The sequence below is a fragment of the Eulemur rufifrons genome, chromosome 10 (genome assembly GCF_041146395.1).
Source record: "Eulemur rufifrons isolate Redbay chromosome 10, OSU_ERuf_1, whole genome shotgun sequence".
NCBI classification, from domain to species: domain Eukaryota; kingdom Metazoa; phylum Chordata; class Mammalia; order Primates; family Lemuridae; genus Eulemur; species Eulemur rufifrons.
In genome coordinates, this window is record NC_090992.1 from 20,110,242 (window position 1) to 20,398,599 (window position 288,358).

The following is a 288,358-nucleotide window of genomic DNA, read 5'->3' on the forward strand; positions in this document are numbered from 1 at the left end:
TCATCACGCTATTTTGTCAAGAACTGGGGGTGCTGGGGCTGGGTTGTAGCTTTAACACTGGAACCCCAAAGGGGTGTTCCTTGACAGTTGCTAGAGACATGCGCTCTGGTCCTGTATTGCCTTAGAGGTGTTTTAGCCTGTTGGGTTGTCCCTGACCTGTTGTCTTCATCTCTTGCCAAAGGAGATTAGTAAATTTGGACCTCTTGCTTATTCCCCAGGTGGTGAATCACTCTTGTGTGAGTGACTCTGCTGTCTGCTAGTTTGTGAAGGAAAGGCACGTGTTGGGCTATGGGGTTACCCTCTCTTGTTGCTTGTAGTTTGTGTGGAGGAGTCGATTATCAACATATTCCAGTACCTTTGTTTTGGGCTCTAAACCCCCCAAATGGGGTATACCAGTGCCCCAATCTTTGGGAAATGTCTTGTCACTCTCAGGGTTACTTGAGCCCTGTTGCTGCTTTAGGTGGGGTAAGAAGAGCAACAGGTGCCTGCAAGCCTGAGAGCATATACTTCTGTGGTTGCTTAATCAGCTGCTAAGGGAGAGCTGCTAATATGTTATTCAGGGCTCTTTCGCCACACTTGTGAGACAGCCCCAGGTGTAGCGTGTCAATTGGCGCAATTGCTGAGGTCTCTGGCCAAGATTTTCCTTCCCGGACCGAAAGCCCCAAAGCTGGCAGTGGCCTAGGCACCAAGTGCAAGCCCTAGCGTTATGTTCCTAGCACACGATCATGACCGACCCACTGGACTGATTAAACAGTCTGTCCCCTCTTGCTTAGTTCCAAGGTCCCACAGATTCACCCCAGTCACACAGAGAAGGCAACTTTTCTCCTTTCTCCCTACCTCCAAGGTGTAGCCTGCCCTGCCAGGCTGGGGAAGGGATGTTGCCTGGGACAGCTGCACGTTCCAATCCAGAAAACCTCTTCTCTCCTTTCTCCCGTCTTCCAAGGGTGGGTCTGCCCTGCTGTAGGAGAAGTCAAGCAAGTCAAGCCGGAGAACTGGGGGAGAGGCACTGCCAGAGGCTGCTGCACGGAAAGAGGCTTCTTTCACTTCTCCGCCCCTCCAAGGGCGGAGTTTGATCAGGGTTAGGTAGAAGCAGCTGGGTGGGGAGAGAAGCTCCTCCAGAGGCCAAGGGGCTGCTCTACCACGAAATTGGCCTATCTTTTACGTTGCCCCTCCACAGGCGGAGCTTGTTAGGCGTGAGGTAGAAGTGGTTGGGTGGGGCAACTCAGCTGGGAAATCGGCTTCTTTTGTTACTCTGCCCTTTCTCGGGCAGGGTTTGACCTGCCAGAGGGAAAAGGCAAGCGGCTGGGGGTGGAATGTTCAGAAAGCGGCTTCTCTTGCTACCCCCGTCCTCCAACTTTGGGGCTTGCTCTGCTGGGCAGTGGCAGTGGCGCCGCCCCAGTCCGTTCCCTGGACCTGTCCTGCTGGGCTGGAGAGGGGATGACGCCCAGTTCGGCAACGCCCCCAGCGTTTCTAGGCTATGGATCCCCCAAAATGGTGGCCGCCCACCCGTGGAGAGTCAGCACTGGAAGGGACTATTGGGGGGCAGCAGGTGCTGGACCTGGCAGGCTGTCCCCTCCGCTTCCCTGACACACTGACTGGCGCCCGTCTGGCAGGGAGACCCACACACTCCATCCCACTCTGTGCTGGCTGAATCTTTGGCAGTTTCCAGGGGCAGAGCCTCTACCTTGGCGTTCACCTCCCGTGGTCTGGACCCAGCGAGCGCCGGAGGCAGAAGCCTGTCTCCAAACTCCCTCCCTGGGATCCAGGAAGTGTCCGCTCAGACCGGACCCTCGCTCGCCCAGTGCGGGCCTCGCACTGCACACTGGAGAGTTCAAAATGTCCCCCAACTTTGACTCTTCTCCACACTGCCTGTCAGCCTGTGCCTCAACTTCACACTGACTTCAGACACTTCCCTGCCTGAGTGGATGTGGAGGTCGATGGAGGAAGAGGCCTCCTCCTGTGGGTCAGGTAACACTGCCTCCGCCGTCCACGCTCTATTCTCTGTTGTGTTTCTCACACTCTCCAAACTTAGTGGTCGATTCTCCAATTAACCTTTCCCCCCCCCCCCCCCCCCCCCCCGGGCGCTGCTTGTCCCCCGCTGCTTCTCTGCAGATTCCCCATGGTGTTCCTGTGGGAAAGCCATCCACGCATGTGTAGCAGTCCTTGTTCTTCGCCTCCCACTCTGGAAGCAGAGAGCCAGGAGGTCGCCAGTAAACCACCATTTTTCCCCTTCCTATTTCTCAATATGTGTTGTTTAAATAGAAGGGTTTGTTTAATACAGATCACGTGACACTCTGCCACACTTATCTTCTGTTTCACTTTATTAAGTCAACCTGAATTTCTGCCACCACTGAATCAAAACGATCACTGTACACATTCTGCAATGGATACGGCCGGTTCACTTTGGATCCTAAGCATTTCTAACATATCCATGCAGAAATACCTATCAAATAATGACTATAGCAGATGATGATTGCAGCCCAATTATCTCAACAGATACAGATGCCAAAAAGTTAAAAAGAAAAAAAAAAAAAAAGGAGACAGTGATATGAATGGGGAAAAAAACCAAACACAAACAATGCTAAAGGAAATTAGAAGGAAAAATAAAGACTGTCAAAGGATATTACTATTGAGCAAACTACAGGACACAAAAAGGAAAAGAAAATTAAAAATAATTTATATTCTACCCTGAGGCATTGAAATATAAAAACAATGGAGAAATTTTAATTGGGCAAATAGCCTCTAAATGTTTGCTTAATACCATTACTTCTCTCCTTAAAACACAGCTACAGTGATGACACACTTGACATTAGTTCACAATCCATTTTCCTCATCAATGTTTAAATTCATGAACAGAAAATTCCAGTTTCTAGTTTGGTTCACATGATGAACACAAATAAATATGTCCTCCTCCCTCCGCTTTAGGAAGAGAGCATTGAAATAATAAGTGGAAGATGATATTAAAACAGATATCAACACAATTTGTATGGAAAATTAGACAGGTCAAAGGGGATGCTTGTCAAGTAAATAATAGAGAAAGAGAAGGAGAAGAAGAAAGAGAAGGAGAAAGAGAGGAAGGCAAGGAAGAACAGAAGAACTAACACACACACACACACACACACACGCACACACACACCAGTTCTTGATCATTTTGAAAACTTCAAGGGTTTAGGTGAGCCTGATTTTTCCAGGGATCATTCATTTTCTGGCCATGTTTGGTATCTGCTCTACCCCCTAACCCCATTCTTAATTTGCTGTAGGTTGCTTGGCTTACAGAAAATTGTGTCATTCAGAAACATTAGGATCACAACAGGCTGATTAATAACTGTGTTGAAAAGCTAAATTTTAGTGATAGACTACATAAATCTCTCTTACATGAGATGCCAGCTCTGCAGCCTGTAGGGTTGATAGAGTTCATCTTAGGTTTTAGCTGAATTTCTTTAGGAGCTCTGGCAAAGGAGGACCACAAAGAAACTGGCATGAGACACATTTGCATTTCTTAATGGAGAGGTAGAAGCTTGGATTGGGAGAACTCTGCAAATCATTATCAGCTGTTTGGGTGAAGTAGGAAAAAGTAACATAATAATATGTGAATGAAAAATGCTTTTAAAATATTATTTAAATGCAGTTCTCATTTCTTCAAAAATATAGAGAATTAGTCACTTGTCACCTCATTTAATGCTCAAAATTCAATTTGGCCTACAGCATTCTAATAAATATAAAAGACCCTAGAAATATATGAAAATAATGTTTTGTAAACATCATATGGCTTCATAATTCAGGGCCAATTTACACATACTACATTTTTTTAAATATGTGTTACAAAATATTCTCCTTATTTCTAACCTTTTACTTCTCTTTAGTCATACAATTTTTTTAACCACAGAAATTTTTTTTAGGGGAACACCTATCTAAATATCATGGGATACTCATGTTCATTAAACATAATTTAAGATATGCAAACTTAAGAGGTTTTATTCTTCCCTGAATAAAACACTATCACTCACATACTGGATCAGGGAAGCAGGGCGTAGAAGACAGGCAGGAATTAGTCTACAAGCCAAAGATGAAATGCAAGAGAAAACTGTTCTAAATGAAGCCACAAAGTTAATGCCCTTACACATTCTGGAACTTTCTGAAAACCAGTCATTCTTCCCACTTACAGACTGAGATGTAGCTCTATCTTAAACCTTGCAGATAGTCCCTATGGCTGCCATTGTCTTTACAGTTTACAGTGAAGTCAGCACGCAGTTGTGCCAAGAACAGAGAGCCTAGCACATACATGACTGTCTGCATGATAATCCTCCTATACTTCTTGCCAGTTTTTGACCTTTGGCAAGTAGCTTAACCTCCCTGTACCTTGATGTCTTCATCTATAAATGGGAATTATTGCCACACTTTTAAGACTGTTAGGTTAGTTATAAAGGGTTTAGAAACATGCCTGGGGAATAGTAATGCTATATAAATGTTGGATAAATACATATATGGAATTAAAAATAGATTAAATCAGTAAGTATTAATTAGGTACCTACACTATTCCAAGCTATGTTACAATGAAGAATAAGGTAAAATAGGTCAAATCTTTTGATTTGTTGAGCTTACATTTTAGAGGAAAGGAATAGGAATAATTAATAATAATAATAAATAATAATAATATAATGTAAACAACAACAATAATAATAATAATGTAAACAACAAGAAATTTTTAGATGGAGGTAAATCTGTTAAGAAATGGCTGTTAAGTGGTAGCAACGAGGAGGATTTCTGATTTGGGAAGGCTCTCTGGGACTTGGAGTCTGAGGTAAAGCCTCAAAGATAAGGAGGCTGTCCAGGAAAAAGAAGCAAGAGCTCCAAGAACTCAGCAACTCGAATCACTGTTTTGCTCTGGGACAGATAAGATATCTCCATACAGAGCTGGAGAAGGAAAGGAATTGTCAGGCATAATGGCAGAAAGGCAGGGAGGGAGCCTGTTGGTCAGGTCTTGGAGTTTGGCTTTTAATGTAAGTGCAATGAAAAACCATTGCAGGATTTATTAATAAAACTAAGGACTAAGGTGATCTAGTTTAACTGCCAATAAAATCCTTTGTTTCTGAATGTCACTGACACCCTCCACTAGGTGCCCATTTGTTTGATTTACTTTCTGTATTGCCTTGGTCCTTTTTTAAAAAAATTATTATGGGCACATATTAGTTGTATATGTTTATAGGGTACATGTGATATTTTGATACAGGCATACAATGTGAATCAATTAAATCAGAGTAATTGGGGTATCCATCACCCCAGGCATTTATCGTTTTGTGTGCGTGCATTAGGAACATTCCAGTTCCACTCTTTTAGTTATTTTAAAGTATATCCTAACTTATTGTTGATTATAGTCACTTTTTTATGCTATCAAATATTGTTCATTCTATTTATCTAATTATATCTTTGTACCCAAGAACCATTCCCACTTTATCCTCCCCTCCCCACTAACCTTCACAACCTCTGGTAACCATCATTCTACTCTATGATTCCATGAGATCTGTTGTTTTTAATATTTAGCTCTCACATATGAATGAGAACATGTGAGATTTGTCTTTCTGTTCTTGGCTTATTTCACTTAACATAATGTACTCCAGTTCCATCCATGCTGTTGCAAATGGCACTATTACACTCATTTTTATGGCTATATAATCTTCCATTGTGTATATGTACCACAATTTCCTTATCCATTCATCTGTTGGTGGACACTTAGGTTGATTCCAAATCTTGGTTATTGTGAACAGTGCTATAATAAAGATGGGAGTACAAATATCTTTTTGATATACTGAATATATAAGGAACTCCAATAACTCAATAGGAAAAAATCAAATAATCCCCATTAAAAATGGGCAAAGGATATGAATAGACATTTCTCAAAAGAAGAAATGGCCAACAAGTATATGAATACATACTCAACATCATTAGTTATCAGAGAAATGCAAATCAAAGCTACAATGAGATATAATCTCACCCCAGTTAAAATGGCTTTTATCAAAAAGACAGGCAATAACCAATGCTGTAGAGAAAGGACAACCCCCATACACTGTTGGTGGGAATGTAAATTAGTGCAACCACTATGGAAAACAATATGGAGGCTCCTTGGTGCTTTCGACTCTAACCTGTACCTTGTTACTGAGTTAACAAAAGCAGAAGAAACTAGCTGGAAAATAAACATGTATCTGCCACTAACAGATATTACTTCGAAATTGCCTGGTAGCTATTTAGTTATACATAAATATAGTTGCCTCTTTTCTCTCACTATATTTTACTCACCCAAAGTTTCAGTCTTAATTCCTCTGTAGTTTCTTGCTATAAACCCTGGACAGGACCAGCAATATGTGTAGGCTATAGGCAGCTGCCTACATTTATATGGTGTGTGAGGCACTAAACAACATTTACATGATACAAACTTTCTTTATCACAAGTCCATTGTAGTACTTAAAATTCTTGCCATTAGATTTACTGTATTGGGTTACAGAGGTCAAATATCGGAATAAGCAGAGGGTGCACATCTTACTGAGGCAAAAGACAACATTGTCAGTGGATAGGGGCTAGGACCAATGAGATAGAGAACAAATGACATTTGACAGAAGAGTTCTAAACCAGAGGCTACCTTCCCATGAATAGCTACTTATAGTCAAATGTCACTTAATGACTGGGACACGTTCTGAGAAATGCATTGGTAGGCAATTGCGTTACTGTGCAAACATCATACACTTACACAAAGCTTCCTGGTATAGCCTACTACACACTAGGCTGTAGAATATAGCCCATTGCTCCTAGGCTACAAACCTGTACAGCATGTCACTGTACTGAATACAGTAGGCAATTGTAACACAATAGTCCAATAGTATTTGTGTATCTAAACATATATAAGCTTAGAAAAGGTACAGTAAAAATATGATATAAAAGGTAAAAAATGGTACACCTGTTAGGGCGCTTATCATGAAGTTTTCAGGACTGCAAGTTGCTTCTGTCTGGGTGAGTCAGTGAGTCATTCACCACTGTGAATGAATGTGAAGACCTATGACATTACTGTACACTACTGTAGACTTTATAAGCACTATGCACTTAGATTACTTTAAATCTATTAAAAATTATTTTTCTTTCTTCAATAATAATAAATTAGCCTTTGCTTACTATAACTTTTTTACTTTATAAACTATAATTTTTAAAACTTTTTGACTGTCTTGTATTTAACACTTAGCTTAAAACACAAACACATGTACAAATATTTTTGTGCAGTTATACAGAAATATATTTTCTTATTCTATAGGATTTTTTCTATTTTTAAAATTTCTTTTTCTTTCTTTCTTTTTTTTTTTTTTTTTTACTTTTTAACCTTTTTTTGTTAAAAACTAAGACACAAAAACACACATTAGCCTAGGCCCAGACAGGGTTGGGATCATTCATATCACTGTCTTCGACCTCCACATCTTGTCCCATTGGAAGATCTTCAGGGGCAATAACATGCATGGAGCTGTCATCTCCTGTGAGAACAATGTCTTCTTCTGAAATACCTCAGAAGGACATGCTTGTGGCTGTTTTATAGTTAACCTTTTTATTTTAATAAGTAGAAGGAGTATACTCTAAAATAACATAGACACTATAGTATGGTAAATACATAAATCATTAACATAGTTGTTTATTGTCATTATCAAATATTAGAACTGCACATAATTGTATGTGCTATACTTTATGAAATTGGCAGCACAGTTGGTTTGTTTGCATCAGCATCACCATAAACATATAAGTAATGCACTGCACTACGATGGATATGACATCACTAGGTGATAGGAATTTTTCAGCTCTCTTATAATCTTATGAGACTACCACGGTGTGTGTGGTTTGTCGTTGACGGAAAGGTGATTGTGTGGCACATGACTGTTTATATATCCTGCCTCCATCTACACATGATTTGAACCAAGAGGTGATGGTCAATAACTTTTACATTTAAAATTATTTTCCAAAATCATTAATCTACAAGTCTATTTTCCCCATTCTGTTTTAATGGACTCTACTAATTTCTATCGATGCCACTCTTTTATCTAAACTTCTAAAACTGTTCAACTTTTAAAAAACTGTGATAACAAAAGAGATACATATAACTTTAGGAAAACAAATTTGCACTCCTCATAATTGAAACTTATGAGAAAAAAATTAAATTCAAACAAATAGCTGTTATGCAAAGTACTAAGATAAGCAAAGTGAGGAATACTGAGATAAGGTCTCTTCTCCCCAGCAGCTGATAATAAAAATACTTTTAAACTCAGTGTATTAATTTCATTTGATTTTCTGTGGCTCCTTATACATTTGGTGCTTTCTTTCCTAGATTTCTTTAAAGTTTTGAATGTAGTTTGCTGGTTGGTTGAGGTCATTAAGCATAATAGTTAACTTTGTAATATTTAAATCGATGCCACCTGTTTCTCCATTAAAGCCAGGTAGTGTAAAACCACATTTTACATAAAAAAATCCTATTTTATAGATTCACTTGGGCACTAAACTGAATATGTTAAGTTTTTATCATAAGTAAAACCAAATGTTATATGAAAAGTGGGTAAAAATCAGCCTTTGTAAAGTACAGTTACTGTGATCTTACCTAGAATGTTTTCCTCCAAACTCTGTGCCTCCAACTTCAATAATTAGCATCATTTCCACTTGTTTGTGAATGGATTTTTACTTAATTATTTAAAATCCCTGGTCACTTGAATATTCACTTTGGAAAAGTCATGTTGGTTAAACAATAATATGGTTCTTTGGTATGTTCCAATTCTAACAAGAAATTAGGGGACTTGCTTTTGGCACCCAGGTGCTTCCATACTTAAACGAGTGAGCTGAGTAATTGTACTCATGTTTTGTACCCTTATGAGGCACGTGATTTGTTAACTTATGACTTTTAATCTTTGTCTTTTTTTATTCTTTTCAGTTTTCATAATAAAGACCCTATTTCTTTAAACTCAAGCCATAGAATGATGTGTATGCATAGTGTTAGTTTCCCTGAGTCTATGTTAAATTAAATATTGACTTTGTAAGCTCCATATCATTTATTATTTACCATTCTCAATCTGTGGAATTTATTAAAAAATTGATAAGAATGCCTGGTGGTGAAATCTCCACAGGTGTCAAATTGGATGACCCAACCAAGCCAATTACAAAATTGACAAATTTATGGTTCCTTCGATAAAAATGACACAATTTGATTTGAACAGGGACTGATATTTTTTAAGGACACTTTGAGACACTTTCTTTGAAGGAATAATGTTCCTCAATTTTAGAAAACTACCTTTTTTTTTTTTATTCTTTTCAGAAAATTGCTTTCTTGTGAGGCTTGTTAGCCTTTCTCTTCTTTCTGCCTTTTTCCAGAAGTTGATTTCTCATTCTTCAGCACTTTAGAAAATGTTAGGAGAGAATTTCAAGTATTTAAAAAAATATTTTTAGCAGATTTACCTTTTGTGCAAAGTGTCAGAAAGTTCAAGGGGCACCCTGAGCTTTCTCACATCTTTTGTCAGTGGAACAGAATTTCATTCCTAAAGAACAATTGTTCACATTACAAAAATAAGTGTCCTACGCAGGTGCCCTTACTAATAGCCTCCAGAGAAAGGATAAAAAAAATAAATGATCCTATAGACTGATTAATCCACTGTCTCACCCCTCAACAGATCTAGGACTTTCTGTAAAGTTATAATGATGTGTTCTGGAAAAAAAATGCATTGTGGCTTTCCAAACAGTTTTTAATCTTCTACCATATGACTGTTTTCTAATTTAGCTTTTGTGAGCAGAGATCACATAAGCAAAGAACAAAAAGTCAAATGAAATAAAGTAGTCTTGTGAATAACGTTAAAAATATTTGTGAGCAATCTTTCATGCCTATGATGTTAAGAGTATCAATAGCTTTAGTTAAAAAGAAATGGTGGGGAAAACTAGCTATTTTCAACTCTACACAGTTATCAAACAAAAGCTCTCTTCCCCTCTGTTACTCGATGTATCTGTTCACACATATATAGTTAGCACAGTTTCTCAAGTCTAGTTGCACATTGGGATCTCTTGAGGAGCTTCTAAAACTTACCACTGCTGGAGCGCCAGCCCCAGAAAATCTGTTTTTGTGGGAGCAGTCATTGGCATGTGCTGCTGCTTCTCCAGGTAATTCATATGCAGCCAGAATTGAAAAATGTTGAGTTAGACTGGCACTTGTACCTTCAAATGAAAACTTGAAAACAACTGAAAAGTAAAAATTTTTTAACGAATTTTTCTTTCTGATGAAAATGAGGCTTGTCTGGGGATGGTTGGCTATGTCTTTCACTAGCATTGAGTTTTTCTATATATGGAATTAGCCCTGACTTTTTATTATTCTCAGTCTCATCATTAGCAGTAGTACTATAGCTTCTGAAACATATCTTTCAGTTAATTAATAAGTTGATAGGTATTTTGAGATCTTTTGCTCTATGGAAAATACTGAACAAAAGATTTTAAATATCATCTCTGTCCTCAGGGAGTTTCCCCATTTTATTATGAAGACAGGACAGGCTGAGGAGGTTCTAGAGGACAGGGAGAGAGGGACTGAGTTTGTGCACAGTTGCATTTCTAATTCTGAAGATTGGCATGAGAGAAGTGTTTAGGAAAGATGGGCCAAGTCATAAATAGGCAAAGGTGACATCCGTTAAATATTGTGCTCTATCATTAAAGATACTGTAGTCTTAAACTCTTTTGATCTTAGACAGGCAAAACACTTTCTGTCCCGTCCATTCCTGCTTTCCAGTTCATTCAATACTCAACAATCAGGAACTTGGGATAACAGAGCATTGATTGAGTAGTGTGCCTCTTAGAGAAGGATGTCTTGCAGTAAAGTGTCACTACACAAAGTGGTTACATCTGTGCTAACAACAGAGCTTAGTAACAACATGTGGTTAATTTTTGAATATCAATGCCTACATGTCTCAACATTTTATTATACTATAATGATAAAGAGCACTGACTCTGGAATCAGACTTCCCAGCCTCTAGGATTTCCTATCTGGGTATGCTCAGACTTATAACTTAATCTTTAAACCTCAGTTTAAAGATATTACTAACTGGAGATAGTAATGGTATCGAATTCAGATGGTTCTTGTGAAATTACATTCTGGAATCCATATCAAATGCTTAGCAGTATACCGGGTACATGGTGAATCCTCAATAAAATGCTAGTTTATAGCTGCTATTGCTTATTAGCTGTTATAACAGCTAATATTTATTATTAATAAATTATTTATTTTTACAAATTATTATTACAGTATTATTTATTAATACAAGTACTACAAATATGCCCCCCATATGCCATGAAGTAACTAACAGAACACGAAGAAACAAAATAAACTGAGAATGGTGAAACTTCACCATTAGGATTCTCAGAATCATAATTTAAAAAGCTGTATTAGTAAAAAATCATGCTTAACCTAAAGCAATGTTGAAAATCATGAATGACCAAATGCCTTCATGAAAATGGGAACATTGTGGGAATTCTCATTATCTACTTGTGTTAAAATGCAATATCAATTTTGCAATGTTGACGAGTCATAGGGGCTAGTCAGACTGGTCAAGAAAATTCAGTTAGAAATGCTAATTTTAGCTTTTGTACTTGGTAGCTTAGTAATGAATAGGAATTAAGGGAGCAAGTACTAGTGAGGAACCTGTAGAACTTACATAATCAGAAGTCTATGATGTTTTTGTAAAAAAATATTCTGTATTCATAACAAGATACTAGATCCCTGTAGAGGACATTTTCAAGGTATAGTAAAAGGAACATCTATTTTTTGGCTTTTTGAAGGACCAAAAGTAAAACCAAGAAAAAATTGTCTTATTCAATCAGATTCATAGCAAGAGCACCCTCAAAGCCCACCTAAAAGCTAAGAATTTTTCTGCAACAGTTTCAAAAGGTGAGCATAATATTCCAGAGGTCCCAAGTGAGTAGCTACGTGTAAACATTCAGCTGGGATTATGTTATAGGAGGAGAGGCTGAGACACACTGAGAGTGACTGCTCCAGCCTGTGTAAAAGGCAGAGAAAGCCCATTATTGTTGATGAGAAGCCAGCAAGCCTGAGGATGAATAGAGCCAATGTCTGCAGCTCAGCTTAAGATCTTAGACTCCTGTGAAATATGGGCCACATCATTGACTGCAAATGTGAAAAATTAGAGTGGAGTAGGAAATGGCAAAATGGGCTGAGTCTAAGATGAGAATACCTTCATATGTTGGGATGGATGGTTGAGTTCGGGTGGAGGGGCTATTTGGACAGAGAACACAAGATGAAAGTAAGTTTGGCTTCAGACCATATAGAGATTTTCACGACAGTAGCAGGGACTGTGCCAGAGAAAGCACTTGGGTGAACATTTCAATGTTTTGAGCTTGAGTTCTTATCTATATACACTAGCTACACTGTGTATACTATCCACAATTCTGAAAAATCTGGGCAAGTCACATGGTGGGTATCCAACAAACAATTGCTAAATGGAAGAATAAATAATGAATAGAGGAGGAAGTTGTCAAAAAAAAAAAAACATCATGGAGAAGGGAAGATTGAAATAGTCAAGATTCAAACTGGTTGAAAGGTGGTAGAAATAGTAACTCTAAAAAAGGAGAAACATATGTGTAAAGACATTTTCACAAGTGTTTAGAAATAATAACTTTTATTGCACATCAAGGAATCTGTATGCCAGCTTTCACCGGAGGACTCCCCTGCTAATTGTCCAGTTGCATTTTTATTAGAAGCAATGTGTTTTAAAGAGCTTTGAAGAAAATATTTGTGATTTATCTGAATAGATCTTTATCTGAATAGAACTGATTTATTTGAATAGAACTGACTTTTTGGGGATGGAAAAAATGATATCAAAACTTAATTATTTGGTATAACATTTGACTTCAGTTTTGTAGTGATCACTTGAAAAGAAACTAGGAGGAGTAACATTTATGAGTTTTCATTATGTTTGAATATACTATTGACAAAGTTTTCTCCCTGGTAAATCCATTGTGGTGCCATACCTGTCAATGCTTGCCTTCCAATATTAATGCCCTCAACAACAAAGCAGTGATCATAATTTCTCAACAGCTCATAGAGAGCTTATAGCCTTTCCTTTGGTAATGAGTTACACAGATGGTCTGTGAATCTTGATATGCACAGTGAGTGTGTGTGTGTGTGTGTGTGTGCGAGTGCTTTACCAGAACCAGGATAAGAATTAAGAGATTGTCTTCCTAAATGCCTGTGTTTTTATCACAACTTAAAAATGCAGAAGAAAACCCTTTATATAAAGATGTAAGTAGGAAACTTCTGAGAAGAAAAGTGAAAGTGTCTGATATTTTAAATCTCCAAGTAATTATTGAATAGTTCCAACCACAGATGCTTAAGGAAGGAGGTTAGTTTGATGTCTAGCACTTCTACACAATTCTATTTTACTTCTCACTGTATGATAATAGAGAAGTTTTAACTCGTTTAAATCCACAAAATGGGAAATTCGTTTCACCTCAGCTGACTCATTTCTTTCAATGGAAACACCTTTATTATAATTTTCTTTTGTTGGGGCCAACCTGAATTCTTAAGGTGGTCATTTAATTCTACAGAGTATTGTGATACTGGGGATAAGGTTTCAGAATATGCAATCAAAAGTTACAATAACATGATTAAAACCAAATAACCTGCATTTTATTTGAAATTATACACTGTGTAGGAGGATTCCAAGTTACAAATAGGCAATCCTCCAAAATCTTATCTGAAAATAGATTATTAGGAATTAGGATATAATTTCATCTATAAAAGTATGTCATAAACAGTGTTTAGGTTGCCAGGCAAGCCCCCCATGTTAAATTTAACCTACAATATTATTGATACATTATTAAATATATGACTTTGTGAAGAAAGTACAACAAATACTGTTGTTACCTTAGTAACACAGATTTTAAAATAGAAATTAGCTTTGTATTCATTTTGATCTTGTGAGCTTGAGGCAACATGTATTCAGTTAGATAAATAAAAAAGTGTCTTAGGGTTTCTGTGGCTATTCTGAAGGAAAAAAATGCGTGGGATCTTTTTTAAGTGTTTACTGTGTGTCAACAGTACTGTCCTAGAAGATTTACATCTGTTACCTAAATGAGGCCTCAGATTAACTCCAAGAGTTAAAAATTTTATCTCATTAAAGATGAGATAATTGGTATATTAAATGTAAGTAATTGTCTTAAGTCACATAACTGATAAGTGGTGTATACAAGAGTTTAAATCAGGTCTATCGTGGTTGATTCTCTAGACTTCAAGATTTTCAGATTTTTAGGAGCTTAAGATATGGATATATACAATGACTAATTTCACTGAACAGAACTTGTGCATGTCAGTGGATCAGATACACTGTCCGAGGACAGTAAAGGAGGAACAGGATGCCCTAGAGTATCAAAGGGAGATCTACCAGCATCATTTTTATCATCTTTCATTATTCACATCTTACTATAGGCAAAACACTATACAGTGTTCTTTACACATATTATCTTGTTTTATCTTCTGAACAATTTTATGAAATAGAGCCAGCTAGTATCCCTCTTTTATGGTGAAGAAGCTAAGACCCCCAGCAGGTAAGTAATTGTTATTCCCTTACGAAGGCAGGCTGACTCCAGAACCCATTGTTCGACTCCTGTCTTCAAATGCCATTCCAATGACGTTCATAGGGACCTAGGATGTATTTGGTTTAGGTTCTGTTTCTTGTATTCTTTATTAGTTTTTAAAGGTTTTCACCCTGGAATCAATACTAGAAATTTTCAACTTTGCTAAATCACTTGGATTTACTGCCTCCTGTTCTTATATCTCTTTACCTGGAACTTTCCTTCTGGGGAGCAGGTGTGTTTATAATTCCACCCAGACTTTCACTGAGAACCTGCACCATGGCTTGGTGTCAGCACATATTTCTATACTGGTAGCTTTCCTGGAGGCTGCTTTCGATTACATGGCTGTACGAGACACATAGGACCATCTAATAAGGACCAAAGTCATATTTTGGCTCAGAAGTTGGATAAAGAGAGAGGAAAAATAAAAAAAGACCAAAGAAAGGGAAGTACTTTGAGGCAAGAACTTTGAATGTAAAGTTAAAAAAAAAAAAATCTGAGTTCAAGTTCTGATTGTATGACATTGTTGAAGCTGGTATTTCTGAACTTTAGTTTTCTCATTGGTTAACAAAAGTAAGGTACTAATATATTTCAATGATTCTAAGATGTACTTTTTTCACATTTTAACATCTTTGAAATAAGAACATTTCTTACAATGATGTGACATAGTTTAATTGACAAAATATTTTCCTTCTTAGTGGCACTTAAAATAATGTCTTAGAATTCATGGTGTCTTAGATTTGATTAAATATAATGTGTCCCTTATCAATCATTATATTCATTTTTTTGACTCCTTAACATCGGATTTATTATTTTACTCCCATTTTCCTCAACAAAGACAAGACCAGAGAACTTTAGGGAAAGCTTTTTGCCATACTAGGAAAGACACATGGAAACATCTTTATGAACATTGTCATGTTCAGATGTGACTTTTAAAACAGTTGTAGCCATCTCCTTTTCAGCTGGAGATTAAAAATACAGTAGTGAAGAACAGAACCACGAGAAATGCTAACAGCAGAGGTATGAGCCAAGAATCACCAGGCCCAGAACACTGTAGTTCTTGCTATATATGACAATGCATTTTCTTCTTACTAGTAGAATTTAGATCATGAATAATTTATGTTGTATGTTGGTGAAAGGTTCTCAGTGTAACACTATTGAAGATTAGCTAGGTACCAATAAGGTTCTGTTTTGAGCCATTTTCTTTTGAACTCTTTTATTGATAAATTGAAAAAAAAAGTATTTAGAAGTTATGTTTATCATATTTTATGTTCATCATATTTGCATTTGAAACAAAATTAGAAAAATAAGTGATGGAGCCAAAGTTTAAAAGGATTCTGATATTATATAGGTTAATAACAAGAGCTGTGGCATTGAACTAGCTGGGCTTGAAAGTTGATCTTAACTCTGCTGCCTTAATTTTGTCATCAATATGAGGGAGCAATACTGGTGCTTCCTGTGATGATTCTCGAGTAAAGACAGTGAGTTAAGACATGGGACACACTTAGCCAAATGCCTGGCTCATATCAAGTGCTCATAAATGTTAACTACTATTACTATTCTTAATGTTAAACCACTGAAATATAATTGTTTTCTTCTTTAATTTATAATCCGTATATGTTGGGAGGACAATATAATATATTGAAGACAGGAAAAGTTTTAAGTTTAGTTGATAGCAATAAAAGATGTTGCTAGTGAGTTCAAAGCAGATGTTGGGGGAAACAGAAAAGGAGAGTGTGAGGAAACTACAGAGTGTCTCTGTGCCTGCAACCACAAGAAAAAGATGCACCACATTTGGTGTTTTATAAAATAAAGAAGAGGGTCTTAATGATATTGAATTGCATAGACAATACCCCTTACATGTCAGTTACAGCTGCCCCCTCCATACATGAATAATACAAACAGATAAGATACATGGACATGAATTAAACAGTAATTAAGACCTGACCAAAATGGGATCTAGCTCATTCCACCTTGGGAGAAGACCTGGGACTAGGTTTGGAAAGGTTTATGCAGGGGAAAAAGGATAAGAATACAAAAGAATAGACATGATTTTTAAATAATAGAGATTCTACTACGATTTCTTGTTCTGAAATTTGTTTGATACTGCAGAAAGCTTGCCTTGCCTGCAGATGTGGTTTAGTGTAAGTAAAGCATTCATGGATACGTTCTTTAACTGGCACTATCTTTTCAATTTGGGATCATTGCTGCCTGGAAGGAAACCCAAGGAATGAGAGTAGGTAAAATCCATTCCTCTGGTGTGGTGGCTTCTGGGAATTGGATTGTGTTCCAGGATCGGATACCCTATTATATTGATTGCCGGCCTGGTTCTTGCTATCATCAAGAAGGACTAAACCTATTGTAGAAAGTGTTAGAATCAAGTGAAAGGTTAGTTAAATTTTTTAAAAAATATATAGTATTTTCCAATAATTCATTTGAAAAATCTCTGGTGTGGGTTAGTTGACCATACAATTATGACCACGATGGACAGGTTTTTAAATCACATATCAAAATGTCCTATCTCAATGGGTGTTTATGATTTTTAGCTAGCCTTTTATGCTGTGTACATGGGTGGTTTTGTTTTCAATTCAAGGTGCCACTTCATGGTTGAATCAGGCGTTTGACATGTGAAGAGGTATGAATATTATTTCGTAAGAAGAAAATGAGAAAAAACTTGAGAATGTTGAGGCTGACCCATATAATTTTGGGTCATAATAGAGCTGTTCAAATATTTGAAATGATACTACTCAGAAGTCATAAATGTATATCGTTATCAAAAATAGAAATACCATTGATAATTGCAAGTCAAAGAGACATATTTCACTTAAACAGCATTTAAAAAATGAAAAAAAAAAAAACTTTCTCTCGAGCTCTTTAATAAGGTGCCAAGCACCTTCCTCATCAATGAGTTTATCCAAACAGAAGCTGGATGCCATCTGCCAGGATAGCTGAGGAAGGCATTTCTGCATTAGTGCAGGAAGTTGGAAGAGATAACATTGTGTATCCTTTCCAATTCTAAGTAAACAACCTACATTTCCTGAGTGTCTATAATTTGTAAGGCATTAAAGTAGAGTTGGAGAAGCAGAGATAAAGGCCACAAGGCTGCAAACAGCCTCAGTCTAGATGTTAAGCCAGATCATTCAGTGAGATGAAAAAAATGATAGAGTGATATGCACAATGCTATGGGAGCACAGAGGTGGACCAAAAACTTGGCAGCTAAGGGAAGAGTTGATGTGGTAAATCCTGATGTATGCGTAGGAAATAGTAGGAGAAAAAAAGAGAAGAGAAATATTCTATAATTCAGTTAACCATATAAATATAAAGTATTCTTGTGTTGTTCACCTGGTATAAGAGCAAGTGGAAGACTTAAAAGGATGCATTGTCTTATAGCACAGTTGCCTTTAATCCTATGTATTTGCTTACCCTAAACTAAATTCAAGTACCATTAAAAAAAAACATAAACAGTAAAAATACAAATGTCAGCAGCTTTTCAGTACACAAACCACAGGGGGAAATATGTAAACAAAATCCTGCTAAATAATTGCTTTTCTTAGAGCATTGAAATTTAGAAACAACTATTGTAAGTAGCTTTATTATGCTGTCCAATTAAACAAATCCTAAATAGTTAATAATTCTCTGCTCATCTCAGTTGCTATCCAAAAAAAAATCTTTATGAAATTCCTTAGGAATGTGGGAACAATAGAATGAGCTCCCTTTATGACAGGCACAGCAAATATGATAATGTTCTAATGGATTCCTTCGAAAGAGTGAGTAAATTTGAAAAGATGGATTTAGAAGCCATTAGTAATATAGCAGGGAATACACATCACAGATTCCATGGACTATTTCAAATATTGTTTTATTATAAAGTGTTTTTTAATTTAAAGTTAGAAAATAAGGTTAAAGATCTCCCTCAATGATTCTTCCTAAAATTCACAGCTTTGTGTAGTATCCTCCTACAGTAAATAGGGTTGACCAGTGTAGCAACCAGCATATTGTGGAAGTGACAGTGTGTGATGGTTGAGGCCAATCATAAAAGACATTGTGGCTCCTGTCTTTCTCTTTCACATTACTTGTTCTGGGGAAGCCATCTGCCATGTCAGGAGGGTACTCAAGCAGTCCTGTGCAGAGATCCACAAGGCAAGCAACCGAAGCCTCCTGCTAACAGCCATGTGGGTGAATCATACTGGAAGTAAGTCTTCCAGCCCCTCAAGCCTTCAAATGCTGCAGTCCCAGGTGACATCCTGACTGCAACAACATGAGAAATCCTGAGCTTAGAACCAAGCAACTAAACTGTTCCCAAATTCTATATGCACAGAAAAACTAAGATAATAAATGCAGGTTGTTTTATTATAATATCTTTATTGAGATACAATTATAAATCATAAAGTTTGCCAATTTAAAGTGTCCAATTGAATGGTTCTAGATGGATTTACGGAGTTGTGCAACTATCACCGTAATCTAATTTTAGAACATTTTCATTATCCCAAGACTAAACCTTTACCTAACAGCAGTCATTCCCCACCTTCTCACCTCCCACCCACTCTTTCCCACCCCTCAGGCCTAGGCAACAACTGATCTTTCTCTGTCTCTACACCTTTGCCTATTTTTGACATTTCATATAAATGGAGTAATACAATATGTGGTCCTTGTGACTGGTTTCTTTCACCTAAAATAATATTTTTGGGGTTCATCCATGTTGTAGCATGTATTACTATTTAATTTCTTTTTATTACCAAATAATATTTCATTGTATGATATACCATATTTTATTTATCTGCCCATCAGTTGATAGATATTTGAGTTCTTTCCACTTTCAGCTATTGTGAATAATGCTGCTATGAATATTCATTTATAAGTTTTTGTGTGGACATATGTTTTCATTTCTCTTGGGTATATGCCTAGGAATGGAATTGCTGGATCATATGGTAACTCTATGTTTAGCTTTTTGAGGAACTGCCAGCTTGGTTTCCAAAGAGGCTGCACCATTTTACATTCCCACCAGCAGTGTATGATTGTTCCAATTTTTCCACATCCTTGCCAAAACTTGTTATTATCTGACTTTTGAAATTTGCCATCCTAGTGAGTGTGAAGTGGTATCTCATTGTGGTTTTAATTTTCATTTCCTTAATGACTAATTTATGTTGAACATCTTTCTGTGGTTATTAGCCATTCCCATATGTTCTTTGGATACATGGTTATTTAAATTTTTTGCTTATTTTTAAAATTGGGTTATTATCTTTTATTGTTGTTTATTACTTTAAACTACTAAATTTTCAAGTAATTTGATACATGATAACAGATAACTAACACAAGCAGCACTTCTACATTGTCTTAGAGGAAAATATGATATTGATACTTGATCAGAAGGAAAATTAGCTAATGTTGTCTTGGAGATAAATAAACTTCACCTGACAGAAATAGAAATAAAAGCAAAGTTCAAATTCATGTGCTCAGTTATTACTGTAATACTTATTAAAAAACCAAGGAAATTTCTTGAGCATCATTATCAATCAAAACAATTTTTCTAATAATACAGGAAAGAAGTGAAAATGGTAAATTTCTTTTCAGTTTCTCTCTTCTAGGCATATATGAAATAAAGAACAATTAGCACAAAACAGAAAAATCTATTTCATAATCTTTTAAAACACATGTGTACACAAAATCATGTTTTTTAATGAAAAAGTTATAATTCAAGGTGAGATAATTTTGAATTGCACAGATTGTTTGGTGAGTGGGCACACGTTGTGCTCAGACTTTGGAACCAGATTCAATTAAGCATTTTGTAAACATTTATTGAAATTTGAATCTGAAGAAGAAAAATTCAGTATCATTTTTAGAAAGTTATTTCTACAGAACTTTTTATCTTTAGTTATTTTATTGACTTAGTCCTTACAATGAGGTATAAATATAAATTAGAAAATGGATAGATGGCCTATAATAAGAATGTAAAGTCAGTGAGTATGGGTTTTAAAACAACAGCAGTGAATATTTATGTAGTTTAGTGAAATGATTCACTTCTCTTCCTCAATTAAGGAAGAAAGATCCTTAAAATCTTGCTATGATATCAAAGGAAATTAAAAATATCTCAAATATATTATCTTCAACTATCTTATTTTTAATGTAATTTAGTTCTATTTTTCTAGACCCATGATAAAGAAAATTCAATCTATTTGCTTTGATGTTCTCATTGTGATACAGTACCTGTATTCTTTTATTTCCAAATGCCTGACATAAATAACAGATTTAAATCAGCAAATATACATTCATATGCTTTCAATCTAAAATTACCTTTACATATTTGGAGAAAATGGCAGCAACAATTGTGTTTATTTTCAATAAATTGCTAAAAGTATATTTAATTTTTTATAACATCTGGATGAACAGAAAAAATTAAACTCCAGGGATTAATGATACTATAAGAGCCCTCTAATAAGAACAAAAATATCAAAAGCAGCTCCATATGAAGATATAAAAGTACATTGTGACCAAGTATGACAATAAATTATCCTCATTACTCAGTGAAAGAACAAATGCAAGCAATACTATAAAGGCTCTTTAATATCAAGTATATGGATTCAAAAGGCAGTTCTTTAAGTGAAAGAAAAAATTCTTTGTATGATAAGTGCATGAAGTTTATTTCTGAGTGTTTTCAAGATTTATGTGACATGTATGACTTTTAAATAATTTATGGTAGAATCTTTATTTTTTTCTTTCATGGAGATATTATTGTTAGATTATACTCTACCTGATGACATATTTTTCAAATATTTCCTTTTAAAGCATTTTTAAAGTGTCCAAAATGTAAAATTAACTTACACATTGCAGCATGATGGGGGGGGAACACCATTAGATTTCTACTCAGGTTAAATGAGTTGGTCGTATTTCCTATGTTTTTTCACTGAAGGCAAACTTTTATTGAGTGTCCTGAAAATGTAGTAATATGATTGTGTGTGGCCAATCTTATAAAATTAAAAAAAATATGGATTATGTTTACAACTTTACAGTTTATTTCTAAACATAAAGATCTCTGGCAATAACTAAAATAGGTTTTGTGTGAATGATTTTTTTCTCACTATATAACCTAGACTAATATCCCTTCACTCTTGTCATCCTTCATACAGTATCTTTTTTTTGGATAGTATACAAATGTATTAATCAATACTAAACATTAAAACTTCTTAACATGGTCAAAAGACTGCACACCCTTTGCCACTTGTCTTTAGCCACATCAGCCTTCTGTCAGTTCTTAAAATAGTCTAACTTTTTTCCCATCTAGAACATTTGTACTCTCTGTTTCTTCTGTAGGGAAGACTTTTTCTATGGCTAGTTCCTCCTCAGTATTCATGTCTTAGCTTAGCTTACATATTATTTTCTCAGAGATGCCTCCTCTCTGCATCTTAAATCCTTTCCCTCCATTCTCAATCACAACACCATTTTTATTTTCTTCTTGGTGGTTATCACAACATGCAACGATTATTTTTATGTTTTTCTTTTGTGAGTCCTGGAGCAAAACGTAAGCTGCATGAGAGCAGGGGTTTTGCCCATTTTCTTAGTGGTGCTAAGAAACATTTGCTAATGGCAAATGTTTGTGGAATGAATGAAGCAACTTGGACAAATTATCTAGCTGTAACTAAGATTCTCCGAACTGATATGATCTGCATACCACAAAAGTCATGCCCTCAAGTCCTTTCCAGGTTTAAGGACAATGAAGTGATACATATTTTTCAAATTGAGTAGAGTGACATTTCAGAAGGAGGCTTCTTACAAAATTCGATGAATATAAGACAGGTAAAATTAGTAACTCACCTCTAAAGCCCATACATCAGTAGTTGTTTTTCTTATAAATTGAATCTATCTTTTAAATATTTCACTTATGTCAAATGCAATGTGTAGATTTTAATCAAAACATTAAGAGAAATTTTAATACAAGTTATCTCATGACATGCCTTTTTGTAAAAAAAAAAGGAAAAAGTCATTTTATTTTTAAGTAATTAAAGATACGGATCTAATCATTCTTTTTAATATATTCTCATTGTATGGAGAGGATAATTTATTTTTAGCTATAAACTAAGGCTAATAAATTAGGGATCATTATTTTTTTTTCAAGTGTTAGCAATGACATGAATTTGAGTAAGCTGGAGTGCATTATTAAATATGTTCGACTAGGTAGCAAAAAACGGATTTAAAAGTTGAGGAGGTAAAGAGCTCTTCATAAAAAGTCAAGATATGTATATACATGCATCCATCAAGGTATGCATTTCAAGTATTTTTCAAGACATCTAAATATAAAATCCTGAAGTTGTTAATAAAATATCCTCATTGGAAATTCAAGATCTGAGAATGTATATACAACATGTATAAAGATATAAGAATAAGAAGACATAAGATGTAAATTTGGCAGTTTTTCTTTTGGTTGTAAAATTATTAGACTCATTGTTGCAATCGTAAGCCTGACAGAAGACTGTCATAATATATCTGTTGGGAAAACCTCTCAACCCACTGAGATAATGTCTTAGCTTTCGTCAGAACAAAAGAAAGAAAAATTTCTTTCTGAGAATAGAGTTTGTATATTGTGGAGCTTGCTTGTCGGGGGTGGGTAGAGAGAGAGAGAGAAGAGAGAGAGGAAAAGAAAAAAAATCAGGGCAGATGTACCTTATTTCTTATAAGCTAATTACTACTGATGATTTTGTATACCCTAAGAACTTTCTTTACAAATTTAGTTCCTCCTTTCCTACTTGAAAAAACTAAGTCCTCCATTTTTTTCTTTCTGGCTTCTTAAAAGATCGTATTGAGCTTGGTGTCTTATATGTTTCCCTTTGTGCTGAGGTTCTTATAGAAGGATAATGAATTAGATGTTTTTGGTTATTCCTCCACATAGCAGGGGAAATAGTTTCAGGAATAAACAAACAGGTTCATTGATCTGCTTTATACATGGGGAAAAAAATGATTTAGTGGCTGGTGTCCCTGGGCCCTAAGCATATTTTTCAATTAAGAAAATAAAATATTCAAGGGAAACACATCATTCATCCTCCCTTTCTTCACACACCTCCCTATAATCCTTTCTTTTTAATCCTTATCCCTCTTTCCCTCCTAGCACTGATTGTAGGACGTGGCCCACTGGAGAGTAAAATTAAAACAAAAAAGCAAAGTAGAAAGTCATAAAAAAGTATTTAATGGTTTTTCCCTTAAAAGAAGATGCATGGTTAATTGTTAAAAAAAAAAAAAAAAATCCTTTCCAGGCTCTTAAAATTTACAATTGCTGCATGGTTTTAAACCTCAATTAAATGAGAAGGCTTAATAGACACATGTGACTTTAATGATGTGAGATGCCCCAATATTCTTTCTACATTTATTGAGAAAATTATAGCAGCATTTTATTAAATATACTGAATGATCTTTTTTAAAAAGGCTTATCATATGCTTTTTCATTTTATTCCATCTTTTAGCTTTGTTCAACTATAAATCAGTCTCTAAAAATTTCCTATCCTTAATAAAGCAAAAGCCTTATTAATAAAATTGTAATTTAGAAGAATTTCTTGGAATGGATAATGAAAATGGTATCAAACATGGGGCATATAAACTAAGCTTTCAAAACATTCTGGCATTATAATAACAAAAATTATATTGACTAATAAGGGGAAAAAAAACCCATTTACAGGGAAAATCACATAGATCTAAAATGGCAATGCCACATCAGGAATTTCCAGGACTGAGTATGAGTATACAAAGGACAGCATCGAAGTTAAAGATTAAATAGCAAGTCTAATCAGAAGGTTTGGGCATTTGATTATAACATGTCAGGGCAAAGTGAAGTCTAATGTATGCATCCTCTTTTTACTTGGTTCTGGAATGGAAGGAGGTTGAGAAGAGCAGATCAAGGATGCAAACAAACACTTGCAGGGCATGTAAATGAGCGAAGGCAAAGAGTGTAAGAAATATTTTCCCACCAAAGGAAAACAAGAGTTCAAATACAATTGAAATGGCAATTACAGGAGTTCCCCACCCCCTCGCCCCTTATATTCAGGGGATCCATTCCAAGACTATACCAGTGGGTACTTGAAACTGTGAATAGTAACAATCTCTATATACACTAATTATTTCCTGTGCATATATACCTATGAAAAAGTTTTATTTACAAATTAGGCACAGTAAAAGACTAACAAGTATAACTAAAAGAAATAGAGCCATTATAACAATAAGTAATAGTATGTAACAGTAAGAAAAGTTATATTATGATTTCTCTTTCTCAAATCTTGTACTTATCTTTTTTCTTGTGATGATTGAGATGAAAAAATGCCTATGTAATGAGATAAAGTGAGGTGAATGACGTAGCATTGTGATGTAAATGGAAAATTCCAGAAGTTAACAATTCATAAGTTTAAAATGAAAACCATTCTGAGAAGCCTCCCACCATCCTGCTCAGCTCGGTCCAGCCCCGGATATGTGTGAATCATAACTTTGTGCAGCGTCTCCATCTGTCAAGTTCCTGCCCTTAGTCACCTGGTAGCCATCTTGGTTATCAGATTGACTGTCAAGATATCGCAGTGCTTGTGTTCAAATGACGCTTATTTTACTTAGTGATTGCCCCAAAGCGCAATGGTAGTAGTACAATATTTTCAGGCCATGGTTGGCCGCGGGTAACTGAAACATCAGAAAGTGAAACTTCCAATAAGGGGGGACTACTGTACCTTTTTTTCCTGTCAGGCAAAGAAACAGGAAATGGCTGGAACTATGGCTACCTGGAAAGCATGTGCTCAGCCCTATCACAAAGTCCCAAGTTATGCTACTTTCAGAAAGGTGGGTCCAGTCTGGATTTCGCAGAAGTCAGATATCTGGATTTTTATGTGAAAATTCCTGATTGTGATCTAAATATTTGCTCAATTAAAAGAAAAACATTTTTGTTAGCAAAAATGTGCATTGCCAGTTTGGGAGAAAGAAGGGAGCAAAAACTAGAATACATTTTGTTTTAAACCAAAGAAGCTTAATTTGGAAGTGAGCTGTGATATTTTTTATTAAAGGCCAAACATTTGTGAACAACTAAGTTGTTCCTAGATTATTAATTTTGCTCAACAGTGGAGCTGAATTAAAGTATTCGGTCCTTATCCTGTGTTCTCTTTGGTATATAAAATGCATTGGAAATAGTAAAATGTTGGCCTTTCTCCTGAAGTTAGAAGGGTAGCACAGATGAATGCTTTGGTACCCTCTTTGCAGTTAGGTCATGTAAATACACGCTACTAGTGTATTTTGGAAAAGTAATTTCTCAGTTATTATAAAGAATCCCAAAAAATTGCTTTTCTTGGCCCATTCTATTTCAAAATCTCTCTTCTAAAACACTATTGTCAAATTAAGAAAAATGATTGTGCATGTAACTATTAATTACAATATTAATTATAATAATAAAACAAAACAGACAAATCTCTAATAATATGAATATGGTAAAAAATCTGAATGAATGTAAAAATGTCAATAATTCCTTCTCTGAATAGCTTTCCGATTATAAAATAATGTCAATCATCTGAAAAATACAGAAATATAGGCAGGGAATAGTGCCTTTAAGCCCAGTTTCCAGATATAACAACTTTTATCATACCAGTTTATTACATAAAATATATATATTTGATTCATTTATACAGTGTGTGTATATATATATATATGTATAATCTGAATAAGTATATCCAATAATTAATGGGGTAATACTATGTAACATTTAAATATTTGTTACTTTTACTCAAATATATGTTACAGAAATCTTTCATGTCAATAAATTTAAAATTCAGATTTTCAATGGTTAATATAATCTGTTTATAGATGCAATATTATTTGCTCAATCTCAAATGATAACATATGCACTGATTCTAATTTTGAAAATTCTAATTAATAAAAGATGTTATAAATAAAAACCTTTAAATAAAGATATTTTCTATTTACCAATTTATTATTTATTACAATGGTGACTAAGTATTATCGATTTATTTTTTTATAAATTTGATACTTGAAAAATGTCATTGTTTTCACACTTATTCACTCAATACACTTAAAATGTGCATGTTGCACCATTTTATATGTTTGTTCATCCTAATTTAAAGTTTTATTATTCAGTATATTTTAATTCGAATTTTTATTTTCCTATTTTGTATTTATTTTTAAACCAGCCATGCTTAAAATGAGCCCCGTGTGGTTTGTGGGTGCGGAAATGCACTGCCTGCCCTCACTGGAAGACCTGAGAGAGGAAGCTCCCAGCATCAGTAAGTATTTTTGAACTGGTTTATAAGAACTTTTATTTACTAAGGTTACTAGGAAAGGGTTACTAACATTTTGCTATATAAGTGTTGCATTTTTTTTTCCATTTTTTAATGTCTTACACCTTTTTTTTAATCCTGCTTTTTGGTATAAATACATTTTAAATTTTGATGTAATAAAATGTGTCAAAATTTTTGTGTGTTTTCTAGATTTGATAAAGTACTAAGCTTTTTCAGAAGCCAAAGCTGCATTTCTAAAATATTGATTTATTTTTTAAAATGGTGGGCTAACATTTGACCATGACATAGTTTATATAGCTATGTGCAGATGTATAGTAAAAATAATTTGGTTTTCCACCAAGCGTTGGCATTCAATCTGAAGGCATATAATTCACAAGAAATCAAAATGTTGCTGCAAAGTACCTGATTTAAAGATGAATTTCCATCATGTATTGGGATTACTGCATTAATAAGCAGTAGGTAAAAAACTACCACTTTGTTTTCTCCAATGTTCAGATGAGAAGCAATTTTAATCTGTGTCAAGTATAGCATAATAATAAAAGCATTTGTTTACTTTTTTCCTATCCTTTGCAACATTTTTTAGTCTATAAAATTGTGGATCTAAGAAACAAAAATATTTTTTTATATATGTTCTTCTGTTTGTAGTACATTATAAAATATTCAAAAATTGCACAAATAAGAATACGTACAAATGTCACATACCATCTAATGTCATATATCTTCTAATGCTTAAGAAATTGCCATGCACATTGTTGTAATTCTCAACTGATTAGGAGAGAAAATAAATCAAAGTTAGATTTGGGGGATAAACATCATGGCCCCAAATATTGAAATTAGTTAAAAGAATTTGAAAATCATATAAAAATTAAGTGTATCTTAAGAAGAGAGTGATCCTGAGGGTTCAGAGAGGGGACAGGAAGATTAAAGAACATATATTTGTTTTCTTTTTTATTTAATACCACTAGGAGTCCACTGAAAAATATTAATATATTAAACTATTAATCAACAATTTAGGAAGATAAATTTACACTTCTACCAGGATCCCATTGAGGGCATTCAACATAAAAACACTTGTATAGTTCTTTCCAACAATTAATATTTATGTTAATTTTCCCCCTGATTGAAGAAACCTAGCAACCTTCTGACTTTTAAATATCCTCCTTTTTGTTAACATATTATGCTCATTTCAAATTATCAATAGAATTTAGATCAATTTTAATAACATGTTTTTTTTCTTTCTATTTCTCTTTGCTTATAACACTTAACTTTCCTTCTCTGACCCCTCCTGTGCATTTTTTAAAATGAAAACCCATATTCCCAAACTGAAATATTTGTTCTCTTTAGTAAGATTCTTTCTGGCTTCAGGGAGAATAAATTTACAGAGACATCCTGGGACTTTGGGACTCCAACGATTCAAACTTTTACCTTGAATATCTATTCTTGACTTTTCCTTCTTTTTGAATAAACATCCCCTAAAGAGAATACTGGCTTTGTAACTTACTTTATTGAATAAATTATGCAGTGTCTCTGTCTGCAACTCATGTGAGTGATGCGAAATAAAACAGACATAGCTGTTGGACATCATTTTAGCCCCTCTATCTGATTGGCAGATCACAGGAAGGAAAAAGTGTCCCATGAGCTCCTCTGTGAGGTCGTTACCAACTGATTGAGTATTCGCCTTAAATATCTGAAACCCAGGTGTGTTGTAGATTAGCACAACTTACAAGCACTGTGTGGAGATTTATTATGATAATTGTTGCTTTTATTTTTTATTTCCCTGAACTCAAAGATAATTAATGTCAGTATGTGTCCTGGTATCTGACTCTCTTAATTGGTCCTATGGTGCCTTGGGTGTTTGAAAATCCACTCACTTAAAGGCTTTTTTTTTTTTTCTTTTGACTTGTTTTCCTGGAGCTGTTCATTAGTGCCTAAAATATTTGATTACATTTAATTGTGATGTCTTCAATTTTGTGCACCTGCTGCAATTTACATGAGGGGGAAAAGGCTTGCAGAAGCAGAGGAAAAAAAAAAGGAGAGGGGGAATTAAATTTTAAAAGAATTCCCCTGCACAGGGTAATTGGGGTTAAATATGGAAACAAAATAAACTTAATGGATAGTTAGATTTTTTGTAACTAACATAGTTATACAAAAAAGGTTTTAAATAAAAACTGCTCTATCATATAAACCCCTAACATATATTTTTCACATTTCTCTTAAAAAGCTTTTGGCTTCTGAGGCACATCCATATTTACTTTAAATTTAACATCTTATATTAAAGAGCCCACTTGGAGAAGAACGAAATATTGAGAAACCCAGTTGGAGGTGTTTTTTATGTCTTACACATTTTTTAATGAAATATACTACTGCTCTTTATTTCAACAAATATTGAAGCATTTCTTCACCATTTTCACAAGTTATTTTATTTTATTTTATTATTTCATAATTGTTGATATGGCCAAGTTCCCCAGTAGAGTGTGAGGTTCCTTTGCAAAATATTACTTAAAGTAACACGTAAGGAACAGATTATATCCACAAAGAATTACTAGCTTCAAAGAATGGTATTGAGCTGAATATCAGTCCCACTGACCATACTATAATTCAACAGAGTTAGAGGAAACAACAGGGTATCTGCTGCATTTTCAGTAGAGGAAGTAAATCACCTTTCTATTTTTTCTGTAAAGCCATCAGTTTCTTTTCCATTTAGTTTTAAGAAACAGTGAAATCTCTAATCTGCTTCAAAACCATGCTGTTAGAAGAGAAGTAATTAAATCCCGTTGCATGGTTATTACGACAGTGATAATGTGTTAAATATGTCAACACGATATACCGATTTACCATGGACATTCTTATTCATGAAACATTCTCAGGACCAAGAAAGCACAGTGGCACTGGTAATCCTCTATGGAAAGTCATCTGGCAAGGGGCCAACTCAAGCTTCGGCTCCTCTAAGAAAATTCTCTGATCATTCCATTTCAACTTCAAATATCTGTCTTAGAAATTTCACTGCATTGGTGGACTAGACTATAAAATATACGACCTGGGTCTATCCTTTCTTGTAAAATTTATTTCTGCATGTTTTATTCATGTTAGCATCATTGTCCTGAAAATTTTCCAAATTTCTTAAGCATCAGGGTGATGAGTAAAATTAATACATGTATAATATTTGTCCTTGTCAAAGTTCTTTTGTAGTTATTAGCTCAGTTGATTCTCAGAACAACTCTGTACCACAGACTATAATTTCCACAAATGTGGAACCCAAGTGTCTTTGTCTCACCCTTGTATCCCTGGGGCTTCTATTACCTTATGTATAATAGGCATGAAGAGATATGAAATCAATGAATGAATAAAGTGAATGAATGAAGGAAGCAGTATCTGCACTTTTTAAAAAAAAGTAAAAAGGAAGTTGAAGCCCACAGATTTAGTGGTTTTCCTAAGATCGCATGCTTGATCATTGAAGCAACAGGAATACAAACCCAATTTCTGGACCTTTCATTTCTAAACTCATCCCAATGGCCACATTCACAAATTATAGTAAAGACACTGGGCATTTTGAGTCATTGATATTCCTTAAAGTATTAAATATGCTAAATAAATTCTTGTTTTAATTTATGTGGGACTTATGTCATAGCACACATTCTTAGAATCTGAAAGCTGAGCAGTGAATACACATCACAGGAGAGGTACTGGCATTGGGGATGTGTTCAGGCTAATGACTTAACCAGAAATCTATTTATATGAGATGGTGGGACTGAGGGCCTTCGTGGGCTTGAAATCCCTGGAAAATCCTGGGGAATCCAGTTGAGAGAATGAGGGTGGACAAGTCTGAGGCAAGGATTATGGTGCTCATTGGTTGTTCAGCAGATTTGTCACTCAAGTTGGTCCCTACACAACTTGTATAAGCATTTTCAATGGTCCAGGTAAAATATGTTGCTCCATCCCAGTCCCTATGGACAACACTTAGAATTCTACACAAAACACCACTTTTTTATCAGAGATAATAATTCAAGTCCAATGGAAGGTGATTTTCTGTCTCCTTTATCCCAGTTTCTGCCATTGCACAGAAGCATGTAGGAAATTACTAACTTTGTCTTTGAAGACAAAGTCAGGATCAACAGAAGGCCACTTTGGCCTGGGCACATAAACACATGGGCATGTGCTAACTCAGTAAGGAATCTCAGGACAAAGAGGCTGAGACAAAAGAAATGGTAACTGTGTTCCCCAGTATCTGTATTTCATCACTTCCCCACATATGTAAAATATCGTGATGAGGGCTGAACCCAATAAATACTATGTTTTGCTTTGTTATATGGTTATTCCCATCCTATGCACCCGAGGGACCACGTATATACTCATGGCCTCTGCCTGCTCCTCTATTATGGTCTCTTTCCTCCAGATACTGGCCGTTGAGTTTCTAGAACATGTCATGTGCCTTTCCCCAACAAGCTTGCTCCCATTTGCAGCTTGTCCTGAGTCATGTTTTAAAGTAACCCCCAGGGAAAGCCCCCTTAAAAATCCACCTTCTCCAAAAGCTGCCTTAGTTCAGATTCCTTTGTTATATGCTTCAGAGTGAGATAACTCTATTTCATAACATGTTCTTGTTTTGTGTGCATACTTACCTGCATTATTCTTGTTATTCTCTGTCTCTCCTACTATGATGCAAACTCCATAAGTATGAGGCCTGCACTTTCTTTTGCTCCCTGAGGGTTGACTGGATGAAGCCATGAATATGTATTTATATATTTATATGAGCATGGATTTATATCCCTCCAGCCCACATGATCTTCACTATTTAGAATGAAAGAGAAAAAACAAACATAGTTTGCTTTACGTAGGTGGCTTGTATTATCACACACACACACACACACACACACACACTCCTACTGGCTCTATTTGGCTTGGATGTGTCCACTAGTAAGCATAGTGATATTCATATGGGGAATCGGAATCTATGTTAACCACAGTGATATGAAATATATAATATAATATCATAAAATGTTAAAAACACACATACATACCTCTGCATACCTGCTTCAACACAATGATGAAAAGTCACTTTATTTTTTTTTCTGTTAGTTGAACTGCCCTTATAAAGAACAATTAGTGGCCTGGTACCAAAGACTTATATGTGATATTCTGAAAAGGGAACTTCGGGATTTGTAGGCTAGAAGCTATTATCTTAGGGCCTGTTAGATAGGCGGAGTCTTCATGCGTATTTGCGTTTGGCTGAACCCCTGTCTTCCCCAACAGGCTCTCAGCTTCATGAGGTCAGGACCCCAATTCCCTCTTATTCACCGCAGTGCCTGGCACATATTAGGTCCTCACTAATGTCTGGTGCTGACTCTTTACTATTTTTTCCAAGGAGGGGGACTGAGAGCAAATGTTTTGGAAGTGAAGTCACATGACAAACATTGGTCAAAGGTAAAAAGTGTCCCTGGACTACGTCAGACAGGGATAGATGACACACATCAATTTCAGGATGCAAGCAGGTGGCAGATTAGCTCCGAAGATTTTTTTTTGTCTCGTGCCCCTGCATTTTGAGGTCTCAACAACTCTATGGTCTGTGGTCCTTGTGTTTATCTTCCTTTCTCTCCTCTGCTATTGTGTTTTCTCCTTTCTCCTCTTCCTTCCTTCTTTTTCCTCATCCCATTTTTCGCCTTTCTTAATGCTAGGCTAATATTATTTTAATCAAAAATGCACTCTCCTGGTTTCTCATCTGAGGCCAGGGTGACTTGTAGTGTTGGTACTCAATCAGGAAGATGGAGACACGACAAATGAGAGAGGGACCTGGAAAGTAGCCAGTTGGCAAAGGCAGTGTCCCCTCTTCTACTCGGTGGTCAGTCTCCTGGACACCAAATATAGCTTGGGACTCAGTGGGGCCGAGAAAACTAGCTCAGTGAAAGGAAACACATGTATATGTCAAAGGTTGTGTATCACAGAGTCAGATACCATGACATGGGCCCAAGAAAATAGTCACTAATTCCAGAAAATTCCACCAGAGCAAATCAGATGTCCTTTTTCTTTTCTTTCTCCATATTTCTACTAGTGTTTCATTTTTTACTTAATCAAGTTACTGAGGTTCATTACCTAGACTGAAAGTTGTGTGACATGGTGTATTGAAGTCTTGCTACATCAAGCGTGGTGTAGGAACCAGCAGCATTGGCACCATAAAGGAGCTTGTTAGAAATGCAGACTCCCCGGCCTCATCCCAGATCTGGCGAGTCAGAGTGTGCATCCTAACAAGATGCCCCAGGTCATCTGTCTGTACGTCAAAGATTTGAGAAATAATATTAGAGTGTATTGACTTGATTGGGATTAAGGATACTTAACGTCTCTGAGTCTCAATTTATTCATCTGTAAAATGGAAGTTATAATAGATTTTTCTGAGGATTATTGTGAGGATGCAAAGAGATCATATAAGCCAAAGATAGCTTAGTATAGTTCCTGGCACATATTGAATCTCAGTAAGTGATAAATCTACATAATAAATATAGACCTCAGTAAAATGAAGATATTTTGAAAGAATCCATAATTGCTTCTTTCAGAAACAGAAGCAATGTAGAGAATATTACAATCTGAGAGGAAGCAGTTCGCATGTGTTGACTTCTGCTGGTATCCACGGTAAATTTTAATAACCAGCAAATATGCAGAACATTTTAGCAGCAGCCATAAATGTGTAGATGGCAAGTAAGATCGATTGAATATTTTTTTCAAGTATCGTCTTATTTAATTCTTCTAACAACCCTGTGAAGTATGTATTATCGGAAGATAAGGAGATCTTGGACATCACAAGTTTAAGTGACCTGCTCAAATGACATGCTTCATAAACGACAGAGATGGGTTACAAAATAATGATTACCACTGAAAACTTGCCTACTTGTCCATATTCCCTTAGTCAAGAACACCTGTCTACTGATGAAATGACTGCTACCTAAGTATGTAAATAAAACAAGTGACAGGAATGTTCTTTACTGTCACGATAATTTCTAGTGTCTTTCCATGCAGAAAAGTGTCTCTTTTAAACACAGAAAATCTGAAGAAAACTATCAAATGCTTTGAATTACTTTCAGGATGTTACAGGCATTTCCTAGGTGGATTTTATATTAATATAACAAATTTATTCTCAAGGTCACTCATCTGAGTCTTCTTTTTTTCTTTTCTGTTTTAATAAATGGAGAGAAGAGAATGATGAAAGCAAACTAAGAGGACATTCATTAACTTACTTCCTTCATTATGGTTGTCCAGTTAAAAACTCAGATGTAAATGGATTGGTGCAAACGAGAATTGCTTGGAGGGAGTATTTCTCTGAATGGCATGTAGGCTGCGGGAAGAGCTTTGTTTGTGTGCACAGAGGAGAGGAGGCGAGAGACAAGCAGTGGTCATGCTTCTTGTGTTTGGTGGCATGTGGTGAATAATTGATCATTCTTCCCTCCTGCTTGATGCAATCACTAATTCTCTCAGTGCCTCACTTCTACATGTGTCATGCTCGCGATTAGGCCAGCGGAGGATCCTGACAAACCCAGGAGGCTTCCTTCTGTCTGAGATGCCATTTGTAACCCAAATGAAAAATTAAATGGGAAAAGCAAGAAAATGCCTCTGAAGGTTTACTTATTTATTTTTTTTTCTCCACCTTTACTCTATCCTGTATTGTTTGACAAGGCAGGTCACACATTCCCCAAGCAAATGCCACACTCAAGGAGCGAGCCAAAGAACAGAATGCATGTACAGGTTCACAAACAGAGACAGAATTCCCCAGTAACTGGAGACAGCTCTGCCTCTAAAGTTTTACAGGAAACTTTCACAGTGCTTGAAAACAGTACTGATTCAACTCATTATCATTCCCTAAGCTCCTGATAATTTTAGATTATCCCAAATGCAAAGGAATAAATATCTTCTTGTTTTAAGGAAAACACTACTTCTTTGGTGGAGGGGCTTACTTTCAGGCTCACATTTCAGCTGTCATGTTATATATCAATAACTTGCTGAATGCAAAATTTTGAGGCAAAACAAATGGTTTTCAAATGTGGAACTTTATTTCAGAATGTAAAGTGTTTTCAGAGAGATTTCTGAGCCCTGCCTAGGAATTGGGTATCGCCATGTCACTTTAAGGCCAATTCCCTTTATTTGGCTTTTTGCCCTCCAATGAAAAAGACAAATCCTGCACTGCCTTCTCATTAAGGAAAAAGTAACTGCAAAGACAGCATATTTCTAGAGTAAACAAATCTCCCAGAGGCTGTATTTTTGATAAGTATTTTTGCAGTGCTAGTTTGAAGGTTTAACGGTGTGTAGTGTTTCACTTTAATAGTCAGACTAGCAAGCTATAACAAATGCACTTTAAAAACTTTACACTCTGTGAGTTCTGCTTTGACAGGCCTTCCTTAGAATCAGGAGGTAATACGGCTTCTCAGTGAGCCATACTTACATTTCAAGCTGAAGAGGAAATTATTCTTGAACCACTGGATCTGTTGGTAATTCGTGGCTCAGTTTATGGTGGCCTTTTAAATTCACCCTGTCTCACTAGGTTTGCCTGGATAGAGCTCAGAGTGGAGAGATTATACAAAGGTGATGAGTGCTTACAGAAGGCAGCAGCGCAAATTGGGGATTCAGTTCAGAGGTCTGTGCGAGCATGTGAATCAATAGTAGGCACTGATGGCCTGATTTTGGCCATTGCACCATGTCTCATATTTTACTAGAAATGTAATATTAATAACTGAAGACATTCTAAGGAAACAACAAAAAACAAAGGTATATGAATCTTTTCCAAATAGTTTCACATGTAAATTTTTTCACATGCAACTGACACCTTAACACAGTAAGATGAGTGTTCCGTGTATATAAGGGTATACACACACATGCACACATGCACATATGCACACATACACATACACATACATGTATTTTCACAAAAGTTTACACAAATTTTTTAGCCCAAATTCCAAATATTGGATATAAATTTCATCACCATTATTTTATTTGCAAAACTGAGTTAGAGTTTATGAATATGATCTCTGGATTAGACTGCTTGAAACCAAAGCCCCATTTCATCATGACTACTCTTGCAGTATCCTCAACTTCTTTGTGCCTCAGTTTCCACATTTGTCAAGAGGTATAATAATAGTACCTTCTTCAACGTAGTGAGAATCTGATAATACAAGTAGATGACTTTGCATAGGAAGCATATCCTAATAATAGTTATAATATTACCCTATTATAAGAAAAATAGTTTCTAGGAATGCAAGAAATATATATGGAAGAGATTTCTGTGCTACTAAGTGTGTGTGAATTGAGATTTTTCTGGCTGCAAATATTTGGAGTTTATTAGCACTGGCTAAGCATATTCAAGGATCAAGGTGCACGTGATACACCTTGATACCCAAGAGTCAAATGTAGAGCCAGGAAAGCCTAGAATTGGGAAATGAACTGTTAACCATTGAGACTGCTGCTCTCTGGCATCACATAGGTTCTTCCTGGCTCATGTGTGTCCGTCTGGCAGACTGCCTTCCTCTGAATTTCTCTGCACACAGTATCCACACAGCTCCTGGTAACATGTGTTCTTGGTTCCAGCCACATACAGACTGACTAGATGGAGAGAGAGGCTGATTATCCAGCTTGAACTAAGAGTCCACTCCTGACTCATTGAGCTACACCAAAAGATTCAGGCACGCAGGTCCCCATCCTTGTGAGTAGATACCAAAGTTTTCCGAGCCAGGGAATGCTGAGAGCTGGCCAGATATTTCAAAAGATATTAAAGACAATGATTATACAGTTTGACCAAGTAAAACAGTTAAACAATAGTACAGCCTTACAAAATAAAGTTTTCTGTTCATTGAATGTCATGAAATTTTTTTTTCTTTCCTCCTACTAGTGGTTGAAATATTTCATAAATGTGTTAGACCATGTATACCTTGGAAAGTACATTGCAGAAAACCTAATTTATTTTTCCCATGATTCATGAGCGGCCTCAGGGCTAAAATTGGTTCACCAGAGATCAGAATTAATCTTGACTGATCCTAGTCACATTGAAGAAAACATTTTATTCACTTATGATATAATTCTTTTGTTGTTGCTATTGTTATCACTATTAAGTTCTTTATCCTTCAACTGCAGCTCAAGAAGAAAAAGAAAACAATGCTGATTAATTGAGTTTTCCAATTAATCAGTGGTTCTCTCTATTTAGACTCTCAGTGGGTTCTCCAAGGAGATTTACAAGGAAATCTTGTTGGGTGTGATATAACTTAATAAGCATGATGCAGAGAGCTTTCTAAAGAGAAGTAATCCATGGGGAGTTTCTCAAAATACCATCGGCTATAGATGGTACTCAGACTTTCATGGATTAAAATGCTGCCTTTGTGTGATAAGAAAACCTAAATTCAGAGAAGGATAGAAGGACCTGTGGTAAATATATTTCTTCCTGAAAATGCAGAAGCATATAGGGATGAATGCAATATCAAGGGTCTGAAATATGTTTGTGGTCCTGGAATCCAGGCTCCCTGTACTGCCAACTCATAAAATGATGCATACGTAGCTGATAAAATTCTATAATTTTCTTAGTCATACTATAATACTAAAAGTTTACATTTTCAGAAAACACTTAGATTTATCTTACTAAAACCCTCTTATTTCAATTGCCAATCTTATATAAGTTAATCACTTTATTTTTACTGACTTAATTTGTCATTATTGAATATTATCTGTAAGGAAGGATCAAAGTAAAATTAAGCATTATTGTAGGAGGGAAATGAAGTATTTTAAGCACATAAAAATGGGAAATAGGTAAAGAATCTGAAGTAATAAAAGTATTTTCACAATTTTTGCTAAAGGTGACATAAGTAGATTTATGAAGTTCACCCATTCTGTTTGTATGTAGGAAAGTTACTTTTTAAAATAATATCGATTTAGACATGAATTATTAAACAATAAATGTTATTGAATTTGAAGTGAAAGCATTATGTACTATGATTATAGGCAGAGGAGAAAATGGGGAGTTAGAACAATAAGTTGCCACAATTCCTAGCTTAAAAGAATTTATGACATTACTAGAAAATGGGGAATTAGAAAATATGAACAATTAAAGGACAAGATAATGTAATAAAGTGCTAAATCATGTAGGCGCAAGAGAGATCACCCTCCATTGGTCTTATGCATGGTCTTCCCTGGTGAGAGGTACAAGAAGCATTGCTGTGATCAATCATAACAGTGTCTATTTACAATTACAAAACTGTAAAATTAATGAAGAGTTTTACCAGTGGCTGTTTACTTCTGGCAAAGAGCAATATAGCCAAAAATGTCTAAAATTCACTAAGAAGTGTTATTTGCACACCAAAAAAAAAAAAAAAAAAAAAAAAAAAGACTTATTGTCATTTAGTCTGGGCAGGAAAAGAAAAATGAGGACACTATAGATAGATAACTTGGTAGTGACAATCTTATAATTTGAAAAAGTTCTTCACTCAATTATTTGGAATATATTTTTTTGAAATAAGATTTGTTATCCTAGAGAATTGAAAGTCAGCAGTTGAGATTTAAAGAAAACAACATAAAACCTTCTTGCCTTTGGAAAAGAAATAGAGAAAGTGAATCACTGGCAGGATTAGAGCAGTTTTATAAATCAGCGAAGATCAAAACACAGATGCACCTGGCCCATGGTAAAAAATATAAAGCTACCTCACTTTTCAGGATTAGTGCTCACTTTGATCTTGATGTTTCTACAGATCACAATATCTGGTAAAGTGATAATGGACAATTAGAGGGAAAAATTAAAAGTTATACAGAATATTTCCTGACATTCAACATTAACTGTGAAAGTGTCCAGAATTTAAATTGAAGAAATATGAACACTGCTGGGTAAATCATGTGTTTCCTATTTTGCACACATAATAGTTGTCAATAACTCAGGGGAGGTAGACCCTGTAGACTTACAGATAAACCCAGATTGTCTGAAGGTTTGAGAATTGAATGAAAACTGATACTAGAAAAATTAATGTTAAAACTTTAGGATTTAACAAATGAATGGCATAAATTTTAAAGGTTCAATTTGCCCCATTTTCTTTAATAGTGAGAGACTTAAAAGATAACTTCATGCAGAGAATTTTCTCTGAAAAAAAAATTTTTCTGCTCAAATTCAAAATCACCAACAAACCAACAAGTCTGATCTTACTCTTTTGTTCTGGAAACTTTTTTTTGTTGTTGTTCTGAAATCTTTAATGTGGGGTAGTGTATACACTGTGAGGGGGACAATAAGAAGGGAGAGATAGGGTTCTCTCTCTCTGGATTTTTTTACCAGGTCAACAAATAGTGCTGGAGGTCAGAATGCTTAGATACAATGCTCCGTGCCTTCTTCCTGTTTCCCTATTGGCCAATGTATGAATATCCCAACATAGATACATGTGTTCATTTAGGGCTGCAGTAGGAACTTGCTACTGAGTAATACTTGTTAGACTCCTCATATTTACAAAGTACGAAAAAACCCACAAAAGTTGTAATAAGATGTAGATATCTGTTAGTAAACTGACTATAAAATTAGCATACACTCAAACATCCCTTCTCACACAATGTAAGAGTCAATGAAAAAGAATACTACACATATAAAAAAAGGGGTAAAGAATCCTAAGTGATTCCACAAATGTGTTGAAGGTGAACATGTCTCAAATACAATTTTAATGTTTATGGGACAAGCTTATTTTGGAAATTGATGCCCAATGTGTATGAATTTTTGAGGCTGTTTGGGTTGGTATTCTTGCTCTACCATGTACTAACTCTGATGCTTTGGATAGGAAACTTATTCTTTTTGTTCTTCAGTTTTTGATTTGTAAAATGGGAAAATGATAGTTCCTATTAAATAGTGATGTTGTGAGGATAAAGTAAGATAATGTGTGTAAGGCACCTTTAAGAGGATCAGACACATAATGATTATTTGATAAATATTTGATAAATGCAAATAATGACCAGAAAATAAAGTTTTATTTGAAGAAAAAAACTGATAATGGTGTGTTTTAAGAGGAAATTATTTAGGTATCAAAATGTTCATAGAGACTGCTTAGAAAATGGAGGAAGCTCTTGAATATTTTTATAGTCATGAGTCTTGTTATGATCTTGCTGCAAAAATCAAATGAAAAGTAGATAAAGTAATATATTTCTTTCATTCAATGTGGTAAAAAGGTGTACAGTAAAAGTTGGCACTTCTTTACCAATTGTCTAAGAATTATTTATAATCTATTTTTAAATATATAAAAGTATTTTCACTATCCTTAATTTTATTTTTTGCATTTAAAGTTACAAACTTATTTTCACTCTTTATTATGACATTTCAGTGTTAAGTAGATGCATTTTAACTGAGTTATTTTCTGTTACTTTTTATACTTAAATGGAGAAATTCTTTGATACGTATACATAAACATACACGTCCTGTATGCCACAATGGATTCAGTGTGTATATGTAACCAATGAAAGTGTAAACAAAAGTATTTATTTTAGAAATAGAAATAAAATTATCTATTTCTTCAAAAAATAAGAAGGCTAATTAAAGTGTGCAATAATAATTAATCAGTCAACTAGTTAAATATTTCAGCCGAGAAGTTATGCATTATTAATCCAAATGTCTGGGCTCAGCTGGGCATTTAGAGGACCTCACAGACCCCCAAACCACACATACAGACATGTATAATTAAAATAGAAAGTCTCTCTAAAATGACTAGTGGTTATCTTTTACAAACTGTTATTGATTGATGAAAACACAAACCTTTCCTTTATTGAAGCAAAAATAAATAATTAAATAAGTCTTTTTGTCATAATACATAAGATTTGAAGAGAATTGTCATCACAACAGAGTTTTCCAATGGACAGAAAAGGAATGAATAGAAAGTGACTTGAGCTCTTGATCAAATCATTTTCTATCTTTGGATGAATAATTAAACCTTATATCCCTGAAATCCAATGTGCTATTCTAAAGACATATCTTTTAAATATATCACTAATGACTGCAACACAAAAACTTGCCAAGGTGCTAGATTAACCCTACCTGAAATCAGAGAACCCTATACCCATTAATATTCAAATGCAGAATTAAATTCTGACTTGACCTGGCAGATTCAGCAAAACAATGAACCTATTAGAAAGCACCGGTTAGAAAATAGAGAGTTTGAAAATTTTCTGAGATGCATTTGAAACGCAGAGAAAGGTAGGAAAATGTGTCTTCTTCTTAAACATGGGAGGGTTTGTTTTGCTTAACTTGGGTTGGAAACTATTTAATATTTTTATTATTGTCTACTCCATTATTCAACAAATAATTATTAAGTTTCTACTATGTTTCAGGCACTATTTTATTATAAAAGAGTAAGTCAGAAAAGATCCCAAGTTCTAGGAGCCTATATTCCAGTCAGGAAAAAAAAAAAAAAGAACACTGACCAAATAATAATAAGTGTAATGAGTGTTTCTAAAAAGGAGGTAAAATGCACTTTAAGAAATTGCACTTTAAGTATTTTGGCTTTGTAATTTATAAATAGATCTGATGTTTTCCCTTAAACTTGAGTTATACTCTCTCTCTCTCTCTCTCTCTTTCACACACACACACACACACACACACACACAATTTTTGAAGAGATTAAGTCTTAGATCCCTAACAGGGTCCTCTGGTTTTGGAAACTAAAATTTTTGCTATTAAGATGTTTTACATCTGTGGGCTTTTACTGAAAAAAAAAAAATTTGCCTTTATGACTAGTAAATTTAATACTAAAAAAATTACAGAATGTTGGCACCTCTGCAGTCCCCAAATGTGTAAGCAAACCCAGTTTGAAAAAGTACTTTCAAAGAGTTTCCAAACTTTTACCTGGTACACCTAATGTCACTACCTACAATTTTGACGCATTGCCCTTACAGTTTTAAGTACTGAATAAACTCCAATCTACAATTTTTCTACTTTGCCTACATAACAACCACCTATATAATCAAATTTTTATTTGTAACTTTTTACTGGGATGTATGACACTGTGTAGACATAAAGAATGTACATCTGATATTTAGAGCATTTATAAGCTTCTAATAAAAACAAAGCGGACATACTTTTTCCCTTTTGTGAGTTGAGTTAAATTTGAGTGAGTGCAATTTTTGTTTTCTTTTTCCAGTCTCTAATCAATGTGGAGTTGCTGTCACCTGTAAGCAACTAAACATGTTCAGATGCAGCTACACACTGTGAGCCAAGGAGATGGGGTAGGGATAATGATCATTCCATGATGCTTCTTCATGTTCACTTGAGAGCTTGTCATATTTCCATCTCTAACCACTTTGGCAGAATAAGATTTAATTCAAAATATCTTGCTTTTATTTTCTAAGCAAATTTAAGATTCTGTTTACTTCTATGTACTCACTGGAGGTCATGCTGAAAAATGAGCCTCTGAGTATGCTGGGGAGACCATAAAATATGAAACGGTAATAGTTACGCTTATAATCTATTATTCTCTTTACATGAAATAGTGCAACCCAGCATGTTCATTGAATTGAAGATTATAAACAACTTGCATAATGCCAAAAGAATGCTCTTTCAACTAAGAATTTATCACCAGAATGCTTATTATATGTAATGTTTGCTTTGGAATTAAACATAAGAATAAGCACAATACGATATTTAGCTGATTCTTCATCTTAAAAGACATTTAAGATAATAGGTGGTTTATAAGGAAAAAAATACAAGATTTTATGTAGTTTTATAAGCTCATTCCTGAAAGTTAGTATATTCATGAATGTCTGAAAACAACTAGATACCATGAACTATTTATATTATGTTAATTTTTCCAAAGAAGTAATATCTTATTATATTGCTATGAAGCATACAATTTGATTATCTTTTTAGTTTATTTTCTCTCTCTCTCTCTCTCTTTTTTTTTTTTTTTTTTTTTTTTTTGAGACAGAGTCTCGCTCTGTTGCCTGGGCTAGAGTGAGTGCCGTGGCGTCAGCCTAGCTTACAGCAACCTCAAACTCCTGGGCTTAAGCGATTCCTACTGCCTCAGCCTCCCGAGTAGCTGGGACTACAGGCATGTGCCACCATGCCCCGCTGATTTTTTTCTATATATATTTTTAGTTGGCCAGATAATTTCTCTATATTTTTAGTAGAGACAGGGTCTCACTCTTGCTCAGGCTGGTCTTGAACTCCTGACCTCGAACGATCCACCCACCTCGGACTCCCAGAGTGCTAGGATTACAGGCGTGAGCCACCGCGCCTGGCCTCTCTCTCTTTCTCAGTCTCTCTCTCTCTATTTTAAATCTTAGGGCACACTATTATATAGCTCTTAAAGCTACTTACTCTTCATATATTTCTGGATTGGCGTTTAAATTATATCACTTCTTTTCCTCGGTGCTACTGTATTACACGAGTCCTATTCGGGTTGACCAAAGTCAAAAGCAATCTACAGATGATTTTATGTAGGAGAGAAAAGAAATGGATGCATATCTTTGATTTTGATTAGCAATAGAAACAGATATCTTGTCATCAGGGAGGTAGGATTTATCAGAGATTTATTGACTTTCAGAGTCTTGGATGTATTATGGTTAAAAGCATAACTTTTGATGTCATATAGACTTGGTATTTTGTTACAGGACTTACAAAGTATGTGACTGTGGACATATTATTTAATTTCTCTGAGCCATAGTTCCCACTGAAAGGCAAGCAACATGAGGTAAAGGATTTTGGTTGGTTTTATTTTATATTCCCCACATCTAGATGAGTGCCACATGTATAGGTGGCACTCAATCAGTTCATATTGAATGAGTGAGTCTGTGGAATGGAAAGAATAAAAACTGGTTCATATAGATGATGAGGAAATTAAACAGGATAGTTATACTCAATACATTCATCATGAAGAACCTGTTATTGAGTGTGCACATATAACTGATTTTTCCTGTCTGAGTGAAAACTCAGTTTTTCATGACTTAGTTTGTAGCAAACAATTTTCCAAAATAAATGTTGATTTTGTGAAGAAAAATTTACATTATTAGATACAATGTTGAGAAAAATCAAGGTTGATTGGCTTATTTTTCACTATTTAGTGTTATAATCTGGCACATTTAGACGTACCATTTAATAAGGATTCCACTAAATGTGTAAGACTGCATTCCTAGATTTCATAGATTTCCTTTTCTTTGGGGTCTGTAACTGCAGAATTATTGTGGTCCTCTGGAGTTGCTGTGTTTCCTTATTATTTCATGTTTCTTACATTGATATCTATGCATCTGATGTAACTGTTGCTTCTTCCAATTTTATGGATTACCTTTCATAGGAAAAGACTTTTTCCTGTAGATATATCTATGTTAGTTAGGTAGAGTGCCTTGGCTTTGGTTCTGAGTGGTCACCATGATATTAGTTTGCCTTTAATCCATATCAGTGGTGTCTGGGTGCTCCCTAGTGGCTGTGGTTGTAGTTGTTGGTAAATGCTGTGATGAAGCTCTGGCTCTGGTGGGGATGGGGGCACTGTGCAGACTGGTCCTCAGGCCTCTAGGTGGCACATGCTGATAACAGCGGTGGTGGACGCATCCCTTGGGTGGGCCAATCTTTGGACTCCAGGTTGGACATGTGGGTATAGTCAGTCATGGTGGTGGGCTGGATGGACAGGCAGCTTCAGGGGGAAAGAAATAGAATTTAGTTGGGGAATGAATGCTTCCATTTTTTTTTTTCTTCTTATTTTGGCTTCCTAAAACAATACTTTAATTATTACTTAACATTTATTCTCTTCTTTCTCAAAGAGGAAGAATTCTTTATTCCTGGGTTAGGATAAAGTCAATCTATATACTAAAAGAATGGAGGACCAAGAAGCAAACTCTGAGATCTGGGCATTGGGGAATAGTTTGAAAGAATAAAGATGAGATCTGAAACTTCTAGAGTGATGGAAGAAATGAGATTTTAATATGCTTTCCTTTACACGCACTTGTATCACCTTCAGAGTGTTTGAAAATCTAAGTATTAAGGATAACTATTACTATGACAGTGCTTCAAAAGTTGACCCTTTATGCCCTGAGATTTATAGAGGAAAAACATTTTTAAAAATCAGAACCTTTAGTATTAATTTCAGAGGTTTTTCAGTGCTCTGTCTTCAACTACTTATTGTTCAATTTTTAATTATTGATTCTGTCTGTGCTCTAAAATCTCAAGCAGTAAATTTCCTGAAACCAAAGGTGTTTCCTATTTTCTAATTTAGGTGTTGCTTCCCGGCTCCCCCCCCCCCCGCCCCCCGCCTCTGATTAGCAATTGCTTCTTTGTCTTACTATCTTACACATCTCTGAACTGCCCCTTATTGATGGGGAGAGTTAGTTGTCATATAAACCTGTCTTTTTAACAGAGAAAATAACTACTTACTAAAGCCTAATCTAAAAAAGATTTCCCAATGTGCACAACTTTTAATCTCTATGATGGTTCACATGTTGCCATATTAAGCAACATCTTTTCTTTTGTAGCAATTTGGTTTTATCTTATTTGGTTTTGTTTTGCTTCGTTTCACTTTTCTTTTTTATTAGTGCTTCTCACTTTAGTGGACATCACAATTACCTGGAGCAGCAGTCCCCAACATTTTTGGCACCATTTGGGACCAGTTTCATGGAAGACAATTATTCCATGGTCTGGGGCATCCGGGAGGGAGGACAGAGCTCAGGTGGTGATGCCCGCGATGGGGAACAGCTGTAAATACAGACAAAGCTTCTCTCAGTTGCCCGCTGCTCACCTCCTGCTCTGCGGCCTGGTTCCTAACAGGCCACGGACTGGAACCAGTCTGCAGCCCAGGGGTTGGGGACTGCAGATGTAGAGGATGTGTTATAACTGAGATGACTGGGCCTAACCCCCAGAGTTTCTGATTCAGGAAGTGTGGGGCCATACCCAGGAATTTGCTTTTCTAACAGATTTCCAGGTGTTGATGATGCTGTTAAGTGCACACAATTGTGTATGTTAAACTTGAGGCTGAGGCAGTCATTACTCAAGTAATGACTCAATATCCAGGCTTTCCAAGAATATCCTGGAAATTTGGGAAGTTAGTTTGGTGGGAGGAAATGACCATCTCAGTAATATAAAACTAAAATTAACCTTCGTCCTTCCAGAAGAACGAATCTTCACACTATATCCAAGCAATGGCTCAGGTGGTCCTCTTCAACAATTATCTCGGAAGCAAACAGGGCTCTTTAGGCATTAACTCCACGATGTGGAGGAAAAAATGTAGATAACACTAAGATACCAAGTTTAATATTCAGACTAATATAGACTATTAATCATGCATTTGTTTAACCACTTTGTGAATATAGCTATTGTATGAGCCTGTATCTCTGGAAGTAAAAAGTTTCATCCATTCACTGTTCATTCACATGAGGTAGTATTTTCTTTTATTTGTTCTAAAGCTATCTATTTCATGTTGCAAGAAGAAGATGTCTCATTTAACCCTAAAAGAAGCACATTTCATAGAAATCATTTTCTATTTATGTCTTTTACTAGCTAAGGGACTCATGGCTGTCTGTAAGCACTGCTATATACCAGCATTTCATTAAAGTCATACAAGGTCATAAACTTGAGTAGTTTGCATCTTTTTATAATCCTAATCTATCATAATACTCTCTACATTCCACTTTATTCACCAAATAAGTAGCAATAATATTGCATTAAACTGAAGGTGGCACAACTTTGTAGCTCACATTTGTATTTGTATAAACCAGACTGCAAATATTTCCCTCAATTGAGCCTTTTCTCTGACTTTGAAATAGAGAGCAAGAGAAGGTGGTGGTGGGGGTGGGGAGATTAGAATAAAACAACCCCCAAACAGAGAAAGTACTTTTGTTGTAATTTGGAACAACAAATTCTGTTATCATGCAGGATATCAGTAACAATCAGTCCTTAAATCTTTTTCATATTTCATAATTTACTCAATTCCGTTCCTGGGAGAATCATTGAATCCTATTAGAACATGAGCATCATGTGAAAATAGTAAAGTGCCCCAGTTTTACTTTGCATCTAAAAATGCTTTACAAGGACCACGTTATGATGCTCCTAAAAATCACGCAAAGGATAGTAAAGGATAATGTGAGCCGCTAAAGCCTAAGGCGCATTAAGCACAGCTGTATATAATCAGCAGTGCTGGGGGATACGAATGAGCTAAAGTAGGGTTCAAGGTGGGGTGACTGAACTCCTTTCAGGTGTAGTCTCAGGAACCACACCTGTGAAAGGTGAGGAAAACAGGAGCGGGCAGAGAGAAAGTTCTAATGTATTACGGTTGCAACACAGACCTCAGAGGGTCCCAGAAAGAGTTCAGGAGCTAAGATAGCCCTTGAGAGTTGTCCTGCCTTTGAGAACAGGACCTTTGAACCCTACTCTGATGGGTCATTAGATGCAGACTGTTTCTTGGGAACAGGTATGACATTAACGAGAAAGATCCCTTCAGAAGACAAATCCTGATTCCCAGATAGGTGCTCAGCGGAAGTCAGCACTCCCTGTGGGCAGGGGAATGAATGCCTCAGTATTCAGATGAAGGATGCAGGTGGACCAGCACACACTGTAAACTGCAGCCTGTTTTTATACAGCCTGCAAGCTAAACATAATTTAATATTTTAAAATGATTGTACATAAATCAAAATCATAACCTATGTATCTAGTACTTACAACATCTCATGCAATATTCTTTGGATGTTATCAGCTTATTTGATCTTTAAAAAGCCCCAACAGGTATTATTACTGACTGTACAGATGAGGATACCAAAGCTTCCAGATAGGGTAAGTAAGAAATCAAAGATCCTGCAGCCAAGGGAATTCAAGCCCAGGAACCTAACCAGAACCTGTTCTTGTAGCCTGGTTCTCATGCAAAGTTCTCCAACACTGTGGGGTAGGACAGAAGTACCGAAAGAGTGATGCACACAGACCTCCTGCTAAGTTCCCAGGTGGGAAAATCCCTCTGTTTCAGAGAAGCAAGAAAAAGCTTTCTGGGAGAATGATGCCACATTTCTACCATGATGATAAGTAACACTACTTTAAACTACAATGAATTTAGTGTTATTGTTTTCATTATCAGATCTGTATTGCAGAAACTTATAATCAATTGTCATTTTTTGAATGTCATCAATAAAACATTTGTAGAAATTTTCTCTCTCTGTTGATTCATACTTAACTATATATTAGCCTTGATTTTATCTCTCATCCTATGGATCCAAAAATATTTACTATCTGAACCTTTACAGAAAATCTTATCAGACCCTCCTCTATGGGATTAAGGGGCAGGCTCGGGTTTTGATCATCTTAGGTGACCCTACTTTAATGAGAAATCCTGCAGCCACCGGTGTCTGATGTTCCAATTTTATTGATTGCTGAGGCTCCTGCTGAAGCAGCAGAAACCTCATACTAAAGGGGAATGGGCATCCTCCATCAACCAGAGAAGTTTTACTGTAGTATCTTACACTGCACAAACATGAACCTGAGATTTGTCCTCTTTCTTATTGTTAGGAATATAGTTGGACCTAGGGATTCATGAGGCATGCCAGCTGCATGGGAAACTGGCATCACAGGTTTCCCATAAGTTCTACTTATGAAACCCTATCATAAGCAGAACATTCTTCAAATACCGGAGAACCCCGTGCTACAATATTTAGAGAAATAAGCAAGACCAAAGGAAATTGTATATACAGCATGATCTCCAGTATGCAATCATGCATCTTTGTTTTCTATATTTTCATTTTTTTCTTTTATAGTGAAAAAAGTGATTTCGAAATTTATTTTCATGCAGATTCATATTAAGGTATGGTTATTTATGCCATAGGCTTCAGAATGTTATAATGACTATGCTGGAATCTCTGAGGTAGACTAGGAACTTGATTTTCTCTCCTTCCTCCATGCCTTTGCAAAAGGCACACTGTTCCTTAGTGGATGCCGACTGGGACACCACAAAACCCTCACTGGCTTTTCTGAGATATGGCCTTTGGGACTGTATTAAAATTGATTCAATAAAAGACTCTTTCATGAATTAAACTCTGTAAGTATTACCAAACTCTCCTGTCATTGTGGGTATATTATACTTCCCTAATAAAGCATTGACATCTGTATAACTCTGTGGAATCTCATCAAAAGTTATTATCTGACACTTTTTAAAATTAATGTGTATTGTGCGTTCGTGTGTGTGTGTGTGTGTGACAGAGAGAGGTAGAAAGAAAGAGAGAGAGAAATCTGTCCATCTGTCCATGCTTGACCCTGGAAAGTATTACAAAGTTGACCCAAATTGTTTACAGCAAGGCATTCAGGCACTTAGCAATTTTAACCATCCCCTTTGTTACTATAACAGCGTACAATAAGGGATCTTCCCCTTTGGAATATCTAAAATATGTTTTCTCTTCTAGAGGATGAAAGTTCCATTTTATTTATTATGGTTTAAGAAAAAGAGAATTAGATTCCCTCTGCAATATGTGCCATGCCTATTGAACAACTGATTACAATATTCACATTTTGGTATTTATTGTTATTATTATTATTATTGCTATAATGCTATTGGCAGAATGTAAAAAAAAAAATTGGAAATGCAGACTAGGATAAAGCTGTACTTTCACATTACGACAGCAGGCTCTGACATAAGCAACAGACTGATATTGATGGTGAGCCATAAACAACCATTACTAAAGAAACCATAAAGTACAGAAATCCTTTAGTTTTTTATTTGAACGTAGTTTGATCATAATTGTAGTAATTTGTACATAATCTTCAGCTCAGTAAGTAGAACGTGTTACAATAAATCAAGTAAAAGAAATTTAATGGATTGCCATTTGTGCTCTAAGCGTTAATGTTTATTTATCTGCTAAGATTAAGATTTTAATGTATTTGATATATTAAAGACATGGTGATTTTCAAATTGCTCTCTTGCAAATATGTAGAAGTTATCAAAACTCATACTGAAGTAAATAACCTCCAGTGAGCTTGCTGTGACAGCCATAACACATTTGGCACCTTTCCCTCAAACATTCAGCGTTCTTTTATAATCTTGCCTCTGCTCTTTCTTTTTATTTTAGTTTTTGTTGAGAGAGGGGGGATATCATTTCTTCTTGTCTTTTTAGTCAATCATTACTCATGTGTCAAGATGCAGCAGAACATCACCTCTTCGTGAGGTTTTTCCAGCTTCTCCAAACAGATCTCTTTTTTCCAATCTCTTTATTCCCATGCTATCTTATGCACACCTCCATTAAAAACCAAACTGGAAATGTTGTTATGTCATGATTTAAAATATAATTGTGTGCATACATGTGAATTTATATGTCATTTAGTTGCTCATTATAAAAAAGTATTGAAGATATTCTCCATAGATGCAGACAATACATTAGGACCAAAAGTAACATAGCTGATGAATGGGAAGAGGACTAAACAAGGGTAAGTATATCTGGTGTGGCTGAAGTTAAACGAACATATCAAAATGTCTCACAAATGTGGTGTGAGTTTAGGAGTGAGCAGAGCAAGATGAATTTGCGACCTGCTGTTATAAAAGTTCATAGAGTCCATTCAATGAGAATAAAGTAGGCACTCAGAACACTAGAGGGTTTTCTTGTACCTGGAAACCGTGTTTCCACTACGCAGTCATGAAGAACAAATGAAATAATGCAATGGACAGGGTGGAACGATATTCTTGCGTTCTACTAATCCATGTGCCATGCCACTGTCCCCAGAGCAGTCCAAAGATACAACTTGTAATTAGCCTGAATAGTTGGGGGTAGGATGAGAAAAAAGAATCCCAGGAGTGGCACAGGAAGAGAAGACGAAAAGAAGGAAATGAATATGACTGGCTGAGTGATGAGTATTGTGTGTTCCAGATATTGTGATGGCTGCTTTTTATTGTATTAACTTATTTGGTATCATAAAACTCTGTAAGATAACTATTATTCCAATTTTTAAATTGAAAAATGAAGGTCTACAAAATTTAAGGAATGTTTTCAAGGTAATACAGCAAATAATAATTAGAGCTAGGTTGAAACTCAGAAATGTAGAGGTAAATGATTTCATTATTTTTGCCAGGGTCGTCCTTTTAAAAAAAGAGAGAGAAAACAACAACAACAGAAGGCAGATTTTATCAATTTGTTGAATGTTTAAGATAGAAAAATTTAAATTATGGTGCAAGAATTGTACTTTATCCAGAATGCCAAATATATGGTTTTCTTAACATTAACTTGAATTTTGGTGTTTATGTGACTTCACCAACTTACCATCAAATATCATATAAAATATAGGCAAAGATTTAATTGATAAAGTAGATACATACTAGGAAGCTAATAAATAGCATATTTCCTGATTCAGTCTCACTGAGCACTTTATTAACATAAATATTGCTAAATACACTCATTTCTTCAAATAAGATGGCTCTTTATTTATAATTTTTACATTTAGAGCAAAAATATTTAAATTAGCTATAGTTTCATTTTTAAAATGGAATTGATGGTGTTATTTATCTATCCCTAGTTAGATATCAATGCAATAAACATTTCACGTTCTAATAAAAAACTAGCATATTAATGCTGTGTTATGGCTATGTCCAAACAATTAGACTGTCAATTTTCCTGTGCACTTTCTGTATTTATTGAATTACATGTAAAATAAGTTGTTGTCAAGCAATGATTTTAAGCAACAATGCAGAGGCCTCCCCCGCTAAGACGTGACACCTGGCATGATGTAGTCATTGGAAAAAGAGTTGAATTTAATGATCAATGACTTATTTGAGCAAAATGAAAAATCCATGAGCATAAAAACACTATAAAGCTCTGGGAAAAATCATCAAGAAAACCAAAGACAATACTGAAATGTTGCAAGGATGTGCTATCAAGTCGAACACCTTCATTTTTAAGGCACACATACACCCATAGATGCTCGGTGTGTCATTCTCTTAAACTATGAAGTTTAAAGCAAAGATGCATGTGAACACATAACATGTAAAGGATTGAAACTGGACACATACTATTTCTGCATGTAGAGTCAATTTTCACAGAATAATAATAGGAATCATGATTTTGAACCTGAATTCTCCAATGAAGTCCCCAAGCAAAATTTCAAATACGGCCAAGTCAGGAGACAAATTCTCAAAATTGAGGGTGAATTATTAAGGAAATATGGATATCTACATATATCCATGTTGGTACAATAAGAACATATGTCTAATTTTTGAAATATATTAGATAAGAAAAAGTATTAGATCACTTTCTTCAAACATCTCTCGGTCTGGCAATCCAAATATTTTGACTCTAATAAAAAATATTGAGCTTCAGTAAAGATCTCACAGTGCTTTGTAGATTATGATTATCCTGATCAAACTAAAATTTTTCTCCAAAGTGGAATTAGATATCATGTTAAAAAAAGAAAAAAAAATTCTGACTTAATTTTAATTTTAAAGGTATTGAAAGTGACAAATATTTAATGCAAAATACTTTCTTTTTCTGTCTTCCTGGGGTACTTAAACTACTGCATTTCCTAGATAGTTGTGGACGATACATGTGTAACCTACACAATAAGCATGCTTATAGCATAAAAAGGAGCTAATATGAGTTGTAATAAAATTTAACAGATGAAAGCTTCCATTAAATTTTGTTTATAAAGTGTTGTCCTGGATCTGATAGTAAACTCCTATAGAAACCATTTTTAGAACAGCAGAAATATGACAGGAGAGAAGTGCAATAGAGTGTGCCTAATTCATTCCAATTCACAGAGTAATGCATTTCAATTCACACAGTGATGCATTCTAGTCTCCAACATGAGAATCCAATCTAGTTGATGCTTAGTAGAGTTGAAACAAACTCACAGCACCAGGAAACTGACAATGTCTATTTTGCTAAATAGAGAAATACTTTAAATATTTTTTTCAGTATTTTCTAAGCTTGGCTATGCCTTATTTACTAAACTGTACATTATGACAATAGACCTATACCACTTACAATATAAGATAATAGTCTTCAGTGTTTGAAGCCTTTACCTATTTTCATAGTAATTAAAGTTGGCTAAAAGTCAGCTTCTGATGCTTATCTGATTTTCTGGAACAAGTTTGAAAGCCTATTTATTGTCAGATGTTTGGAGCTTCTGGAGACCAGTTTGGTGCTTACCATGAGCAACTGGCTTACCCGTATTGGCAACCTCTTCTGGAAATATACTACCACTGTACAACTGCAGTTATTAAATGTCATCATAAAGTTTTAACAGTATTAGTGTTAAGCATTAAATCTTCAGATTTACTGTTTATTTTCTATCTTTTTGGATACATATTAATTTTGCATTAATTCTAAGATTATTCCTGGGAATTATTGTTTCCACGTGAAATTCCTATTTTCCAGGCTATAAAAATTACATACAATAAGGACATCAATAAATTGGTAGTGATTGCCTGGGAGTTAGAAAAGAATCTGAATTTACATGATTCTGGCACTGGCAAATACATGAATCTCTCATATATATATTTCCTTGAGAGAGAAAAGCAGGGGAAAAAACAAACAAAAAACCAAGAAACTACACCAAGAAAAGCTTCATAAAATCTGTAGGGACAGGCTGGGGCCTTGCATCAGTCTTGATGTTGAGTTTTTCATTGAAGAAGACAAAATTGGGTCAAAGGAAAGGCAGATAAGATTTCGACATTTAAATATTTCTACCTTTTTCCTTGAAAGCTAATTTATTTTGCCTGGAGGCTGGAGGGGGCATCTGATTCTTTTCATCTGTTTGTCACATGAAAGGTCATGCTGAAAAGAACAGCCAAAGCCCCTTAGGTGTGTAGCTATACAATACTGCTCAGAACATTTCACGCTCAAAAAATGACATTATTCAGCCACCAACCCATCCCGGGCATCATCTCCATTTTACAGATTGGGCCATTTAAACTGCAAATGGTTAACTGACCTTGTAAGGTCACCCAAGAAATTTCAGCTGAGCTAGAGATTAGTTTAAATTGCAGCACAGTGAATGTGCCTTACAAATGGCTTTCCAATTTGAAGGCTATATTTTCTCTGGATTATGAACTAGGCATTAAAATAGTAGAAACTCTTTAGAAATTTAATTAGAGTAACATATCTTGCTCATTAAATTACACGGATTCAAGATACAATGTCATTTTCAGCCAATCTTCCCAACATACAATCTTCTAGGTAATTATAGAGTATTTTGTAATTAAAATGCCAATTTGATGTTAAACTATTGTATTACATCAACAGTAGACTAAACTAAGTGGTATAACTTCTGCTTTAATGAAGAGAAAGGTTAGTCTATGTTCATTCAGCAAACATTTACTGAGTGGCTACAATATATCTTGCAATGTGCAATCCTGGGAATAGACACAAGATTAAGACAAGGACTCTGACCTCATAGTCTTCTAGAAGAGATGGACAAGTAAAGTAACACTGATAGGACAATGTGGCAAGGGCAATGGTAGAGATATATTCGAGGTCCTGTGAGAGTATAATGTGGTGCACCTACCTCAACAAAAGAAAGAGCGTGAGCTTTCAGTTAAATGATCAGAACTTAGATGATATGACCAGTTATTCATTCATGTATTCAACTATGATGTGATAACCACTTACTGAGTGTTGGAAATTGATATCTTTGCAGACACACAATAGTTAAAATAACACTTTTCCTCATGAGGCTTATACAATAGAGAATAAGATAGTGAAGAAATAGTGAACAAATAAATGCATGTTATAATATCAGGTAAAGAATCAAGAATAACTATCCTTTGATCTTGGCAAAAGGGATAAATCCTGACAAACAGGCTATTTTAGGTAGAGATTAGGGAAGTCTACTCAGAGAAATTGACAAATATACATAGATCAAAAGGATGGATGGATTAGTGATGCTAGTGTGTGAGGGAAGAGAGTTGCAGGCAAAAGTAGCAACAAATACAAAACCTCTGTGTTATAAATGAGCTTGGCATGTTTTGGAGACTACTATGACATGACTACATCATGATTAGAAGTGAGATAGAATTCTCAGTAAACCTTTACAGGATTTTGTACAGGAAAGTAACATGATCTCATTTTGGATAAACCTGGCCTCCAGAAGTCTTGTCTCAATCTACACAAATCTATCACAACAAAATTTATTGTACAGCAGTCTGAATGGATTAATAATTGGTGCCCAGGCTATATTCACATGGTCGCCATGTTTTAAATCCTTTATATCAAGTGAGTAGGGTGACTACAGTATAAGTATTAGTTATGGCCATGGTTCCAATCTGTAGAATGAAGCCTCCAAGGGAACTTTAGATTTATTTGTATAATCCTAGAAATAAAAATGTGAACTATTGTTTCTCTGGAGGCAGAGTAATCCAGTAATGAGAAACATTGGCTCACAGCCAGGTAGAATCAGGTTTACACCCAGGTTTTGTCAGTTAAAGTTGAGGCACGCTGGGAAAGTGTCTTACCTCTGTAAATTTTATGAGGATAATGAGGGCTTTGTAAAAACTAATTCAAAGCAGGTATATAAAATTTGGGACATGATATAGACTAGCATATAGTTAATGTGCACTTCGTATTAGTTGTTATTATTCCTATGTAAAGAATGAATATATTCTCTTCACATATCTCTCCAACTATTCAAATGTATTTGGTGATGCAGGTCCTCTTAGTCAACACATATTTAATGTAAATGCACTCTGTCTCTGGCACAATGCAAAGTGCAGTGAGGAAGAAGACATAGTGCTGGTCTCAGAGTTTAATGAGATCATGATAAACATTATAGTAAAAATGAGCATGGTGTGATGTAAGAACATAAATGAGAGGCACCTGACTAAGCTGTGCGAGCAAAAGAAGTTTCCTAGAGAAAGTCCTACAGCATGACTAGACTGTATTCTGATTAAAAATGAGAGGAAGGAGAAGAATAAATGATTTGAGACAGGGAAACAGCAGTGCTAAAAGATTAGTGAAAACACATTATATACTTATAAGTATATCCCCACTGAGCCCTGTCCCAATTCCTGATCCACAGAATTTAGAGAAAGAATAAATAGTCAATATTTTTAAAAGAAAGCTTTAGGGTGGTTTGGTATGCAACTTTGTATAACTAAAACAGAAATTGGTACTTACAAGTGAAATGTTGTTATAACAAAATGTAAAACATAGGGATCTGGCTTTGAGATGGAGAAGTGGAGAAGTGTGAGGAGACCACCAGCAGAGGCTGGGAGTCCAGTGTGCTACTGGAGGGTGCAGAAAAAAAGAACCTCTATTATATATGGTGCAAAATTTGGTGAGACCGTTGCTTTAGGTAATGGATAAGACAGAGAATTGTGGATGTAGGTAACTGGATATGCCATTTGCCTTCTTTTAGCTTCCTATGATAAGGTCATAAAAGAGAGATGAAGTAAAAAATAAATGCTCATTTTTCAAGCAGAATTTAGAGAAATTGTTTTCAACCCAGTACTTACTGGATTAGAAAATGAAACTCTTTCTCATCCTGAGGCTATCAAGGGAGCAAAAGATTCTAAAGAGTGGAACCAGTCTTATGGTAAATAGCAAATAAAGATTGTGGTTGTAAGAAGCTTCGTTAAGCTGTCTGAAAGATTTAAGCCAGGTGCTCAGCTAGACATATAGACAAAAGATGTATAAGAACCTTAAAGAAATTGTGCCACAGCCCAAAGAAGAGGGACTTGTCACAAAGATATATACAGCATGTCCCAAAAATTGCCATACATAGGAAAAATGGGAAATCTCAGCTAAATGTGTCTTTATTTACAAAATATTCATTACAAAATTTTTCCTTTGTATGGAGACTTTTGGGACACCCTGTATATGTACATACACAAACATACACACACATATATATGTGGATTTTGCCTAATGTTATGAACCATAGTACAATTCATAGGAAACCTACATTTTTTAAGTGAAATGTATTGATGAGAGCTCCAACAGCTTAGACTAAAAAAGAAAGATACAATTCAAAGCAAAGAGGATACTGGGACCTCATCCTTCTAACGGTAGGAAGCAGGCTGAAAAAGACCTTCAGCTGCAAATACAATTCATTATTTATTTAAAAAAATAAAGATGAAAGGCTTGGAGGGCACACCCAATAGTCTATAGCTATAGAGAACTATTCTCAGAGAGAGAACTGTGCCCACAGCAAGGTGAACAGAGTCATATGTGCAGCTGATTTTTGTGACTGGTATGGACCAGCAACTATTAGGCACTCATACTATATGTTTGAATGGGAGTTTCTAATATGGTTATCTTTTTACCTCTTACCATTTAATGTTGGGTATATGGAAGGGCAGATAACTTGTCTTTAAATTCATAAACTTCTGTACCCAAGAAACTGCACTGCAGGAGCTATATCCCAGGAATTGGAATAAGAAGCCTTATCCATGTATGGACTTTATTTAGACAATTTTGAGATTATGCCTTAATGGGGAGTGAGTTTTGGGGGTGGAGGTGGAGACATTTTGCTTATAGGAGGGATATTAATTGTTGTGGCCAGATATATTCAAAGATGAACACCATCAATATTTTTCTTCTTTGTATGTGTGATATACTCTGATCGTCAAGAAATAGAGACTATATCCTTTCCCTTGAAACACAATGCAACAGGGCGCAGTGGCAATGGTCCTATTTCAGTCCAAAGCTTAGCGCCTCTGAAAAGCCCAGCAGCTTCCATTTTTGTTCAATAACACCGAGTCCACAATGCTTGGACTGGAATTACTAGAGTAATTCCAAGGTTGCCATGTGAAAAAGCCACCTAGTGGAGAAATGTCATGCATGTGATCTTCCAGCCTAGCTCAGCTGCTAACTAAAACCAGCTGCATGACCCGAGCCAACATCCTGTGGAGCAGAATTGCCTATCCTAGCCATGAACAAGTTCTGACCCAGAAAATTTTTAGAAATTAAAAAATGTTGTGGTTTTAAGCTACTAAATCTTAGGGAGGTGGTTATTTAGCCACAGATAATTAAAACAACTTTTAAAGGTGTAAAGATTATCCTAAGTAGCTCTGTGTTTTTACGGATTTTCTCTCTTGAAGGCCATAACCACAATCACAAGAACCTTTTATTTTAAAAAGGCATCTTTCATACTGGCCTAAAATTGGAAATAGCTCAAATCTTCATCAACAAGAGAACAGATAAATAAATTGTGGTATATCTATACAATATAATACTAGACAGCAATACAATCAACTGCTGCTATACTCAGGGACATGAATGGATTTCACAGACACGTCTTTGAGTGAAGGAAGCCAGTTAGAGGGCACTATATTTTGAATGATTTCATTCAATCGTGTTAGAAGTTAGAATACTGATTTCCCCCATAGTATGGTGTATTTACTGGGGAAAAAATTAGAAAACTTTTAGGATGTTGAAAGTGTTCTCATCCTTCATCTGAATTGTACATTTAATGTTTGTAAATTATCCTGTATGTTAAACTTGATTACTTTAGGGGAAAAAAATCTGCTTTAAACATCAAAACACCAAACAACAAACAAAAACATACAAAAGTATGCCTATACTTGCATGTTACTATGAGGCAGCTTAAGTTCAGAGAGTTCAGGTGATTTGCCCAAGCACATACTGCTAAAAGGTAGTAAAAGTAATTCTAGTGTCTTTCATCCCATTCTCAAATATTTGTTAAAAGTCCAGTAGTGCCTATAATATGCAAGTTTTCTTCTGGTTACTTTACTATATTTTCTTGAAATAGAGAACTTAGATTAATTAGATTTTGAAGACCATAAGATTTAAGGGTCTTTATTAAGTACTGAGGAAACACAGTGGGCTTTAGTCAGTGACAGAAGTTTTAGAGGAGGCAACTCTGGGGTGTTGTATTGTAAGAATCCATGAGGTCTAGGAAATGAATCTGGTAGAAACTAGTTTTTGTGTGGGCCACACCTTACAGAAAAGCTATGCTTCTGTTGCACAGGACAATAACAATGGCAAAAGACTGAAAATCACCTTGAATAGTACTGTTAGTAGACCTTTTTATGACCTGACATTTTAACAGGACCATCTAAATGTTGTGAGTATTAGAGAAAGCATATCCATGATCTGAACTGATTTTAGTTCACAAGAGGTTCCATTTGTCTTTATTGAGGTTAATGGATCCGTATTCACAGATCCATTAACCCCAGAATTTTTAAATGTTAAATCAGCAGCTTTAAATAAATGTTAACATGAGACACCAATTACTGATACTGTAATACCAAATAGAGGGTGAGATTTGGAGCATTGCTTAGGGAGACTATGTTAAAAAATCTGAACTTCTTTATTAGCAAGATAAAAATGATGTAAAGGTATTAATATTTTGTTGGGTCAAAGCCAATAAAAATAAATTATTTCCCTTTTAAAAAATACATTTAGCAAATAGCTGCATAGTCTCCATAAGACTTTATGTTTCTAAACTTTCATACGATTATGGTTATTGTTATTAATGTTACCATTACTACCCTTGCAATACCATTACTACATTAAGGAATTGATTTACTCAGATCTTATGACTGTAATTACCACATGCACTCATGAAACAGTACGTTGCAAGGATATATGTGGCTCTTTGTTAGGATAGTGACTCCGCATACTGCTGCATGGAGGCTGGCATTGAGATTTATTTTGCCCTATTTTAAATTATTTTGCATCAACTAGGTACCACAATGGAATTGATATTTAATCTCTGTTTTTATGGTGAAGGGAATTTAATTCAATTCAACATGCATTGACTGAATACTTCTTATGAACCTAGTCCTATTCTCAAGTAACACTCCTGGTCTCTAGGGAATTCCTAGCATCTGGAACCAAGCTGTCCTGGTTCACATTCCAGCTCTGTTGTTGAAAAGTTATTTAATTTCTTCATGCCCTAGTTTCTTCATTCATTCAATTGGCATAATATTACCTATTGCATGGAGTTTTCATTGAGATATTGAAAGTATAACCATTAACATTATATGTGCCATACAAGTAATGCTCCATAAGTGATATCTATTAATAAAGCAACACACTTCCTTTAGAAAATTGCCATAAAATCTGACTACTAGAGAAGACTGAAAAAACATAGGAAGCAACTTTATGTTTGTGTGTAGGGCATTAGGAAAGTAAATGTCTCTTATACTAGAACAATGCTTTCTTTGTCAAGGTAATTTAATCTCCTCAATATCATTGTATGTTAAAATAATTTCATTGTGTAAAACAGAATATACTATACAGTCTTAGAATAATGGATACTCAATGACTCTAGGACTGCACAAATCTTATTGATCAGGCAATCTTTACAGTCTAGTACATGATTTATTTGTAAATGTTGCAGTATATTCAAAAGAACACATTTGAATTTTGAGTATAGATTTCTCTCTATGCCAAAACACACATGCATGTGTGTACACACACATCATAGCTTAAATTTTAAATATCTATGTATACATTCTTAAAATAATACATATCTAAATATAAAATACTTAAACTGCATTGTTCATAACTTCAATATCTCTATTTTTTTCTGTTTGATCTATTAATTTATGTGAGTGATATGTTAAGATCTTGAACTACAATTGTAAGTCTAGATAGACCTCTCTTCAGTTCTGACAGTTGAAGCTTTACATATTTTGAGGCAATATTGCTGGGTACATACAAGTTCATGTTGATTATAGCATATTATTCTTTTAGTTTATTTACCAGAATATAACATCCTTTTTTACCTTTTGAATTATTTTTCTTAAATCATATTTTGCTATGTTAGATTGTTCCTACAGTTTTCCATAGGTATATGCTTAGGATATCTTTGTCCATCTTTTCTATGTTCTTTTTGTTTGCTTGTTTTACATATGTCTTTGTAGACAATATATTGTTAGATCTTATTCTTATTTATACATTTTCTTTTAATCTGAGAGACTAGGTTCTTTATTAGGGGAGTTTATTTATACATACAGTATTTCTGTTGATTTAAAACTGATCTCTTTATTTTTAACTATTGTTTTCTGGAAAAGTTCTTCAATCTGATCTTTCAATGCACTAATTCAATTTGAGCTGTATCCTTCCAGATATGTAGGCCAACCATTGTATTCTTTCTTGTAATAATTATATTTTTAAATGCTTTCTATATGACATACTGAATATTCATATATGTATGAATATTCCTTATATGATTTATTTTTCTTATTTCATATTGCTATTGCCTCCCAATATCCTTTTTATGTCTTGATCATATCATTTTAAATTCTCTGTTATCTGGTTTAATGATTATACCTCTGATGTTGTTCACTTTGATATCTTCTTTTATCTCTTTGTACTTCATAGGTCCTGGTTATTTTGACCTGCGAAGTCACATTTCCCTGTGAGAATAGCCTACTCCATCTATTTCATAATATGTATCTGGAAAGGGAAAACAGCTCTAAGCTGTATTTATTTTGTCAAATTTAAAGTAAGTGGTACTTTAAACCCCCCCTTGGTCACTTCTATTTGCTGCCTCTCTACCTCTCCTTAGGGTTTTGTTTTTACACACGTATGAAGAAATGCTTTGAGAGAAGATCATCTCATTAGTTTTTAATTTTGATAAATCCTATTTATTTTCTATCAGCACAACTGAAGCAGGAGGAATAGATAGAAAAGGAAATAACTTATATAGTAATTATGATTCCTAAAGATTAGTCAAAATCTTTATTGCATGAATTTGCCAAAGAAAATATGGTGCAATACAGAATCTTCTAAAAAAAGACCCTGGAGTTCATCTAACATCCATCAACAGCATTTGTGACCATAGAAGGCTAGAGACATTTGATTACATTATGGTTTGCATAAGCATATTGTATCACATAAATTCAATTTTGATTTTCCAAAGAAAGAACATTTGTTACTTTTTAATGTGGAAACAGTTACAAAACTGTTAGATCATATTGAAAAGTGTCACAAACGATGCCCGAGGTAATAGTTCTTCAGTGATTTCACAGTCTTGACAAGTGAACCCTCAGCTACACAGAAATACAAAGTCACTATATGTCTGAGACGTGGGAAGTAATATTTATACATTTATTCATTCACTCATTCATTCAATGATTCATCAAACATTTATTATTTTTTTGCTCTGTTCTAGGAATTTAAAACACCACGAAGAAGGAAATGAGATCCCTGTCCTCAAGGAACACATGTTCTTCTCAAGGAGACAAAGGGAAACAAGTAAGAGCAAGACAACATGGCACACACTTCAAGAACACACACTCACACACTCACACACACACTCACGATTTCTATGACTCACTGAGGCATCACAGAGGTGACCAATGACATCCTACAAATAGATAAAATTTGAAGGATACAACTCAAAAGACAAAATTAAGGGCATTCTTTTACCATTAATATTAATAAACATAAGTATGAGAACCTGGCAATTAATGACAATGGGATAGAAGATGGTATTAGAAAGTGAAGTCCCTATCTGGAAAAATATTAATCCTCTGAGTCATGCTTGAGACAGAGCACCGTTAGAGTCTGTTATTCTGGTGGGCACTGGAAAATTTAAGAACACCTATAAATATTCAACTCAGAGAGATGTTATTTTTTCCACATTAATCTGAGAGTCTATGGCAGTACAGCTATATATTAAAATATGAATAGACAAATTTAGCTAAAGAAGCTAAATTGTAAAAAAAGAATGAGAGAAAAATATAAGAATGATAAATACTTTCTTGTTATTTGGAAAAAGCTAGAAATAAGGAGGCCTTTCCTTTTCTAAGAAATAGATTGTCCTATACTGAATGTACAAATGAACTGATTACTTAAGTAATTATCTACCATGAAGCAAGAAATGATCCATAACAGAAGTCACACTTCTGCAAGAGCAATGGGAAAGAAGGTCAGGTAAAGGAAGCCAAGTAGAAACATAATTCCAAGGATAAATGGCCAGTATCAGGAAAGATACTGTGTAATAAGCTTGCCTTCTCTAGATACAGAGTTTGATATGGAACCAAACAACCGACAGTTTCTATGCAGAAGTTCTTTCCTAGTTCAGTCTGATTTCTCCGTGAGATAAGAGAAGTTCTTGGAAAAATAAGTAAAGAATAATGAGCTGGGGAAATACAGTTGTGCAGTAAGTTATGAAAACTTCAATTATCAATGGTTTGAATATTTTTTTGTCTGTGTAAATAGAAGCCTGATGGTGGGCAGTGTCATGGGTTGGGTCAGCAGCTTGACAATGTCAGGGTAGCAGCTCTGCAATTCTTCTGTTTTTGTTTGTTTGTTTGTTTGATTGATTTCAGCAAGACCTCATTCCCAACTCCAAGTGCAATATCCTCACAGCCATGTCCAAAGGCAGGAAGCCCATGGGTAGTAAGGACAATAAAAGTATATGTTTTCAGTTAGTTCCAATTTAGTAGCGTGAATGTGGTGTTTGTTTTTCCATTCTTTAGATAATTCACTTAGAATAATGGTCTCCAGTTCCATCCACATTGTTGCAAAAGACAGTCATTCATCCTTTTTTGGCTGAGTAGTACTCCATGCTATCCACACACGATATTTTCTTAATGCACAAGTGGATTGATGGGCACTTGTGTTGATTCCACTTCTTTGCAATTGTGAATTGTGCTGCTATAAACTTTTGAGTGCAGGTGTCTTTTTGATAAAATGACTTCTTTTCTTTTAGATAGATGCCCAGCAGTGGGATTGCTGAATCTAATGGTAGGTCTATTTTTAATTCTTTGAGGAATCTCCACACTGTTTTCCATAGAGGTTGTACTAATTTACAGTCTCACCAACAGTGTAGAAGTGTTCCTTTCTCTCTACATCCATCCCAGCCAACATCTATTGTTTTTGGACTTTTTAATAAAAGCCATTCTAACAGGGGTAAGTTGATACCTCACTGTGGTCTTAATTTACATTTTCCTGATGATGCACATGTGCACAGAGGGAAGTAGAACCCGCGGAAATCAAACAGGGGGAGGGGGGGTGGAGAGGATGGGAGAAAACATATCTAATGGGTACAGTTAACACTATTTGGGTGATGGGCAAACTTACAGCCATGACTCAAGCGTTACAAAAGTGATCCATGTAACCAAAAACATTTGTACCCCCTTAATATTCTGAACTAAAAGTAAATAAATAAACAAATATATAAATAAATGACCCTGAAACAAACAAACAAACAAAGTATATGTCTCTATTTTCATTGAGAAGGAAAATAGTTCTTTCTTGGTTTCTGGTCGTCTTGATCAGAACATGCTCTCCTGACCACCCTCAACTGCAGGAAAGCCTGGCAAAGTGAGCATCTTGCATTTTCAAGTTCTTGAATGAAAAATGGGCAAGAGGAAAAAAAAAGAGAGATTGGCGATGATATTTGGGAATCAATCATAAGCATCTCTCTCAAGAGAAGGGGGTAGAAAGCATGATAGCTCTTGTCATTGATCAACAGATATGAGTTATTAAAAAAAATCTTTCATTTAATAACCATGTACTAGGCATTCTGTTAGAAGCTGGGGATACAATCATGAGGAGAAACAAGCATAATGCTTGCAGTCCTGATGCAAACACGGTTCAGTTAAGGAAAGAGAAAGGATTTTTTTTGCTCTCGTTTATCACAGTAGCTAGAAAGCATAGAACGACATGAGCTGGAAAATTGGGCAGGATTAAGAACATAGGCAATAATTAAGAATGTTTGTCCTTATCCTAAAATAAACAGGAAGTGTTTAAATTGTTTTATAGCCAGGGAGTGATATGATTTGATTTGCACAATTACCCCATTTCACAGTAGTTATTAGCTTAAAAATATCTTATTGTTACAGACACCATAAATCCCAGTATAAGTATATGTGTCCTTTTTAAGTAGTGCATTTCCATTAATTTTGACTAAAATAACGATGATGATGATGATAAAAATAATAATAACGAAGCCTAAGCTGGGCCTGAAATCTTACTGGTTAAGATTATACCACAACGTTAGTTATTTTAACACCTAAAATGGCAGCACAAAAAAATCACTTTTGAGTTTTTCTCAGAACTCAAAGCAAAATTTTAATAATAGAAACCTGTAGCAAGAATAAATCCAAAAGACATTCCTATTTTATCCCAAAATATTTATAGAATGACAACATTTATCAGTATGTCATCTTCAAATAGAAAAGATAACAAAATATAACTTTAAAAATGATTTATAATAGGATCCATCTCTGCATAAATTTGAGAGCTTGGTATGGCAAAATAGCTCAGCTGCAGAGTGACAGAAAGTAGTCTATTTAACTAGATGATAATTAATTTAGAGGGAGACCCCGAGTAACTTATCATGTTTACTTCTAAATAGCCCAAGATCATTTTAACTTTTAATTTTATTTTAAAATTTCACAAAATTAAGTTACTGAGCTAATGACACATCCTCCCCTTTTTATTCACCTTACCTTTCATTTAGAGTCTACTCTTAAAACTTAGTGAAATTTATATCTATCTATATTGGAAAGCACTACACAACCATAATAAAAAACATGAAGTCATAAAGTTAAAACCATTTAATCCTATTAAAGCCTCATTAAATCAAGGCAGTATTTATAGGATGGAACTTCATTCCCTTGTACACTAGCAAAAATCTGCAACTTGAGTCAATGTTCACGAATTAATTAGCAACTGCACTAAGGGCAGGTGTTTGACTGACATTTCCCTTGATCTCATCCCTCAAGGTTACACGCTGTACAGCCATGCAATTCCTTGCCATTAATCCTTAACCCCACCAGGATGTTTGTTTACTTTGTGGAATAAGAGCAAGAGCATGAGCTACAAAACAAATATGTAGAATATAGAGGGGTGCTTTTTTTGAGATAATATTTCTTGTATCCAAAGATAAGAGGGGGAAGCTTTGCATGAGCCATGTCTGCTATCTGTGTTTAAAAAAAAATTCTCATTTTTGAGGACATAGATAACTTTTTCAAAAGTTTTCACATACATCAGCTAAAGCTTCAAGTAAAAAAAAAATGATAGAATTTTAAAGCTTTAGAGACTTGAAATATTATTTGGCACAATGCCTTTATTTTTCAGCTGGGGAAACTGAGCCACACGAAAATTTTATTTCTCCAGAGAGATGGAGCCCACAGTTAGGCCAAGTCTAAAACTTTTAATTCAACCAGACTAGATTGCATTTTTGTTCTTTTTTTCCTCCCAGCTATTGTGATTCTTCTGATATAAAACAAGAATTTGACACATGACATTTGTTATTTATGACTTTCTTGGCAGTGATGATAAAAACATGTTTAGGTCTTGAATGGCATGTGAATAATATCCTCCTCAAAATGCTGACAGTGGTCAAGACATAACTTCAAGTTCAGGTTGATAGGCTTTTAACTATCATGTCATCCAAAGCAGTTGAAGGAGTAAGATACTTTTATAAGCTTCTATAGGTCATGCATAAGCATTTAGTTTTCATTTTTCTTGGCTGAGTTAGCTTGGATTTCTCTCTTCAAACAATGCTCCCTTATTATAGCAAAATAGTTTTGTTGACAATTGAGGTCAGAGATTGAAGGTATATTATCCTATCAAGTGCAGTATTCGAATGGTCACGAAACATTCTGAAGTCTGATAGGACTTCTAGAACTGAAGCTGATGTATTGCTTAACTGGATAGTCTCTTCTGCAGACACTTTGCATCAACATTGACATAAATCTGGGATTCACATTTTAAAGTCTGTTTTTTAGTGTGTGTGTGCGTGTGTGTGTGTTAAAGTGCATTCTACTCAATTTGCAATTCTCAATTCTCAATCAAGTATTTAATTTTTATACGTATACAAACATATACAAAAAAATAATGAATCAATCTTGGAAAATAATTTAGTCTTGTAGATATATTGTGGAGATGAAAACTGAAATAATAAAAATAATAAGAGGTATATAAATGAATAAATTACAAAATTGTTTAAGGAATTATATAAAAAGATTATTTTCAACAAAGTTTTTCTTCTATAAATATTATTTGTAATGTTAAAGAAAAGCAGAAAAATTAGCAAAAATTGAAGGTCTGTTAACTACTAACTCTAATAACAGAGGAAATTGACAGTAAAGTATTTTAAAGGATTTTTTTTTTTTACTTTTAAGCTTCCATTTTATATTGTTAAATAATGGAGAAAATATATAGGATATTTATTTTAAAAGTTATTTTAGATATTAAATAGTTATCAATGTGCCACTGTAATGACATGGGAAGTCTAATTATTATGTTTTCTCCCCTTAAATTCCCTAATTCTAGAAGTCAAACATGTTATATAGAAACTTTTTTTTATGCAGGTAAGAGAGAAAGGACATGGGACCTTCAAGAAGAATTGCTCACAGGTCCATCTTTGTAACTAGAACAAAGATCATACTTACTAAATTGTAATGATGTGACAGGAACCGAGAGAGGAACTCTGAACAAATTTCAAAGGGAACTCAACAAGCTGATCAAAACCTGCACTTTAATAAGGCTTTGAGTTCCCTGGAATTAAGAGACAGAGAGTTGAGGTTCAGATAGAGAGTAAGTTGAATAACTCGGAAATTCAACATTGTGGGTAATAAATCCAACAGGATCCTTGGCAATATTACATAAATAGGAACTACGCTGGCTTCGGAACAAGATTAGGTTGGCATCTTGGTTGCACTATTTGCTAATTCTGTGACCTTTCAATTTATTATTCCAATTCTTAGTTTTCTTCCCTGTAAAAGGCAAACAACCGTGATGCTCACTCTAAAAGGTCAGCAGTAGAGTTCTATGAGACAATCCATGCAAAAGCCCTAGCATTGTCCCTGGCATGTAGTGGGCACTTGATTAAAGTTAGATATGATGTCAGTGAAGCAGACAGTGACTATAATGATCATATGGACAAACAATCTACGAGCGAGAACAGAGAAGTAATCCTTCTACCAAAACTACAATTTGAAGAAACGACAAAGCTAGAGAGATCTGGAATAGGGGACAATATATAATACTATTGAGAAACATTTATGAAAGGATTTTATTTTTGGAAAAGTGTGTCAATCTGACAGGGAAACCTGTATTCTAAGCTTCTTCTGAAAACTCATAAAAAGAAAATGTTACTGAAAATCAATTATGACAACAGCAATTTATTTTCTGATGCAATTTATTTTATATTTAAAAATAAATAAGTATACTTTGTGTGAACATTCAAGATAAAATATTAATTTAGCAGAAATAGTTCTTGTGTCCATTTATTCTTTTGCATATTGCCCGTTATTATGGTGATAATATTTCTTTTAGTTTTTTTTTTAAGTCCTTTTAGACATTCTGTAATTTCAGGAAAATGATAGCTGAAATTCAAACAAAGGTGAAAATGCTAAAGTTAGTTAGATGAGATCTTTTGCATAAAGTGACATTTTTCTAGGTTCAAAAGCCAATCCATTCATAATGGGAAATATGGAACTTATATTACTAAATTATAATAAGTAAGTAGACAATTTCACAAGTCAATATTATTAAAAACAAACAAGACAGCTCCAGTAAAGAATGCAACTTGAGTGCTGAAACTTATTAGTTTGATAATGATAGGGAAAGTGTATCATTAGATTAATTGAGCAATTAGAAAAACTCACAGCTGCACTTTTTGACAACAGGAGAAAATATTCACTTCCTTATTAGGGAGATATTTGAAAGAATATTTAAATGCCTGAAAATAATATCTACCCTCTTAGAAATTATTTCATGCACCCTAATAAAGAAAAAAGAAAAGAAAAAGAAATAACTACTTCCTTTGAAAGTAACAAGATTTTTGATTTGTATTTTGCCTGATGGAGACACATGGCTACAATTCTACCACCTCATTAGTGGTTCAATTATGAAAGCCAGTAATAAATATCATACAACTGAACTATGGATATGCATATAAAAGTAGAAATGTACAATACATTTTTGTGTATGCTTATGAATAAAGAAATACAAAATCAAGACTATAAAAACAGGCCCTTGATTACCATCTACAACAGCTTAGTTTGTTAGAATATAAGGCCTTTTTTAATCAGCTTTCACAATAAATATCAGATAAATAAATATTTCTGTAAATTTCATTTTTGAAAAGTTTACTGTCTGCCTCATTATCACAGAGGCACTGAAAGTGTTGTCAAAGGGTGCAGCTGTGAATTTTGCTAATTATCTAATTAATCTAATAATACATCTCCCCTACAATTTTCAATCTGAAACATTGCTATACTTGAGACTCTCCAAAAGAAAAATCAGAGTTGTCTTGTCAAATGAATAACGGAATTTCAGAATAAGCCTCATTTCTGGTAGACGGAAGTCCACATATTCACACTGGGCATCTGAGAATCTTAATTTTTTTAATCTTAAAATGGAGTTGGAGGAAATTTTCCCTAATTTGCCAAAATCTTATTCCTGTGCTATTGTATTCATTTCCATGTTTGTTGTAGCTAAAAATTATGTTTCCTGAGAAGAGATAAAACGTCTGATGAAGTTCTTGAAAACCCATGGAGAGAAATGCATGCTTGAGAATATACATTAGAGTAAATATTCCTTCAACTAACTTCATAAAAGTTATTGAGGTCTGCACACCCCAAATTCCCTGATGTATTTCTCCTTATCAAAGCACCTTTATAATTAGTACATTAATATATTTTATTTGAGAACATCTTGTTCTAGCTTCCTGCCTCCCTGAGGGCATGGTTTTGTTTCTTGATGTATTATTGCCTTACAAGAATGCAATATTAGAAGAGGCATTTCATAAAGAGAGAAGTAAATAGAAAACAATGATTCTCTTCGTAAGGTTATCCAGAAAGATGTTCCCTACGTGATTTCATGTTCTGTTTTTCAGACTTAGCCACATTAGATTTAGAAATTTTTCATTCCTACTTATGAAGTTGAAGTTTGTTAAGAAAAATTCTCATGAATACGTATTGTGGGTAAACTGGCATACTAAAGCAAACATGGCTTGTATTTAGTGATATTTAAGCTATGCCAAAGCCATGTAGAAAAAAAAAAATTCACCTGGTTTATTTATTTTCCCAGTTCCAGTCACCTTCTTTTCTCTTTCGTAGTCTTTCCTCCTCCTAACTTCCAAAAACAGTGGTGCCCAAGCGTTGGTGTATATCAGCAACACCTTAGAACTTGTTAAAACAGCAGATTTATGGGATCCACACCAGAGAATCCAAATTCTCTGTAGATAAGGGGAAGACCGTGGTGGTTAGGCTTTCTAACATTTTAAAATAAGCATTCCACGTGATGTTAATCAAAGGGTTCCTCTGCACATACTCTGAAATCGCATTTCCAGAAGCCATTTCCAAAGCATATTTTCAAAGTATTGGGAGAAATAGAAACGTTAAAAAAAAAAAAAAAAAGAGTGATTAGAAGACACTGCAAATAAGTGTCATGGAGCAATACTTAAGGTAAATGTGCAAAATAGAAACTAGCATTTAAAGCATGCTGTCCAAGTTAGAAATAGAAAAATTCTTTTAAATTTCTAGTGTTTCAAGGGAAGACTAATAGCATGTAAACCTCCTATTTGACTTCCAGTGAGAGAAGGAAAGAATTATACACTCAGAGCCTACTCTGAGCCTCTGACTCCCTCTCGTTCAGAGGATGTTCAGAGGGCATTCCGACTCGGGTCTGGCCTTGCCAAGTTCCCCCAGTCCGCCTCTGTAGTTTACATAATCTCCTTACTCCTGGCTATACATGCCTCCTCAGGCAAAGTGTGAAGGCAGCTTTCAGATCTTGTACAAAGCCTCCCAGATTTATTACCAGTTTTTCTGCAAGGAGTGATCTTACTCTCTCAGCCAAATCCCTGCTGAGTTTTGTGGATATTCATGAAGGATAAATACAGCATGTGCAGGACAAAGAAAATTTGCTCTTCCAATCACTAGGCTGGATTGCTCAGTTACGGCTGACAGGACGAGGCAGAATTCATGCGCTCGTTTGATCATGCCAAACTCTCTCATGCCTCGGCGTGGACTTCACAGGCCAGTTGCCATATATTAGGACTTTAATCAGGAAGCAGCTCGACTAGGGGAGTTGAACAAGAGAGCGCTTCCGTTTTCTTTGCATGTTTATGTCCTTTTATCCACTTTTTATCTAATTCTCCTTCCAAATAGGCAGGTAGAGAACATGCAGGAATCCAGATGGCACTGGAAAAGTCAGAGAGATGAAGATTCTGTTGAAAATGCTTACTGTCCCTCCCACACCCAAATGTCCAAAAAAAGCTCTAATAGCATTAGGCAAGCACGTGACGCCATAGACCATCAAGAAGACTGACATTCAAAAAAGACAAAAGATGACTATTCAAATTCAGGTATGTTTCAAACTTGGTTTAGTAGTAAACAGGAGGTACTGATGAACTCTGAAATCAACATAACCCAGTTCATGCTTTCCCCAAAACTCTTCTGTATTTTACTACCTTTCCTCTATTAGATTGATGGGTATAAGATAAGACTTTTAAAACTGTTCTTTCTGTAGATATAATCACTAGAATGCATCATTTGATTAAAATTATCAACATATTAAAATGCCATCTTATTTAAAGAAAGAGAATATTCATTTGGTGGGAATGCATGGAACAGAATGATTTTAAGCTGTAATCAAATTTCCTTTTTAATCTCTTTTTGATAAATGATATTCCCCTTCTCCATCCTCTACCTTCTTGCCCTCACATGGTTCCATGCACCTGAATTTATAAGCCTTCCACTTACAGATTGTCTCAGGTCAAAATTATTATTCACTATAAAATTGTATTTCAGTAATATCAATTATTTTAGTATAACAAGTAATAGTAGATCTTTTAGAAAGAGTATTTATCATTTTAAACTATGCTCCTTCAGAGTTGTTCCTTCTAAAATTATAGAAATAACAACTTTTACTAATTTATGTCCTGAGAACACAGTTTCCTTAATGGCAGAATGTTGTTATCTAATGTGAGACCTCTGTTTTCTAAATCAAGTAGTGTAATGCATTTTACACTTTATGTTTTCCTAGTCATAAAGTTGTAAAATCATCTCACTTTGAGACTAAATAATTTTTCCAAAATTGGGGTAATAGATAAGTATTTTGCTATGAACTTGAACTTGTGCATGGGTAAGCAGAGATTCTCTCAAGTCCTGTTCAAAATTTTTTGAGCCAAAGATGAGAAATATTTCTCTGAGCCCTGCTCGTGGTGTATACCTCTTTGTCCCTGGGCAAATAGAAATTATAGTTCCCATGTAGCAATGCAAATACTTGGATGAAACTAAGAGAACGCTTAAATAAAAGTGACCTACAGTGCAGGGATATTTTCAAATATAACAGGAACCCAAAGATAAGTAATCCTGGGATTTATCCAGATTTTTCTGGATAAATAACATCAGGCACTGGTTTGGTTTCTCTGAGTTTCTCTTCCCTTTTCTCTCACAGTTGAGAAAAATTGCAGCAATTCCAAGCATGAAATTTCCATATGCTAATGTCCAAATCAGAAAGAAGAGAGTAGGGATAAATGTTTTTCCCTGCAACTTTCTTTTTCCTTTTTTTCTTTTTTGTTAATCATAAAGGGAAACATTTCCAAGGGGCTATTAGGTAGGCTTTCTCTTTTATCTATTAGGCCAAGACAGAGTTAGATGTCCCTGTCTAAACAAAATCACTGGAAGAGTGAAGTGGGAGCTACTGTGATTGGCTTAAAAAAAAAACAAACAGTAGCTGGGGAGGGGTCAGCATTCCCTGAGCTCATTGGCATCTGACCGCCACCTGAACAAAATGCAAATTATATTAGCAAGGAAGAAGGAAGAAGTGGCTGTTAGGTAGATAATCAAGATCTGCCACAAGCCACACCTCTGTGTCGTTGTTGTGGCTGTTGTTCTTTTGTTTTTTATTGTTTTTAATGAATGCAGAAGGGTGGGAGACTTTTAGTATTATGGGTAAGTCCTCATTGCATGAGACTGCCCAGCTATTTGAAGGACTTTTCGCATTCATGACTTTGTCCACCACTTGTCAGTGTCAATATCTCCCTCCAGGTATGGCTATAACCACCGAGCACCACCCCTTCCCAAATGGAGCCTGGGTGGTGGCACTATCCTCAGTTACAAATATTTAATGTTCTTACCACAAAAATATGACACTGGTGAGGTGAGGAATATATCAGCTTGATTTAATCTTTCTACATGTATAGATAGATCAAAACAGAACATTTTAGCCTATAAACTGCACAATTATTGTCAATTAAAAATAGATAAGAAATAATTTTAAAAGAACCACTGGTGTTTGATTTTTTTTTTACTTGTATTCTAAGTAGTTTTAAAGGAAGGAACACTGGCTTGGAAACTAATAAATCCTTCTTGCAGTGGAATATCACAGTGTTTGAAATCAAGGGGTAACTATTCTCCCATTATGTTATATTTTATAGCATGCTTATCTATAGTCTCATTGTTATCAGGTCTTTGAGGTATACTCTTTTTTCATCACATAGAGATTATATATATATATATATATATACACACACACACACACACACATATACACATGCACAAATATTTGGAAAAGGCAAAGACTTTAAATTCCAACACTGGCACTTAAAATTGACACAGATTCATCCGAGTTCTTTACTGCTGCATGCCCTTAAAATGGGGATAATTATACCAAATTTAGAGTATTGTCCTAAAGGTTAGATAAGATCATATATGTAAAATGATAAGCACCATACCTAAAACATACTATTCATAGATAATTAATTCCATCTTATATTTATATGGTAATGAGCATCTTATATTTATAGTAATGAGCAAAATAAATAGGTCCATTCTTTACTGCATCAGATAATAATACTCATATTCCTGTAGCTCATAAAAAAATAGTATTGGGGTAAATGTGTGTAAAAGATCACTTTCTAGAACAAGGTTTGGAAAACTGCAAATCTCAGACCAAATCACACTTGCTGCCTATTTTTATAAACAAATTTTATTGGAACACAGCCATGCACATACATCTACTATTGTCTATGGCTGCTTTCAAAATACAATGGCAGAGCCGAATAGTTACAACGTAGATTGCAAGGTCTGCAAACCTGAAACTATTTACTATCTGGATCTTTATAGGAAAAGTTTACCAACCTCCATAAGAGAACACACATATTTTATTGGAATGTATATATCTGAAGTGATGAAAGAAAGAAAGAGGGAGAGAAAGAGACAGGAAGAAAGAAAAAAGGGAGGAAGGGGAGGGAGAGAGGACAGACAAAGGGAAAAGAGAGAGAGAGAAGAAAAAAATAAAAATTCTTTGTTAACTTCTGCATAGCGTAGAGCAATCAATCTGGTAACTTCATAAACTTCACTGTTTAATATTTTTTTTTCCTCAATTTGCTTCCTTATCTGAGTTGTGCATTTCTTTTTTTATTTACTCCAGCTGTATTCTTTCTACTTGAACTTCTTGGCAAGGAGGATGAGTTGCTTTAAATAGTCTTTGGATTTTATAGCATGGAACAGGTCATTAGTAGCAGTTGTTTTTTTATCACCCCATTTCTTTCTAATATTAGAAAGTAAAAATGCTATCAAGGTATTTCCAGTTTTATAAGAGCCACCAGCAAGAACTCCCAAATATGATCTCTGAGAGATTAATTTGAATTAATACATTCACAAAATACATCATGGGTCCTTTCTACATTTCCAGTATCTGATTATGTAGTTTTTAATTTAATTCTGTGCTCTTGAATGCCCATGTTTTTAAATTAATGTGTGTTTGTGTATAAATGCAAATGTATTAAGCCACAACTAAAATATTTTCATTATTTTGTAGGAGATATAGTGCCTTGAAGAGGAGACAAATACCACAGTTTATATTCCAAATTGTATTCTGGGATGAATAACTCTCATTTTTTTTTTTTTTTGGACCTGCCAATATTTATTTAGATATGATGTGTCATAGCCATTTAGGCAGATTTTCCTTATCAATTTCATACTCTGTCTTCTGGCTTCATATTTTGTGATCAGAAAATATAACCTACTTTAGCAGGTTATAAGTACCATCCTATGTGCGACTAACTCTGCAGGGACACCTGTAGAGGACAAAAATTCTGGTCTGATCTCAGGATTTGACCATGTGGCTTTATTTGCAAATAATTGACAGTATGCCAGGATCAGGAATAAAAAGAAAACAACTTGTTTTGTACAAATCCTGCCACTGATGAGATAACGTCAGTTTTCCAAACACTTTCTACTTCAGAACACAGGAGGATAACAGCCAAGTAGAGAGTTTATTTAAAAGATTGTCTTAAGCAGCAGTGTTTGAGATTTAAGCATTCAGCTACCTCCACTTTGAATTCCTCTGGGTTCTCATTTCCATTAAATCTAACTTTTCTGAAGATTAGTTTAGATTAAATCCTAGAATTGACATTTGAGACACCTGTCCAAGACTGTACTTAATAAATGATTCAATCCCTCCCTTTGGCATTACTAGAATTCATCTTGTCTTATGCAGTAAACAGCAAACACACCAAATGAATTCACCATGTGGTTGCTTAGTTCCAAAAACATAGTTGCACAGAGATTTATCCTCCAAACTTATTATTTGGATAGAGTGCTTTAAGCTAATGATTGAGTTACCTAGTGCCATCAAGTACCCATTTACTGGCAGGTGTTAGAATCCACGTTAATGACAGGGTTTGAGTTAGGGAGCCCATGGAGCAGAAACTCCGGCACGCAGATGCCCATGTGAAATTTGGCCTGGCTTCCAGGCCTGCCTGGTCTGTGCCCACATGGAATTCAGTGGGATAGATAGCACCTGCCACTCTGCCCACTCACCCCTCGCTGGGGAAAGTGGAAAGGGATGCTGTATCGTACATGGTGGGAGTTAGAAGCAACGAACTTGAAGAAGCAGTGGAAAGAAAAAAACAGACATTGATGTTCATTCTAATGGGACACTCAATATTGTTATTTCTATGTTGCTCAGTTCTCTTTTATTTGTTGTGCTTACTCTTAGAGTAAGTTCTAAGATGAACATGACTCTCTTAGGTGTGAATTAGAAATCAGACAGATGCTTCTATTTGGGTAGAAGACCTGTCTTTTCTCTTCCTATCGAGCTGACCTGGGGTAAGTCATTTAAACCCCATGGGCCTCATTTTCCTCATCTATAAAAAGAAAGGCTTAGATTAGATCTTCTCTAAAGTCTGCTTTTAGAGTTAATTCTCTACCAGTTATTTTTTTTCCTGTTTCATGTAGAACAGTGTGCTATTCTTTTTCACTTTCCAGACTACTCTTTATAACCTAAAAATACCTTTCCTAACCTGGTCCCTGCCCAGCCCTTGAGCGAGCTTGTCTGATAACATTCTCCCACCCCCCATTCCAATCCAGCCACGGTGGACTGCCTGCTTTTCCACGTCCTTACCCACATCCTTGGCATGTACAGTTTCCTCTACCTAGGATGCTCTTCCCCCAAATTTCTCCCAGAGATATATTTCTTGACCAGCTGGTTCTCCCAAAGGCACACTCAGACTAGGATGTGAGTATCAATAGTTCACCTGGGAGGTTAAGGACAGCACTGCAGGGGAGCGAGAATGTGAGACAGGTAAAGAACAGAGCCCATAGAGAGGCACACAATTGAGCCAGCCTTCCTTCTGGCTTCAGAAAAATGCCAGCAAAGACACACAGGTGCTGCCACTTGGAGGTTGGTCTGACCTCCTGACCATGTCTGCTCTGCTATTGAGAGCAGCACCTTCCCTTCAACCATTCTGTCTGCTTAGTTTTCTTTTTTCTCATATCGCTTAATAATACTTAAGGTCATATTACATATTTGTTTACTTACTGTGATAGGCAATATATTACAGTACTTGAAAACGTAAACTCCAAAGCCAGGCTGCCTAGCTTTGAGGCCCAGTCTATCATTCTACTAGGAATATATCACTGTTTCCAAGTTTACTCAATAATACTAGACACTTCCTCAGTGGGTTGCTGTAAGGCTTAAATTAGTGCTTTCATATAAAGCCTGGAAACAGTGCCTAGCACACAGTGTGCACTTCATCCCTGTTAGCTAGTAGTATTATAATTACTTGCATATGAGAGCTGTGTGTGGGACCAAACATTTTTTGTCCTCAACATCGTTGCTCCCAGGGCCCAGCAAAGCAACCTAGTTGTGCAATATAGAATTGCTAAATCAAACAGTGAATGAAATATATTCCTTCCTAAACAGTAATTACTACCTTATTTCTCCCCCCAAAAACTCACCTTCAAGTAGTAAATTTCAATTTCCTATTTGCTTTCTAAGGCATAGTTCAAAAGTCTCCTATTTTTCTAGGAATCCTGCTTTGACTTCCTCCTTTCCATGTTGATTGCCTGGTTGCCCCTCCTCCATGCTTCATTCATCATGACTTTATCACATTCTATTGTAATTATTTGCTTACTTGTGATTTGCTGGAGGGCGGAGAAGGTACTGTATTTGGGGGTTTGTCCCTAAGCTCCCAGCCAAGTACCAGGTGTTCGATAAATATTTGTGGAATGAATGAATAAATTTGCCCAGCTAATCATTTTAATACTCGGCAGCTAATCCTCCAAATCCTGCCTAGATCACCCTCTGCTGTGTAAAGGGTGGACATCTTGGGATCTTCAAAAAGGAGATGCTGTCTTACCTTCAGAAAATCAGAAATAGCCATGAAAGGACTGAACATATTACATGCCATGGGTACTGTGGATGAACCACTGACTCCAGAATAGATAGTCATAAAAAACTTCCTCTTTTGCAATATATTATAAATAATGTGAAAAACAATTTTTTTTTCCAGTGGGGAACAAGAAACCACACTGTTCTTATTCACGAGCTCCCTCATACCACAAAGATAATCAAAAGTTGTGTTCCCTTAGGTTTACCTAGTGACTGACCAAAGACCAGAATTGATATACCAGAAGATCTTGACTCTTAGTATTGTCCATTTTTCCGTTTTTTTTTTTTTTCCAAATCCTTCTGTTGCTATTGTCATTGCATTTCCAATTAATTTATTCAAGCATCAGAGAAGGATCTTATGTTGTTCATTTATATTCTGTCAAAATAAAATGAAGGATAATGTTTCTATACTTGTTAAATATATGTTATCTGTATATGGAGAAGTTACAGGATAAGTCATGATGTAAAAATTCTCCTTGACATTCATGAATACCCAGAGGACATGACAGTGACCCAGTATGGACAAAAGAGATAAAACCTGGGACAAAGACTTTTCAAATCTCTTTGTATCATGACTCAATTGAAAAAGATTCCTCTCCCAGAAATCAGAAAGTTTGGTTAGTTGTTAATTTGTTTTATATGTGATTTTTAAAAATATAATATGAAAAGCAAGAACATTGGTGTCAATCTTAAAAAAATATAATAAAGCAAGTGGTTCTGAAACAAGGAGGCTCCAAGGCTCTGATTCCATTCCCTTTAGGCAAACTGATAATCCCCAATTTACTACGAAATGTTTCTTCTAGCTCGTTTATTTCTAATTGGGCTCCTTTGTGTGTTCAGGTCCTGGAGGGTTAGAGAAATTGTCTGATCTCCGCACTGACTACTCCTTGCTTCACCTTCCGTTTCCCCCACCAATCCTCCCTTTTCTTTCTTGTAACACTTCTTCATTAGTTCCATATTCTCAGCCTCATTATAAATTCCTCTGTTATTTCAGTATATAAGACCAATCAACCCTGACATATTTTTGTCTTATTTTTTCTTCCGACTATTATAAGAGAAAGATGTAAAGGTGTCCGTATCTTACTGTCCTCTAGATAATCAGTACTTTCACTACTGTCTTTCTCTCTTTCTTCCTTTTTCTTTTTCTTTTTTTCTTTCTTTTTCTTATCACTCTTTCTTTCTGTCTTTCTCTATCACTGAAACAACATGCTCACATTTTCTAAAATCAATATTCAATTTAATCACTCAGCCTACACATAAGGATAAAGAGAAAGATAGATAAAGATAAAGAGATAACTCTCTTTGCACCTTGAGTTCCCTTATAAGCCACATTCATTCAAAATGTCCCCTCAGTCTTTCCTAAGGCCCAGCATTAGGAAGTTACAATTACTGTTGTTTCACCTCTGTTATCAAAAGATTTAAAAATAAATGGTCTTGTAGAAGTGAAGTCTTAGTTATTAGCTTGTGACACCATTTGCTAATGGGATGAATATTTAATATACCTTTAAATTTCATGCTTGTGGCACAAAGGGAAATTTGGTTATGTTTTTATTTTTATACAATAAAATGATCATTAACATGATAGCAAAAACTTCTACAAAATTTGAATGAATATAACTTTTTAAAAATAAGTGTTGCCTGTCTATGGTTCACCAACTTATTTTTCTGATACATCTCACATGGTGGCTCTTACTGTAATGAAACTCCATTCAATGATTTTATTTATAAAACAATAGCTATAGAAATACGTGACATTTCATGGTCCAGTGATTGTCATCTAACCAAGTCATATGAGATTGAATCATCCAGGGTTAAATAAAACACCTGCCTCCAAATATATATTACCCGAGGTTTCTCTGATTTCAATTACCTGATCAGCCACCTGACCCCAGAGATGGAAGGATAGATGAAGAATAAGAAAGATTTGAGATACTGACCCTGCAGCTCACTTAACCATGTCAGCAAAATATTACATATATTTTTACAGTTTAGAATGGACCTTCCCAAACTAATAATAGCTGAAATCACCAATTCAATATCTCTCAACACCTTGTAAGAATACCAAAAATTGACCTTGATATATATTATGAGATTAAAAGCTAAAAATGAAACCCAACAAAAAAATTCTATATATAGATGCAAAGAAGATAGATATCAACAGAGATTTTTTTTTTTTTAAAGGAGTTTTAAATACAATTCTCCTGAGGTGCATAATATCTTGGATGCTTGATTTACAATTTAAGCAAACAGCTCAATAACTTAAGTATAGACTCTGGATAAATTATTATTTTTTAAATAACTGTGTTGATGACAGGTATCTGCTATTTAGTTGCATTCAGAGGCAAGCCAAAGAGATGACATTTCTACCAGTAACAAATATTTCCAGTTTTAGCCTCAGCCTTTTGTCCTTTGCTCTCTGGTCTCCACTGGGATATCTCTACCCTGTCTCCTAGCCCATTTTCCTACTTTGCAAGCGCATTAGACTCTAAAGAAGTCCCCAAAGACTCTGTTCACTTATCTCTATGTATAGCCTCCTGCTGTTCCCTATGCCTACTCTTTACATATTGAAACACTGTATATCTTTTAAGAAGGGATCTGTCTTCTCTTTCATTCTATGATTCCTAAATTGAAATTAGCCACTCCTAAGTATCTGGCTCATGTATCTTGATTTCCACACTGAAATTATCCTTAGTATATTGCATATAATAAACAGGTATTATATATTTTTAATGCAGTAGGTGTTAAAGTAAAAGCCAGTTAAAATTGAAGAGTAAATCTGTGAGCAAATATCATTAATGTATTCTTATGACTAAATGTAATTATTTATGGAGAGAAAGCTATTCAAATCTGAAATAATTCTCAAATATTAACACATAAGATAAATATAAAATAAAATCTGTGATGCTTTAGCATTTACCTCTGTTCTTTCATAAACATAGATAATACTATGTGATTCACATTCTGGCTACATAAACATAAAACATTCACTAAGCCAACTAACTTAAGTAACGTATCTCTTCTTTCTTCCCAGAAGAGAAAACAAACAAACAAAAAAAGTCTGGAACAACATAACAAGGAGTTAGTCCATGTGGGGACTGATGGACTCAGACTGACATCGAGGAAATCGAATTCTGTAACCTCCCGACCTCTGAAACCACATTGGAAAACCAGACCTGGTGATCCTATTAGTGAGTCAACTTTCTTCTCTTTAAATGTCAAAGGGGAAGTCTCCACACAATAAAAGACCCCAGGACACCGTGAACCTCCAAAACTTTTCAGCAGTTTATACCTACATACTAATTTAGTTTGTATTCAAAAAAGTCAATTTAAATAATACAAATTCTATATCAAATGTAAAGCTAAAACAAGATACAATTAAACATATTACATAATAAAATTAAAATTCTGCTTGGTCATATATTTAATTTTACCTTGATTTTTTATCTTCTTTATTTCTTACCCCAAGTAACAGCTAACACAATAACACATCTTCTACGCTAAAAAGCTATGTACCCTGAAAAAGAACCTTTCATTTAAAGTACACTCAAATCTAAGTTTTGAATTCCTACTGATCTAAAGTCTGCTATTAAAAAAAAAAAAAAACAGTATAATTCATTGGCCTCAAAATATTATCACCTAACGTATGTACAGCTGAAAGAGGAAAGAAATCTTATATATTTGTTTCACAAATATGAGGCTGAAATACTGCCCCATAATGAGATTATATCCTCAAATTATATTATGACCTTTAACAAATTTCATACTAGCAACTGAATGTATAATCCCACTGCTTGTGATAATTTATTCCATCCAGATGCAATTCTGAAAAAGGTGTTTCGAACCTGGCACTGGCAATTTTGTTTACAATAATTCTAGAACCTGCTCAGTTCAGGTATCAACATAGAGTACATACAGAAAGATTTTTGTTGACCAGAAAATCCATCTTTGTAATTACAGTCATATTCTCTCTACTCTCTGTCTCTATCGGTCTCTCTCTCTCTTTCTCTCTGTATATAAATAATCTGTCATCATGAAATTTAATTTCCAGACATTGCCTATCATTTCTAATTCTTGGGGGTGAAGCCTCACTCTAACACCCATGTACTGAAAACTAGGGTAGGGTCTACTAAATTTGAATTCCAGCTGCATGCATTTATCAGCTTGAACAAATTACACATTTTCTAAATCTTTTCCTCATTCATAATAATGTCTACTTCACAGGATTGACATAAGAAATAAAGCAACTATTGTTTTCAGTGAAAATATAGAATATAGTGCATAGTAGAGTATAAAATGTCAGTAAATATTGTCATACCTAGTTTCATCTCACTAATAGACAACATTCTTTTCCTCTGAGTCTTTATCTTCCCCCATTATTCTTCCCTTTTCCACTTTCTTTCATCTTTTCTTAATCCAAGCCCTTTCCCTAACATGTCAGAAAACATTTCTTCTTATTTACTTTAATTATGATATCTTGTTGTACACATACCATTTTGAATATTAAAAGTTGATGAGTTGAACATGTTATACTTTCTGAAAGATTTGTGATTTGAAATTTTCCAATGATGACAATTTTTTTTTTGTCTTGATGTTTTGCTAGATATTTTTTTGTGTGTGTGTGTACAGAAATAATTAAACTTTACATTTCCAGGCTAGGGTTTTCTAGAACCACCAGCAATGCTGGCGTTGTTGGATTCCTTATAGAGGGGCTGGAAGTTGTCTTCTGTTCTGCCTTGGTCCTCCTCTAGCCTCAGGTAAACCCTACTGCTTTCTTGATACCACTCTCTTACTCCTTCTGTTTATTTATCTATTCATTTATTCGTTCTATCAACAAACATTTTTGAAGAGACTTTTGTGTGCCAATTACAGTGCTAAACAGATGAAAAATAACAGGCATAGTTTTGAAAATAGCTAAAGGAGCTAATACCTCATGGAGAGAAAGCCAACTGTTCAATTTTACTGTAGAGTTGTTAAGGGATATAATGGGGCAGCTAAGTGACACTACAGGGGACTCTTAGGGGACGTCTTAGTGTTGTGGGTATCAGGAGAGGCCTCCCTAAAGAAGTGATGCTTAGGTTGAGAGCTCTGGCCGAAGTAGGAAGAAGCCAGGCAACTAGGAATATTTTCTTTCTACCTTGTTCTATCTCCTTACATGCACTGACTATTCTGGTCTTAGCTGACAGACTTCTTCTCAACCTAATGTTCTAGTCTCACCATGGATGACATCCATGCAGAAGGCCCAACTAACACCCAAGCTTTTATTTCACCATCTTCCTAACACCAGTGACCTTTGCTTGCTTCCTCTATCAAAACACACGGACACACCAATGTCAAACTTCCTGCTTCAGCCAAAACGTATTTCTTAGTATTTATCTAATTGAACTCTCTGAATATTTAACTATATTGTGCTTTCTTTGGAGTTCATTTTCCTTCTCTGCCAAAAAAAAAAAAAAAATTACCTTTTCTAATTTTTCTTATATTATTCTTTCTGGTTTCTTCATCTCAGAATCCTTTTTTTTTTTTGTAATTACAGTCATATGTAACAAGATGACTCTTGTTTCTTTGCCCAGCTCTTCAATGTTGCTAATCCTCAGAAATCTACTTCTCTCTCCTCACCTTAAATACTCTCCAACATGGGAATGGCTTCAACAGTGCTCTACATGCTGATGGCTTCCAAATATTTATTTATAGCTGAGATTTGTCCCTTGAATTGTAGACTTGGGGTTATATAAACTGCTTGGGTATTTCACTTGAACATATCACTGGTGCCTTAGACACAATTTGTCTAACTGAGTTCATAATCTTCTTCTCTTCCCAGCTTAATTATAACTTGTTTTACATATTTAATCATTTCCTATTTTTGAATGATACTGCTATTTAAATTGTGGTTCAATTCTGAAACCTAGAACCTTTTTTCTCACCATCCATACAGAATTAATTTTCAAGTTATCATGGGTCTCACCTGCTTAATATACCTAGAGGTCAGCTACTTCTCAACAGTCTCATTACAGTTCTCTTAGTTTGGGTGACCACCACTTCTTGTCAGTATTGTATTATTCTATTTGTGATAGATTGATTTTTGTTCCCATTTGTTCTTTGCTTTTCTTATAAGATCATTATAGTTCCCACAATATTAACCTCAGCCTTGGCAATTCGGTTAGCTCTGGTTAATGTAATGAGAATTGATGTATGTGACTTTAGATCTGTAACTCACTATCCCATGACTTAAGCATTGTGTTACCTTTTTTATCGTAAGGTAGAATAAAGATACAGAAAATACTCAAAATAATAGTATGTGAATAAGGCAAAAACCCTTATAAACGCACTCAGATCAAAAAGTAGAACTAGACATGGGACTCCAGGCCATGAGAAAGTGGCTTTCTGCCAGCCAGGAAGAAAGACCTCACCAGAAACCAATTGTGCTGGCACTTTAATCTTGGACTTCCAGTCTCCAGAATTGTGATAAAATGAATTTCTGTATTTTAAGCTACCGAGACTGTGGCATTCGGTTACAGCAGCCTGAGCAGACTGAAACATCTGGGCATGAAACCAAAGTAGACTGTATAAATATACATGGACATTAAGGGAGACAGGGTAATTCTATTTTTCTGGGCTCACTAGCTTTAAGAATGAAATCCTGGAGCTACTGGAAGCCACTATCACTGGTACATAGAGAAAGGCTGCTAATATATAAATAATACATCAAAGCTGAGTGATGGTGACAAGGGGGTAAGAGAGGGAAGAAGGAGGAGAGGTAGAGACAAGAGCAGATGCACTGTTTGACATTCTGGGTGCAGTCATGTCAGAAGCCATGACACCCACTGGGTTTCTTACCTATGTGAGGCAATACATTTCTTTCCCTTGTCTTCTCTCCTTTTTTGTTTAAATATAACAATTCTTCTTTCTTGTATATAATGATTCTCTTTTAGCCAGGTCTTCCTTGTAGTCTCTCAAAAAGAACAGGAAGTGAAGGCAGGTAATGAGCATATAAGAGCAAGAGGAGGAGGCACCTATTTGCAAGGATGGAGTGAGTGGCTTCATAACACATTCTTCCATGATGTTTAGAACTACTGAAGCAAGTGGAGAGACTTATGAAGGTATAAAAAGAAAGCAAAGATTCTACTAGAATCAGATTTTGTGCCTATAAAAAATCATTTTTGGCAGTTCTCTACATAAATATCAGCATTATTTATTAAATTACTTTAAACCCACTTCTTTGGGCACACTTATTAAAGAGAGAAAGCTCCTATGCTAGCTTTTTTTAAACCACTAATAACCCTCCATACCCCGTTACACTCTCCCTTGGTTAAGGCTACTAAATAATTGCTTTATTTGCATATTTATACCATGTCTCCACCTCATTATGGATATTCAATGCATCCTTATTAATAGCATCAGTATCAAAAAGAGGGAAAAAAATCATATAATTTGCAAACGACAAAACAAATTTACAAAGACCTGTGCTAATTCCCTTTTAATTCCTAAGCCAAACCACCAGTCTTGAGACAATCGATATGGTTTTTAGACCTCTGCAATAGACAAGGAATTATAAAATTCACAGGCAAATTAGACCACTGTGCCAGCTAACATTTAATGTGTGCTTCTTCCATGCCTCTCAAAATTTTAAGACCTTTAAGTATTTTTCCTCATTTAAATCTTACAAAATTCCTATGAGTCAGGTATCACCATGTCTATTTACAGATGATGACAGTGAGGCACAAAAAGTGCAAGATCTTGCACAAGATCACACAGGTGGTATAACTATGATTTGATTCTCAGCAGTCTGAAAATCAATTGTTTTACCTATTACACAGTGAGGCCTGTCAGACATAATCCAGAGTGTCCACTTTGTTTTACAACTGAAGAAATGAAGGCTGGGTGAGAATAAATGACTCATAAAGGTCATGTGTCTAGGTAATGATTAAATTATGACAGAAACTCCTAATCTCCAGATTTCCACTTCCACATTCTTCCTACCGTGTCTTTAATAAACAAAGATCCCCAAACCAAAAAATATGGCAACTTCAATCATCTTTGGGCCTAACATTTCTTACAATTTTAAGGTAGCCTTGTAAGGTTCAGCTTGTCTAGTCAGGACCACATTTTCTAGAATTCCTTTTCCTGTATGTTTCTGGCTAGGGTAGACCACAAAGACATGCTTTTATAAGATTTAGAGGAAGAAAGCAAAACAGTAACCATTTTAAAGCTCATATATATTGCCCCTGATCTGCCAGCTGATTTCATTGGCACGAGGTTACAACTGGGTCTGAAACTGTTGCACATTTTCTTAGATTATCCTTCATCTCCTTTGATTCCTGGGTCAAGAGTGTGTATTTAACTTCATGATTAAAAACCTCAACTTCTTTAGAGCCAACAATTTCTGAGGCAATAATAACTTACACAGGTTTCAATGTGTTCTCATTATGCTTTGGCCCATTCTAAATCTTCCTGACTTTACGCACGTGTTCCATTCCTGACTGTCTGCCCAGCCACTCCTGTCATTGTTAATGGGCTTGTGAAGAAAGTGGCCATCATGGCAGGAATGGAGGTTATCCACAAGGTCAGCAACATGCATTTGTACTCATCCATGCCAACCTGGCTAAAGCCACTGCTGAGTGCCCCTATGCCAATGCCAGACACCAACACCATACCCCCAATACGACACCATTCCCTGAAGTTATCTTTTGCCAGGTTGATTGTATTAGACCACTTCTATCATGATAGGAACAGCACTATGTTCTTATGGGAATAGACATTACTCAAGATATAGATTTGCCTTCTTACTTACACTGCAACTCCAAGCTATGGTTTATGGATTTACAGGATATCTTACTCACTGTATTCCACATAGCATCACTTCTGACCAAGAAACTCATTTCACAGCAAATAAAGGGCAGCAATACACCCATATCCATGGAATTTACTGGTCTAATCATGTTATCCACTGTGCTGAAGCAGCTGGCTTGATGGAATGATGAAATGGCCCTTTGAAGTCTTAGTTAGGACACTAGCTAGGTGCCAACACACTGCAGTACTGAGCACATGTCCTCCAGGATGAAGTATGTGCATTAAATCAGCGTCTGGCCCATGGTGTTTCTCTGATAACTAGGATTGACATGTTCAGGAATCAAGCGGTAAAAATAAGAGTGTCTCCTCTCAATATCATTCACTAGCAAGATTTTTGCTTTCCATCCTTATAACTTTGGTTTTTGTTGGTCTAGTGGTTTTAGTTCCAAAGGAAGAGGGCTTCTACCAGGGGACACAACAAGGATTCTATTGAACTGGAAATTGAGACTGCCACCTGGCCAGTTTGGGCTCCTCATGCCTCTGAGTCAAAAGACAAAGAAGAGAGTTCTTGTGCTGGCTGGGATAACTGAGCTTAACCTTCCTGGAGAAAGTGGGCAGCCACACTGAGAGTAAGAGGAGCATGCCTCTAATGCAGAAAGTCCTCTAAGGTGTTCTGTTGTCCTCTCATGTCTGGTGATTAAAGTAGCTGGGAAACTGTAGCAGCCCAATTCAGGCAGGCCTGTGAGGGGCCCAGATTCTTCGGTAAGGAAGGGGAAGAAAGTAGCTATAAATACAGTATGAACAGCTGTGACCATATGACCAGTTGTAGAAACAAGGCTATAAGAGGTATGAGTATTTATTCCTCATTTTGATATGAATATGTTTGTATATATGCTAACCAAATATTATTGTTTTCTTCTTCTCTCTCATCTCCTTATCAAATACAAGATGTACTAAGAGTAGTTAAATTTTTATCTCAGTATTTAAATGATGAGGTATCCAACCTGAAGTATGAATTAGGAGAATGAACATCATCTAAAGACCAAAAAGGGACTTTGTAGCCTATTAGGAAGAAAAAGGGAGCTTACTTTGGAGCAAGATATCATGCTAGGTGGGAGTTTGACTTTACCATTATCTCTTTTTTTTTGTAGGCTAAGTGTGATTGAAACCGACAAGTTGATAAGGAGTGGATGGTATCTATTTCATACCTTGGACAGATTGTTGTGGGTGTGGTTACTTAAATTATTTGTGTGAGGCAGGAAGTGGGCCTACAACTAGCGTACCTTCCCTTAGATACGCCGTCCGCTTTTCTGATGCTTGGGTCAGAAGTTTGTGTCTGGCTCCACGGTGAAGGGATTCCCCCCATGCAGGGCTCCTGTACTATCAGCATCAGAGGCGACAATAAATGGCATGCATTTCAGTTCACTCATCTGCAGCTCCAGCTCGTGCTTGTGAGTTCTAGATTGTTTTTGATCACCTCCACTTTGCATTCATCTTCCCTCTCCAACTATCTTTCCTATAGCTTCAAGCTCTGTGTTGGTTAGGATCAGAAGCAAAGACCAGAGCTTTGCAGAGACTACTTAACCAACTCCCCATAATTGTATAAGGTCAAATTCATGCAACAGATATACACATCTATCATCTATCTATCCATCCATCCATCCATCCATGTTAAAATTGCAAATGACTTAAATTTATTTAAGCCAATTTAGTAAATACATCTAAACTCATAATCATATGTAAATAAATCTCCATGATACTGTCACTATTTTAATAGCATATATTTCACAATAATATCTCTTTTCCTCTGTTCAAAGCAATTATATGAAATAAATATTATTATTAAGCCCAGTTTACAAAAAGAGGAAACTGAGGCTTAGATTTGCTAATTTTATCTCCAAATCACATAGCAAGTAAATGACAGGGTATGTTGAATATAGGATATTTAATTCCATATGCTGCTCATTTGTGTTCAAAATGCTACATTGTTATTCAGAGCAAATTAATGAGTTTTGCTGTAAGAATCAAATATAACATTACAAAGAGCCTCGAGTTTATAGGTCTTCAATATGTATGCTTGGAAAATTTTAGTTGTTGACGTTATAGTTATCATTTATGAATATTTTTATCTGACAGCTCTTGGCATGATTGTCCCATAATTAGCTTTATGTGTCTTGTCATGTCTATTCAATAATACTGTAAACCCAGCACCCCAGAGGACAGCAAATGTGTAGCAGATCAATTATTTAGATTTAGACTAGCTGGGCTCAGCCCTTTGCCAATCATGTGCTCTCAAGAAAATCAAGTTTTAAAAGCTTTGGTTCCCTTACCTGTAATCTGGGCATGATAGAAATTATTTCCTTATGTGCTATTGTTTGAGTTTCAGTCTAAGAGCAATGGGAAGCTACTGATGTGTTTTAAGAAGGAGAAATCCTGTTTACTCTTTTAAAGGATTGTTCTATCTTCTGTGTAAAGAATGGATGACTGAGGCAAAAGTGGAGATGAGAAAAGTGATTAGCAGGTTATAGTGTGCTCGGGGGAGAAATCGACTAGGACGGTGTCAGTGGAATTACAGTTTAGTGGTAGAGTTCACAGGACTTAGTTGTAAGTGAAGAGTAAGAGAAAGAAGCTAAGAAAGCTCTCCAGGTTTCTGAATTGAGCAATGGGGTCAATGAAGTCACCATAAACCGAGCAGCAAAAGACTAGAAAAGGAGCCCCTTTTGGCAGCGGTGATGGTGGTAGTGAGAGAGGTACACAAAAATAAACTTTCTCACTTATCCTCTGTTGCTCCCTAGAGTATGAATTTCATTTCTCTGCTTTATTTTTTATGAACATCTATATTTTTCAAGGCTGGGAGTCTAGCAGAACAGGCTAGTAAACAGAATATTATGGGAGGACCATTGTAATAGATGCTCATATTTTCAAGAGAATTATTTTGATTGGATATCTACCTTTAAACAAACCTTACCAATATTGTTCTCTAATTTATTATTAATTTATTTCATTATCTAAATGGAAACATTTCTGGAACAACCCAGTTCTATTGTTTTAAATATTACCCCTCTTAAAGAGAGCTTCTCTATGTGAAGGAATGATTCACACTCTTTGTTTTAATTTCACTTCTCTTCAGCTTCCTTTTGAGTTGCTGCCTGAATTCTAGGCTACGGTACTTATGTCTCTCTCCTAGGTAGTTTCTTGCTACTTCATCTTCTCTTGCAAAACCTGCTGGATGCCCTAAAACATGCAAGTTCTTGGGTTATTACCATGCTTGTATATAAAATGACTCTTTGTTGCCTACAGAAAAATATCTAAGTTCCTTCATATATTTCAGAAACAGCAAGCAGTATGGTATGAAGGGACTATATAGGAATTAGTAGAAAAATCAGACTTTATAGGAATTAGTAGAAAAATCAGACTTTATATGAAGTCCACATACATGATGTTGCATATTCTCTAAGCCAAAAATCAGTAAATATACATGACTTGAGAAATATAACATCAAGCAAGAGGTCATAAGGATAAACCACGAAATATTATACTATCTTAAAAAATCCAGATGTAAGTTTATTTTAGCACTTAGCATGTGCTTGATCATAGAATTTAGTTCTTAAATAAATATTGTTTATGGTTTCCTTGATGAGACTGTGAGCATCTTGATGCCAAGGACTATGATATTTAATTTTATATATACTATTCCTGGATATAATAGATGCTCATGAAGCATTTGTTGACGGGATAAAGCACAGATTGATACCTGATAGTATTACAAGTTTTATATATTCAATTACTGCTGCCGACATGTCAGGAGCATGAAACAGCCTGTAATTGTCAGGATGATGTTATTATTTGCCATTTGCTAAATGGAGCACTAGCTTGGCTTCGAATCTCTTACACTGTTTTCTGTAGGGTGATGGGAACATTTGGAGTTAGTCAGCTAGCCTGGATAAATTTGTTATTGGATATAACCCTGCCTGGGTCATTCAGGTGTAGGTTAAAAAGAAAAATGACTATAATGCTGGTGTGAGGTATATTCATTTGGCAGCCCTTAGGCAGAACTCAGTGTCCTGAAAACAAAGGCTGCAGGCAATAGCCTTGAATCCAGGCTTCCAGGGAACCTCGTACCCCATTGCTCCTTGCTCCTGACCTAACATGCATCGTAAGAGGTGAAGCAGGAGTTCACGTCCCTGGCTCCTTCAGACTTGGAATTATAGCCCAGCTCTCAGTTGGGCTGTCAGTTGCAGCCAATTTAGAGGCCTAAGAGAAGAGGTTTTATAGCCTCTTGGAAACAGAGGGGAAAAAAAGAAGTGGAGTGAATATGAGCTTAAGATATGCTCTCATATGCGTGTTTTGCTTTGCTTTTAGTTAATTTTCTAAAGTTCTCTGACTTGTAAAATTTGCTACCACGCTGGTAGCTAAAAGAAAACTATTAAAGGGCATTTGGTCTTCACTTTCCAGCTTGTGGGCAAATTGTAACGCTCCTTGAAATGAAGCTTATACACACCACTGTGTCTCAAGCTTCAGAGTATGTTAGAATCATCTGGAGGGCTTGTTAAAGCACAGATTGTTGAGCCCCTTCCCCAGAGTTTCTGACTCCGTAGGTCCAGAACAGGGTCTGACAATTTGCATTTCAAACAAGTCCCCAGGTGAGGCAGATGGTACTGATCAGGGGAACCACAATTTAGGAACCACTGCTACAAACATCACCCTAGAGTTTAAAGATCATTTTATTCATCAGTTGATATAAACACTGCAAACGTACTTTAACCTTAAAACAAACAAACAAACAAACAAACCAAAAACTATGTGAAAAAGGTGTTGCATCTAGTATATGGCAGGTGTATTACAGGAACTGAATCTATAGGGCAGAATTGTCTTTTCCGTGTCTATACATATTCTAGAAGAAAATGAGGAGGAATAAGATGATAAGCATGCCTGACATTAAAGAAGAGCTTGTTCGTGCCTAATGCCATGGAAAATTTGTTTAAGAACAATTCCTGGGCATGGTGGTCTGACCTTTCAGTGAGCCAAGATCACAAAGTCCTTAGCTATTGGCCAAATACGTGCAAATAAAGTACAGCAGATGATAATAGAGGCAGATGTCATGTAAGATGGTGACACACCTTCTACCATTCTCAGACATAAAGGACAAAGGTTTTTGGTCTAACCTTTCCTTAGTTTCTTTTTAGTTCTTTGCTATATCTTCCCACTTGGAGAGATTAATCCAGTTCATGTATAGCTACAAGTTATTTGGATAGGTAACCTGATTTTAAAATATGATATGCTTGAAGTATTAAAAGAAGATACTGTAGTTTATACAAATAGCTCTCAGCTAGGGAATTTTTGCTCCTCCAGAGAACATTTGGCAATATCTGCAGACACTTTTGATTGTCACAACTGGGCAGATGCTGCTGGCATCTAGTGGATAGAGGCCAGGGATGCTGCTAAACATCTGACAGGGCACAGGACAGCCCCTCACAACAAAGAATTATCCAACTCAAAATGCCGATAGTGCCAAAATTGAGAAACCCTGGTTTACAATCAGGAAATGAATGGACTGAAGAGAATCCATGTCTTCGCATGCATTGCCATGGGTGTGAATGAAATGTGATTAGACTATAGCATAGGATCAGAGAATCCCTGCTGAAATTCATGCACATAGTACTCCAACCTCATGGTTACTGACAAGGCACCTTGCAGCCTTACATACGAAATGAATACAATAGAATATTCAATTAAATTCCCATATGACATATAGTGTATTTTACCTGATTCTTTTGTTTGATTCATTTTAATAGTTATTAATTGTTATCAAGTACAAAAGACTTCATTTGGCTCTTATTACATCCTGTTGGTAGCCACTGACGGCTGCCCTCCTGATGGTGCTACTGGGACCGACAGTCAAAAATCCGCCAAAGCAGTCTTTCCAAATTTTACCCAAGCAATTAAAGTGTAGTTGTCTTTTGTAATAAAGTTGGCATATTAAAAAATCATAAACACAAATTGCTCAAATGAAAGCATTTTGAATAGACTTTTCAACGTTTTTTTTTTTTGCATGCTTCAGTGATAGTGATTCTTTTTATCAGTCAAAGTAAAAGTAAATCAATATTTATGTCATCCAAGAAATCTGACTAATGCTAGGAATTACTGAATAGGCAATTACATTTCAAATGAAAAATTTAACAACATAGTGGTATAATGCAGGAAGCAAATGAAGTAGCAATACAGTAAAACCAAGTGCATTTCAAAGAGCCTATTGATTTGAAGCTTTTCTACGATTCATTTTCAAAACCTTCTTTTGATATTCATAAATTCAAATTAAATAATAGAATTGATGAAAGAAATATAAAAGTCTTAAAGATATCATCTTTCAAATAATATTCTTGAGTAGTTTATGACTATAAACAGAGTGGCAGCTTCATCTACTTTAACAGTGAATTTCAGGAAACAAGGTTGAAAAATATGTTCATGAGGAAATAGGTCAAGTTCATTCAATGTTTAACATATCATAAGAGTTATTTTTTACAAAAGCATATGTGTTCCTCTCTTCAAATTCCAACATACATTTATTAATCTAAAATAGTTCCTCTCTTATTGTGGAACTTGATAAAGAGTATCATTCAATAAAGTCATGTTTATTTGAATTTATTTACTTAGTGATTAGAATAGCCAAATTAATATGATGAATTATTTCTCTACATTTAGCGTAGGACCTAGAATCCGTAAGTAACAGATAAACTCTGAATCACAGCACTCTCTATATGATTCTACTTATTTCTAAATTCGTATATTTCTGTATTTGTATATAAATCAAGGTTTAGTTCTACACATTGATTCTTCTAAGACCCCAAGTTGCTTTTTGTTATCTAGAAGAAAATGTATGATAAATTGTACTTTATTTATGCAGCCATTTTGTCAGTAACAATTATTTCAATGCTTTGTTTTATTCTTTGCTAGGAGCTTTTCCAGGTATGTAAGTTACCAACTTCATGGTTTGCCCACAACTCTCCCAATTTTAACACTGAAAATTCCATGTCCCAGGAAACCTCTCAGTCCTGGGCAAACCGGGACAGTTGATTACTCTATGATACACTTGATTCTTGCTTTATTAGGTTGTTCGTGGATTTACTTCCACACAGGAAAATGAGTTTTCCAAAGAGAAAAAAAGCGTGAATTTTGGAGTCAGGCTCAACAGGGTTCAAATCTCTGAACTTTTCATTTTTTAGCTCTGTGACCTTAGACAATTAAATCTCTCAAAGCCTTCTGTCTTACATGTAAAAGGAGATAATAAAGCTCATCCTTCAGCATTGTTATAAAGATTATTTCATATATCTATAAGATATGTAAAGAGCTTAGTGTCAAATATACGTTAGTGACTCCATAAATAATAGTATTGCTATCAAAACTCAAAATATCAAAACAGTATAAAGGCCTTCAATAATTTGATGTAGCAAAATAATACAAATGTTGAATGCATCAGGACTTTTGAAAAGAGAAACTTATAAAGAAAATTAGGTAACCTTTCATTCCATCTGGTCATAATGTTAAGGGTTTTATAATTCAATGGGCAGAGCAGTAGAGAAAACAATCATATATATGTAAGTGCACAAAACAAAAGCTATTCCAAATACATTGATCCAAATAATCCTGAAACTGAGTTCTATGAAACCTTTCAACACAATTCTCCTTAAACCTTTGGCTCTAAATATGAAGAAAGTGACACAGGAATTACACCTGACTCAAAGTCATAGATTCTGAGCTTGTAGTCTCAGCTTATTTATTCTGTTCCATATCCTCTGTATTTATTTATGTTTTCTCTGGCCTCCAAACCTTCAGTTTTCTGTAAGGAAATTGTCACAACTAGGTTTTTGTATTCTACCCAGAGAGTCTGTCTCCCACTGATTCTAGGTTTATTCTCTTTCTAAATCTCCTAACCTTTCTTCTTCTCAACATATCTGAAATCATCATGAATTTGCAGAAAAATACAGAGGCACAATAAATGGCAGAGTTGGTAATGGAACCGTTGAGCATTCATTACAAAGTCAGATGAGTTCTTTGTCATTTAAGGAGACAGGAGAGACTGACATTAAAATACAGTTCATTAAAAGTGAATTTTAGCTTGGCCATTTACAGTGCCAAAACATCTGGAGAGTATTTTAATTTACAGTGGAGTGCTTTCGAAAATATTTGAACTCCTAACTAAACACAGGGGAATTGGTAAATAAAAGGCTTTGGGTTTTGTACTGAAGTGACGTATCTATTTATTTTTCAGAACTCTGCCATATATCAGCCTAAGTACCCTTCAACACAAACTCAGTTATGCTTTTTAAAAGTGTTATTTTCTCCTTGTCCTTCAATTTTTATTTTACCATTTTGCTGGAATACATATTGACAAATAGTTCAGGGAAACAAGTGATTAAACAAGCTAAAGTAAAATTTTCTCCCTACAGATTGTTCATCCTTACCAAAATAATAAGACAGAGAGACACTGCTCAGTAAGGGTGCATGATGCCGAGGTACAAGCAGATCCAGTGCAATGGAGAGCCCCAGCAGCGACTGTCTCTTCTTGTCCTTGCAGAGCTAATAAATCTCAGGAGCCGCCACCACCACCAACATTCACATTTTCCTTTCCAATATTGGAGTTGGGGCTGTTTATTTACATAATGATTTATAACATCTTTGGCCTTCACATTTTTTTATTCTTTTTAATATATTTTTGGATAGTGAAGTAGAAGCTCCCTAAAAAATGGAAATGAATCTTACAATCAGCTTTAGGGAGGATGTGAGTCAATGGTGAGATAAATGCCAGTTCATGTGAAAAAAATCACTTAGGATCAAATCACAAGGACCAAAGTCTGTTTGACTTCCAATGCCTATTGACTATTAATATATAAACCCTTTATTTCCTTGATATCTCTCTTTACCAGGAAAAAAACAAAACAAAACAAAACAAAACAAAAGACCACAACAAGATCTTGTAATAGATTTAGTACCCAATTTCAAATTGTATTTTAACAGTGAAGACTTTCCTGGTCCACCAGTCAAGGAAAACAAATCCTTTCTCTGTTTTCTCTCTGTGTTACTCAAACCTCTATAGATCTCTAATTTCTATCTAACTTGGATTAAAGCATATGCCTCCCTCCCCAACTCCAGATAGTTTACATATTTTTAAATGGCAGAGACTTTGACTGTGACTTCTATATACTTCCCAAATGCCACACCCAGTGCCTCACCTAGAATAGGTGCTCAACACACGCATGAGACTAGGCATTCGTTAGTATTTAGATAAGATGAGAGGCGTATAGATGACCATTAGAGTGAGTCAAGTGTCATCAAGTATCATTCTGTTTTTTGGTTTGTTTTGGAGACTGAGTCTCACTGTCACTGGGGCTACAATGCCATGGCGTCAGCCTAGCTCACAGCAACCTCAAACTCCTGGGCTCAGGAGATCCTTCCACCTCAGCCTCTCAAGTAGCTGAGACTACAGGCACGCACCACAACACCTGGCTAATTTTTTCTATTTTTAGTAGAGACTGGGTCTCACTCTTGCTCCGGCTGGTCTTGAACCCCTGACTTCAAGCGATCCTCCCACCTCAGCCTCCCAGAGTGCTAGGATTACAGGAGTGAGTCACTGCACCCCAGCCACAAGTATCATTCTTGTTTCATATTTTATGTATAGTGTAATTTACATTATGGTTGAAAAGGAGTTTTAGTGGTATATGCTTATGCTACCCCCCAACTTCTTTGTTTACAGATGTATTGGAATTCATAATCTATTGTCAAGTCTACTGACTCACTGTGTGTTCATTCAATCATTCATTCATTGAACAAATACCTTTTGCAGTGCATGCATTTACATAGCAAGCAATCTATGCCTTATTTGTATATCTTATAAATACAATAATGAACAGAATCCAGATTTCCATACAGGTCTGATCTGAAGCCTTGTCTCTTTAAGCTTTTTCCTTTTTTTTTTTTTTTTTTTTTTGGTCATCCCTAACCTTGAGCTGATTTTAGTGGGTTAATCTATACATTGGATCAAATGTGTTTATTTCGATAGTGACAACAGAAATCTGTGTTCGTATTTTTCTGGTTTCTCTTTTTCTTTTGCTTCAAATTCTTCCCTCTATAATCTCTTTTCAATGCTAAGGAAAACATATAACCTGTTTATAAAACATTTTTAAGTATAACAATCAACATTACATTTTATTTGTACCTATATTGGAAACTGATATTCACCTGGTGCATGCCCTGTGTGAACAGATGGTTTGGTTTTACCTGCCATCAATTCCTATTACCTGCTATAGGTGCCACACCATTTGCCATGGCACCCCATATGTCCTACAGAGCCTCACGTGCAGGCTGTCCAAGAGGAGACAAGACCATCCTACCATCCCATTGCCAGTGTGGCAGCCAAGGATCAGACATAATAGAATCCCTAAAATGTCCAAAACTGAATTCCTTTATCCCTGTTCTAATATTTTCAAGGTCCCTTGGTCATAGATTTTGTGCATTTTTAGCTTCTATTTTGGGGAGCATAACAGAGAGAAGAAATTGGGGCAGTCAAATAGAAAGAGAGTGACTAATCTAAATGAACAGCCCTGGCAGAATGCAGACTTGGCATATATTAAGAGCCATAAATTTTTATACCTGAAATCTTGATACGAGGGCCTGAATCATGGTCCATTGTCCATTAAAACTTTTGTTATGGTAAAGACGTCTCTCTCTTGTGCAGATTTAAAAATATAGACTTTAGTTTGAGGAAAAAGTATTAGAAAATGTCCTTATGAGTCAGAGAGAAAAAATCATTTAGGATCAAAGTGCAAGGACTAAAGTTTGTTTGACTTTCAATGCCTATGGACTAGAAATATATAAACTCTTTATTCCTTAATATCTCTCTTTTATCAGGAAAGAAAACAAAACAAAAATACAGGAAACCATCCCCCCACCCCCCAGTCTACTTTGGTGATCACTTTAGACCCCGCTGAATATGCACATGTATTTGTCCATTAACACATGGATATGTTTAGAGTTTTTCATAAATGGGATAATTTCATACATGGTGCTCTGTAACTCACCTTTTTCATGCAGTCATTTGCTGTGAAGTATTTATTGTGATAATAAATAGTATTAGAATACCTGAAAAAAATTTAAATATCTTTGAAGTAAATGAAGTGAAGTGTGGGTTAGGAATACTCTGCTGTAATTGGCATGCTTGCATTCTTTCTCACATTTGTCTGCTTCTGGTTTTGAGATGATTGCTGCAAATCCAGATACCATGGCCACGTTCATAGCAGGGATGGGGAAAAAAGGGGCAGCTATGTCTGTACTGATTTACCAGGAAAGTCACCCCACTTCCCCCAATAGACTTTCTCCTGAGCCTCATTAACCTCAACTAGGTCCCAAGATCACCTTTAGTTAGAAGAGAGAATGTAAAACTAAGGAATAGAATTCTTATCAATCATTATTCGTCACCCACCATAAATCAAAGCAGGTTCTCTAAGCAAGGTAAAAAGAGAAAATAGACCTGAATGGGCAAAGAGTGGTGTCTGCCACAGGAAGTATATTAATAAAGGTGTCTAAATAGTTTCTTATCTGAGTATTTCAGTTAATATAAACTTTCTTTGCCACAATTGCACATGCAGTCAGGAAAGAGTTAACATTATCTGTACGACCTACATGAGTTCAGACAGTATAAACAACACTTGATTAATGTATTTTAATGGATAGGCTAGTGCTTATTTGCATGTTGGCATTATAAAATATAAAGGCTTTTTAATTCAAAACCTGAGGCACTAGAGTGGGGCAAAAGACATTGAACTTATTAAATGTTGAATTTAATATTTTAGAAAATAATCGTAGTGAACTCTATGGAATTACATATTGATATTTACTTAATGTGATTTCACAGTGTGTACATATTATGAATAAATGTATATTTTCATGATCTTATATTGTATTTGGGGTGTCATATATACTGAGTTATCTTTTGCATTCATATTTTATTTTTATCACAGGCAATTTTTCATATTGCCTTATTATCATAGGAATACTTCCTACAGAGAAAATGTGTTTAAGCCATTATGCTAAATGTATGGTAACTACTATATCTTACATTATGGTTTTCTGTATGATTTTTCTTATCTAGTAGGAAAACAAAGGATGAATTATGTCCTCTTTATGTAATGTTTACTTTAAATTCTATATAGTGCAATGTATTTACTTCCTTGAACTGTGTTTTGTTCCTCTTATTCTCAGACATAGTAAATATTTGCACTCATAGGATGCCTGCAGCTTCCATGTACTCAACAGTGAATAGATAAAGTGACGAAATGATAGAGGAAGAACAAGATTTACCATCAACCTTCATGCAAATGCAATGCACAGAAGAGATTCTGATTTATATTTCTATTATGTAAAATTAGGATTTCATTTCTGGCTTTTCACACTTTTAAGGAACTACTATTTATCAAGGCAGAGTCATGGGGTTTCCCAAGCAGCTGTGTGGCTTTAAAACCATATGAAGTCCAGCTGTGACTGTGAATCCAAGTGTTTTAGGAGGAGGAAAAACCTTCTGAAGACCACTTCTGGTACCTATGCTTGAATTCAGCAATTTTGTGAAATATTAGAAATGATGACTCAGCTTATTACATTCATGCTTTGCAGGCAAAATTGATTGAAAAAAATCATATAGGGTAAAAATGCCAAGTATAATGATCACTTACAAATGAAACTTAGGAAGCCCTCTTTATTCATGAACATGAGGCTAGAAGTTTTTTTTTTTTATCATTCTCCTTCAGACTATCAGGATACACCTTGATAAGGTGAGAAAAGAAAGTTGGAAGGTTATTATTGTAATTCATGTATATAAATCCTTGTTAGGCTAGATAAAAGATGATCATTTGACTTTGAATAAGTATTATTACCTGAATTCCCCCAAATAAAAGCCATTTTTTTTTCAGCAATTGTTCAATGAGTTTGGGAGGGTAAACGGTATGTCTGAAGTCAATTTGTCAAGTGATCAATTTTCAGAAAACTATTAGAAAGATACATTAAATTCAGTCAGATATAATTTGTTGTATCTGCTTATCACCAGAGGCAAGGGCAGGGGCAAAGACAGGTAGGAGGCAGGAGATTTGAGGGCAAATGCGAGGGCGGAGGTATGGGAAGAAAATCAGGCTCAGGGAAAGGTGAAGTTTCCAAGTGCATGCCCTCAAAACTGAAGAGAAAAACATCTGTGTTTAAGGAAAAGCTCATCCATTTATATAAAATGTTCAGAAGTGAGGAATAGGTAAGTGTCTAAAAATAAGTCATTCCATAAATTCAATATGGGGCAAGCTGATTTTCACTGAATTGCCTCTTAAGGAATTGTTGACTGTATATGGCAGCATCAAAACCCCCTATATACTTCAGATGAAGCTTTTATTTTGGTGTGCACATAAAAGTATTTTTTACAGTAGTGCATATGGTTTTAATCCAATCAGATCAACATCCAGCTCTAAACTAGATTAGAGAGTATGAGGTCAAATAGAACTTGGTGGGAAGAAAGGGACATTTGGCCACAGGGCTTCCACAGGTGGAGAATTATTGTGAATATTAGGAAAAGGTAGAGAACAAACTAAATGTCTGGGAATAGGACAAGGTTAAACAATATATTGAATACAGATTTAGGCATTTATGTGATCATTAATATTTATCAACATGGAAAGACACATATTATAGAATGTGAGTGCAGAAAAGTAATCATCTTTGCTCACCTTTGAACCCTGCACAGTACCTGGCATAAAGTAAAAATGAAGAGACTACCAAAGATAATATAAAAACCAGAAGAAAGCATGTGTAGCCATTCTCATAAAAAAAATGGAAAACAATCAAACAAAAAATACAAAAGAGCAATAAAACAAAACATTCAACGTTTGAAAAGATCAACAAAATTGATAGACCTCTTGATAGATTAACCAGAAACAGAAGGAAAAGGACCCAAACAAGCTCAATCAGAAATGAAAAAGGAGATAGTACAACTGATACCACAAAAATACAAAATATCATCTATGAATACTATGAAAATCTCTACATACATGAACCTAAAATTGTAGAGGAAAAGGAAAATTCCTGGAAACACACAACCTCCCAAGACTCAATCAGGAAGAAATAGAACTTCTAAACAGACCAGTAATGAGCAATGAGATTGAAGCAGTAACAAAAATCTTCCAAAAAAAAAAAAAAAAAAAAAATCCCCAGACCAGATGTATTCACAGGAAAATTTTACCAGACCTGCAAAGAAGACCTAGTACCCCACACTGCAGAAATTATTTCATAACATTGAGAAGGAGGGAATCCTCTCCAATTCATTCAATGAAGGCAGTATCACCTTGATACCAAAGCCAGGAAAGGACACAACAAATAAAGAAAACTACAGACCAATATCCCTTATGAATGTAGATGCAAAAATCCTCAATAAAATACTAGCAAACCAAATTCAATGGCACATCAAAAAAATAATCCACCACGACCAAGTGAGCTTCATCCCAGGGATGCAAGGATGGTTCAAATATGTAAATCCAAAATATGATTCAATACATAACCAGAAGCAAAAACAAAGACCACATGATCATCTCTTCTGATACAGAAAAAGCATTTGACAAAATTAAGCACCCTTTCATGATAAAAACCCTCAATGAACTAGGCATAGAAGGATCATATCTCAAGTTTATAAAAGTCATGTATGATAAGTCCACAGCCAACATCTTACTGGGTGGGGAAAAGTTGAAAGCATTCCCACTAAGAACTGGAAAAAGACAAGGGTGCCCACTGTCACCACTTCTGTTCAACATAGTGGTGAAGTATTAGTCAGAACAATGCAATCTCCATCAGAATACCAACACCATTACTCATGGATCTAGAAAAAATAATTCTACACTTCATTTGGAACCAGAAAGAGCCTAAATAGCCAAAGCAATCTTAAGCAAAAAGAACAAATCTGGAGGCATCATATTACCTGACTTCAAAATATACTATTATACAAGGTTAAAATACCCAAAACCTCAGGGTATTGGCACATAAATAAAGACATAGACCAATGGAACAAAAACAAAGAACCCAGATCTAAAACCATCCACATATAGCAAACTGATCTTTGACAAAGTAGAGAACAATATATACTAGGAAAAAGAAGCCCCATTCAACAAATGGTTCTGGGAAAATTGGATAGCCACATGCAGAAGGTTGAAACAGCACCCATTATCTCACATCACCCACAAAAATCAATTCAAGATAGGTAAAAGACTTAAATGTAAGATATAAAATCATGAGAATTCTAGAAGAAAATATTGGAAAAACTCTTCTAGATATCGGGTTAGGCAAAGACTTTATGAACAAGACCCCAATGGCAATTACTGCCACAAAAAAATAAGTAAATAAGTAAATGTGACTTGATTAAATTCAAAAGCTTCTGAAAAGCTAAGGAAATAATCAAAAGAGCAAATAAGGAACCTACAGAATGGTAGAAAATATTCACAAGCTATATCTCCAATAAAGGGCTAATAACCAGAATCTACAAAGAACTGAAGCAAATCAGCAAGGAAAAAATAAGCAACCCCTTTAAAAAGTGGACAAAAGACATGAACAGAAGCTTTTCACAAGAAGATAGACAAGTGGCCAATAAACATAGGAAAAAACTTTCAATATCACTAATCATTCAGGGAAATGCAAATTAAGAATACAATGAGATACCACCTTACCCCTGTCAGAATGGCCATTATTATAAAGTCAGAAAACTATAGATGCTGGCATAGATGCAGAGAGAAAGGAACACTTATACACTGTTGGTGGGACTGCACATTAGTACAACCTCTTTGAAAAACAGTTTGAAGATACCTCAAAGAACTAAAAGTAGACCTACCATTTGATCCAGCAATATCATTACTGGCCATTTACCCAAAGGAAAAAAAGTCATTTTAACAAAAAGACTTGAAAGTTTATTGCAAAATAATTGAAAAGATGTGGAATCAACCCAAGTGCCCATGATTTCATGAGTGGATTAACAAAATGTGGTATGTGTATACTATGGAATACTATTCAGCCATGAATAAGGATGAATTAGTTCTTTTGCAACAATCTGGATGGAACTGGAGACCATTATCCTAAGTGAATTGTCTAAATAATGGTTAAACAAACACTGGTTGTACTTTCTATTAAACTAGAACTAACCAATGAGCACACATGTGCACAGAGGGAAATAATATTCAGTGGAAATCAATAAGGGGAGAGGGGAGAGAAGGGGATGGGTGAAAACCTACCTAACTGGTACAATGAACACTATCTGGATGATGAGCACACCTATAACCCTTACTCAAGCATGACAAAAACGATACATGAGACCAAAATCATTTGTACCCTTGTAATATTTTGAAATAAAAAAATGCTAGAAAAGAAAAAATAATCACAATTTCTGTCCCCCTCAAAAAGCATATAAAGTATGTTCTCAGGTTCTAGCAATGCTAAGTTTTTAAAAAATTACTTATCTATAATTTCTAGTCTATGTCAATGAATATCATTTGATTTAAAAAAAATAAAATTAGACTAATGGAATTCTATTGTTCTGAAATTGTTTGCAAACCTTGTGTAGTCCTTTGGTATCCTTGACTTTAGATTGTATATATAACCCTTTTTTCCATTTGACTAATATTTTCAATTGGACATAAGGTAGAGAGACCTATCATGACCCCCCTAAAAGCAGCTCCATATCCTCATCCTGCTACAGATACCTAAAAAGCAGGATGTTATATATAACATTCTGCTTAGGTCTATTGAAGGTGTGCATGTCAAGGTGATACCAATTATATTCTGCTTTTATCCATATATATTGCCATGTAATGGACACGTGGAAGGGCTATTGCACATTAGCTGAGTGGTGATTATCACAAGGAAAAAATAAAAAAACAAACTAGAAGCTATGTTCTGTGAATCCTTTTGGGGAGAAGGTAAGAATAAATAAGTTTAAGCAGTGTTGGAAAATATTTCTGGTAAAAGTAAGTCACTTAAGGTACATTCTTAGCATATAGATATTGAAGGTTCATTAATAGTTAATAATGCTTTCTTATGCTCATTCTTTACTAAAGTTCACACTTAGCTTCTAAACATCTCTGCAGATTTTCTAGGTAAACCTTAGTTTAATAGAAATCTTAATTTGAAAAGCTTTCCTTAGTTCCAAAGCATTAAGATATTCCATATTAACTCATGTTTTTGAAGTAATAAAATATCTGCTCTATTCTATTCCAATTCTATCTGTTTCTCTTCACAACGGGAGAATACCTGTATATTGCCAGCTTTCCACTTATAGCAATTAGTAGAAGAAAGAAGTTTAAGAATCAACTTTGGCTTAATGTACAGGAATTTTTCTTTTTCTCACAAAGATTATGCATCATTTTTTGTGGAAAAATTATAAGTAGAAACAATAGATACATATCTGTATTAAAGAGGCACCAAAAGACCTTTGTGCATGGTCAGGAGCTCAGGGAGTTAAAAAGGGGGAACTGATGATGCTCTACATAACATAATAATCCAAAGACCTATATCTGTTGCTGATAGGAGATTAATCTTGGAATGAAAAAGTGCACTCCCCATTGGCATCCTAAAAACAGTTCTCTTAGACTAATAAAACATGAACTATGGGAAATAAGCCAAGAATTTTGGGGTCTCATGAATGCCTCTGTGAGTGAAAGAACCAATTCTAAGGCAATACCAATCCTTGAAGGAAGGAAGTGAAGATTTGCATACTGAGGGATTGAATGTAAAGGCCCAAATTACTATTCCCATCAACACTATCTTTTCCCCTTGCTTGTTTTATTTTCTTCATGATTATTTAACACCATAGAAAATAATGTTGATTCCTTAATTGCCTCACCCCCACCAGAATGTGAGCTTCATGAGAGTAGGAATTCTGTCTACTTTGATTATCAGCATATCCCATCACTCTAAGGGTACTCAGAATAAGATAGTTGCTAAATATACATTTATCATTTGAATATGTGAATGACTTCTATTATGAGGAATTAAGGAAGGAGGCAGTTAAGGATGCTGAGGTCAGCATAACTGTCCATATCTTGGAAGTACAATATTGCTGTAGGGCCGAGCTGTGCTGATTAGGGGGAAAGGTAGAACAGTGGGGAGGAGGAGACACTACAAAGCAACTGTGGCTTTGGCAGACTCAGGTACACATGAGAGAAACTATTCTAGAGCAAGATGGCCTATGAAACAGAGGAAATGGATTCTTGATTTACTCTGAGAGAAGATGAGCTGCTCAACGTACCATTAATCCTCATCGGACCTAACTTTTAATTTCTGAGTTCTACAGAAAGGTTATCCGATCCATATTTCCTGAACTGTGTCTAAGCTATGTTTTCATTGCGTGGCAATTGTAGATTGCAAAGTACTTCTGTATAATCCTAAGCATTTCTTGGCTTGCAGTCTGGAAAATGTCAGTGGCTTATATCTCATGGGAAATGTTGCAAACATTTTAATTAGATACCATTCTGTTTCTGTCTCTTATTTTCTAGAGAAACGTGGCTCTTGTTACATCTCACCTCTTGAGAGATATAGATAGAATATTGAAAGCATAGGGGCCATCCCATATTGCTCATTCAGCAAATGTATGCATGTGTACATTTATGACAACAGTATGTTTGTGTGTGTGTATTCTGATTTAGGCTGATAATTCTGATATAATTAGGAATTGAAAGACTATCATAATTTTTAGCACATGTAAACCCAAGTGGTCTTCAAGTTCTAAATTTCAGATGATAAAAAGACTCAGAAAGCAGTGAGTGTTTTTCATTAAATGGGTGTTCTGAATAATAATTACTCATTAGAAACCAGAAGACCAAATCATGGATGGATGAGAGATCATCTATTCATCACATACAGGCAGAGAGACATCACAGTGACATGGATGGAGAAAGAACAATGTGAGCTGTTAAAATGAAAGCCCTGACAGAGGTTTTTCTAGATTGAATAACTCATACCTTGAGAAACGTAGTGCAGGATATTGTTCTATGATTATAAAAGAGACCAAAGAAACAAATTATTGTTTATATCTGTAAAATAATAAAAATTTAAGCACTTTGGGCTCATCATAGAAAGATTTCTAATAAAACCATCAATGCCTGAAACCTTAATGAAAATATAGAGTGATTTTCACTCATAGTAACATCGCTTTACTGGGCCATCATGAGTATTTGTGAGAATTAGATGAATATATTTGAGTGTTTTATGTATACTTTTACAAATAGGTTTCTTTGGACCTATGCCAGATATATCCAAGGTTGTTCACCACCACTAGGATCTGAGATAATGGAATAGAATATGTCCAACTGCCTGGTTGTCATCTCCACTTACATGTCTAATGAGTGTGTCAAAATAGCACATCAAAACAAAACAAAGCCAAAAAACATAAAAAAACCCTCCGTATTTAGCCTCAAGCCTTGCCTTTCCCCATTTTTCGTATCATTAAATGTCACTGTCACCTGTCCAATTGTTCAAGCCAAAAATGTAAGCATCATCCTCTGTTGTTGTTTCCCCTTCTGCTACATTTAATCTATTGGCAAATTATCTTGTTCCTACCTCTAAAATATTTTTCCTCTATGCAACTGGTATTTGATGTTTGTACCACCAAAAAAAATCTTAAATTCCCATAATTCATTATCCATACAGCAGTGCAAGTGATAGGATTATAGTTTAAATATTAAAACTATGCCTTGATTAAAGTCCTTCGCAGATTTCTAATTGCTACTAGAATAAAATCCAAACATTCTCCATTTATGATCTTGGTCCTATCTATAATTCTTAACTGCATTCCCCTCCTTCATCTCCATCACTCACTCTTCCTCTCTGGTCACTGTTTAAAATTCTGTTTTTTGGTCAAGCCAAAAGAGAGAGATTCTTTCACTGAACACAAGACTAAATACAGATACCTGAGGACTTTAAAAAATAAATGGTAGCAGGTGGATTGGGAAAGAAGAGCATAATTCAAAATACTACTAAACTGGTGGCAAATTTACCATTTTTCCCTGTTTGTATTGCCTGGCCTAGATTTAAATGCAGCACAAAAATGCATATTGGATGAAGGCAGAAAGCTTTCCAGAAGTTCCAAGGATTAGGAAAGAGGACTGCTAAAATGAAGAGAGAGTGGAAGAAATCCCTTTAGCTATTTTTCTTTCTCTTTTCCATGATCTCCTGCACTGTAGCCTCCAGAGAATTCTTCAGGTGAAGCAGCAGAGGTGGTGGTTTAACAGGTACCTAAAATTGAGGGGGGGAAGGGTAATTTCTTTTACAACAGAGGAGTCATGATCCCAAGAACAAAGGAAAGATCTTTGTTCCTTCCTTTACTTGCTTTCCTCCTACTATTTGGTTCTAAATGAAGACTCAGTTATGGGAAATGCATGAAAGAACAGGTAAATAAAAGCCCAAGCTCTCTGCACACAGGATCTGGAAGGGATCCTCCAGGTAAATGAGCAGCATCATGGAGATCGTGAGAGGAGGAAGTGAGAGAGAAAAAGAGGTATTTTAATCCCATACTCCATAAAGTTTTGTGTGAACTCCTAAACTCTGAGCTGAACATGTAAGGATCTGACCATAAATAAGATTATAAGGATTTGAAAATTAAACTTTTATGGAAAATATCATCCAGAACTAGAATGGCCATTAGAAAATGCACACAAAAACTGATCCAAATAGCACTGCAAACACTTTAGAAAATTGTACTGACATTGAAACCACAATCCAAAGAAGGCAGATCAGATCTTGTTCCATAAGTCTAAATAGGTTGATTGTCTACTAAAAGAAAAAAAAAAAATCAGCCTTTTTCTTATGATTTAAGTAGGAGTCCATGTCTCACAACTCAGATCTAAAACCATTCTCATGTGGTCATTTGATCTTTGACAAAGCAGACAAAAGCATACACTGGGGAAAAGAATCCCTATTCAATAAATGGTGCTGGGAAAATTGGATAGCCACAGGTAGAAGATTGAAACAGGATCCACACCTCTCACCACTGACAAAAATCAAGTCACTATGGATAACACTTAAACCTAAGGCACAAAACTATAAGAATTCTAGAAGAAAATATTGGAAAAGCTCTTATAGACATTGGGCTACACAAAGAATTTATGAAGAAGACCCCCAAAGCAATCACAGCAACAGCAAAAATAAATAAATGGGACCTGATCAAATTAAAAAGCTACTGCACAGCTAAGGAAGCAATCATTAAAGTGAATAGACAACCTACAGAATGAGAGAAAATACTTGCATGCTATACATCCAAAAACGGCTGTTAACTAGAATCTATAAAGAACTCAAGCAAATCAGCAAAAAACACATCAAATACCATCATTAAAAAGTGGCAAAAGGCATGAACAGAAACTTTTCAAAAGAAGACAGACTAATGGCCAACAAACATATGAAAAAATGCTCAACATCTCTAATCAACAGGAAAATGCAAATCAAAACCACAACAAGATATTACTTAACTCAAGTGAGAATGGCTTTTATCAAAAAGTTCAGAAACAACAAATGTTGGTGTGGATGTGGAGAGGTAGGAACACTCATTCACTGCTGGTGGGACTGCAAACCTCTATGAAAAGCAGTATAGAGATACCTCAAAGAACTAAAAGTAGAACTACCATTTGATCCAGTAATCCCACTACTAGGTATCTACCCAAAGGAAAAAAAGACATTCCCTATTTGGTGATGGTATAATCTTATATCTAGAAAAACCTAAACTCCACCAAAAGACTCCTAGAATTGATAAATAAATTCAGATTACAAAATTAATGTACACAAATCAGTAGATTTTCTAGATAGTAATAACAGTCAAGTCAAAGACTCAACACTATATACAATAGCTGCAAAGAAAATAAAATACCCAGAAAGATACTTAACCAAGGAGGTGAAAGGTCCCTATAAGGAGAACTATAAAAGACTGATGAAAGAAATCATAGATGACACAAACAAATGGAAAAATATCCCATGCTAATGGATTGGAAGAATAAACATTGTTAAAATGTCCATACTGCCCAAAGTGATTTACACATTCAGCACAATTCCCATCAGCATATCAATGTCATTTTTCACAGATCTAGGAAAAATAATGGTAAAATTCATATGAAACCGAAAGAGAGCACAAATTGCCAAAGTAATCCCAAGCAAAAAGTACAAATCTGGAGGCATCACATTACCGAACTTCAAATTATACTACAAGGCTACAGTAACCAAAACAGTATGGCAGCAGTATAAAAGTAGACACACAGACCAATGGAACAGAATGAAGAACTCAGAAATAAAGCCAGCTACAACCAACTGATTTCAATGAGGCTGACAAAAACATACACTGGGGAAAGGATGTCCTATTCAATAAATGGTGCTGGGAAAACTAGATAGCCACATGCAGAAGAATGAAATTTGATTCCTGTCTCTCATTATATATAAAAAGTAACTCAAGATGGATTAAAGACTTAAATATAAGACTTAAAATCATAACAATTTTAGAAGAAAATGAAGGGAAAGCTCTTCTGGACATTGGCCTAAGCAAATAATTTACAGCTAAGTCCCAAGGCCAAATACATTAATGAGAAAAATAAATAAATGGGACTTAACCAAACTGACAACTTTCTACACAGCAAAGGAAATAATCAACAGAGTACATAGACAACCTACAGAATAGGAAAAAAGTATTTGCAAAGTATATACCCGACAAGGGGCTAATATCCAAAATCTATACAGAACTCAAACAAATCAGCAAGAAAAACACAAATAACCCCATCAAAAAGTGAGTGAAAGACATGAACAGATTTTTTTTCAATTTTTTCTTTTTAATTTTTATTATTGGTGTTTCCACCCAGTTACAAACCAGGGACCTTTCATGTGTCAGGCAAACGTGATGAACAGATTTTTTTCAAAAGAAGAAAGACAGATGAACAACAAACATATGAAAAATGTTCAACATCACTAATCATCAGGGAAATGCAAATTAAAACTACAATGAGATATCACCTTACCCCTGTGTCAGAATGGGCATTATTAAAAAGTCAAGAAACAATAGTTGTTGGTGTGGATGTGGTGGAAAGGGAATACTTATACACTGTTGGTGGGAATGTGAACTAGTACAACCTCTCTGGAAAACAGTATGGAGATGCCTCAAAGAACTACAAGTAGACTTAACATTCCATCCAGCAATCCCACTACTGGGTAACCACCCAAAGAAAAAGAAATCATTTTATAAAAAAGACATTTGCACCCAAATGTTTATTACAGCACAATTCACAATTGCAATGATACAGAATCAACAGAAGTGCCCATCAATTGATGAGTAGCTAAAGAAAATTTGATGTGGGTATACACACACACACACACACACACACACTATGGACTACTACTCAGCCATAAAAAAAGAATGAAATGATGTCTTTTGCAGCAACTTGGATGGAACTGGAGGCCATTACCCTAAGTGTCTCAGGAATGGAAAAAACAGATACCACATTTTCCATTTTATAAGTGGGAGCTAAATGAGGGGTATAAATATATATATAGAAAGAGACAGTCATAAAGTGGTATAATTGACATTGCAAACTAAGAAGGGGGAGGGTGGTAGGGTGATGAGGGATAAAAGTCTGTCTATCAGATAATGTACACTACTCCCATGATAAGTATCTTGAAAGCCCTGACTTCAGCACGATACAATTCATCCATACAACAAAAAACATTTGTATCCCCTTAACTCTATTGAAATATATGGAAAAAAAGAAAGATTAAAAGAAATGGTAGACATGGTTAAAATAGACTATTCTTCTCCTCTTCAGTTCTTTAAAATGTGCATGATGATTGAAAATAAAAATTATTACATTTTTGAATGCCATGTTTAATATATGTAGTTGTAATATATGAAAACTACAACATAAAAGGAGGAGAGTAATTTTACCTATATTGTGATAAGTTTTCTTTTTACTCTTTAAAATGGTAAAATATTAATTCTAAGTAGAATATAAAAAAGTAAATATATTTGTCATAATCCCTATAGAAAAGCTAAAAAAATACCACACAAAGTGATATCTTCAAAAACTCAGTAGATAAATGAAAATGAAATACTAAAAAATTGTTTAAATAATCCAAAAGAAGGCAGGAAAAGAGAAACAGAAGAATGGAAATCAGAGGAAAAAATAGAAAACAAATATTAAAAAAGTAGACCTAAATTGACACATTGGTAACTGCATTAAACATAAATAATTTAGTCATCATTTAAAATAAGGAGATTGTCAGAAAACATTTTTAAAAACACCACCTCTATCTATCTATTCACAATAACTCTACTTTACATGTAATTAGATTACAAGTAAATGGATGGCAAAAAATAAAAATGCTGTGTAGCCACGAATCAAAAGAAATCTTCAGTAGCTACATATTAATATCAAATAGACTTAAAAGCAAGGAAGATTAACATTATAAGGTGGACATTATATAATGACAAAATGGTCAATTCACCAAGAAAGCATAATGATCCTAAATTTCTGCACCTAAAAAGAAAGCTTCAAAATACATAAAAGAAAAACTGATAGAACCAAAAGAAGAAATGGATATATCCATCATTATGACTTGAGACTTCAATGCTCTTTTCTCAGTAATTGATAGAATAACCAGAAATAAAATCAGCAAATGTATAGAACTGAAGAATACCATCAGCCAAGTGTATCTAACTGACACTTCCAGAGCAGCCAATAGCAGCAGAGCATACACTCTTTCCAGGTGTACATAGAGCATTCATCGAAGTATATGATAATATTAATTGCAATTAAAATAACATACAAGAACCTAAATCTAACAAAATATGTTCTTTAACCACAATGGAATTAAACACCCCAAGATCATTCTCATTTCAAGGCCTCTAAACTTATTCACTTACCTGGCACAGTGGTGAACATGTGCCTAGATTTTTCTTACCCTGTAAGTCTCAGCTTAAATATCATCTCTTAAAAGAGTTCCTCTCTACCCACTTTACCTACACCTCCCTAGTCCACCTTATTTTTTTTGTTCAAGTACTTTTCTTAATTTACAATTAACTAGTTTATTTATTTATTGCTTCTGTGTGTTTTATTTCACCTCACTAGTATGAAAGCTGTAAGATAAAAGTGTCTAACTCAGGATTTCAGCTTTTCTCATATTTCCTAGCAAACTCTAGGCTCTTAATAAATAATTGTTGAATAAATCAGTTAAGGATTAATGCAAATATATGACCTCCACCTTAGCAATAGGTCTACTCTATTATGTTGTAAGTGTTATATTAATGCAAGATAAGGCAAAGAATGAATACAGCATTGTGCTTTTACTAGAGAATTCTATGATAAATGCTACCAGTTGATATTGTTATTATTATTTATCTCCCAGAATAGTGTAAATTGTATTTAAAAAGTCAGTTAGTGACTTTTTGCATAGGCCATGCATTAATCGATTGCCAAGAATCTGGCTCTAGCTAAGTTTCATGTAGTGCTTATTCCAAAGGTTGCTATACCATGAAAGAAGACAGATAGCAAATAGGAAAGGTAAACAAAATTATTAAATAGTACTCTTTCTACTGCTTCAAGCTACATAGTTATGCAATTTATATGCTTTCAGTAATCACTTATTAGCAGTAAAAGCCTAGTGGCTTCTGGTAAGTATTTCAGGAGGATGGCATTATTATTACCAGTAAGCATGATACTGATGGCCACTATTCAAGCATGCATCTTATAATATTTTTCCACCAAAGGAATGCTCCTACAATTTGAGAGAATAAGTTTATGTATAAGATTGTGGAGATTGTAGAAATTTATGTTACAACAGTCAAACATATTAAGAGATCAATTAGCTCAAAAATAAATAAAACTGTTTGCTCTTACAATTCAATTTTGATTTTATAGCATAACTTTGAATTTCCTAAACCCCATACTGGCTAATGCACACCCAATTACAACCATATTAGTCTTTTTTCAAAGTCCTGCATTTAAGAAACATTTTAAGAGAGGACATTTATTGAGTAGAACATTAGTCATATTCAGAATTTCCATTCGGTATTTCATTTGAACACTTCATACAGGAAATAAAAAAGTCATTTATGTCCATTCATGTCAAAACTCCTCATTCATAATCTACAATCTGTTAAATCACCAAATACTTCTAAAAAGAGAGACTAGAAGCATTTAAATGAAAAAAGTTGCTCTCCTACAGTTGAAGAATTACAAGTAAATTTTATTTTTTAAGTTTTAATTCACCCATATTTTCTATAATGTATATAACTAAAAAAATCATAAACAACATTTAAAATTATAATAAGAAACCATGGAGGGGCTTCTAGTTTTTATCAAGAGTGCAAGTAAGATGGACTCTTTGTCCTCTCTCCAAAGTCAACCTTGAGAAATCTACAAAGTTAAGAGAGGAACATAATTATAGGAGTTAACAATGAAAACAATATAACGTTAATAAAAAATAACAAAAATGAATAAATGTAAATAAATATTAGAAATACCTAGAGAGAAAGAAAGCTATTGGGAAAGAGAATGTATGTGATTGTGGGCAGGGGTGGGAGGATGGCAGCCTGGGCTAAGGGAGAGATTTAAGGCAATGACTCTTCAAGTGTGGTGTCCGGACCAGCAGTATCAGCTGCACTGGCCACTACTTAGAAATGCAAATTTTACATCCCTGACCCAGACAGTACTGTTTCAGAAACTCTGGGTGTGGGGCCAACAATCTGTGTTTAACAAGCCCGCCAAGTGATTCTGATGCACATTCAAGTTTGAAAACCTTCGCCATAAGGAAGGCTCTTAAATTGTCTTCTCAGCACTAGAGCGAATCATTAGCTGTCCTTTGCTAAAGAGATCTAGAGTAACATCTACTTCAGGTAGGAACCTTCCCCAGGCATGTTGAAAACCCTGCTTGATTAAGGTGTGGGATACCATTGGGATGACAAGGAACACCCACTTCTCTCTCCTCACTCTAATTCCTCGGGTCTGGTGAATTGCAATCTAAGGTGATGGCCTTCTCCCAAAGATTCTTATTATTTCTAAGAATTTAAAGGTAAATTCCTCACCAGATGAATGCGCTGGCAAAGAAAAGGACAGCAACAGAGAATGATCATAAGTGGCTCTGAGGGACCTTGGGGCTCTCTTCCCTGATGCTCTGTTACTTCCTTTCCCTAAGACCAACAGGCAGGTCTAGCCAGCCTAGTCTTCTAATCTTCCCTCATGCACATTAACTAATCTACCCCCACGCAATCCTGACCGAAAAGAAAAGCACAATCATAAACTGTGTGGATGATTATTGACTGACCAGTGGAATTGAGCTGTTTAAAAAAAAATCCTAAGACAAAAGCAGCAGAGCCACAGACCAATGATCTAAATATCTGAGCCCTGGTCCCCAGACTTCAGTTTTGAAAGCTCCCCTGGTGATTACAATATACAGCCAAGGACAAAGATTATTGCTGTAAAAGAAAGGTGACAAACTGAATGATAAAATCCTACTGAAGCAGAATTAGCAGAACAGAATAAATATTAGAAAATAAGCATAAACCAGTAGCAGAAATTAGAGATTATAATACTAATGTGGAGGAAGAACAGGACCTTATTTAAATAAAAATTATAACTTTAGAATATAATAGTTGAATTAAAAAACAAACAAACATGGGTAAGGTACATTACCCAAAATATAGAACTGATGAAGTTGGAAGATCATGTTAAAAAAAAAAAAAGAGAGAGAGAGAGAGAGGAGAGAGATAACACAGAGAGATAAAAAAAAAACAAACAAAAAAAATCAAACAAACAAAAAAAACACCAAGTTAAAGAGATACAGAGTTTAGAAGTACCAATTCTGGAGAGTAGGAGTCCAAGAAAAAGAAAGCAAGCCAGAGTGAAAAAGAGCCAAAAAATGAGCAGGGGGAAGAGGGCAAGGAGGAAAGAAAGGGGGAGAGAGAGAGACTGAGAGAGAGAGAGAAAGAGGGAGAGAGAGAAATATTTGAAAAGAAAATCCTAGTTGTTATGGACTGAGTGTTTGTGTCCCCCCAAAATTCATATGTTGAAGCCCTAATCACCAGTGTGGCTGTATTTAGAGATGGATCCTCTAAGGAAGTAATCAAGGTTGCATAAGGTCATAAACGTGGTTCCCTGATCTGATAGGATTAGTATACTTATAAAAAGAGATACCAGAAAGCTAGTTCTAAAGCTCGTTTATTTTCCCTCTCTTTCTCTTTCTCTCTATCTGTGCACATGCACTAAGGAAAGTGCATGGGAAGACCCAGCCAGAAGGCAGCAGTCTGCAAGCCAGGGAGAGAGCCCTCAGCAGAAAATGAATTTGTTGGGACCTTGATCTTGGACTTTTAGCCTCCAGAACTGTGACAAAATAAATTTCTATTGTGAAAGCCACCCAGGCTGTGGTATTTTGTTTCAACAGCCTGGGAAGACTAACACATTATTATACCAGAAAAATTACAGACCTCAGATATAAACTATTGATAAAGTGCTGATTATATATGATGTGTCTATCTATAGGCACATTATAATGATATTTAAGAGCACCAGACACCAAAGACAAAAGGATGACTCTAAAAACTCTTGTGCAGAAAGACAGACCACCTAATTGGCAATAAAATTTTCAATATTAACATTGGATATAAGAAAAAAGTAGGAAATAAACATTTTTAATGTGTTGAAGAAAAAACACTTTACAGATTTTGGTAAATCTAATAATTCAATAGACCTAAATATATGTGGAAGTCTGTGTAAAGGACAGCCACCAGAAGAACAGGCACAGTTTTTATAATTTCTAAATCAACAGATGACAAATCAGCTAACAGAGAGCAGAAAATTTTAAAAAGGTATAATAAATGGAAACTTAAAATAAGATGACAAGTAATCTTACTGTTATAATTCGTCCAGGAGAAGAGGCATTACATTTACAAAGCCTAAACAAAGGAGAATCAAGTAAGTGTTATGATTTCAATAAGGGTAAGATATTGGGACATGACCATATGAAAAATTAAGTGGAATAATGTTTTACCTTACCTAGAAATGTAGTATTAACCTAGTCAAATATTTTCTACTTCTATTCACCAAAGACCCAGTGAGACTAAGCCATTTTATAAAATACAATTAGCATTTAGCTTGAAGTAATAGTATCCTGTCACTTTCTAGAAAAACTCTACTCAGTTATTGCATTATCCCATGGCTATTCATACTAGAACTTTTATAGGTCACATTATTTTGAAAAGACGTATAATCATGTAGCCATAGCCTACTAAACTGCTTACTATCAAAACCTATCATAAGGCCTTATTCATTCATTGATTCAAGACATACCTAATGGTTCAGGCACTGTTCAAAGTCCTGGGAATACTGATGTGAACAAGACAGACAAGATCCTCATCTGATGGTGATAATGAATGAAATGTGATGTCAATTATTATCTATGATAACAAAAAGTTATTATTTGATCTCAGTCTTTTTATTAGAAAACACACTTGTGATTTCATTGATAAACTAGGGGGCTGTGTGTGTGTGTAACATGGGATGTGTTAATTTTAAAGGTGCTGTGAAGCAGTTATATTTTCTTCTCACATTCTGTATCAGTTTATGGACAAATCTGTGGTCCAGTTTTAGGTAGAATCTTTTTCTTTATTACATGAAATTTTTATACTAAATTCCCATATGTCTGCCTATTTTTTTTCATTGTTCTCATGTATTTCAAACTAATTTTGCCTATTATATGTATTAGTCTTTATATGACAACTGAAATTCAATTCAGAAGGAGGCAGTACGTAAATAATTAAAATATTAAAAAGAAAAATTGAAATGCTAATAAACACTAATTATAAATTTAGGGTTAATTTTGGATTGGTCAAATATTTAGATGTAAAAGTGAAATTACAAATATACCAGAAGCATTTATGATGATTAAATACTTTCAGAGTACAGGCATGCTTTCTACTATGTCTAAGACCCAAGCAATGAAAAACAAATTAAGATATTTACTCACAGAAGAATAAAGACAATTCTACGTGAGTGAAACGACAACACCATATGTGATTCAAAACAAAAGAATGATTTTGTTAACATAAAAAATAAACCTTGAAATCAATAGGTTAAAATTATCAGATAAGCAGAAAAATATTTGAAGGATATGAAGAGTAGAGAAAAAATGAACTACGAATGGGTTTTAAGCATAAGAAAACGTGTTCAACTTCATTCCTGAAAAGGGATGGATACTTAGCATCACAATTAAATATTTTTTTTCTTTCACCTATCAGATTGGTAGTCATTGAAATAGTATTGATATGCCGTGTGGGCATGAGATAAAAAAGGTGCTTGCATTTTGCCGGTGGGAATCACAAGTGCTAGTGTTAACTAGCAAAGGGAGAGAAGCACAAAATCTTCGATCTAGCAATTCCACTCCAAGAATTTATTCTGCAAATATTCTTGCACATGTGATAGTGTTGAATAGGCAAATATATAGATTGAAATACTGCAACAGGGACCAGTTACTTGGATTACGGAGTGAAGTATTGTGCCTTTGTTAAAAAGAAGAAAACACAATTATATGTTCTGATAAAGAAAGGTGTTAATATGTACCGTAATGTACTTTAAAACGCAATATTCCTATGAATCTGTTTGGCATCTTATTTTTCAAGTAGAGAGGGGGAGGAGGAGCAGGAGGAAGAGCTGCTGAAGAATATTCATATTTTTTTGTGAATACATTATCCCTGGGAGGAGATTCAAGATGCTGGTAATAGGAGTTGCATCTGAGGAAAGCAGCTAAGTAGCTGGAAATTAGGGTAAAGAGGAAGGTTTATTTTTTGACTGTCCATATTGTCTATCTTTTGGATTGTGTATCACTGGCTTTTATCACTCATTCCTCCCTCTCTGCCTCCCCAAAAAAGAAAAGTGAGAGCAGAAACAAGATGCCAGAATTTTCAACCATGGCTACACAATTAGAATCACCATGGACCTTTTAAAATAGGTTTACCCGTTTCACCCCAGAACAACAATTAAATCAGACTATCTGAGTGGAGGCCTGGTTGTACATATATATTAAAATATATGCACACACACAAAAACCCATATGCACACACATATATGGATGCATAATATTCAATATAAATTTAGATATATGTAATTCAATCTTATATAAGTTATATATTACATAATATATAAATTATTAAATAATATATTTAAAGTTCCTTTGGCTATTCTAATATGTAATCTGAGTTGAAAACTATCAGGCTAGCATAATCAGGGAATCCTTCATGGAGAAGACAGAATTCACTCTCAACCTGAAAACTGGGTCATCCCTAGAGAGAAGACTATCAACTGACATTTAGATTGGACTTATGCAACTTGAGGCTTCCAGCTAAATTAAACAAAAGCAGGGTAAGACAGCTAGAAAAAGGAAAGATAGGAGAGTTACACGTGACTGATTTTTCTCTGAGTAAAGCAATAAAAGACATATGTGATATTTATTACAATATTTAATGCAGGACTATATGATGCTTTAGGTGGCATGATAGTTAAGATAAATATCCCATTACTTAAAACTATAGCTGATACATTTCAATACATACATGTACACACTTCTAAGTACTATTGACTGTATGCTACTAACAATATGCCTTTTGCAAAATACTACAGAGACTCTGGCCACTGTCAAACTAACAAAATCTCACTGATCTTTTGTTCTTTTTAAGACTAGAAAAGATGACACTTCGCCAGGCAGTGGCTACATTTTTCAGCACACAGTAAAACCAAAGCTGATGGAAAGGTACTACACTTGTCCTTAAGGTTGCGGATGTACACCGAATGTTGGACATGTCGCATCACTGAATATTTTTACTGAATTTTAATATTTTTCCTTTAGGAAGATTTTGAAAGTCAGTGAAATTCAAGCCTGTGGATAGATGTTAAAAGTAAACTTTTTTCCTCCTATCCTTGAGTACATGTATGAAGCATTTCCAATTCATATATTTAAAAGACTTCTGAAATCTGCCTGTGGCTATGCTCTACACCCCGACATATTTTTAGGCTAGAAATTCTATGAATCTGTTTACTGTAATTCCCTTCTGTGGGCAGGATGTGGTATTGAAATCATGCCACTGTATAACTAATTTATACCTCGATGATAAATTTTACACTCTGAAAAAGTCAAGTGATTTCGCTTTATTATATATTCTAGGGAGAAGGTAGTTTCCAAAATGCTCAGAGTAGAACTTGGAAGTATTATTGTCACATTTGGTCTTCAAAATATTCACCCATGACACTTGCAGGCAGAATGGTTATCACTTGGGAGAGTAAAGAGAATGACGAGCTTTCAAAGTAATGCTTGCTGTGTCAGGCTGCAAGGGACTCATCTTGTGAAGAGAAGAGGTGGCTTCAAAGGTCAAAGCAGTTTCTGTGTGCCTTGAAGTGCAGGGGTACAAGTGGACAGACATACACTTCAAGGACACTGAAACTTTCTGTTTAATATCACATAATATTGATGCAAACTGCAGAAAGACAGTCCTAGGGGCTGTGCTGGAGAAAGAGATTGTGTGACAGCAGGTAAGACACCTTTTGCCTAAAAAAGTGAAGACACAGATTTGAAGAATCAAGAGCTTGTACTGGTTCAGCCTCATTCACCATGGCTGGCACGTGAGTGGCCACACGTATTAGTTGGGTACATTCTTGAGTGAAAGCGTCTGTCTGTAATGAACGGGGTCTGTCCTAAGGTGATCCAGAAGATAAAAGAGTCATGCAAAGGATTCATTTCTCTGTGGCTGCTTCCAGAAGGATAGGTGTCAGAACTGGTGCAGAGCAAAACTTTGCTCTGAGAAAAAGTTCTGCTTGTCAAAATTTCTTCTCTTCTGAAGTAGCTAGATGGAATATTATTTAGCAATTTCATAACCCTTTTGATTGTAACAAGCCCAGAACTTTTAAAATCTTTTGTTTACTGTCTCAAAGTCCTAAAGTTTATTTTATTTCAAAATTTTACTCTTCTTTTAATCTCCACCATTTAAAAAAAAATGTGTTTTAAACAAAAATTCTACCCTAAGTGTCAGGACAAAGTTATAATACAATCATGTTGTGCTCCTATGAATACACACACAAAAGTATGTGCACACGTAATTGTAGCATTGTGAGTCAGACTCTTCCAATATAAACTATCAGATAACAGAGGTTGTCAGTATTCTGCAAGATAGCCCCTTGAGAATGTAGTCATTTTAGTTAGCTTAGGTTAAGATAAATCTGCCACGAGATGATTCATTTTTCACAAAGTTATTTCCACCGTGAATCTCCTGATTCGTCCGAAAAAGAGATATGAAAAATCCATGGTCACACATTTAAACACCAAGAAATATACCTAATTAGATGTAAGGACACACATTATTATCCTTCTTGGGGTCATCATTACAGTTATAATCTATTCACTCATACCACTTTCAAACACAGGTTCTTCAAATCCTCAGTTGATACTAATTCATGTAGCTTTGTGAAATATTTATTTCTGTTGCTCCAGTTGCATGTCCTATCAGTTCTTTGTTTGTATGGATAAAAATAATAAAATAATAAGTTTTATGTATTTGATATCTTCCTGGGGAATTCATTTCGGAATGGGCGAGCCTGAAAACGAACACCACTAGATGTCACTATAAACAGACCATTTTCTCTGATACAGATTTATTTTCTTGCATTTCCAGACTGGGGGAAATTCTTTCTGGCAGTATTGATTCCATGTAATCTCTTGTTTGTTTAGTCAAAGGTTACAAACAGCTAAATTTACATTCTTTCTTCTGTCCCTTTGCAAATCTGCGAAACATTTTTCTTTAAGGAAAAATCATAGCACAGGGATTTCAAAATTGTCACCATTTTATTAATTAGGTGATGGTGTCATGCTGAGTCAGTCAGTTTATTATTTCTTAAGAAAGATCTTGTAGTGAGTTTGAGTCTCATTAGAGAACTGGAGGACCAGACAGATTAATGCACATATGCTACAACATTAATTAGAGAGTCAGATTTTTCACAGGATAGATAATTTGATACTGACAATGGAAACAGCAATTAATTGAGTCTCTTTTATAAAGTACTCAACGGGCTTGAACCAAGGAGAAAGCCCACAATGATTTGCTCAAGTTAAATGTCGAAAAGACACCAGAAGGATAGGATCACTGAGTTAGAAAGACTTCAGAAATTTTCTCGTTTGTTTAGGTCTTTCATTCATTTTCCATCCAAAGCAGAATTTCTTCTATGAAACCCCTGAGCAGTCATCTTTAAGAGCATGTAATTTGTGGCCCAGTGGAAGTTTCTGCAATTATATTGCAATTATATTTCTTTGTACAAATATGCTTAATGCATTTTGCCCAAGAAAGAGTATACAACCAAACTCTCCAGCAGATTCTAAACCACATGTTTAGAAACAGTATGTGTGTGTGTGTGTTTTCAAATTATGTCACCTTAAATCAATTTACACAAACCAAGGCTTAATTAGAAATATCAGCAATCAACTGCTAAAATGTCCTGAATAATAGACTGGTAGAATCAGAATAACAGGAGAGATTGAGTAGTCAAACTTCCTTGTTAGCTGACATTTAAAAATTCACATTTTAAAAATGACATTTAGCAGATGAGATGATGATGCAAATGAAATCTATATTTAGGGAGGGGTGAAAAACAGGATCTAATTTGTAGTGATTATATATTCTGTCCTACCTGTGGAAATTCTGCTCAAGTTTCTCTAGTGTTCTTTACAAATATCTCTCTTTTTCTCTTCCTCACTCCCTCCCATTCACTCTCCCTCTCTTTTCTCCCACTCTCCCCTCATTTCCCTCCTCTCCTCTCTTCCTCCTTCCTCTCTTGCAAAGAGAAGCCAAGGACATGCAGAAACCATGTTTAGCCATTCCAATCAACACACCACCGGGAGACAACCAGCAGGAATGCCAGTCACATGACACACCACCGTAGACATAGGGCCCCGTCAATAGTACCTAACCTAGACTCCCATTTGGCTGGAGTGGGGTGGGAAACAAGCTAGAACCACCTAAATGAGCCCATTCAACTTACAGAACCATGAGAGATGATAAATTATTCTAAACCACTAAATTTTCATGGAGTTTGTTATGTAGCAGTAGATAACTGAACTAGCAGCCAATTTCTTTTTGAAGGAAAAAGGGGAAAATTGCAAGAACCTCCATAGACAACTTGAAAGAAGGCCTTTGATCTTCTGACTTAAGTTTAGGGTTAGTAGCATATTCTTTCTCAACTTACCAGGTGGGATTTTCTTTTTATTAAATGAGAGATCTGACTTATGTTTTCCTTCTTCATTTGTCATGACTATCAATTATACTTTCGTGCATTGTCATTTTCAAAATTTGGTTTGCTCTTCTTTCATTGTGATTCTGAATAACATTAAACAGACCTAAGACTAAGGCAGTGCTCAAGCATACACACAATACCTAACAATAAGCATTAGATCCTGTTGTGTGTGTTGGAGAAGACGGTGCAGCAAAAGAACTACAGTTTGCCAAATCAGGTGTCGGAGCACAGGACCCTACACCCTATCTCTCGGAGATGCTTATTCTATATTTTTAAAACAGTGATTCTCAAACTTGAATGTGCATCCAAATCACCTGCAGATCTATTAACATACAGATTCTGATCGAGTGAGTTTGAATTTGGGCCTGAGATTCTGTATTTCTCATAAGCCTCCTGATAAGGCCAAACGAATGGCGTAACAGGATTCCACGATGTTTTAGTTCTCTATATCATTTGTCACCATTTATCCACCCTTGTTCTCCATCTCCCCATTCACACAATCACACAGAGCTTGGGCAGGGAATTTTACTTACATGCACTCCAGGAGAAGAAACATGGAGGAGAGAAATAACACAATTCCTGCAGAAGCCTTTTGCTCCCTCTCTGTCCAATGTACTTTTCTCTTTCCCTGGTACTTTCAATGACCTCCTTGCACCTGCAGTTTCTGTGCTAAGATTTATCCTTATCGCAATAAGAACCATTTAAAAATTCTGAGGCTGAACCACAAAGTGACACTATACATTTATTTTCAAGAAGTACTGGCCCTAGCGCTTTGAGCAACCTCTGACAAATGCTGCTATTTGGTGGCAGCGGGAGGAGGGTGTTATCTGGTTGAGGTGGCATCTATTTGCATATGGAATTTTTCTCCCAAATGTGTCTCATATTTTCCCATTCTCTCAATCTCGTCCAGTAGCACCCTGGATCAACCTATCACCATCACTTCTCTCTGCTCCTGCAAAGAACCACCTTACCAGGAGGCCTAGATCTGCTTTTACCAATATCCAGTCCCTTTGAAGTTCAACTTCTAGTTCTCTTAAGAGACAGAAGAAGTTTTGCTATGTGACTTATACAACCCTGCATAATCAGACTCTGGATCCTCATCTCTTTTTTTTTAACTCACTTTCATTTGTTAGCTTTAGCCACTGATATTTTTAATCCTTCATAACTGATGTGCTCCTTCCAGCCACAGGGTCTTTGGCAGGCAGTTTTCCCCATCCAGACCTTTCTTCCCTCCCTCCTTCACCTAACAAACTCCTACTTTTCCTTCCCATCTCAATTCAAAACTCACTCTCTCAAGGGAGCATTCTCTGGATCTGTATTTAGTTGAATGTGATCTCCCTATCATAATCTCTCATCACCCCACTCTCCTGCCTAGCAAGAGCATGGTGCTAATTTTTTATTTATATGTGTAATTCTTTCTCTTTCTTTCTTTCTTTCTTTCTTTCTTTCTTTCTTTCTTTCTTTCTTTCTTTTTTAATTAAGGAAGAGGTTCCAGAGATTGTGTCTGGTCATATACACTATAGTCTCTCTGGCTCTTTGCATAGTACCTGGACCAAAAAATAGCGGCTCAATAAATACTTGTTGAAGGAAAAAATACATTCTAAGCTGCCCTCCTAATGTGCCACTGTCAGAAAATTTGTCTCAATCTGATCCACCTTTTTTTGTTTGTTTGTTTGACCAGGCTTCCTTTATGCTGAGAAAGACATAAATAAGCATCTGCCTTTGTATTTAGTGCTACCTTGGTATGTGACCTTAAGAAAAATTCTTTATGTCTCTAATCGCAAAATTTTTCCAGGATGCCATGCTCAGTTTCACTGGCTAGTTGTGTTTTTGGGAAATGGCACAGTCCTGTCCTAGTCCAACTTATCTGGATGCAGGTCTCTAGCTGTTTTCCAAGTCTATCCTGAATTATTCTCCTACGGTTCTGGTTCTAATTTGGGTTGCAACTGACTTCTAAGAATCTGATGATGCCTGTGGTCCTGGCACTGCAAACAATCTCACCAATTTCAACATTGCCTGGGACTTAACCTCAGAGCTTTCTAAATGGAAAACAGAGAACGGAGATTGCTTCCTCTGGTTGGAAGATTTTTTCCCCTTTGGTAGGAAATGAATGTACAATAAACCAACACTATTAAGAGGACTTTAAAGGGAAACAGATGTCAAGAAGCCTAAATTCTCTATGCAGCCTAATGATGTCCCATTTCTTTCCTCATTTCTGAACTATAGACACAACCAGTCAGCAGGATGCTTCTAGCCTAGGATTTTCTCTCCCTGGATCTTTCTTGTTAGGCAAGACCAGGGAAATATTCCTGATCAAGTATTCATAGTTCATGTGAATTTCACCTTAAGCAAAGAAGTGGAGCCTGCATTAATAAGTTGAATTTAGGTATAGCTGGGTACAAGGTGGGGACTTTTTTTTATGGCTAACAATGCTTTCAAGTTAACATTTCATTGCAACAGGACTGGATCTGGCCTTCACAAACTTTACGCACCTGGCTGCAAGTCTCTTCCTCATTTTGCACATTTCAGAACTGACACCCATCTGACAACACGGTAGGCATCATATATTTAAGAACAGCACTTGCTGTTAGAAAAGCTATCACATTCAAGGTCAAGTTGAATTGTGAAAAGACTATTGTGTGAAAGAGTTAAGTTGGTATTGTCCTGATGCCTGTCAAAAATATTCCTGATTTCAGACAGAATTATTTGTTTCATTTTTTAAAAATATTTAAATCTCTTATCAAATTGTAAACAAGAAAAAAAACATGTAAATTATCAAAAGTGTACTTTTGATAAGAAAATTCCATTCTGATGAATGTGGGAGGATCCGCTCACATTCATTATCTGATGTTTGGGCCATAACTATTCAGACAAAACATATATATAATATAAAATATATTTTATAAAATTTCATACATATATATTATATATACACTTGAATATTTATGGCCCAAACAAGGAAAAGTAGTAATTCATAGAGTGAGAAGTATTTTGAAAGATCAAGGGCTATAAACTTGATTTCCTTTTTATCTTTTATCTCTGAATTTCTGATACTTGTAAATGAGTGTGGCTGTGCATATTCTACATTCTTTCTGCAATCTGGAAAGGTAAAACAGTAATAAACATGATAACTACAAATTTATTGACATTAATAGTTTTCAGTATTACAAATTATGAACAAACTTAATCATATTGTCTTAGAGATTCACATAGTTAAGTAATGAATACTAAGCATTTATAACATAATGAATTGTGTCCTAACAATGTCCTAAAATATATGTGTATTCTTTTAGACATAACAAATATTAATGTTTTATGATGACATAATATGAAAATAAAACTCAAAGTTAACACACTCAGGTTCTTTTCAAGGTGATAACTGGCTTTGTAGAATGAGTTAGGGAGGATTCCCTCCTTTTCGATGTTGTGGAATAAGTTCTGTAGGGTAGGTACCGGTTCTTCTTTGTAGGTCTGTTAGAGTTCAGCTGTCAATCCATCTGGTCTGCGGCTTTTTCTTTGTTGTTGTTGTTGGTAGATTTTTTTATTACTTCTCCATTCTTGCTATTCATTATTGGTCTGTTCAGGATTTCTATTTCTTCCTGATTCAGGCTTGGTAGGTTGTGTGTTTCCAGAAATTTATCCATTTCCTCCACATTTTATAATTTGTGTGCATAGAGATTTTTGTAGTAGTCATGAGTGATATTTTGTATTTCTGTGTTATTAGTTTTAATGTCTCTTTTTTCATTTCTAATTGAGCTTATCTGGGTCTTTTCTCTTCTATTTCTGGTTAATCTAGGTACAGTTCTATCAATTTTGTTTCTTTTCAAAGAAACAATCTTTTGTTACATTGGTCCTTTGTATTGTTTGTTGGTTTCCATTTCATTTAGCTTTGCTCTGAACTTTGATTTTTATTTTTTTCTTCTAGCTTTGGGTTTGGTTTGTCCATCTTTTTCCAGTTTCTGGAGTTGTGAAATTAGGTTGTTAATTTGTGATCTTTCTGTCTTTTTGATGTTAGCATTTAAAGCTATGAATTTCCCTTTCGACACTGCTTTTGCTGTATCCCAGATATTTTGGATGCTTGTGACATGATTGCCATTCAGTTGGGAAAATCTTTTGATTTCCATCTTATTTGGTCATTGACCCAAGGATCATTCAGCAGCTGGTTTTTATTTCCATGACTTTGTGTAAATTTGAGAGTTCTTCTTGGAGTTGATTTCTAGTTTTATTCCTCTGTCATCTGGAAAGATACATGGATAATTTTGATTTTTCTGAATTTGCTGAGACTTATTTTGTGGGCTAATATATGATCTATCTTGGAAAATGTCCCATGTGCTGATGAGAAGAATGTTTATTCTGTAGTTTTTGGGTAGAATGTTCTGTAGATGTCTGTTATGTATATTTGTTTTAGGGTACTATTTGAGTCCAATGTTTTCTTGTTGATCTTAATGCCTCAATGAGCTGTCCAGTTCTGTCAGTGGAGTGTTGAAGTCACCAGCAATTATGATGCTGCTCCTATTTCTTTGCTTAGATGTTATAGTATTTTATTTATGAATCTAGGAGCTCCTGTTAGGTGCATATATATTTAAGATTGTTATATCTTCTTGATGAATTGATCCCTTTATAATGAGATAATGACTGTGTTTGTCTTTTTTATCATTGTTAATTTGAAGTCTATTTCATCTGATATATGAATAATTATTCCTGCTTGGTTTTGGTTTCCATTTGAGTGGAATTTTTTTTTTTCCATACCTTTACCTTGAGTCTATGAGTATCTTTGCAAGTTAGATGGTTTTCTGGGAGACAGTAGATATTTGGCATGTGTCTTTTCGTCCATTCAGCCAGTCTATATATTTTAAAAGGAGCATTAAGACTGGTTACATTCAATGCTGGTATTGATATGTGAGATAATGTTCTGTGTTCTGTTCATCATGTTGAATGATACCTAGTTGCTTTGTTTTCTACATTTTACTACTTTTTTTTTTTTTTTCAGACGGAATCTCACTCTGTCACCCCAGCTAGAGTGTGGTGGCATCATCATAGCTCACTGCAACTTCAAATTCCTGGGCTGAAGCGATCCTCCTACCTCAGCATCCCAAGTAGCTGGGACTACACAGGCATGCCTGTGTAGTCTGGCTAATTAGATCTAGCATATTTTTCTATTCTTAGTAGAGATGGGATCCCGCTCTTGCTTAGGCTGGTCTCCAACTCCTGAGTTCAAATAATCCTCCCACCTTGGCCTCCCTGTGTGCTAGGATTATAGGTTTGAGCCACCATGCCCAGCCCCTTATACTACTATTTTATAAGGGTTTTAAGCTTTAACTTTCAGATGTTAGTACATTGGTAGGTATCAATTATTCTGTATAGAGCAGTTTTATGCATTTCCTTTAGGGCAAGTCTAGAGGTGACAAATTCCCTTAGTGCTTGCTTGTCTGGTTAAGATTTTATTTTTCCTTAATATAAGAAACTTAGCTTTGCAGGATACAAAATTTTTGGCTGGCAGTTATTTCGTTTAAGAAGACTGAAAATGGGATCACAATCCCTTCTGGCTTGAAAGGTCTCTGCTGAGAGGTCTGCTGTTAGTCTGATGAGTTTTCCTTTTTAAATAGCCTATTGTTTTCATCATACAGCTTGTAGGAGTTTCTCCTTCACTTTGATGTTGGTCAGGTTGATGACTACATGTCTTGGCTATGTTCTATTTTGCTATGAATCTTCCAGGTGTTCTATACCACCTTGTAACTGGATATTTAAACCTCTAGTGATATCAGGGAAGTTTTTGTCTCTTTTTCTCTCATATAGGTTTTCCATGCTTATTGCTGCTGCTTCTTCTTTTTCTTCTCCTCCTTTGGGGATATCTATAATTCTTATATTAGTTCACTTTGCATACTTCCATATTTCTCCCAGTGGTCTTTCACTCTTCTTTGTTCTTTTTTCTGCATTTTTACTGACACGGTTGCTTCAAAAGCCTTGTCTTCAAGCTCCAAAATTCTTTATTCTGCTTGGTCTCATCTGTTACTAACCCTGTCTGATGTATTTTGCAATTCCCTAAATGACTCTTTCATTTTTTTTATGTTCTATTATCTCTTTTTTAATGTTATCTATATTGTTAGTTAATTTTTCATTCATGTCTTGAATTATTTTTTTGGTTCCTTTGAGATGATTTCCACCATTTCCTCAATTCCGTTCCTCTTACTTGCCACCCATAATCTGAATTCCATATCTGTCATGTCAACAATTTCCTTTTGGTTGAAGCTCATTATTAGAGAGCCATTGTGATTCTTTGAGGGTGGTGAGACAGCCTTTTGTTCATGCTGGTGGAGTTTTTATGCTCGTGCCTTCTCATTTGAGGCCATTTTTCTTAGCTCAAAACAGATAACAGATATGGTACACCTGTTCCCCTCTGCTGAAACCTCTGTTACTGAGTGAAAATAGGGATGGGTCCCTGGATGGCGTGCTTGGATCCTACTCTAGAGTCTTGACCAGGCAGGACAGGGGCAGATTCACTGTGAGCCTTTAATGCTTCTGCTCTGCTGTGTTTCCCCCTCTGTTCCCCTGTGTTTGTCACCAGTCTTCTGTGGCAAGCCTGGCCCCTAGTGCTAGGTATGCACACACGTTGGATCTGGCCAAGAAAACAGGGTGTGTATGAGGGATGTTGTAGGTGCCGTGGGCATAGTATGCACACATGCAGGCCTGGGCAGCTGAGGTGTCAGGTGCATGGGCTAGGCAAGGCCCACATGGGGCATAGCAGGTACTCATGGTGTAGGGGCCACAGGCCCACAGGATGCAGGGTGGAGTGGCCCCCTTGTGTGGAGCAGGTCTGCAGGTCACAGCTCATTATTGAGGTGGAGCAGGATCCCCAGACAGAGAAAATCCCAGGACGGGGTGCCTACTTGGGATGGAACAAGTCTGTGGATGTGATGCTCATGCATGTGGGCCCCCAGTGGTGGTGGCCATGGGGCATGGTGCATGTCACCTGCCCATGGGGTACACACAAGTGCCAGGATTCCCCACTCTCTCCCTCTGGCAGGGGCAAGGGAGGGGCTGCAGTCACAGGTATGACCCCTGGGAAAAAGTAGCATGCTAGAGGTAGGATGTAACAATGGTGCCAGCCACAGTGCCCAGGGCTTGCAAGCCAGCTTTCCCTTCCCTCTGGAGCAAGGCAGCTGCGCAGCCTCCAGTCAGCCTCCGGCTGCTCTGATTGTAGTATCAAGGGAAGGGTGGAGTCTGGGCTTTTCTTCTCTGTCTCTCACCCATGTGTGGCTGCCTTCCCTGATTACATCCGGTCCTGCTGAGTAGCTCATCTCACTTCTAATTTCTTCACTTCACTGCTGCCTCCCTGCGGGTTCTGTGGGTTCTCAGTGCTCTGGCTCAGACAATCTATCCAAAGGTGGGTATCCATCCACCATTTTCCATCTTCTTTGTGAGTGGGGTTGTGTAGGCTGCTTCTTGTCCACCATCTTACTATTTTCTCCAGGCTCTTTTTAAACGTTAATTAACAGTGGGCTGTATTGTCCCAAATGGAAACTATAAATATGGATTTTAAGTGACTCTGAAAAGGAGAGTATCTTGTGTAGAGTTGAGCAGAATGATGAAATTGAGATAATACATATAAACACTTACAAAAGTATGTTATAACCACAATGATAACTCAGAAGAAGGATAATAATCTTACTGTAGTCATGCTAGCCTCAGAATAATTAGGTCCTAGTTTTATATTTTAACATTAGAATGCTCTCAGTTATGATGATTAAAGTTGGTGCAGAAAACAAATAAAGAATGATAAAAGAAACTGGAGGCATTTCAACAAAACTGGTCAAAATGAAGAAAAATAGCTGGAGAACAGAGCAGGGAGCCCTTGCTACAGGCATTCTGAGGTATTTGACAGTATCCAACCTAGAGGCTTAAGTTGTGATGGCCATTCCAGGGCAAGAGATAATGACCTTTGTCTAGGTGGGGATGTGGTGTGGTCTTCAACAATAACAGCAAAAAAACAACAAAACAAAAATAGTGCTAGCTAAGGCAGGCACTAAGGGAAGTTTTCTGCTTTGGCCTTGGCTGTTGGTGGAATAAAAATAGAATTTCCCTTAAAAATCTGTTAAGCCTTTTCCTACTGGGTTTGCTGTCTTAGTTCTTTTTCTTGCATTTTTCCTGAATTTGTAGCCTTCCCTTATGTCTAGTAGTAACAGACACAAATCTTCTCTAGAGAAATGAACCCTCCTCAATAAATAAATTACGTGATTCACATAGCATGTTCCACCAAACATGAGATCACATAGTACACTGACAGATTAAGTGGGCAGGAATAACAGCAGTCTGGGTTAATGGAAGGTCATCTAGAAGGTCAGGTGAATGAATTAGAAGTCAGAAGCTACCCTATTGGAGGACCAGACCAATTGGGAAAGGAGAGTAGGTCGTTAGTACGTGGCCAATAACTGTCACTGCAGGGGGTTTTACAGCATGAGAACCAACAGACACATACTACACATGTAAACATTTTAACATCTTTTGTCTGTTTTGACATGGTCAAAATGTATGCATAAAAAATGTAAAATCCTGCCTTTTCTTAAAAAATTTGGCCATAAAATCTATAAAACAGATCGACCTGACCTTCGTCTTACTTCTTATCAACTCTGACCATAATCATATGCAATTGTGAACGCTTATTATTGACATTGTTAAGGTAAGCAGTGGGCACTAATAGAAAATCTGAATGCTTTTACCTTAATTTCATCATATTCTAGTGGTTACTTATTCAAATTTTTATCCATGTTTTTTTTTTTAAAAAAGTACAACTGATATATTTTTATCTCTGTTTTGGATAGAGATAAAGAAGACATTCTTACCAGATTTCAGGTGAACTCAGACTAGAAGGTAAGTCAATATGACAGTTGGCAGAGTCAAGATTCTGAAAAGGCTTAACAAATTGGAATGACTGCAAAAATCAACATTATAAAAATGTATAGAAATCAATCTAAATCCTATAATTATGTTAAACCAGCAGAGACATGTATCACAAGAAAGTATAGTCAGAGAAATCTAGCTCAGTATCAGTTTTTTGTTTAAGATTTGACAATTTTACTTGACTACACTCATTAATTCAACAATCTTTAGTGATGGTTTAATGTTCTTGCTTTACAAATTACTAGAAGATGACTGGAAGGCAGAAGTATTTTTCCCCCAGCCTCCATTTACCTTCGTTATTTTTAATAGTCTCCTGAATTATTTTTGCAACACCTCTCCTCCCTCAGCCACCATTATTAGTCTTATGGTTTAGATACATTCAAAGCCACCCTCAGTTCCAGGCTCCTTCCAATCAGCGTGTCCGGTGACCTCAGCAGTAACTAGTTCAGTCACACACTAACATCCCAAATAGGTTGATGAAACATGAGGCTATATTTGTTAGGGTTTTTTAGGAGAGAACTACTTTCCACTTTCTCTTTCATAACTTTCTATCAGCAGAGGAGATTGTTTTTTTTTTTTTTTCCTGATGGATATGATGTCAGAATATAAAATCTTTATGCTGCCATAAGAGGGAAAGACTATATAAGCAGGGCCGATGATGCATTACTTGGAGTCTGGTGGAGAAGCCAATGTCATTTTAGTCAGAGCAGAGAGAAGTCAGATCTTAGCTTATTTCACTTGAGCTGCTGAATTAAATCTCATCTGAAATCAGTCTTATTTTAGCACTTTTCAGTTAGTGAACCAATTAATTATGTTTATTTTTATGCTAGAGTGAGTTAAGTTTTCCATCATGTGCAACACAAGAGCCATAACCTATAGAGATGGCAGCTATGTGTTAATGATTTATTTACTTACCACAGGAAAGCACATTGTAGGAAGTCAATAGATTTTTGTTAAATAATTAGGTTAAAAATAGACCTAATGAAAAATATGATGAAAGCTTAAGTTAAATGTATATTAACATACAGAAATACAGTAAAGAAATTGTCTTACTATATTGTATACTCAGACCATTGTTCACATTTGTGTTTAATTTAGGCTATCACACTTAAAAGCACTAGACAAATAGACAAAAAATTTACTTTCTGTCCCATATAATCTATGAGACAGACAATAAATTATTTATTTCATTGATTTTATTCTTCATATTTGAGATTAAGCTACTGAACTTTTTATCCTCATTTGTCATTATAGGAATTATACAGAATGAATTATACAGCTGTGAAAACTGTATAGGTTAAACATTTCGGTCAAGAAGCCTGATAGAAAATGGATAGAAAACCCTTTCATTGAAAACAACTAAAATTACTGGATAAATTATTTGTAATTCACTAAAATAAATCCATAACACGGTTCATTGGTAAGAATGTAAGGTATACTCAGGTGAAATATTGAATGAAAAGTAGGTATTTTGCCTTGAGGTCTTTAGCAAAAAGGTGAACTGGATAGTTAGGTTTCATAGTCTCATGCAATTTAGGGGAAATAAACTTCACAGGTAACATCAGAGCTGAGTAAGGTAGGGAAACCTATTAGAAACAACCAACCACCAATCTTGGATAATTCCTTTACAAATCCTTCTACCCTCAACATAAATGTGCAAGGCAAGAGAATAATTTTCTAAAAATTGATTGTTAGTGAATTAAAAAACAGTTGTTCAATAATGACTTTAAATCTCCCAACCCTGATCCAAATAATTTATTTATTGATTCTTTGGGGTATTCTAGATAAGTCATCTGAATATATTTCAGATTTTGTTTCTTCTTTTACAATTTTTTCCACTTTATTTCATTTCATGCATTACTGTCTGGGTAGGGCCTCCAGTAAAATGTTGAAAGGAAGTCCTAAAAGCAGACATTCTTGACTTGCCACACTATGTTTAAAGAGATGCTTACTCCATTAAAATAACAAAGTGAAGGGTTACAGCTAAAGAATTAAAAAAAGTAATAAAATGGAATCATAAAAAAAAAAAAAAACAGAAAAGACTGAGAGGAGAAAAAAGGAACAAAGAATAGAAGAGACTACTGCCAATAAATAACATGTTGATACGTTTAAACCTAGACATGTTAATAATTACATTAAAAATATATAGTCTACATCCCAAATTAAAATATAGACATTATTAGATTGGATAAAAAAGCAATATGTTGCCTACAAGTAACACATCTTAAATATAAAAACACAAATAAGTTGAAAATAAAATAATGGAACATATATCATGCTAATACGAATCAGAAAGAAGCACAAACTGTATATTAGTATCAGATAAGTGTGGTTTCAGATCAAGTAGTTACCAGGGATAAAAACGTTCATTTTTTTAGAAATGATAAAGGAGTTGATTCAGTAGGAGGATGCGATGATCTAAATTGCTTATGCCCCTAATGACAGTGCTACAAAATACATGCGGTAGAAACTGATTAAAAACAAACTCCAAGAATAAATTTATAATAAGAATAAAATATTTTAACATCTTATTTCAAATTGATACAACAGGTAGATAGGAAAATCAATATGGGTACAGAAAATACAAACAACACAATGAACCTATTTTTCTATTTGTCATTATAAAGTACTTTACTCCACAACAACAAAATATACATTTTTTCTGGAGTACACACCAAATACGTACCAATATAGGCTATATTTGGGGCCATAAAACAAGTCTCATTAAATTTAAAAAGATTTAAGGCCTACAAAGTTTGTTCTCTGACCACAATGACATTAAGTTAGGAATGAAAACCAAAAAAATCTCCGAAAGAAAATCCAAATTTGGGAATTAGATAACACACCATCGTTTTTGAGCCATGAGTCAAAAAACAATTCCACGGTAAAAGTAGTAAATATTTTGAGCTGATTGAAATGAAAATACAACATACCAACTATGTCAGATGTTGATAAAGCAGTAGTTTAGGGAAAAATTTATAATATTAAACACCTACATTACAAAAAAAGACATTTTCAAATCAATGATCTCAATATCCACCTTAAGAAACTAGAAAAATAAGAGAAAATAAAACCCAAATTAGGCAGAAGTAAGGAAGTGATAAAAATAAGAGTGGAAATTAATTATATAAAAAACAGAAAAACAATAAAGAAAGTAAAATGAAACAAAAAAATACTAGTCAGTTGAGGAGACCTATGACATTGCCAACCTTTTCTCTAGGCCAATCAGAAAAGATGGATGAGGTAACACAAATTACCAATATATGGAATCAGAGCAGTAGCATTACTACAGTTTTTATAGAAATTAAAAACATAACAAGGAATATTATGAAAAACATTTTGCCAGTAAAGTTCATACATAGATGAAAAAGTCTTCTAAAGACACAAACCACCAAAGCTCACTCAAGAAAAAAATATATAAACAACTGCTGATGGTTTTCAGGAGATTAAAAAAAGTTTTGGTTCTTAGATTTAGAATAGCACAATTTTTGATATTTTAAGATAGTGACATTGAAATGGATAATTCCTATTGCAAAGCCTTTCCATGCTTAAGTTTAGGTTGCAGATTTCTATTAATATCACTATTTTGCTTTCTTCCACCTTTTCTTAGTTTTGGTGAAAAACCTTGAAGAACTAAGTCTATTTGATTGATAGAAAAGACAAAGTGATAAAGTAAATCAGCCTTCAGGTACCGATATATTTTAACGGCATAGGTTTTGTTTTCCTGTTAGATATGCAAGAATTCTTTGATTCTTAGTCTTATAACATCATAAAACCAAATAATCCCAATAGACACTTGCAGTGGTCAAAAAATAAGAAGGAACAGGAAGCCAAAAAGGCACTCTTATAGTTCATTTTTGACCTAAAGAAGTAATTATAGGATAATAAATCTTGTTCAGTAATGGTATTAACATGATGCAACTTCACAACTCCTTACCCCCACTTCCAAAAAGCCAAAAATCTCTGAAAACCAAAAGATTTTTTGGAACTTATTTGATGGCAAAATGTATCCTGACATGAACTTATTTGGCACAAATTCCTAACTTGCACTGATATGACACAATTTATCAACTATATTTATTCCATTTATTGTGAATGTTCACACATTTCACTGGAGAAGTAGTTGTCTTTAATACAGAGTACTGACCCAGATTTCACTGTGGAGGGTAGCATATAGTAATGCACAGAAATGTAATAGCATTTAAAAAATCATAAAATCTGAAATCCAATACACATCGGATTTCACAAACATACTGGTTTGTGAATTTGTATTGTATTGTCTTAAAGTTGTATCTACACGGTTTAAAATATTTAGATGTAAATTGATATCCCGATGTATTTGCAAATTGATTATAACTGCTCAATATTATCTGAAAGTTATCTTTATAGGAATAAAGCAAGTCTTCCAAATCATAAATCTGTTGTTCTAAGAGACAGTTTGTGAGATTTATTTATGACTTTCCCAACTTTTCAAATGAATTTCATGTTACTTTAAAACATCTAGGTATTTTTTATTTCCATAGATCTGAATTCTTTAATTTTCATATGGACAAATAGAAATACTGCAAAAAAATTCAATTCTATATCAGGGGCTACAATCCTATATGTCTATAGGTGCCACAGAGGTAATGAAAATGAGTGAAGATGAATAGTTAGGCTAGATATGTACTCTAGATTAGCATTCCCTGATAGAAATATCATAGCTTGCAAGCCAAGTGGCATTTACCAGCCACTCATAGAATTTTTAACTTTCTAATAATCACATTAAGAAAATAAATACAAATGGATGAAATTAATTTAATAATATAATTAAATAACCCATGATATAAAATATTTTATTTAACATATCATTACTTAAAAAAATATTAAAGAAATGTTTCACATTATTTTTTTAACTAAATCTTCAAAATTCAGTGTGTATTTCAACTTCTAGCACATATTCAATTTGGTCTAACCACATTTCAAATGCTCAAGAGCTGAATATGGCTAATGATTATCACATTGGGCAGCATAATTCTAAATACAGTGTCTGTTTGCTATAAAACATGTCATAACATTCTTTAGTCTCTCAATAAAATATGTTTTATCTCATTTTCCTTTTGGTCTGTATTTTTGTTTTCCCTTTTCAGTAGAGACGTGGCTATGGAGATATATTTCCGTATTTGTCTATACCCAAACAACAACTCAAGTTCTTTGATTAAGGAAACCTGACCAAACATTTCATTGCTGGGGAAAGCATAGGGAATGGGGTGCCCTACAGGGAATTCTGATTGCATACCTTGTCTATCAGGGCATCAATTCTTGGCTCCATCCTACTGTTGCCATCTTGGAAAGCAAACTTAGGGCTGCCACAATTTCCCTATTATTTTGGAAAACCAAGAAACAGAAAGTCCTATGTAAAATCACCAGATTTATAAAAGTTAACTTAGGTTTGTAAGAGATGTCTCCAGTACATATAGCATTGACTGTCTAAGTGTCACTCACCTGACATAGAGGTCACGATCTTGCAGAATGGAGGAAGTTATGGCAAACACATAGAAGGTAACACCAATACATGGAAATACCATTATCTCCCTATATTTATACATCAAGATTGTGAAAATCTTTGCAATAAAGACTTCTTATTTTTTATTTTACATCACACATGCACACACATTTTAAGTGTGTAACTTAAAATTTGAAAACTGCAAGAGATATCCCTAAATATAACTTTTTGTACTTAAAATTGCAAGAAGTGTCCTTACTCTTGTAATGTTATAAATCGTTGTTCCCCTTATTTATACATGTCAAGAGCACATGGAAATCATATGCGTTCTCTTGAAACTTCTTTTCAGGCCAAGTTCTTATTATTTTTGTCTGTTCTCCTGTAAGTACTTCTGACATGACTATTTTTAGTACCTTGGACGTTTAATTGGCTTGCTATTCCTTCATTCAAAATAATCCAGTATAGGTTTCTTCAAGAATGTAGAGCAGATAATAAACACTATATGAGAGCAGGACATAATCTCAAGGTGAGATTATGTTTGACACCACTACCATTCTCTCTCACCCTTTGGGAGGGAAGGAGGTAATGTCGCACATAGTTAAAAAAAATACATGGCATCAATTCTAAAATGCCTCATACAACTCTTATACTTACCTTTGCCTAAATCTCCCTTATTTACCCTTCTTAAACTAATTTAGTGTCCCCTCTGAGAATTCATAGAAAAATAGGTCCTATTTTCTTTATATTAGACATTAAGTAATTCAGTGACTAAGGAATAAGGACAGTAATAGAGCTCAGAAAAGAACAATCCATAGATGATTTAATAGTCCCTTAGGTCAACATTGCATATTCTTTAGGAGCCCTTGATTTTGCTTTGGTAATTTTGTAATGCTTTAAGTTTCTTTTAGAGTTTCTCTCCTGATATAAAGACATTGCTTGTGAAAGATAATGGTTCAATTCTATGTCACAATTTGTTTTGCATATACAATAAACATAAACTCACTTTCCCTTTGCTAATAAATAAAGTAAAAACATTCTGTTAGGATTGTGTCCAGATACCAACAAAAAAACATAAACAAGTAAATGAAAACACATCTCGTAATAGCTTTAAAACAGAGATTTATTTTTCTATCTGTCGAGAAGTGGAGTGACAGGGGGCACCAGCTTAGAGCGAGGACTCAGCAGTGTCCTCGAGTAAAGTAAGCTAGCTCTTCCTATTTCACAGCTCTGCCACCTTTGGCGTGTTGGACTTTGTCCTCACGGTTTCCAGTGATTGCTGTTCTTCTAAGCTTTATTTCTGTAGTTAAGACGAGAGGATAGGGAAGGAGAAAATCTGCGCAGCAGTGTTGATTTTCTTTAGAGACAAAAATTAAGCATTCTTTATGACAACATCCCTTCCTTACCAGTCCTCTGTTTATGTCTTTTGGGTCCAAACTGAGTTCTGTGGCTCCCAGGTGGCAAGGAATTTTGGAAAATTGAAAGGAAACCAAGAAAAGAGTTCAGAAAAGTTGTTCAGGGAACAAAGCTTCAGTGTCTTCCACGACTTTATTTAACATCGCAAGCTTATTACCAACTTATTAGCACTGTTATCTAGCTTTAGACTAATACTATATTGATGTTTCACTCTAATCATATATTAATTCCCACAACTCTTGCTCAACTTGATATTCCATTCATATAAATTCAAGCCATGTGGTGGTGACCTGTATGTGTCAACTTAGCCAGGCAATAGTGCCCAGTTGTTTAATCAAACATTTTTCTAGTTGTTGCTATCCAGGTATTTTGTAGATGTGGTTAACCTGTAGATGAAGCAAAGCCTGAGTTCTTGGAGCAGAAGAAACTCTACATCAAGACTGCAGTATGAGCTCCCACCCGATTTTCTAGCCTGCTGACCTGCCCTACAGATTTCAGATCAAAACTCTAGCATCATCTCCTGCCTGCATGGCTAGCCTGCAAGCCTGCCCCATAAACATCAGGCTTGCCAGCCACTCTACGATCGCAGGAGCCAATTCTTTAAAAAAAATTTTTTAAAGACCTCTCTCTTTTAACAAGAGTGGAATGACAGGGAGTGTTAGCTTAGAACAGCAACACAGCATTATCCTCCAGGAAGCTAGCTCAATATTGCACGTATAGAGAGCCCATTGGTTCTGCTTCTCTGGAGCACTCTGATGCAAGGTATAGGTTCATTCATATGACTTGGGTCAATTCCCTCAGTGTTAAATATGAAAATTTATCAAGATGCCTACTATGTTAGCAAGGCATATAATTGTACCTTGCAATAACTTAACCATGTATGGTTGTAACTGTGCTGGAGACAGTATCTAATATGTAAGAAGATATTACCATGACTTAGATAAAAGAAAGTTCCCAGAAGCAAATGCTTTTACATAATTTAAGTTATTAAATTAGTTATTTTACTTAATGAAATTAGAACAATGCCTGGCACATAATAAGTACTATAAAAATGTTCATCTTCTCATTATTATTACAATTATCATCATAGTCATCAGGAAGCATGAAGTATATTGACACTGAGATGATTAAAAAATGGACACCTTTGTTCCTGAGCTTCATGGCATATGTTTTAAGGCAATAAACTATCAACTCCACTAATGGAACTAATAGGTTAATTTTCCCATGTTGCCTGAATTATTTCCCCAAGAAAATTAAATTTTCCTAATAGAAAAGCTAATTTTATCTCGAGTAACTTGAAAATCTTAATTAGTGACACAAAAGCCATGTGAAAATTACTTAGATCAGAAATAAACACATCATTATACCAAAATAAACAAATTGAAGTGCAACTGTAGCTTAGTTGACATTCCGCACACAGTATCTTGATAAAAATAAGATACGAATGGGCAATTTCAAAAGGAAAGAATCAACATCAATCACATAAATTAAATTGATTAACTTTCATACTTAATCAATCACAGGCATGAATCTTACACAATCTACTGGTGACCTCAGTTACTTTGTTTAATCATGCACACCAATATCAGTGCAATGCTTGATTTTCCAATTAAAACAACTTTGCAATTAGATCTAATTAACGTGTTCCAATTAAATAGGTTAAATGCAGCAGTATTCAATAAATTTAAGCCCGCTACTTTTCTCTTGATAAAAATGTTCTCTAAAATTGTTTGGATACATAATCCTTTTGGAGCCACAGCTTTACAAAAGAAGGAAGAAAAGGTCAACAGCTTGGCTCAGAAATAACATAAGCCAGATTTGGTAGGGAAGAACAAGCCTCCCAAATTTCTCAATTATCTCGCTGGATCATCACATAAGCTCTTCATGATAGTCCCATTAACAATCTGCTAACGGAAGTATTTGTTAAAGAAATATTTATTTGCTCTTTTCACAAAAGAGGACATATCCCTTCTTGGAGCCAAGCGGTTTTATAGTCGTTCTTATAACTCATACATGAAAGAAATACGGTTTGTTGAAAGTTTGAACCAGTAAACTCTTTCTTTGGCATTTGGTTGAAGTAATACACAGTAAATCTCCTTTCCAAAGTTTCCTGTAGGGACAAATGTAGGTAAGATTTTTTTATGTTGTTTTTAAGCCTTTGATTTATAGGATTCTGAATTTAGACCCCCTACTCCCAGTTTCCTTTAACCAAGAGAGCTTCTGCTTTGATTAATACATTGCAATGAGTATCAGTAAGCACCCTTGGACAATCCACTGCTCACCGGGAACCATCAGTCTCTGAGCAGTCAGGCCGAGTAAAACTTGACTCTCAGAGGCCTCTGGGAGATGGCAAGGAGAGCAATAAAGCACTAACTTCATTCCTAAGTCTGTTAAAAGACAAGTATTAAAGATCCCAGCATTCAGCTTTAGACCATTTTTCTACATGTGTATTTTGCTCTTGGAATTCTTCTTGAAAATTTCTGTTGCCTCCATCTGATATAAAGAAAACTGTAAAACAAGTGAACATAGCTGTTATGTTACAAGTATGGAGTATTTGATATTTTCTTCAAGAAGCTACTTTTTAAGTATGAAGTTTGCATGTTTTTTTAATATCTTAATTCTTTACTCATTAGTATATTCTACTAAATAATTATAATAGTAAAGCCCTGAGTTATAACACTATCAATACACAGATTTATCTTGTCATTAGTATAGATACTTTTATCTATTTTTGAAGTAAACATACACTGCTCTATACTGTGTTAGGCAAACTCATACCATCTTAGGTATTTATCCCAGAAAGCTATTGAACCCAACTTTTCTTGACTTGTACAAGAGGAGATTTGCACTTCCATATAGTCCAGAAACATTTATTCACCATTACATATTCTTAGTGCATCATGGTATATATGGAAAAGTTGATAGGAACATATCTATGAATATTGTAATGATCTTTTTAAATCAAAAACAAATATACACATTGCTCACACAGGACAGGAATTGCAGTAATCTTTTAAAAGCAGCTCTTTTGGAGAAAAAATGTACTAGCTGTGCTCTTGCTATATGAAGATGAAGATACTATATAGGCTTCTTTCATTCTCAATAAAACTTATTCCATTACATCGTCTCATTCTAAGATCAATTTGGTTGTAGGGAAGTAGTTAGTTTATATAAAGAAACCTCATCATCCTAGAAACCAAATGTCAAGTAGATTTTGGAGTTCTGGAATAAAAGCTTCTATGAACCCAACACAATTTCTCCTTCTTTAGAGGCTTTCATGCTCTCCTTGCTCCAAGAAATCCCAGACAGTATCTCATGGTTAATAGCATTCACTCTAGAGCCCGACTGCCCAAGTTTAAAATTCTGCTCAGCTGCTTTCTTCTTAACAGTGTTCAGTAAGTTACTCAGCTAGTTTTTTCCCCAGTTCCATCATCTCTAAAACAGCACTGACTTCATGGGTTTGTTTTCCAAATTATATGAGTTATTCCTTGCCAAAACCTGGAGAAGCACCTGCTAGCAGTAAGTACTCACTTAACAATAGCCACTATCCTCTTCTTTCTCTGCCTCCTCTAACTTATTTTTCCGTTTAAATAGACATTTAAAGAAGAATTTCAGGTTCACAGCAAAATTGTAATGAAAATACAGGCTTCTCATCTTCCCTCCCCTCAAGTCTGTCCCTGTATCAACATCTCCCCCCAAAGCAGCATATTTGTTACAACTGAAGAACCTACAATGACACATCATTACCACCCAAAGTGCACAGTTTACATCAGGGTTCATTCCTGGTGTTTTATATTTTATGATTTTTGAAAAATGTACAATGACATGTATCCATTATTATTGTACAGGCATACCTTGGAGATATTGCAGGTTCTGTTCCATGATAAAGCTAATTTCACAATAAAGCGAGTCACACACATTGTTTAGTTTCCTAGTGCACATAAAAGTTGTGGTCACATTATAGTCTATTAAATGGGCAATAGCATTATGTCTATAATATAACGTACATATGTTAACTTAAAAACACTGTATTGCTATAAAAGGCTAATGATCATCTGAGTAGCCAGCAAGTTATCATTTTGCTGTTGGAGGGTGTTGCCTCGATGTTAATGGCTGCTGACTAATCAGGGTGGTGGCTGCTGAAGGTTGGAGTGACTGTGGCAATTTCTTAAAATAAGACAACAGTGAAGTTTGCTGCATTCAGTGGACACTTTGTTTCATGAAAGATTTCTCTGTAGCATGCAATGCTATTGAATAGCATTTTACCCACAGTAGACTTTCTTTCAGAATTGGATTCAATCCTTTTAAACCCTGCCACTGCCTTATCAATGAAATTTAAGCAGTATTCTAAATCTTTTGTTGTCATTTCAGAAGAAGATTCAATTTCAATAAACCACTTTCTGTGCTCATCCATAAGGAGCAACTCGTTACCCATTCAAGTTTTATGATGAGATTGTAGCAATTCAGTCACAACTTTAGGCTCCACATGCAATTTTAGTTCTCTTGCTACTTTACCACATCTGTAGTTACTTGCTCCACTGTAGTCATCCAGGAGGGTTGGAATCAACTTCTTCTCCCAAACTGCTGTTAGATTTGATATTTTGACCTCCTTCATAAGTCATGAATATTCTTAATTAACGTTTAGAATGGTGAATCCTTTCCAGAAGGATTCTAGGTCTACTCAGATCCATCAAAGGAATCCCTATCTATGGCAGCTATAGCCTTATCAAATGTGCTTCTTAATTAATAACACTTGAAAGTTGAAATGACTCCATGCTCTGCAAAGTGGGTGTTGTGTTAGCAGGCATGAAAACAATGTAAATCTCCTTCTACATCACCATCAGAGCTCCTGAGTGACAGGTGCATTGTCAATGAGCAGTATTTTGAAAGGAATCATTTTTCTCAGCAGTAGGTCTCAACAATGGGCTTAAAATATTCAGTAAACCATGCTTTAACTAGATATGCTGTCACTCAGACTTTGTTGCCCTATTTATAGGGAATGGACAGAGTAGATTTATCATCATTCTTAGGATTTTCAGAATGGTAAATGGACATTGGCTTTATCCTAAAGTTCCCAGCTGCATTGGCCCATAAGTAGAGAGTCAGCTTGTCCTTTGAAGCTTTGAAACCTGGCCTTGACTTTTCCTCTCTAGCTATAAAATTTCAAAAGTTCTAGATGGTATCTTCATCCAATACAAGGATGTTTTGTCTGAATTGAAAATATATTATTTAGTGTAGTTACCATCATAAATTATGTTAGCTAGATCTTCAGGATAACTTAATGAAGCTTCTGTATCAGCAATTGCTTCTTCACTTTGCACTTTTATCTTATAAAGAAGGCTTCTTTCCTTAAATCTCATTGAACCAAACTCTACTAAATTCAAACTTTTTTTCCTGCAGATTCCTCACCTCTCTTGACATTTGTAGAAGTGAAAAGAGTTAGGGCCTTGTTCTCAATTAGGCTTTGAATTAAGGAAATGTTGTGGCTGGTTTGTTCTTCTATCCAGACCACTAAAACTTTCTCCATTTCAGAAATCAGGTTGTTTTGCATTCTAATCATACATGTGTTCACTGGAGTAGTACTTTTAAGTTCTTTTAAGAACTTTTGCTTTGTATTCACAACTTGTGTAATTGTTTGGAGCAAGAGGGCTAGCTTTTGGCCAATCTCAGCTTCCCACATGCCTTTCTAACGAAGCTTAATCATTTCTAGCTTTCGATTTAAAGTGAGAGATATGTGAGTTCTCCTTTCACTTGAATACTTAGAGAATACTTAGAGGCCATTGTAAGGTTATTAACTGCCCTAATTTCAATATTGTTATCTCTCAGGGAATAGGGATACCCAAGGAGAGAGCGAGAGACAGGGGAACAGCCAGTTGGTGGAACAGTAAGAACATACCCAATATTTATTAAGTTTGCTGCTTTATATGGGTGTGGTTTATGGTACCCTAAACAATTAGAATAGTAACAACCCAGATAACTGATTATGGATCACCCTAACAAACATAATAATAATAATAGAGTTTGAAATATTATGAGAATTACCAAAATGTGACACAGAAACAAAGAGTGCACACATGATTTTGGAAAAATGGCACCTATAGACTTGTTTGATGCAGGGTTGCCACAAACCTTCAACTGGTGAAAAAAACACAGTATCTTCAAAGCACAATAAAGTGAAGTATGCCTGTATCATTCAGAATAGTTTCACTGCCTTTGAAATTTTCTGTGCTCTATTTGTTCATCATTCCCTCCTCCCAAACCCTTGCAACCACTGATCTTTTTACTATTTTATAGTTTTGCTATGTTCCTCTTTTTTGATCATGCTTTTCTGACCATGATTCAACATATCTGCTAGCCTCAAATCTCTATGAACATCCATACCAAATCTCCATGCCTGAGTGAGTTCAATCTATGTGTCTCCTAGTTTAAAAATTCTCTGAGAATAGGATTTTTTCCCTTGCCTATTGGCTTGTTACAGGAAAGATATTTATCGCTAGTCTCCTATCTTTAGACACAGGAGGAGGAAGCCCATATAGCCATATGCACTAGGCCTGTACTTTCAGTAAGCATGATGAGTGAGTTAGGTATGAATGCCAGAGAAGGGGGAGGTGAGTTGGGAGTGTACTCCAAATTATGTCCAAAAGTAGAAATTTTGTATAAAAAAGAATCAAAGTGAAAATGTGATTTTCTGGGACCTTCCTAAGGCAAGCCAATCTGCTCACAGCCAAAAATGTATTTCCTTCTATCTATACTTCCATACATTGTCATCCTCCTGGCTTTTGGATAGTAAAGTTTTGGGATTCATTCCCATTCTTTACAAATAAACAGCTTAGACAATGTTATTTCCATCATTCCTTCCAGCTCTAAAACTCTGTAGAATTCCAATTATACAGCGTCAACAGTTGCTGTGAACCTGTGTGATGTGACGATGAAGTCCTTAACGTCAGACCTTTATTTTAATCATCAAATTATCTTTTTTATAAATGACCCTGGAATTTACTGCTTTTGGGAACAATCATTAATTTTCCATCTTCTGATAATAGCACAAGAATTTCCGTGAACAATCTCCCCTCCTCCCTCAGTCAATGTGTGGACATCCCCACACCTAAAAAAGCTAATCAGTGCATTTTATCTCCTGTCAAAAGTGATTATATTAGGGAAGGGCATGTCACATATTATGAGCCAATGAAATCCTGGCTCCAGTTATTTTTGGAATTGTTAGAAAGGAAGAAGATTATTTTCCACTAATTTTTGAAGACTGAAGATAGGCTCCTGAACCTTCTGGGGATTGTTATAGGAAGCGAGCTTAGAAGTAAACTTTAACAAACCTGAAAAGAATGGTGGAGTAAGGAAAAGAATAAGACAGAGAAATCACTAAGGTAGGGGTAGGAGAGAGTACTTCAGACTTTTCATCTATGGTAGTTAGAGATTCCTTTTTTGTTTAAGCCAATTAGAGATGGGTGTTCTTTTACTTGTAACTGTAGAGGGAACCTATCTATGCATGCCATATAAGGTACTTTAAAACTTAGCTCTAACTTCCCAGATCTTCCAGAGAAATTTCCTAAGGTTTTACCAAGATCTGTATCTATTGACTGCATGTATTTTGGGATGGTATGATCACACAGAAAATAAGTATTCCAATGACTTAAAAACACAGTAATTTGACTATAATACCCTTTATAGTATATATCTTAAAGACAAAAAGACAAAGAAAAATCCAAAATCTTAAAATGTTTTCTGTAATAATGGAAAGGCCACTGAAAAGGCCTAGAAGTGATGTCAGACCCAGTAGCAATGAGGACCTAGTACTGACATTATAGTCTTAAATTACTATGTCTGGATAATAATAGCTAGAGTTCCATAGAGAAATGTCTGGTTTCATGTCTAGGGCTGGAAATGTATCTGATGAGCTAGAATGTTTTAACACAACAAAAAATAACAAGCTACAAAGAACTGCTAAGACTATGCCAAAACAAACAAACAAAAAAACAGAAAAAAACCCAGGAGCCAACCTGAAGAGCCTTCCACCTGTCACAGTGAACATTTGGAACACTAATACAGAAAAAAAAAAAAAATTCAGTTGATGGAATCACATCTAATATGAGTATGCTAGTGACCAATTTATTATTTTGAAGACTTATCAAATACAGGGAAACAATCATGCATTTATTCTGCCTGTCCTATACAAACTGTATCACTTGTACTAAAATAGATGTGGGGAAGTCTTTTTTCATATAAGAATTCCAGGTCCTAAATGATAGAATTAGGAGATAATAATTTTGCAACCCCTAATGAATGGTACAACTGGACATTGATCAATGACTGCTAACATCACCAAAGGTAAGACGTTATACTGCTGCTGGTGGAAAGAACACAGGATCGCCTGTGAAGAACTATTGCCAAAGAGTTGAACCTTAATCTGATAAATCCTCCAGATCAGCGCTCTGTAATAGAACTTTCTCCTATTACGGAAATATTTTAATTACTTTTAATTTAAATAACCACATGTATGTAGTGGTTGCCTTAGTAGAAAGTACATTAAATCTAAATACTGATTTGCAGGAAACCAGGGTAGAGAAGCATATGAATAGTTACCAAGGGGAATATAATCAGCAAAATATAAATTGCAGGAATCTTCTCAGATATAAAAGTCAAAGAAGGGAAGAGGGAGGAATTTCAGGGGCAAATTCTATATTAATGTAACAGAACATAAGGGATATATCAATGAAGCAAATACACGGATTTGTTTTGGATATAAAGTAAATAAAATGTACAAAATAATAATATTTATGAAAACATGGAGACATTAATGCTGAATAAATATTTAACAATATTAAAGAATTATGCTTTTGAGGTACAAGAATGGTACTATCTTTTCTTAACAATACTTATGCTTTAAAGAAATACTCTCACTTATGGATGAAATCATGTGCTCTTTGGTATTTATTTTAAAATACTAGAAAAATAGAGGAAGAAGAAAAAAAGTTATAAACTAAATAAAAGAACTTAGAAAATAAGTTCTAAGCAAAAAGTTCATTCTTTTTTGGATCTCTGTGACAATATAGCTATTTAAATATAAAGTTGACTTTATTGTTGGCACAGCTAGATTGGAGAACACAGATGGGGACTACAAGGGCAAGTGACTTCAACTACAGTCCCTCCCCTATCTCTTGATCTTATGATCCACATTTCCTGAGATAGAATCTTCAAATTAAATACTTAACCTGTTGCAGGAGAAATTACTGCCTAATCTGCGGAGACCCAAAGGCAAGGAGAGAGAGATGATTCCCCAGATTTCAAGCTAGAAGACCAACTTATGGCCCAAACCAACATTTTCTTATCACACAGAAAATAGAAGAGAAGACTGAAACTGTCACATGAATATGCTAGGTTGGGAGAAATAGCTTGGAAAGGGATATGTGGTACAAAATTGTCTCTTCCCCAAAGCCACTACTTAGATTCCACCTCTTCTTTCTGGGCAAGGAATGAGAAAAGGAGAATGAACGTTAGAACAGAAGTTAATGTCCCAATATTTATAAAAGTGTATAATTTTTTACTTTATGGAAAGAGGAAAGAAAACTTGGAGATGAACAAAATAATTCACCAAAAAGAGTTATGTAAAGATACCAAGAGATAGGGAAGGGGTCATTTTGACTAGTGGAACGAGGCTATAAACATGGTGTGATTTGATAGCTTAGTGGAAATTACAGAAAGGGAGGAGGATTATTAAAAATTATTTATAAAACTTATTGCAAATGGTTAATATTTACACAGAAGTGCTAAACACACACACAGAAAGAGAGAGAAGGACGAGAGAGCTTGGCATCTGCTATTCTAAATGCTTCTAAATTCCCATGATGGCATGAATACTTGGCCTTTGTAATCTAGGACATGAGTCTTACTCTCCCAAAGACATAGTGGTGGAAATAGCTTCCAAAAGCTAAACATCTGGGATATATTTCTCCTTTTATATTAAAAAAATTCAATGTTTTTGATACCCTTAACCCCATGCTTCTCATGCTCTCATTTGTCAACAGGCAGTGTTTTCAAGATAGCATCCAATTCCAGACCTTTATTGCTACCTGAAGTACATTTAATAAATGACTTCTCCACTCCCTCTTTGCTTGCTAGCAATTGAAAAAGCAATTGATTCACTTGCTTAAACTGCACAATTTATAAGTGGCCAAGAATCATTGTGAGTGATGTTCTTCCAGTTCTGCAGAAATTATAAATTTGTCCAAAAGAAAGTTTTGGAGTCATCAGAGTCACATCCATATATCATCTTACCATTAGAGCCCCAGGTTCTGATTGCCATTTCTTAACTGCATTCCGGTGGTCAGATGGCAAACCCATCAAAGTTTATTCAGCAATTGGCAAGAAAAATAGTGGCCCAAGTTGTGATTAATAGTCAAACTGAGACCTACCTCTGCTGATGTCTATCATATTCCTATGAAATTATTCCCCTCTTACTTAGGAGTACTAATGACCCTCTTATTTAAGAAAGTTCCTGTTGGGATGGTTTCTTTTGATTTTGGCAAACTCTTAAAAGAGAAAATAAGTCTAGATAAATGAGATAAAAGGTTGGTCCCATACTAAGATTTGTGGTATTCCACCAGGAGACTAGAAACTGAGACATGCTGTCGTGGTCCATTTTATACTGCAATAACAGAATACCTGAAACTGGGTAATTTATAGCAAAGCATAAATTTACTTCTTACAGTTCAGGAGGCTGGGAAGTACAAGATCGAGGTGCAGGCATCTGGTGTGGGCCTTTTTATTGCATCCCATGACAGAGTACAAACACACTCCTCCAAGTCCTTTACATAGCGGCAGTGATCCATTCATAAAGGCAGATCCTTCATGACCTAAACACCTTCCAAAAGGTGCCACCTCCCAACACTGTTGGATTGGAGATTAGTTTCTGACACATTGATTTTGGAGGGGACACATTCAAACCATAGCATATGCATTTCAAGGGAAATAGCAATGGGTATTGGAAGTAAATATGAACTCCAAGTAATGGGGAGTGGTGAGTGGTCTTATTTCAGGTCATGAGATGAAATGTGAGGTTTGAAAGAATAAGATTGAGACTATGGATTGGATTGATTCAAATTACAAAGGACCATAATCACTAATACAAGAATTTTGGATATTTCTACCCACAATGAGAACAATTGAGAAGGCTCAAGAAGTAAACTTAACTAATTTAACTTGGTTTTAACGACAAATTTTGGCAGCAGAAAAAGGAATCGGAGGGATGAAAGAGTGAAAGCATAGATGCCAGTTAGGAGGTTATCACAATAGCTTGCTCATGATCTAAGGAGCACCTGAAACATGGCAATGGAAATGAAAGTAGACACAATATGGCAAATTAATCTGTGAATTTAGGTATACGCAATGGATTTGGAAGCAAGCATATCTGGTGATGCTTCTTTAGAGGTGAAGACACTGACTTTTACCATAAAGTAAACATATCTGGAGTTTAGAAATTTTAATGGAAGAATGGAGAGAATAGAGTTAAAGAAGGTAAAAGTTTTATGGTACTCTGAGGGGCATGTTCACTATATCATAATCTTAGTAATTGGTCATAGATAGGAAAAATAAACAAAACAAAATCCTAGCCTATCAAATCCAAACGTCACCTGGACTTAGCAGTGTCACTTTAACATTTATGCCTGTATTAGAATAGCTCTGAGTCCCATAAAATTTCAAGAACCTGGCTACCAGTTATTTCCTGGATCCCCCAAAGACGTGTTTCCTAATGACACTGAATCAGTGTCACTGTTAGAGTTACCACATTATGTCTAGGATACTCTGCCTAATCTAGAACTCATTTGTTGGTTTTCAATGCCTTCCAAGTCATCTGATAGCAAATCACTTTCAAGTCAACTGCTACCACTGCTCATGGGTCTTATACAGTAAACACCAGTGGTCACATCAGGATTCTTGCATCCTTATGCTCACAAAGCTGTCAGCTCTCACAGTGCCAGCCAGAGTGGAGAAGTTCTGAGGACACTTGCCTTCTCCCCAGATGTCTGGCACATTTTATCACGGGGATCACGAAAGGAATCTGCCTAGGGCTAAATTCTCGGTAACTCAGGGAAAAAAAAATGAGTTTTCTACTTCTGGTTGACACTCTTCTAAACATACAACATTAAATCTCATCCAAGTAGACTAGGGAAAGACACAAAAATATTTCTCTGGTGTCTCTATTCCCTACCCTTCCCCCAAACTCTGTACCTAAACAAAATGATTCTCAAACCACTAAATGCAAATAGAAATTTGTATCAGTGTATGGGGTTAGGGGGAGTTAGGGGGGGTGATTTGAGAGGAAAAATTGAATTCATCACATTCAAAATTCCTTATTTGGAATTCTTGGGGCCAGAATTCAAATGTTTTTGATTTTAGGAAGGAAGCACCATATTTAATATACCAGCACCATTAATCTGTCTTTAGCAAAATATATAACTCTTCATATAAAAAGGAAAAAGAAAAGACAATGTATCACCTTCTATTAGATCAAGTCAAGAGAGGTTTTGACCTTAAATGATTCACAAAATACTCTTGGTATTTAGGGCTTTCTGGATTTTAGAATAGCAGGTAAGAGACTGTGGACCTGAGTCATGGACTGCTAGCTCATAAGGCCAAAATACTTGCCAGCCACAGCTATTTGCTGCTGTAAGTTTTTCTTTAGTTTGCAGGGTGGTGGAAAAGGAACTTTAGTTAAATGTCTCAAGTCTTTTCTTTTTTCATAGACTGTTACAAGAGTGCAACTATTCTTTAAGTCTTTGAAAACTTTATAGTATCTCATGAATGAAAATACCAGAATTTACTTTACCAACATTCCCTCCTTTAGCTCTGATGTATTGTGCATTTATACTTAAGTTAATTTTGTTCTCCTGTTGAAAAAGTAAAATCTACCTTGAAACTTTCATTTGAATCTTCTCATGTAATTTCTGGATTTGTATATTGGAGCCAGAGGATAATTTTGTATTGTATCTATACAGTCTATTATAGAGATGCATTAGATTTTAGAGGATTTAATAAAAATGGCCAAGGCACACTGTCTAAAAAGAATGGACACAAAAGCTAGGGTGAAGGCCTAATGTTTCATATATAGAGAAAGACTGAATTCTAGCTTGTCTGTCTTTGCTGGGGCCTGACTTCCTTTTTGTTAGCTCAATCTGAACACCACATTTTTGTGAATATGCATCACATTCATTTTGGATTATTTAATTTAAGTTCCTTTCCAGATGAACTAGCTTTATTAAATGCTTGCTATGGATGGGCAAACAGAGTTTATACAGGCTATAAATATCTATGATTAGTTTGGTATAGTATATTGCAATCTAAGGTGTAGCAATTATGCATAATATTTTCTCCCAAGCTTGATAAACCATTTGGGAACAAAAAAAAGAAAAAAAAATAGAAAGTAATTTATTCAAACTCCATGAATTATGACATTTGCAAACCTTATATTTCTCTAAGCTCCTGGTCAACAGCACAAGTACATACAGAATTGAAGCCCTAAGCTAGAGAGAAGAAATTTTGACTCTTATGTGCCTTAAAAATGTGCATGATGTAAAAGTTATATTACCTGTGATACCACTTTTGATCTCTCCAACATAGTTGCTAATTTTGGTGCAATGAATGTACTTCTATTATATTTAGGCCACTTCCCAAAGCTGACTACTCTCAAACATACTTATGTATTACACTTATTACTCTAATATATAATATTATATGCACACATACAGGGTTTTCGTGTATATGCATTTCTGAGCTCTTGCATAATCTCTAGTCATATATATTTTATTCACCATTACAATAATACATTGGACGTACATATGTGATATGCCTTCTTTGTTGGATGAATCACACAAGTAAAGACATAGAGACAAAGTATTTTATGATGTGACTGAACCACAGGGGATGCAATGGGTATAACATTTGAATTATACGCAGACTACAAATGATTTGGGGCTAGATTTTCTGTCCATTTGGATTTCCCATTGTATCCCTCACAATATTTTCCGATAAGATGTAGCCAACACCCAGCCATTTTCAGTTCTTCATGCTTTAAATATCAATCATCGTTTTGACTTCATTTTACCATATGTAATATTCACTAATTCATTTATTCATTCATTTGTTCAAGTCATACATGCACTAACATTTGAATACATATTATATACTAGACAATAAGGAACAAAAATGAATAAAATGGAAAAAACTTTCTTGATAAATTCACAGAAAATAAATTATAATACAGCATATTAGAGATTATAATAAAGAGTCATATAGGATGCTGTAGTAGTGCAGTTCTGCTCAGTTTAACCAAAATTTACTGAGCACCTACAATGTGGCAAGTAGCCTGATATTCACTGAGAATTTAAAGATGAATGACTTGGTCATTTCTCTCCACTTGCTCAAAGTGTAAGCAGGTAATTTGAGACTATGTGCCTATACTAGGGACTGACTGATTCTATTGGAAGGGAAAATGGGTTAAAGGATGTTTCCTTTCCTACATGAAGCTTTCTTTAACCCACTTTTCTCTTCTGGTAGAATCAGTTGTTAAAAGGGATCTTCTCAGTATCTTAGGAGCAACCAGGAAAGAGCAAGATCTAGGTAGCCAAACAGGAAGCAGACGGTGGGTCAGTTTAGACTCAGACTTGAAAGAATCAAAGGAGACATGAGGTATGAAAGCTAGACTTCAGACGAGGAGACTCTTCATAATTTCCTCAGAGTAGGTTTCTTTGCACTTTTCGAAGCTCATAGGTCTACCTGGATGGGTGTGATTTTGTCCATCTTCATAGACCAACAGAAGAGTCAAGGAGGGTGATACGTGAAAAGTCACTGATGTTGGCAGTTATAAAGTCATAAATGATTTCAGAATAAGAAACTTTAGTATAGTGATTTGTAAGGGGGTGGGCAGGACAGAGAAAAGGCAAAGTAATAAAGAAGGAACTGGGGGCTGAGCGCAGTGGCTCACGCCTGTAATCCTAGCACTCTGGGAGGCCGAGGCAGGTGGATCGCTCGAGGTCAGGAGTTCAAGACCAGCCTGAGCAAGAGTGAGACCCCCGTCTCCACTAAAAATAGAAACGAATGATTTGGACAGCTAAAAATATACATAGAAAAAAAATTAGCCGGGCACGGTGGCACATGCCTATAGTCCCAGCTACTCGGGAGGCTGAGGCAGGAGGATTGCTTACGCCCAGGAGTCTGAGGTTGCTGTGAGCTAGGCTGATGCCACGGCACTCTAGCCCGGGCAAAAGAGCGAGACTCTGTCTCAAAAAAAAAAAAAAAAAAGGAGGGGGTGGGGAACTGGGAGTACTGTAGAATGACTGTTTTGTTGAGAGAGGAAAAAAGAAAAAGAAAATGACCTTACTGGAGAAGGACATAGACTTCCTTATTACTTGTTACTAATAACATCCTCACTAGCCCATTGATTCCTCAGATATTCCCCAAGCACACAATTCTTTCTTTCATTCCAGATTACATACATTTTGCCCTCCACCTCTGCAAATACTATGTAGCTGTCAAGCCCATCTTTCTCTATTGAAGTCACACCAGATTATTTTAGTTCATACAAATTTAATTCTTTGACCTATTCCCTTGCTACTCTGGCACTTAATTCTAATTTATCTTTATTATCCTGTCATTGCCTCAGTTCTACCCCATCACACCTATACAAACCTCTGTCACCACATTGTCAATAGCTAAGCCTATACATGTCTTCTTGACACATACCTTATCTGCTATACCCAGCTTTTTGTAATACATAATGAATATAGTCTTAATTGTTTGTGTGTCTGTTCCAAGTTTTTACCAACCATGTAATGAACGTGCTAGCAGAAATCTATGTCTTCCCTTTAAAACTTTAAAAATATTAATTATTTCCCATCTCAGTCTTTATCTTTTCTTACTTGAAGGGTGTTGTGCAATTTCTTCAGTTTTCATATGCAAGTGTCTTCACTTTTTACCATTTATGTTGATAGTGGATAGTTTCAACTTTCATTGTGGCTACTGACCAAGACTACACATAGATTTCTGTGTTTGGGAAAGAATTAAGATTGCCTTCATTGCTCATTTTCTATTAGAGGGAATGACTCTCGGAATCCGTCATCTAAAAACGCAAAAGCATCTGAAGAATTAAAGGTAATGCAGCAGACACCTGTCAACTGGAGATTTCCCCTGTCGCCATGGAAGGAGGAGGGGTTTCAGTTACATCCATTCATGTTTACTACAAATAATGTTCACTATACGACAAAAAGGATTTTGTTGGCATTGCCTAGCACTGCATCCCCAGAGCCTAAAAATTAATTACAAAGTTGTTCCTCACAATTTAGAGTGTTATTAGAGACTAACCTGTCATCTTTCTCTAGATAATACATCTATATTTCTGAATTGAGAAAACAGAAAGCGGTATTTCTAAGATTCAGGAAATTGACCAGTTTTATATTGACTCTTATATGGTTTGCTGTAGGACAGCTAAGAAAAATCATGCTGGGCAACCAACTGGCATCGTGTTTAGCAAAAAATCTTTAAGAAATGATGCATGAAGTAAAAAAATCAGTGCAGTTGTCATAAACTGCAAAATGCGAACATCATATTTAGTAATTTAATAAGTTAGCTGTCTGTTTCTGTGTTTGTTACCAGTTGATTAATCCAGTTCTTCAAGAATATAGCACAATTCTGCTGTTAAAGAAAATATATCACAAACACATATAAATCATTTTATATTCTAGTTTACATATATTTTATATCCTCTAACCATATGACTTGGATATATACATGCTTCAAAATACCATATATAACATATTTTTGATTAAGGTTGATAATCTGTCAAATTTTAAAGGCCATTTTTATCCCACTGCTTGGCAAAATATATCATATGTGCTAACTTTCTTTTTGTGCCTGGAGTTTACATGTATAAGCAGCTGTTAATTATTGAAACTTTTTTTTTTTTAAAAAAAGGTTCAACTTGGATTTTTTATTTTTTGGCCTTTCCAGGTTACTAATGAAGTGTTTCTCTTCTTTAACAAAATTATCTTGATTATTGGGTCTACCTCAGCTTTTTAAGTCCCTTCAAAGAATTCAGCATTTTTTTCTTTACCTTTTTCTATATTTCTTCTCATCATTTTTGATAATTATAGTTATTATTAGTTACTTTTATTGTAAAATAAATGAACCAATCTTTATTAAGTGCTTTCATTATGCCAGACACTGTGCTGAATACTGGTGCTCATTTGTTTATTATATTAGTATTTTTTCATACTTTTCTGCATTCAGTGAATCTATATTGAGCTCCTACAATGTTGGGCCGCAAAAACCAAAACAAAACAATTCTCTATCTTCAAGATCGCTACAGTTAGTGGAGGAAATATAAATGAAACAAATAGATACTATGTAGTGTCAAGTAACCATAAGACCTAAGAAGAAAAAGAAAGCAGGTTAAGGGACAGAGAATGTCAGGGGCTGCTTTTTTGGATGGAGTGGTCAGGGAAGACCTCTCTAAGGAGGTACCATTTGAGCAGAGACCTGAACAAAACAAGGGAGTAAAATATATTAATATGAATACGTGCAAAAAGAAGGTTTCAAGTTTTGAGACTAGCACGTTTGCATTATGATAGGAGACTTTCGGGAGGCATGGGTGGGAGAGTGACATAATTTGATGGACATTTATCACTGGCGCTTAGGAGCACAGTTTCTAAAGCCAGACTGCTTGAGTCTGGGTCAACATGCCTCCACATCCTGGCTCTGTGGTCATGGCAAGTTACCTTGGGCCTCAGTTTCCCCATGTATAATACAATGATCATGCATATTCTTTCCTCTTTTTTTGAAATAATTGAGGAAATCTACATAGAGAGATGAGACCGGGGTTGGGGGGGCACACAGTGAGTGCCTGAGAAATGTAAGCTATTGTTCTTATTCATGTCATTAGTTTTTTCAGTGTTGCAATTTAGGATTGTTTTCTTGCCTTAAGATAGAGCTGTAATCTATGGTTTCTACGTTACTGACAGGACTTCTGGTGCAACTGCACAGCTAAGAGGTGTACTATCATACACCTGTGTCTATAGACATGAGGGCTGGGATGGGGGAGTCCTCTACACTCTCCTTAATTGCTTTCCATCAAAGGAAGAATAAATTGAGAATGATTAAATTAAGTGAACTGGAGAAAGCCTATTACTAATGTAAATCATTATAAAAGCTTCAGTAGGCAAAGAAGTAAAAAACTAGAGAATATAATGTAGTATCTTTGGATAGTCTTCTGGTAGACAATTAAATTGCTAAAAGTGAGACAGTACCATTAATAATTGCACATTTCGTTTAGTATATAATTATTCATTGTGGCCTCGTGAGCTTTCTTAAGCTTAGAAATGGAAGTGACCCTTTTATTCTCATGGTACTTATTCCTCTGAGTGTCTAAAACTGTCTCCATTTATCTTCATTCACCTTGTACCTAGTGCATAAGGAAGGGAACACTTCTTTGTCTCTTTAAGACTAAAGTGTCAAATGAAAACATTCATTCCTCCAAAAGAGGACAAGGAATACTTACCTCTCTGGAGATAATAAATATGCTGACTTATTACATGTCTAGTATCCCAGTAAAAATGATATTTCTGGACAGAAAATTCTGAAAAACAGCAATAGATTGTGGTAGAATATAATGTCTCTAAAAGAGCTCAATACTCAAAATATGCCACAAATTAAGGGGAAAAAGTAAGACAATTCCTTAGCAAAATTCTTAAAGCTACTCTGGCTATGTACTTTCCAAACTCATAATTATATCCTCAGTTTATAGAGTTTCTTTCCGTTACAAAGAACTTTCATGGTCACTATCTTTTCTGATTAAGATAATAGTAATAACATCTCATTTATGGAGAGTACTTACCATGTGCCAGGTACTTTACATAAATTATCTCCTTCAATTCTTACAATAGCTCTAAGGTGGATTCTATTTTTCCATAATTTACAGACAACAGGAAACTGAGATGTAGAAATGCTAAGTGGTTTTCCCAAGCTTTCATTGATACTGAGTTGCAAACTGACTTTTGAATCTTCCCTTTTAAGTATGACTTTGTACAGCTTTTCTTAAAACTCTAGTGTGATAACAGAACAAGCATTATTGTTTTTTTTTTTAAAGTAAAAAAAGTAGCATCCAAGATGTTCAGCAATTTGTCCAGGATGGCATAGTCAATTAGAGGCAGACTAGGATAGGAATTTCAGGTCGAAAGAGTGAAGAGTCCTATACTTATGTGAGTTATAGCCAGGTGATTCCCTTTCATGTAATCCTAAAGCAAAAAATAAAAATGCCCCAACATCAAATCTTGTTAAACTTAAAAACCATGTTCCAACCAATTAAAGTTTCTAGCTATGTAAAGGTAGACTCAGTTCCTGCCTCATGGCTGAGTTAAATTTACTTTCAGCTAAATTGGTTTTTTCTGAAAAACAATTTCTTGTCCCTTTTAATCATGTTTGTCACAGCTAAAATAGTACATTTTCTGATAGATCTTTCCTGACCCCCCCATATCAAATAGCAACTCCTCTTTATCTCAATCACTCTCTGACACATAACTTTCACATTAACTCAATTTATTATCTTCATAGTGCTTAACATTATATGAACATATTTATTTACTTATTTACAATTGTCTCTCTTCATTACTAGACTATACGTTACATGACAGAATTACCTTGTCTGTTTGGTTTGCTACTGTATCCCTAATGTTTAGATGAATGCCTGAAACATAGTAGATGCTCAATAAATAACAAATGACTGAATGGATTCGGCATAATCATTGTGTTGTAAAAAATAATGTAGTCACCAATATGTATGCTCGTGCATGTAGACACACAGATACACAAATATACATAAACACAGAGTGCATTTTTAAAACTGCAGCTCTGTTTTAACTCTAGATCTTTAATTAGCACTCATCACCAACCATATTGTTAACACTTGGAAAGAGGCCTAATGAAAATATAAATTCAAAGTTGTCTCTAATGTCTTTAATGAAGGACAACAAGCCAAGAGAGAAATAAAAACCTGTCCCCCAGACTTCATTAGAAAGCATCTCAAGCCCAACAGATTCGTAAGTACTTCAATATTGGAATTTGATGAGCAATGTAAGAAGCTTCAAAAAAACAATGAAATGGCTGAAAAGCACTCAATGAAGTAGTCAAGTGAAAGTGTGTAGTTTAAAAAGAATCCTCAAGGTACATTAGAAATTATTTAACCAAAAGAACATAGATAGATCTGCCACTGAATCAGGGTGTTCTAATATTTTTATTGCTTACTGCTTAAATCAAAGCCGGAGATTATATAGATCCAATTTATAAAATATGTGAGCTCAAAAGTTGTATGTTTAAGTAAAATAATAGACCAATTAAATATAATTATAATATAAAGATTAGTTAATCTAACTCGCATCTTCTACACAACAGAATCTCTAGTTAGGGCAATTTAATCTTTCCATATTACTCTTTAGTGGTTATAATGAATTTGAGCCAGATTTTGAAAAAGCTTTATGAAGCTGATTTTTCATTGCTATCCTTGATCCCCTAGGCTTAAGCTTTCTTGGCATTAGATTACAAATTGCAGACATTGATAAAAGTGTCCATTAAAAATGTGATATCAGTTTTGAAAGGAAAGCAATGTAATAATATAGGCTCCAATAACAAAATAACTGGATCTAGCATTGGGTATGGGAAGGTTTCCTGAGGAAATGACTCCAAGTTCACTATGATGAGAAGGAGAGGAGGGAAATGGAGGCAGACAGAATAGTATGACAAAAGTTCCCAAGTTTCAGCTTTAAGAAAATTGAATAGCAAGGTGGTCACAGCTCAGAGACTGAAGTAGCAACGAGTGCTATATAACGTGGGAGTGGTAGGCAGGGCCAAGATCATGCTGGACTTTGTAATACAGTTGAAGGATTTCTTGCTTTCCCTTAGATCAATGAAAATCCACTGAAAACTGTGTGTGTGCGTGTGTGTGTGTGTGTGTGTGTGTGTGTATGTGTGCGTATCTCTGGAGGAATGAGGATCCTATGTTATGTTTGGGAAAGAGGCATTAGTGAAAGAGAATCAGCTTGAGAGGTAAGTGTATGATTTTTTTAGTGATATCCAGGTAATAATTTAGGAAGGACCACCTTAACTCCCTTAGATCACTTTCCTTTAAAATCTCCATTATACCACCAATTTCCAGTTCATACTCAGTGGCTTTTTTAACCTGAAAGATTAATTTCCTAGTAGGTATAGAACTGGTCGTTTCACCAGCTGTTGCTGCTCTTGGTGATTTAGAATCACTGGAGTCAAACCAGTTCTAAACTCAAATGATGAATAGTGTAGAATCTGTGAGTTGGCTACCCAGCATCCAGCCTTTCTATCCTCACTTTTGGTAGATCCAGATGTTCTAGTTAGATATCTATCCCTACCCCATAAAACTAATTATCTCAGGGAAATATGTAGAATTAGCTACATATAATAATTTTGTGAGGTCCAGTACAAAATAAAAATGTAAGCCTCTTGTTAAAAATTATTCAGAATTTCAAGATGGCACCAGTAAAGCATTAAACTAAGAATGGTGCTCTTCTAAGTCCAGGACCACGACCATGACCATGATGTCATTGGAATGTGGCCTGTCTCACCCCCAGAGGTGAGCCTTATTGGTCCAAAAAAGGGTATAGGGTCAAAATCTCATAAATGATGCATGGTAGGGATGAGACAAGTTTGCTTAGTGGCCTCTAGAAATATTCCTATTTCTTAGGAGAGAAGTAAAGGGAAGAAATGATCTTTTTGCTTCCTCTGGATTTGATGTCTGGAAATGTTGTATCCATCTTGAATGAAGCAAATATTTATGATGGCAGAAGAGCAGAAATAAAAGGAACACAGATAGTTGATCACTGTGTTATACCAATAAATCAACCAACTCAGACATCCATCATGAGTCCAGACTTCCTATTATGCCAGATAATACACTTTCCTTATTGTTTAAGTCATTTTGACTCAGGGTTTTTGTTATTAGAAGGCAAAAGCATTCCACTGACAAAAATAATAAAGTCTCTGAAACTAACATTGCTGAAAGAAGTAGCTCCTTATTTGGTTAGCAATATTTGCTATATTGTTAAATATTTTTAGAGCTATGCATTTTTGGAAGGAACAGATATTACCTAGGAGAACAGAGGTCGGCAGTTTATTTCTCTAAAGATAAAAAGACCATATGACATAAAATCAAATACAATATCATTATCTCCATTGGCATTTTCTAGGAAAATAAATGTTTAATTCCAAAATAACTTCCAGGTGAGTAGCAATATTCTAGGTTTGCATCTTCTAACATTAAATATGAATATGTATTTTGATACTTTCTTTTGTTTTGCTAAAAAAGTTTTGTAATGAAACAAGATATCATCCAGAGTTCTCAAAAGGCAAAAGTAAAGGACCACACACTCTATCTGATAAGCAAGCCTCAGAACAAGAGAACATCTATGAAAATTAATCAGAATAAAATTATGTAAAACAAAAGTGAGAGTATTTTCCCTGGAGAATTAATTAGCATAGCTATCTCAATGTGCAATACCCTCTCCATACATTTTCCTCTCAAACTTATGTATGGTTACATGCATCCTTTAAACTTGTGACAAAAGTAGAAAAAGCCATTGGACCTATCCACTTTATTATAGTGAGTCAAGAGGATGCAAAGAAAAAAAAAAAGACATTTTTGTTTCATTCATTCACAAAGCTATTTTTGGTATCTTAAATGAGCACAATATATGATCACATCTAGTTGTTCTATGGTCATACAAAGCCGACGCTGCTTGCTGTGGCAGCTGTTTGCTAGGTCATAGAGGCAATAAGAGGACAAAGCCAAGTTCGACTCCAAGTCTGACTTGGAAGCTTATGTCCTTAACTCCTGCAAATCAAAATCCCCACTTGTGTATAAAATCATAGCTACAATAGAATAACCTGATGATGCTTAGACAATAAAAAAGAAAGTAGGAAAAAAAGCTATTATGTCAGGGAAAATTAGCTAATTCTGAATTGCAGTGACTTTGTTGCTCGGTGGATCTTAAAGGGTAAGTGGGAAATTTTTAGGCAAAAAATTGATAAACTTCAAGGCAGAGAGGGTAACATGTATAAATATTCATTGACATTCAGTCTCGTATATGCTCCTGGATTGTTGCTGTGGGTGTTAGAACCTATTAGGGAGTAAATTTGACAATATTGTGCAAGGTGAATCAAGGAAAAGACTAGGCAGTGGATTCCTACATCGTCATTTTAGGTAGTAGATTCCTACATCATCATTTCATCCCTATCCCCACTTTAAGAAAATCTTCTTAGAAAAACAAGAAATTAAAAGGTAAAATGTAAGATAAAAATTATAAACTTAAATAAGTTTCCATATAATAGAAGGAGAACATATTACGTGGAAATAAATGACTACTTTTCAAGTGAATTATAGACACTGAATTTTTAGAAGTTCAAAATGTTTATTTGTTCATTGATGGACACTTGGTTTGTTTCCATATTTTGGCTATTGTGAATAATGCTGCAACGAACATGGGAGGGCAGATATCTTTACAATCACATTATATACCTTAAATATGCACAATAAAATTTATTTTAAAAATATTTGAAAGTCCTTTATCAATGAATGGGTCAGGGCAATTGTGTGTAGAGGCAAGATCTAGCTAGGTTTCAAAGGATAGGTTAAATGTAAAGTATAGGAATGAGATGGCTTTGCAGGATTGTGAGAAACCATGAACAAAAGTGCAATTGTACACGAGTGCAAGTGGAATACATGTGAGCAAAGTTAGGACTCCATGGAAAGAATCAGAGCTAGAATAAAGTGGAAAGCTGCACCTTGATTATTAGTCTATGACTTTGGATCTAACCATTGTAGATAATCCCAGGAGTTTGTTGAGTGACATGCTGAAAGTATAATTTAGCATTGTTCATCTGGCACTATAGTACAGGGTGAAATGGAATAGGGAGAGTCGACAGTCAGAGGAACCTGTCAACAGGCAAATATAGCATGACTCATTAGGGTATGAATACGGCAGTTGGGGTGGGAGAATAAAGGATATTATAAGGAAAGAATCAATAAAAGTTATTAACTGATGGGATAAGAAAGTAAGTGATAATTAGGTGTCTCTGATATTAATAATTCCAATACCTTAGTCACAGACATAGGAATAAATCCAAAAAGTATTGTTTTAATGTGACAACAGACCATGTAATTAGAAATATCCAGCAAGCTGCCCTGTAATGGAAAGTAAAATATAGATCTGAGAGGTAGGTATTCTTATGGAGAAATCTGTTGGAATTATTGATGGACCCTCCAAAGCAGAGGGCATAGGCAAAGAATTGCAGAGACACTGTGGTTTCTTGCTTCAGAGGCACCGGCTCATTTCTCTGCCTGGAAAGTTCTTGTCTACTTTCCTGCCTGTAAATCTTTAACTTACCTGGAAAGTCTCAGCACAGCCTCAGCCATTCCAGCATGGCTTTATCTGACATTGCAAACAGAGTATTTTCTCCTTTTGTTTTGATCTTTCAGCACCTATTCATTCATTCATCAAAAAGTCATTGAGCACCTAGCATGGTCTTGACATTGTTCTAGGTGTAGGAGAATCCGTGGCAAACAGATAAACAGTTTCCTTGCTCTTACGAGTCTGCATACATTCCTGTTTAGACAACTAATCAATCAAACCACCAAAAAATATATATTTCTGGTGGTGATGAATGTGTTTAATTAGGAAGGTATTTTAGATTGTGTAATCAGAAAGTCTGACTAACAAAATGGCACGTGATCACAGACCTAAAGGAAGTACGTAAGCAAACCATGTTGAGACTGAAAAGAGAAAGTTTGGGGAGAGTAACCAGTGGCTGCCATGACCCTGAACAGGAGCATCCTTGATATGTTTGAGAATCAGCAAAGAGGCGAATGCAACTAGAGTTGAATGGGTATATTAGGGGTAGTGCTGAATGACAACAGTGTCAGAAAAGCATTGGAGAACCAGATCTTCAGAGGCTTTACGTCATGCTCAAGGGTCTGAGAAGTCATTGGAGAATTTTGGCAAGGGAGGTCAACTAGTTGAGTAACATTGATTCTAATCAGCAATTTCATCAGTGAAAGTGTCGGTGATGGAGGTGAAGAAGGCCTAGGGACCCAGGGATGAGAAATATGTAAATGACGACATGACTTTAAAAGGAGAGAGTGGATGAGATGAGAGACTAGGAAGTAGAAGGTCAAGGAAAAGAACAAGAAAAGGAAAAGCCTTATAGCCAATACGGAAGTGCCTATTCACTCTGTCAGGCTGGGCACTGTCTCCCGGCTGCTCATGGATCCCAGTTGTCCCCTCCTCTGGGAAATACCCTAGCCTGTATAGAACTAGCTCACCAAAGACATTGAACCAATGAAGGATATCTCATAGACAATGATGGATATGGGATGGGGCATAAAGAGTCTGCCCCTTTGCTGCCAGGACAACTGTGCAGTGCAGCTTCTGCTCTAGAGCCTTCACCTTTGCATCAGGGGGCAACACTTTTTCTGAGACTTCATCCTTGCTGGGTTCTTAAGTGCCTTCCTGACCACGTCCAGCTTCACTTTCTTGCTTACGGGGTTTACCTATTGAGCACTTGCTCAGTCAATTATAGTGAGGCTTTGCTTCCAAGATACCTGAGTTAAGACAGGTCTTCTATTTTTTGCTACTTTCATTTCCCACAGCACCTAACAAAATGCTGAGAATGATGTCAGTGCGCAATGAATGTGTGCTGAATTAAAGAACAGACATCACGTGTCATAAAAGAGTAGAGAATGAAATTCGTCGACAATATTATGGAACACCATGTGATAACTTTACATTCAGGGTACTTATTTCCAATTTAAATACTTTGGGTAAAACTGGTATAATAATATTACATATGCATACATAATTATTTTGTTTTTAGTTTATGGGCAAATCAAAATTTTTATAATGAGTCACCTTTCCTGTGGTTAAGATAGCTATGCATGATCATTGCCACTCTTTTAGTCTATAATACAAATAGAAATTTTGCAAAGCAACTTGAGTACTTTCTGCCTCCTCTTAAGATCCTCATTAGATATTGATGAATATGCTAAATTGTGGCATCTTGCTATATCCCTTGATATTTAACTTCAGTCACCTGACCACACAGGAATGCTAGGGAAGATTTTGATTATTTGCTGAGATTGTACACTTTAAATCTAATGCACATGTGATGAGATAAATCACAAAAATATTCTATACTTAGTTGGTAATCCATGATTATAATATTGGACTTCCTTGGGAAAAATAGTCATTTAAGAAGTTCAATGCTCTACTCAAATTCAGAGAGTCTGATTCTTTTTTAGTGTATTGTGTATCTTTCTCCTTTTTCTCTTGTTCTCTCCATACATCCCAATGGTTTTCACTCACTGTCATGAAAAATTTTGTAATTTTCTTAGATACCATTTAGTGCACTATTTTTAGTTTGGTCTGATGCACTTTTAGGTTTTATTTTGTTTTCTCATTGAACTTCCACCCTGTTAATACCAGTATTACACATGTCTCTTGCCATATGTTTTATGATCATATATTCATTCTGAATGGCCAATATGGTAAAAATTCCTTCCTAATTAGAAAGTTTATGATAATAGTTCAATGTGATAAAATTAAGAATTATTAGCCTCATTAGTTTTATAATATTCTTTTGAGTTTACCTTTATGACAAGTCAATTACACATTGTCTCAGGTATTGGTTTGGGTAGTACTTGTATTAATGAAATGTAGATGTATGACCATTTTTCTCATAGTTCTGTATTTTTTATATGAACATTTTCTAACATGTTTCCCTTTGACTATGTATAAGTTTCTGTGGGTAGAAAGATTTGTGAGAAAGTCACAATGCTTAAAAACCTTATTGTCACCTTGAAGAGAATCACATAAATGTGCATAAGAGACACATTGGAATTAGACAATGAGTTAGGGAAAAACAATTCTCTTGTTTGGTCCTCTCAATTGTTCTCCATTGCTTAAAGAATCAAAGAGTTACCATAAGCTGGCACTTGTTAACTCTCAAAGCCTATTTTTTTTTTGTTTTTGCTCCTCATATTTACTTTTCTTTTACTTATTATTTAAAAAGCAATCCAAGGCTGTCGTAGAAATGTATGGAAACTACAGAAAATTTTTAAAACAGTGAAAATTATCCTAGTCACAATATCAGGAGAAAACTACTATTAACAATTTGTTATACAAGCTTCTAGCCTATATATGTATGCATATTTAAAATTATATTTTATAATAATACCAAAATAACACCCTATATTTTTAAAACATAAATACAAGTCACCAGAACTTACATGTCTCTTTAGATATGATTTTGCAATTCATTATCCTCTTCCATTGTATGGATGCCCTGCAATTTGTTTAACCAAACTCATAAGTGTAGATGTTTGGTTTTTATCTAACTTTTCCTATGAGTCTTTATGAATGTGTCTGACATGTTATATCAAATAAAGATTCCTAACAAATAAATACCTAGATGTGATCTAGTGACAAAAAGAGATTGAATTTGTTTTCATTGGCGTATTATAATTTATTTTGTCCAGAATGACTTCTTTGTCCATTAGTATATTGATAATATTATATTTTCTCTTAGAATTAAAATATTAAAACTTTCTAGTGTCAAACATTTGTTTGCAGTGTATATGCAATCCATATCTCATCATTTGTCATTTTCTTGATCATTTTGAATATTTCCTGTTACAGAGGAGTTTTACGTTTTTGATTTTTTTTGTTGTTGTACAGTTAGGTCCACATTAGTTTTTGGTTTTACCCTTAGGTCTACGAGCCATTTGGAGTTAAATTTGCATATGGTGTGTGAGATACTGGTTGAAGTTTTTATTTCTTTTTGTTCTTCCTTTTTTGTTTTTGCATGTACATGGCAAGTTGTTTCAACATCAGTTATTGGAAATATTATTTTTTCCTCTTGAAATACTTTGACACTTCTGTTGAAATTCAGTTGACCATATGTGCGTGGGTTTATTTTTGGTCTCTCTATTGTGTTGCAAACATCTATTTGTTCACCTTCATGCCAATAGCACACTATCTTGATAATTCTACTTATACAATAAGATATAAAAATGAGGTTAAGTTGTCCACCTCTTTTCTTTTTTAGAATTTTTCTGGGAAGATCCTTTGTGTCTTCATGACAATTTTAGAATCAGCTTGTCAGTTTCTGCAAACAACAAAGCTACTAGGATTTTGATTGGAAGTAAGTCTATAAATGAATTTGGAGAGAATTGATACGTTAACAATAATAAGTCTTCTAATTCATGATTATGGTGCATTTCTGTTTTTACTTATTCCTTCTTTAATTTCTTCATATTTTTTGTAGATTTTAGTGTACAGATTTTGCACATCTTTTCTTTTTCTAATGATCTCAGTGTTCCATATATTTGATTATATTTTAAATGCTATTTTAAATTTTAATTTCCAATTGTTTTTGTATAGTACTTAGAAATTCCATTGACTTTTGTATATTCTTGGATTCTACAATTTTACCAAACACATTTATTGTGGTGGTAGTATTGTTGTTACGTTCTGTAGGAGTTACTTGCATGGATGATGAAGTCATTTTCAGTAACAGTGTGTTCCTCCTTTCTAACCTGAGTGTCTTTTTCTTGACCTTTATTGCTGCCTTATTTCATTGGATAGACTATATAAAGCAATGTTGAATAGAAGTAGTAAGAACAGACATTTTTGGCTTACTACTGATTTTACAGGGAAAATATTCAGTTTTTCACTATTAAGTTTGATTTTAGCTATAGATCACTTTTTTTTTTTTTTTTTGGTTTTCTGTGGGTGTTTTTTTTTTGTTTTTGTTAGAATTACATTGATTTTTTTCAATGTTAAATTAACTTCTCCTTTCCTTGGCAACATTTTTCTTGGTCATGATAAGTACAATTATTCTTTGTATTTTTTGTTAGAATTTATTTGATAAAAATTTGTTTGGATTTTTGTGTCTATGTTCATAAGGACATATCTATAGTTTTCCTGTAACATTCAAAGCCAGGTATGGTGATGTGTGCCTATAGTCCCAGCAAGAGGGAGGCTGAGGCAGGAGGGTCACTTGAGCCCAGAAGTTCAAGTCTAGCCTAGGCAACATAGTGAACCCCCCGTCTCTTAATTAAAAAAAAAAAAAGTAGTTTACCTGTAATATTCTTGACAGAGTTTGATATCTGGGTAAATCCCAGAATGATTTGATAATTTGGGGATTATATCTTGTTCTTTCCTTTTTTGGAAGAGTTTGGATAGAATGCTACTGTTTATTTTTTTAATTTTTATGCCATTATGTTTTTTTTAAATGTGTCAGAGAAGTCATGAGTGGATTCATCTGGGCCTGTAGATTCCTTTTTTTTCTTTTTTATCTTTTAGAAGTGTTTGTGTCTTCATGTGTCTGTATGCTTAAGGTATTTAACTACACATTCAATGCATTTAATGGCTACAGAACCAGTCAGGTTATGGATTTCTTCTGGAGTGAGATTTGCTAGTTTGTTATTTTTAAATAAATTGGTCCTTTATTTAATTTTATACTATCTTTATTGTATATGGCAATTTTTCATCAAAATCTCTAGCAGCTACTCCTTGTTCCTAGAATTAATGCTGGCTTTTTTCCTATTTATACTTCCTTATTTTAGGGGAGGGGAATTGGATCCTGGGAAGGGAAAAGAAAAACATGTGATATAGATTAATTGCCTACATAAAAGTCTCCCAAATATTTTTTAATCTACAATATAGTTGATGGGTTTCTGTGTACTCCGGCTACCATTTTTCCTTCTCTGTCACAGATTATGAAGGGATATTTGTCATTGCTGGGACATTAACGGATTTCCTAGTACATGGCCAGCTTTAATTTGTAATGTTCACCTTGGCAGGCGTGAGGTTTTAGTCACACAGGCCACGTTAGCACTACCCAAGTCCCAGGATGGTGACTTGCTTTTGTGCCCAGCCCCATGGTTAGTGGTTGAATTTTTCACTTCTTGTTTCACAGAAATAGCAGTTCCTATGTGGTGTCAGCCCTTATGCAGGGAGCCCAATTCCAGTCTTCTGCTATGTATAGTACATATTTCCTCTGTTCAGTTTTCTCCGTTGGTATTGAGAACCCATATTTTTAGATCAGTGACTGATTCTGCATCTTTCAGCTTCAAATCTGGTTCACTATTATGGGTTTGAGTTTCCTTCTCATTGCTAGAACTTGGAAGTGACCTTTTATTGCTTTTGTGCTTTTTGAATTGCACCTTTCCACATAAAAGTCAATATATTTTAAATAAATCTCCCACTCCCTTCAATCTCTGTTATAATGTATACATTCACTTTTTGAGCACTATTAAGTGATGACTAAAAAAAAGAAAATTCCCCATAGCCTCCTACTTTGCAAGAACTCTGCATTCTGGCAGCATATTGCTCCCTTTAGGAAAAGTTCAGCAAAAAAATTAAAGAATCTCAGAAAAAGCAGTGACTTTCAAACATGGGAGACAAAAATTATTTTTTCCACAATCTATTCAGTATTGGTGGTATGGATAAAAATATCTCTGTGGAACTATTACCTCGAGAACTTAAGAATTTGAGATCATCTTATCCTAATTCTGTGTGGGAGGACTGCCTCTGACAAGCTTAATTTTTTTGCTCCACATAACTCACCTCTCAACTTGTCAAGTCTCTGATGTGAGATCCAGTGTTAAACAAAGAGTCATATTGAAAGACTTACACAAGTGGAAAAGTTTAAAGTGAGGTAAGATATGGCTCTCATTAACGAGAAAAAAATAATTTCTGTAACCTCAGTGATGATTCTGCCTCTTTCATGAAGATAATTTACAAATGTGCTTTCTCTAGTCAAGCCTTTGTTACAACTCTGGATAAATATGAAAGGGAATCAAATTAATTTTTTAAAGTTCCGTCTGAATTCTTCAATCCTGCTGTTGAAAGATTTTATTATTTTTTTTCTATTCTCTATTAATGTAAGCTGGAATAATAAATGTATGTTATTTAAACCCTGTTGAGCCAAAGTGTCAACAATGACACCATATCGTACAACAGAGAGCATGTGCTTTGTGAAGGCAGCAAGACAACTTCCATTCATCTGACTAGAAACTCAGGGCATCTGGCTCTCTAAAGGCAACTCCAGTTTCTTTATTCTGATGAGAAATGCATAGGTATTTCAGCACCATGGATCCAGCTTTACCTTGACATTTGCTATGCTACACTGCAATTGGAAGCTTGACAGCCATTGTCTAAGGAGAAATATGCAGCTTTATTATTTATAAGAAAACGGCAATTATTTATCAATAGCGTCCTGTCATGCCTGTGAAGCAGCCCAATGCCTGGTACATATTGGTCATCAGTAAGTAATATTCATTACTAATACATTAATGATAATTATTAATAATATCATCATCAAAATCACCACCTGTATCATCTATAGCTGGGACTCGCTGCTCTGCTGATATCCTTGTATCTCTTCCCTTTTGGAATTATTGGCTTTTTGCAAGTCTCTCAAGAACTTTCCCTTCCCTCCTACTTTGCAAGTCACTTCTTGCTGTAATCAGATGACCCCCATGCCTTCTGTAAATGTTTAATATAAAGGTTCTAAAATTTCAAGGCCCTCAATGTTATTAATTTTTTATTGTGCAACAGAATTTGTATTTGTAATTTTTTTTTTCCATTTCCTTTTTGTTGTGTGTATCTCCCTAGGACAACACACGTATCAAAGATCAGTGAGGTCAAATGATGTCAGGCTAGTGCACCCAACATTCCAGCTCACTACGGGGCAAAGAGTGAGGATGAAATAAATAGCTGATGATGATTGTGATGGTAAGAGCGAAACACCTTTCTGCTCTTTGTGGAAATTGGATTCCTTCCAATATTTAAGTGCAATGAATCTATGGCATTTAATAATAGGATTAATGAATTAGATGTTATTAAGGAGTTTAACTTAGAAAAACAAGCAACATACCATAGTATATTATCTTCTAAAAATAATCTCCCTTTAACTCCTTGATCTTCATGCAACTATGCCTTTCTATATATCAAAATAAAGGACTGTGAATCCTTAAAAATGCTCCCACTTTAAAAAGTCTAGGAAGAACACTTTGAAAGACAAAAAAATCTCCTGAGCTAAGCCCATAAAAATAACTAACGTTTGACCAGCCTTTCACAAGTTTGATTCCTCCTTGTAGTCTAGTATAGTAACTTACAAAGTGCAATTTTCCAAATCTGAGTTGTATTTTGAGTTTTGGAAACTCAAATGGACGTCGGAAACAACAAAACATATTCCATGCCTGCTCCCCGCCTGCCACAACAAAATCGGATTTCTCAAAAATCACTTTCTTGCTGAGGTCTTGTCTTGTATGTCAAGTTTTTGCCAGAAGCCAATTTTTATTGCCAGGTTATACCTCTAAAATAGTAGCTCTATTATGAAAACACTGACACAACCTTAGCCATAGTGATATGAATGGCACAAGTATAATACTGTGAACACAGCAGCAGCCATTAGCTCAAATAGCTTGATTTTGCCCCATTGTTGTTCTTTGTCCCCTATACATTTGCTATAATGCCTGTGGTGCCTTTCAATACTACTTAACTATAGGCTGTCCTCCAGGAAATGTCAGGTACAGCCACCTCTGGTGACATGCAGACATGTGCTAGTTAGCACTGGTTTGTCACTGAGATATTAACTTTATACACTAAATATTTTTTTCTATGAAAAGTACATTTCTGTCCCAAAAGAACACACACCTCCAAGCTATGTTGTAATACGAAGCTGCCAACTTACAGTCTATTGTTTTTAGGAAGTTTACTAGCTAGGCAGATGTCTGAGCCTACCTGCTGTTTACAGAGCAGGGGGAAAAATGTTATTTCCCCAGTTTTTCTTTTTTTAACTTAACTTGTTCTTTAAATATTGATTGTATTGGTGCTTTACTTGAATGTGTAGCATTATAACACAGTTTTATGCAATGATGTGATGGATTACGGCCTAATCAAGTTAAATTATAAAATCGCAAGCCCTTGGTAAGTTATCAGGGTGTGCAGGGGCACCGAGCTACTCAAAATGAAACTTTCTCAAGACTGACTCCCAGAGTCTCCCAATAGGTGAGGAAGAAATATCTTTCTCTCTTCAAGGTAGTAAGAAACTTTCAGGAAACATGCTGGGGACATGAAGAAAAAGATATTCATAAGATATCTGGCTCATAGTACTAGAGCTAAACAAAGACAGGCATAGATTAATAACAGATATGGTTTTCCTTCTTTTTTTTTAAATGCAAAATCTTCTTGTGGGCAATTCATATAAAAGACACCCACATGAAATTTTGGCAAAAATAGGCACAGCAATTTGCATTAACAATACTAATACCGTTACAGTAATTTTCAGCTGGAGTAGTTGGCTAATAGTGAAAAGATTAGTGAATTCTAATAAGATATACAAAATTTTATATAGAGTTAATAATTTCATGACAACACACCCAACCCCTAAAAATTATGTCTAAGTAAATGTGTGAGCAATAAATCTGAATAAAAAAAAATAAGAACTTTTTTTAGTGTATTTGCTTTTATATTATCCTGTTAATATGAAATAGGATGTTGGCGATTCAGGGACATCTGATTAATTTTTGAAGGACCATGACCTGTGAAGGCAGGTACAATGAAGAAGACAGTATTATTGATGTTCTCCACCTACAAAATAGTCTAACAAAAAGTTTCAAACATGACAAGTTTCCAATTGTAATAAAAATTGTAAAAGAAGTTATACAAATCCCTTCTCCAATCCCAGCTGCACTCTCAAGAAATTGGGACTACATCATTTGAGCACACTGAAATTCCAATATGCACACGACACACACACAATTTAAGTGTAAGAGCAGTGATACAACTGCCTCTAGCTGCAGGGGAGTGTATCAGATTTTTATTGCTGTCTTAACAAATTACTACAAATTTAGCATCTGAAAATAACCCTCCATTTATTACCTCAATTTCTATAGCTCAGAAGTCTGGCAAGCTTAGCCAGTTCTCTGTTTGGAGTCTCACAAGGCAGAAATCAAGGTTGGCAGGGCCAAGTATCTTTTGGAGGCTCTGGGGAGACATCCATTACCTTGCTCAGTCAGGAGTTGGCGGTATTCAGCTCCGTGCAGTTGTAGCGCTGAAGGCCCAGTTCTTTGCTGGCTATCAGCTGAGGGAGGGCGTTTCTCAGTTTTAGGGACCTCCAGCATTCCTTGGCTCAGGGCTTCCTTTCTTCATCTCCAATGCCAATGACAGCAAGTTGATTCTTCCTCATACCACATTCTCTAACCCACACTCTCTCTCTGACTCCTCTGCCTCACTCCTATGCTTTTACTGGCCCTGTGATTACATTGGCCCAACAAAATGACCTCTCCATGTCAAGGTGCATAACATTTATTCCATCTGTCAAGTCCCCTTTGCCATGGAAGGTAACAGGCACAGGTGAAATGCAGGATGCAGTAGAGGGGCAGAGAGGCAGATCATAGAAACTAAAACGCTGCCTAACATAGAGTGTATTACATTCTTAAGTTACTATCACTTTCTTCATAATATTGTGAATTACACTAAAGGAGGAGCTCTCACTTTCATAAGCTGGGTAAAATAAATTCTATTTTCTGAGTGGGTTTCCAAAATTTTAGTTTGATCAAGGTTATATTACTCTTAGGTCACCTAATCTAACAAACTAATTTCTGTTTAACTCCTCTATTCTCGCTTACAATAGCAAATAGGTGCTCTGGAATGAAATGGAAACACTTATTCTCATTGAATAATAAAATCTTAAATCTATTTTGAATATTCTGTGATGTCATTGTGGGAAAGGGCTATGTCTCAATAATGTCTTGAGCAAAAATCACAATGGGAGAATTTCTCTGAGATCCACATACTGCTGAAAATAGCACCTTATGCTATAGAAACATTTGTTACTTGAAGGTAAAAACTTGACTTGACATGACTTGACTTGACTTGACTCTAAAACACCATAACTGAGTAGGGAGATCTATTCATCAGCCTATGGCTGTCTCTATTATATTTCCCCAGTGATATAATTTCTGAACAAAGAAATCTCTAAGAGTTAGTAAAAAATGCTCAGAAACTTCCTTCAGTAATGACACCAGTACCCTGGCTTGCACAACAAGCCTGCCACATACCAAACAAGACCCACTAACTGGAATTATGTTGGTTGGGTAGGTAAATAATAAAATAGCTACTGCAACAACACACTTTGAGAAACTCAGGGGGAAGCCCTCAATTAGGATTTCCTGTTCATTTCACTCTGGTTATCATATCCATGGCAAAGGGAGTGGAGTGGAGTCCCTTTCCCATGGATGAGGCTATGATGCAGTATCAACTGGAAGTGAAGATTCAAAGAAAAGCATCCCATTTTGGGGCAAGAAATAATAATAATAAATTCTCAACAGGAAGAGGTTTAAAAGAAACATTAAAAGATTTTTTTAGAAGAAACAAATAATAGCTTTGGGGGAAAAAATGACCCTTTCATCATGTACACAAATCATTTGGATTAAAAAGTAGGGAGACAGCTACAACTTGGAGGATGAGGCTATGGTTGTTTTTACTGGTCTTATAGAGACATTAAAGAAAGACAGACTGAAAATTTAAAATAAATGTGGTCTGTAAGACCTTCTTCTTTATGAATTTGGAAGGCCATGCTTAAGGCATCCTAAGATATCTAGGAAAATCCAGGAACTTATATAAATGTGTTTTTTTCCCTCAAATCTTAAGAAGAATGTTCAACTAAATCATTTTTTTTTTTTTCTGTAGTGAGAAGCTATTTCCAATTCCAACTCTTTTTCTCCTAGTGGATGAGTTTTCTGGAACATCTCTTTGTAAAGATTCTGCTTCTCTGAGAACAGCCAACTTTACAAAATCTTATGGTTTTGTGTGACATGCAAAATAATTATTTTTGAATGGACCTTAAATCGGATCTTAAAACGGATCTTATTTAGGGAAATATACAAAGGATTTGTTGACATTGACAATTAAGAATTCTTTTGTATTATCAGAAAAGTTTCGTAAGAAAGTAGATTGAAACTCTACATTTGAAGATTATACTTAAAATAATGAGATTTTTTAATATAATCTTGATTTCAAATGCTACATTTGCTCCCTGGGTATTTTTACCACCCACTCAAAGGTTGATATATGTTTCACTTGTCACTGAAGTTTTATAGATAATATTCTTGGGAACAGAGGCCAACTATTGGGTGAAAGTTAACACCAACACTTTCTTGATCAAGCATAAAAACCTTACCTTGACCTTTATACAATTATTTTTATCAAATGAAGAATTAATGCTTTCCAAAATAGTCATACAATGATGTGGGAACTGTATTAGTTTAAGGTTAAAAACTCATGACACTGTGAATGAGATGCCTATTTTCCAGTGTTCATTTGCATGATTAAAAGGAACTCTTTGCCTAGATGAAATTTGGGGGCAAATGGTCATGGTATCTATTCATAGCAACTATTTATAATGTCTTACTTTTAAATTTTTAGGGCATTTATATATTAGTCAAACTGAAAAAACACACACACACACACACACAAAGCCATGTAATTTCTGTGTTAGAAAGAATCACTATAAGGACAATTTTGCCTAACACTTTTTTACACTATAGTCTTTCTAAAATTTTCAAGAACCAATTTGATCCCCCCATCCCCTACCAATGATGGGAAAAATCACAATGCTTTGGCATTTTTAAGTAGTTCCAATTTTTAGAGAGCTTTTACCTTATAATGAGCCAAAATGAGTCCTTTTGTTATTTCCCTATTTTGTTATTGGAATTATACAGACCAGGTCTAAGGTGCCTTTTTCATTAAAAAGTGTTTCACATATTTAATTTCCTTTGTGCATTGAAGTTATTTTTTCTCCTATTTAGGCATCTTAATCGTCTTTTTTTTTTAATTTTTCATTGATTCATAAAAATTGTACATATTTATGGAGTGCATGCGATATTTTAATTCATGCATGCAATGCCACTTTGGGGGATACATCCATTTTAATTATCTTAATCCCTACTTAAGATGCCCTCATCTTTCTTCTTTGTGCTGAGAGAGGAGTAAGAAAAAGCAGTTGAGATCTTCCAATCTTTGGAGTTTGTCTTGTCTGGCTTTGAAATCCTTTTCTGCTCCATTAACATTTGTTTGGATCAAACTGGTAATTTTACCTCTGTGAGCCTTTACTTCTGCCACTTTGCCCTTGAGCAACTTAAGGTGAAACTCTCTGAGCCTTTGTTCTTTCCTGTACCATCTGTTTAATCTTGAGTAAGATATTTACCACGTCTGAGTTCTTGTATCTTCATCTGTATATGGAAATAATGGAGTTGCTGTGAAGGATTATCACAGATAATTTGCATAAAATTCTTAAAAATAATTTCTGGAACAAAGAAAGCACTTACAAAATGTGAGTGAGTGTTCCTGCCCTCCTTTTGACTTAATCACATTTATCAATATCCCTGTCTTTCTTAGCTGGAGTCCTCTAAAAATGCAAAAATGAACATAGTGAGGCAAAAATTAAAGTGCTGGTAATTTATGTGGAAGGTTTTCTCAGGGCGGCGAGTGTGAGGGGAGGAACAGTGTGAGTCCTGTTACTGTGATGCTTGCTGCTTGCCAAGGAGCTGCAAAGAGGTACAGAAGGGCACACAGCCCACGCATGGGCCCTCGTGTGGGGCTTCAATAGAGGAGTCACAGGAGGGAGAATCATACCCGGAAACTGAACACAGAGGGGAGAAAGGAGGGAAAATGCATCTACCTGGACACATTCAGTCTGCTGGTTCTCATTTGCCTTCCACATGCAAGTTGCTGCCTCTAGCTTCTCAGTGGCTGCTGATGAGGTCAGATCACAGATTTTGTAATGTGGTATCTCAACAGAGTCCAGAGGTGAAGGGAAGTTTCAGCATAGGTTAGAGCCAATTAAGAATGATGAGGAAATCTGAGAAACTACTAGAGAATGGCCCATTCTAAAGGGCATCCTTTTGGAAAGACCTAAAAATAGATGAGGCATCCACAGACTAAACTGTTATTGTTATTTTGTTATTGTTCTTTTAATTTAGTCTAGAAATCACAGAACAGGTTCACATGGTTGATCTATTTTTTTTTAATATACATGTAACCAAAACAGTATTATTATTTTAATATGGCTGCTATGCCATCCTATCTCTCTTATCTAAACCCATTACCTTAATATTGTAGACTTTCTGAAATCTGCCCTAAATTTATTTTTCTATATTGAACACTAATTTATAAGCTCTCCTTAACTTGAGCTATTACTTCAACTTGAACTATTCATTCCACCTAAAGTTTTTCTTCTGTGTAACCTCTGTCAATTATATGCAGAATACACTTTTTCAAAAATTTGTGAAAGACATTTCTGAGTCCTTATATCATCATCTGTATACAGAAATAATGACATTTCTGTGAAGGATTACTGAAGATAATTTGCATCCAAGCCCTTCCTTAAGATCAGGTTGGAATGCCATCTTCTCCACGAAGTCATATGATATCCCTAGATGGAAGTATTTTTTTGTTTTCTTTTCACAGAGAAAGTTTTGTGGTTAGTAAGTAGTCTGAATTAATGATTTGGAACTATGGAAGGTATCACTAAAGAGTCTTCTAGGATTCTACTGACTCTTTGCTTTTCTCCTCTTCCCAGATCTGATTCTTACCAACTCTGAGGGCTCCATGTTCTCTCTGTATCAGCCCCTGCCCAATAAAGTTAGAATGTGAGCTACACATGCCATTTTAAATTTTCTAGTAGTCATGTTAATAGTTTAATAATGCATTTATTTAACCCAATAGATCCCAAGTATTATTAATATTTCAACAATGCATCAATATAAAATTATTAAGATATTATAGTTTTATTACTGTTTTTAAAAATCTGGTATGCATTTAATATAGCACATCTAAATTTACACTAGCCACCTTTCAAGAGTTCAACAACCACATGTGACTAACTAGTGATAATCCCACTCTATGTTCTGCAAATCAGTTTATCTCTCCCAAAGTCCTACCCCCAAACTCTTATACTCAAATCTCTTGAATTGTTCTGTCTTATACATGCATTTTCTTCCTATTGACATATGAGTCATCCAAGGGAAAGCTTATGCCCTCATTTACTTATTTACTTATTCATTTCTTGGTTCACACCATGCATCTACTTCAGTGTTTAATGTACATTTATCATTTGATTAATACACAATGCTATACATTTACAATATACCCCTTGTTAATTCTCAGGTCTTTTGCTATATTTTATGTACTTTCTTTAGATCTATTGTTATTAATCTGACTTGCTGTGATTATGATAATCTCAGAAACAGTTCAGTACAATTGAAATAGCACAGAAACACATGTGTTCAAGTTTTGGATCCACCTGTGACAATTTAGTGGCTTCAAGTAGTAACTTAATCTCACTATACCTTTGTTTCTTAACCTGTAAAGTGAAGATAAGCATTCATAAATTTCCTACCACAGAAATATTTTGTAAACATATTAAAAGTATGTATGTCAAAGCATTCTCTCAATTGTAAAGCATAGATACAATGCAAAAATATGTGGTTTTGATATTTCTTTTTTCTTTCAATATGCTGCCTATAATTTTTAGCCTTTGATTGAAGTTGTAAATTGTACCAGTAGTTCACAATGGCTTTTAAAATCCCTCATTGTTCATAATTTATAGTTTTGGGTCCAGTAACTTATAAAACCACTTGGGATTAATTTTTTCTAAGTGTATTAATTTACTTGTCTACACTGAAGCTTTATTTTTCCATGTCTTACAGACAGGTAGGAGATTCCTGAAGCTAGCTAAGTACCTTTATAATGTTACCAAGCATTTTAATCCTGGGGAGAAAGAAGCAAAGAGAAATTTCAAAAAGAGAAAAGCACAATGAATATATTTTTGAATAATTGGATTTATTACAACTAGAGGTATAAGCCTTGTCAGGATTAATATCCATCACAAGTCAATCTTGTCAGTGTTCGGAATTCACTTTAATATTTTGGTAAATTGATTAGTACTGCTTTGGCACAAATCCAATTTTCTTAAAACCCCAAGAGCCAAGGAAAAATAAGTGTGAAGTTTTTAAGACAAATTTACTCCTCTATTTCTTTTTTCCTTCTTAGATGCAAAAGCAGCAGAAATGTAGATTTCCATCTAAATACCACAGGATTTGCATGTTTGCCAGGAAATTTATGTTTATTTTTAAACACAAAAATATTGAGAACCATTTGGTAAACCTAAAATATGGATTCAAACACAAACACATTAAATGGAATGAAATCCATTTAATGAACAACATTTTGAACAACATACTGCTCAATTAGGAAGTGTTAGCATAACAGACTTGGGGTGATACATTTCCCTGCATTCACACAATGGCTGATCCACTTAATCTGTTTCAGTAGTGCTTACTCTAGTATGATCATGGTTTTTGTCAGGTATGGACAGGGTCTCACTCTTGAGTAAAATTCCTCACCGTGAAACTTTCTGTATAGTTCATGTAATCACCTGGTTTCTCAGTACTATTAAAGATTTTACCTTAATTTATTTTATTTTAAAACTTAGGTTAATATTCTTGTGGATGATACTTTTTCTAAGTCCTTCTGAAATATCATTGTCTTCCATTGTATTACATTTTTGCAATCAATGGTGCTTCAATTTTTAGTTTTTTATGTGCCTATGATCTCTGCAAGTTAAGAGCTTTCTAATGCCTGCATATATGAGTAACTGTTTTTCCCTCCTGCAAATTTCATTTGAAGACCTGGTTTTGGGCATGATTTCTGAGTTCAATGTTTAATGATATTATCCTAGTGCAGACTGTTTTACCCTATGTTTCTTTTGGTTTCTTGCATAGCAATGGAAAAAAACAAATCATAAAGTTAAAACTATTAAGGTTGTAGCTAATTCAGGAAATTTTAAACATATATATAGAAAAAAGAGAAACTAACAAGACCCATAGTCTTTGACTTTTCTTTGATGATAGGACAATATGGCACTTCAACCTATGGCATTAGGGTCCTAAAGCCAAACTAGCGGTCAATAAATATCATGAACCACAACCAACCTGAATTTGATTACTCAGTGGTTATAGAGCTGAGACTCAAAGCCTCTAAAAAGAATCCTAAGCTTGTGATATTTACAAAGCTGTTTCTAAAGACAAAACAGGTATGAAAGGTCATGACAAACTAAGGCTTTAGGGGGCAGGAGGAGGGAGCTATTCATCCGTAGGAAGATTAAAGGATTCAAAGTTGTAGAGAACAAAGTTTGTAATTTTTCTGTACACAAGAAGAGGTATTGTTTGTGATGCATATATCTTCCATGAACCTCCAGCCTGAAAATAAGATGAATACAGAATAATTTATTTCACTTAAATTCATTTTATCAGGTCCTCCTGCATTCCATCCCACGAGTCCCATGACGAAAGCACGTGGGAAAAATGATGAAAGAGAGAGATAAAGAGTGAGGGAGAGAGAAAGAAGCAAATAAGATGAGATGAGGGAGTAGAGCCCCTGTTGTTATATCTATGTTCAGAATGATAATCTGGATACCATATTATCATCTGGAAGCTCTTGCAGATAATTCCATATAGTTAGGCTTCTTCTCAAGCATGCTTTTCCCTGTTTTTTCCCAATAATTACTGATTTTTCTTTAAAAAACCACATGATCCAAGGAAGCTGTCTTGAGATGAGATCACCGACCCAGATCAAATCAATATGCATATCTGAAACTGGTCCCACCTCTGGTCTTTTCATCTATTTGTGCTAAAAAATATTCCACTGTTCTATTATGTTTAAACTGGTCTGAATCATGTTTCTGGTTACCAGCTGCAACCAAATGAATCCTAACCGATCTGTCAGTGTGAAGCTATAGCAAGAAGTAAATTTAGATTATAAGAGAACTTAAACTTTTCCATTTTTGTAACTATACTATTTTAAAACATGCCATATTCATAAAAATTTTATGAATTTTATGAAATCATCAAAGACTGACTTTGAACAAAAGTACAAATTTTTAAATTACAAAAAATCTTGACACCAATTATCATGAGTTTTTAATTAATTTCTCAAGAAGGGAATAGCCATCAGCACATTAATTAATTGACTTTTTTTGTAGTTGAATATTATCAAATTTTTAGCATTCATTTTAACTGAAGCCACCTGCTTCCATTGTATTAATTAGTGAATAGCATAAAATTGTGTTTTACTGCATGAGTCTCACAGTTCTGTATCTTTTAAAGCAATGTCCTTTTCAATATTACCATACAACTATATTTATGTTATGTATTAATATATATGTGTGTAAATATGTCCTTTGTGTAATAGACATAAAATATCATTAGGCTTAATAAATTATCACAATGTCAACTTATAAAGAGTACCCTGCTTTCCTTATTTTTTGAAATAAGCATATATGAAAGAATTATTTGCTGTCCATAGAAAAAAATCACTTAATGTTTCTGGAATTCACAGTGGTATATAAAAAAAAAAATAAGAGTAGGATAGACTATACCCCTCTAATTTCTCTCCCAACTCCAAGCTCTATGTGCAAGGAATCTAATATAATCATCTTTCCAAAACTTTACTATCAGTATGAACTCATCAGGTCAAGGCTAACAATCAATGTACTTGAAAATATAATAATAAAACATTTCTACTATTAACATTAGTACCTAGTACTCTTTATGTACTATACATATATATTTTATTAAAAATTGCCAATAACAAATTAAGTTTTAAGGCTCCAGATATTTTCAGTAAACATTTGCATGTTGTCAATAGAATTTGCAAACTATTAAAAGAAAAGAAAGTTGAAAAACTATTTAAAAAAAAAGAGGAGCACACTCTAAATAATAAAAGCTTACTTTGCTATTGGCCCATATGCAGAAGCTGTAGTAAAGATGATTAAAAAGGAGAAAAAGGAAACAGTATTTGCATTCATTCTGGTAATAGAATATGAAATTAAAGCATGAAGGGATTAATGTTTTAAAGCTTGACTTGCAGTGATAAAGCTAAGGTATTAGAACAGACAACATAACGGTTACAGGATAGACAAGCAAAGAAAAAGCAGCCAATGCCTTAAAGATGAGCAAGTCAACCTAGAATGGAATTACAAAATGATTAATCAATACAAATGAGAAACTGTACAAGGAAAGAGAGCTTGGTGAGACTTATGGGACTCTACACTGCGGCCGCTTAAAGATAATGAAAGGAACCGGGCAAAGCCAAAGAAACGCTTTCATTCCATGGCAAAGTCATTTGTGAACAGTTTAAATTACCCTAATCACCTCCCCTCCAGCCGTCAGTAGGCTCTGACTCTTTAGTTATTTAAAAAAAGGAGTTTGGGGAAATGAGTTCTGTGAATCTAAGCTGCAAAATAATTATACACACACCGTTTTAGCATTTTAACAATGCAATCCCAAACATTTGTTCTCATTAGAATGCAAATCGACTCATTTAATAATCCCACAAGAGAATTCCACCACACTCAGCTTAAAAAGCGCAATGGTATTCAAAATATTATTAATAAATGCCAAGTATGGAAAAGCCAGTTTGCTTTGCCAACAGCACAGGCTAGATAAAAGAAATATACTTACATTCCCAATCATTTTTTTTTTCCTGACCAAATTTAGTTTAATTGAAATTTAACAGTTGAACTGGCCTGGGACAGACTTCAAAAAAGACACACACAAAAAATCAAGGTGACAATCCCCTCTGTCTGGCACATAAACTTTCATGCTCATCACAGAGTCACAGATTGTCATGCAAACCAAAGACATCCATTTATCCTGAGTAGTGTCTAATTTCATTACTCTAAATTATTGCTAATTGTCTTAACTCGAAGTAGACAGAAGACAGATTAGCATTTAGTTTGTCCTAAGTTGAAAATTTGGAACAAATCTCCAGAACTTATGACTGTAAGCCTTCTTTTGCCAAATTCATTTGTATGAAGAGAAACCATTTTTAAAAAATACAGTTTTGACCCTAAAGGATATCATGATTTTTATATAGTTAGTATTGAAACATTGAAAAAATTGAATTATACATACTCTGTATTATAACATTAAAAAGGCTTAAAAGCTATTATTTTTAAACTGAGTCTTCTAGCCCACTTTCTCTATTAATTACCTGCATTGAGAATGGACATAATTTTGATAAAATTCAATTAACAATTCACTCATTTTTCATTCAGACTTTTATATATAAGACACTGTCCTATTTTATTTCTGCTATTGCCAATCTTGCTCTCTTCCTCTCTGACTTAATTTCTTGGTTATATCCAAGCCCTCCCCTTTTATAGAATCTCAAGGAACTACTAAGGCTACTAATCACTTTTTTAAACTCATGATACATGCACTGAGGAAAGGATTTAAAATTTATACATAAAGGCAAGTTGTTTAAAAAGTTCTATCCTTCAGACTAGCAGTGCCATTTTAATAACGTTAGCCTAAAATAATAGAAGACTAGATTTTTAGACATAAAGACAAGTCCTTAATATCTGTGATGCTCATTCTCTGTGAATGGGGTGGGCATAGGGGGGTACAGGGGATTACTCTATTGAACCATCAAAACCAGAAAAAAATATATATTTCTATATATTCATACTGGTTTTATAAACTATATATATATATATATATATATATATAAATCCCTGAAGTATTTTCCTAGTTAGCTATGATAAAACAAATATGATTTAGTTGCCAACAATTAGACAGGCTCCTATCCAGGTCTGCTGATAAATATACATTCAGACTTTGTCATGTATATTTAATATGAGGAACCAATGTAGCTTACATGGTTTATTTTGTATAAAAACTTATAGACCAGAAAAAAGTACTCAAGTGGTATGTCGTTGACTGAATTTTGTTCCCCAGATTTATTAAAGCCCTAACCTTCAATGTGACTGTATTTGGAGATACAGCTATACGGCTATGTAGCCAAAGCAACCTTAAGCAAAAAGAACAAACTGGGAGGCACCAATTTACCAGACTTCAAGCTATACTATAAGGCTATAGTAACCAAAACAGCATGGCACTGACAAAAGAACAGAGACGTACAGCAATGGATCAGAACAGAGAATCCAGGTATAAAGCCATCCTTATATAACCTTTTAATCTTTGACAAAGCAGACAAAAACATACACTGGGGAAAAGAATCCCTATTCTATAAATGGGAAAATTGGATAGGCACATGTAGAAGACTGAAACAGGGTTTGTACCTCTCACCACTCACAAAAATCAACTCATAATGGATAACAGACTTAAACCTAAGGCATGAAACCATAAGAATTCTAGGAGAAAATGTTGGAAAAACTTCTATAGACATCGGCCTAGGCAAATAATTTATGAAGAAGACCTTCAAAGCAATCATAGCAACAATGAAGATAAATAAATGGGACCTGGTCAAATTAAAAAACTTCTGCACAACCAAGGTAACAACCATTAGAGTGAATAGACAGCCTGCAGAATGGAAGAAAATATTCACATGCTATACATTTAATAAAGGGCTGATAACCAGAATCTACAAAGACCTCAAGCAAATCAGCAAGAAAAAATCAAACAACCCCATTAAATAGTGGGCAAAGGCCATGAAGGAAACTTTCCAAAAGAAGATACACTAATGGCCAAGAAACATGAAAAAATGCACAACATCTCTAATCATCAGGGAAATGCAAATCAAAACCACCATAAGATATCACTTAACTCCAGTGTGAATGGCTTTAAGGCGGTTACTAAGGATACACGAGGTAAGAAAGGTAGTGACCTAATCCAATATGACTGGTGTCCTTACAAGAAGAGGAAGAGACAACAGAAACGTGAAAGCACAGAGAAAAGGCCACGTGAGGCCACAGGGAGAAGGGGGCCATCTGCAACTCAAGGAGAGAAGAATTTGGAGAAATCAATCCTGCAAACACCTTAATCTTGGACTTCCAGCCTCTAGAACTGGGATAAAAAAAGTTTTTGTTGTTTATGCCACCAGTTCTGTGTTTTGTTTTTTTGTTTTTTTTGTGGTTGTTGTTTGTGGTAGTCCTTCTGACTACTACAGGGTGTCACCTCTGTCACTATCCTTGCACAGTTTCTTTTCTCAGGCTATGTACATAGTTTAGCAGAAAAAAAACAGATATTCCGTAAAGGGCAAAATACAGAAAGAATGAAGTATTTTATTAAATATAGGGTTTAGAATGGTGTCCAAACCAGTGATGAACCAAAGGTATATCACTGAGAACAATCAGGAAAAGTGATATACATTTATTTGTGCTAATTGTCTGAAACTCATCCCCCGAAGCAGTTATATTTTAATTTTTAGGTTGAACGTAATATTATGTTTGTTTCTTGGCTTCCTCTAAGCAAAAAATATTAGGGAGTGTGCTAAGACTAAACCCACCTAGAGAGAATCCTAAGAATAAAATAGAAAAATATATATATATATGGTGCCTTTCTTCGTCAGTTAATGGCAGAATATTATTGTAATGTAACTTACAGTGAGGGCAAGAAGATTGTTCTCTTAACCTAATAAAGTCAGAGAAATAAGGTAGTCTGAAAAGACACGGAATAACCGTCATTTATGGTAATTGATAGAGACCAGTAGTCACTTTCACTGTGAACTACTGAGAATCAGTTAGTGTTTATCTATTAATATCAACGTAGCTGTTAAAACACTCAGATCAATCTTCCAGATTTTCTCTCAAACAAGGGACATTTGCATGAAAGAAAAAGGAAGGATTTTACCCCCATGTTCTCCAGGATAATAGAAAATGTAAAAGCAGAATTGACTATGGGTAAAGCAGATGGACAAGTGTTGATTTGTTTTGAGGAGTATAGTTTTCCGAATTCCGTTCACTTCTCCATGTACACCTGTGTTACATCGACTCCTAACACACCTGTTATTTGGGCATAGAGAGAGACAGTTTTTTGAGAATTTCCAGAAGGGAGGATGAAAGTAAGTTTTACAGAAGGGGACTCTGAAAAAGCAGTGGATGACCCAAAAGAAGGAAGGAAAGATGAAAGGCAAACAGCCTACGGAGTTTGCTTTATTTGCTGGTTATTTCCAATAAGACACTCTCAGGGTTGTAAGAAACTAAAGTGGTTGTTGGTAATTGGGGGAATACCCTCAAATGCAGCACCACAAACCAGGAGATGAGAGCAACAGGACTGATTTCAAAAAGCTAAACTGCACCCAGTGCTTCCTTGAAGGATTCTTACTAAAACCTGAACCCAACGGAAGTTTCTAGAGCTAACATCCATTAACAAGAAATATGAGGGAAAGGGAAGGCAGTAAATAACACCATAAGCAAGCAAAGAGGAAACAAAAAAAACAACAGAATATGGGACATTCTGGGAAGAATGAAATATTGTTCGCTTTGATAGATTGGCCAATGGCACTGGGGCAATAAATTTTATAAGAAAATATTCTTATTTCTTAGAGATATATACTGAAATACATGAGATTTGAATGTCATGATGCCTGGAATTTATTTTATGGTATTTCAGTAAAAGTGGGAAAAGATAATACATGAAGTTATGGTGATAAAAATCTTGATAATTTTGAATTTAAATGATAGGTATGTAGGGGTTGATCTGGTCTTTTAACATTTTATATTTTTTTTCATAATAAAAAATGGTGATGCTAAGCTGAAAGAACAATATATAATGAAATAGTCCAAAGATTTGAAAAATCACCGGAAGACTAAATATTTCCTATGTCAGCCAGAGTCCTCTATATCCTGATAGAGTGAATTAGTAGATCAAAGGAATAAGGCACTCTAGGTAGGTTGGAGAGTAGAGGGTAGTAGTCACAGAGGCAACCCTGGCAGGGCTCATGTAATCATTATGAAGAGGGTGGTTTCGAACTCCTGCACTCAAGAGATCCCCCTGCCTCGGCCTCTCAGAGTGCTAGGATTACAGGCGTGAGCCACAGCACCCGGCCTAAAGTTAGAAAACTTTAAAACAATCTTAGTCTTGTTAATTTTTAGCTATGTATTTATAAGACCATATCTTTAAATTCCTCCTTTTTTTAAACAATAGAATTATTTACTGAACACCTGAAATGTGCCCAGCACTCTGGTAAATTGTTTACACGCGTAATCTCATTTAATTTCACAGCAGCCCATGGAGATAGGTCCTATACTATTTTCATTTTACAAAAAAGGAAAGAGGGTTAGTGCTTTCATCTCCAAGATGAAATGGTAGTCATATTTCCGTCTCAGAAGGTTTTGTGTGTATCAAATCAGACAGTGTGTATGAACATGCTCCACATGTCAAAGAACTAAACCTTTGCTGTTGTCAAAATTATTCACATTCTCAGAGATCTCCACATTGATTCCTGTTTCTCTTCTCTACAATCCTCTTAGCAGCAGTTCTGACCAGTTTGCTATCCTTTATGCAAACTGCTTGCCCCCCTGCTACATCCATGCCTTTGAAACTGTTTCGTGGCCTAAACTATGATGAACCTCACTCACATATGAACTTGGGCGTCTTCTTTTTTTTAAAGGACAGCTAAAATCCAGACATTTCAGGAAGTCTGTTCTGAAGACCTTTCTCCTCAGCCCTGCCTGTATTTAGGGTTTTTTTTTTTCGCTTTCTGAATCTGTGTATGGGTGCTTCAGTTTTAAGTGAATGTTCTCTTTTGTCATACTTATAAATTCTTTTAAACCAAGGGTTGAGTCTTCTACTAGGTTCTCGACCCAGTACTCCATTTGGTCAAGGCACACGCTAAGAATTGGCTCCACACCAATCTAGAGGTGAAAGCAGGGATCTACTGTTAAATGTTAGACTCCATTTTAGGAAAGGATTAAGGAAAGCAAAGAGAGAAATTTTCAGTTTACTAATTCACTCATTATCATCATGCAAGTTCCACTACTGGGGTATAAAGTTGGAACATTTTCTCACATGGCAAGTTTATATAAGAAAAGAAACTGAGGCAAGTATTTTTTTTTCCAATTCCAAAACACATAATGGGTGGCATTTTCCTTGTTATAACACATCAATTTTGTTTCATAAAATTGAACTTATTTGGGTAACACTATTAAAGGAGTTTCTTTCCTTTATGTGCCTTTAAAAACTAGATTATGCTTTATGCCTGCATGTTTTTAACAGAGTCCAAATGCTGTATTTTATGTCTTTTGACTTTGTTCTGATAACAAGTTTATGTCCATGTACCTATGTATATGAACATTTTTGCTTCTAATTCTAAAATTCTTGTTGCTATAGTTTCTAAGCACTCAGTAATGATAATTATTTTTTAATTAGGCTAATGTCACACTCTGTTCATTTAAGCAGCATTCATGTAATATTGAAGACTAAAATTGTATTTTAAATTAACCATAAACTCCTTGAAGTCAGGGATTATTTCCTAAAAATTCTTTGTAGCACAGACTTACACTGTAATGCATAAGTTTTATTGAATGGTAACTTTTAACTTTTTGGTAAGGTGTCAATCATAATACTAGCTAATAGATAAAACAAGCATATCTGAATTATATATTCTTTCTAATTTACAAAAATATGAGCATATTCTTGAGTATGCATTTATTCATATTTATTTCAGACTTTTTTGAGTATGAGTGATTTGTGGAGTCAATTTTTGTTCTTACCTTTTGTACTGCTCAAGCAATCAGACATGTCAGAGTGTGCAATTATTCTTTGGGGTGGGGGAGTGCCCCTGCTTGCATGGATTTTGTTTTACTTACACTTTCAATCACGGTGGACATGCAATTATTACACAACTGTGTCTTAAAACCACCATAACAGCTAGTTATTTATAAAAACAAAATAGAACCTACATATCTGTATTTCCAAATTAAACTGCTGAGACATTTTTATTGCAACTTAATAACATTTCTATTTCTAGGTAATTACAAGTCTGCTCCTTGTAGGATAGATTTCTTAAACTATCTTGCAGATGAGTATGTTCATTATTGTCATGTTACATTTGCAAAATATTTTCTAAATGTTGTGGTTTACTTATTTATTGACTATTCAATATGAACCTCTCTAAGTTAGTTATAGTCATATATTATAAAATTTTTAAATTGATGAATATAGAAAATAAATTTAGTGGATTCAAACCTCAAATTGATTTCTAAAAAACAAGAATTTATTTTTCTGTGTACTTGCCCCAAATTATCTGAATGTTAGGAACTCAATTGAACTTTGCCCTGTATAAGCACAAATTTAGGCTTTCTATCTGGAGTATGCTGGACTGTGAAATACTGAATATCTTATTCACTTTTACATAATGATGTTATAAAGGACGAGATCCTTATGTGGGATTATGAATAACTAGTACCTTAAATGCTTCAATCTGTGTAGCCTGGCTAACTTCATTGTTCCTCTTTTATGGAGATTATAAAAAAATAAGAACTATTTTCTCTCTATTCTTATGGGGAGCTAACATACTAATATAAAACTCTTCCATATTTAAATTCCTGTTGAGATTACTATTCAATATCTTTACCAACTATATGCAAGGGCATATTGGAATACCACTTAAATATAAAATAGTAAATATATCAACAGTAATGGCTATTAAATTTGACTTAATGGGACCATAAATCCATATTGAGAATTTTTTGTAATACTTGGCAAATCTCAATATCATGTGTATTTTAAAAATTCTTCCTAAATCATTTGAGGAGATTGTTGGTGTGGGTATCAAGAGACATATATCCTTGATCAGGTCTTTACTCTCACCCTTGCATTTTGACTATTCTTTCTTTCTCTCTCAAGAACAAATCACACCCTTTTGCATCACTAGTCTTGTTTGATCCCTGAGAATGCGCCTCCCTCATCTTCACAAGGCTGGCTCCTTGTCACTCAGATCTCTACTCAGATGTCATCCACGCACACAGACTTCCCTGACCACTCACATTTGCTAAAGTAACACCACCATCCTTCTACGTTCCATCATCCTATTACCTTGTTTATTGGAGTGTGTGTGTGACTCTCATCCCTTTAAAAAATTATATTTACTTGCCACCCATACCAGAAGTTATAAGAACAACACAACATTAATAGCAACTAACTTTTGTTGAGTACTCACTATAAGCCAGGAACCATTCCAAGGATTTTACAGGCAGTAACACATTTAATTGTCATAATAACCTTACAGACTTGGTACTATTATTATTCCTATTTTATAGATGAAGAAATTGAGTGACAGACAGAGGCTTCCTGGCCTACCTGCACTCCAATTCACGCAACGCTCTCTTCAAATCTGCCTCTTCAATGTTCCGTCTCTTCCCTGTTCATGTATTCTTGTCTTCATCTTGATTCATTGCTAATATGGACAATGAAAATCACTGTCTTCATTCAAGTAAAACAAGTATTTCAACAAAGATGTTAAAAATGCCTTTTGGAGCATAATATTTTGGCATATATGTATATATATTTCTAATAATGAAATCATAGTTTTGAAATATTATCTAAAAATGTATTCCATTTTGTACTTATAAACATTCTTTGGAGTAAATCAAAAGGTTGAATGTCTTGTCCTCCACATTTTGATGGCCTCAACATTTTGATGGCTCCATCCTCCAAAGTCCCCACATAATTACTTTCATTGAACTATGTTTATTGACAGAGGTATCGAAAAGAGAATTTTAAAGAATAGAGTTGTCATATTGCAGTTTCCAATTCCTCTTATTCCAGTCTGTTTTCTGTCTCTCCCAGTGCATTGACACACTGTGGCCAAGGTCACTGGCCATCTGTATCTCCATGTTCTCGTACTTAATGGGGACTTTTCCATTCTTCCTCCTCTCTCAGCTTCTTAGACAACTCCTATCCTAGCTTTCTGTATACCTCTCAAGAATCACCTTCTCAATCTCTTCTGATTGAATTCTTCTAAATTATAGATGTGAAATTCTTCAGGTAAAGCTAGAGCTATTCAGATAATGCTGGAGTAAATTAGTAAACCAAATATCTAATATAAAGTTTGGTGGCCAGAGAGGGGTTACATAATTTGGCTACAAGCTTCAAGAACACAGCTCAGAAAAAAATGACCAATAATTTGCAATAATTTAGCAGTTGCCCTTTTTTTGCTACAATTATTAGACACTTTGCTTCTTTCTGCTCTCTCTCCTCTTTTTGTCTAGGTTATTTCAAAAACAATAACATCTAAAATTACACCTGTCTTTTCCATTCAAACATTAGAACCTTTTGGTTGAACACAAAGCAACCATCTTTGAAGGCTTACAAAACTTTCTACACTGGATAGGTAAAAATATTAGCCTTATTTTCACACTTTGGTAAGCAAAAGACTACACACCTGGATATAATACACTTGTATATGATACACTTGTATAAGTATTAAGTACTTATAAGTATAGTGCACTCTGTATCCATGGGTTCTGCATGTGCAGAATCAACCAACCACAGCTTTAAAACATTCAAAAACTCACAATACAATAGACAATAATACAAATAAAAATGCCAATACAGTATGACACCTATGTACATAGGATTTATATTGTATGAGGTATTATAAATAATCCAGAGATGATTTCAAGCATACAGGAGATGTGTGTAGGGAATATGCAAATACTAGGCTATCTTATATAAAGGACTTGAGCATCCATGGATTTTGGTATCTGCAGGGTTCCTGGAACTAATCCCCCTTAGATACTAAGGAACAACTTTATTACTTATAGAAGCATATATCTCCTGAGACAATTTAAGTTATATAAAGTGTTGAATGTATGTTCAAACTATCCCCATTACATTATTCTGAATGACAATGGTGGGGTGGGAGAGAGAAAATATATGTTTTGGTCAAATAAATTTGGTGTATGTTGTTTACTATTTCTCTGTTTGAAAGGATCACAGTACACATTTGCATATTAAAAGCTAGAGAAGTAGTACTAAAGAGAAACTGGTTGATTTTATTTAATGTACATTATCAATGCTGCTTTAATCAAGTACTTTATCTCTCTGTTTCTCTATTTTTTAGGTAGTCCTACGTACATCCCTAGGGACATTATTTTATGATTATGCTAGCTTGAAAACTGTTATTATAGAAAATGTATCTGAATAAATGAAAGGAGAAGCACTGTTTACATCAATCAGATGTCATTATTTTATTACTATTACTGTTACTGTCATCATCATTATCATCATCTAGATCAGTGATTATTACTTACATAGAAGGAGGAAGGAAAATGTCAAAATAATTTTCTCAAAATATCTCTCTTTAGGTCCTCCAAAAATTTATGAACCAAAATCGGAAGGGGAAAAGCCCAGAAATATAAACTGTTCAGAAACGTGCTACAGTTGATTCTGATACTGCTGCGTCTTTCCTTACTCCCGTTATATCTTTCTCCTTCAACCATTGATCTATATACTTTTTTTGGTAAAAAAAAATAATAATCTGTCAAGACTACCTGTGACAGAGAGAATCACACATCTTAGAATTATCCATTAGCTTGAAATGTGCAACATAAGCCTTATGCTTGTTTCCAGTTCTAGATAAATAGGTAAGTAGACCTACAGAAATATTGGTGCACTTATTTTTAAGAATTCTCAGAGTGTTCTGAAATTCAAATATCTACTGAATGTTATTTTCCTCTTCACAAATATAAGCACTCACTTCTTATGAACCACCTAAGTCTTATCAAGGGAGTGCGTCAAATATTTGATTTTTAGACAAAGATTTTTCCTTCCCATAAAATGTTTCTACATTTGGGTCCATAGAATTGTTCTGCATAATTCTTATATTAGATTAAAAATTATTCAGATCTGTGGCATTTTAGTTTAGTGCTACAGCTTAATAAGTACCATGTGAATGCTGTCATTGGAAAAATATGAATCATCATCATTTTACACAATTATGTTTACATCTTTTAAACCAATATTCCAATATGAGGGATTAAGTAGAGAATATTCAAATAGTGTTAAGTTTACCACTGAGATTTTTTTCACATTATGGGGAGGCATAATCTATTTAAAGCTAACTGGACCTGGCATTGGTCTTTTTGGATTGATGGTTTGTTTTAACCGCACTAGCCAAGCTTGTTGTAAGACATTCAACTTCAAGTTCCAATTGGCTTTTGCTATACACATGTGTATCCAGCGTTTGCTCATCTGGCATCAGTAACAGTCTCACTTTAATTTGCGAAGGATTTGTCCACTTTATCAACTGATATTTATTCATTTTATTTGACTTCCGAATTGGCAGGATCTTTTTAGCCTGATCACATGGAAATGGAATCCAAACTTACAAGGTTGATCAAATCTCCAATGCAGGCCACAGTAAATCATAACCGTTCATTCATTTCTCATAAATTCATGGCATATACAGTCCTTTGCTCATGGATTGTGCCCAGTAGGTAGATGAGCAGAGAGGAAGAGGAAGACATTTCATATGTGTTATGAAGAAGACATGGTTATTCCCCTGATGGATTTAAAATCTAGTTAATCCCCCCTTCATATGTAAATTGAGTGATATCATGTTTGTCTACAGAATATAAATCTAAATAATTTTACTACTTTCCTTTAAAAACAAAGAGAACCATCTCTATATTTATAAACAAATAAACAAAAAAGCACAATGAATCTGGCAAATTAAACTGCTTACCAAAAATAAGATAACTGTGTATGAAAGAAAATCACTGGTACAATGCCAAAATATAACCACTTCTATGTGGCTAAGAACTGCATCTGCTAAGAAAGGAGTGTGCATACTTCGTATACAGATTCAAAAACCATTGTCCTGTGCATAATTTCACTACCGACTTATTCAAATATTGCTTAGAAGCAATTATCTCTGTTAGTAAATCATACAAGCAAAATAGTATTTATTGATTAGAAAGATTTTTGACACAGTAAATAGGTTTCCAACTCATTAGGAGGATTAAAAAAACTGCCAAAATACTTTCAGAATAGATATGAATATCAGCTTTGTACCTCTAGCCAGTAAACCTTAATTTGAGCACCAACATTTTAAAACTGTCAACAGGAACAGATAATTTTATAAAGTGCACTGATCTTCCAGGAAATCCAAGATGGGCTTGTTTATATTTCCACTGAGTATTTCTCTTTTCAGAGAGGAGAGTCACAGCTATGAGTAGATTTGCTGAGAAGATCTGCATGCAGTCAGCACCATGTATCTCCAAAGTCTGTAGTCTGCTTGGGGCAGAGGTGAATTATCTGGTTTATGGGGGCTCAGATAGAGGTCAGTGCTTGGATTGCAATTCTAACTTGCCTGTAGTTTATTTTGTGTAAATGTGGAAGTAGCAGCTTCTGAATCCCTGTAGTGAAGCAAATCTTATCCTCTGTTTGAAGCTGGATTTACCCTGAGTTTCCACGATGAGCTCTTATAAACAGAATTCTCTTCTTGGCAGATATAAATATGGAGAGATTTATCTTGTGACTTTTCTGTGTGAATCATTACACGCACCAAAGTGTGGCTATTAATATGTCAAAGCATAATTGGGGTACAAGATGGACATGCTTATTTCTAAAATGTGCAAATTGAGACACAAATCAGTTATGTTTCATGACATAATGCCCTCAATAACAGTGTTTCTAAACAATCCACAGTTTCAATTGTTAAAAAAATGATTTACGCTTCCGTATTTATAGAACAAGTAGGACCTTATTTTAATGATAATGCTATTAATGCAGTAGCAAATTGGGACCAAGGAAACACTGTTGGATCATTTTCTTGAGAATAAAATCTTGTGCCAACTTTATTGTTTATAGACAGTTAGAGGAAAAAATCTGAGTAACAGTTTAACGTCCTTGCTAATTTCAAAATATCCAGCATAGCAAAGAACTAGCCAAGTTTCAAATACCCCTGGAAAGGTCATTGTCTTGAGGCAGGATGAGCACATACCATACAGCTGGATGTTTTTATGTTACTAAAGAGCACATTTCAGAACAGAATTCTCCAGATCTCAAAGTTGGCAATTCATGAAGGTAGAGTAAATTGCCAAAAACACTCTCTCAAACAGGAGGTGCTTAATGAAACGAGGTTGGATATCTCAGATACTCCAAGGATTTTTTCTTTACCTACAAGTAATTCCAAACATATCAAATAGATCATTCACTGGCCTCAGGAGGGAGGCAGGGAAACATAATTGTTTTACTTCTTAACTTAAATGGGGACATTGAGTCATTGATTATTTACTCTTTCTTCAGAATCACCATGTTACCCTGCTGGTATTATGTGAGTAGTTTGCAATAATGGAAAATCCATTTGGTTTTATTACGGGAGAAGGTATTCAAAGGCAATAAAACTTATTGTCAAACTGGGGTTGGCTCTGCAGAAAATGATTTCAAATTGTCCTTTATTTTGTTAAGGAGATTTTCTTTCTATGTAACTATTATAGAGAGGATAATTATGGAAGTAATAAGCTAATCATCATTGTATTTAATTGAGCAAGTGTGAACTTATTGGTAGATTTTAAGTAATAAAAAGCTGGGTTGGATCATAAAAATCCAAATACCAAGACATCTTACTGATGTTTCAACCATATGCAAAAAAATTAATAAAGTTAGGGCATTTTATCTATATAACAAAAAGCTTTCAGAAAAATGAGATAATTTGAAATCTAGATAAAGGATTTGAACTTTCCTCATCTGCTCCCTTAAAACATAGGGTATCTTTCCCCCAAATTCCTTCTCACTTAGAGAGGACAAAAAGAAGATATTGCCATGAAGAATTTAAAGGCATGAGCTCCGGTCTTCAGCTTCCTTGAGGGTACATAGGATTGTATATAAACTTGACTCATGTCTTTATTCATCTATTGAGCACATGATTACAGAATGTCTACCACGTTCCAGAGACTGTTCTGGATGTTAAGGATATAGTAGTAAATAAGAGAGACAAGGTCCCTGATCTTATGGCATTTATATTCTTGACAAGCAACACACAATAAATAAATACATAGATAATTTCATGCTGTGCAAATAAGAGAAAAATAAAGTAAGGTGGAGAATAGAGGATAGAGGAGTACAGTGGGGGAGTTCGCCGTTTCAGATTCAGTGGTGTGATGGAGCCAGCTTGTACTGTCTCAAGAGAGCTGATTTTGAAATATTCAGAAATTATGCAAGCAGGTTTTTAACCCATTTGTAGCTTGAAATCATGGTGGGAGTTTATATACCATGGAAATTGGCAAAGGCTACACATCAGAAGTCCCTCTCCTCTGAAAGCCAGGTTACCAGCACACCTACGGAAATGGTGGTTAAGGAAAGCTCTCCTGTAGAGGTGATTTGTGAACACAGACTTGAATGTACTGAAGGAGCAAGCCATCCAAAGATGATGGGGAATGACATTCCAGGCAGGCATGGGGAAACTGCATATGTAGACGTCCTGAGATAAGAATGAATTTAAGACGTAGGTGTAGTACAAAAAGCAAGGCAAGAAGTGTCCAAAGAGGTAGGAGAGCTTCTATGATGTAGGCTATTGTAGGTCATAATAAGGAATCTAGATTTTTCTTCTAATTGTAATAAGGAGCTATTAGGTGGACCCTGTGTAGAGAAGAAATATGATTTGTTTAAATTTTATTAAGAATTATCCTAGCTGCTCTATGGAAAATAGATGATCAGGATTAAAAGTAAGAAGGAGATAAGTTCGAATGTTGTAGTATTCCATGAAAGAGATGACCATTGGTTGAACTAGCATTATAGCTGTGGATGTGGAGAGAAATGGTCAGATCTAGCATAGCATATTTTTAAAAGAAGAATCTCTGGAGCATACAGATGGTATGAGGGTGAGTCATCAAGGGTAATCTACATTTTTGCCCTGAGCAACTGGGCAAATTGTGACACCATTTCCTAAGATGAAAAGTCTGGGGGAACAGACAGATTTGATAAACTAAGGGCTAAGAATTCACATTCTGTTTTACATATAGAATATCATCTTAGGTTGAAAGTGATATAAGACCATGTATAAACCCCCAATAAAAGTGCCCTTCTTTTGTTTCTAATTTGGATACACTGATTAATAAATGTGATTTATAAGAAAGCTTTTTGTCAACACAGAATCTGGTTCTGCCTGTGGTAAACTTTTACCCTGAAGCAGTACTGAAGAAATAGCTAGGAAGTTATTGAATTCTATATTATTGAGAATTATTTCTTTTCATAATTACCACATAATACTTCAGGAATCTTTTCTTTTGACAGAATTTTAAAAAATTATGCTGTATATAATATGTCAAATACTCATTTGGAACCTTCTTTGAATTACACAGGAAAATATCACAAAATAATTTTCAAGTACCTAAGACACTTAAAGAAGTTCTATTAAAAACCTACTTGATATAATTATATTTGTTTGAAATTATCAAATAGTTAAGAGCCAATACAATTTTTTAACTATGTTTACAGGAAAATATTCACTGCATAAAAAGTAGCACAATGACAGAACCTCTTTAACAGCAGGTAACGGACAAATTCTGTAATTCTCAAAAAGGTGACCTTTTCATATAAACTATATAGATTTATCTAGTTGGATACACAATAATCATTTCTAATATCATATAGTATACGAATATATACTATTTTTATTTTTATTAACATTGCATTTATCCAATAATGCAATATATAGTTAATGTCCAATGTCTGAAAATAAAGTTGATAATAAATAATTATAAAATACTTTTAATATGTAACTATTATGAAGCTTACTTCACATTTAACATGTGCTTCATTATTATCAATCATTAATTCTTTAAATACATGTCACATGCTATGAAGTAAATATAAAAACATATTTTTACTTACTAGCTTCTGAATAACTGAATTAAAGTATTCTGAAATCTGCATTCTATGTGTAGAATGTTTGATGTTTCCATGTTGCTAACTTACTTTATCAAGGAACACATATTGTCAGTATTTTATTTGTTATTTGTTTCTGGCTAAGAAGCTGAAATGTTTCCACCAGCCATCAAAAAGAGAAAAAAGGAAAGAAAATAGCAGGATGTCTTCTTTTCCGTGGTGGCAGGTTTAAGAAGAGCGAATATAGATAGAAACAGGTTAGCTTCAATAAATATAAATCACCTTGGGAACAGAAGGGTCTGCTTTCTTCCATGTGTAGCTTGTCTCTGTCATGAGTTATCTACAGGTAATACTGATAAATAAATTAGCTACTCAAAATGAAAATCACATGCTACCTTAAAAAAGAGCTATGTTTGAAGTATGAAGGTTAAGATATGTGACAAAAATTTGATACACGATGATGTAAAGGGAAAAACTCAAACCACCTCCTAAGATTAAAAAAAAAAAAAATCACACTCAAATCCTTATGAGGTTGAAAAAATTCCAGAAAATTCAATACATCTTGCATATTTATCTCCTTTGATTGTTATTGGTGGAAAATTGCTAAAAGTGTGCTTTTCATTAATTTAATATACCTATCTAACATATAAACTGCCTTATATTTCATATCCATTATGTGAAAATTATAGTTTGAGTTTCCAGGGAAATGGAAACAGATTGGGTGTAGACACCACAGCCATTGCAGACAGTGGGGCGAAGTCACATCAGTCATTATAGGAATTGCATTAGGTGAACTAACTTCTCCTAGGGAACTGAAGCTCCTTTTTGTGAACTTACTCTTCAGGATTGCTAAATCTGGCCATAGAAGTTCACCTGTAATCAAAACAATGCAGCCTTAAGGAAAAAGGTGAAACCATATAAAGTCAACTTCCAACTGGAAAGTGGACTTGCCGATCTTATCCAAGAAATAATGTCTCTTCCTTTCAAAGGAGAGATGACACTGTGAAAATACACTGGTGATCATCTGAAAATATTTGGATTTCCCTTATTCTCCTTCTTGACTATGATTACAGGCCACTCAAGGGACAGTGTAAAACAAAATGTTTTACTCATCAGTCACTCATTCCTCATCTATAAAATGGGATTAGAGTCCAATATTATTACAGTAGTACAGTATGTACTATAGTAATTTGATGCATGTATGATTTGATACCGCATCTATATATAAATTTTAATAAATTGTAACTTATAATAGATCTGTGTATATTTTATGTCAGTAACTGATAAAATAGACAAGTACCTACATATCTTTTATGCATTCATGGCATACTTAAATTTCCTTTTTTTTTTTTTTTGATATTTCTATGTTACATAGTTTTTTCTGTGAGTTTTTTCAAATTTTCAGAAATCTCCCAAAATTTTTTCAATATATGTATTTTAAGAAATCTGCATATAAGAGGACGCATGGAATTCAAACTGTGTTGCTCAAGGATCAATTGTATTTTTTATTTAATAGTCACCAACATAGGATTTATAATATCCCTGTCTCTGCTTTTAAAGTACTTTACAAATATGAACTTATCAAATCTTCATAACAAACCTATAAATACAGAAGTAATTGTTTTTGATTTTTACAGGTCAGGAAACTAAGGCTCAGAGAGAAACCTGTAAGTAATGGACCCTGCATTCAAAGGCAAGCTGGCTGGACCCCAGCACACACTTAAACCACACTCTCTGCTGTCCTGTCTCCTTTTAGATATTACAAAATTTCAGTTTTTACTTGAAAGCCTTTATCATTTGAGTATCAAATGTCACTTATGTATTTATTTCTATAAGATTATTGCACCATTTAAATTCTTCTTTAAATAAATAGATATTTACAGTGAATGACTATAAAAACATGACAACACTTCCTTTTCTTGTGATAAGAAAACAGAGACCTTTGCTTGTGGACTAGAGGACCCTAGAAGCCTCACCCAAAGAGTGAGCAGAGCTTCAGCTAGCTCATGTCACAGATGATTCTAGACATTAGGGGAAAAACAAAACAAAATAGAAAACAGAGACCATCAGTTGCTTCCTTGTTTATAGCTGAGAATATTTTTTTCCAAAAACAGAGTTAAATTTACATTTTAAAGACCCACCTTATCAAAAGTATTTTTCAAAATAAATACATCCAGCTTGGTTGCATACAATGTCTTAGACACTGTTCTAATGATTTTTATTTATCAACACATTTTATTTTTAAATACATAAATATAATAGTTCCAACTGTTTTTTGGTGGTTGGTTCTATACTCCTTGAACAAATCTGGAAATTGACCGGCCTCACTGGACCTATGAAGAGAGTCCATCTTAAGATGTGAGCAAAGCCTCTGTTCTTTCTGTCTTTATTCCCTCATGAGTAGAGAATCATAACAAACTTTTATGTACCTCTAAAATGCGTAGGCTAGAGCAGCAGTGCCCAACATTTTTGGCACCAGGGACCAGTTTCATGGAAGATAATTTTTCCATGGACTGGAGCCGTAGGGGGTGGGGATGGTTTCAGGATGATTCAAGCACATTACACTTCTTGTGCAGTCAAGTTTCTCTGCTAATGGTAATCTGTATTTACAGCCACTCCCCAGTGCTAGCATCACTGCCTCAGCTCCACCTCAGATCATCAGGCATTAGATTCTCATAAGGAACAACCTAGATCCCTCACATGCACAGTTTACAGTAGGGTTCACACTCCTATGAGAATCTAATGCCGCTGATGATCTGACAGGAGGTGGAGCTTATGCGGTGATGTGAGAGATGGAGAGCAGCTGTAAACACAGGTGAAGCTTCCCTTGCTCGCTCACCTGCTGCTCATCTCCTGCTGTGCCTCCCAGTTCCTAACAGGACCCTTACTGGTTCAGGGCTGGGGTTGGAAACTGCAGGGCTAGAGAAGTGCTGTAGGCACATTAATTTACAAATTGCGGTGGAAAGGGAGTAAAGGAAAATGGGAAACATTTTCAGTTGTCAAAAAATTGACTCAATAGAAAATACATTCTTAAATAGAGTGCCTGATTTTCTGTAAAAGGTTATTTTCTCATTATTACAATGTTTAGAGATAACATCTAAACTATCTTTTTATGGTTTTTAGGTTACATACAGCCATTAATTATTGCTTAAAAGTAATTTTACAAAGTTATCTACTTGATAGTATGAATTCAGTTGCATCATTGCACTAAAATTATTCTTTTTCCTCTCACTAATAGTAAGTAGGCTAATAAAATGATATTTCCTATTTGCCATATATCGTATTCAGTATGGTTTGTAGAAAATCATTTTTCATACTCCGTCAAAGTATCCTACACCTGTCCTGAGATTACAACCTCAGTCATAATTAACCTATGGAAAAGAAATAAAATAGACAACCAGTAGTGCTGAGGAAATTAAAAGAAACATTCTCTATTGTATTTCTCAGAGAATATTAGATTAAAATCCAAATTCTTCCTAGTGACAGATTGTTACAAGAATAAGAAATGGCACAAACAATTCATTTCAGGACAAAGATTTAACAAAAATAGGAAGGTTAATTATAATTGAGTATTCCCTATGGATATCTCAGAAGATATGCCTCAGTATATTTCCTATTGACAGGTGGTAGTGTAAATTAAATGTGGTATTATGCATTCAAATTGGATTTCAACTACTCATCATCCATAGTGTGACATTAGAATTAGCCCCAATGATGACAGTCTAAAGATCATAATGAGAATAGGTGCCCTTTTCCGTTCATATTGTAGTTTCACTGGTGGGGAGGGTAGAAGTTGGAGATTGGAGTCATAATTTTGTTATAATCTTTGCTGCCTGAAAAATTCATTCCATGAACCGACTATTCTGCATATTAATACTATACCGGCTGTTCTCTGAATTAATGACAGACAAAAGGCCACTTGTCTTCTATAAATATTGTGCCAAATCCAAAAAAGCAGCATTCAAGATCCTGTCAATTCCACCATCAATCACTGTTTATCTGTTTACATAAACACTGGATGTTTGCCAAAAAAAAAAAAGCAGGAATGAGGGACTGTAAAACATGATAGTGTTTAAAAAAGAAAGATGACAGAAAGAAAGGAAAGAAGGAATGAAGGAAGAGAAAAAGTGAGAGAGAGAGGAAGAGAAAAAGAGTTTCTCTGATAGTGATGATGAGTGACTTCCACTGCATGGACCAGTGGTTCTCACTCAGAGATGTGCTGCAGAAACCTGATGTAGAATTCTATGAAGTTATCTGTGTGCCTGGGCATGCGGGTGCTCAAATTACTTCCTGTGCAATTGTAATGCACAGCTATCCCCAAAACCCTTTGTAGTATTTCTCAAAATGAGCATTGTAGATTGCCTGCGTTGGACAAGACTGGGGCAGGGAGAGGAGATGCTTGTTGAAAATGAAAATCCTGGGCCTGCTCCGGTCTTACTAATTCAGAATTTCTGAGAGTGAGGCCTGAGAACCTTTATTTTTTAACATCATCTGCTGTTGAGTCTGAGGTACCATCAAGTATAAGAATCCCTTGAACAAGGCTGGAGAATTAGCACCGGGCAACTGAATAATTATTATGGCGATTTCAAAGCCTAGACATTAAGGTAGAAACATCATGTGATGAGTTATTTTATTCATGAAATCAGTACATTACTTCAACTATTAAAGAATACTTTTACTATAACAGGACATAGCATTTTCATGCCACAGTCTAATCAAATGTTTTAAATGTTTCTGGTTAGTCATTAATACTAACAACCAAGATTGATTTTGTTTAAAATTATTTCTAGTTATCATGTATGAAGATTGAAGAAAAACAGTTGGCCCATAATATCAGACATCTGAACACAAATACAGCACATAACAAGTAGCTTCAATAAAACAAATGTCCGTTTTCTTTTAATTTGTCTCCAAACAATTGCCTAAAATTTAAACTGCAAGAAACAATAATTATAATAGCATCTGGTAGAATTTCTATCTCAACGGAGTTGTTGTTGTTGTTTTTTTTAATAATGACTTGTAATTATTCATGACATTTGGGATTATTGAACACAAACAGAAGAAAAAGAATGAAGTGTTAAGCCTTCCTGGGGATAAAAAAGTATATATCTTTATTATAACTCCTAATTTAATTAATATATTATTAATGCCATCTGGTCAGATTATCTTAAAAGTTAACAAAAGAGATTAAACTGACACAACAAATAATAAATCTGAAAATGTATAATACTGAATTGTTGATATTATGCAATAATTATAACCAGAATAATACAAAAGAAAGAATAAATAGGAGAAAGAAACCATTTTGGTCAACTCTAGGGTACATTTAATGTCATCTGGGGATGAAGAAAGGATACTCTTTTTATTATGCTACCAGCCATGAATTTGGTCATCATAATAATATTATAATTTAAATATATTTAAAGAAAAGTGAGATGTGTACCTGCTTCAAATGCTTTATAGGAAGAAGGTAATAAAATATTGTGGATAACGACATGTGCCTGGAGCCAAATACTCGAGCTCTCCATCTAGAACTACCCTTTTCTAACTGTGAGAACTGAGTAAGTTTAATTTCTCAGAGTCCTTGTTTGAAAAATTTGATTATCCGTGTAAAGCATTTAGAAGAGTGATAGGTGTATATGTATATATATGTGTGTGTGTATAAAACATATAATTTCTTTCATTATTAATTAAAAACCTGCAGTGTATCACATAAATAACATTTGATTCACAATCAGAACATATCCTTAGATACTGGCTCGGGATATGGAACAAATCACTTCTCTTAAACATAGTTGTTCTTTTGGTTGGAAAAAAAGGTGACTTATTTATTAACATTGTACAAATTTGTTAGTAGAATTAACTAAAATCACCTTTGTTAAAATCCCAATCGAGTCTCTTGACAAATCGCAGGTGCCAATCAGTTTCTTCTACTTCAATATAGTATTCTGGCCATATCCAGTGCTTTTTACAAATGTTGAAAACTACAAATGACTTTGAACTTATTCTCATAATGGCTCAAATATGAGCTGAGAAATAAGAAGGTGTATTTCTTAGCTGTGTAGTTTAACATCTGAGATTAGACTAGGTATTTTAATCCATATTTTGGTTACCTCATTCTATTTCTGTGAGTCTGCTTCAAAGACCATCCTACTCTTTAATAACCATAAAATATATAGATTTGGATATATTGAAACAAACAATACATTTTGGAGTTCTGAGCAATCAATCCCAACTGAAAAAGGAATTATGCTGTTTTCCTATTCTTGTGAAGCTTAACACAAGGTTCACAAGGTCAAAGTGTTTGAGGATGTTAAAATATCACAACTAGCAACCTCAGTTATTTAGATTTGCACCACTCCAAACACTCATTTAAAAATTGTACTGGAAAATTCCAGAAAATATCACTGAATAAAGGATCAAGTCAAGTATATATTTTTCCACATTTAAAGTTATATCACAAATGTTATCTTTATCAACATAAAAGTAATATACTAAAACCAGGCAAATATGTTTGGGAAATGCTATGAGTAAGAACAAGATATCACCACAAAAACTCACCATTCAAAGATCTTTATAAAGTAATTAATTCAATTAAGAGCAGAGTAAAATATGATATCAAATCATAACTAAATAATGCAGAAAAATGTGAAAGGGAATCAAGCAAGGCTAAAAACATCTTTTAGTTTTTACTAGAAAAATAATGTTTTTGTAGAAATGTCTCAAATTTAGTTAGGTGTGTTGAATTGATTAGGTTTAAGTGTTGTATTGGCAGTCATACACTTTTTCTTTGACATTCTCTTATTCCCCATGCTTTAGATAACACACAAATGCATGTATCAATTTGCAGAGAAAGAGCAAATGTAAGTTATTTTGCTGTTTATTCATATGTTAGATTAACTTTGTTTATCAACCCATATATTAAAATGTAATCATTTCATTGTCAGGAGCCTAAAGCTAATGTTAATTACAGTTTGAAACTTCGATTATTAATGCATCTTCACCTACTGAAGTGTGAAATAAGCAATAGTAGTTGGATGAACCAATTAAATTAGCTTCTGAGACAAGAATTCATAAGTAGGCATTTGTTCATGATGAACAAATGGTGTAGGATTTCATGTTCTAAGCCACATTTGTGAAATATCAGTCTCAAGGAGGAAGAACAATTATTCAACAAAATTAAGAATAAATGATATGTGCAATAAATACAATAGATGTGGTAGGCATTCTATAGCTTTTCTCTTTGCATTCTACATGTTGTTAAACAGTTTAATTGTATTACATGTAAAGAATAATTTGAATGAAGCATCTAGATGTGCACTTATTTATATATTTTTTGCTTGATTGTTGAAGTACAATTATCTAATGATTGATGTCTCTCATTTCTGAGCAATTCTCTGCTATGGTCTCCATATATCTCTCTATATATATCTATGTCTTAAAGCTGCTTTTAATTACCTTACATTTTGCCATTCAGACTTTATAACTTTATGTATCACCTTTCTTCTATTCTGATTCATATTTAAAAGTGAAAAAATTTCTGAAACAGTAGAGTCTATAACTTTGCCAAAAATTACATGTCTTTTAACTTCTACTTTCTGTCTTGGCCCAAAACAGATATAGAGGAGGTCAAGATTCTCTTGCCATAATATTTAGTATATTTAGTGGGTTATTAGTCTTTCATTTAAAGAGGAAATAAATACTTTCCAACTCAACCATATGTCTGACATTATAACAGGTAAAGGTATGTGTGTATATATATATACACATATATCTGAAAAACTCTTGAGAGATATACATGTTTTATATATTTATATACATACGCACGGGGTGGTGGAGAGAGAGAGAGAGATGATGGATAGGTAGATAGTCACACACATTACCCACCTATACCCAAGAGTGGGAAGAAAAAGTAATTACTTGAATATTTACAGAGTTATTCTCAAAAACAAAGACACTATTGTTTAAGATTACTTTTAATAAGTATATTTGTTTGTTTATTTTTTTTGTTTGAGACAGAGTTTCATAGTTTTTTTTCGTTTGAGACAAGTCACCCAGACTGGAGTGCAATGGTGTGATCATAGCTCACTACAGCCTCTGACTCCTGGGCTCAAGTGGTCCTCTTGCCTCACCCTCCCTATTCTGTGGGACCACAGGCATGCACCAATATTCCTGGCTATATTTTTTATTTTTTGTAGAGATGGAGTCTCACTGTGTTGCCCAGGCTGTTCTTGAACTCCTGGCTTCAAGCTATTTTCCCACCTTGGACTCCCAAAATGCTAGGTTACAGGTATAAGCCACCATGCCCATACTAATAGGTATATTTGTTACAAGGATGTATCTCTGGGCATAGTTTGGATAGGTTAGAAGGGGCAAAGAGACTGATAAACTGTTTGAATAAGATGGGATTTTAGGGTGTTAGGAATGCCTGTGCTAAGTATCACTTATAAGAAGAGAGCAAATAATAGAGAAATAATGGGCAACATTAATAATTTCAATAAGATAAAGTATGCCACCATTTTGTTGTTATCTATAATATATGACCCTTATTTCCAGCATAATATTTCGAGTCCCATTTTATTGAATGAGGTGGGTTAATGGGTGGGAAGATGTCAATTTAGATTGCACAAATTGTTTGAAAATGTCCAATCTTTATTTTAAATTTGTATATTATTGTCCTTATATTATAGTATAATTAAATCACTTTGAGAAGGCATGTGTTAAAAAGGGCCATATCATATTTATATAATGGAATATTATTTGGCAATAAGAAGGAATAAAGTACTGAAACATGCCATATTATGAAAGACATTTTATTCTCAGTGAGAGAAACCAATCACAAAAGACCCCAAGTTGCATCATTCCATTTATATGAAGTTTTCAGAATAGGCAAGTCTATAGAGAAATTAACTAGAATAGTGGCTGCCTAAGACTGGGGGTGATAAGGGCAAATGGAAGTGACTACTAATGGGTACTATGGAGATTTTGAGGGGACTGATAAAAATATTCTAAAAGTTGTTGTGATTAAGGTTGCACAATTCTTTGAATATGCCACAAAACATTTTTTCATGTACTTTAAATGAGTGAATTGTATGGTATTTGAATTATATTTCAATAAAGCTCTTACCCAAAAAGAGTCAACTCTTTTGTATTTATGATATGCTTAATCTTAAATATTATAGCATACAAGGAAGGGTGCCATAGAATTTAATGAAGTTATTAAATGAAACTACAGTATGGATTCCACATGAGTTTCAAATTTCCTGTATTATAAGTCACCTTAGAAATCATCCCATCCCACCAAAATATGAAAGTAATGTCAATAAAACAGGAATTATGAAAGTATTCAGGCAAAGCACCTTCCATATTTTACTGAAGGCAGGCATATATTAAAGAATCACATTTTAATTTTTTAATTATTATGGGTACATAATAGTTGTATCTATTTAGAGGGTACATGTGAAGTTTTAATACAGGCATACAATGTGTAATAATCAAATCAGGGTAATTGAAGTATCCATCACTTCAATATTTATCATTTTTTGTGTTCGGAACATTCCAATAACTAAAATAACTCTTTTAGTATTTTAAAGTACACCATAACTTATTGCTAACTATAGTCATTTTGTCGTGCTATTAAACGTTGTTCATTCAAGGAATCACATTTTAAAAATGAAAATAAATACGGAAATGGTGTAGCAATTTAATTCCTGTAATGCCCCTGAAACACTAAGACAGGACAGGTATAGCAAAAGTGCAAGAATAAATAATAAAACTGGTTTAATTCCTTCATTATAAATAATTTTAAATTACCAATGGCTCCTTGTTCTGTTTTAAGAGAAATGTTCCTGACAGTGTTACAGAATCTAATGGCTTCAGGACTGCATATTCAAGAGCTCATGATAGCTCCAAATTGATGTTAATAAAATCTGTCACTGATCTGGGAACAAACAAAAATGTCCTGACTTAGAATAGTGGCCAAGTAAAGATTTAAGTTTCTATAAAACAAGAGTGCCGAAATTTAGTCCAAAGGACTTAGGCCTCCTAGACAATGAATTCACCTTCTGGAGACAGAGAATACTTCAATGGGGCCCTCACTGGCCATGTGATTGTCTACTCTGGCAGAAGCAAGAAGTCACAGAACAGCCACCACTTATGCATTTATTTTTAAAAAAGGAAAAAATAAAATAAAAAGATTATTTAGATATTCTACTTAGTTTACTGTTAAGCCAGAGGAAGTTTTCCTTCTGTTTTCTATAGATAAACAACATGAAGACCAAACAATTATTGAGATAGTTTCACCATTACCAGTAAGTTTTTCTATAAAACTCAGGATTGCTTTCTTTATCTTCAAGCACCATCTGCAGTAACACTAGTTATTGATCACATACCCCCTTTTCTCTTGATGAGAGAATGTTAATTTGGCCAGGCAACTGCCCTCAAATGGTCACCACAGATATGATCATCATTCATGTTCTGATGGATCCAAACCAGCCAGCCTAATCCATTCCTCTTAAACATTTGATAGAAGCAAGGACAATGAATATTTGTAACCAATAACAAAAAAATGGTGTTTGCTGGGACACTTCTGAGAAATATATTCCCACTTTTAAAAAGAAAGAGAAAAAATATGTTGTACACTTGAAAATCACCAAGAGTAGATTTTAAGTGTTCTCATTATAAGAAAAAATGTGATAATACATATATTAAATATCGTGATATAGCCAATCACTGTGTATACATATATCAAAACATCATATTTTATATCATAAATACACACAATTTGTACTTGTTAATTAAAAAATAAACAAAAGAAATAAATATTAAAAAGAAGACATATTCCTCTTTTTCCACTGGATACCGTTGCATCTATATGTGATGCCTGAGACTGCAATAGGCATCTTACAAGCAGGAGGATTGCTAGTATGGAATCAAAGCTGAAAAAGCTGAAATTTTCAATTTGAGAGAGAAAAAAAGATATTGGTAATATAATAGAGGTATGTAATTAATGAATCCTTAACTTCTCATAATGCACACACCTTAATTTCTTATAATATACACATTGTCTCATTGTTAAAGCTCACTGAATCAGGATCTTCTTTTACTTGCAGCCAAAAGCATTCTAACATTTCACTCCAGCATGTCTGTGACAACATAATCAGTTCACAACCACTTGCTTAGTGGCTGGTTTCAATGGGCTATCATCTATTTTAACTTATCCTTGTAGTTCCATCACAGTTATGATCCCCAAATAGTCTACCCAGATAAGCTCCACTTGCAGAATACTTGTTCCCATTTAAGGAGAGCATTAAGATGTCACTTTTGGTTGGGATATCTGAATGATAGCAGCTCCAGGTGAAGTATTGAGAAGATCCCAATGTTGCTTTTTGGAAAATAGGATAGAGGTTGATCATGGATAACTTCCATAGGTATGGGCAGCAGAATATGGCCATCAATTTATCTTTGGCGAACCTCTTTTTTTAAAAAAAGGTAGTTTATCTGTAAAATGTTGACATGAAGGCTGATATCAGGACATGTTTCCAGGGTTAAATCAATGACTCTTCATGCCCATTAATGGGCAAAAGAGCCAGCAATGGATTAAAAAGAAAATAGAGGAAATCAAGTCTTCTTAATCTGTTTCCATGTTCATTGAAGCATTATTTACAATTGCCAAGATGCAGAAACAACCTAAGTATCCACTGATGGATTAATAGATGAAGAAAATGTGATATATACATACAATGAAACATTACCCAGCCTTAAAGAAGAAAATTCTGCCATATGCAACAATGTGGTGACCTTGAGAAGACGTTATGCTACATGAAATAAGCCAGTCACAGAACAACATATACTGCTTGATTCTGCTTATATAGGTATCTAAAATAGTCAAACTCACAGAAACAGAGTAGAGTCATGGCTAGGGGATAGGGGAAGGGGAAATGAGTTGCTATACAGCAGGCATGAGGTTTCAATTGTGTAGGATGAATAAGTTCTAGAGATCCACTGTACAACATTGAGCTTATAGTTAACAATCCTGTATTGTGCACTTAGAAATTTGTTAAGAGGGTAGATCTCATGTTAAGTGTTCTTACCAAGATAAAAAAAGAGGGAGAAATTACTGAGGTTTTTAATACTGTGTCATACTTGAAAAAGCTGAGGAACTTTAAGAAAGATGTCATGAAAATATAACATTAAACATTTTTATTTTAGATAAAATGCAAAATTTTATTGTGAAGAATTGAAGAAAGTAGTAAATTTAGGAGGAAAGAAAGAAAGAAAGACAAGCAGGTAGGCAGGAAGATTTAGCAAGGATGTTGATGAAGGTTCCTATATTAAAAAGAGTAGAGCTATTATCTATTATATTTGAATCATTAAATTCTAGAATTTTAAGGAAAAATAATGCTAATGTCAGATTGTATGTATTAATGAAAATTTACATCCCTGGAAGGGAAACTTGTAGCACTATTAAATAATGTTGCCAGAGTTAGCATTTAAAACATAATTAAATAGAAATTAAAATGCAGGATGGTCAGTTAAATTTGAATTTCAGATAAAGAGAAAATAATTTTAGAGTATAAGTATGTTCAAAATATTTCATGGGAAATACTTACACTAAAATTATTCCATCATTTCCCTGAAATTCAAATTTAACTGGATGCCCTATATTATATCTGGCAACTCTAAACACAGCTTTTATTTGCTCTAACAGTGCCAGATTTTAGAAAAACTGTGGCCACTTAAATTCAAAGATTATTTGAATTTTGAATATGAAACTTTTGGATTTGAGATAAAAAGGACAAAATGGGATGGGAGATTTTGGAAAGGTCTAAACTCTTAAAAAGAGTTACATCTATTCAGTATTCATTTCTCTTTGTAGTTGTGGCCCTGAGCCAATGTAAAATGAAAAATAAAATCTCTGGGGTTGTGTTTGTTTGTCTGTTTTGCCACATAATAGCCCACATGCTGTGGAAGTGAAGCAATGCTCTAATCCAAACCTGATATGGAGGCAGAGAAAGAGGAAGCAAGCTCTGTGAAAATGAGGAAATCAGTTAACCTCTTTGTGCCTCACTTTCCTCATCTATAAAATGAGATGTTGATGATATCAGCCTTACAGTTTGCTCTGAGATTAAAAAAAATAGTCATTATCATGGGCTTATGACAATGATTGACACATAAAAAGCTCACAGTTATTAGTTGTTGTACTAATATTCATTTTGTAGTTGTTATAATTATTTTAATTAGTATTATTACTATATGATGCCTATATATGACTTATAGGGATTCTGTGATTGAGACAAAAACCTGAAGATTTGGGTGTTTCTTTAATAAAAATCTTGTATTCTGTAAGAATAAGAAAAAGCAATCATGTAGACGCATAACTCTACAAAGCCAGCACCTTAAAGACCTTCTATACAATAAAGAATATTTGAAAAATGTCTATCTTCTAGAATTTTATTGCTAATACTATTATGTTAGACCCTCATATGACTAATAATGTCATAACTACAAAAAATTAGTCAAAAAATTGGCAATGGATCTCTATATTGGTTAAGAGGAAGGTGTCTCCTGTAAGTAGCCCAAGCTACAATTTGCCAATTCATAGTTTTCTTAAATTTAGAACTTTTTCCCTGAATATCAAAATTGTGCATTTAAAAAATTTTGGGGTATTTAATGACAGATTCTATGTAAATTTTGTACCTCAAAAGCATATATGTTTAGTAGACATTGAAAGTTACTGCCTCACGTCATTTTTACATACACTCAAAATCTTATGCTATATCTGCTAATGAGTCTCTTCTTTCTTTCTTCCTTTTTTTTAATATGTATTGGGGGGGAAACATCATGAAGAGAATCATTTTAAAGTAACCCATATTTCTGAAGGTCCTGCTTTTTTTTTTTTTGCAAATTCCATTTATTCAACAATTTTAAGAGTCAGACGACGTTTTTTGGATTTCTTTACTAATGTAAGAAATGGTAGGGCAAAAATAGGTTAACTTACCAGCAATGGAAAAAGCTTCTTACAAAGTTACTGATAAGTCTAAAAAAAGATGGGGTATGTTTTAGAAAATGGTTGATGAAAATCACTGAGCGTCTGCATAAGTATTTATCTTTCCCTTTCCTTGAATCAGAGGCATCCATATAATTTACATGCTTTTCTCCTACCTTCGATAACAGATAATAAATGTTAAGTGGGACCTCAGCATATATTAAGCACTTGGATCCTGTTCAGACAGCTTCCTTACTCTTCCTGAGCATCTCTGTAAACCAGGGAAACAGGATGCATCGCAGATCAATTCAATCAATCAACTTTAATCATAACAGAAGAATTAAGCTACTTTTCAGGCATGATGCAATAGAGAAAATTGCTTGGAAATTTTTTTAAAGCATCCAGCATCCTACAAGGGCTGTCATTTTGCTTCTACATCTGCTCTCTATTCCAGAAGCCTGAATTTTCTTGAGAAATGTACAAGAAGGGCTGCAGCAGCTAGAATCTAGGGGCATAATGAATGCATTTTATGTCATTTTAAACACACCCAGGATCACTGACAAGAAATAAAAACAGAAAGACAAAATCTTTGCTGAAGGAGAGACAGGGCCTCAGAAGGACTTTTTTCTTCCATTATTTGTTGCTTTGGGTTATGTCAGTTTATTTTATGGTTGCAGTAATTTTAAATGCATTTTCCTCTCCTGTGAGATGCACTCTTTCAACTTTCCTGGAGGCGAGCTTGAGGGTCTGATTGATGGTCAGATGTGAGTATACATATATGTGAGCTCACATCTGACCATAAAACACATGGTAATTTAGCATTTACTTTTGGAAGGGCGTGTTACCTCTGCTTTTGTTCCTTATTCTTGGGATCAAACCTTTCCTGCTACATAGAACTGTATAATGAGTTTCTTGAACACAGATACACACACATACACACACACACACACACACACACACAGAAGAAACAGTGTAAACAACCTTTTAGCATTAGTGCTGTTTTTTTTTTCCTCCTAGTTAAATGAAATACAATATTTGGATGGGAATGTTTCAAGTCAAAGTAGAGTAATCGCAAAATAAACTATCTAAGATTGTTTAAATAAATAAATGTAAAGTGTAACAGAGTTCTTTTTCATTTCTTATTAACTCCAATAACCTATTTTATGAACATTGTTCAGTTTAACCCAATAAAATCAAAATAAATTAGCATGTCATTGTCAAGTTGAAAAAAATAAGGAGGAAGACAATTAGAATTTGCAACTTAAGTAGTTTAAGTAGATCTTTCCCTTCTGAGTATAAAATTATTTTCTGCCAAAACATTTGACTTAACAATACATATAAATAGGATAATTTAAAAAATCCTTTATATTTTCCTCAAAATATGAAAGTCAAGGTATGAGCTAATTTGTTAATAGTTCACAATTTCTGATTCAAGGCAACTTAGCAAAATGCAAATTATTTTTCTAACACCAAGGAACTGGACCAAGAGGAAAGACAAATTATGAGTTAAAAAAACCCCGAAAAACCAGCCTTACCAATTATATTTGAGGTAAAAATTCATTGTCAACATTTTCGATTCTTGTTTTTCTTTTTTTTTAATTTTCCTACACAGTAGATTAGAGGCAAAAAATATTCTTTCTTGCTGACATCAGGTGCCACCGGTTCAGCATTTAGTACCCTTTCTTTTGATTAAAGTGTTGTAGTTTTCTTAGACAAGTCTCCCTTAGCCCTATCTTCTAGAGCCCGTTGTAGATCAGCAGGAACTGATTCTACATCTAGTGAAGAATTTCTCAAACTCACCTTACTCGTATTTTGGGCTGGATACTTCTGAGCTGTGGGGGTGTGGGATGGTTCCATGCATTGTAGGCTGTTTAACAGCATTCCTGGCCTAGATGCCAGTGGCAACCTGCCACCCAGTTGTAGCAACTAAAAATGGCTCCAGACATTGCCAAAATTTCACTCCCCACGTCCCTGTGGCTCCACGCTTTGAGAGCAATTCTTCCAGTGTCATGGGTTGGCATGTGGCTTATTCAGGATCAATTACAGCCAAAACCAGGACTTCCAAGAAAGAAGTGCTCTTTAGTCTTGTGGATTCTATCTTTGAGCTGGTTGCTGATAAACTTAGAGGAAGCCTCTGTTAGAATGTAACCAAAATGGTAAGAAATACAACAATATCAACCAGTGAGTGGAGGAGAGGAGTAGATTCTGCTGACATTTGGAGATGTGGGTACAGCTAAATCCCAAACCAGCACTGTCCTTCAGTTTTTCAAGTGAATCAGCAATTATTATTTTTGTAATTTCCCTTAGGCTATGTTTGAGGTGGCTTATGGCACTTATCACTAAATGGAACCTGATTCATAGACTTATTGTGAAAATACATGATCTCCATCAGAAAGCTTTCTAAATCTCTGATGAAAAATTGCAATAATTTATATTGAGTGCTTTTGTTAATAAATATGTAGTTCTATGTTTATACAATGTGCAGAAAAATGTATACATTATTTTATGTTATTTATATCTGATGATTGAAGACAAATCATAACGAGTTCTCAGTTTTTCCTTTGCAGTAGCCATTAAGAGTGTTGGTTATACTAAGAAATAACAGACAGATATTCTGAACCTACTGTTCTCTATATAGGGCATTTTTTTTCTGTATAGAATCCGGTCAACTTCAGTAAACATCTCAGAACTTCAAACTGGCTTTTAGAAAAGATATGCAAATAAGATTTTCTGCACACTTACTAAATCAAAATCACAGTTAACCAATATCACAATCCTATCATTAAATAGATTTCCACGTTTAAAATGAGAATCAGTGAGGAAGCATGGAAGACAATTCATGTGGGATCCCTGCAATCACTCCTCACCTGCCAATAATTAAATGGAGGAGCACAAATCCTGCTGAATTCTCATGAGCAATAATGAAAATAAAAATTATTTCATAGGATTTGCTCAATTTAGTATTTTTCATCTTACTTAAGAAAATAAACCTGCAAATTTGTGATATCTACTAAATATAAAATATATAGGTCCATAGAGTATGAATTTAATCCCTTTTGACAATAGGTTCTCCCTTACCTCAATAGCTAAGGAGTCAACATATCTTAAAAAATATTGTCAATAAAAAATAAAAAACACAAATTATGCCCAAATATGTCACCATTCTTTAATATTAAGTGCAATGGAAAATAAACAGAAATTATAAAGAAAAGGAACAGAGAAAAACAGCTTCCTGATACTCAAGGAATATTCTCAAGTAATTGCTTTATTCCTATAGGTTGTTTGAATCATGTTGATAGTAATACGATGTGTCATAGTTGATCCTTACCATGTCAATTTTTCTACATCCTATAAAATCCTTTAGAAAGAACATAGAAAAATCTCCATCAAGGTTGTCTTTGCTATACAAATCTATGTGTATATTTTGCAGTTACTTGGAAGACTAGCACATTAGGTGGTGATCTTCTTGTTTTATAATGAAAAAAATCCAAATGACCTTTTTCTTCTTAAAAAATGAAGAAGAAAAAATTTCTCATTAATTTTTTTCTATCAGGACTGTGTGTTATGCTTTACTTTACCATTCTTATATAATGTAGCCATCAATTCTAAAAAGAAAAGCACAATAATGTGGTTTTCCTCCAGGTTCTTGGAGAATGATTGCCTTTAAAGCAAAATGCTTGCTATTAAGTCTGAAGGCTGTTTTAATCATTGGAGCCTTTATGTATTATACAAATATGCAAGACCTTTTCACTTTTTCGCACTGCATATTGCTGAAAAACTTCAAGGGAATGTTACCCTTACAATTTCATGAGGGAGAGAATACCAAGAGACTTTTCTAAGCTCATTTGAAGTCTGAGAAGGCTATTGTACCCATTTTTAAAACTTGATCAAAATTCAGTCTGCTGTTTGTTACTAAATTATGTATCTCTGAAGCATAAATGTGTTGGCTTTAGAAAGTTACAAATTAGTGCATTTCCATATGACTTGGGAAAATGTAATTTTAACCAATTTTGTTTGGGGTGAAAAAATATTGTTTGCATTATTTTATAACACAAGGGAGCTGTCAGCCCACTTGGTCATCCAATTTCTGTGGCAGAGAGCTTCCTTGCATCTCAAATGGTTAGTAATAAAGCTTATACTTTTCACATTAATGCTACCGATAACCTATAAAAATGCTTGCTTTTTACACCTTATTTTGCAAAAGAAAATGTGGCAAGCCTAACAGAAGAATTTGGTACCTCCTTGAGTAGATATTCCATTTCTCACTCCATTATCTTTAATTCAAAAGTGTGAAACAGTATTTGAAATTGTCCTGAAGCTTATTATTTTTAATCCTTTTCAGATATGCTGATTTCATTGTATTCTGGGGGAGTTTACTGTGTGCCAGCTTCCCCTGCTGTCATCTCCAATGATACTGGGCGCACACGCTTTGTTCTGTTAGTCAGTAGAGGCAGCTATTACTGTTTCCAAAAATGCCAATTTGAAGACTAAAACATAAGACCTACAATAATATTGGCAAAAATTCATTAAGTTAGATATGACTATTAGAAAAGACAAATGGGTATGCACTAGGAAGAGAACAGAAAGAAATGCAGGAAATGCAAAGAGGGGAAAAAAGTAAATGGGAAAAATTTAAATGGAGATTATGCAAGGAATTAGAAAACAGATAAAGAGTCCATTTGGAATGACAGAAATATTTTAGAGGCCACATGAAACCTATGAAATCAGCTAGTGAGTGGAACTTGGAAAGCATTGTTTTTTGTTTATTTAATATATATTCCTTAAGATGCCTATTTCAGGCTCTTTATCACTAAAATGAGGAAATCACTTCTAAGTTATATATGTAAAGCCTGATGATATCAGCATAATGACAAAAGATGAAATAATATTTACCTACTGGCATCTGGTGAATGAGGCCGGGGTGCTGCTAAACATCCTAAAATGCACCAGATAGTCTCCACAACAGAGAATTATCCAGCCCGAAATGTCAATAGTGGCAAAGTGGAGAAATCCTGATCTATGCCATTAACAATCTCTTTAAGAATGGTAAAGTGGACCGGGTTTCTGATTGATGTTTGATTTGAAAGCACTTTACCTTGCCCAAATGCCCATTTGAACTTCAAGTCAGGCAAAACCATCAATAGCTTTGCACTGACTCAAACCGCATTTTACATGAATTATTGAGCGCCTCGCACAGTCCTCTAAGGAGGACATTCACTGATCCTTGGTTGGTGGAGATATATTTAGAGTTCTGGGTGCCTCTAACCCCGAATCCAAGTTGGTTTAATCGATTGTATCTCAGAATAAGCAAGTATAGGTGAAAGAACATCTATCTTTTCTAGTGGAAAGACTACAAACACAAGGAACAAGTGGTGTTTCAGAAGGTCCCTGAAGTTGATGCACCAAGATGATCAATAAAATATTTAACTTCACTTTCGGGACTAAATAACATGACAAGAGGTCGAGAGGAGATGATCATTTTGGGTTGTGTAGCAGGCCAATTGCAAGCCAAACAGAGTTCCCTAGAATGGTGCTTCTTAAACTTTATATGCCTTTGAAATTATCTGGGATTTCCAATTAGGTATAGATACTGAGTCAGCCTGCCCAAAGTTGGACACTGGGATTTTGCCTTTCTAAGTAGCCAGATGTTGTTGATCGTACAGGACTGACCACCATACTTTGAGTGGCAAGGCACTGCAATTGTCCTTTTTTATTATAATAGAATGTAACAACATCATTCTAAATCACATATATAGAAGTCTATATATGTACTACATATAAAAGGTAGATCATATATATTAAATATACACAATTTTTTAAATGATACAACAATTTTATGGAAAAGATAAAGGTTTTTTTCAAAAAGCTCTCATAGATTCATTTTAATTTAAAAATTATTTGCTTAATACATGAATAAGTTCTAATTATTAAAAAAAAGTATATATAAGGCCAAAATCCCTCTTTGATAATTTAATATGTCCACAAGTTTGGTGGATATTCTTTCACATCTTTTTCTATGCACTTATATATATACATATGGACTGATACATTATTTTTTTATAATTTAAAAATTTTAGTTAAATGCTATAATTGTGTCTATATTATCCTGAAATTTTCTCACTCAAAATTACATCTTATAATATGATTATATATATGTAATTACATCATGGAACATGTTATATCAAGTTTGAATTACATTGTATTCCACAGAATAAATATGCCATTTGTCTTTTAATAGATATTACTTTTTTATAATCATTGTTAAATATTGTGATGTTACAAAAGAAAAAGAAAAGAGGTAGACATCAACTGCATGTTTTAAGATAGCCATGAAAATTGCAAATTCTGTAGAATATAGATTGTTGAGTTTTACAAATCAAAACTTTACGCAGTTGCTAAACATTTTATAAATAATCCTAACTGTGTGTACATTTTCACATGGGGACTAGAATGGAAAAAAATATCTACAGAAGGAAAATATATGTATATGTACTTCCTGGGTACAGGCATGCTATTTTTGTGGTGGTGTAATTTTTTTTAAAATGATGCCTACACCATTAAAATCTTGTCTTTTGTCAGAGGTGTCCATAAAATTGTAGACTGTACGAATAACAGAAGATAGGAATGGTGGTCTATAATGACAGAGATTATTTTGTGTCTTTTGTCAGACATACTTAGCCTTCTTAGAAATTCACTTGGATTATCTCCAAGAATATAATTTAAAGCTATAGTCAAAATTTCTTCTAGATCTAAATATTGTTAAAAAGGCTCAGAGGATATAAGCTTACATCATTATCTTCATAAAATTATTACCAAAGTTATAATATTCAAATGTGTAATTCTTAGTTTATCCTTCCTGATTTTGCTGCTTTCTAAGTGAATCCACGGCAGTTTTGGCAAATTTTAAGCCTTCACCTGGCATTCTGCACAAGAACTCGTAGGTAGCACAGGATGGAGGCAGGTTTTGTCATGAATAGCAGTGATGCCATGCTATATCGTGCTGTCAGTCCACACACTGTGGCTGTTTTGAGTCAAGCCTGTAGCTCACTTGGGTATCATCTCCATGGTAACTTGTTTACAAGGGCTGAAATACAAGCTGAAAATTCAAGGTTAGCTTTTCCTTTGTTGATGTTTTGATGTTTTTGGCAATCAGAATAATGTGGATATAAGACTTGATTTAAACAGCTTCATGGCAGGCTGAGTCAAAACAAAACTCCATACAAAATGTGCTTTCTTCATCTCCATTAAAAAAGAGAGAATTCAAAATGATCTTTAATCAGAACCATCAGTTTATATCTATCTCCCTTTCATATTCCAGAACGACAGTCCTCTTGCTGCACTTTGGAAACACATCTTGGGAAATAGGTTTAAGGCTTCACATCTTTTGAAGCAACAATTTATTTGTGCATATGTTCTGCCTTAAATGAAGAATTCAGTTTATTTTAGACCATCGTTGTGTTGGGAGGGGGAAATGAATAGTTTTAGTATCTATGCTAAAGCACTTCATCCTCCAAGTGGATGAACCTTTTGTATTCTAAAAATTGACTGCATTTTCAATGTTATGAAAAACATTTTAAAAATTTACTACTCAAAATTACTCCTTCCCAGAAATAATTATGACTGTCATTGTAACATTAGTTTAGTGGAATGTTTAATGTGATAGGAAAAATTTAAATTCAGTTGTTTTTTTTTTTTTAAAAAGAGGACTGCTATTTTTTAAAGCAAGTTATAACCCAGAGTGATCTTAAATCTATAAGGTTTGGTACCTCAAATAAATTTTCACTAAATAATGGAGAGTAGAAAAATAATGTTGTATATCTTATTTGCTCTTTATAATGTCTATATGAATTTCCATGAACATTTTAATAATCCCTAAAACCAAGACAAGATGGCCACTACTATTCTTTCACTGAAATTTCCATCAGGTAGAATATAATCGATCTACAAATATAATAATGTGTTTATTAGCATAAAGATGGTGATTCAAGCAAAGTTGAGGATAGATCCTAAGAAAGAAAGTTGAACTGAGAGTTGGTATTACTCATGCAAGAGTGATGAAATGATGATGCTCACGCTTGCTTATTTATTTGGAATTGGCTCATGCAGGTTTCTCCTCCCTCTATACTCTTGACAAAAATTGTCTTCTCTGCTCCTCTCAGTATCTTGGATGTGTGTGTGTGTGTGTGTGTGTGTGTGCTTGTATTGTTGGCCTCACCAATAGATTGTCACAACAATGCCTGATATAAGAAGACAAATAATAATATTTATTGAATAAATATCTGATTTTCTCATAGTTGGAAGTCTTTCTAGGGCTTTGTTAATGATATTGACTCTTCCAGAGATCCTTCTCATAATTTCACTTTTGCTTTTCCAATGTAGATTTATGAACATTTCACTCTTTTACACTACATGGGGAGAAAGGACAGACAGGTTCTTGTCCAACACATTGAAGAACATATAAACCCAGCCTTTCTTTTCAATTCATCACCCAAGCCTTCCCCTACATATAGAGGATACTTTTTGTTTCCCACTCAGACTGCATCCAAATTTCACCATGATCCCTTCCCCTAGGTAAAGCGGAAAGAATAGGTTTCAATCTGACAGTGATTTCTGAGCATATCATTCAGATGTATTAGTAGTTTATCATTAAAATGTCTTTAGTAAAGACAAGATAGAGGAGCCCTAGTGAATGGTGAAACCAGAGTACTTGGAAGGATTTAGTGTTACTTAGAATATTTGTTCCACTTGATTAAATTCTACCTGAGATCTTGGCTTGCCTCTATTTTTCATTTTTGTTTCTAAACATAGCAAGTTTATTTTTCTACTGTATTCTATCTTTGCTTTGTACAAATTCTTAGTCTCAAATCACAGTCTTTCATGTATAAATACTATCTATTCTGGTTATTATTTTTACATTAAACATGCAAAGTTTATTATTAGAAAAAAATATAAATCAAGTGCCTGATTACAAAATAAATTTTTCTTTACATTACCTTTTGAGGCAAGATTGAAGTAATCTAAGAATGACCTCAAGTTAAAGGAAAAAAATTGGTTTTATTGATTTATTTTTCACATGACTCCAACCAGAGACCAATAAAATCCTAAAGAGTAGCACACAGGTGATTTTCACCTCCAGATTATGGGTTTAGTTCTGAAATAAACTGTGAAAGGGAAATTTTTTTCTTTAATGAGCTTGTATTAAAATAGATGCAACCAATGCTGATGATGTTATATGGGCTGAGTTGCAAACATCTTTATATTTTAAGTCAACAACACAATTAAGAAACAACATGCTTCTTTCATCTTTTAAACTCTCCATTTACTTTAATTAAGCTCACACTGTGAAATCCTTTTATTTTTTCTTTTTTAAAGATATAATAAAAAAGGTAAATTAAGAATCAGGATCCACCTTTACTCCTATATTTGGGGGGTGAGGGGACATGTGAGGGGCATTAGAATAGAATCTCTGGAAATATGTGGTTTAAAATTTATATTTAGCATAGCCCCAATTTATTACTGATAATTGGGTTAATTTTTCAATAAAAATAAAAGATTTTAAAAGAGGAAATGCAAATGAGAAATAAAGATCCTCAGCTTGATTCCCCAGTTGCAATGTCTGGCAGCTAACTCTGCCCAACACAATGAACAAGACATGCATCATTGGAGAAGAGCAGATAAATGTCAGTCAAGCATGTTCATAGGGTGGAAAGAATGTGATAACATTAACACATTTACACAAAATGACCCTGCCTATTAACATCCACTTTTCCTTTCAGACTCCTCCTTCAGAAGGCATTGTGTGAATGGAAACATTACTATTCAACAATTCTTCATTCAGGCTTTCCTAGTTGCCCATAAAATGTTCTTTGAAACAATAGAATAAAGGTAACAACCCTTTTTTTTTGTTAGAATAAATAACTAACTTCATTATTTTTGTGAGACATGAAAATCCAAATGAAACTTAGTAGCTTCAAAATATAATATTAAATCAGATACATAGATCTGACGCTCAAGTACTTGAAAGAACTTTTAAAAATTCACTCTCTGAATAGAAGATTCAATGCTCATTCAACCAATCCAATCTACACTGATACCACAAACTTTAAGGCAAATAACTAGTTATTGATAATTAGTTAAATATTCCCTTTAGCTGGCTCTCCAATCTGGGTAGCAAGACTAATCTACTTTGATGATAAAGAAGCAATACAAAACATTATTAATATATATGGTCAAGGACTAAATTGTATGATATACAGGTTTTCAAAAAAGAGGATTACTAATAACGAGGTGGTCATTAAATCCTTCATAGAAAACTTAGAACTTTGTATTTTAACTTGAATATTTAAGTTTTGAATTGGTAAAAGTGATGTACGTGTGTATGTGTGTGTCTGTGCATACAAAGATAAAAAAAAAAAAAACAGCATAAAGCTCATGGAAGTAGGAGAGTGTTTTGTGGAAGAGAAAGGAGAGTAGCCTGCTGATGATAGATGTGTCTGATAGGCAGACATGCTAAATGGGCAACATGGGGAATCCGATTATTCTTGTCATTTGCAGCTACAGAGAAAATTTTAGACTATGTTAATAAACATAAAGTAATTCATGGCTTTGGAAGGGTTAAATTTGTAGGATTTTTTTTAAAATAAAGAAAGAGCATTTAAAGAATATTTGCATGCCATGTAGAAATAATGAGTTAGAGAGAAATGAAGCTTGAGTCAGACAAGTATTTAAAGAGCCTACTTAAGGGAACTTATTTTGTTCAGTTTGGTAGCAATAAGATTAAAAAAAAATCAGTGAATCAGTGACACATAGCAATTGTTGTCTTACTAAACAGATGAATAAGAGGAACTGGTCAATATTTTAAATTTTAAGTTTGGATGACAAAGAGAATATGATCTCAATGGTAGAAATAGGGAATTTAATATACAGTAGAAGTGACCTGCTCCACCTGTGGAATAATCTCTCTTACGCTCATTTCCTAGCTTTATATCAAATCATGGCTTTTAGATTCATGTTTCAATGGTCAGTGAAATTCTGTCAGTCTTAATTAATCTCCTTTGTGCTAGGGCCACCAATATTCCTGAATTCTCCATAAACTTTATCTGTTATGTGCTTTTCATACCTTTTCTTTTTGCCAAAGAAATAATCATTTGAATGTATTAGTGTAGCTTAAGGATGCATTCCTATACATCCTTCATATTAAGGATGAAGTAATATTAAGTTGAAATAAAGTTATCTGCTAGGTACTACAGACATTGTTTTACATGGTGTTTTAATAAGCAAAATGAATGAGGGCACTAGAAAGTTATTTAGATCAAGCTAACCTTCTGTCCTAACAGTAACACACTTCAAGAAGAACAAATACAAAATACTTCAATAAATTACCAATTCTTTATCAGCATCTGAAAGATTCTGGTTCTTGACATGAAAAATAGATTCTTTAGTTAATTCTGAACTCTTCCTTTGTAATAAAATTTAAATAAGATGTACATTTGAGTTTTAGAAATTGTTGCCCACACATTAAGGCATGGAATTATGGGACATTAAAATCCTCTGCAGGCAAAAGTGTTGATTAGGAAGTCACAGTAGTCTATAAGTCTTCCAGTGGATTATTAGCATGCAGTTAAAAATTTAAGAAGTGTTCACTTTACTAACATTTCATAAAAAGAAAAAGAGGAAAAAAGAAAAAAAATCTTCAACTTTACAATCCAGACCAGATTCTAGAAAACACGGAATCTACAGGTCATAGAGAATATATCGTGATGGCCAAATGAGGTTCCTATTCAAGGAGGGCAGAATGACAGTTCAGAACATAGAGAAAAAATAAGGAATTGAAAATAGGTACTTTGTGGAGACCGCTAAAGGATAGTAACCACCTTCAAATAAATAAAAACTGAATTTAAGATTTTACACTTGAGATACTGAAGAGGCCAAGTGTTATAATTGTCTTCAATCAGTAATAAGGGTATGAATACTCATTCTGGCATAAGCTAGTTAGTGTAGAGTAAAAAGAGGAACAGGAACCTGGCCAGTGAAAAGAGAAACCCAGACTAACTATTTTAAAAGTGTTATTCTTTCAGTCACATTAAACTAAGAGTCTTCCAGGGCCCTAAGAACTTCAGTGGGTATTATATCTAGATAACTGTATGTTAGGTTTAAGTTAGCTATATTGCTAATTATGTATACTTCTTTCATAGTGTAAATTTGGGCATTCCTTATTTTTTTTTTTTTTTTTTTTTTTTTTTTTTTTTGTTGAGACAGAGTCTCACTTTGTTGCCCAGGCTAGAGTGAGTGCCGTGGCGTCAGCTTAGCTCACAGCAACCTCAGACTCCTCGGCTTAAGCGATCCTACTGCCTCAGCCTCCCGAGTAGCTGGGACTACAGGCATGCGCCACTATGCCCGGCTAATTTTTTCTATATAGATTTTTAGTTGTCCATATAATGTCTTTCTATTTTTAGTAGAGACGGGGTCTCGCTCAGGCTGGTCTCGAACTCCTGACCTTGAGCAATCCACCCGCCTCGGCCTCCCAGAGTGCTAGGATTACAGGCGTGAGCCACCGCGCCCGGCCTGGGCATTCCTTATTACCTAAGTTAAAACAAAATCCTATAGATTTTTTTTAAAGCTGTATACATTAATAACCAATATTTTCAGGTAGTAAGCCAGATAAGTACTAACCCTTTTGCAATATTTCATAATAGAAGGAGGAACTGTTTCCCGTTTTTTTTTTTCTTTCCCAACACAGTGCATTCAAGGAAGATTTCTTGAAACCTGGTATATGGATTTTTCCCCTGAAATTAATTAATAACAATTATCAAAAATGAGTTTGTGCCTTGAGTGAAAAAGAAACAATTAGTTAGGATAATTAATTCTTATGTCTTGTATACTTTTCGGAGACTACTTATTTATGCCAATATTCCTTTGACTGTCTGCCAAATAATAAGTTGTTGAGTTTTTGTTTTTATTTAAGGTTAACCATATTATCATCACTCAGAATACTTTAAGCACTGAATTTTATAGCATATGCTATCGTATCAAGTACAATCAACTCAAACATTTTAGTTGTACCTGCCCATAAACTGAATTTCTGAAAGTATTTGCCCACTAATTTCCTTTCCAATGAATTGTTTTAGATTGCCTTTTAAAGTTCCTTATAAATCATCAGTATTTGGTAGGTACTTTAATTTTAAAAAACTTGTTAATTGGATCTATCATAAAAATTCTTATCTTTATGTCATATTTGGCAATATGTAAGGCTAGAAAGTAATGGAGACCTAGGAGACATATGTTAAATAATCCACACACAGGAACAGAAGAATCCTGAGATTAAAGACAGAGCGCATAGTATGGGGGAAGGGCATGCTTGTAGCCCTGGCTTGGATGAGGCAAAGGCATTATATGTAACCAAAATGTTTGTACCCTCATAGTATTTTGAAATTAAAAAAAGAGAGAAAGAGAGAGAGACAAAAAAAGAAGAGGTTTAGAGGTGAGCAAAGAGTGTGGAAATGACCAAAAAAAAAAAAAAAAACCATAATATAACAGGAAATTGTTGTAAACTTTCTCCTTGATGGCCATCATTTTAATTAAACTTACTTTTATGTCTACATCTTAAAGTTGCCATTTGACCTTTGAGACAAAAAAATTTTGATAGTTTTTTCTTAACTATTTTAGTTGCATTTTTTGCATGATTGAAATGGTTTTGATTGACAGAATGAAAGGAAACAGTGCGTCCCATAATCAAATAATGTAGAATACTTTGGTAGAGTAAAATTAAAGGAAAAGCACTGGAAGGGTAGGATAAACATTTTAACATGTTTGTATTTATTTAAACAAAATAAAACTAAACTTTTCATCAGTTTAAGTAAACCATTGACCTAATGATACTGTGATCCATTTACATGGTCAATTGCTTTGATGGAAGAAATATTGAAATCAGCAAAAGAAATAATCGTCCATGAAGGCAAGGAGTGAAAATCTTTCTACCATATGGGCTATGTTTCAGAGAATCATAACTAAGCGTGGACCTTGTATGTCACCAAATTCACTCTACCATTTTGGTTTTATATACTTTAAATATGTCTGTATTAAAATACATAAAAATGTTCTACCATGGCTGTATGGCTGTGTGAGGAGCTTGGAAAATCCTTTCTTTCAGAGAAAAAGAGATAAAACTGGGTAAAATTGACACAAACAACCTTTTATAGGCTCCAGGAATTGAACAATGGGCATATTAAAAATTGGAAGCATTTATTCAAGAGAATCTATTGAATCTCTGTAAGAAAAATGATAATCTATGACATTTACATTAGGAGCTGCCACATTCCCCTCGCCCAGCTCTGTGTTACAGGACTTTCATCCTGGGCAAGTGGAGCAGCCCCAGAGGACCTGCAGCAGCTGCCATCTTCTTCCCCAGCTCCAGAGTGCAAAAGTTCCACTCCAGGCATTCCCAGGGCAGGCTGTGAGGAGTAAGTGATAAACTAAGTGCCCTTTCCTGAAGGAGTTGACCTTATTTGCAGCAAAACATGGAAAAACTATTCCCTGAAGTGTTGTCTAAAACAATAGAGATCACAGAGTCTATCAACCAATGAAGGCTAACTACTTTTATTTTGTGATAAGAATAAAAACAAACAAAAATGTAGAAATGCAACAGAGAAGCCCAGAGACAGAGATAGAGAAAAGGGCCCTGTTAATATTACACTCATCACTGGTGGTCCATAAGGCTGTGGACACGCACACAGCTACGTCCATGAAGGAAAAACTGAAGAGGCAAGTTGTGTGCCACTAGTTCCTGGCTGAATGCAGGATAGACTTGTAATCACCTGGAACTTTAAAGGGACGCCCAAGACACATACAGATCCATTGGCAATGTGTGGAAGACTTATTGGCCCAGGGGGCTTAAGTACAACTTCTGACCAATGACTGGTTGACCACTAAGGTATGCTGACTTATGAACTCAGGCTTAAGAGAGTGTGTGTGTGTGCGTGTGTGTGTATGTGTGTGTGTTTAGTAAAAACCTAAGCAATGGTATGAGAGTCTGCACATTCTGGGGAAAAGAGCCTTAACAGAATGTATGAGAATAAATCACTAAACAAAAACAACATAAAGTAACAATAGCAAGCTCTGAGAAATATGTAATGTGTCTTAAAAATCATGAAATACCACATGAAAGTGAGTAGATCATCCATGCAGTGAAAAAAATGCAGACAACAGAAATCACCTTTGAAGGAGTCTAAGTATTGGACTTAGCAGACAAATACTTCAAATCAGCTTTTATAAATATGTTCAAAGCACTAAAAGAAATTATGTGTAAAGAATAAAAAGAAAGTATGATGACATCCTATCAGGTAAAGAATATTGATAAAGAGGTAGAAATTTTAAAAAAGAAGCAAATAAAAATTTGTTAGTTGAAAATAAAACAACTCAACTTAAAAACTTATGAAGGCGTGAACAATTGATTTTTTAACTGTCTCTATGAACAAATATCAATGATTCCTATATGTTTTTTAATAATCTTCTCCCTTAACTAAGTACTTGGATTTTTTAAATTGTTTCCCAGAAATGGCAGAAATTTTACAAGACAAAGGAGTTGAGATTCTGAGGCCCCCTTAGCAAGATTCCTGACACCAAAACTCACCTTCCCCCATGAGCTGCCCTAAAGCAAGTTGCCCCTCACTGAAAAGCCCAGGATCTCCATTAGCTGGGGAGACTGATTGGATTAGAGACTACTCCTTTCTTCTCTGGCAATCCTCATTGTCTTAATAATGGGCTCATTGTGCCATGAGCAACAGGACCTAGGATGAAACTCTCTTGAGGTAGTGATAACAATTTGATCATAGGAAAAAAATCGAATAGTTCAATAGAAATATTCCAATCTGAGATCTTAAAAAAAGAAAGAGAAATAAATAAAAGTGAACAATGTCTCAGGGATTCGTGGGACACAAGCAAACGGACATGTATCATAGTAGCACTAAAATGAGAGGAGAGAAAGAAAAGGATAGAAAAAATAATGGCCAAAAGCTTTCTGAACTGGATAAAAAATTCTACTGTTCAAGAAGCTAGCTCGACAGACTCCAATAGGATGAACATAAAGAGCTCCACACCTAGCCCCATCATATTCAAAAAGACAAAGACAATCTTGAGAACACTAAGAGAAAAAATAAATCATGCACACGGTAACCCCAGTAAGATTAGCAAGGGACTTTTCATCTGAAGAAAGAGAGGCCAGATGAAACTCTGAAAGAAAACAAAGAAACAAAACAAAACAACTGTCAACCTAGAAGCTTCAAAAATGAAGGCAAAACAAAGACACACCCAGATAAACAAAGACTGAGAGGATTTGTTGCTAGAAGACTTGCCTTATAAAAAATACTAAAGGAAGTCCTTCAGTCTGAATGGAAGTCACACTATATAGTAATTAAAATGCACACGGTAAAATAAAGATTGCAAGAAAATCTTATTGTAAAGGAAAATTTTAAATATATTATAATGATATATTTTGGTCTTCATTTTTCTCTCAAGTGATTTTTTAAAAAATATATAAAACAATATTTATAAAATTGTATTATTGAAAACAAATTACACTAAAATTAACAAATATTTAGTATAAAGAAGCCATATATATAACATTAACAGCAGAAAGAACCAGGCACCATGGCTCAGGACATGGCTTATGGCAAAGTCCAGCACTTTGGGAGGCCAAGGTGTGAGGATTGCTTGAGGCCAGGAGCTCCTGATCAGCCTGAGCAGCACGGGGATACCCCTTCTCTACAAAAAGTAAATTTAAAAATTAGCCAGGTGTGATGGCACACACCTGTAGTCCCAGCTACTTGGGAGGCTGAGGTTGAAGGATTGCTTGAACCTAGGAGTTCAAGGTTACAGTGAACTATGATCATGCCACTGCACTCCAACCTGGGTGACAGAATAAGCCCCTGTCCTTTAAAAAACAAAAACAAAAAACATTAACAGCACAAAGGAAGGAGGGATGAAGTTATATTTGAGCAAGATTATGACATCAGATGGTAATTCAAATATACAGTAAAAAAAAGGTACATTGAAATTATTTATTCATTTTTTTAAATTATTAATAATATTCTCATTCACTTACTCACCTTCCCTATTCACTTTGGCCAGTGAAAATTCTTGGCACAAGCCAAGTTCAATCTTGCCTCAGGCTACTTGCAGTTCCTGTTACCTCTGCCTGAGGAGTGGGTAAATCTCTGAATCCTCTGAATTTCTCTTAGATGGTTCACTCACTTCATTTAGGACTCTTCTGAAAAGTCACATGCTGTGTTTCCATCTTTACCAATTTATCTAAAATAACACTCTCAATCCTTTCTCCATTTTCTATTCCATTAGATAAATATTTTAGAAACGCTCAGACTCAAAGAATAAAACAGTTATAAAATTCCCATCAGAAAAGAGCTAAAAACCTGGTATATAACTTATCTATTACTTCAATATTATTTCTCTTGAACAATATTGATACCTTATTTAATAACTATGATGTTTGCTTTTCTCTCCCTAGTGCATTCCCGTTAACCGAATCCAAACTTCACAGAACAAATCCCTTAAGAGATTTGGTTTCAGTCAAAAGGTCGTACTCAAGGCTCCAGAAGGCCACAGGTTCCCCACCCCTGTGCGGGCAGCTTAGCTTTGTGCTACAGCTACAAGTCTTCCACACAATCTTTTAGAAGCCAGAGTCTGTATTTCCTAAATTGTGACTAATTCCTAAAAAGATAACACAGGTCTGGGCTTTGAAAATATCTTCTGTATCGTGAAATGTGAAATTAAAAAGTGAACCATAAATATCAACTCCATTCTAACTTGAGCAAATATCTTAATGTCTTTTAATGATTTGGTCAGTTCAAAAGGGATTTAATGGCATTTAATTTGCCATTATAATAATCCCTGATCAAAGAATGGGGAAAGTTATTATATATATACAATCCCAATTTTTAAAGAATTTTAATAGAAAAAAATACACTGAAACTTAAAACCATAATTAATGAAACTTAATTTTCCTTGGCTATTTAAAAGGACTTGAGAAATTCACAGGGCTTTGAGTGTATTATAAACATCAATTACCAATCATTGCACTGACAAGTATGAAGGAGCTAGCTAATAAAGAATTATAGTTAATAAGAAGCCAGAAAGACTAATTCTTATTAGATCCTTAATTTTTGCATAATTTTGAAAAGAAGGACTTCCAAAGTCAATCAGCATAAAGCATGGAGAAGTAGAAAAGGGTAAGTGGCAGTCATAAAGCAAACAAGAATGAAAAGCAGTTTAAGTTTGCCTTTCTGTTACATGAGTGATTCCAAACTGGGCAATTTTGCCTCCTAGGGGACATTGGGTAAAACTCGGACATTTTGTTGTCATGATCTGGTACTAAAGGACAGCCTCTCACAACAAAGATTCATGTGGCCCTAATGTCAACAGTGCTAAGGATGAGAAAGCCTATATCAGAATATCTCAAAAGTTTAAGAATAAATTTAATATTGTATTTTATATTTTATCTGTGTGCAATCATTTACACACAAAAAAATTATAGTAAATGTGTAAAATCCTAGATCCTTGTTGGAAAGAGAAGCAAATAGGACTGGCAGTCATTCAAAACCTAGATCCAAGTGTAACTTTCTGAAGGTTAAATTTCTTTTAACTTCCTCCAAATCAAAATGGGATTTGTGTCTTGAGAGATTACAAATTCTGGTCATCTTTTGACATGTTTTGCTATCTGTTAGAGAATATATAACAAATGCTGGTCAGGAATATATCCCCTGTCAATTTTTCCTCTCCCTCTACCTCGGCTCATTTTCTCCAGCTTGATAGAAATAAAATCGACACAGACAAGTTGTGTATGTGGAAGGGAAAAAGAGCTGGAAAGAAACTGAAAAGCTAATCCACTCCGATGCCAGTCTACACCAGAGATAGTGCGCCAGCGCTCTGAGGAGCCGTCCATTAGAAATGCTGACAGTGTTGGCTCATATGACAGTCTTTGAAATAGTGAGTTTCGATAGTGGTATGCTTTCAGATTTTGAAGGCAATTGTGAATTTTATCTCAAAATTTTTATCTTCCAGTTAAAATAAGGCATTTTCATTTCTAAATTAGTGTTTCCAAAATGGTTGGAGATTGTCAAGCTATCTTTCATTCTCTTATGGTGTGCCCTGTTCTAATGGTATTATAGGGATTTCTGAATATTTAAATAAAGTAAATGTTTATTCCTGGAGATTTCATGACACCAATTGAGACAAATGGAAATATTCTAGGTGATGAAAGATCATCCTATTGAATCACCATCATACCTGACAATCATACCTGAGAATATAACAACTGAATAATTTTGGAATAAATGTTTCATTTCAATCAAGTAGAGTGTTGTTATTTTTATCCACATAATTAATCTTCATCATTACTCTACTTCTATCTTCATCATTTTCTTATAAGAGTTATATGGTACAGAGGAAAGAAGATCCTATGTGTGTCAGTAAAAAGTGTTATACTTGATTGCCTGAGTCTTTTCTGGTGACTAGGGGACACTATGGTTTCCCTTCCAGAATGTGGCTTCTTTAAGGTGGACGGTGGAGGAGGGGTAGGGGACCAGCCCCACCTTGGCTAAGTGCTGGAGCCAAACCAGAGAGCTAGCTGCAGCAGGGTGACAACAGGAACTGCCAACAACAGGAAGATCACTTAGCTGTCTGCTACAGCAGTAAAAATTCCACCCTCATCTAAAAGCAAGCCCCCTCCACTTATGCCCCTCACCGCATGTAAAAACCTTTCCTCAGTCCAGGGTGGCTACGACTTCCCTGGCTCTTTTTGGGACTCGGGAACCTCGCCCGGCAGCTTTCCCCAATAAAAGCTTCGTTACTTGACTCTTTTACCTCTACTCGTCTTTCTTTCTCTCCGGTGCCGACCATCCAAAAACCTTACAGCTTCCTTTTAGGTACAGAAAGAGCTACTTTGGGAGTACTCTTGGCTAAGGGTGTGTCAGGCATTCTAGCCTTTTTCACCTGGTCTAGAGGTGGTCCCAGAGCCAATTTGTCCCACCCCTACCTCCTGTATAATCCAACCCCACACGGATCATCTTTTGCCCTCTTCCTATAGGAAAAGGCTGGGCTGACCTTGAGCACACAGGCAGAAAGAAATTGTGCTGCATCTGGCTCTGTCAAGGGGTCGGGTGTCTCGTTTCTCTCATCATTCCTTCCCAGTTCCACTGTTCATGTTTCTAAAATAAATAGGACTTGATCACAAACAACAACAAAAATTTTCATTCAACTTTCTTTTGCCTACAGAAGTTACTAAACTCTTCCAAGACCCACTTTCTTGGATTTTAAAGTGGAGATATTAATAATAACTACTCTATCTCAACGTTGCTTATATGTTCAAAACAGATATTGTATATCATCCTCGAAGTCCTTTCCTATTCTCACTTTCTTTCACTCGATGACCTGACTTTCCACTTCACTGGTAAAACTGATATAATCAGAAGATAAACTTCATATATTTCCACCAGCACATATACCCACCTGTGTGCATCTGCTCTTGCATTCTCTACTTTCCTATTTATAGTCACAATGAACCATTCATGTTTCCATCTAAAGCTTCAGCTTGTGTACCAGATACCAATCCCCATTGTCTGCTCAGGAACGTGACTCTAGCAATCCTCTCTCAATCAAATACAACATCCCATTTTTGCTCTCTATTTGTTCCTTTCTACAGGCTTAAAAATTTACTTTTACTTCTGTGATCTTAAAAATATTCTCTTTGCACTGTTTTCCACCAGCTTCTGCCCTTTTTCTTTGCTTTTCCTTGCAATAATACTATTCCTCAAAAGAGTTATGTTTATTTACTGATTCTAATTCTTCTCCATTTGGTCTTGCCCACAATTCCACTGACATTACTGTCGTCAGGGTCACCAATTACTTCCATGTGACTAAATCCAATAGTCACACCTCATTTCTCACTCTGACATCAACATTTGGCACGGTTAATTACTTCTTTTGTGATGCTTTCTCTTTGCTTGACTTCCCAGATGTAATACCCTCTTGATTTTCCTCCTACTTTATTATCTAATTCTTTTGGATATCATTTGTTAACTTTTTTCTCTTCTTCTTGATATGTTCATAGTGGAATGACACCAGTCTCAATCCTTAAAATGGTTCTTTTCTCTATCCAATGTAAACACCTTGACTATCTTTTCTATTTATTTAAACTTAAAACATCAATATGCTGACAAATCTCAAAAGTTTATTTCTGATCCATACTGGTTTTCTGACCTCTAACTTTATATTAATATATTTATCTGTTCATTTACATCTTCAATTGAAGGGCAACAGATATTCCAAACTCAACCACCAAGCATTGAATGTCCCTCCAAATCTCTTCTACCCACAGCCTTCTTTATCTCACTTGATCACAACTACATTGCTTAGTTTCTCAGGCTGAGATGTTAGGGATGCACTTCATGTTTTTCTCATTCACCCTTCAAATCTGTCAGGAGATCTTGCTTACTTTACCTTCAAAATATATCTAGATTTGGACCTCTATAATTTTTATGAGCTGAATTGTGTCCTCATTCAGACATGTTGAAGTCCTGAACCCAGGCACCTCAGAATGTAACCTTGTTTGGAAATAAGATCTTTACAGAGGTAATCAAGATAAAATGAGATCATTGTGGGCCCTAAATCAATATGACGGTTAATCCTTATAAAATGGGGAAATTTGGAGACAGAGACAGACACACAGAAGGAAGATGGCCATGTGAAGATGGAGAATCAAGGTGATACATCTACTAAAGAAAGGAATTTCTGGCAAACCACCCAAATCCAGAAAAGGCAAGGGAGGGTCCTTCTCCTATAGGTTTCAGAGGGAATATTCCCCTGTGAAGACCTAGATTTCAGATTTTTAGCCTTTGGAACTGTGATACAATAAATTTCTCTTATTTTGAGTCACTGAGTTTGTAGTACCCTATTATGGGAGCCCTAGCAAACCAACACAAGAATCCACAGTAATCTCTCATTTGGATAATTGTACTAACTTCCTAACTAGTCTCTCTGTTTCCATTCTTGGACCACTACAAAATGATCTTTTAAAACATATCAGATTATATTCTTCTCTGTTCAACACCCTTCCCAGTTTTTTACTCCAAGTGAAAACAGGCATCATAACAACATCCTAACGATCCTAATGTTATGGTCCCCCTCTACCATTCTGACCTTATAACCTTTTTCTTTCCCCACTCTTCTCTTCCATGCACACTGGCCTCTATGCTGGTCTTAGGGTGACCAACTATCTTGATTTTCTTGGAGCTGAGACATTTCCCAATACATGAGATATTCAGTGCTAAACCAAAACAGTTTTAGGAAATTGGGGCAGTTGTTCACCCTATTGATGTTCGTTGAATAGGCCAGACATCCTTCTGCAATAGGACCTTTGATGGAGAAGTTTGCTATTCCTAGAATATGAGCTTAAGCAAGCTACTCAGGTATCTACTTTACTGACTCTCTCATCTTCTTAAAGCCTTTGCTCAAATCTCACCTACTTCATGAGGCCCACACTGTTTATTTTATTTAAATTGTGCCCTTCCTTCTTGTGCTCCCAAACCTCTTACCCTGCTCCAAGTTTTCTTTTTCCATCCTACAAATCACCTTCTAAAAGATCATATAGTTAACTTATTTACTATGTCTGTTGTCTGTTGTTGAAATATCCTTATGAGAATATAAGCTACTAGAGGGCAAGAACTTAGTCTACTATGTCCTCTGAAGTATATCAAATATTTGTTCAAATAATGAATAATTCATAGGAAAAAATCTTGCTAACTTTGAATTATTATTTTGAAAAGACACTTCAAATGAACTTGATAGTAGAGCCAATTTATGCTAAACTCTTTAGACACTATTTTAAAAACCATCATAGCAGTGAATATGTTTGATTGCCTATAGTTATGGAGCTGACAAATCTATACATTCAACTGTTAACTTGTCGTGATATGGTATTTTAACCAGGGATCATTTTCTATTTGCATTGCCTCTATTTATTTTTTGGATTAAAAAAAGATCAGTAAAAGGAACATTTCCTATGAAGTAGATACTATCCTTTCTTCCTTTTCTTATACACTCTCTATATCAGAATTTATTGTTTTCCATACACATTCTCACCCACACAGACACACACTTGCATTTGCCTGGCATCTTCACACAGCTGTTGAAAACCTCGACATGCATCATTCATTCACTGAAGAGTCTTACTTTGTGCTAGATGCTAGCTTATATATTGGGAGTAAAGAACGAATATGACATGTGCCCCTGCTCCCATGAGCAGGTGTGCTTTAAGTTGAATGCATTACGTCTTTTAAAGGTTATTTGAATTTTAAAAGAGATAGTGCTAAGAAAAAAGTGTCTAAAGCCAAAGGAAAGTATTTCTATTAGAGATTTTTAGGTGGGGAGGTTATTTTAGGGTTTTCTAAAATTAAGAGTAAGCTAATAATACCCAGGATATAGAAGGGTTAGGAACCCATGCTCTAGATTGAATACTCCCTTTGCTTAAAACCTACTTCTGCTATTTATTACAGCTGTTAATTTAGGTATGTAGAGGGGATGGGTGTATACCTACGTGATGAGTGCGATGTGCACTGTCTAGGGAATGGACATGCTTGAAGTTCTGACTCGGGGGGCATGGGGGGGAATGGGCAATATATATAACCTGAACTTTTGTACCCCCATAATAAGCTGAAATTTAAAAAAAAAATGAAAAAAAAAATTAGGTATGTAAAGTTCTTTAAGCTTCACCTTTTCCATATGTGAAATGAGGCTAATAATTTTATTACTCTTTCTGCCTCCTGGTACGTGGCACAGTGCCAAACACATAGTAACTGCTTAATAAATGTTATTGTTCATTGTATAAGGACTCACATTGTGTCAATTTTATTTTGTTTTAATATTTAGTTCTTACTAAAATATTCTGAATGCCTTTGCCTGAATTGTGACAATGTGTGTATGTGTGTGCACATGTATATTCACGTATTTCTGGAGTGGGAAAGATCTCAAAGATAAGTATATACAAAGCACACTTGAATTGGGGAATAAATTCACATCCTATTGTGGCTTGTGTATAAGAACAGCTGGTTTAGTTTGGAGACAACATTTGTAAATGTAGTGGAGACAAATCAAAATCCTGTCATATCCAAAAAGGTGAGAAATAGTTGACATCTATGAACTATATATTGTATAGATCTCTTCTGTATTTTATTTTTCAAGAGTCATTGTATATTCCTACACACATCAGAGCTCACAGAAGCTTAAAAATATCTTAACTCATTTATATATCTTAATTCATTTGTCCATTGTGAGAAAGTGTTCGTTCTCTTCTTACAGAGTGGAAATATCTAGTTACTTACATTGCTATTACTAGAGGAAACAAAATTTGAGGAAATTAAAAAGCATTTTTTATCTGTGGGCAGGAACTTTAAAATTAGATAAAATTAAACTTATTTCCAAAATATTTCAAATTTAGTCTGGTGAAATGATTTTGAGTAATTATTGAAAGCGTACAGTGATTTTTCCAAGCTAAATTTAGATGTTTTTGATATTATATGTTATAGTATAGATTTAAAAATATGAGGATAAAATGATGGTTCCAAATTTCCTCATTTCTTTATAACTTCTATTTTCTGTTTACTCTGTTTTAATATTCCAGAAATTAAAACAATATTAGTCACTGAAGGAAAGCACTTATGTCTTAAATATGTGATTGTGTATATGTGAAGACAAAGGCATTTAGTAGGCCTTTTATATGCCTTGTTTTTTCATTGAGTAAATTTATAACTTGCATAAAGCTATTTTCCCTAAAATACATGTAGCAACTACTACAACATGTTAAATTGTCCAGAAATTTTGGGGAAATTGTTCATAGCATGAAACAATCACAGAAATATCTCAAGCTAAACTGTTTCTATGTAATTGCCATATGACTAAAACTACACCATGTACTATCTCTAATGTATCTACCCCATTGAGTATTTATGATGTTTAATACTTCCTCGGGAATAGCAAGGCATGCCAAACAATGACCATACCTGTGTTGGTGTGTAATTTTCATCCATTTTTAAACGAAAAAAATATCTTGTCCCCCATGTATATGACAGTCACAGAATCTGTTTTTTTGTTTTTTTTTGTTTTTTTTAAAGCAAGTTGACTAAATAATAAATTTTAGGAAAACCATTCCTCATTTCATTCATTCATTCAATTCATATTTATCACTAACTACCATAAAGTATTCTTGGTGATGGGGACTCAGCGATAAACAAGTAAAGAGCTCAAGCAAGGTTATTGGCCTTGGAGAGCCCAAGTAAAGTGAGGAAGAGAGGTAACATAGGGTTATAAAGTAAATAGCACTGAGTGATGAGAGACAGACAGAGAGAGAGAGAGGGAGAACCAAACAACATATTGTGATAGGGAGTGCCAGAGTGTAGTGTTGGGAGATCCATTAGATAAGTAGGTGCTTACAGGATGTCTCTAATATGGTGCCCACTGAGCTGAATCAGGAACAGTGAGAAAGAGTCAGCCATAGTAAAATATGGAGAAAGCCCTTCCCAGTAGAGTGCAAAGAATCAGAAGAGGGGAAGATCCTGGGTTTATTTAAGAGATGGGGGAAATAGACCACTGTGGTAAGACACAATAGGGAAGGGAGATGTATGAGAAGATATTAGAGAGCATGCTGGGGAAGATAGGCACGGCCAGGCAGGCCAGGGTATACACTTTTGGCTTTGCCAGCAACATCTCTTGCTGCTCCACTGGTGCAACCTTTCTTTGTCAGGTGACTCATGCAATGGATCTAGAGAGAATAGGGGAGCAGAGATGTCAGTTGTGCTCAATGATTTAGGCTTTTTTTTTTTTTTTGTCATAGTACAGGAAAAATTTCTTCAATTGAGATTTCAAGAATAAATACATTCATTGATTTTTAAAAATCTTTTAGTGTTAACTATCTTGGGGTGTTTATTACATGGACCATGTAATTGGTTGATTAGTGTCTCTGCAAGATTTATATCCACTCAGCACCTCTGAATATGACTTTATTTGAAAATAAGATCTTGCTGATATTAGTTATATTAAGATGGAGTCATACTGGCCTAGAGTGGGCCCCAAAGCCAGTGATTACTACCTCCATAAAAAGAGATGACACAGAGACACACGTAGGGAAAGAAACCATGTAAAGTTGGATGCAGAGACTGGAGTGACGCAGCTGCAAACCAAAGAGTGCCAAGGATCCCAGAGAGCCAACAGAGGCTAAAAAGAGGCCAAGAGGTGTTAATTCTCCTGTAGAAAGAACCTTTAGAAGGAATAGGACCCTGCTGGAAACTTGATTTCAGACTTCTAGACTCCAGAAACTAGGAGACAAAAAATTTCTGTTGTTTTAAACCACCAAGTTTGTGATGATTTTTACAGCAATCCTAAGAAACAAATATTGATCATATGGCCAAGAGTCTCCGAACATATAATCCGATGCATTCTAAATAATGTACAGGATTCTTCAGATTTCAGTGTAAATTGAGGTACAACTACTTAAACATTTAAATATAAATAATGTACTTTAGTTGTTGTTGGCTTTATTTGTCATATAGGTCTGTTACTCTCCACCTGGCAATCCCTCATTATCTCTCTGACCACAGCAGATAGAATCGCATTCTTAGTATTTCTTCTCGTTCCTCTGTTATCCTGATTTCAGTTTTCAACTGTACGAGTCTCATGCTGGTCCTTGTCAATTTGCTGCATCATGCAGTGTCTCTCAGACTAGTTACTAGTATTCTAAGAATGATTGCTTTACTGCGGCATGGTAGTTTCTGGCCTGCATCCTTACTTGCAATTTTTTCCTATGAAGCAGCAATTTAGAATCAGACATATGGATATAGCAGAGAAAAACATCAACATGATTCCAGCCTCAGGGAACTTACAGTCTATTAGGAAGCAGAGATGTTAAAAAGTTCACAAACAAATAATGGTATGTTTCATATAGTAATTTGCTTTATGGACAAAATGATACAGTGATGTGAATGAAAGTAACGTAATGAGTTAGGCATGGCAAAATCAAAAAGAGGGGACAGAGAAGATGTACTGGTTGGTCTTTGTGTTCTCTTCCCATGCAGACTACTTATCTCTATTCTGTTTAGGGCCTTGGAGTGGAGTGGCATCTACAGGGTGTAGCACCTGTCTTTCATCCTGCTGGACTCAGACAATGGGGGAATGTTAGCAAGAGAGCAGAGAAGGGGCAGCAAGAACTGAGGGTATTTTTCCCTTTATTTCCTCCTTCTTCAGCTCAATAGTTCTGACAATGGCTTCATCCCTCTGTAGCCACAGCTTCTATCTGACAGCCTGTTTTCTATACTCCCAGCTTTCATCCAGTTCCTGCGACACCTTATTCCCCTCTTTTGCCCCTTCAGGCCTGTGGTAAGAACAGATACATTTTGTTGTTTGTCTTTGTATGCTCAATATACCATTTGATTCTCAGCTTTCTTTGTTACATTTCTCACTCTCTGACTTTTTTTCATCCTTTTCACATGTTGATTTATTATCTATTTATATAAATAGATAATAAAAATATATTTTATTTTTTAATAAAATATATAAAAATATATATTTCCATTAGAAATATTGTTCATTGCTGTATTGCTGGAAACTGGAACAGTACCTGGCACAAAGTAGGAGCTCAAAAATTCTTGTGGAATGAAAAAAGATGACTCAATGAAAAAGAAATCTAAAAATGTCACAATCACCTTAAAAAGTAAATTTATCAAAAAATTACCTCTGTTTTATAATAATATATACATATATGTTTTCAACCTCATTTATGGGCTATATTTGTATGAGTTATCTTGATGCCACAGTAAAGAGATTCAAAGAAATTAAAGAATTTTGCCCAATTTTCAAATAGTAAAAGAGGCAACTGTGACTTGCAACCAATCTGGCTGCTCTAATCCTGTGTTCTTTTGGTGACAGAATCATGTCTGGACTGAATGTGTCAATATCCTATGAATGTTCTCAAGTAACTATACTTGGAAAGTATCCGAATTTACATTCAAATTTACAGAAACTTGGATACATTATTTAGATTATCAAGGATTTCTTGTTGATACAATCTTAATAATAATAATGTCCATATAAAAAATGCCCCAAACACAGTTTATTTCATTATCACTAAAAAAAAAAACCCATACAATTAAATAATAGATAATATTGAAGCTTCAACAATTTTATGCTTTTGGATAGCACCACAACAAAAGTGCTGATAATAAACTAGAATTTATGTAATGTAACACATAGACCATTTGGCTATATTTGACTCCTTAATTTATTCCAAAGACATCTATTGCCTCAGGGAGAGAGGATGTTTGTATGGAGGAAAAGTAACATCCTAGAGAAGAACAAACAACAGGGAAAATTTCATTTATGGCTGAAGATAATGATCAGAGGATACTATAACCCCTAAGCCCAACCATCTAAGACAGAGAAGATTTAAGGTAGGAAAAGAAACATAATTGATCAAGGTTGAATAACAGTGCATATCCAAGAGACAGGAATGCGATGCACATATTTGAAAAGAATACTAGAAAACTTAAAACATGGGCTGCAAGGATGTCATAATAAAGGATATGCTGCTATTTGAAGGCTGTGATGAGATATATTACTTGACGCTATCAAGAAAAGCATGAGTCCCTTTTTCTTGAAAAGTTTTAATAGAAAAAGAATAGTTTTAAGCTTAAAAGGGATATCTCATAAAACATGGTAAATATGTAATGAGATATGTATATTCAAGAAGAGCAATTCAATCAGTCCCTGAGACCAAGACTCATATTTTTAAGGGATACTAGAAAAGTGACATGAGGAAAAATGAAGATAATGTCTGTGAGGTGTATACAATGACATAGAAGAGGTTTACTTAGATGCTTGGGTTTAAGGAGTATAATGACATGGATAAAAGGAAAGATATAATAAAATGCATAAATGAAATGGCATAATGAGATGCATAATTGGACAAATGTAATGATATGCAAAGGAGAAAGATGTAATATGATACACATTTTTGAGGAGTGTAATGAGATGCATAAATATAAAGGTGTAATGAGATGTGCATGTTTAAGTAATGTAATGAGAAATATAGGTTATAACAACATACATGAAAGTAGTTTAGTAATGAGATATACAAGGGAAATGCTTTAATGAAATCCACAAATGGAGAATATGTAAAGATGCTTAAAGGAGATGTAATGAGATGCACATATTTGAAAGTTATAATGAGATGCTTTAATGGAAGCGTGTAATGAAATGTATACATTTGAAAGGTGTAATGAGACACATTAAAAAGGAAGAATGTAAAGCAATTCTCCCTTTCTATGGAGAATAATGCTTTCTGAAAGCCTTGAAGAGTCATCATCCTAAGGGATTTCTGTATTTCCACTTCAGTATAAATTAAGACACCATCGGCAGCTTCAACTATTACCACATCAAATGGCATCTCTCTTGAGTCCAGGTTTATTTTTGGCTGTATGGTTTAAAGCACAGCCACATGCCTGGGGCCACTTTCTAGAACAATTTTAGGAATGATGCTGATTATTAGGCATTAACACAAGAGAAGGAAAAGAAGAAGGAAAAGAAGAAACTAACAGCTGTTGAATCTTCATTTGGTGCTGAATCTGTGCTCAAAATCTTTACATAATTGAGTGTTTCAATAACCTTATAAGGCAGACATTATTATCTCCTTTTGACAACTTAGAAAAGTGAGCTCAGAGGTTAAACTGGTTGCCCAAGGTCATATTGTTGGTAAGCGCTGGAGGCAGAATTTGAAAATAGGTCTGCCTGGCTCTATCTCCATTTGTATTTTTGTTATTTTCCTTTTTTCCCCCTCTCACTACAATTTTTTTTTCTTTTTTACTTTTCTTTGGTGATATTTTGCTGGGTAATTACTGCTAATTATTGTTGAAATCTCCAAAGAGGCCTTATTAACACCTCCAGTCATGAATGTCACACGTTTACACAGCTAATAGTTTTGCCAAGAGAGAGTAAAGGATAACAGAGTAACCACCCTGTTACTTAGACATTTGAAAAATTATTAAACCCACCTGTTCTCTGAATAATTTTGTACCATATTGTGCTCCATATGTAGAGCAGGAAGGAAAACAGGAGTGACTCCATGACAGACTGGACCTCCTAGGATAGGCCTAAGTTTCAGTTTCCCCAACGTGGGCCCTCCACCTCCCCGGAATGCCGCTGGTAACAACTGAAAGTCCCGTGGCTTGGAAACCGGCCAATCAGGAGCCAAACCCCCGGCTTGGAAACCGACCAATCAGGAGCCAAACCCCTGGCTTGGAAACCGGCCAATCAGGTGCCAAACCCCCGGCTTGGAAACCGGCCAATCAGGAGCCAAGCCCCAGGCTTGGAAACCGGCCAATCAGGTGCCAAGCCCCTGGCTTGGAAACCGGCCAATCAGGAGCCAAACCCCCAGGCTTGGAAACCGGCCAATCAGGAGCCAAACCCCGGCTTGGAAACCGGCCAATCAGGAGCCAAACCCCCAGCTTGGAAACCGGCCAATCAGGCGCCAAGCCCCCGGCTTTGGAAACCAGCCAATCAGGAGCCAAACCCCGGCTTGGAAACCAGCCAATCAGGAGCCAACACTATCAGCCACTTTTGAATGAGCAAATGAACTAAAGGGGGAGGTGGGGGGATGGTGTGCCCGGTACATGTAACCTACTGATGAGTATAAAAACTTACTTCCCACCCTAGGGCGGGGTCCTGGTTCCTGGAGAGGCTGCTGCGTTGGCGCTCTGGGACTTGGACCTAGCTCGAGCTAGACAATAAACTCCTTTGCGTGTTGCAGCCTTGGTGACTCTGCCTATCTGTTCTTGGGGCTGAGGGAAACCGATTCTAACACATACAATAACTATTTGATGTATTAATTAGGACTCTTGAAAAAATTAACAGGTTTTTAGAATTAGGTCAATAATTTTAAATAACTTTAGAATATATTTTGAGTAGACTGTAGTTTTTCTAGTGAATGGATGTGAAGCAAAGTAGATGAAACCATGTTTACTAACCCTTCAAAATCTGTGTGAACTTGGCTAAGATTTGTAGCCTCTCATGAGATTCGGTTCCTTTATATATGAAACAAAAATAACAGTATTTGTCTTATCAAATTTTCTTAAAGCAAAATAAAATAACATATGTAAAATACCTAGAACATTCCATAGGGTGTAACAGGCAATGAATGAATAAGTATTAATTTCTTCCTTCCCAACTTTTTATAAAGTTTGGATAAGTAATTATGTGAAAATTATCCTCCTCAGCCTTAAATTTCTTTGCATTTAGTTGGTGGTAGTTTATGTCAATACACTTACTAGGAAAAAAAAAAAACCTAGAAAATGTTATAAGACAATGCTTTTTCTGATGGTTGTAGGCAATAATTTATTTTTGGATTAATTGCTTAGAGAATGACAAAGGCATTAATTGGAAGAGAGAATGATTTTTTATAAAATATGAGTACCACAATTATTTTTCCTTTTATTGACAGAATTCAAATTAAACTAAGGACAACGTAAATTTGTGACCCTTCACCCTCACACTAATAACTTTTCACAACCTTAATCAATCAGCCTAATATAGCAATTATCGTCTCAACCACATTCCAATTGGAGTCCATAATTATTTTAGGATAACTACTTATTGTTCAATTAAGAGTCTATGAAAAGAGGTCAAACATTGGTCACTTTTACTCATTAAAATTTTTATGTTTTATTCTAAATATTTTTCTACACAATTGAGACTCTCATTAGTAATTAATTGTGTAAAAGTCATTCACCACAAAATGAAAAGCTGACTAGCTAGCTCAATGTAAGAACTGATCTGACTAAAGACAGATTTTATTTTACTTTTTATATTTTATTTATTTACTTATTTATTTCTAGGGGGATGAGATCTCACTCTGTCACCCAGGCTGGAGGGCAGTAGGATGATCATAGCTCACTAAAGCCTCAAACTCCTGGGCTCAAGCAATCCTCAGCCTTCCAAGTAGCTAGGACTACAGGCATGCTCCACTATGCTCAGCTAATTTTTTTATTTTTTGTAGAGATGTGATCTTGCTATGTTGTCCAGGCATGTCTTGAACTCCTGGCCTCAAGAGATCCTGTAGCCTCAGCAGCCTTCCAAAGTTCTGAGATTACAGGTGTGAGCCACTATGCCCTGCCTACAGGGTGTATTTTAGATCAACACACATGTCCTACTTAAGTACATCAAAACAATAATAGTTGTTTAGCTGGGCCAGCATAAAGATAAACAAATAGTTATTTCAAAACTTTCACAGAGGCATCTTTTCCTGAGTTTGTAAAACTGACAAAAATAATCCCTCGTCTCCTTCTGAAAGTGTGGCCAAGTGATTCAGAAAGCAAATGATGGGTTTTATTTTTCATTCACCAGCATGTAACTCTTTGAAGGTTACTTCCATTTCTCAGGAGACAGAAGAGTTCAGTGATTAAGCATGTAGGCTCTGAAGTTAAGCTGCTTTGGTTCAAATCTTACTGATGCTATTTGCTAGATGTGCAACTCTGGGCAAACTTCTTAGTCACTCTAAGCCTCATTTTCCTGTTGGCTACTTCATATGTTTGCTATGAGGATTAAGTAAGACAACACATGAACAGTGTCAGGCACAGAATAAACTCAGAGCTCTGCTGAGACTATGTCTATCTCATGTGAGCAGTGTAACGAGTAGTTCTGAATCTCCTATAACTTTATTACTGCAGTAAGTTAGGACTCACTTGAGAGTACCACAGAATTACTCCACTCCAATGGAACTAAAAATACCTGGAATTTAACTCCTAAAGGGAAATTGTTGGTGACCACTAAGAGACCTAGAGAGCTGGAAAGAGTGTGGCCCTCATCCATAAATTAAAAAAAGGAAAAGAGAGAGAGAGAGGAGGAGGGAAAAAGGAAGCAAGGAAGGAAGGAAGGAAGGAAGGGAGGAAGGCAGGGAGGGAGAAAAAAACCAAACTGAAAGGTCTCAACTTTTCTTAAACCTAACAGAGGCTGATATCTACCAACTACTCCAAAATATAAACAGATATATACCTGTAGGGAGAGATGGGACATGAGTACCTGTTTTCCTGTAATAGAAGCAGCAGAACACTGGTCAGAACTAGAATAGTTAATAAATTGAAGGAAGCAAAATGTGTGCTAGCAAAAGAGTGTGAAGCTCTGTGGGATGGGGGTGGAATTATAGACTGAACTGTGTCTCCCTATCAATTCATTTGTTGAAGCCCTAACCTCCAATGTGATGGGATTTGGAGAAGGGGCCTTTGGGAGGTAATTAGGATTAGGTGAGGTCAGGAGATCAGAGCTGTGGTCCAAAGGGACTGATGTTCTTATAAAAGGGGGAAAGACACTTGAGCTCACTCTCTCTCTCTGCATATACACCGTGGAAAGGTCGTGCGAGGACAGAGTGAAAAGGTGGCTGTCAACAAGCCAAGAAAAGAGGCTTCACCAGAACCCAACCCTGTTGACACCTTGATCCTAGACTTCTAGTCCCCAGAACTGTGAGAAAATAAATTTCTGTTGTTTAAGCCATTCAATTTGTGGTATTGTGTTATGGTAGCCTAAGTAGATACATACAATGCCAAAAGACTTAGGGAGGGTTCCTACTCTTTAATGACTTTTCCCCCCAGGGTATCAATGAATACTCACAAAAATAATTAGGGAGGGTCCTGAGAAAGCAGTCCTCATGGTGTAGGCCTGGGAGAGGGGACTACCACTTCTTACAGGCTTTGGACCAATTCTTACAAGGAAAAATATTCAATTGTTAAGCTGTGGAAAACGCTTTTTGCAATTTCATCACCACTCACTCTCCAGGCTTCTTCACTGCAGGCATAAACAAGCTACCCTTGAGATGGCAAAACTGTGTTGATAGTTTAGGTGTATACTTTGATTCATTGTACTGCTTCCTGTACAAAACTTTTGATTCAAAATTGAACATTTCATATTTAATGACCTAATACTTACAAAGGAAAACCCATCAGACTAACAGTAGACCTCTCAGCAGAAACTTATCAAACCAGAAGGTATTGAGGTCCCATTTTTAGTTTTCTTAAACAGAATAACTTCTAGCCAAGAATTTTGTGTTCTGCAAAGCTAAGTTTCATTTATGAAAGAGAAATAAAGTCTTTCGCAGACAAGCAAACACTAAGGGAATTTGTTACCAACTGGACATGCCCTAAAGGAAATGCTTAAAAATGCTCTATACATGGAAAAGAACAATCAATACCCACAAACCCAAAAAATAAAGCTCATAACCCTTACAAAAGAGTAACACAGGAGAGAAAACAAAGCAACTAGTTGTCATTCAACATGATAAACAGAATAGTATCTTACATATCCATATTAACATTGAACATAGACCCTTTTAATGCTCCTTTTGATAAAAAATCTCAAAAAAATAGGCATAGGAAGAAATACTTCAAACTTACAAAAGTCATATATGACAAACCCACAGCCATCATACTGAATGGGGAAAAGTTTAAAGCATTCCTCTTAAGAACTGGAACAAGATAAGTGCCCAGCGTCACTACTTGTATTCAACATAGTACTGGAAGCCCTAGCCAGAGCAGAGCATTCAGGCAAGAAGAAGAAATAAAGCCTATCCAAATCAAGAAAGAGGAGGTTAAACTATTCTTGTTCATTGACAATATGATCTTTCATCTAGAAAACCCTAAAGACTACACCAAAAGACTCCTAGAATTGAAAAGCTAATTAAGCAAAGCCTCAGGTTACAAAAATCAATGTAAACAATTCAGTGGCAATTCTATATTCTAATAACGGTCAAGCTGAGAGTAAAATCAAGGACTCAATACAATAATAGCTACAAAGAAAATAAAATACCTAGGAATATACTTAAACAAGAAGGTGAAGGAGCTCTACAAGGAGAACTACAAGACACTGATGAAAGAAATCATAGATTATACAAACAAATGGAAAAATATCCCATGCTCATGGATTGGTAGAATAAACATCATTAAAATGTCTGTACTGCCCAAAGTGATTTGCATATTCAATGTAATCCCCATCAAAATACCAACATCATATTTCACAGATCTAGAAAAAAATAATTTTGTGTTTCATTGGGAACCAAAAAAGAGCCCAAATTGCCAAAGCAATCGTAAGCAAAAAGAAGAAATCTGGAGGCATCTCTTCATCTGACTTCAAATTATATTACCAGGCTATAGTAACCAAAACAGCATGTTACTGGTATAAAAGTGAGACACAGACCAATAAAACAGAATAGAGAACCTAGAAATAAAACCATCTATCCCAACCAACTGATCTTTGACAAAGCTGACAACAACATACTAGGGAAAGGAAGCCCTATTCAATAAATGGTGCCTGGACAACTGGATGGTCACATGCAGAAGAATGAAACAGGACCCCTATTTCTCACCATAAAAATTAATTTGAGATGGATAAAAGTTAAATGAAAGGCATGAAGCCATAAAAATTCTAGAAGAAAACATAGGAAAAACTCTTACAGAAATCAGCCTAGGCAAAGAATTTGTGACTAAGACTCCAAAGGCAAATACAGCAATATCAAAAATAAATAAATGGCACTTAATTAAATTAAAAAGCTTCTGTAAAGAAAAGGAAGTGATCAACAGAATAAATAGACAACCTACAGAATGGATGAAAAGATTTGCAAACTGTACATTGACAAATATCCAGAATCTACAGAAAAATCAAAGAAGTCAGCAAGAAAAACAACCCCATTAAAAAGTGGGCAAAATACATGAACAGAAGTTTTTCAAAAGAAGGTAGACAAATGGCCAAAAAACATATGAAAAAATGCTCAACATCAGTAATCTTCAGGGAAATGCAAATTAAAACCACTGTCAGATACCACCTTACCCCTGTCAGAATGGCCATTACTAAAAAGTCAGAAAACGATAGATGCTGGTGTGGATGCAGAGAGAAAGCAATACTTACACATGGTGGGACTGCAAGTTAGTACAACCTCTACAGAAAACAGTATGTAGATTCCTCAAAAAAATAAATGTAGACTTACCATTTGATCTAGCAATCCCACTACTGGGTAACTACTCAAAGCAAAATAAGTCATTTAATCAAAAAGATACCTGCGCTCAAATGTTTATTGCAGCACAATTCACCATTGCAAAGATGTGGAATCAGCTTAAAGTACCCATCAATTCATGAGTGTCTAAAGAAAATGTAGTGTGTGTGTGTATAAAGTACTACTCAGCCATAAAAAGGAATGAAATAATGTCTTTTGCAGCAACTTAGATGGAACTGGTGACCATTACTTTGATATGTGGGAACTAAATGGGGGACACACATGGAAACTGAGAAGGGGGAAATCTGGGAGTGGAGGTGAGAGGTACCAACTTACCTATTGGATACAATGAATACTATTCTGATGAATGACACACTAAAAGCCCTAACTCAAGCATTGTACAAGGCATCCATGTAACAAAAACATTTGTACTCCCCTAATATTTTGGAATTAAAAAAAAAAGAACCCATATCATCCTGTTACGGGTTCTTACAATTTTTGCCTTAGTATGGATTTCTTTTACTTCATTCTCTTATTTCTCTTCTATTTAAATATTATAAAATGAGAGGCAAATGGAGATAAATACAAATGGAGAAAATTTGTACTATCATTTAAACATGAAAAATAAAATAGGGCATTTTTAATACATTTAAAACATACACATACACAAAGGACAACATAACTTATGGAGAATGTAATCAAGAACCTGGAATTCACATCTTGAAAAAACTGATGTGTAAGTCCCTTCTTGCACTATTAGAGCATAAATACATGTGCTTTGTTTTTCAAATTTCATTTTCCATGTGAATGGTTTTCTTTTCTGAGCATGGTAATTAGTTGCAAATTTTCTCCTTAGAATATGAAATATAAAACAAATAAGCAACCCACACACATCTTTTGCTTTATGTTAAAGACTATTGTGCTAAAGAAGGAGATGGAATTCAAATAAATATTATTAATGATTAGTCAGTCTAATCTACCTACTTTTATATTCTGCTACCTCTATTTCTTTTGCTCTGTAAAAGTGGTTCTGTGAATTCAAATGTTGTTAACTTTATGCAATTACTTTTGCAAATAGTCATTATAGTTTTACATTTTACCTAAAGTAGAAAAAAAAGAAAATTAAATTTGGTGCCTATGCAGAGGCATATCAAATTATTCCTCTCAATGCCCTATTTTATTAGAGAGAAATGTAAATTATAATAGTTAAGTACAATTAAGTTAAACTGATTCTTATCAGGAAAAAAGTAAAAAGAAATTGTAAAAATAATTTGTGATTGAAATTTGGAATATAAAATTCCTCAACATAAGTATTGAAATTGTATATTCAAAAGTTAGAAATATATTTCTGCTTGTAATATTTTCATTTTATTTAAACAAAGATAAATTGCTTTAATATTTAAAAAAAATTTTATCCTACTTATGACAACTTTCTTCTCATTCTTCCGGCCTTTTTCCTTCAACTTTCCAAAAGACTTGTTTCAAAGATCTAAACATTGTTTCTAGGGTATCAAGTCATTACCAGAGCCAGAGCAAGTTCCAGCAGGAATTCTGACAAATATTAGATCTATCACTCCTATTTTCAAGGTATTTCTTAAGTTTTGCACATGTGAAACAGTTGCTAAAATATTAGCTTTCTTACTCAGTTCATCTGAGACCCTAAGACCAAAATTACCCTCCACTTTCCAGTGTGTTAAGCTACATGTCCAAGGCAGGACTTGCAAAAGAAGTGTCCAAGATTCTGTTGTGTGATCTTTGGTTGACCCCCACCTCCAGACTAAGGGAATGTTGGAGATACTCAGAAGAAGCTGGAAATTCATAAGAGTATTTCTTTGGAGAGAATGGATGAAATCTTTGAAAAGGGAAAACACAGATAATGTGTGTTAAGGGCACAGTACAACTCAATAGGTATGAGGTAACAGGATTGGTTAGAGAATGAGGAAATTGTGGATTGTGTGAATTTTGGTTAAATTGAACCTGAAGGGACTGGAGCTCAAATAATATAAGACGTAGGGCTGCAGCATTCCTTTCTCTTTTGCCTTTTCTTTTCTTTTCACTTTCCTGACTTTCAATTGTTATGGCATTTGATGTCCTTAAATGTTGTGATTGAAGGGAGTATTCAGTTGTTTATAATAAATTACTTGAATGTAGTGCATTGATTTTCAAGTCATGATTTCCACCCAATGATGTTTTATGGAGCAGTTTCTAATCAAAACACTCAATCACAGTTTAATGCACTCCCAGAGTATTAGTCCTAAGCATGACTTTCCAAGAAGTATGGCTTCATAATCAGGGGGGACATTAGCAGACTTATTCTGTTGTTGTTTTCCTTTATGATGCTTGATACTATCATCCTCTACTAAACCCAATAAACACCTACAAGCTTAGACAGGGAGTAGAACTGGAGCAGAACAAAAGATTAAACATTGGTTGGAATCTCTGCATCTATTAGAACATCTAGAGCTAGCTGGGGTTTGGGGTGGGTGGGTAAAACTCTCAGATAGTTATGAGAATTTAAGAGTAGAGATGAACTGTGCTTCACTTTTTTTTTTTTTTTTTTTTGTCTGGCACACAACCATAGACTTCCCCTCACAATCAAGGTAAGAGAGAAAAGAATAGAATTGCCATCTACATAATCCAAGAGAGGCTTTCAGAGCCTACATGTAAACCCAATATATTGCAGTGATCAGACATTGATTGTTCTTGTGTAACAATGAACAGCACAGAAGTTTGCATTATCCCAAGCAGATCTTAAATCGGGACCAAGAGATTTACTCTCCAGTGCTAGAGTGGACTACAGTGGACAGTAGAGATAGTGACCAAGTGTGAACATAGGCTTCTTGGCAACAGACCTCAACCTCCCACGTTCAGAAAAGACAAGGACCCAATGGGTAAGTTACAACACAAAGGAAGAAAAAGTGGTGCTGGCGACTTCTTCCATGACTTAGCATTGTGCAAGTCACAGCAACCTCCCAATGCCACCCACCCTGGACCTTAGATGCCATCTCTGAGGGGAAAAAAAAAATAGAGCAGAAAATATGAGAATAGACTATGATGGAGTCTAAACCAAAAACATGAGAAAACCTGGAAATTGTACTATATTAAACTTGCTATTATCACACAAAATTATTAATTTGCATACTAGGAAAAATAAAAAAAATTGACATTTCTCTCATACCTGAATTTTTTCTCTGACAATATCATACTTGCTTAAAGGAGTTTCTCAACTTTCATGTAATTGATCTATGGCTGAAGTTAATTCTTTTTATGGAGTGATTGAATATTCATGAAACTGCATCTATACTTTAATTATGATTCTTGATCAGTGTTTGAAATCCAGACTAGACAGGCACCCACATATTCCCAAGGGAATGGCAGCTATGCACCCATTTGAAAACATTAGCTGTTCTTACTAAGCTAATGCTTAAAAATGCATCCTAAACTCTTGGTGAAAGTCACAGGAAAGCCAGTGCCCAAGCACCACGTTGGTAAAAACTCTCCCAAAGATTTAAGTGAACCACTATAATTGCCCAGTGATATTTTTTTTCCTGAGAGAACAGACTCTAGACTTTAAATACTCTGATTCATATAGATTAGATGCCAGTGACATTACTTAACAGAAAAAGTCTATAGCTGAAAATTCGCTAACAAGTCATTACTTTCAGCTATAAGAGTTTATAACTGTTTTTTTAAGCCTGAGAGAAAATTTTATTTCTAATGAGTTTGTCCTTCTAAAAGTGAACTTTCATGTGTAAGGACTCTAAAATGTTAAAAAAAAAAATCTATACTTCTATACATGTTTTAGTATGAAATATAGGTGGGGGGGTAAAAAGGTGTTAATTGATTAAAAATATTAGTTTTGAGTGGATGATTGCAGAGGATGTCAAAGCTTAGTTCTACTAAAAGATTCAGTGCCAAATTATACACTGTATTAAACAGCATAAGCAGCATTAAAAATTAACAGCAACTCAGCATTAAGTCTGATTATATTGTCAATGAAGATGATAATTGGGAGAGTTTAAAATAAAATTTTTGGTAAAAGAAACAATTTCATTACTTTAAGCACTCCTTATGATATTATGCTTTTGCTTAAGCTTTTATTTAAAATTACTTTACATTAATCACTATTAGCAAAAACAAATGGGGCTCAGTGATAAAATGCATGTAGAACATGGTTATATATCAGCTGAAAATTAGTGATGTCATAGATACTGACTGATATGTCTCTCCCTCCTCCCCCAATTCTAGGGCTAAAGATGGCAGCCCACTTAAAAACTCTGGATGACAGAATACTAAAGAACAGTTGAGATGTGGCAGTGGCAATTTAAAAAATACTCAAGGTTGAAATGCAGAGGGAGTCATGATTACGAGCCATTAACCAAATCACATATATTTGAGGGAAAAGAGGAATAAAGAGATTTACTCGATTTTCATCTGTCAACTTGCTTGCAAAATTCATACACAGTTAATGTTAAGCAGTTCAAATCATCTTCTTTCCCAATATAACTGTAATCACTACTACTCTTTTACTTCTGTTACTCTACGCTAATAACCATAGCACCTAACACTTAGTGAGCACTTACTATGTGCCTGTCAATGTGCTAACATTTTCATATAATTTAAATAAATAAATAGTTTATTTCAATTATTTAAAATTTACTCTCACAGAGGAGAAAGTGGAGCCCTGGAGAGATTAATTAATTTACTCAGTGAAACACCTAGAATGCAAACCTAAGTCTACCTTTTATCAATGCATAGAACTGTATTTCTTTTTATGTTATGAATACAATTAGCCTTCTATATTCCTGGATTGCATACCCACAGATTCAATCACAGATTGTAAATATTTGGCAAACAAACAAACAAAAAAAAAACCAACAATAAAAATAATAACAACAAAAATGATACAAATAAAAAATGCAACACAACTATTTACATAACATTTACATTATATTAGGTATTATAAGTAATCTATCTAGAGATGACTTAAAGTATCTGGGAAGATATGCATAGGTTATATGTAAATACTATGCCATTTATTCAAGGGATTTGTGCACCCTCAGATTTTGATATCTCCTGATCTCCTGAGGGTCCTGGAACCTATCTCCTGAGAATACTGAGGGGTGCATGTATACTTTTTATATTTAAGTTTTATACACACACACACACACACACACACACTACAAAGCCTATAAAGAGCAACAGAGATTTTGTCCACTATCTCCACTCTTGTGTCTTTTTTCCTCTTGTTTCCATTTCACCAAGATTTTAAAAAATTAGCTATTATATCTTTGTGTTGACATTGTCTTATTTTGAAATAGCATGCTTATATTGCCATTTCTTTTCTTTTAGACAATGATTATTGTTACCCGTGTGCAATAGTTTTCATATGTGTTTTTCTGAGTAAACAAAATATAGCACAGTAATCTTTAAGTATTCAGCTTTCCATGCAGTATTTGTTTCTGCCAGTTTTCTTTGAATTTGTTTTTCTTTGCTGTTTTTTCAAGTAGGAGGTTTCCTCAAAATATTTTTGAATAATTGGCTGTTTATTCATGTTTAACAGCAAATAATTATAGAACAGGTTGATTGCTCTATGTGCAGAGTAAGCCTTGTTTACTGATGGGGCTTCCTATTTCAGACATGAACACTTTGTTGGAAGTTCTCCAAGGTTTGGTACCTGAAAAACTTTTATATGGGGCTTCTTGGTTTCCAAAGTATAGAATAGTACAGAATTCTTCATTGAGGGGTAGGGGAGATATGGGTGCCAGTGTTTTGAGAGGCCCCTATGCTGTGAGCATAACACTTTTTTCTGAAGACATCTCCATGTCTTGGACAGTCAGGGCCCAGCAGTACCATCCAGGTAGGTTGAAGGTAGGGGAAAAGGGTGGAGAGGGTCCTGAGCCTGGACTCTGGACTTACACTCTTCTTTTCCATTTTGGGACAATTTTCTAACCCCATCCATATGAGGGCAACCAGATATTCACAAGAAATACAGGACTCAAGCCTGTGAGATCATCCCAAGACCCCATGGCTGACCCCATACTAGAGTATCTCAGTTAAAGAATTATGTGAGATCAGTACAGTAGAATCATGTCAGAATGTTGATTTGGGGTGGCTTTCACTGAGATCAGACACAGGATGAGCTCATATCTATTGGTGGGAAGATCACCTGAGATCAAGAGTTTGAGACAAGCCTGGGCAACAAGCAAGACCCCATCTCTACAAAAAAATTAAAAAAAACTAGCTGGATATGGTAGTGCACACTGGTAGACCCAGCTATTCAGGAGGCAGAGGCAAGATGATCCCTTGAGTCCAAGAGTTTGAGGTTGCAGTGAGCTATGATTGGTGTCACTACACTCTAGTCTGGGCAACAGAGTGGGAAAGAAAGGTGGTGTAGCAGTTCTGATTTCAGATAACTTAGTCTTCAAATCAACAAAAGTATTGAAAGACAAAGATGGTCACTACAATAGTGAAGGGTACAATTCAACAAAAAGACATAATAATTCTAAATTTTTATGCACCTAACTCAGGTACATCCAGATTCATAAAGTAAATCCTACTTGATCTAAACAGAATGGTAAACAGCATCACCATAATAGCCAGGGACTTCAACAGCCCTCTGACACAAGAGGACAGATCCTCCAAAAAGAAAATAAACAAAGAAACAATGAACTTAAACAGAACTCTAGGACAAATAGACCTGGCTGACATTTACAGAACATGCTACCCAAAAACCACTGAATATATGTTTTTCTTATCAGCTCATGAGACATTCTCTAAGACTGGCCACAAAACATGTCTCAAAAAATAAAAAAATAGAAATTATACCATGCATCTTCTCAGATCACAGTGGAATAAAATCAGAAATCAATTCCAGCAGAAACTCTCATTTCTATATAAAGTCATGGAAACTAAACAACCTTCTGCTGAATGATTATTGGGTAAAGGAGTAAATTAATATGGAAATCAAAAGATTCTTTGAACTAAATGATAAAAGAGACATGAGTTAACAAAATCTTTGGGGTACGGTTAAAGCAGTCCTGAGAGGAAAATTTATTTCCATGAATGTCTACATCCAAAAGAGAGAAAGATCACAAATCAACAATCTAATGAATCACCTCAAAGAACTGGAAAAGCATAAGCAAACCAACCCCAAACCCAACAGAAGAAAAGAAATAACAAAGATCAGAGCAGAACTAAATGAAAAAATTGGTTCTTTGAAAAAATAAACAAAATTGACATGCCTCTTGCTTGATTAATGAGAAGCAGAAAAGAAAGTACTCTAATAAACTCAATCAGGAATGAAAAAGGAGAAATTACAACTAATACTATGGAAATGCAAAATATCATCGATGAATACTATAAAAACCTCTAGGCACATAAACTAGAAAATGTGGAAGAAATGGACAAATTCTTAGAAACACACAGACAAAATGCCTGTGCCAGATCAAGTCACACATTAAATGTTTAAAAACTCATACTTTTAATACTATAGATTAAAAATAAGAAGAAGTTCTAATATCTTCTTCAATATCGCAATAAATTGCACTGTCCAAGCCTTGGTTATATGCACACCATTTTAGAGACTACCATTCTAAAGCACATATCTGATCATATCCCTCCACTTCCTGAAAAATTGAGAGGCTCTTTGATGCTTTACAAAATTATTTTTACATTCAAGACAGTTCACATTATAATTGCAACCTATATTTACAAATTGATTTTATACATGTTTATGTTTGTTTTAATCATTTGGGATTACTCATATTTCTCAAATACATACTGTATTCTCACACTTATGGGTTTCTGTTCAAGCCATCCCATCCATCTAAACTATTACTTCAATTCCATTTCCACCTATCAAAATCCCTCTGATTCTTCAAGGATCATCTAAAAATCTCAAATATTATCTCAATAAAACTTTACTAGATTTTTTTAAAATAGATTAACTTCTAACATATATTTTATTTTGGTCATACCAAGCACTGAGCCAAGGAGGGTGTGGATTAACCCAGAGCATAACAGTCCTGTTAACCTTGGGCAAGACAGAGTTGTCAGGTGAAATGACTTGGGATCTTTTCCTGGTCCCTGTTAGACCTGAGTCAGGAAAAGGTTGAAGGTCAATACCGGGAGCCCCTGATTCAAACTTCTGAAATGATGTACCTTCAAAACACTGGTGTTCAGTGAACCGGACTAAAGTATTCTGCTGATAAAATTGAATAATGGTGCTTTCTTCTCTGAATTAATATATATGTATTTTTTTCTTTAATGATAAGCTTTTTTCCCCCCACAGATATTTCTTAAGCCTTTGATACCACAATGCTTACATGTATTAAAATATATAATTTCTTCTTCAATTTTTTTACTTAAGTTTGAATATATAGTTGTGTTTTATTGTGTTTCTCAAAGTACACCATGATTTCTAGAAATGAACAACTGTGACGGCCCATATTTTACACATGTACCAGACAACGTTTTTCTCTAAAGGGACAGATAGTAAATGTTTTAGGGTTTTCAGGTCACATGATGCCTGCAGTAACTACTCAGCTCTGATATTGTAAATCATACATAAACATGGACCTGACTGAATTTCAATATATCTCCATTTACAGACACTGAAATTTTAATTTAATATACTTTTTGCATGTCATGAAATAGTTTTCCTCTTTTTATTTTGTTCCACTCATTTGAAAATGTTAAAACCATCCTTAGCTCAAGGGCTGTACAAAAACAGGCAGTGGGCTAAATGTGAACCTTGGCCTATACTTTGCCAACTCCTGTCCTAGGTTGTTGATTTCCAAATTGTATTCTATGCTTCTGCCTTACATGCTCACTTGGGAAAATCATAAGCCAAGAGGGTTAGACTCCCTATCGGAGTATTATCACTTTTTACTTGTTTTTTTAATTTACCTCATCTAGATATGCTTTTAGTTGGAAACAGGATTCTACTGCTAATTTTATTTTTTTACTTTGGGTGGGGAGCACAGTTCTGAAAGAAGAGAAAGAGGATGGGGACATGAATAGGGTAAAGTCAGAAACAGAAATAAGAAACAGGAACAGGAGCCCCAACCCCGCTGCACTAAGGTGGATAAAATGAGGGATATTAGTGTCTAGTTTTCTTTTTTTGTTGCATCCTTTCCTGGTTTTGGTATTAGGGCAACGTTGGCTTCATAAAACGTGTTGGAGAGGATTTCTTCCTTCTCAATGTTGTGGAATAATTTCTGCAGGATAGGCACCAATTCTATGTAGATCTGGTAAAATTTGCGTGTGAAACCATCTGATCTGGGACTTTTCTTTTTAGGAAGGTTTTTTATTGCTACTTCAATTTTGGAACTTGATATTGGTCTGTTCAGGAATTCTATTTCTTCCTGACTGAGCCTAGGGAGGCTGTGTGTTTCTAAGAATTTGCCCGTTTCATACACAGTTTCAAATTTATGTGCCCAGAGGGGTTTTTATACTATGCATAGATGGTATTTTGTATTTCCATGGTATCTGTTGTAATTTCTCCTTTTTCATTCCTGATTGAGCTTCTTAAAGTCCTTTGTTTTCTGCTTCTCATTAATCAAGCAAGAGGTGTGTCAATTTTTTTTTATTTTAAAAAGAACCCACTTTTTGTTTTATTACTCTTTTGTATAGTTTTTTGTTATCGATTTTATTTAGTTCTGCTCTGATCCTCCTGGAACATCACTTGGTATACGTGAAGACAAATTGAAGATCTAAAATTATAATTTTGCTTTTCAAAGTTTTCAAATGACATAGTGGGATCCAAAGTAAAACAAACAAACAAGTACCTCCCAGAGTAGCTAATGAAAGAGCAGCAGCATAATGTGAAAAATAGCAGAATTTTACTTGTTAATATTCCCGGTTCACTAACTAAAATCTTACAAAACTTTAACTTATTTCTTAATGGCAAATTCTAGAATTTCAGTGCTCCCATAATATTTATTGTTATATATTTTTTAAATGAATCTGGACCTCTCATCTAGTACTTGCAGAAAAATAAAAGTCAATTTTTTTTAAATATAAGTTATTATATAATGTGGAGTCTGTTTCAGTATATTGCTGGTTAAGTGTTTTGTAATATGACCTGGGGAACTAATATATTTCTGACACTGATTCCATAGTCAATATGGCTCAAGAACCAATATCAGTTTACTACATAAACAATGGAAATATAACCTGCTCATAATTTGGATTTACTTAGAATTTTCTCAGGATTTTAGTAATGTGTTTACATACTTTCATTAAAAAAAAAATCAGTAGATGCATAGAGAAAAATCAGTGATCATAACTGAAAAAAATAAAAGAAGTCAGATGAGGAAATGCTGCAATGCATATTTAAATGGGTTAGAAGAACAGAGAAAGTCACCTTTAAGAACACAAAAGTTTTTTCACCATATGGAAGAGACATGTTTTCTCAACTGTATGGAATAGGTAACAAGAGAAAAATGTTTGAGTACATAGGGGAAAAAAAGAGAAAGATTAAATGTATGGAGAAATTTCTATTATATAAGACTACCACAGCTTACCAGGGGACATTAAAATCTCTCTGGAGCTATTCAAGAGATGTATATAGACGGTCATCTCAAATTGGAAAGTAACAATGTGTCTAGATAAACCTTTTTCATTCCATTCATCTATTTCTCATTTTTTTTACTTTTCTTTCAAATCCCAGTACTATTATATGAGTTATAAGAATTCAGTAATTACTGATTTAGTAGTCATAATTTTCTTTTATTTTTATTAATGCCTATTAGTTGTTCAACCTCTGTAAAATTGAACACACATAGAGAAGACAATGTTTTCTAAATGTTGTGAAACATATTTTTTCAAAGATTCATATAATATACAAAGAAATTTCCATTTCACTGACAAAAAAATAACATAAAATCTGAATAACTTGCTTGGAATTAGCAGTTAAATTATTGTCTAATGTTTACTTGTGAAATAATGATTAAGTAGTGGTTCCATCATTGTACCACAACTAATTAAAAATATCCCTTGAGAGCCTTTCAGAGTGAATTATTGATCTAATAAATATATTTTAAGAGATATTCATAAACAATGCTTGGAATACACATAACATACTAGAGAAAGTATTTCAACAGTGGTTTTAAGTATTTTTTGTTTGTTTGCTTTTTGCTATTGTTAGAGTGACTTTACCTTTATATTACTATTAGTAAACATACTGTAAGAGTATACATCTCAGATGGATCTCTAAAAGTGATACATTTAAATGAGTCATAAAAATTGCTTTTTGTTCAAATCAACTTTGAAATCACAGTAAGGTAAAGAAAAAGAATTTTGAATTTGAAAGAGCAATGAAAAGGTGTGATAAAAGTTAGTAATAATAAAAATAGGTATAAATTAAAACAGTGAATCTAGGTAGGAATGGCCTTTTACTTTTTTTGTAACCGAGGTTTTATTTTTTGGAAAAGCATATATGTGAATGCTATAAGTGTATTAATGAGAATTTTCAAATCATCTTTTCAATTGGAATCATTATTTTTACTTTTTAGAGCAAATAAATTGATTCTAAGTTTAAATATATTTTAAACAAACACAATTTAAAAGCAAAAGCATTTTAATCATTTTCCAGATAAAGTACTATAATTGATTTACTTACATGTGAAAGTCTCTCAAATCTATTTACTAGCCATAGGGTAATATCTGGAAGGACAGTCCAAGTAAAAAGGAATCTGTGTCAATCAAAAAACCTGATTTACATGTTAGGTCAGCAAACATTGATAAGAACAAACACCAGAGGAGATTAGTGAACCTATGTGTTTAAAAACGTGTAGTTTTTATTCTCACTGCTTTGATACATTTAGGAAAATATATTGACAATAAATTCTTTGGGGATGAATTTGTTTCAACAGCTTGACAAATCAAGCAATTATGAAGAAATGAGATTCCTAAGATTTAGGGTAAGAATTTCTCATAAGTAATAAATTATTTTTATTATAGTAACTCAATTGTAAAAGAAAAAAATTCATGAAGGGATAGATACAGTGTTCATCCTTAGAGTAAAAGGAAATGTGTTTACGGGGCCACATATTTAGAGCCCTCAAATAAATCAATAAATATATTTTTGTTATTTTGCAGGATCCAAAGTGGTCAAAAAGAAGTACTTGCATCTATCTATATTTTGCAACACAAAATTCTTGTTAGTAATATTTTTAAAGAAGGAACACCATTATAATTCAAGATCCTTTATTCTAGCCATCAATTGTCAATCATATTTTATTGGCAATGATATGTCTTTGTCTTGTACAAGCTGAAAAAAAAAAACCTGGTAATTTAACACTTCTAAAAATAACTTAAGTTTGGATAATATAATTTGAGATCTTACCATTTAGTTTTAAGAGCTTGAAAGGGATCACAAAAGTGAGTTTTGATATATCAGAACAACAAAATAATCAAATAAGCAAACATTGCCATAAGCATTGCCTTTTTAAAAAAAATGTATATAGTTTGTCCACCCATCAATCTTCAAGTTATTAGTCAATAATTACTCTCAGTCTTGTTTGTATTTTCATTTTTCAATAGCAATACAGAAACAAATTGAAAATTTTAACATAAGCAATTTGTAAGAATCTCATAGGTGAGTTATTTGGAGACTTACTTTTGACAGTATTAATACATGTTTGCCTTGTTCAAAAAGAGAAACACATGATAATACAAAGCACTCAAGAAAATAGGTAAGAGCATAAAGAACAGTAAGACCAATGGTAAAATGAGAAATACTTGGAAGATTTTACTCAACTGAAGAAAACTTCTTACAGATTAATTCATGAATCATGGTGAGAATTCATTTAGTTTCTCTTAGATGATTCCTCTCTACAAATATTTGAATTTCATTTAGTAAACATAAATTGGACATTTCTATTTGAAAAGATGCACAACATGGAGTTAAGTTCAAGAATGATGATGCAAAATTTCTAACAATTACATTGGTTTTGCATCTAAATAAATCTTGGCATGTTATATTGGAATTTGGTCAGAGCTTTAAATGATAAAATAAATTTTCTTTCAATTTGGTAAAAAAATTTCTCTAAATGTCAACTCTTTTGTAAGATTTTCAAATTTAGCATTCAATTAGCAACCTTCAATTAAAATCAGATTAGCAGAGAAATATTTCCATAGAACATTAGATGCTTTTGTCTATAATGAAAACAAAATTAGAATTAAATATTAGGGACATATGAAAACAGTCTTATAATATTTATTTGCAATTTTCAAAGTATTATAACTGCATATTCCTTAAAATTCTGCTTTCCAGTAATTCACCTTAATTTAATAAAACTAATACCAAACTCTCTGTGCTGGAATATTTTATTAGGAATGACATCATTGTGGGTTTATCCATTTCACATCTTTAATACAAATATATCTTATTTAAATGTACATGTTATTGAATTGGGCATCTGTGTGAACAAAAATATAACTGCAGTATCCTCGAGTTAGCAGAAGTAGGATTTATCACATGACAACAACTGAGAGAGTATGACTAGGACATTACATCACTGCTACCAGCTCATCTTCTAAGGATGACTTGGCACATTTCTTAGCCTGTGTCCCTATGGAGTGGATCTGGAAGACTATAAAACATTATGTCTTTTATACAGTGTGCAGCTGACTGGTTCAGAAATGAAATAAAGACAAAGTAATAAAAGTAGAATGCTTCTCTTTAAAAGGCAGTTTTTAGTAATGTTTCCCTTTGGCAATTTTTAGGTCTTTATTTTAAATTTAACTGTTAACTGTATAAAGACATAATTTTGTGTATAGTAGGTAGCACACGAGAGCTTTCCTTGCAATAGAGCATCCTTAGAGAATTTATAGAATCTTCAGTCAATTGCAATTCTGATGTTCCACATGGTTACAATATTTTTATTTCATTAACACCTAATTTACAAGCACAAACCATTCTAAATGTATCAGAACAGATGTAGGAAATAATTATAATTTAGATTGAAATCTTTATCTCCTAGTCACATATTTTTAACCCATTTATCTTAAGAAAAAAATTAATAACTTATTGAAGAGGATCATAAAAAGATAAAAGAAGTTTTCCAATTTAAATAAAGAGGTGCCAAAATTTAAGTTATTTTTTCTACCAATTTACCTATTATTGCACAGATGTGTCGTACCTGCTATATTTAGCTGTATGGTTTATAATGAGACACGTGCCACATTGAAAAGACAATCTGCACCTACTTAAATATGCTTTTTCATGAAGTCTCCCATTGTAGCCTTTGGACATTTAGTTGGATCCTTTGAGAGCTCTTTGAATTTTGTTTTCTATTTTCTAGAGGGAAATCAATTATTATACTTGGTTGACTTGACATTTATTCTACTATGTATAAAAACAAATAGAAAAAGAAAACAGTTTGCCATTATACCAATAATAATGTTTGATATCATTTACCAAATCCAATGAACTTGCTCAAAATATTAACAAAGTCCTTCCTCTTACTCATGCACAGCTTGATTGCTTAACTAAACTGAATAATTGTCCTGGCATTAACAATTTGGATGTGCTGAACTGAGCCTCATTCAACATCAACTTTCAGTTCCATGCAGTCAGCATGTCCTATCGTTTGTTTCCATTGGACTTTACCTATCCAAATCTGAATGAGAGGAGTGTATGCTCTGGCATAAAATATAATAAACATGTCTGCCTGAGAGCATCTTCCCCTTCATTTTCAATCCATCTACCTATATTTTGATTTATGGTAGCTTATATTTATTTCAGTTCCTACTCACATTCCTCGATTACTATGTGCTCCAAAACAGGTATCTTGAGAATACTGAAATCCTTCTTTGCATGCTTGTCTTCCTATTGTTATCTGCATGGCCTTCGGTAGAAATATTCTTATGAAATATTTAATATTAAGCAAGTTCATCATATAATTTGCACTATTTTGCTATTAAAATTAATGTTTGATATTTTTCACATTAGCGTATACTCATCAAGTGTCTGAAAATGGAGCAGATGAAAGAAAAAAAAACTTTCACTTATTCAAAATCCTAGTGTTTTATAATTTAGAGTGACGCCAAAGGAATTTTTGGAGAGGGGATATATTTAATTGTCTTTGAAAATCTTGTCTGAAGGTTAGTGGGATATTTTTCTCATAATTTACATTTTGAATAGGTTAACTTTTTCAGCAGAAGCCCTTTATTGTGATTTGTATAGGGAACCTTGAACAAATGGAAGCAGAAAAAAATCAAAATATCCCTACCTTAAGGGAAATTATTGCAGGTCTTGCCCCCAGACTTCATATATCTGCAACATAAAAAGAAAGATATTCAGTAGTTATTTACATTATATAAATATAGTATTCTTCAAGTGGGCAAAAATTGAGACATTGCACTTTCTTTGCAGCAATCAGAGATGAATTTCTAGTGCAGAAAACAGTAGAAAGATATTGTTTCTTTGAATAAGAAGAAATAAAAGAATAATAACTAGATGATAATAATCATAGTCATGAGATGAAAACATGCAACACAAACACATCTGAGCCTCTAAGATGAGTTTCAGATATGTGGTATAGCACAATACATAGTACAAAGTAATTTTTCTTACCATTAAGATCAACTTGATTTCCCATATATTCATATCATAGAATATGTTGAACATTGTTTCTTTATTTTCAATTATATTTTAGGTATAAGTTATAATGCTAATGTGGAAAAAAATTAAGACATTCTATAGCATTCAGCTACTAAGCTTCAATTAATTCTCATACAGCAGCAAAGCAGTATAATAATTACATAGAATTTTGTGGTTTACAAATAATTTTCATGTACTTTATGATTTGATTTTTATAAAAACCCAATGAAAGGTCTGAGCACTTAGGAAAACAGTTTGGCAACAAAGGAAGCAAACCCTGAGAGAAACAAATGAGGTGAGCCCTAAGATTGCCCCAGCTGGAGAAAGCTACAATTGGTGATGCAGAAAGAGGAAAGTACGTGAGATATTGGTGGTCTCCTTTAGTTGAGAAGAGTTGAAAGTTTGAGGGAGCCAATGTATCTAGGATTTACAGGATAAAGTAAAACAGAGGGGAGAGATGTGCAGAGACAAAACTCCAGAGATTTCAGAGGGTGTCTTTTGAGTACTCAGCTGATATTGATCAGTGAATGCCTGTGAAGAAATTACCCACATTCAGAAAAAGAAACGTGAAGGATGAGTAGAATAGTACCTATCGTTCACGCATGATTGAGATCAGGGTCTGTTCCCACCAACCAGGGTGGAAAACCTCATAATTCAAAGATTATTGGTTAGCATACAAAAAAGGGTCCTATCTCAGTAGGAAAGAAAATTAGTCTTAGAATAAAGGTATCTCTGATCCCAACTAACAAAATTTAACAGTAAAACTCAAAAGGATCAAGTTGCTTCTAACTTAATCATGTCTTGAGCAAAGCTCAAGAATATTTATTGGAATATAAAAGTATCCAGCAACCAATAAATTTGTCAATATCTTGACCAAGTTTGAATGATCAAATGTGTTCACAAATAATTTCATTTAATCATAAAGATAGAAGTGATCCCCTATCCTATTCTATAGTTTATAAATATCCTATTGATTTTTGAAATACCAACACACTAAGAAACTCATTCTTTTAAGAAAAAAATTAGCTGAGTATACTACTGTTTGAAAAAACTGTAATGTTTTTACCTAATGATAGTAATTTTTTTCTTTAAATTTTGTTTGTATGATTTAAACAATGAAACAAGGTTACCACAAACAAGTATACAATTTTATATGAAATAATTTTTGTAACCATGGGTTAGGTGAAGATTTCTTAGGCATCACTCCATGGTATTCTTTTTTTAAAAAAAGTTCTAATTTGGACATGATCAAATTTATGAACTTCTGCTCTTTGAAGACACTATAAAGAAAGTGAAAAGACAAACATAGTTTAGAAGAAAATATTTGCAAACACATATCTGGCAGTTATACTATCAAAAATATACAAAGAACTCTCAAAACTCAACAATAAAATATATTCACTAACAATATCCAGATGTCAAATAAACACATAAAATGATGTTCAACATTAGGAGTCATATGAGAAATTCCAATTAAAAACACAATGAGATACCACAGCATACCAATTAGAATGGCTAAACTTAAACAAATAAACCGAAAAATGAAATTCACACACAATACTAATGATACGATGGTGAAGACATGGAGCAACTAGAACTATAATACATCTCTTGTAAGAATACAAAATACTACAGATACTTGGAAAACTATTTTGGCATTTTCTTATAAAATTTATCATATACTTACAATTTATTCTGGCAGTTGTACTACTAGACATTTACCCAAGCTAATGCTTATAGTCACCCTATTCATAAACAGCCAATATTCTCCAACATGTGAATGGCTCTATACTGTGGAATACTACTCAGTAATAATAAAGAAGGAATTGCTGATACATGAAACAAACTAATGGATAGCAAATGCCTTATGCTGAGTGAAAGAAGCAAGACTCAAAAAGGCCACATACTATATAATTCCATTTATGTGGCATTTTGAAAAAAGCAAAGCGTCAGAAAACAGACTAGTGGTTTCCAGGGGCAATGAGTTAGAGGAGGGGTTTACTATAAAGAGGCATAAAAGAATTTTTGGAGTGATGTAACCTTTTCATATAATTTTTTTTGGTAGGTACACAACCATATATTTGTCAAAATCATAGGATTATACAATGAATGTGAATTTTAGCTTAAAATTAACTAATAAAAACAAAAAAATTGTTTAATAATAAATAAGTGAAGATTACTACTAAAATATACTATTTCTGATAGTAATGAAAATATGAAATATTAGGGATAACTTAGCAAAATATGTATAAGACTTGTGCAATGAAAACAATGAAACATTATTGAGAAAAATTAAGGAAAGTATTAACCCAAGAGAAAATAAAATATAAATCCACGCAAAGACTGAAACAGGAATGTTCATGGTAACTTTATTCATAGTAACCCCAAACTAGAAAATAAGCCAATACACTAAAGGTATAAAATTAAGTACCCTAAAACAGACCCACACAAATACAGACTCTTTGTTGTGTCAAAGTAACAGAGCACAGTAGTAGATAACAAAGAAGTTTTCAATTAGTAGTGCAAGGACAAATGGTAATCTGAAGGAAGGAGGGAAGAAAAAAACACTCGCTCCCTACTGTACATAAAAATAAATTCCAGGCAAATTAAAGACTGAGATGTGAAGGAAAAAATAATAAAGTTTTCCTAAATGATATTACAGGAAAATATTTTCATGATTTCCAGATAGAATCTCTAAAACAGAATCCAAAAAGCACTAATCTTAGAAAGAGTTATAAAATTGACTTCATGAAAATAAAGAACTTTCATTCATCAAAAGATGCCATTAAAGATATGAAAAATAAGCAAGATTGTGGGAAAAGATATTTGCAACACACATGTGATGGTAAATTTTATGTTTCAACTTGACTGAGCTAAGGGATGCCTTGATTGCTGGTAGCACATTATTTCTGGATTGTTGCCAGGGTGTTTCTGGGAGAGGTTAGCATTTGAATTAGGAGACTGAGTGAAGAAGATCCACCTTCACCAGAGTGGGTTGGCATCGCCCAATTCCTTGAAGTCCCTGACTAAAAACAAAAAGATGTGGATGAAGGAAATTCCCTTTCTCTTCTTGAACTGGGACATCCATCTCCTGTTGTCACATATGGGAGCTCCTGGTTGTTGGACCTTCAGACTCCAGGACAAAATTACACCACCAGCTTTCCTGGTTCCCCAGCTTACAGATGACATATTGTGATACTTCTTGGCCTCCATAATCATGACAAAAAATTTCCATAACAAATCTCCTCTTATATATCTTTATTTAACCTATTGATTCTATTTCTCTAGAGAACCTTAACTAATACAATTTATAATTTCTAAGGGGCTCATATTGAGAATATACAACTAACTCCTACAAATCAGAAAGAACATCAACTGTTCCCATTTCAAAAATGACCAAGAGAATTAACAAAAGACAATATTCATATAGTCAACAAACATGCAAAAGTTTATTTAACTTTATTAACAGAGGAACACAAGGTAAATTATGGCTATCACTATAAAGCACAGAAATTTTTATTCCCATAACATCTCAGAAAGACCAAAATTTAAAAGATGATTATACCAACAATCTAAAGCAAAGGAATCTTTTATCCAGTGGTGCAGTGAGTGTAAACTGGCGCAGCCACTTTGGAAGATAGGTTGATATCAGTTATAAAGTTTGAAGATAGACATATCATAGGATCCAGAAATTTCACTGCTACTGAGCAACAATGTTTGCATATATGTATCAGGAAATATGTACAAAAATATGTAAGTGCCCAAACCTGAAAAAACCAAATGTCCATCAATAGGAGAATGGTACCAGACATTTTAAAAGTGTTAAAAAGTATAAAAATTTAATCCCATTCCAAGTAACACCACACACAGCAATGAAATTGCACAAACCACAGCTATGCAAATAAAATACGTGTTAATCACACAATCATAATTTTGAGTAAAAGAAAGTAGATAAGACTGTATTCTCCATGCTTTTATAATAAAAATGGAAGAAAAAATTAACTTGTAGTATTATGGATGCAGATTCAGGTGGTAAAACAAAAAAAAAAGGCAAGGAAATGATTACCATTAATGTGCAAATATCAGTTACTGTTGATTGAAAAAACACAAGTCATAATTAGGAGGAAGATGAAAAATTCTGGCATGTTGGAATGATCATGCTATTGAACCTCATTGGAGGATACAAAGTGTCCACTTTGGTATGAGTTATTGAGGTGTACATTTTTGCTATTTGCTCTTGTTTATGTGTGTTTCACAATTTAAAAAAAACCCAGAAATTAACTGTGGATAAATGAATAAATGAATGGTTACATGAGGCTCCATCACTGCTTCCAATTTAATTTGTTTAAAGAGAAACTCAGAATCGGTTTCATCCAAATCTATTCTCATATGGGACTCCCAAATTCTTCCCATGACACCATCACCTGCTTCCAATTCTAACTTGAATTATACGATCCATATATTACTGAAGCAGAAAAATTATATACTTTAGAATCTGTGGGATCAGGATTTAAATCCCAGCCTTTCCTGCTATTATCTCTGTGGCTGCAAGCAAATTACCTACTTGACTTCCACCACCGGTTTCTGCATCTGGTAAATGGAGGTGGATACTACCACCAAACCCTTAGAATTGGTTGAAATGGCATATATAAAAATGATGCCAGAGTACATTTTTTCAATAATGTTGATTTCTAGTTTCTCAAGATGCAAACCCTATAAACCATTGGCCCTTTTCCAGCAAAATTGCCTTTTTGTAATGTTCTCGAGCAAGAGAAATAAAGCCCTGCCCTCGGGGAGCTGATGTGGTGCTGTCCGGTCAGCTAGGCTGGGTGGTCTCCTGCTGACCGTCAGGCAAGGCACTCCGTGACCATGATGAATCAAGAAAACCAACCACCCAACACACCCAACATTCCATAACTTCACGTTTGAACTCAGGCAAAAACTAGAATATTGCTCAAACCACAGCAAAGACCCAACATCGCCCTATCCTTGCTAATATTAGTGATTGCTGCCTCTGTACCGATTCCAGTTTTAGGACTGCTGCATACCTCCTGCCTTCTAAATAAGAATTATTAGGATACCCCAATCATAAAATTATCTCCACATCTTTGAACTCTCCCCCAAATCACCTAATATGAGCTTCTATCCTATCATGAAACTCTTCTAGCACCTTTTCTAGAAACCACATCGTTCCCCACTTTGTGGAGTTTCCCTCTTTGCAACCAGTCAATAGTCCCAACTTTGACTTCAGATGTGCTCTTGGTTGGCTTTGGCTTCGAAGCATTGGCATCTCTGACATTGAGCCCCTCTTTTGGAACCCGTCTGTCTCTCTCTTACATGTGAGATCTTTTCTCCCTCATGCATAAACTATTTCGGCAACCGAATTGGGCTTTCCACCCCTGCCTTTCCTACCTCCACCCCATACTGAAGACTGCTGAATACTTATTATTCAAAAAAACTCTTCCTAAAAAATGCTATTTATCAGACATCTAATTTTACACATCCATTTTAATATTTAGAGAGTGAAAGACTGTCAGTAGCTGTTATTTCAAGAGACAAGATACATCCTTTGTGCTGGTGAACCAATTGTAAGCTGTGATATATCTGGGTGTTCAGAGATAAGGTGTCAAATGCATACCTGTAAGTGGAAAAGCAATTTTCTTTTATGCTTCCTATCATAGCGTGTCAAAATCTTCTAATTCCTTTGTTTTGTCTTAAATGAAGAAAGGTTAGGTTGTGAGTAAAAACTCTGTTTTGATAGCTTGAGTCTCTGGAATAACCCCCACAGGAATTAGCAGAAAGCAGGTCTAGTCAGAGCAATGTTTAGAAAATAGAAGTTTGTACTTTGTCATTATATTTCACAATTTCAGCTAGACCCGTGATGAGAACATTGGCTTCCTTTTTGTTTAATTCAATAGATACTTTTCATTTGTGCTTTTTAAAAAGTATTTTTAAAATTGTATTTTACATAACGTGACACATAAATTGCACACCATGGAAAGAATTGTCTGCCTCCCTGAATGAAACCATTTTAATCTCAAGAGTTTTATTATCTGTTAAAATCTATTTAAATATAGGCATTCAATTTTATATTACTTGACATTTATGGGGAAGCTATTTTACAGCAGCAGGTTTCTGAATAGACAAGATCACAACAAATATTCATGATTATATGACATGCTAGATTGAAAAATATGGGGAAAGAATGATCTAAATGTTCTGGGCAGTTCACATATATGCATATATCTAATAAAACTCTGGATCAGAGGTCTGCTAATACATTATGTGTTTTGGCAACTACAGCTATGACACATATAATAGCCTACTTATTTGTATTTGTTATATTACAATATTAATTGAAGCTATTTTGTTTGAATATCAGCTGAATTATTTAATATTAAAACTGAAGAATAGAGACATCCATTTACAATATGTAATTCTTAGTATTTAAAGCTGTACTTTTTTAAGAAGAAAATAACATCAACTTTGCTAGGTGAACTAGCTAGGAAGACAGTGAATGCTGTTTTAATGCACTGTGATCTATCCATGAGCTAGAAGGTCTCTCAGCATTTACTTCAACAATACAAAAACACAAATCCTGGGCACAATTTTAGGTGTGGGAAAAGGCTATAAATATACATATTTTTTGTAACACTCAAATTGCCAGCTTCAATTAGGGTTAAAAGGAACTCGGCAAATGAGCTTCTAAAACTAGGATTTTCTATAACTGGCCTCATGAGTCTGATGTATGACAATTCAAACTGGAATTTTTATGAACAAGCAAAGAAACAAATCACCATAAGATTTTAAATTACACAGAAGAATCTGCATGAAACTTCTATCCATCAAATAGCCACTGAAAAATGAGGTAATTACCTAAAATAATTTGCATGTTAAGAGCTAATACAATATTACAAAGTAAAGTCCAGTTGTGAAATCAATGCATAATTTCCTGATTAATGTCTCATGCACAATATTCCTCCATGCTCTGTCAGAGCCCAAATAACAATATGGCCAATCAATCAAGTTTTTTAAAAAAATGATTCAGATAAGAAATGAGTTCAGCTCCAATAAATCACAATTTGAACTCAGTAAATTTTATAGTTATGACAACTAATCACAGTATATTGTGTTTTTAAGGCAATGCATTTAGATTTTAATTGGTATAATTATAGATTTTCAGTGATTCAAGATTAGTGTGTGAAGGCAAAAAAATCATTTTTTTCATTTGTAAAATGTCATCTATTAAGTTATTGAAGAAAAGCTCATATTAAAATATCAAGTCTGTAACACACGGCTCTGCCAAAAGTTACGATTTGAGCGATATTTAGTCAGGAAGTCTAAGAATGTCAGTGGAGTAATATGGCCAAATTTCCTATAGAAAGATTATGAAACATTTTCCTTCTCAGGGTAGAGAGGAAACATTTCTTCTAGAAGTAGAATTAATCTCCTCTGTCAGCCGAAGGCAGGTGTGGTGATAAACAAAGGAGAAACAGGTGAGGCAAAGCCACAGTAAGGGATGCCAGGACTAGAGCAATGGAGCTCTCATTCAGAACTGTTCTGAACTGTTCTGAACTGTTCAGAACTCCTCTACTGTTCTGTTCTTGTGTAAATAGAGACACTCTTTAAAATGGTGAGATTATGGCGGGATGCGGTGGCTCACGCCTGTAATCCTAGCACTCTGGGCAGCCAAGGCGAGAGGACCTCCTTGAGGTCAGGAGTTCAAGACCAGCCTGAGCAAGAGTGAGACCCCATCTCTACAAAAAATGGGAAGAAACTAGCTGGACAACTAAAAATATATATAGAAAAAATTAGGTGGACATGGTGGCACATGCCCGTAGTCCCAGCTACTCGGGAAGCTGAGGTAGGAGGATCACTTGAGCCCAGGAGTTTGAGGTTGCTGTGAGCTAGGCTGACACCATGGCACTCTAGCCTGAGCAACACAGTGAGACTCTGTCTCAAAAAAAAAAAAAAAATGGTGAGATTAGTTGTGGAAATTCTTAAGAGGTTGGAGATTTCTCTTTGTTGGTTGGCAGGGGAATGGGGAGTGGAGGGAAGTTTTCTTAAAGTCAAGCTGCTTTTTGTTGTTATTGAGGTTGGGGAAATGATGGAAAGAGGCCAAGGAAACATATTCATGGTTATTTGACCCAGTCAGAATATCAACTCTCTTTTTGCTTCTTATCGGGAGTTTGTTAATATATGACCTGTGAAGAAAGCAAGTTTTGAGGTCAGCTCCTTGCTATTCTTTGAATGGACCAGGCATTTACCTGACTCGAAGCATCTATACCCTCTGTCCCCTCTTCCCCCCCGGGAAACTCATCTCTCACACCAACATAAATCAGTCCCTCACCTCTCCGTTTCCTCAGTGTTTACCACATTATGTAAAATCAAAATCATCTTCACACTTCTTGGCCTCCTTTGTACTTTATTTTACCTCACAGCAATTATCATCTAATATACTGTATATTAAATTATTAATTTTTGTTTATTGCTTTCCCAATCCTTGTAGAAAGATGAATGTACAGGAGAGAAATTTTTACATTTTATCTCTAGTGTATGTATCCTTCATGTCTAGAAGGGGACCTGACTCACAGTTGTCCAGAAATTATTGCTAAATCAATGAATGACAATGCAATCATGTGCCTCTTAATAACAGGAATACATTCTGAGAAATGCATCCTAAGGTGATTTTGTTGTTGTGAGAACTTCACAATGCACTTATGCAAACCTAGATGCTACAGCCTACTACACACCTAGGCTATGTGGTATAGCCTAATGCTTCTAGGCTACAATCCCATATAGCATGTGACTGTACTGAATACTGTAGGCAGTTGTAACACAATGGTATTTGTGTAGTTAAACATATCGAAACATATAAAAGGTACAGTAAAATGCAGTTTTATTATCTTAGAGGACCACCTTTGTATATGTGTTCTGTCATTGAAATGTCAAATTCATAAAACATGAATGTAACTAATAAGTGATTTGAGAGATGAAACTAATGAATAAGGCAAAGACTTGGAAAACATAAAGCTAGAATGTTTCTAAAGAAATAAGCACATATCTAAAAAGAGGTACATTATTATTACCTGTTATAACTGTAACAGGTAAATAAACATTTCCCAATGTATGGTCTAATAAAGCTTGTAAAATATTGATAAAATAGCCATTCCTAATAAAATGGATAATATTGCTGAAAGATAATTAAAATTTTCCTTTCTACTTCACCTTTCAGAGTCTTTGAAATGTTACTATATAAAATTAGGATAGAGCGGACAATAATGTGATGATTTTTTTTACCATATAAACTATTTCTATGGTCATTATGAAGTTAGGATTTTATGGAATAACTTTTGGAAAATTCTGAGGAGAAAGGAATATTGTCTAAGAGCTATAATTCTGTTTCGACATGGTGTGATGTAAAATGCCATAATAAGGAAGCCTGGAGAACTATTTAATAGAGAGCCGATAAGGTGATCCTCAGTGCTGAACAGTCATTTGTATTGCCCTATTGCCATCATATATGCAGGAAGAGACAAGAGCTCTGTAGATGATTGTCAGTAATAAACAATAAGATGCAATCATATTGCATAAAAAATTAAAACTTCTAAGGTTTAATAAGAATATACAGTGGACATATAAAATATCTATAGTGAATAAATAGTCCTTTTCATTGCCTTTGCTTACATCAAAGAGAATAGTGGTATCCTTTAAATTAGACTTGTACTTCTATAACTTTTTCATCCTGGAAGTTATAAGAAGTCCTAGAAAAGATGGTCCTATAAAAATTATTGAAGGACTTTAATATGGCATAACCGTTAAGTACTAAGGATTTGGAATCAGAATATTTCCCTAAGTGTTTGGCTTCTTCAGTGAAGAGGAGGGACGTGAGCAGTAAAGTATTATTATCCACAGATCCAACTTCAAAGGGAAGATTTGGGGTTTGAGAATATAGTTCTACAGTTCTCCATCAGGAGTCAGTGTCAAAGTCATGATTTATGCATAACCTTCTGATACCTAATAATTTGGTTCATTATCATCTTTAGTTGATTTTTTTTGTCTAATATCAGTTACAATTAGGACCATGCCAGGAATGTATACTCACATTTAAATAAGTTTATAAAAAGACAAGTAAAATTATGCTGGTTATATGAATTGCAAATTAGACTATCTCTATGTCAGAAAGGTCACAGTTATGATTATACTGTTTTCTCTCTGCCCTAAAAGTTTAAAGTTTAATAAACATTAAGTGACATCTCTCTATAATTTAGAAAAATGACTAAAAACTAAAGTTTCTATTTATTCATGTATATCTTTGTCTAATTGTTCACACTTCATCTTAGCATATTGTAGATTTATTAATTATTAAAATCTCTGAAAATTGTTTCTCCCACCCTATGTAAAGCATAAAGGGAATTGAAATTATGTGCTAACTTTATATATCAATGAAATAGCATTATTGAAAAAATAATTTTTAATTTTGTCCTTAAAATGTTCTTCAAAATCTACAAAGTTTTTTAAAAAGGAAATCCACACTTTGCCTTTTTATTACAATATGATCTAGTCATTTAATAATTATTTGACATATTTATTATTTTTTATTCTGTTGTCAGAAAACTCCTGGAATTATTTTCTGCTCACAAAGTTCCTAATAACTTATGTGATGTTTGATCTCAAAAGTTTAGGGCAATAATTTGTTTCAATGGGACTATTTGATCAACAATTTTTTTCTTGTCTGTACCCCAAACCCCTAAATATCTAAGCTCCAAGTGAATTTATGTAATATTTATAAGTTGAGGTACATAATATTAATGGTATCCCACATTCATGATCCTAGGCTACCCTTTGCATCAAAAATATACCATAATGAGTGTGTTTAATCTTGAAAACAGTGAAAGTTTTATAATAGCAAAAAATAATTAAAAGAGCAAATACTTGTCTAGCAATGGCTATAGGCATATTGTTTTAAAGACTTTGTGCATATTATTTAACCTTCAACGATAATATTTATGAGGATGGTATTATTATAACTTTGTTTGACAGAAAAGAAACTTTTTGCAGAGAGTTTAAAATATATGCTGAAGACCATGCAGCTAGGAGGTGGAGGTATCAGGATTTGAACCCAAAACTTCAGTTCCAAAATCCAAAATCTTAACCAAGAGATTGTACCACTTCCCTGGAGAGTTACTTTCATCTTTATTTTGCAAATAAGAAAACGGAGGGTCACAGCTGTTAAGTTCTAAGTCAGAGCTTGAACTGAAGTTCTTTGAGTTAAATCCTACAGTATCATCCTGTGGCACTATAGTGCACCAATTCTTGGCTCCCCTGGGCAATCTTTTAGTATCTTTTATGGTTTTTAATTATGAAAATCCATGAGTACTGGAATGTAATGAATCAAGGTAGAAATTGAGTAAAATATGTGTACCCCAGGTGAAAAAAACTGGTGCAGTTTTCATAGCTTAGTTTTTTTTGTTTGTTTGTTTTGAGGGGTCTAGGAGCAGTGAAGAGAAGTAATATTTATTCAAAATTTACTATATATTGAATCTGTACTAATAGTATCATTTATTATTCAATTAGTACTTAAAACAACCCCACAAAACAATAATATCACCATTTTACTTATGAGAAAAAGAAAACTTTGCAACATAAGAAATTCAGTGTCAGAAGAGAGTCTGCCATTTGGCCTATTTGATAGTAAAGAGATTCCTACACACCAAATTCAAATACTGCACAATGAAAGCACAATGGCATTTCAAGTCTATCGCCACATGCAAATATTTGCTGAGGCACTGAGAATTGCTGGGACTTAGGCAAATTTGATGTTACAAATCACCAAAGGCACTTGCCTATCATAAAATTGATATTTTCTTTTAAATTCAATTTGATTAAAATGGGAACCTTTCATATTATGTTACTGATCTTGGAAATGGAAGGATGCAGCATGACTTATCTGCTGTTGCGTAGTGATGGGATTTGAACACAAACTTACAGCTGTCTAATTCATTATTATTTCCTATTTCAGTTAGGATAAGAAAAAGGTGTGAATACATCAGAAATAATCTCATTATCAATATTACTATGGATGCAAAGTCCTGGCAGAAGACAATATTATGAAATTGGTCAGTGAATACCATGGGGGTCATTTAATTATGTGCAACATTTTATGTGTCATATTTCAAGTTACTTGAATAATGGATATGTTTTTCTTATAGATATAAATAAAAAGGTAGGAATCGAGATTTAATTTTTTCTAAGTACTCCAAACCATGTACTTTTTTAAATTCAAAAAGAGTCACTAACTAGTAAAAATGATCAAATAAAAAAAGAAGAGACTTAAAAAGTGGGCATTACCTTCATTTTCCCCCAACTTCAATTCTCATGTTTAATCACTAGTGTACATGATTTCAGAACATTTTCATGTTGTGCATATATTTTATATAGTTCTATACAATATATTTCTATTTATTACTGTATCATATGCATTTTCTATCATGATGCGATCAACTATGTGTTATTTTATAATTTGCTTTTATTTACACTATCATAGGTATACATCAGTTGTGCTCATTATCCTTAACGGCTCTGTGGTCTTCTATAGACTTCAACTCTTCTTTTTATTTTTTTATTTTATTTTATTTTATTTTTTTTTTGAGACAGAGTCTCACTCTGTTGCCCAGGCTAGAGTGAGTGCCGTGGCGTCAGCCTAGCTCACAGAAACCTCAAACTGAGCTCAAGGGATCCTCCTGTCTCAGCCTCCCGAGTAGCTGGGACTACAGGCATGCACCACCATGCCCGGCTAATTTTTTCTATATATATATTTTTAGCTGTCCATATAATATCTTTCTATTTTTAGTAGAGATGGGGTCTCGCTCTTGCTCAGGCTGGTCTCGAACTCCAGAGCTCAAACGATCCGCCCACCTCGGCCTCCCAGAGTGCTAGGATTACAGGCGTGAGCCACCGCGCCCGGCCTCAACTCTTCTTTTTAAATAAGGCAGAAATAAATATCCTTTATATGTGCATGGTTGCAAAATTATTTCTAGAGATACCTATAAATTGTATTGCTCTTTAAGAACTCACTACGCTTCCAGCTTCCCTATCACTGGATAAAAAAGAAAGAAAAAATATAATAAAACAAAATAAAAAAATAAAAACCCACAACAGTCCCCTACCTTCACAAACATCAAGAAATGGTTAAAGGCCAGGTGAACAAATGAGAATGAAACACACAATAAACAGATAAACACATTAATTTCACATATTGATAAGATCTATAACGACAATATAGAAAACCCTAGTGTAATAGGGTAGGGTCCTATGTACACCAGGTGGTCAGGCTGACTTCTCTGAATAGGTAAGGATTGGTAAGAACACTAAGCCATGGGAAGGAGGGAATCAAGTGAAATCTGGGGAAAGGGCTCAATAGTCAGGGGAAAGAGAAGTGCGAAGCCTTGAAACCAGAATGAGTTTGGCCAGGTGGAGGAACAGCAGGGTTGGAGTAATTGGAGTGCTGGAAGCCACAGGCACAGTGGTAAGAGAGGAGGAGGACCGGTGGGCTGGGGCCAGATTGTCACAGTACACTGCATCGAATGTCTGGGCACAGGAGAGTAAATGTAAGAGTACAAGGTTTAATCCAAATTCTGTCTCCCCATTGTTTTTTCACTTATATAGAGAGAACATGTTTCTCCGAATGCTTCCATGAGGCCGCCCAATGGTCACTACAACTTTGCATTCACTTAATTCGTGCTCAGTAATTTTCAGTCCTTGTTGAACATTAGAATCTCATATGAAGTTTTTTTAAAAACAAATATCCCTGACAATCACACATGAAGCCTAGATACATATAAATAAATTTTTAAATATCGTGGCCAATTTGATGAGCAGCAGAGGTAGAAAACCACTGTTTTCTACTCAGTTGGTCTAATTGACCATTGTTCGTAGAAAATAAGCATTATCAGGAGGAAATACGCTATCATCAAGATGATTTCTTTTTTAGTTGCGTTTTTATCATGGTGATTACCAGTTGCAAAGTGTGTTGATGTGACTTTCAATCACATTTTGCCGCCTGGATATTATTGAAGATTTCTATGTTCTCTTTTCAAACGTGAATCACATCACTAATGAAAAGATTAGTTTGCGGCTGATAAATACATTTTAATGGTAAAATATCTGAAAGTTATTTTCCTGATACTACAGGGGTTACAAATTATCTAGTCATAACCTAACAGATATTACATTAGGGTTGAAATAGCATTAAGGTTGCTCTGACTGATAATTCTGTCATCAATAAAATAATCTTTTAAAGCGTAGTAATAAACTAGTTTAATTTCTGTGCTATATGCTCAACAGTTGCAAAATATTACCGGAAATTAACATGCACAGACTTCTCCTAATATTTAATATGAATAAAACTATACAATAGAAAGAAAATAATACTCAGTAATCTTCCAGCTGAGCCTAAGAATTCCAATGCCAAATTGCTTTAAAGAATAAATTCTGATAGAATGGCATATATGCTACTACATTATGCATATGAGCCTTGTGTATATTGAAAGAAGGAATTACATTAAATGTGTTTTTGCACACATGAAAGAAGAGCTCTTTTCTGAAAATGAGATGAATCAATCAGAGTTCCTCAAAATCAAAATAAAAGGAAAATTCCTCTCTAAAACAAGTCTGTATGTGAATAGTACACCATTCCACAAATATGCTTATGGTTAGATTTAGAGATTACATATCAAATTTCCTTAATTACCAAAGTACTTTTCTCTTTAAACATCTTTTCAGACTATTACCCATATTGTCATGTTCAGAAAAGTAATGATCAATTCATAAATGTATTGAAGGTGTCATATTAAAACTACAAGCTCCAGAGTTGTGATTCTCAAAGGGCAAAGGAGGTTTCAAGGAAAAAAATGAGATGGGGTGTATTGGAATGTGAAATACTGTAACTGCTTTGATTTTTTACATGTTTATGCAATTAAAATAATTTGAAAGTTTAAACACTAGTGAAGGAAGATATCATCTCTTTTTAAAGAATTTAAAACCAGGCATGTGTGAAAAATATTGTAAAATATTGCCTAGGAATTACAAATGACATACCACATGCCAAAGTATGATATGTGGCTCTATGCTAAAGGGGGGTATGTATGATCTTTTCCTTCATTAAGAAGAGGAAGCCAGAGGGGAAACATTAAGGAGAAAGATTATATAACTTTTCAAATATCAGCCCTCATTAAAATTTACTTTGGTGGCATTCAAACATATGTGTAGGAGAAATTAGGATTTCCACTCTGAAAAAAAAAAAAAAAAAAAGCACTGAATACACCAAAGATGCTTTTGTCTAATTCTTACACTATGGCTGTTAATTCAGCTGTTATTTTGGGGATCATTTAGGATGAAGATGATAAATTCTATACTGGTTATTATTTTGTAGAAATTTGGAAAAAACTAGGCACTTAAAGACTATTAAGTCAGCAATTAAACTGATAAAATTCCAGATCTTTCTTTCACAAGGTGAAACTGACCTTGTAAGGTTTAGGTTTATACTTTAAAGTGTGAGAAGGTGCTAATTATTCAAAGGCAGTATAAACTGAATGCCAGGAATTTGTGACATGCCAGGCAATCCATTCCATTCGTGCAACACATTTTGAGGGCAAGATGGGGAAGAGAAACTTGTATACATGAGAATAAAAACCATGAGCCAACACTATGCTCGGCATTTTATGTACAACATTTTCTTTCATTTTCAAAATGCACCTCTTACTGCATACGATTATTCAGCTGTGAGAGGTTAGTTGAATTATCCAAAACAGTATAGCTTGGTAGGGTCATTGCAGGGATATTAACACCTTTCAGCCTGACTTCCATACCTTCTGCATTTGCCTCGAACACTGTGATCTCTATGCTGAACCCGCATCAGCCCACCACAATTAGAAATTAATGGAAAAAATTTAAGTACCATTTGTAAACAAGATCTCCATTCTAGACTATCTTCCTTGAAAGATAATGGAAACAGATGACACGGTTAATTTAAACAGGAACAAATACATTGGGATCTCCCAATTTTCAGCAACAGCGGCAGCAGAACCAGGTAGTACACAGGTATCAATTCCCCATGCTGCATGATATATATGTGCTTTCAACTTATTCTCATAATTTCACAGCAAAATATAATTATCTGAGAAAATCAATCTACTTCTATTAGAAAAAGATATTTCAGTGATGAATGGTGTCAAAGGCTCTGTGTGGGGTGGGAGTGGGGGTGGGGGTGATCTGTCCTGGGAACTGAACTGCTAGCTGTGAATAGCTCTTTGAAAGGCACTATGTAGACTGGAGCTGTCTGGGACAGAACACATGCTCAGGAGCATGTCCAGTACTGCTGATTGTGCTGTTATCAGGAGAACCATTCCTGCCTAAGCCAGCCAATGGGAGGCAGAAAGAGTGAGAATCACATTGTAAACAGGTGGTATTTTTGGAAACTTTCCTACATTTGGCATATGCCCCTAATAGGATAAAACTGACTGGGAATATAATTATCATAAACATTTTTTTATGATAGGAAAGATGTTCTATGACAAGTGGCTACTTATTTTTTATTCAGATATATTTTTTTCTTTTCTTTTCTTTTCTTTTCTTTTCTTTTCTTTCCTTTCCTTTAATAGACATGGGATCTCACTCTATCACCCAGGCTGGAGTGCAGTGGCACTATCATAGCTCACTGCAACCTCAGATTCCTGGGCTCAAGTGATCCTCCTGTCTCAGCCTCAAGAGTAGCTGGGACTACAGGTGTGCACCACCATGTCTGCCTAATTTTTTGTTTTTTTGTAGAGATGAGGTCTCCCTATGTTGCTCCCTATGTTGGTCTTGAACTCCTAGCCTCAAGCAGTCCTCCTGCCTGGGCCTCCCAAAATGCTGTGGTTACAGGTGTGAGCCACCATGTCCAGCTTAATATAGCTTTTTCTGAGGCATCTCTAACATGCAACTAAATATAATCTTAAAGCTTTCTTATAACACAGTAGGTGAAAATGTTCAAAGTTTTGAGATAAATGGTTTTTAAACTGGAAATGATTTAAAACAGATTAGAAAATGCTCTGCAGTGTCATTTGACTAAGAATTTACAAAGGTCAAAATAATCATGTTATTTAGGAAATGCAAACCAGTATTATATTGTGCATTAAAATGAATAAACTATTCATAATGCATGTTGTTAATAATCATGTACATAAATATTTTTCTGGAATCCAAAAGAGACATTCTAAAGCTCTAAATATGATGAAATGTGTGGGTATATCTTCTAGGTCTGGAAAACTATAAAAGAAGCAAAGAAAATTAAACTAATATTTCTTTAGATATGGACTTATAAAAGAAGGGGTAAACAAAGTGGTACATAGGTGTGATATTTTCCCAATTAATCATCTCCAGATTTTTGCAAAGTTTTTTTTCTGATATACAGTCTATACTCTTCCAAAGAAAAGATCCCAGACATCTTCACTCATGCACCATGGAAGTCTGGGCTTCCTTAGAATCCAATTTAAAAAGTAAAGCAACATATAGAACTTACATTTACCATTTTGCACATCATAACATGTTGGTCTTGATATCAGTTACTTCAATTATATCCTATAACTTAAAAATCTGGACTGCTTGAGTAGGTTTTTACTATGCAAATTTTGAGCTCTCTCAAAATTTAGCATAATTAAACAAAATGTGTAATAAAGGCATTTGATGGCATAATTTAAAATTGCTTATTTGCTTTTAGACTTTGAGATATTCTGGAGAACAAAATATTTTAAATCTTTCTCAAATTTATGAAATACAAAAGGTAAGTAGAGAGATGTGAGTTAGTCAATCTTTTTTCCCATTGCAATGAAGTGAATTTCAAAGGTTGATTATATATTCACAAAGTTGGATTCATGTTTTTGTAAATAGACAAGTGTTTTTAAAAACATGAAAAAGATGTAGTTAATGCCACAAACTAGTATTCTAAAGCTTTTTAAAAATGAATTGTTACATAAAGCATAAAAATCAAGACATTTCAGGCTAATGTATTATTAATATTTTCAAATATTTTGCTGTGCATTAAATTTGAAATGTAGACTTTTTAACCTTATTATATTTCTAAAATTTAAAGATATATAGATACAGAAAGCTGTATGGTGCCACTAAAAAACAAATTACGGTATAATTCTCATATGTGAAACAACCTTGAAGATTTAGTGATTCATGCATTTTATTTTTTATATTTTTAGAGCTGAAGATTACTTCATTTTATTCCAGATTGCATCAAAGAACAAACACACAAAGAATTGCCTTTATAGGGTAAGGAAATATATCAGTAAAATTTAAACTATCAAGTTAATCTTTAAACTCCCCCAGAAAGAATGAGTTATGGAAATGCAAGTAACACTACAATAATGTTCATATGAATTGCTATTAAATTTTTATACCTCTGTAATTAGACAGCAAAGACCAATCATTTAAAACTTGGAAAGAAAATCATCTACAGGATTTATATGAGTTTATGCATTTTATTTTCTGTAATATTAGAGTGTAATCATAAAACATTAAGATGCATATAAATTTAGTCCAACGGGATGACCCAAATGCCTGCAATAATAGTAGTTAGGAAAAACATGGTTACAGAAAATCATTTTGTAAATAACACTGATACTGTTCAACTGGTAATATGAGGACCCGATACATTGACAATTACTTAAGGTTCCCATTTAAAATGGTATCTTTCAAAGTCAGCACTACCTTCTCTAGTGTGTAGTAAGAGCAGTTTAATGATTTCAACAGGAAAATAACAATAGTGAGGTCATTCTATGGGGAAAAAGCTGGCGTAGGTCAAGAGGGTCTTTCTTTTACCTTTTCCATCATTTCTGGGATACTCGTTGGTTATCTTTCTAGCCCCTCCTGGGTTTATATTACTTTCAGTTATTTTTCAACTAATTCTTGTCTGTCAAGGGCTTGGGAATAAAACATTGCAATATTCTCAAACTTCAGCATGCATAAAAATCACCCAAGGACTTAGTTAAGAATGGAGTTTCACAGACCATAATCAATGGAATTTGTAATTCAGTGTTGGGGAGTAGTGGGTACTCTGCGCCCAAATCTATATTTTTAATTATTTCTTACGTAGGTAATCTGGAGCCCAAACTTTTAAAATTCTGCCATGGGAAATACTAGAATGAATAAAAATCTCAAGTTTCAAAGAAGAAGGAATTAATATGTGGGTCTGTGACTGGATAACTTAGTGGTTTGTGGTAATTACAAATAATGTGATGTTGGATAATCACTTAATCATCTTGGTTCTCAATTTCCTCATATAAAACTCAGGGCACTAGACTAGATGAGATCTAAGGATAATGCAATGAATTTTGAGTCACCTAATAATATTAATACTGGGCTAGGTGAGATGGTTCACGCCTGTAATCCTAGCACTCTGGGAGGCCGAGGCGGGAGGATTGCTCGAGGTCAGGAGTTCGAGACCAGCCTGAGCAAGAGCGAGACCCCCGTCTCTACTAAAAATAGAAAGAAATTACCTGGACAGCTAAAAATATATAGAAAAAAAAATTAGCCGGGCATGATGGCACATGCCTGTAGTCCCAGCTACCTGGGAGGCTGAGGCAGAAGGATTGCTTGAGCCCAGGAGTTTGAGGTTGCTGTGAGCTAGGCTGATGCCAAGGCACTCTAGCCCGAGCAAAAGAGTGAGACTCTGTCTAAAAAAATAAAAAATAAATAATAATAATACTCGTTTCTCCAGCTGTCAGGGGATATAATATTGAATAGGAAAGCCTCCTAGTCTCCTTCAAATCAAAGCAAGTAGATTACTGCTTGCTATACCATTTGCTAATACTAAGTGTCTTAATCACATTAAATGCATAGAATGTAGCACACACGTACTTATTTTTCCGCCCAAGTGAACCTAGTCCTTCTTCAGAGATTTACCATATCCTTCTTTTACAAACTACTTCTATGACATCACCCATGGCTGCAATAGAACCATTATTTTACAGTATGATGTACCCCTGGAAGCTCTTGATTGGTTCCAGAGTCGACACTTGATTCAAGCTTGGCCAAAGATTATCACGCCTGAAATTTTTGTACTTGAAACTCAGAGCAAGTTGGCATCTCCCTAAGGTCTGAATCATAACATGAAAATCTGAGATGATGTTGGAAGTATCTTCAGAATAAATGAGTCTGAAGTGAGAGCATTTTAATAAAAATATACCCACACAAAAGCAAAGATGAAAGTCAGGAAAGTTTTCATTCTCTGATTTCATGGCACAGTAACATTGCTATCTTTGATTTTCATAAATGATCTAGAGGTCTTATGGTGCATTTACCTTTGAAAATAAGCCAATTTTATTTGTGCTTCTGTGCCAAACAAAATAAGAATCTTAACTAATAGGGGAGATTTTGCAGGTGGATATTGAAATTCTATCTGCAGCTTTCCAAACTCGACAACGTAAAAGAGGGAAAATTTGATTTGAACTTGATTGGATTGGAAACTAGTAAGGTATGATTTTCTAGAGTAATCCTGTTCTGTATCTATCCTACAAATATTTATTGGCCTAGAGGGTCATAATAACTAGCGACTATGGAAAAACTGGTCCTTGAGAGAAACAGTCTCCTTACCAAAGCATTGCCGTGAAGAATCGAAGAAAAATATAAAAATTCAATATGTAGTATTAACTAGAATAATAAATAATATGTTTAGAATTCTGAATTTAAAATATGTATCCTTTTTAATGAACAATTTTATTTACTATAGCAAATGCTTAAATAAGATAAGAATATAAGTTAGGAATGGGACTCTTGTAATTTTTATTTCCTATTTTTGTAAAGCAATGTTGTACCATTTTTTAGCACGTTTTAAATGTACATAAATTTCATTAACTATGGCAAGGGAGCTGAAAATACCAATTTAAGTGTTCTTTAAAATTTTATTAGATACACAGTGTCTGAATATATTTATATTAAACTTATAGATTATGGAACTAATTAAAACATTTTGAGCTCTCAATAATTAATAATATTCTATTTATCAGGAGTGGATTATCTATATCATCTGTAGTGATATCAATAATTCACATTATTTTTTTTCATTTGGAACAAAAACTGTAAGTGTGGAGTATGGTAACACACACCTTGCCACATTCTACCACCTTCCTATATATATCACTCTTAGAATCACAAAATGAAATATTGAGTTTCAATTGTGCTAAAAATTTAAACATGCAATATATGAGAATAAAATTTAAACATGCAATATATGAGAATAAAATTTAAACATGCAATATATGAGAATAAAAAGAGCCCTGTGAAAGGGTAGCAGGCACACTAAATGAAAAAGACCATATGAGAATGATATTTGCCCACACCAGTTATTGAACCATTAATACTTAGAAGACATTGGTTGTTCATTAAAAAGAGGAAAGAAAATTACTATCTATCCTATGAGATAGGCTTTCTCCGGCAGGAAAAACTGTTTAATACCTTCTCATCTTTATCTTTATTTTCCTTAGTTGTGCTTTGCTGATACCAGTTTGGTGAATATAATTTATAGCTATCCAATGTTGTTAGGGACAAAAAAAAAAAATGTTAGGACTAGTTGATTTATATCCAAGGATATGGAGTCCCCAGATTTCAAAATGTGACCCATGGAGTACATTCTTATGATTGAAATTTTCCAATGAGAATTTCTAGGAAGTAAAAGAAATGTTCAAGTTTTGTACAAACAAAATATACTACTCATGGTAATGGGATTGATCAGTAGGACCATGAATTGCCTCTTTAGGTAAAAAGATACTGTCTCAGTTTGGTGCTGCTATAAATTTGGTGCTGTTTGAGGCTGGGTAATTTATAAAGAAAAGAGGTTTATTTGGCTCAAGTTTCTGTGGACTGTACAAGAAGCATCGTGCCAGCATCTGTTTTAGGGGAGGGCTTCAGGGAGCTTCCAATCAAGCCAGAAGGCGAAGGAGGAGCAGTCACGTAACATGTGAGAGGAGCAAGAGAGGGAGGAAGTGGTGCTAGGCTCTTTAAACAACCAGCTCTCCCATGAACTAATAAAGTGAGAGAAGTCACTCATTATCCTGGGGACAGTACCAGGCCATTCACAGGGGATCTGCCCCCATGACCCGAACACCTCCCACCAGGCCCCACATCCAATACTGGGGATCTCATTTAAACAAGACATCTGGAGGGGCCAAACATCCAAACTATATCAGATATACACAATAAATAAAGACTAAAGAACACAAGAAAGTTTTATTGGGCTTTGCATATCAATGAATACATTAGCATACTCATAAGTCTTGCATCTAAAAAGCGGCTATTTGGGAGAATTGAAGAGAATTTGCATGTCCTATTTTTGGAAAAATATTTAGATTGATCTCTTTTCATTCAAGGCTCAGATAAGAGAAAACAATAACATCGAAAGAAAAAAAAATACTTAGTAAAACAGAAAAATGAAACTTCTATAAATAATATGATTAATTATGCAATTGAATTATGATACACTGAACACTAATATCCTCATTTGAAATTCAGCTGGAAACTTTTGATAGAATGATATTCAATTCCTAAGTGAGAGTTCTTCATAAGCACATTGGTGAAGACATCTCCTCCAGGTTTTGGAAAGTTGCCAAGAGGTTGGTACCTATGACCTGAAGGTCGTATCTGGCTTGCCACCTGTTTTTGTAAATAAATTTTACTGCGACATAGCTGCACCCATTCATTTGTGTTTTGTCCTTGGCTGCTACTTTCTCCCTGTAAGGGTAGGGTTGAATAGTTGCTACAGAGATGATATGGCCTACAGGCTTAAAATATTTGCTACCTGGCTCTTACAGAACTTTCCTCCTTCTAATCTGTTTTAAATTTGGTAATCAATGACACCTTTAGTAGCATTGCTTGGCACTTGAAAGATAATCTAGGCACACATTAATTTTTTTTTATTTCAGAGCTACACAATCACATGAACTCTATAAAGGTGTATTTGAAATAATTTAAAAAAAAAAAAACAAATTTCCACTAAAAATAAACTACTTTGTTGGTCTAGCTAACAAATATGTCATCCAGAGAAAAACACTGGTCACCAGATTCCTTCCATGTGGGAGTAACTCATAACTGCACAGGTAAGGACAATTATGCCATGATTTACTATTGCACCTGAAGGCTGGCAAGATTTGGGGGTTAATTGCAAAGCAAATGCTAATTTTATAAACTTCAAATTCTAGGAAAAAACACTGTGTTCTTAGAAGTAAAGAAGTATATTGGTAGAATAATATTTTATACAGCTGAAGAAATATTTGAGTTCATAGATCAAAAGAATCTTGACTAGCCAAAATTAGTATAGAGGGACCATCGCATAGATTATATCCTAAGAAAATATTTGAATTTCAAAGATAAAAAAATGTGGATCATCAACAAATACACAAATATAGGGCACATCTCAAACTTTTCCATTACTAAATTAAAAGGAAAACTTTACTTTTTTATAAACCAGGCAATTAAAAATCCTCTACAATTTTTATGGGAAATCTCAGGTTTGTTACAAACTAGGTTGTTGTTTAAGAGTAAAAGCAATGGAAAGATAGTATATATTAATATCATAAAAATGAATTCCAACTGAGAGAAAATTAAACTAAAATAAGCTGAGTAGAGAAATAGTCTTAAAAAAACTGCTGTCTTGCTCAACTTTCTGACGATGAAGAGGAATCCTATAAAACTGAGCACATGAACACAGTCACAATCTTGGAACAGATGCTATGGGAAGGGTTGCCACGTTCAGAGAGAACAGGCCCTAACTTGAGCAAGCCAAGCATAAATATAGGCCGCCTCTGATCTCGAACAGAGAGTCCCAGGATCTCCAAAATCAGCTTTTCTGAGCACTAAGAATAAATAACCAATTGTGTCTCTTTACAATTAGACATCACTCAGGATTATTCTGAAAAAAACATATGCACACATTTATTTTTAGTCTTCTACTTTATGTATTATTTCAATTTTCCTTTTAAATAGATGTATCAAATTCATGCAAGTCATGATCATCTAATTAATAACGAGAAAGTATAGTCACTCAAGCTTGCCTAAGCAGTTGTGTGAATGAGTGTGTATGTGTGTGTGGGAAAGGAGGTGTGGAGGAAAATTTTCCAGATAATCTCCTAGTATAGACTGTTGGCTTTGAGCCCCAAGAACTATTTTTCAAGAGTAACATAGTTACTCGTTTTTCTCCATAACATTTGCTCTGTTCTCTTGCTTTTCTCTGGAGATTAACTTTCCTTGGTTACTTATCACCAATGTATGTATGCTTGAAAATGGGAGTTTCTAGCATAAACTTCCTTCTGATTTATTAGTTTACATATTTAAGAGAGAAAAATTCAATGTATAGTTGACCAGCTTGTCAGTGAAAGGGCTATTTTTTTTCCTGGGCAAGTATCTACCTTAGTGTCAATTACTTGGGCCACTTAAGGTGAGGGTGTGTAATCTACACGGCCACATGTGCTTAGCCTTCCACAGGTGCTGTGGTTGGGGCTATGTCCCAGAGATCTGAGTTTGTCCCCCTCAAAATGTAAAATAAACAGATGTTCTAGAGTTGACCCTTACCTAAAAGAAATACTGATAAAAATCACCAGATGCTTTTTGCTACTGTATACTACCATTTTTTACAACTATAACTGATAATTGTTGGCATATGGAGTGGATCTATATATCTCATTGTGCAAGTGAGAGGTCCATGAAATATTAAAACCCTTTTAAAAGTTCATTTTAATTGCATTGTAAGCAGTACCGTATAAATGCTTATTTCATAAATTCATTGAATTGTATTTTGAGATGCTTCTCTTTACAAACCACAATCAAATATTAATATATACTTAATTCAGTTCTGTACCTTACACTTTCAAGACCATTTTCTATATACAAAAAACTTTGGTAAGGGCTCTAGGGCATTCAAAATTAGTAAATATCTTTAAATTATATTAATATATATTCTGTTCATTTCTCTGATAGTCTAGTCCAGTTATTAGGTATGTACCTGATTTCCATTGTTTTGTCACCTCATTGAAACCATGTTAAAAAATTAAGTTTGGTATTTAATATGACTTGTCTTGAACAGAGGAATACAATAAAGGTGATCCTACAAAGCTCATATTTATTATAGACGTTTGTGAGGACATTATGTGGGATACAACACAGGAAAATATATTTTATCTAAAAATTCAGTACTAGGAAAATCCATGATTCTCCTCATAAATTAGTAAAGATTTTGTCATTTGAGTTTGGTGCGGGGTTAGGGGAGAGGAGTTGCAAATCTTGTACCTGGTTGGATTTGTCTTTTTGATTTGTCAATGGAAGGGTTGAAGCTGAATCTAGGTGGAGCACGGTGGCTCATGCCTGTAATCCTACAACTCTGGGAGGCCGAGGCAGGAGAATCCCTTGGGCCCAGGAGTTTGAGGTTGAAGTGAGCTATGATAATGCCACTGCACTCTAGCCTTCTAGCTGGGGCAACACAGTGAGACTGTCTCAACAAAAACAAAAACAAAAAAACAAAGTTGAGTCCACAATCACACCACACACCACCTAGACATTGGTCAATACTCCTCCCAGACAACATCTATATTTGTACTATTTTATTTTTTCTTTAATATCATTATTTCCTTATTTTTTGTATTTCTCATATCTGATTTTATCCCTTATTGCATATTATTACTTTACATAAGTTTCACACGTGTACCTATGAACATACACATATGCACACACATGCATATAAACAAAGGAATCAATGAAAAAAAGAAGCAAAAGAAAGAATGAAGGCAGAAAGGGTGGGACAAGGACATGAACGGTCATGGCAGAGATCAGGAACAGGTGGCCCATGAGCTGTGTCTCCTGCACAGAACTATTTTGTTAGAACTATACAATATTGAAAATCACTATAATTTAAAGTATGGCCAACATTTAAAAGATGTAATAATCAGATTTTTGTTTCTCTTGAAAAATTGAAAGGCAAGGGAAAACTATATTTACATTACTCCATGGAAATAGTTCAGTAGCTACCGCTTGCTTTAAGCAGGTAGGCACTCCAGTTTCTAATTCTTAGTTTTTTTCTGTGTTTATGATGCTAAATTCTGTCCTCTGTACATATTTTGGGGTTCCTTAGTTGGGGCCTTTATACACAGTTAAGACTTTTACCACTGAGGTATGATCCCTGTTTTGGGGGGCTCTCAGTGTTAAAGAGTATATAAGTACATACATACATAAAGGCATACCCCATTCATTCCTTTTTGGAATCAAGTGGTAGTTGCATAAGTGTCAGTAATAAATAAATCAGTCATGGAATTCCCTATAGAAATCTGTTTCCTGCATAGTGATATTTTTTTTTTTTTTTGAAACAGGGTCCCACTCTGTTGGCCAGGCTGGAGTGCAGGAGCACAATCATAGTTCGCTGCAACCTCAAACTCCTGGACTCAAGGGATCCTCCCATCTCAGCCTCTGGAACAGCTGGAATTACAGGTGTTAGCTACCACACAGGGCTCCGAAGTGATTTAAAAGTCAATTAACATAAAAGTATGAGATAATTAACCGACTTCTTACT